The 253237-nt window shown below is 52.2% G+C and overlaps 21 protein-coding genes and 3 long non-coding RNA genes across 57 annotated transcripts; 13 read left to right on the forward strand and 11 right to left on the reverse strand.

Moving 5' to 3' along the window:
• Positions 1–895: 895 nt before the first annotated feature.
• mrps5 (mitochondrial ribosomal protein S5) lies at positions 896–9213 on the forward strand. The gene is made up of 12 exons (XM_053875441.1): positions 896–959; positions 1746–1898; positions 2092–2217; positions 2320–2433; positions 3075–3194; positions 3858–3892; positions 7073–7163; positions 7353–7399; positions 7702–7759; positions 8096–8158; positions 8681–8817; positions 8879–9213. Exons 1-12 carry the CDS (start codon positions 911–913, stop codon positions 9101–9103), a joined length of 1218 nt encoding a protein of 405 aa, XP_053731416.1. The 5' UTR covers positions 896–910; the 3' UTR covers positions 9104–9213.
• LOC128765057 (myelin and lymphocyte protein-like) lies at positions 9187–13323 on the reverse strand. Its single transcript, XM_053875443.1, has 4 exons — positions 13198–13323; positions 10683–10850; positions 10471–10596; positions 9187–10142 (listed from the first exon to the last, which is right to left on the reverse strand). Exons 1-4 carry the CDS (start codon positions 13288–13290, stop codon positions 10068–10070), a joined length of 462 nt encoding a protein of 153 aa, XP_053731418.1. The 5' UTR covers positions 13291–13323; the 3' UTR covers positions 9187–10067.
• Positions 13324–14591: 1268 nt separating this feature from the next.
• LOC128765056 (myelin and lymphocyte protein-like) lies at positions 14592–19591 on the reverse strand. Its single transcript, XM_053875442.1, has 4 exons — positions 19383–19591; positions 16947–17111; positions 16504–16656; positions 14592–15300 (listed from the first exon to the last, which is right to left on the reverse strand). The coding sequence occupies exons 1-4, from the start codon at positions 19584–19586 to the stop codon at positions 15226–15228; spliced, it is 597 nt and encodes a 198-aa protein (XP_053731417.1). The 5' UTR covers positions 19587–19591; the 3' UTR covers positions 14592–15225.
• Positions 19592–25103: 5512 nt separating this feature from the next.
• nphp1 (nephronophthisis 1) lies at positions 25104–31040 on the reverse strand. 4 transcript variants are annotated; one of them, XM_053875750.1, is made up of 20 exons: positions 30569–31040; positions 30250–30305; positions 30118–30178; positions 29874–30007; positions 29396–29564; positions 29125–29226; positions 28936–29060; positions 28820–28868; positions 28669–28756; positions 28487–28581; positions 28290–28418; positions 28157–28231; positions 27936–28046; positions 27712–27794; positions 27428–27504; positions 27257–27356; positions 27076–27188; positions 26938–27011; positions 26826–26870; positions 25104–26752 (listed from the first exon to the last, which is right to left on the reverse strand). In XM_053875750.1, exons 1-20 carry the CDS (start codon positions 30632–30634, stop codon positions 26474–26476), a joined length of 2031 nt encoding a protein of 676 aa, XP_053731725.1. In that variant the 5' UTR covers positions 30635–31040; the 3' UTR covers positions 25104–26473. The 4 variants fall into 4 exon arrangements, with proteins under 4 accessions (XP_053731725.1, XP_053731723.1, XP_053731722.1 ...); XM_053875748.1 differs by having other exon boundaries at positions 30461–31040; XM_053875747.1 differs by having other exon boundaries at positions 27712–28046.
• Positions 31041–31318: 278 nt separating this feature from the next.
• On the forward strand, positions 31319–35160 carry zgc:65997 (uncharacterized protein LOC794398 homolog). The gene is made up of 4 exons (XM_053875751.1): positions 31319–31659; positions 31850–32027; positions 32156–32250; positions 33342–35160. The coding sequence occupies exons 1-4, from the start codon at positions 31336–31338 to the stop codon at positions 33531–33533; spliced, it is 789 nt and encodes a 262-aa protein (XP_053731726.1). The 5' UTR covers positions 31319–31335; the 3' UTR covers positions 33534–35160.
• A 144-nt stretch (positions 35161–35304) lies between these two features.
• pank1a (pantothenate kinase 1a) lies at positions 35305–53083 on the forward strand. Of its 2 annotated transcripts, none has more exons than XM_053874610.1 (8): positions 35305–36012; positions 44818–44964; positions 45283–45488; positions 45561–45814; positions 47479–47655; positions 48648–48771; positions 49998–50123; positions 51020–53083. In XM_053874610.1, exons 1-8 carry the CDS (start codon positions 35658–35660, stop codon positions 51077–51079), a joined length of 1449 nt encoding a protein of 482 aa, XP_053730585.1. In that variant the 5' UTR covers positions 35305–35657; the 3' UTR covers positions 51080–53083. The 2 variants fall into 2 exon arrangements, with proteins under 2 accessions (XP_053730585.1, XP_053730586.1); XM_053874611.1 differs by lacking the exon at positions 35305–36012 and adding an exon at positions 36059–36561.
• A 1765-nt stretch (positions 53084–54848) lies between these two features.
• Positions 54849–64332, forward strand: LOC128764658 (monocarboxylate transporter 12-B-like). 4 transcript variants are annotated; one of them, XM_053874609.1, is made up of 9 exons: positions 54849–54936; positions 57725–57960; positions 58716–58819; positions 58884–59027; positions 59272–59367; positions 59461–59617; positions 60857–61471; positions 61543–61802; positions 62935–64332. In XM_053874609.1, the coding sequence occupies exons 2-9, from the start codon at positions 57824–57826 to the stop codon at positions 63093–63095; spliced, it is 1674 nt and encodes a 557-aa protein (XP_053730584.1). In that variant the 5' UTR covers positions 54849–54936; positions 57725–57823; the 3' UTR covers positions 63096–64332. The 4 variants fall into 4 exon arrangements, with proteins under 4 accessions (XP_053730584.1, XP_053730581.1, XP_053730582.1 ...); XM_053874606.1 differs by lacking the exon at positions 54849–54936 and adding an exon at positions 56901–57662; XM_053874607.1 differs by lacking the exon at positions 54849–54936 and adding an exon at positions 56901–57217.
• Positions 64333–65397: 1065 nt separating this feature from the next.
• Positions 65398–75038, forward strand: LOC128764551 (uncharacterized). The gene is made up of 4 exons (XR_008415777.1): positions 65398–65849; positions 67805–67913; positions 70919–71015; positions 73586–75038. It is a non-coding gene; the product is annotated as an uncharacterized LOC128764551 (long non-coding RNA).
• On the reverse strand, positions 67559–124929 carry anapc1 (anaphase promoting complex subunit 1). Of its 3 annotated transcripts, none has more exons than XM_053874354.1 (56): positions 124785–124929; positions 124228–124467; positions 123057–123221; positions 122574–122616; positions 122403–122500; positions 122158–122240; positions 121949–122022; positions 121315–121460; positions 121087–121235; positions 120859–120972; positions 119953–120171; positions 119768–119863; positions 119295–119385; positions 118747–118812; positions 118535–118663; positions 118303–118443; positions 117079–117139; positions 116202–116257; positions 115659–115790; positions 115509–115583; positions 114648–114770; positions 113714–113883; positions 112714–112805; positions 112049–112197; positions 111846–111924; positions 111195–111231; positions 110990–111063; positions 110576–110754; positions 109637–109723; positions 109394–109533; positions 109161–109279; positions 108851–108981; positions 108464–108604; positions 107111–107263; positions 106955–107036; positions 106761–106852; positions 105830–105964; positions 105648–105730; positions 105335–105413; positions 105164–105238; positions 104664–104716; positions 104430–104574; positions 103760–103956; positions 101207–101293; positions 100392–100509; positions 99059–99136; positions 98803–98870; positions 98541–98679; positions 97327–97413; positions 94371–94466; positions 94073–94262; positions 93540–93671; positions 91763–93348; positions 89654–89731; positions 88762–88797; positions 67559–70764 (listed from the first exon to the last, which is right to left on the reverse strand). In XM_053874354.1, exons 2-53 carry the CDS (start codon positions 124441–124443, stop codon positions 93224–93226), a joined length of 5889 nt encoding a protein of 1962 aa, XP_053730329.1. In that variant the 5' UTR covers positions 124444–124467; positions 124785–124929; the 3' UTR covers positions 67559–70764; positions 88762–88797; positions 89654–89731; positions 91763–93223. The 3 variants fall into 3 exon arrangements, with proteins under 3 accessions (XP_053730329.1, XP_053730328.1, XP_053730330.1); XM_053874353.1 differs by having other exon boundaries at positions 88762–88830; XM_053874355.1 differs by lacking the exons at positions 67559–70764; positions 88762–88797; positions 89654–89731; positions 91763–93348; positions 93540–93671 and having other exon boundaries at positions 94119–94262; positions 97327–97361.
• Positions 124930–131289: 6360 nt separating this feature from the next.
• Positions 131290–135341, forward strand: vip (vasoactive intestinal peptide). The gene is made up of 6 exons (XM_053875489.1): positions 131290–131414; positions 132852–132944; positions 133275–133379; positions 133670–133795; positions 134798–134909; positions 134973–135341. Coding segments are annotated over exons 1-6 (447 nt in total). The 5' UTR covers positions 131290–131412; the 3' UTR covers positions 134982–135341.
• A 3340-nt stretch (positions 135342–138681) lies between these two features.
• On the reverse strand, positions 138682–141687 carry fbxo5 (F-box protein 5). The gene is made up of 6 exons (XM_053875615.1): positions 141553–141687; positions 139916–140414; positions 139652–139822; positions 139484–139574; positions 139231–139404; positions 138682–139143 (listed from the first exon to the last, which is right to left on the reverse strand). The coding sequence occupies exons 2-6, from the start codon at positions 140365–140367 to the stop codon at positions 138883–138885; spliced, it is 1149 nt and encodes a 382-aa protein (XP_053731590.1). The 5' UTR covers positions 140368–140414; positions 141553–141687; the 3' UTR covers positions 138682–138882.
• A 173-nt stretch (positions 141688–141860) lies between these two features.
• Positions 141861–146862, forward strand: mtrf1l (mitochondrial translational release factor 1-like). 2 transcript variants are annotated; one of them, XM_053875169.1, is made up of 8 exons: positions 141861–143245; positions 143320–143399; positions 143987–144091; positions 144402–144471; positions 145016–145179; positions 145600–145717; positions 145783–145919; positions 146569–146862. In XM_053875169.1, exons 1-8 carry the CDS (start codon positions 142882–142884, stop codon positions 146788–146790), a joined length of 1260 nt encoding a protein of 419 aa, XP_053731144.1. In that variant the 5' UTR covers positions 141861–142881; the 3' UTR covers positions 146791–146862. The 2 variants fall into 2 exon arrangements, with proteins under 2 accessions (XP_053731144.1, XP_053731143.1); XM_053875168.1 differs by having other exon boundaries at positions 141863–143245; positions 144402–144480.
• Positions 146863–147674: 812 nt separating this feature from the next.
• On the forward strand, positions 147675–160204 carry LOC128764747 (deubiquitinase DESI2). Of its 2 annotated transcripts, XM_053874829.1 has the most exons (6): positions 147675–147941; positions 148022–148335; positions 151544–151616; positions 151683–151776; positions 152842–152983; positions 153921–160204. In XM_053874829.1, the coding sequence occupies exons 2-6, from the start codon at positions 148297–148299 to the stop codon at positions 154182–154184; spliced, it is 612 nt and encodes a 203-aa protein (XP_053730804.1). In that variant the 5' UTR covers positions 147675–147941; positions 148022–148296; the 3' UTR covers positions 154185–160204. The 2 variants fall into 2 exon arrangements, with proteins under 2 accessions (XP_053730804.1, XP_053730803.1); XM_053874828.1 differs by having other exon boundaries at positions 147675–148335.
• LOC128764746 (cytochrome P450 3A40-like) lies at positions 155570–160609 on the reverse strand. Its single transcript, XM_053874827.1, has 13 exons — positions 160397–160609; positions 160046–160139; positions 159163–159215; positions 157803–157902; positions 157604–157717; positions 157432–157514; positions 157186–157328; positions 156997–157121; positions 156854–156938; positions 156548–156708; positions 156262–156488; positions 155943–156105; positions 155570–155877 (listed from the first exon to the last, which is right to left on the reverse strand). The coding sequence occupies exons 1-13, from the start codon at positions 160603–160605 to the stop codon at positions 155803–155805; spliced, it is 1632 nt and encodes a 543-aa protein (XP_053730802.1). The 5' UTR covers positions 160606–160609; the 3' UTR covers positions 155570–155802.
• mrpl57 (mitochondrial ribosomal protein L57) lies at positions 160405–163060 on the forward strand. Of its 5 annotated transcripts, none has more exons than XM_053874834.1 (2): positions 160405–160726; positions 162610–162941. In XM_053874834.1, the coding sequence occupies exon 2, from the start codon at positions 162627–162629 to the stop codon at positions 162936–162938; it is 312 nt and encodes a 103-aa protein (XP_053730809.1). In that variant the 5' UTR covers positions 160405–160726; positions 162610–162626; the 3' UTR covers positions 162939–162941. The 5 variants fall into 5 exon arrangements, with proteins under 5 accessions (XP_053730809.1, XP_053730810.1, XP_053730807.1 ...); XM_053874835.1 differs by lacking the exon at positions 160405–160726 and adding an exon at positions 161625–161919 and having other exon boundaries at positions 162615–162941; XM_053874832.1 differs by lacking the exon at positions 160405–160726 and adding an exon at positions 161627–162001 and having other exon boundaries at positions 162615–162941.
• On the reverse strand, positions 160966–162046 carry LOC128764749 (uncharacterized). Its single transcript, XR_008415795.1, has 3 exons — positions 161620–162046; positions 161132–161276; positions 160966–161042 (listed from the first exon to the last, which is right to left on the reverse strand). It is a non-coding gene; the product is annotated as an uncharacterized LOC128764749 (long non-coding RNA).
• A 974-nt stretch (positions 163061–164034) lies between the features above and the next one.
• On the forward strand, positions 164035–213782 carry LOC128764743 (potassium voltage-gated channel subfamily H member 1-like). 7 transcript variants are annotated; one of them, XM_053874811.1, is made up of 14 exons: positions 165730–165939; positions 169825–169851; positions 174090–174213; positions 181448–181554; positions 182499–182627; positions 187505–187623; positions 187973–188365; positions 191908–191934; positions 195367–195524; positions 197086–197357; positions 199807–200006; positions 200436–200688; positions 203485–203681; positions 210299–213782. In XM_053874811.1, exons 1-14 carry the CDS (start codon positions 165867–165869, stop codon positions 211157–211159), a joined length of 2940 nt encoding a protein of 979 aa, XP_053730786.1. In that variant the 5' UTR covers positions 165730–165866; the 3' UTR covers positions 211160–213782. The 7 variants fall into 7 exon arrangements, with proteins under 7 accessions (XP_053730789.1, XP_053730786.1, XP_053730788.1 ...); XM_053874814.1 differs by lacking the exons at positions 165730–165939; positions 169825–169851 and adding an exon at positions 164035–164178; XM_053874813.1 differs by lacking the exon at positions 169825–169851 and having other exon boundaries at positions 210299–213781.
• LOC128764750 (uncharacterized) lies at positions 187654–196164 on the reverse strand. Its single transcript, XR_008415796.1, has 3 exons — positions 195157–196164; positions 193427–193558; positions 187654–191328 (listed from the first exon to the last, which is right to left on the reverse strand). It is a non-coding gene; the product is annotated as an uncharacterized LOC128764750 (long non-coding RNA).
• hhat (hedgehog acyltransferase) lies at positions 207205–231518 on the reverse strand. Of its 8 annotated transcripts, none has more exons than XM_053874824.1 (14): positions 231395–231518; positions 231109–231288; positions 230980–231044; positions 230693–230806; positions 230415–230612; positions 229062–229274; positions 228205–228373; positions 226790–226940; positions 224542–224577; positions 219414–219615; positions 217893–218037; positions 215456–215668; positions 210282–215338; positions 207205–208177 (listed from the first exon to the last, which is right to left on the reverse strand). In XM_053874824.1, exons 1-12 carry the CDS (start codon positions 231414–231416, stop codon positions 215583–215585), a joined length of 1581 nt encoding a protein of 526 aa, XP_053730799.1. In that variant the 5' UTR covers positions 231417–231518; the 3' UTR covers positions 207205–208177; positions 210282–215338; positions 215456–215582. The 8 variants fall into 8 exon arrangements, with proteins under 8 accessions (XP_053730799.1, XP_053730800.1, XP_053730798.1 ...); XM_053874825.1 differs by having other exon boundaries at positions 215435–215668; XM_053874823.1 differs by having other exon boundaries at positions 210282–215668.
• A 297-nt stretch (positions 231519–231815) lies between these two features.
• napba (N-ethylmaleimide-sensitive factor attachment protein, beta a) lies at positions 231816–236682 on the forward strand. Of its 2 annotated transcripts, XM_053874857.1 has the most exons (10): positions 231816–232056; positions 233343–233422; positions 234409–234525; positions 234874–234920; positions 235001–235078; positions 235148–235203; positions 235315–235399; positions 235632–235736; positions 235838–235906; positions 235965–236682. In XM_053874857.1, exons 1-10 carry the CDS (start codon positions 231959–231961, stop codon positions 236115–236117), a joined length of 888 nt encoding a protein of 295 aa, XP_053730832.1. In that variant the 5' UTR covers positions 231816–231958; the 3' UTR covers positions 236118–236682. The 2 variants fall into 2 exon arrangements, with proteins under 2 accessions (XP_053730832.1, XP_053730833.1); XM_053874858.1 differs by lacking the exons at positions 231816–232056; positions 233343–233422; positions 234874–234920 and having other exon boundaries at positions 234418–234525.
• A 675-nt stretch (positions 236683–237357) lies between these two features.
• Positions 237358–242351, forward strand: cdc5l (CDC5 cell division cycle 5-like (S. pombe)). The gene is made up of 18 exons (XM_053874739.1): positions 237358–237539; positions 237855–237958; positions 238804–238965; positions 239047–239174; positions 239254–239353; positions 239469–239595; positions 239666–239757; positions 239833–239977; positions 240051–240242; positions 240323–240471; positions 240545–240716; positions 240828–240992; positions 241072–241152; positions 241218–241469; positions 241550–241747; positions 241811–241942; positions 242008–242088; positions 242155–242351. Exons 1-18 carry the CDS (start codon positions 237495–237497, stop codon positions 242272–242274), a joined length of 2445 nt encoding a protein of 814 aa, XP_053730714.1. The 5' UTR covers positions 237358–237494; the 3' UTR covers positions 242275–242351.
• supt3h (SPT3 homolog, SAGA and STAGA complex component) lies at positions 242308–246160 on the reverse strand. 2 transcript variants are annotated; one of them, XM_053874741.1, is made up of 12 exons: positions 246076–246160; positions 245672–245760; positions 244137–244221; positions 243971–244057; positions 243815–243908; positions 243456–243583; positions 243319–243394; positions 243132–243244; positions 242965–243069; positions 242783–242911; positions 242615–242708; positions 242308–242522 (listed from the first exon to the last, which is right to left on the reverse strand). In XM_053874741.1, exons 2-12 carry the CDS (start codon positions 245728–245730, stop codon positions 242452–242454), a joined length of 1041 nt encoding a protein of 346 aa, XP_053730716.1. In that variant the 5' UTR covers positions 245731–245760; positions 246076–246160; the 3' UTR covers positions 242308–242451. The 2 variants fall into 2 exon arrangements, with proteins under 2 accessions (XP_053730716.1, XP_053730717.1); XM_053874742.1 differs by having other exon boundaries at positions 242384–242522; positions 242619–242708.
• On the forward strand, positions 246062–248072 carry LOC128764634 (runt-related transcription factor 1-like). Its single transcript, XM_053874540.1, has 6 exons — positions 246062–246107; positions 246511–246662; positions 246723–246882; positions 247215–247319; positions 247385–247452; positions 247520–248072. Exons 1-6 carry the CDS (start codon positions 246062–246064, stop codon positions 247793–247795), a joined length of 807 nt encoding a protein of 268 aa, XP_053730515.1. The 3' UTR covers positions 247796–248072.
• Positions 248073–248702: 630 nt separating this feature from the next.
• LOC128764713 (follistatin-related protein 1-like) lies at positions 248703–253008 on the reverse strand. 4 transcript variants are annotated; one of them, XM_053874744.1, is made up of 11 exons: positions 252973–253008; positions 252795–252911; positions 251267–251356; positions 250420–250549; positions 250321–250350; positions 250135–250256; positions 249954–250072; positions 249783–249895; positions 249591–249701; positions 249420–249520; positions 248703–249078 (listed from the first exon to the last, which is right to left on the reverse strand). In XM_053874744.1, the coding sequence occupies exons 2-11, from the start codon at positions 252909–252911 to the stop codon at positions 249055–249057; spliced, it is 957 nt and encodes a 318-aa protein (XP_053730719.1). In that variant the 5' UTR covers positions 252973–253008; the 3' UTR covers positions 248703–249054. The 4 variants fall into 4 exon arrangements, 3 of the variants coding, with proteins under 3 accessions (XP_053730719.1, XP_053730720.1, XP_053730718.1); XM_053874745.1 differs by lacking the exons at positions 252795–252911; positions 252973–253008 and adding an exon at positions 251504–252618; XM_053874743.1 differs by lacking the exons at positions 252795–252911; positions 252973–253008 and having other exon boundaries at positions 251267–252618.
• Between the last annotated feature and the right edge of the window lie 229 nt (positions 253009–253237).

Genomic DNA, 253237 nt, shown 5'->3' on the forward strand with positions numbered 1-253237 from the left:
ATCTACTCTCCTGAGGTCTACTCTACTGAGATCTACTCTTCTGAGGTCTACTCTACTGAGGTCTACTCTACTGAGATCTACTCTTCTGAGGTCTACTCTTCTGAGGTCTACTCTACTGAGGTCTACTCTCCTGAGGTCTACTCTACTGAGGTCTACTCTACTGAGATCTACTCTTCTGAGGTCTACTCTACTGAGGTCTACTCTTCTGAGGTCTACTCTTCTGAGGTCTACTCTCCTGAGGTCTACTCTACTGAGGTCTACTCTACTGAGATCTACTCTTCTGAGGTCTACTCTACTGAGGTCTACTCTACTGAGATCTACTCTTCTGAGGTCTACTCTACTGAGGTCTACTCTTCTGAGGTCTACTCTTCTGAGGTCTACTCTACTGAGGTCTACTCTACTGAGGTCTACACTTCTGAGGTCTACTTGGTCTAGTTGTTATTTACACCTTAAGGATTTGAACATGGTAATCCAGATCAAGAAAAGTACCTTTTTTCAACAGAAGGAAGACAGATGAGGGACACCTGTCACTCCTTGGGAATGTTGACAGTATTTAGCTGTTGATCTAATGGGAGGACCGTCACGACATGCCTTATTTAGCCGCATGGAGGATGACAATAAGAAATATTCAAGATTAGTTAGTGGCAAATCATACTTACACGTATATCTATTTTAATTCTCCCTTGTAAAGATAATTTATATATAATATGTGGGGCTTCAATGCCTCGCCTTCCAAAACTATTTAATAAAGAAAAAAATTGAGTCAGAAGTGCGGTTATACAATTTAAAATTCTGCAGCTTTGCAAATCAATATTTAAAGGGAAAAACCGTGAGTACCGCGAAAGTATTTTTGAGCAGGCACATTGGGGTCATCTTCCGGCACGTTGAAGGACCCACTCATAAGTTCAACATGGCGGCGGCCATCCGAGTGTGTTGTGCCCTCCGCGTCACTTTCGGAGGTATTTAAGATCCGTTTTGAAGTCCATTTGTAATTTTGAAGTCGTGAAAATGTTGCTGTTGGAATGTTCGTCGATATTTGCGGTGCACACTGTGTCTGCGGCTCTCGGATATGGCTTGTTCATGGTTGAAATCGTGTTATCAACGCAAAAAAATTATGGTGCTTATTCGATTCTGGGCGTAGATATTACAGTATTCCTGATATGTGCATGTCATTCACTGTGGACGTGGGCCTTGTTTTCTTTCTGTCTTCTTGTTTTTTAGGCTGAATCTCGTGTATTTGTAAGTGTCTGTGCTCAGGGATCGAACACCACCAAATGGTGACAACAATACTCAGTACTTCGTGCCAAGTACTCTTGTTTATTAATAGTAATAATAGATGTTGTATATATTGAGATAATCACTTGAATAAAACTGGACGATATTGGTTTTTGGTGTAACAGTGCTTCTGATCTTTCCAGATATTATGGGTTCTAAGCTTTCCATGTTCATATTATTACATGCATTTGAATTCCAAAAGAGGTTTTGTTAAACGTTTAATGGAAGGTCATTTGCGGGAATGTATGTATGTAGTGCCTGTGGTTGTTCTGTTGGTCTTATGACAAAACTGAAAAATGTATTAAATTAATTCTTGATTATCTGTCAGTCCATTCCATGATCCAAAGAGAAGGGCAAATTCGTATCAGGTAGTTTCTTCAGTGTTCTGTGTTTGTACTGAAGACTGTTGGATGATGGTCAGTGAAACACACTTGGAGGTCTTTAGTTCATATTTGTGTTTGGTCCTTCAGGTACAGCATCACTCAGAACAACAGGGGCCGCTGCTCACATCTCTCAGCTGGCCAGTCGCACTTCAGTTGCATCTCTTCACAGAAACTCTGCAATTCCCACGACTCCTGTTACGTCATGGCAGCAAACGCGTCATGGAAGCTTCTTCAACAAGTGTGAGTAGTTTCTTTCAACTGAGCTCGGGCATCACCAAGAACCCGCTTGGATCTAGACACCATCATCTGAGGTGTCTGCTCTGACAAATGACAATTCAATTCACCCAGCAGTCATATTATGTAGCCTGCGTGTGCCTGCCTGCATCTAAAACCCTGAACGTATGTCGGTGGGAACTGGTGTGTCTGTGTCCAGTGACAGCAGAGCAGTTGTGGAAAGGTGTTCTGGCAGAGACGGGGGCCGGAGCCAGGAAGGGCCGAGGCAAGAGGACCAAACGTAAAATGAAGAAAGATTTGAACCGCGGGCAGAACATTGGAGAAGGTGGGGCATTGTCATTGCAAGTGTCAGTGGTGCCTGAATTCAACTGTCAGTGAGAGAGCTTCGATTTTCTTTCTTGTTTCTCTTTCCTCCTCATCTCTCAAGGCCACGGAGGATTTCTTTGGCCCGGTCTGAACGCCCCACTGGTGAAGGACGGAAACGTTCAGAACATGAGCCGCAGAGGTGAAGCGGAGCAGCAGGAGGTGCGGGAGGAACTGGGTATGACAATGTTTGCACTGGATTGAGCGGTTTAGAAGATTGGTTCTGTCGGTGCCGTGCTTCTCTATTATTTTCTGTCCCGCCAAGGAAGGAGTAAACATTTTGTGCCCCCAACTCTCTGACACCTCTGTAAATAGTATCATTTGGCTAAAAAATTAGTATAAGTTCACCTCTGCATAACATTTGTATCCCAGTCAACATTAAAGAAAAGAAAGTAATATCAAACAATGTACAATAAAGACTTTAACTTTAAACTTTATTGACATTGTTTTTGTCTGTAACAGAAAAGACTTAAAGTGCACCAGTTTGGCTGAAATGAAAAAAATAAAATCATGAGTGGATGTGCAATTACACTTTACTCCAGTGCAGCAAAAAAGTATCTTCCCTGAGGTCCCCCTGGTGTTGCTCCACGCCCCGCCCCACTATTTGAGAAGGACTCTGTTTGTGTTCCCATGTGCCTTGATCAGACGTCTTGCTGACTCACCTGTTGTTGAGCATGTTGAGTGGAGGTCTTCCTCTAAGACGGTGTCTTCGGCTTATCACTCCACTGTAATTGCACCGTGAATTCTGCAGTGTGACGGACAAGGTGTCAGATATGAGTCTGAGCTTTGTGCGTCTTGACGCCGGTGTGTCTCCTGCAGAGCGTCAGAGGGAGGAGTGGGACCGCAGGAAGAGAATGAAGATCAAGCGTGAGCGAGGCTGGTCGGGCAACTGCTGGGGGGGCATCAGCCTGGGAGCCCCTGATCCTGGACCTAACGGAGGTAGTGACACTAACACAGATGTGTGATCCTGCTGCTGATGAGGACAAATCCAGGTAGAATTATCTGTTGTGTCGGCAATAATCACATCCTGCCTCCGAAGACACTTGACCTCTCAGTGACCTCGCAAGATCAATTGTAGCCGCCCGTATCGCTTTACACGACGCCAATTAAACCTTTGGCTGCGTGGTGAGCCACCGCATTGTGACAATTGATCGCCTGCTTTCCCAGCACTGGTCACTTGGTGGGCTCTCGCTCATCTCCAGATATTGGAGGCAATGATACGATTATGAGCATGAGCAGCTGCAACCTGCCTCTGCCTGCTGGCACCATGGGAGTCTCAATTGGGCTCATGTGCAGTAGTACACGCTCAGAAAGGCGAGTGCCCATGCTGGAGAGGACTTGCACTGACCAAGTACTCACAGTGGTACACACGGAGGCCGTGACATGGTCCTTCTCTGAAGAGTGATTGGACTTTCAATGATTCCCGCTCACCACCACTCTCACTTGTAATGGTTCTGAACAAGCTGCTGGTCACAAGTCAGCGTCTTCAGCGGTCATCCGCAGTGAGGCGGCTCTGCTGCAAGGGCAGCTGGCTCATTTTTTGTTGTGTCGCAGTGATTTCTTTGTTTTGTCTCACCCTGGAATCGTTTTGTGTCTCCACAGAAACATATGAAGACTTTGATTCCCGTGTCATTGAGGTGAGTGTTTTCCCACTTGGCAGCATGGCAGCGTTGGCCAGTCTGGTCAGAGATTTTTGCCTCAGGCCAAGGGGCTGATGTGGCCATCAGCGTCTGTCTCTTTGTCCGTTAACCTCACAACCCAAAATAGATTTTAAAATTTCAGGAAATGTTGTTAATGGAACAAAGAATGGGTGAGGAGCCGCCGGGCCCCTCATGCTGCTTAGGTCACTTGCTGACTGCTGTGTGTTGTGCGGTGAGGCTCCTTGCTATGACCAATAGTCCAATGCTCAAAAAGAGTTCTGTTTGTGTAATTAAAACTTGTCTGGTGAAAAGACAATGACAGTTGACGTGTGAGTGAGCGGCTTGGTGCAGATCTGCGCTCTCTTGGGGGCCATTGTGGTGAATATGTGGCTGTTTCCCACGAGAGGTCTCTGTGGCGCTTTGGTCTTGATTGATGCAGTTGTTTCCTAGTTTCTGCCTTGTTTCTCTTTTTCGTGTTAATGACCTTGTCCTTGTAATCGGTTGGCTGTCTGCTTGTGGCCCGCGCTCCCTGTGTTCCTCAGAGGCGCAGTGTTGGGGTCTCCCAGGGATGTTCGGTCTGACTGACTTGAGTTGGTAAACTTGCCCGTCTGGTGCCCTTATTGGTGAAGTGTAGGGTGAAAGGTGTTGCGAGTTAGGTGTGTGTTTGTTAACACCGTAATTCTGTCCCTGAATGAGTCGCTCTGACGGGTCCATGGTGAAAGTTCAGTGAAGCGCACTGGAAGGAAGCCAGCAGGGATGAGGTGGGAGGATGGCTGCTGAAGGTGTTGTTGATGGTCTTGACCGACCTGGGCAGTCGTGCTGGGCCGCGTGGTCCGATCTCATCATGCCGTGTTTTCTTTTCTGATCCGTCCTCGCTGGGCCAGTGCTCAGGCTCAGTCTGCTCCCACCGTCTGGGGTGGGAAAAGCCCTCGAATCCTCAGTAAGTGCACTATTTATTATCCTCCTCCAGACACAAGTGCAGCATAAGTGAATGTAATGTCCTCTGAAGAGACGGGGAAGTGAGTGTGTGCGTGTGTTTGCCTCAATAAATTCAGGCCTAATGAAATGAAAAAGGCTGACTGGAATAAAAGGCCGGTCTTTCAAGGACGATGACACCAGCATGCCATTAGTGAGCGCATCCAACCGCAGGAGGAGAGCGAGAGAATGAGTGGGGGGTGTGGAGCCCAGCGCGGAGCACAGCCTGGAGCTGGTGGAAGGAGAGCGCTGTGTCACGTTGGACACGACGCCTGTGAGTGGATGTGACCTGGCACAGTCCTGGCTGCACTTCTACAACAAGAGTTCAGTGTCCTAGTGACCCGTCCTCTTTTGTCAGCTGTTCCAAACACCGTGCTCACAATGGTCACGAGGGGTTGGATTTCTGTGGCCAACTGAGGAGGCCATGCGAGGTCTGCTGGGAGGTCCACACAGGATCAGCATCACCGCAGCCTCGTACGAGGAGTCTATTTCTCCTGACTTGAGCCAGTCTGAGGTGCCCCCAAGTATTCACACACCTGCCACATCAACCTCCACATTCCTGGCTCAGATAGCTCCGGTGAAGTCCCCGACTCTTGGGTCCACTCATGCCCGCTCAATAGACCTGGAGCCCAGAGGACGTTCATGGTGTCCCCCGGTCATCTGAAACATCTCTCTGGATAATTCCTCACCACAGGAGTGTGGCTCTTTTTATATCCTGGTTAACTAGTTCAGCACCACCGTCTGTGAGACACGCTTGGGTCCACAGCCAGGCTGCAGTGAGACAAATCTTCAGTCGCTCCTTTAGTGTCGGCTGGAGGCTCAGTTTCAGAGCAGTCTCTCACTCTCATCGCTGTGGTCTCCACATGGGCCAATGTGGATCTGGCTGTGTTGTGACGCCCGTGCAGGTGTCCGCCGCTCATCCTCCCGTCAGTGTCTTGTTGACTCCACATCGCTGCGGCAGCTTTGACTGAACTGAAGGCAGCGCTGTCTCCAGATGACTGAGACTTGTTTGACCTCTGAGAGAGAGACGACACGCGGGCGGCTCGGCGCGACACAGAAAAGTGCTGTTCATGGCCACTTTCCAGACACGGCGGGCTCTTGGACGGGACTCAGCCATTTCATTAACAGAGATGGAACATTGTCGGAGTGAGACGCTGTTTTTTCCTCTCTCAGTTGCACCAAACAACCTTGAAACTCTGACGGTCCGATAACTCTGGAACAGAAAAGGACCTATCAGTGGGTCCTTTTTTTTCTGCATGATTCATCAACATTTGATGGGAAGGGACCTCGTAAGATGTCTCTCTGCCTTGACTCAACGAGAGTCCTGACGACAGCTGGTCAGTGACTGTGCAGGGAGTAAATCAGGAAGAACCTGAGGTCGGCTGCAGCTGTGAAGCGTGAGTGCAGCCACCCATCTGGTTGACTGGGTCCCTCCTCACCGGGAGCTCGGTGAACTGGTGACGGTGCAGACACTGTTGTGGCTGATGCCAGCCGTGGGAATGGATGAAAGAGACATCCTCTGAGCTGACGCTGCTGCAGCTCGCAGGTCTGGCGTCTCGTGCACCCCACGCTGTCGTCCCTCTGGGAAGTGAAAAGCTGCTTTTTGTTTTGGCTTGAACAGTGGCTTGATTCTCATTCCTTTTGTGTGCAAGTGTGTTTCCCCCAGAGCTGTGTTTGGGTTCTTTCCTCCCCTGTCCTCAATCCTCCTGCTCCTCTGCAGTCCAAATATAAGCCCTTTCCTTTCACTGCGTGCGTGCGTGCGTGCGTGCTGCATTTCCATAGATGCTTGAGGAGCATCTCGACTTTGAAGCGCTGCTCCTTTGATTTCTGTCGCAGCTGACGTGTTGACAGGCCTCAGCCTCCGAGTGACAATGCAGTGAAATTGCTGTTGTTCTCCTCTGTTTTCCTGGGTGGATCCTTCGATCTGTGCCTTCTCATCACACGTTGGGTCACATTAATAAAAACACTGACGACGTGACTGAAGCCATCATTACTCTTGAATCATATAATAATATCCAAACTATTCCGCTCGCTGCTCGCCATCGTCTTCATCACCTCTCATCATCATCCTCTCATTTCTGTCTTCTTCCCGTTTCCCTCCTGAGCTGTTCAGCCTCCTCACACATCCAGAGGCGTCTGTTTTCTCTCAATAGAAGCGCCCCACAGTCCATCCCCTGAAACGACACAACTGTTTCTTTGCAGGTGAAGAGTGTGTTCAACATGACAGCCAAAGAAGGCCGGAAGAGATCCATTAGCTGTTTGGTTGCCGTGGGCAACGGCAAAGGAGCTGCAGGTAACCAGTTTAGAAATGTGACCATTTATTTCCACCAGTTTGGTCCTGCTGCATGTGTTTGTGGCTGTCTTGTGAACCAGTCTGTCAGTAGCTCTCTGGATGTTCAGTGGATCTGGGCTGGGCCCGGCTCGGCTGCTCCTGCTCTCCTGTTACTTTGGCAACGGCAGTAACTTCCTGTTTCTCCTCCAGGTTTCGCGCTGGGCAAAGCTGCGGACAGAACCACAGCTCTGAGGAAGGTATGGACTTCTTTCACCTCACTCTGAAGTTACTGACATGGGAGTCATGTCGGCTGTGGCCCGCGAGTCACAGGGTCACAGGTCAAACCTGGTCAAACCTCCTCAGATGAAGACCGTGTTCACTGGAGAGAAGTGAGAACACCGTGGAGCCTCTGTGGATCTGGAGGTTGGGGTTCATCCCATTATGACCATGAGATCCGGGGGCGACAGGAAGACACTGTTGCACTTTCTTCTCTGACGTTGAAACTGGTGCAGAGAAACAAACGAAGCCCTCAACACAGCTGGGTGTTCTGTGTCTGCAGGCGAAGAACCGAGCCCTCCACTACCTGTACTACATCGAGCGCTTCGACGACCACACCAGTGAGTGACTCGCTCGCTTGCTCAGTCACTCTCTCCTCACGCTCACTCACTCACTCCTCTCATTCACTCACTCATCACACTCAATCACTTCTCACCCACTCCTTGCTTGCCGCTCGCTCACTCACTCACTCCTCACACTCAATCAATCTCTTCTCACTCCTCACTCACTTCTTGCTCACTCCTCACTCACTCACTCACTCACTTCTCATTACTCACTATGTCTCTTCTCACTCCTCGCTCACTCTTCACACTCACTCACACAGTCACTCACTCACTCACTCCTCGCTCGCTCACTCGCTCACCCGCCTGTGTGACCTGCTGCTTTCTCTCCGACAGTTTATCACGACATGGAGTCCAAGTTCAAGCGGACGACGCTCCGCATGAAGAAGCAGAACAAAGGTGATGGTTGCTTTAGAACTTGAAGGTCCCTGTGGTCAGAGGTCAGAGCAGAACTACATTCATTATTGCTTGAATCCTAAATATTGCTCATGAGTCGTCAAAATGCTCAGCCTCTTCCTCCCACACAGCTATGAATCATTAGCATGTTAGCGCTATTGACATTTAAAGTTACAGTTACACTGTTGTTATTATTAATAATAAATCCACTCTTTAGGATTTATCAGAATCAGATTTATTGCCAAGGTCAGTGAGGATCTGAGCAACGTGTGCCACATGAACAAGAAGAAGAAGAAATGAAGGCGAGTCTTGACATGAAACTGCCGTTAAGTCCAATAACACAGTTGAATCATGTTGCGACATCATGGCACTTCCTCCTCGTCTGTCGCTCCTACAGTGAGTCTGTCGATGGCTCCACAGCTGTTCCTCGCAGCCGCAGCCTGCCATGCAGAGTCGGTCTGAATATGATGCGACTCCAGGCTTTCCAGAGTGTTTTAGACCTGCTGCGTGCTGGTGTGTCTGCAGGCTACGGGCTGCACTGCCACCGCGCCGTCATCACCATCTGCAAACTCATCGGCATCCAGGACCTGTACTGCAAGGTGGAAGGCTCCGTCAACCTGCTCAACATCACCCGCGCGCTCTTCTGTGGGCTGGCCCGCCAGGTGAGGCTCCCCGCCGCCCCCTGCTGCCCCGCCTGCACCTCACCCACGCTCTCCTCCGCAGGAGACGCACCAGACCCTGGCCGACAGGAAGCAGCTGCATGTGGTGGAGTTCCAGCCTCAGCGCGGCCCGCTGCCCCTGCTGGTGGCCACTCCCACCGCCGGCGCCCGGGAGCGGCCAGAGCCGGAGGACGACGTGCCTGACACCCGCCTGCACTGGGACGACGTGCGGGCCGCGCAGGGAGGCAAGCGCTCGCCCTGGGCCGGAGTCAAGAGGACCATCTGGTAGGCTGGCTGCGTCTGAGCGCTACCCGGCCGCCCACTCGGGGGGGGGCGGCGGCGTTCATCCTTTCATGGTGCAGGTGCTGGACCACAGACTCATGTAATAAAAGTCTCTCTCTCTGATCTGACACAAGAAGACTGGCCTGTGGTGTTTGAGGGTTTTTACAAAGCCCAGTTTCTTATAATCCAGATGATGAACACATGAAGACTGAGTCAGTCAAATGTTGCAACCATTCACTGAAGAACAGAGGAGCCTGGCTTCTGATTTCACACGAATCACAGTGGAGGAACTCTCCATCAGCGGTGCAGAGGGAGGAGCTTCCTCGCTGCTGGCCCAGGCAGGTCAGGTGTGTCTGGTGTCGCCGAAGCATGTGACCTCTGGCTGGAGGCTCCTCGCATGCAGCTGAGCTGAGACACAGCGCGTGTTCCGTGGTGATGGTGATGAAGGTGACCCACACACACACACACATACATGAGACATACATGTTGGTCTGGCTACAGCTGAGGACGTCACATGACGTGTCCACAGGTCTGTTTCTGCCTCTAATGGCGTCTGACTTGGGCTGTTGCTGAGCCTCTTCAGAGCCTTTGAGGTTCTTCTGAGCAATGTTCTGGCCAGTGTCTGTTTCGATGGCTTGTTGGAGTCGACACGTTTAGTAACAGCCTGAACTCTGACCTCTGCTGCCCTCTGCTGGGCAACAAGGTGCAGCTGATCTGATCAACATCTAAGAGAAGTTCCCACCTCCATCACACGTGATTTTCTGTTCCTCAAATTTGAACGATACAAAAACAATCTCGTGAAAAGCATCAGCAGTGATCTGGACACAGGTGTTTCTGTGTCATTTGGAAAGAAATGATTGAAAAACATTTGATCATTTTTTAACGTGGATCCAGAGACTCTCCCTCGTGACCTCCTGCACGGTCCTGCCATTATCCACCGCACGCACGCTCAAGCCGAAGTCTCCTGGTCTTCAGAAGTGCTTCCACCGCAGCGAGGACAGGACGGCATGGAGGAAGTACATGAGGACGGCCAGGTAGGAAAACACCTGCGACACAAGCACAGTGATGCGTGAGGAGCAGCCGCTTCTCCTCAAGGAGCTCCAGGTGTTGTAGACCTCCCGAGAGCAAGTCTAGAAGTCTTGCTGTCTGGACCCGCTCTGCAGTGGTCAGTACCCGTCGGCTCATGAAGCCTGCTCACTAGTGGGCGCTCTCTGCTCTGCTCTGTTCCGTTTGACCCTTGAGAGCGCCACCGGCTGAGCAGGACCTGAAGCCTCACAAGTTACTGCCGTTGACCCTCCTCAGGACCTTTAGGCGGCTACTGTCCACTGCAGGAGCAAGAGCTGGTGAAGTCATGCTGAGTGGGAGGAGCCTCACCACAGCGGCGATGTCGATCTGGTAGATCCTGAAGGGCTTGGTGGTTTTATGGAGGATGGTGATGTAGGACAGCGGCACGGCGGCACTCAGGTAGAAGAGCACGGCCACGGCGTGGTAGACAAAGTCCTGCAGAGGCGGGAGTCAGGTCAGGGTGGATCTTCTGTGAGGACCAAGGTGTGTGTGTGTGTGTGTGCGACTCTGACCACTCGTACCGCAGCAGCCCATCTGGACTTGTTGTTGTGGCAGCCGGCCATGAACATGATCATCCAGAGAGACGTCATGCAGAAGCAGAAGACGGAGACGAACATCACCCAGCCCAGAGGGTTGGCCGAGTCCACCCGAGTGGAGGCCACCAGGATCCACACCAGACCGCCAAACACCTGCGGGACAGAGGAGAGGAGGTGAGCTGGAGCCTCTTCTGCATGGAGTTCACCTACAGGTGAAGCTCCAGAGGAGATCAGGTTCACGTGTGCGTGTGTCTTCCACGTGGCGTCTCCAGGAAAGGTCAGGAGCCGAGCCCATCAGCCTCTTGGTGAACTTCCATCTCACTCCACCATGGATAAATAAAAGTGTCGACATCAAACAGGGCCAGCTGTTATCAGATGGAGGCGTGTCACGCTGCGCTGGCGCAGAGCGCCACAGCTCCTTCTGTCACGGCTCAGCGGCCGGTCGCCCCGGGCCGACCTAGGAGGTGGTGTGGCGCTGGAATGTTTCCGATCAAATCTCACGCAGGATTGTGTGGAGGTCAAAGGTCCAGTTTGAACACTGAGGCACCAGCTTCCCACTGGACCATTGAGCTCCTCACCACCTGTGTCCAGAGCAGGGACCACATCAGGGCAGGAGACTGCTGCTGCTGCTGCTGCGATCCTGATCTCCACACGAATCCCTCTGTCAGCAGCGAGGGCTCGGGAGCAGGGAAGACACCACCTGATACAGAAGCTCCGCTTCACAGTAGTCAATTTGTTTTGAAGGACGAGAGAGATGTTTCCAGCGGGAAAACCCATTTGAATTCTACATTTTGTTTGTCTACATTTGGTTCAACAATTACTGGCTACAGAGGGAGGAAAATGGAGAGATGAAATGGGAAACTGGAGAAAAGAAGAAGCAACTTCTGTCCAAGGGCCACATAACTGCAGGGTAGGGGCGGGCACCCAACTGGCCGGTGCGCTCCGGCGCTGGGCTCTGGAGCATCACGCCGTCTGCTCCCTCCCCCTCCACACTCCCTCCCCGCGGGCTGGAGTTGTATTTCGGCAGAGTCCTCGGACCTCCTTCCCTCGCAGTGCTTTTCAACACCTGAGCCCACCACAACACCACCCAGGTCTGACCTGGACCTGAAACCCGAGTTGCTCAGATCCAGTCGAGCAGGAGCTCGGAGATCTTCACCCGGGGAAACAACCGCGTCTGGCGCCAGAGCCTTTGTTCGGCCCGTGGAACAAACGACACCAGCAGAGAAGCAAAACAGCTTCAGTGGCAGGAAGTGGAGGAAGCATCTCTCTGGCTTGATCCAACTGTTGAAGTTACTTCAGAGGAACTGGACGTGCAGTTCGGCCCATGTTCCAGACAGAAGAGCTCATCTGAAGCCTGACGACCTTCACTGTTCCTCAGTGTTCCTCAGCTCAGCCTGAGGTGAGAAACTTCTCTGCTGACCCTGCCCTCCACGGCTGGACCAACCTCCCTGCAGCAGAGCCTGGTGGCCTCATGAAGATCACCCGAGCAGTGCTGCTGCCTGGCTGGAGTCTGGCCCTCAGCAGATGCCGGTGAGTCACGGCCAGTGGCTCCCAGCTGAGGATGGACCTGGATCTGTAGAACGCCTCATCAAACTCCACCTCTCCATAAAGTCATGTGCACCTTTGTTGAATCTGCCGCTCCCGTCTCGTCCTGAATAAAAACCATTGTTTTGCCTCCGCCCCCCTCCCCGCTCGCTTTCTTGGCACCATGATAACTGTCCCATAAACGGTTGGGATGGTTCAGTCTGATGGTTTTACTCCCCACGACTCGTCTCCAGCGAGTCATTTACACAGGGGAGGAATCTGCCAACTCCACTAGACCCATGCTGAGTCAGACAGAGGGTCCAACCTCAGCGGGTTTCTCTCAGCGCCTGCCGTCATGGAGTCAGCATCGCAGGAACTGAAGTGCTAACAATGTTCAGCTGTGCAAAGGTTGAGGGAAGGTGATCCACATCCAGAAAACAAGTGAGCTGCAGTGAAGTCGGTCCTGAGAGAGACGAGCTGCCGCTCCTGCATCATAACAAAGATGGCGTCTGTGCATCTGCTGCCGCGGCAGCTTCCAGCCTCGCTCCCCTCTCCTGTTGTGAGGAGCGCTTCCCAGCGAGACTGAACCAAACCCGCCCTGACCCGTGACCCGGTCGAGCATTCTCACCGCGCAGCTCCCTGTCTATCGTGGCGCCACTTCTGTTCAGCTTCAAGCACCAAAGACATGAGAAGCTGAAAACTGTTTCTGATGCTCCCAGTCCCTCAAGCAAACATGATCAATATACAGTTAAAACGCTGACATCCGTCTCCAGATCACGTATTGAGGCCAGCCTTTTTTTTAAAGCTCCTTCACCTGACTCGTGTTGAAAGTGCAAACAGACGTGACTCCAGCCTCAGAAACCCATCAGGTGTCAGACTCGCCAGAGTGATGAAGGACAGAACCTGAGGGTCAAAGCTTCTCCTTCTCTGCGAGTGTGACCTTCAAACTGGCCAACCCCTGGCTGCGCCCACTCACCAGCTCAGGCAGGAAGAAGGCCTCGGGCACGGTGGAGCAGATCCCCAGGCCGGTGGGAAGGCCCTCCATGGGCTGCGCTGTGGTGGCTGCCATCCTCGGACCCGCTTCCCGTCCCGCTGGCTCTGAACTAACGGAGCGGCGGCAGGTGCATCTGACCCTTATGGGGCGGATCAGTTTGCAGTCAAACCCGTTCTGCTGTTGTGGGTGTGCGAGGGCAGACACGCCTCCTCCTCAGCCCCGAGCCTCGGCCAGATTGAGTCTCTGAGAGCAGAGGAATTCCATGCCTCCAGGGGGCGGCGCACATCTGCAGCGCACGTCTGCAGCGAGCGGGACGGCGGTGTGGAGCTGAAGGTCTCTTCTCATTCCTTCAGTCATCTGAGTCATCTCACAGAGCAGCTTCACTTCGTGGCGCTTGTGTCGTGGAAGAGCAACAGGGACTACAAAAATGGCTGACACCAACACACCCGCGCATCAACAGCAAACAGGAGGAGCTGTGTTTGGCTTTAAGCTTGAACCTGAGGACCTTTAAGAAGCAGAGCAAACGTTCCTCTCTCTGCTCCCCAACTGCTGCTGACCTTCAAACTTTGCTGCTGCCCTCCTCTCAGCGCCCCCTGCTGACGTCTCGTCGCTCATCAGTCTGTGGCCCCTGACCTTTGACCCGTCAAGCTTCAGCTGGGTTTCACTGACCGTCAAACACCTCCAGCAGTTCCTCAGCCACAGGTGTGTACTGCTGGCTCTGACCCGCACGTGTGGACCCGGGACTGCGGTCGACAGAAGGACAGCCAGAGGAGCAGAGCTGAGACCAGCCGCTCACTGGGGAGGCGCTTGTGTTCTGTACCCAGGCTGTTCCTTGGTTTCAACTAAATACCTCCGAAACACAACCTTCAGTCAAACCTTCAGGGCTCCTTGTGAACCTTTTTTTGGTGCCGTTCTGTGGCATCATTTGGATTTGTAAAGATTCCTCCAGTGAGTTTCAGTAGGTCATGTGACCAGCTCTGGTTACAACAGGCAGGAACCGGATATTTGATCTCATGAAGCTTTGTGGGAGCAGACGGAGACAGACTGAGGATTGACCAGGTACCTTTATGTCTCCTAAAGAGACTACTGCCGCCTGCTGTCCGGTCAAAGTCATTACACCGAGTCCAATATATCTGCCAACAAACCCAACCAGACCCTCCCAGTGTGCGGTCCGAGACCAAGCTGCCTTGAGTCTCCTGGTCCTCCTCAAGCACCACACCAGGACCAGGCCACCTTTCCAGGGTGTTCTCAGCCTCCTGACTGTAGCTGCGTCACCCGAGTGGACGTGACCCCGGCCGCTCCACCTGACCTCTGACAGCTGACCTCTGAGACGCGTGCCTAAACTCGACACGAGCAACAGGTGGCGCTGTTGATCACAATACGCAGCTGATTCATTCGCTCACTCCCCAACAGTTCAAAAGTCAATTTATTCCGCTGAAAATGCAAAACAGCACAAAACAGTTTGTAAGAATCTATTTACATTTTCTTTGAACAGTGACATGGTGAATCATCGATTCATTTCCTGAAGATTTATCAGCAAAATGAGGCCTCACTGACAGTCCAGCAAATCAAACCAAACAAAGGGAAAGTTCAGGTTTATTCACCAAACGTGCTTGTTTCTTGGAGTTCCCGTGACATTTGTCTTCACTTACATGGTTTCCACTGAAATATTTATGACAGTGACACCAACAGCTTGTGACTGAATGTGTCAAGTACCTGAAAGATGAATGTCTTTCTTAGGAATGCAGTTCAGCTTAAAACAAATACAAGGATAAGATTAAAAAATACACTTCAACCACACATTTCCCTCGATTGTCAATGAATTTAGAGTTGCACAAAAGTTTCTGTGGTGGCATATTCTAGATGAGATCTGGGGAGACTAGGCTAGAGAGTGGAAACTACGATGTCGAGATTAGAAGGGAACCACTTCAAAACGTGTCAAAAGAAAGCTATTCAGTGTGTGGGAGTAAAAAAAAACCGTGTCTGGTCTCGTGGGCTCCTGTGGAGACTTCAGGCTCGTTTCCATCTCATCGCCGAGAAGATGGTGTGGAGGAAGTAGAGGAGCGTGGCCACGTGCGACATCACCTGTGGAGTCACATGAGCCTCGGTGAGCCTCAGTCTGTCAAGGGGTTTGACTTGACTTTTATGTGTCACTCTTTTTCACTGCAGTAAATATGCATCCTTCCTCCTGAGTCCCGCTTCACTGAGGCCTTTTGTCCACTTCAGGCCACCGTAGATCAAGCACCTAGTGTGACCGGTTTGAGCTGAAGCGAACAAGGGACGCGTTGTGTGCCGGAGTGCACAGGTCACAGCAGGTCGCTTTGCTTTCCCGCTGCTCTTCTTCATTTCTGTCTATCACAGTGGAAGCTGGGATGCACGGATCTCGGCTGTGTTCTGGGCATGTCCCGTTCCGTGTGTGTGTGTGTGTGTGCGCTTGACCCACTGCCGCCCCTGTGTCCTCATGGCATCATACAGAATATGAATTTGGTGATGTGATGGTTTGTTTTGCAACAGTCTCAATGTTTCATCGCCGTTGTTTGGGATTTTTCATGAACGTCCGTCTGTTCATTTGAAAGGGCTCCCTTCTGCTCGAGGTACCAAATGTGTCCCACCTGCCGCGGAGTGATGCCGTCACATCTGGCATATATCTTTTTTGGATGTTTTAATGAGCCAGAATTGAAACTAAGGATTCCAAGGCCATTTCTACCACATGCGTGGCATTTATTTCCACAAAACGCCATGTTTGTCAGCGAATTGTTTGCCAAGTTTATGTCTGTTCGGAGCTTTGTTTTCCTTTATATCGCACCTCCACAGTGGGCACTTGTACACCTCCAGATACATTTGGTCAGCTGCAAGACGCGTGGTGATTGGCCGACACGTTTGGTACCTCGACATAGAAGGTTAGTTTGTCCTGCCAACTATGGCAACTCCTGCAGGACAATATGAACTTCTCCATAGATGAGTGAAGTGACACCTGCGTGCAGCTCTTGCAGGGCTCCACCTGCTCTGCAGCGACAATGACCGTGTGGAGGAACGGTGAGACAGGCGGCTCATTTCCTCGCTCAGCGACGACGCGCAGTGTAACAGTCGTTGTTGTTTTACTTAATGATGTTGGAATGTCCTATTGTCACACTGGACACTGAAGGTGTCATCGCCTGTTGGTGCTGCTAGTTTCCCTGGTAAACAGTAAACTGTGTCTGTCTGATGCAGCCGCGCTGAAAAAGGGCTTTTCACTTGAGAAGGTGTGGAATTTGAAGTGTGCCTTTCCCAGCACTGCAGGTCACTCACCACCGCGGAGATGAACAGCCGGTAGTTCTTCAGCAGCTCGGCGGGAACAACAACAAGAGCCTTGACGGTTGTCCCTACTTGAACAGTGATGTAGGCCAGGACCACCGACGCACTCAAGTAGAAGACTGTCGCCAGGAAGTGGTAGCCCGCGTCCTGCACACGCACACACACACACACGCACGCGCACATATCAGACTCAACTAGCTCCAATTCCCCACTGATATGACCTCATAAATGGAGGTAAACATTTGACACATTTGCCTTCATTGTTTCTTATGTTTTGAAATGCAAATAATACATATTTTAATCATGAACACTGTATTTATTTTATATTTTTTAAGTGGCATTGCATTGTTTTTTGCTAAAGCCAAGATTCACCAGAGGAAACGTAGATGGTAACTACTGTGAAGATAAAGCCTCGGCCTCCAGGGGGCGCGTCTCACCAGGGAGGGCCAGAGGCTGCTCTTGTTGGCTCCACACAGGAAGAAGAAGAACCAGAGGGTGGTGACCACGAAGCAGAAGACGGAGACGAACATGACCCAGCCCATGGGGTTGACAAACAGCACTCGAGTGGACGCCACCAGGATCCAGACCAGACCCCCCACCACCTGCCGGGACACACACCAGTCCACAAGTCAGAGCCCTGTCCTCAGACGTGTCCCGCCATCTAGCAGCAACTCATTTAAAAAGTGTCCCTGAGTCAGAGAAAAGTGAAAAAAACTGCTGGAAAAAGCTCGCGACCCATCGATCATGGAGAGACTCGGCTGCAGGTGAGGTGGACTCGCCAACGGCAGGAAGCCACGTCTCTTCCAGAACAACCAACGGACGGGGTCTGAGGTCAGGTGTCAGAGCAGGTGCCAGGTTTAGTGGCTCCTGCGTCTCTGCTGAGGCCAACAGACGGAGGAGGGAAGAGCAGGAGAGCGGAGGAGCCAGTCGACTGAATCCAGTGAAGAAAGCGTCGAGACCAATCCGGAGCTGGCCGTGTCCCCGGCTCACCGAGCAGCATGGCCAGTGACGTCAGGTTTCCACCAGCTGAGCAAACATTTGCTGCGGCTGCTGCTGAGAGGGAAGCGGGGCACGCCTCAGTCTCAACAATGAGACTGGCCATGACGTCACCAACAGGACTCATTCATCCTTGCGCTGCGCAGGGAGGGGGCGCTGCTGAGGGGGCGCCCAGCAGGAAGAACGAGTCAGGCCTCACTGTTGCAGTGCTTTATGGGACGAGCGGACCATGTTCGCCAACTCCAGCCTAAGAGCATAGAACCCCACGTGGTGAAGGCAAGTGAGGACCGTCTGAGGCCTCAGGTCACTGAGGGCCACGTCTGCTGCAGAAGGTAGAACCTTACATCACAGTTGGGACGCAGCCTCACAGTTCTGGGTGTTATTCAATAGACATAAATCACCACTCTCAGGATAATCTGGGATTAGGTTAGCCACAACACACGGGCCGGCGAGAACCAGAGCGACAGGTTGGACTTTGATGGTTTCGTTTTACACTTGGCCGTCCTTTGTTTTTCCAGCCGAGTCAGACGGATTTAATCTCCTGAACTTTCTGCTGCTCAAGGAGCCAGCGCTCGGCACCCAGCCGTGGGTCACGCCGCCGCCGCCACCGCCCGGCAGTGTCGGGCACGACACGCCCGCCTGACTCAGCTTGACATGGCTGTTTCCACTAGACTCAGAAGCAAAGCGACGTGTTTCCCAGTCTCACACAGCGATGCAGCCGGGACCGTTGGCCCACTGACCACAGTGAAGAAGCGCTCCATGAACACAAGGTCTCCCCTGCCAGTGGCGCTGGCACCATGTGACCAGGAGCTTTCAAATGTTGCGCACAGTTGAAGAGAGAGTTTGCTCTTCCAGAGCATTAAGTGATTCCTCTTGTTTGCTTCGCTGCAACAACGTCGAGTCTGCTGCGTGTGTCTACTTTTACAACTGTTTGTCGACAAATGTTTGTGTGCTGAGAGCCATTGTGTAGAACACACACACACGATGTTCAGAAGTGGATGAATTAATCAGATTCAGATTCGGAGCAGCCGAGGAAGCACCGTGACCCCGGAGCAAAGAGGTCCGAGGAGAGCAGCTCAGAAGTTCCTCCGAGCCCAGAAGGCTGGACTTTCCACAGGTTCTGAGGTGCTGGACAGAAACTGGACCAAACCCTGAGGCTCCTCCATGAAGGGGAACGTTGCTCTGAAGCGTCAGAAACACTTTCCTCATTCATTTCTGTTACTGGCGGTCATGTGACCTGAGCTGCTCCAGCCAGACCATGTGACTTGATGAGACAGCTCGGTCACCGTGGCTTCACCCTCTTCTTCGCCTCTCCCGAGCAACACAACGCCCCAGACGTGGGGTGACTGGCATCTCAGGGTGAGAGCTCTGGCTGCTTCCTGCTGAGCTGGTTCAGTCCGTCCGTCGCAGCCAAAGATGACTTCACTGCCTTGGTTTGACTAAACACAGGCCTGTGCTGCCATGGCGACGCATTTCAGCGCGGCCACGCAACGGTCGCTCCCTGGTCTTTTTCTGGCTCACATATTTCATCTTCTCATTCGCCCACGAGGAGTCCTCGGGTTTGGAGGCGGGACTAAAGAGGACAATCATTTTCAAAACATTTGTGCTGTGCAAACACTTTCACTCCCTTCATTCAAACAATGGTGTTGTTACACAAACATTCATCCGAGAAGATCAACATTACACAAGCCAGGCTCGCTGTTGCCATGGAGACGCGCCTATTGATCCGCCTCCGGGGCATGATTGACAGTCCAAACTCACAAAGCAGCAGGACTTGTTATTCGAGTGCAGTCGGCCGCGTCACTGAGGGTCGGACCTCAGAAGGAAGGGGTTTACGGGCGACCCGTGGGCAACAGAGGAGCAAGAGAGGGACTCACAAACTCCGGGATGAAGAGCAGGTCAGGGATGGAGGTGAAGATGGAGCCGCCGCTGGGCAGCGCGTCTGTGGAGGCCATGGTCCCGAGTGAGGCGGCGTCTGCGTGCGTCTGCCGGAGTGCTGCGGCCCAGAGTGAGATCCTGCGCCCGGCTCCATCTGCTTTTAAACTCCCCACCTCTCCCAAGCCTCCTCCTCCTCCTCCCATCTCCTGCTCACTTCCTCAACGACCTGCCCGACAAGTGAGCGAGTGCGTGAGCGCGCCCTCCTGCCGCCTCCTGACTCGCCCCTTCTCACACAGGTGCGTGCACGGATGGAGTCCGGCCTGAACAGGCGCTGACTTCAGGAGCTCCACCTGACTCCGATCAGCCTGGATCCATGTCGATTCCCTTCAGTGTTGGGGGTCTCTTCCCCGCGCTGTGTTCCTGCGCCTCTGGTCCAGATACATGTCACATGTCTCGTCTGCCTGCAACAGTTGACACTAGAACAGGTTCCTCCTGGCACCAGAAGTAGCTGCCCGCAGCGAAAGCTGAGCCCTGCTCGCCGGGTTTTCTCCTCAGCCATTGTCACTGTTGTCAGCAGGGTTTTGTTTGTGTTTTTTTTTTTCCTTAATGTTTTGAATCATGAGGGTCTTGTTTTCTCTCAACACTCTGTTCACGTCTCAATGTATTTATTTACCTTTGACTGTGATGGTGTTTCCAAAACCTTGTGAAGGTGCTGGGAGGTCTGCGGCTCACCGTCACCTGCAGCAGCGAGCAGTCGGACTGGAGACCCTGCTGCGTGCAAACAGCTCGTCCAAGTCCACGGTTCTCATGACAACGGAACGAGTCGGTCAACATTGAGTCGCGCTTCTGACTCGCTGCCACATGTCTTACTGTAGCAAGTTTATTTATAGAGCAAAGCCAGTTATGGCTCGTCCTGCTCGTCTTTTCTACATGGAGTTCTGTCAAGTCTCCACTCTGTTCAGCAAATGTCTGGTCCAATCCCGTCTCCTCTTGTCTCAGTCAGGCCAAGTCTCCATGTCGAGTCATGATCCTGTGGTCCTCAGAAAGGCTTGTGTCTGCGCTGCCTCTGGCTCCGACACCTCCACTGACCTCATGACACGCTTCGTCCCAAGATCTGAGCAGAGGTGAGGAGCAAGGCACCACGCTAAAGCAGCAGCAGCAGACCCATTTACAGGAGAACGTGGGAAGACCTCCCAGCAGCACAACATTCAGCTGCGTTTTCAGTTACGTCTTCATGTTGCATCTTCTTCCCACTGAACTGTGGCTTCATCGTGAAGCGCATCCTTCTCAGGGGACCTTTCTGAGCCCTGCTTCCTCTGGTGGACCGCTCCAGGACGTGAGGGCAACAGGGTTCGGATCTTCAGGTCGAGAGCGCCGGGTGATTCTGGCGAGTCCGGGGAGTCGGAGGGTGTGGCGCGGCGCCTCGCCTTCAGCGGCTCTGAACCCGGCTGAATCAGCCGCTCGTCCGTCTGGACACACCTGGTGTCCTGCCTCTGAATGGGAGCTTGACTCAACCATCTGTCATTGGACGGGGAAGCTTTAGTGTTCAACACAGCCTGTGTGTGACAGGCAGCAGCCTCTGATCTGAGCCTCCTCATCTCTGGCCCGGACAGTCCTGAAGGAAACTGGAGACAACCACGTGTTGGCCCGTGGCTTTTCTCATGACTTTGCCTTCAGACTCTCCAAATATGGAACTTGATTTCCGCGACTCTCTGCCACATGTTACCACCCATTCTTCTTCACACCCCAGCCGTCAGTCAGGTGAGCGGGGTCAGAGGTCCGGGCCAGGCAGCTGATCCATCCCTCTTCTTCTGTCACTGGCGTCAGGGCGGGCGCCTGCATGTGGGTCAGAGTGACGCTGCCTCAGTCAGCTCCCCTGAAAGGAAGCTCCGGCTCCATCACAGCGGCGTGGTGCCCTCGGATCCTGCCGCTGCTTTGAGTCCTGGCCAGGCAGGTCCTTACAGGAACAATAGTGCCTTCTGAATCCATGACTTTGTCATAGCAGTCAGTAATGACTAGTGCGGGCCACTTCCTCCCGTCACACTCGACACGCAGCGCAGCGCCACTGAAGCTCCTGCCTGCACCGCAGAGGGGAGCAGGAGGCTCATGTTTCTGAGAAGACTGAGAGGATTTCAACTTCTTCTGGCGTCTCCTGTCACACCAGCTCCTCCTCCATCAACCTCATGGTTGGTCCCCTCCATCTCCAACATGCTAGGTCCAACACTGTCCCTGCTGTGAATCTAGAGCTTCGGCTCCACGCAGGTCTGAACCACACACACACACGCACACACACAAGACACATCAAAATGAAACGTCGAGAGATGATAAATGACGGGGCCCCGCCCTTGGACAACAGTGACGACATCATGACTGCAGCACAACAAGGGAACAACAGGCTCAGAAGCCTGCGGTGGACGGAAGGGCCCCGCACTCACATGAAGCACCCGCCACCCCACAGCACTGTCGCGCCTGGCGACTGTGACTCGAGAGCTTCAGCATCAGTCCAGGTCACAGATGCTGAGGGAGGGGCTTGGTGAAAGAATACAACAGGACAGTGAAGCAGATGGAGAGGAGCTCCTGTCAGACACCGCTCTGCAGCAGCACGGCTTGGACTGAAGCCCCTTCCACCTGATCCTGAACCTTCAGAGGTCGGCCCAAGCTCTGCCTCCGGCGTGACTGACGCTCAGGGCTGACCGTTCACCAGCCTGCGGGAACCAACACACACGCCCTGCCCGTCCACAAGCTCGCCGTCTGTTGTGTTCTGGTCGAGGACCAGGTCTCTTCCATGGACACCACACAAGGCCGCGCTCAGGTTGGCATCAGACCTTGGCCGGGTGACGTCATCGGCTCTGACAGAGACCTGACCGGGGTCCGAGTTTTCACCCGGGTCAGGTGACACATTCACCCTGCAGGAATGTGGTCGGACAGGAATCACTGTTGGAAACTTACCAGAGACAAACTCTGTGTGTGTGTGTGTGTGTGTTGGGGGGGGGGTTGCTCCTCACTTATGGGGACCAATCCTTGACAAACACTGTCCTTGTGAGGACCTGATGCCAATGTGGGGACTTTGGAGGTTCAGCCTGAGTTTGAGGGTGAAGACTTTGAACTAACTGGGTCTCAGTTTGGAGTCCTGCTTCAGGCCACGTGTTGGTGGTTGGTTAGGTTTTCGGGAGGTCCTCACAAAGGCGGTGTGACAAACCTGTGAGTGTGAGCGAGCGTTCACATCTGAAGCACCAGGCACGGAGCAGAGGCTGTTTGTGTGCAGACCCTCCGGGTGGGTCCCAAGCCCCTGGAGGGTCACCAAACTGATCTAGAAGCTCGGCACCCAGGTGATTTGAGGAAGTGTGGACCGAGCAGCGTGGGACGGTTGGCCTTCCTCACCAAAGTCTTGTGCGACATGTGCGCCCCATGATGCGGACGCTTGTTAAGCCCTTAACACTTTTCCGTAAATGGCCCTGCCGGTCCAATAAAAGGTGGAGAACTCGGAGGAATGAGGGCGTGCTGGTCGCCCTCCCTCTGCATTTATAGGCGCTATAAAAAGCCAGCTAAAGATTAAGCGTGGCCCCGCCCACACACACACACACACACAGAGTTGTGAGTGGTGTTGAACTAAGGGGTGGAGGCCCTGACTCGCTTCAGCGAGCGCAGAAATGAGAGGACAGAAAACACTTGAGCAGCATGTAAACAAAGCTTAAGTGATACTTGGCCCGGGGCCAGAATACATTCAGAGATACGCGGCGGATGTTTGTTCAGTCTTGAGCCGCCAGTCGCTCAACAATGGCGGCGTACTCCAGCGTGAAGGCCAGGATTGGCCTGGGTTCCTGCTGAGGCTCCTGACTCTGATCTCATGTCTCAGGTTCACTTGGATTCACGGACTCCACTGTGCTGCTCCAGAGGTGAAGACCACGACTGGCCCGCGGGCCAGACTCTGGGCACCCTGGTCTGCCTCCGCGCTCACATTGGTTTGACTGGTTCCAATGAGTCCAGTCCACATGTTGTTCATGAGTGGCCATTTGGAACGCGCCCTGATGTGAGTCACGTCCGGGCGTGACTCCTTTATGGCACTTCAAATTCCCTCCAAAGTCCTTTACCTGAAAACCCTGCTGCCCCCCCCCCGCCCCCTGGAGTCCTGGAGACCATGTCCCCGCTCACTGGGTCCAGCGCAGGGATGCCCAGACTCCTCCAGCTCATCTGGGGGACACCAAGGCTTTCCCAGGCCACCCGGTCCCTCCAACAAGAGAGACTTCTTACTGCGGTCCTGAGACCTACAGTGTGCTGTCTGGGGCCTGGTCTCCCGTGACAAACAGGTCAGGACCGTGACGTGGCCCCACCCTGGAGCCGGGCCTGGGGTTGGGGCGCGCTCCCGTGGCTTCACCACCCGCAGAGGGAGCGGCAGGGGTCGGGTGGGTCCGCTTCTGCTGCGGGGACATGGAAGGACAGCTGCCAATGAGTCCTGCATCTGGACAAAGGACAGATCCCTGCTCTCTGCTCACAGGAGCGGCACATCAAGATGCCGATCTGACAGCATGACGGAGGTTTATTAAATATTAGCTGGCTCTGATAAGGGGGGCAGCGTCACAGTGCAGAGGTCTGTAACCGGTCAGACCACAGCGCCAAGAGCATCAGTCTGGAACGATCTCAGCAGGTCCAGGTCTCGGTCATGGACTCTGAGGAGTGGGGAGATGGGCCTCCAGCGCCACCAGGACCCATGAAGCGAGGACCTCTGAGACCAGGACCAGACTCCGTGGAGGACGTGACGTCTTCTGCTGCAGGGTTTTGGGTCTAGACTCTTATCTTCTCCCTGGGTTCAAAGGTCAACACCTTGTGTGTGGAAAACTTTAAACCTACAACGAACCAACCGCCAAAAACAACTGAAACTATTTTATGAGAAAAAGAAACGATAACTGAAGCACCAGCATCAGAAAGAGGTCAACTGTGTGGATTCTGGGAGCAGTGCGTGACTTTGTTTTTGAATTCCCTGCTTCACATTTATTGAACAAAAGCACGGCATTGATAGGATCAGCCACCAGGAACGTGGCCACTGAAGATCCGCGGAGATGAAGTCATGGCGGGCAGGTGGGTGCTTAAACACGTGTTGTGCAGCTCAAACAGACAAATCAATGTCAAGAAAATCAGGAAGAGTGGTTTTCCCTCATCCAAGGTGCTTTAACGCCTTGGTGCGGCTCATGTCTGGTGTTGGTGAGCCGCCTCAGCCTCATGTTTCCAGAGCGCCCCCCCTTGGTTGGTGCGGAGAATGTGTTTGGGATTTTTTTATTTCATGATCAGGTGAGCGCATGCGCAGCACAATGACGTCCTAAACGAAGCCGGGAGTTCAAGCAACACTTGATCAGCCTCGACCGATGAATGTTGTGATATTGAGCAATGCTCACGTGGGCTCCTGTGGAGACTTCAGGCTGGTCTCCATCTCTTGGCGGAGAACATGGCGTGGAGAAGGTAGAGGAGCGTGGCCACGTGTGACAGCACCTGTGGAGTCACATGAGCCAACTGAGGTGCGTAATAGATGAATGTCCCTAGTTGAACAGTGATGTCGGCCAGGACCACTGACGCACTCAAGTAGAAGACTGTCGCCAGGAAGTGGTAGCCCGCCTCCTGCACACACACACACACACACACACGCACGCGCACAGTGCATTACCTCCCGACGTTCAAACTACAATATCAATGATGGCAAGTTCTGTGTTTTCTGTCAGGTGTGTTTAGTCTTTATTTTTGGCTTAATAGTATCTTACATCACATGCATTTTTTAGCTAAAGCAATGTCAATAATTTACATTTGGATACATGTTTTTCATTGATTCATTTATTTTTAATGCAGTGTAGTGGTGTCTTCTGAAATCCATCAAGTCAGATCTGATCCTCTTCAGTCTGAAGGGAGCAGGTTCTTTTGCAGCCAGTTCCAGTTTCCTGCTGCCATGAAGATGGGGTTTGATGGGATGATGATTTGACTGTCTGGAACTGGGCCCGGGACAGTGAAGGGCCTGAGCTGACCTGAGGATGTTTGTGACACGAGGCCAGCGCCATTCCCCAGGAGAAGCTCAGCAGGATCTCCAGGAAGGCGGCCTTCACCTGACCTGCCTCCGGGACATGAGCGTCCTCTGACTGATCCCATCAGGGCGGAGATGAGCAGCCATTTATGCTCCGTGCACAGGAAGCAGCACAATCAGGACAGAAACAACTGGATTATGGTCACCGTCATGTGAGGCGAACATGACCCAGGCCATGGGGTTGGCAGACACCGGTGCAGAGGATCCAGACCAGACCCCCCACCACCCCTCACAAGCCCATCACCTCAGGCCGCACAGCCTGAGAGGCAGAGCCGAGCACCTGTCTTCTGGCCCTTGAATCAAAACATTCAGGCTGTCAGTCTGTCCGACGCATTTTTCCTGTTTGCATGGTCATCTGTGGATCTAAAGAAGGCCTTGTTAAGAGCTGCTTTCCTTCCGTCCATCTGTTTATGTGTTGGAGAGATGTCAAATTCTTCTGATCTTCAGATGCTGCCAAGAAGACACTGTGTGCGTGGAGCACCGTCACGGTCTGGAACCCTCTGCCCAGGAACCCAGTGAAGCTGCCCAGCACTGTGGAGGCCTCACACCTGGACCAGGACCAGGACCTGGGGAGGACGTTTCCACGCTCCAGGAAGCCAGTGGTGCTGCTGGGTCAAAAAAGTCCCATCGAGAAACCAGTGTTTGTAAATGATCGCAACACAAATCCACGTCACATGACAAATTTGAAGAAGGGAACATTGGCTCTGGATTATGACCAAGGACCACCCATCTGCACGGCCTCACAGTGGAGAACGCAGCAGCAGAGGGCGGACGCTCCCGACGCTCATCTTCTGTCCTGAGATCCCAGTTTTCCCATTTAGAACCAAGTGACTCTCGTCTTCTCACTGGGTTGGAAGGTCAACAGTTTGACTCTTATATTCGAGTGGGAAACTTGAGCCTGATGAGTTTATTAATGAATCACAAAGAGACTTATAAACTTCGGCAGGAGATAAAAAAAAAAAGTCACATCTGTTGGCATTCCTTCATTCTCCTGGTGAAAGATGGCGGGGTGGAAAGGGGGCGGAGCTACCGGGCCACTCGCAGCAGGTCGAAGCTCAACTCGCTGATGTCAAAAGCCACATGCTGATGCGTGAGGTCAGCGAAGATCTCTGGGCCTCCCGACTGGCTGGTGGCCTCCTGCCAGTGCTTGAGGGCGTCCAGGGCGGCGAAGATGACCCGGGCCCGCTGCTCCTCGCTGGGCGGGTCGGCCCAGCGGTACGGCACCAGCGAGGACGAGCGGAGGAGGAAGTAGCCGGACGACATGTAGACTTTGGTGAACTCCTGCTTCAGGTAGGACGGGTCTCGCTGGACGTGACAGGAATGAGCAGCATGTTAGCAGTGCCCTCTACAGGCGACAGGAAGGACCCACGACACACACCTTCTGTGCTCTGCTCATGTGCGTCTCAGCCTCCAGCCAGGCGCTCTGCAGACAGGTGGCGCCAGAGTGAACAATGCAGCACAGAAACCAAGGGTTTCAAAGAGACACCCACCCTGACCGCGTCCAGCAGGTCGGACTGCTCCAGCAGCAGCGGGAAGGTGGACAGCACGGGACTGGAGATCAGATCTGAGACACGGGCCGCAGGCTGAGTGACCGTGTCAGCGTGTGAGGGCAGTGTCGGCGGTGTTACCAGCGTTCTGCATGGTGGGGCGGTCCATGAGCAGCGCGTCGGCCAGGAGTTGCCGGTGCAGCGCCAGCAGCGGGACGCAGCTCAGGCAGTGCAGCAGGGTGTCCGGCAGCAGGCTGGGAGACAGCAGCAGCGGGTCAGTCGAGCCTTGAGCCACCCACATCTGAGTGCGTGTGGCCGGCACCTGAGCTGCGCTCGGGTCTGGCTCTTCACCGATCTCAGCTTCAGGATCAGCTTGGGCTGCCGGCGGCTCTGAAGCATCTGATGGAAGACGGAGGCTGGAGCTGCCGACACACGGCCACGGTCAGACACCGCACGCCTTCACAACCATCTCCTCAGGTGAGGCCGGCCTTACAGTCTCGGGCGTGAGCCGTGTCCACGCCCACGTCCTTCTCGTACGGAGTTCCTCCATTCACCTGCAGCTCGTACGTCCTGCAAGCACCAACGTTACAATCGGGCCAGACAAGCGTGCCTTAGCTCATGAAGCCAGTCGCATGTAATGCCTGAGCGGCGCCGCTGTTATCACATCTAGGAGGCAGGAGTCTAGTACTGATGAGCGCCACGAAGAAAAGCTCCCATTAAGTGCACTCTGATGCAGCCACCAAAGCACTGAGGCTTTCAACGCTTTCCCGACTGCACCTGTTTGGAAGTGGATTCCCAGCATCATCGGTCAGTTTGAGGAAGGTCCATCCACAGCTCAGGTCTCCTCGCTCACCTGTCGACTGACACACACGGCAGGAACTTGGAACGTGCTGAGAAACCACGCTTCTGCACCCCACACTGACGTCATCCCAGCATGTCCCCTCATTCTTACTCTTAGATGCTTCGGGTGCGTGGAAACAGAGACGTGTGGGTGTCCTTACATTTCGGATGAACGAGACCCCCAGCTCAAACAGGAGGCCCAGATCCGGAGACGAGGAGCTGCAGCGCAGGAAGCAGTCGCCATCCAGGAGGGTGGGGAGGATTCCAGCCACCTGCAGAAGTAAGAGAGGGATGAAGAGAAGAGTGCAGGCAGGGGGGAAGGAGAACCAAAACAAGAAGAAAGTGTCCTACAGCACAGGGACAGGCCGTCCACAGTCTTTACCCGAGGAGAGAAGGTCCACGTCTTCGGACTCTTGGGGCTGTAGGTGGCTCTGACGGTGTGGATGTTGCTCAGCACCTGGGCCACAGCTCGGCGTCAGTGACCAGCAGACGGTGCTGGGCTTCACTGTTCTCACCTGAGTTCCATCGAAAGCACAGAAACGGATGTGTCTGCTCAGGACCTGCACCCCGACTCCTGGAGTGGGGATCATCCTGCAGCCCCACAGCGTGAAGCAGACGCAGGTCCGGACCTGGCGCGGACGGACCTGGGCCGGAGCAGAGTCAGCACCCGCCGACACACTGTCTGTCTGACTGACTGACTGAGGGCACTCACCCGGCCGGAGTCCGGCTCCAGGAAGAGGTCGCTGAAGGAGAGCTGTGACTGGCTGAGCTGCGGCTGGATGTAATGACTCGCTCTGTATCTGAGGCCTGAGAAAGCGTTCACAGCAACACGTGCCACTCTGGCCCAGGAGGCGGCAGGCCCTCTCTACAGTCGACAACAGAGGAGCCACTCACCTTCCTCCTGCAGCAGTTTGTTCAGAGTTGACGGTCTGAATCCCGACGGAATGGCACCCATGGCAGAGAGGACATCGGTGGCATCGATCTGTCAGACAGACATGTAAAGGCTCCAGCAGAACCACCTGTGAGAAGGCAAGAGTGGCTTCACCTCCGTCAGCGCTTTCCTGACCGTCGACCAGTTGGACGACGCAGCTTCACTGTGGACCATCCACATGTTAATGGCTGAAGTCAGACAGTTCAAGCAGAGCAGTCACACAGACGGACCTCTTCCTGTCCTCAGCCTCTTCTTCGTCCTCTTCCTCCTCAGACGCCTCCTCCTCTACATCATCCTCGTCATCATCATCCTCCTCCTCCTCCTCCTCATCATCCTCACTGGCACCAGAACACGTCTGAAACACAGGTCTTGGACTGACGTGCTCTCAAGCCTGAGTCCTATCACAGCACGGTCTTTACCTTTAAATAGGTTCTGGGCACAACTCCCTTGTCTCCGCTGGGGTTCTGAGCCAGCCACCAGCCGTCGCCCGTTTTCCTGATTATCCTCAACACCTCCCCCTTCTGAAGCAGCACAACAGAATGACTGTCAGTGTGGCTGACTGTCGCAGTCTGGCTTCCCGTTTTCCCTGACGTCTTTCAGCAAGGCATCAATTACATTTTGGAGTGAATGAAAGTCAAACATTATTTCCATCATGGCGTCGAAAAAGCAAAGTGAGTGAAGCTGTGTCACCTGAACCGACAGATCTCCGTCCTGCTCTCCCTTGAACTCACTCAGGACTGTGTAGACAGGAAGCTGGGAGACCAGTGACACGACAGAACTCTCCTCTTCCTCCTCCTCCTCCTCCTCCTCCTCCTCTTCATCACCACCAGCATCTTCACTGGAGTCCTTTGAGGAATCTCTAAATGAAAACAGAAAAGCTAGAACACAGATCCTTTGCATGGACAGCTGAGTAAATGTATGGGTTTTAAAGTTACGGATCAATGGAGTTACACAAGCAGGTGACAGGTGAAGAGCAGGGATACAGAACACCCAACTAAATGATAAACTTTTATTACAATTGTTTAGAGGAAACGGGAAGAAATGATGCAGGTGCCGAAATGGAGGGAAATAAAATGGAGATAAAATAATGCCAACCTCAATGATTATCTACCCATCGTTACTTCATGTACAAGTACTAGTACATGGCGTGGAGTATTAAAGTACTGACCCGGTTGCTTTGCTTGGTCCAGGCGGCGACAGTTCCAGAGACAGGTGGTTTAGTATCTCACAAATGTGCCGCAGTCGCTTCTCCTGCTCTTGTTTCCTCTGATCATAACTGCCCACTGGTGCAGACTCATCTGCCTGATGAGGAACAAACTCAGTTGAACCACGTGTTGGGAATATTGCAGTCACATCAGACAGGGATTCCTTAGGTAAAAGTACTCAAGCTTCTACAAGTGGAGAGCGCAAACCTTCGTCAGTGTGTTCAGCGTCTTCAGCGCTTTCTCTGCTGACATTATAAGTTCTTGACATCTGTTGAGACAAAATCATATAAGTCACTCAAACAGTGAGATGAGCCGTGCAAAACAGACACAGTTTCATACCTCTGAAGTGTCTCCTCCGTGGTTTTAACTCGAACTTCTTTCAACAGATTGTCAACCTGAGTATCAGAAAAGAGCAGATCAGGATCGTTTCAACGTAGTTTCACAGGAACTGAATCACGGTCAATTCTCATTGATACACTCGGTCATTCGTTTGTCAACACAGGCTACAGCTACCGCCCGTTTTCCGGCTCAAATGACAAAACCACCGGACCTCGCTCCAAAACAGCCGACGTCCGCACTTGACGTGAGATGTTGTGAGACGTAAACACAGTCGTTTTCCCAGGAAGTAGACTTTATTGGACAGTAGTCGTTGGCAAACCTGTCGTTTGATGGCGTCCACGTCCCTCTGTAACGACTGCAGCGGCCCCCTCCTTTTGAAAGGCATGTTCTCCTCGGCCGTGTCTCGCTGCTCCTCCAGCTAGCCGCTAGCTTCGCCGAGTGACAGACGCTGCCGTCGCTTGTTGCCAGGCAACCGCGAGCTTCTTTGTCGCTTCGAGAACAACTCGTCACTCCCTAGTCGACAGAGTGAGTTGCATTTCTTAACCGCAAAAAAAAAACAAACATTTGCTTCATTTGTGAAAAGCAAGCAAACTATCTACACTTCTCAACACCAACGAGCCTGGCGTCTTACAAACAGACCACTTTGACAATAGCGCCATCTCGTGTGCCGGAGGTCCCGCAGTTTAACATGAGCATTGTGTTGCAGCTAACTAATGCACTTCAGAGCGAGAAGTGTGTGCTATGAATGACTTGTGAAGTGTCCCGAGTCAGACAGGAATTCACACTTCGTCTCGCTGACCTACAGAGGGCGCTCGGTGTGTTGTGAAACGTGCCGCCTTCGCTGCTTCCTCGTTGAAAACACATGTCATTGTACATTTTAAATACATGAGGTAGTTTGAAAAGGTATTCACGTGCAGTGCATTGGCTGGGTGCCAGAAATTATGCATTTCCAGTTTTGTCTGCATTAGATGAGGCGTTCCAGGAATCTTCTTCCCTGACGTCACAGTCACTCCTACGTTATCCAGGAGCCTGAACGCACCATACTCCTCATTCACCTCCGGCAGGGAGGCGTGTGACAGAAGTGTCATGGCCGCCCCCGTCGCGCTCATCCAGGGCGCCAGCAGAGGGCTGGGGCTCGAATTCTGCAGACATATTTTGAGGTGTAAACCGGCCAATGTCATCGCGACGTGTCGAAACCCCGACGGGGCGTCGGAGCTGCGGGGTTTGGCCGGGCAGCACGCTGGAAGAGTGACCGTTCTCGGGCTCGACGTGACTCGGGAGGAGGACATCCGCCAGGCGGCGCAGCGGGTGAAGGAGAGCTTCGGGCGGTTGGATCTGATGGTCAACTCCTCGGCGATGCTTCATCCCTCAGGGAGAGGAGAAACAAGTCTCCGGGACGTGTCAGCTCAGGTGCATGTCACGACCGGGCGTCATTACACTTTGTCTTTTTCACGGTCAAATAAAGACATTGTACTACAACTGGAATCGGTCCACCTTCGGCTGAAGTTGAACACGAAACGCTCCGGTCTTTCTACTTGATAGACTGAATAAACACAGTGTTTCAAGTCGAGCCGACCTGATGTCTGTGTGTTTTCTGCAGGGAATCCTCTCCACACTGACGACCAACACGGTGGGTCCCCTTGTCATGGCCAAGTACTTCGCTCCACTGCTGCTGAAGGGCAGCGGAGGCTTTGGTCAGCAGCCGCAAGACAAGGCCAAGCAACACAGTGGCGTCATCGTGAACATCACTGCCAAAGTGGGATCCATCGGAGACAACGGTAGGTCAGAGAGGTGAAGCTGGAGCGTGAACTCCTACTACGTTGCTCTGGTGCTGAATCTCATTTCACATGTTTGTGTATGGAAGTTTGCTAATACAGAGCCATGTCTTTGGGTCTGGTGCCGTCAGGTCTGGGCGGGTGGTACAGCTACAGAATGTCTAAAGCGGCTCTCAACATGGCCACAAGGAATCTGTCAATAGAACTGAGTCGCAGTCGCCCCAAGGTACGTGCCAGCGGCATAATGTTGTTTTTAGATGTGGCAACGGGAAGCCGTGTGTTCTTTTTCTAAACATGAGTAGTTTTACACCAGAGTTTCTTGTTTATGTTTTTACGATGTTGTTATATTTCCACACATTTTCATTGTTTGCCTGTTAAAACCACATGCAATAATTGGACCTTACATTCACTATCTTTTCACTATCTTCATCATTACGAATCATGCAGTTGTGCCATAAAACATCTGCTAGTGTGAACGTTTTTCCCCTCATCCTGGTGCTGTGTCCGAGTCTAGAAGCAGCGTCTTGACTTGTCAGTGGGCGCTAGTGCTTCAACTGGCATCACTTTGGAACACCGCACAATGGCAGCAAAAAGCGTCAACGTTTAGCGTTGAATTGAAATGTTGTCGCCCTGCTGTCCTATCCCGCGAGCTACCTTCAAAGCGACCCTACTGCCATGATGACCATCATTATCATCTCGCTTGAAAAGTTGGAAGGTGAAGAAGGGAGGTAGATCAAACTTTTTCCAACTATACTGTAATGGTTTAGTTGTAAAAGTTTCATCTCTATAGCACTTTATAGAACACTGTTGACAAAGTGTTAGACAGGCAGAGCAGCGAAGAATGTTTGGACAAAGGTGGCCAAACGGCCAAACTCTCAGTGAAGCTGAGACGGTGTGACACAAATGCAGGCCCGTAAAAAAAGGTTTTAAAGGTGGAGGTACACGTTGCATTCTGGCAGAGGGTCCCAGAGACGAGGAGCCCTGACAGGCTCTGTCAGCCCCAGATTTAAATCGAGACTGAGGGACGACTCGCAGGGAGGCGCCTGAAGACAAGCTCTGAGGGGAGGATGAGGAAGATAGGTGTGGGGTGAGCACAGGCTCCCTCGGTATGGTGAGCACAACAGGAAACGACAAAAGCAGAAGATGGATGTCCTGATCCCCACTGCAGTAACGCATCAGGTAAACTTGAGGATGAGAGGGATTGTTGTGTGTGTCCAATGTCACACATGAAAATGTGTTTCTTTTTAATATTCCCCGTTGCATTCTTTCTCTTGCTTCTCTCGCTGGATCAGCCCGTCTGAAGTGTCTGCTCCCCAGGTGGTGTGTGTCTCGCTGCACCCAGGAACCGTCGACACGGATCTCTCTCGGCCTTATCACAGGAACGTCCCCAAGGACAAGCTCTTCAGCGCCCAACACTCGGTGGACTGTCTGATGAGGATCATTGAGGGCCTGAACCTGGACAGGAGCGGAAAGGCTTTCAGCTGGGACGGGGCGGAGCTCCCCTGGTAGGCCGTGCCCGGACCCTGTACGAACGACACGGCAATAAAGTGTTCTGACGAGTCTTGCTCCCGAGTCACATGTGCGAGACAGTGTGGTCATGACGGATAGATGTCCGTCTCCACAGCGGGAGGTGAAGCTCTGCTCTGGCTCTGCTCTGTGTGACGCTGCTTGAGTTGCATTGATGCCGAGGCTGAAGATGTTTCACAGCTTTCCTCTGCTCTGTGTCGGCTCCGCTTGGTGTTGCACCTCCACCTCGCTGGCTCTCCCTCAGATCTGTGGGCCTCCATGATGCTGAGGGATCACTGCATGACATGAGTGGAGGGTGACACAAGCTCAGACCCCCACAGCCATCTCCAGCCCAGCGGCCTCACCTGACCCCCTGCAGGCCACGAGCCGGCAGCTGATCCACACGGTGTCACTCCGATTGTTTGTTTACTACTGGACCTGAGTGGATGGGACTAATTGGCTTGAGCTCAATCCAGTTAAGGGCTTGTGATTAGCATCAGTCGACACGCTGGAGGTGAAATGATGAGACTGACTCACTTCAAGTCCTGAAGCCCGGAACCTCTAAGGTCACAGATCATTGAGAACCCTGACTACATTTCCTTTGCCTTTGATACTACGTGTTCCGGTTGATCTTTGTTCCAAGTTTTTTCAATTTCTGAGCAGAACATCAAACAAAATCAAATGTGAAATGATCAGTGGAATCGCTGTCATTAACCAGTGGAGGTCTGCGTCCAGAATCGTAGCCAAAACTAGAAAGGCACTGGGACAGCGCATACATGTCGGCCCTACTCCTCATCTTCATCCGCACTGCCATTTGGTTTGGTTGTTCAACTAATATTACTACTCTTTATGGATGTGGTCTTATTCAATACAGCAGAGGGCGCTAGCCTCACACAGCTGCCATGACACAGCGCGTAGTGAGACAGATGAAGAGACTGCAGAAAATGAACGACAAATGTTGTTAAAGCCTCATCTTTTTTCACTATTTGATTCCTCCCGAGGGATCTTCTCCAGGACTTGGATCGGGGCTTCTGTGTATGGAGCTTTCTGACTGAAGTGCTGCGGCCGCTCCTCAGACCATGCTCCGGCTGAAACTGTTTAACAATGGGTATTGCTTGATCTGTAACCACACAGGTCTCTGAAATCTCACACAGTTCCCCCATTTAGTTCAAGGTTTTTCATGTTGTTTTCATCATCTGGCTCTTCTGGTGCTGCTTGACCTTTGGATCTGATCCCAACTGTTCAATGCCGCAAACGTCTAGAGATATTTTCAATATGTGATGAATCGGTCGCTAGTTTTAAACTGGTTTCTGACTGAAATATTCTGTACTCCTGCCCTCATATTTAGGAAGTAGAATGATGACGTTGTGTGAGGCACTGTTTTCTACCTTCAAAAATATTGTTAGAAAATACACTTCAGTCTGTTGAGACAGTCATGATTAACAACGCTGTTATTACTAGCAATGATGCCATAACTGTAATATGTCCGGTTCCCATTTATTCTTATTCATTAGACAGAGATTGAAAGGGAGCAGCGTGAAGAATTTCCTTCCCACTTTTCCCCTAGTCTTCCAAGAAATGTCTGTTAAGTAATCAATGTGAATAAATATACATAGTAGATTTTAGGTAGTACCACAATATAAACAGATGAAAGTAAAGCTGTATATATTGCGCATGTTTATGAGACTGAACCTTCATTCGAGTGGTGGAATGTGTCTTGCACTGAGACACGTGCGCGCAGCAGCGAGGTTATTAAAGTTCATTCCACTGCGGTGCGACGTCAGGTCGCGGACAACAAAAAGCAAAGCGCGAGGAATGACGTGACGCCCTGGAGTAGCGTGATCCGGGCGTGAGCGCCTCGGTGACAGATGGAATGATGTGCGTCCGCACCAGTGCCAATTAAACACACGTCGATAGGCTCGGCATTCTTGGCAGGAGGCTGGCGGTGGAGCAATGAGAACCGGTCGGGAAAGGTGCGCGGGCTCGGGCCTCGGTTGGTGGAGAGCAGTGACGTAGCAGCCCACGGACGCCACACACCGGCTGCCTGGCTCTGGAGCAGGGGAATGACCGCCAGTGACCTCGAATGAATCGCGCGTTTATCCAGCCGCGCACGCGCTCAGCACGTCCATGAAATGCGTCGCCTTTCGGAAAGAGTCGATTAGTGGAACCGAGCGGCAAGAAAGGCAGCGGAGCGGCCCGTTTGCGGCGGCTGTCAGGCGGACTAGCCGTGCTAAGCTAACGCTAGCGTCGGCTGCCCATGCTAACATGGAGAAAGCCAAGTCAACGGTGGAGAAGAAAGCGGCGGCCGGGCCGCTTCACGTCGCCGGCGGGCAGAGGGCAGCGCTGAACGGCCACGTCTCCGCGCTCGCCAACGGCCCGGGCAGCGGCGGCTGCGGGGGGGAGGATACGGAGAGCCACGGCTCCCCCGCCAAGAGGAGCCGGCTGCGGAGGAGGAGCGAGTCGGCGCGGCGGAGCAGACCGCGTGAGTGCCCCCGCTTCTTTCATTGTCTGTCTCGCGGTTTCAGGAGCTACTGCAGATGTGTGCAACACTGTCATGTCCGCCACCGTGACGTGCTTTTGCTGCGGTCGTGGGGCAGCCCGTCTTCCGGGGCTTCACCCTCCGCCGTAACGCGGCTCGACGTGACACCGCGCTCGGACCTCGGCTCTTCCGTCGCCAGGGAAACGTCATTTGGCATTGACGAACCCTCGCTCGTGTGTGCTGCGCTCCCATTGGTCGAGGGCCGCGGGTGAAGAAGCTCCTGATAAGTGGGCGTGGCCTCACCTGGCCAATCCGCGCGCGGCTCCGGTGTGCGTGTGCGGTGTGAATGGAGGAATCGCCCCGCCCCATTATTTACCCACCGCTGCCTGGTGGGATGCGAGCGGAGCTCCTCCTGAAAACCTCCCGAGTGCAGGGACGCCGGCGCCTCCGACTCCGAGACAAGACCCCGTGTCACACTCCCGATCCTTTGCATGCTGCTGGAAACCGAACCTTGGCGTCCTAGTATGAAGCTTATTAGTGAGAAGAAGCCTGGTGAGTACTGGACCGGTCACGTATTCTGTCTGTCACTACATCGTCCAGTGGGAACGGTTTGTCCACACAGGGTGCGTTTGAACACACCTGCCGCACGCGTCGACTACAATCCAATCCAGTCCATTCACCCAGCGCATTGTACAGAACAGAGCAGACAGGTAGCAGTCAGAGGCGCGAGTGCTTCTCCCTCTCTAAAAGCAAGATGAGCTTTTGAAAGTGACGACGAAGAAGTGATGATGGATAGCAGCAGGAAAAGCCAAGTCAGATGAAGGCGTAATTCTGCTCCACACTCATAACTAGTATTGATATTTTACTTCCCTGGGAGTCCCGTCCCAGACGGTTGAGCGTCAGATTTGTTACAGCACCTGCTGTACTCTTTGGAACACACTAGTTGTGTAATTAATCTGGCACCTATATTGTGTTTGAAACACATGTAATCCTGTTTGACTTCGAGTGGCTTTACTGTCAGCGCTTTACCTGGGTAGAGGTAAACATCCTGCACTCACACACAGTGCCTGGTCACACAGGAGTCACCTGCTGGAACTGTGCGCCGGCGCTCTCGCATGATGTGTCTGACATTACAAGAGAGCGACCGGCAGTCGGGCAACAAGAAAAACGAGGTGCATATTTTAGAACCACTTATTAACAGTGGAAACTCTTGGCGAACGCTTGCCTTCAGCCACAACAGTGTGCATGAGGCGGATCCGGTCGTCAGCTCAGGTGTGAGATTTTCTGATCATTGATCTTTGGCCGTTGTGTTTGACCGACACACGGGACTAGTTGAACATTGTTTCTGGCTCCAAGCTGGCGACAAGGAACTGCACTGCTACCGACCACTGCGGTGGAAAACAAAGGAGTGCCCTTATGAAAATGTTCTGTCGAAGGCATGTGAGGTTTTAAAGGCAGTGATATCGCACACTCTTACGGGGCAGGTTTCCTCAGTTATGGCCACTGATAAGACTGAAGCCGGTGAAAGTATTAGCAACCACAGGTCTGCAGGTACTGACAGTTCTTGTTGTTTTGCCACAGAAATTCAGCCTCCTCCACCTCAAATGTATTAATTTTTGTGCTTTTACCGATGCATATTCCACATTAGCTTTGTATTCTTTTAACCTCACAGTTTACGCTCAAATACACAACACTAAAACATCTATCTGAATGAACACTGTTCTTGACAAATTCTGTGGTAGAAAACGTATAATTCGCTGCTGCTGCTGCCAAAGAACTGTTGACATGCCTCATGAAGGAAAAGAAAACATTTGTTTTTGCTTTGCTTGGAATCTAAATATGACCCAGAATCCCAGGTGAAATGCGTGAGGAAGCAGAGGCTCAGACAGATGAGGTGAAATGAACCCTCAGGGAGGAAGCATCACCTGAAACATGAAGTTTTGAGTCTTGGTCTGTGTGTGGACTCTCACACAGATACCTGCTTCAAAATGACACTTGAACTGGTGAACCCCCTGGAAGAGAGGGGCGGCCCTCTCACCTTGCCAGTTTCAGTGTTGGGCAGATGCAGCTTTACAGGTGGAACCAATCTTCTTTTTGTCCATAACGGCTTGTTGATGGCTGGAGACCGGGCGTGTTGAGTTTCACCCAGTAGAAGGAGGGGCTTCAGCAGCCCAGCGCGGCAAGTGAGGCCTGTGTCCTTGTCTCACCGTATTGTTTGATTCGAACAAAAGCACCAAACGTCTTTTCACCTGGACTCTGCAACAGGACATGAGCGATGAGATCTTCGTGAGAAAGTCAATCTCGATTTGATCCTATAGTGAAACAGTACCTGGCAGATGGGTGTCATCTGGATGAAACAGTTAAGCTGCGTAACTCTCACCAACAAATACACTTCTCCGTGTTGTGACTGACAGCTGGGATTCACAGTCTCAGGATGAGGTGTGTGATCCATGGGTGGTGGTTGCTCATTGGCGACTGAGGAAATTAAGGTTGTACATTTCACACACGCATCTGTGACAGCAGCTCTCAAAAGGGAGTACTTGAAGTTGTTTTTGTTTGTTTTGTCCTTTCATAACCCCCAGAGTGCCTTCCAGTACTGGTACAGGAACTTGGGAAAAATAAAGAAATAGATGTTTGTGAGAGTGCTCCGGGTCATCACGCAGCAAAGGTCTGAATCAGCTCAACTGGACTCGTAATGGTCAAAGAAAAGGTTTGGCCTCCTACCCAGGAGGCTTCGTCAGTTCTAATGAGCTGGGTTGGAGTTCAGGATGATGTCAGGCCAGTTGAATGGGCAAAAGATAAACATTAAAAAACAATTTATCCATTTTTTTATTTAGTCCTTGAAAATCCCCTCGTAACCAGCGGATGTATGTCAATATCAGCTTATCTTGAGAGAATAGCAGGATGGCTTGCTCTAACTGTTAACAACCTGTTTGTTACGTAGTTCAAGTAGAGCAATGTTTTACTGTTACCAAGCTCAGTCTACATCTATAGCATATCTTCTTTTCTGTCCCACCAAAAGCTTTGGCTTTTTGGTGGGACAGAGAGACGAGCAGAGAGGGACGGCGGTGCAGATGTGTGTTTGGAAACACACCTTTCACCTAGCTGACTCTAACCTGACCACCCGAGGCTTCCTGCTCCCTGTCACGGTGACCTTTGCTTTAGTGGACGTGTGGAGGGTTTGTCTCTGTTTGAAATGTAAAAGCCTGACTGGGGTCAGGTGAGCGTGAACTGAGCAGCGGAAACATCTTAAGAGAATGTATTTTGCTCTCCCTGCATCCCAATAATGAAGATGCATCTCTAGGAATTCACTTTTTCCTCAGACTCTCTACATGAAGTGAGTGCTCGCCCCAGATTTCCCCCTGAGAGCAGCTACTGTTAAGAGTGTAATTACTTGTCCCTGTTCAAGCAGGCCTAAAGGTTCCATAAGCCACCATGGAGTTGTGTGTCCACGCTACATATTTATGAAACCAGAGTTAATATCTTTGGCTAATATTGACTGGAGTGTTGTGGTTTTTCCAGTTTGTGTTCACCACAAGATTGTGTGACATTAGCACTAAAACATGTTCTGTTATTTATGATTTTAAAACTGCATGTATAGTCAATTCAGTTCCTATTATGTGAATTATATTGTGTTTAGAATTTTTAAAAAATGTTCCTGAATAATGGTGTAAGTAGATTTGGCCACTCTCACGCTGCAAGTGTCAGCTTCATGGTAGCTCAGCGCTGTTCATGACCTGTTGGTCCTTCAGTTCCTATTTAAGAAGCTAAACTGCTCCCTGGCTGCAGGTGACTGTGTATGGCTCTGGGTGTGGATTCTCAAACTCGTGTTTCTTCCAGTAATCGTGTGGCTCCTTGTGGCTGTTTGTTTAATTCAATTCTGATTCGATGTCTGCAGTCCTGGAGCGTTGCCGGTGATAGGAAGACCCCCCTGTAGATGTTTGGCTTGAGAGAGTCATGGCCTGTTTTAGCTGTTGGTTTTTGTTTGGTTCATGGAGTGGAGCTTTGAGTTGGTTCCATCTGGGTGGTGTGTTTGTGGAGGTGAATGTAGACCACCCCAGACTCGCCTCAGGTTTGGCCCGTCATGCGACCTGGAAGCTTTCTCTGTTGTTGAATTACAGTAGTGTCCGCTGCCATAAAAAAGATTATCCAATATAATATCATGCAATAACCCGATGGTGTTTGTGACTTCTTATCTCACCGTGGACTTTGTTAGGCTCTTATGAAAGCTCCTGCTTGTCATGCCAAGCCACCGGGGAAAGTGGGAAAAGTGCTTGCTGACCAGTGTCCGAATGTCCCCTGTCTGCGCCTGTGTGTGTGTGTGTGTGTGTGTGTGTGTGTGTGTGTCTGTGTTTAACCGTATCTATTCTAGTGAGGTCCAGTTTTGGGGAAGACACCCTTTTGCAGGTTCAAGCCTCAATTTGAGGATGAAACTTCAAACTAACTGGGTCCCAGTTTGGTTCTGAGTCCTGGTTCAGGTGAGCCATGTGTTTTGGAGGGTTGGGTTTAAGGGGCGTGGCTGGGGAAAGGGTGATGGCCGTGAGAGGTCCCTGCAAAGACAGCAAAACATGGGCGTGTGTGTGCATGTGGATGGCTGACATTCCTCCTTCCTCAATGAAAACACATTAATAGGCGGTCATGTGTGGCTACTTGCTGCACGAGGTTCCGATTGTTTGCTTGCAGACTGCTGACGGCGACGAAATAGTGGCTGGTTGGAAGAAGCGGTGACAGACTGGCTGATGACACGCCTCACCTCACGTCGTGGTTTCAGTGAATGGCATCAGCTCAGGCCGGCTCTTTCAGTTCAGTGATCGTCTGCCGCGTTCTTCCGTCAGGGCTGGCGAAATCTTTCCCTCAGCACCGTGCGTGAGGCTCCGGATCTAACGCCACGTTATCGATCGATAAGGTACTGTCGTCTTGTGGAGGTCCACCGGTGCAAGTGGCCCTCAACAGACAACCCAGATGTCTCGGTCACATGGCTGTTGCCGTGCTGATGATACCGCAGGAGACCTGTGTTCATGTGTGACCTCATCCGCTTATCTCTCCAGTCAGTGCCTCTGATGCACGAGAGAGTGCAGGTGCAAACTCATGATGGTCACGGTCCTGAGTCCAGCCTGCTAAGCTGCATGACTCCTGTGTCTCCATGTCTGTGTGTTCATGCTGGAGCAGAATGGAGCAGGCTGGGAGTATGAAAAGGGAATGATCTGCACATGATCAAACTTGAAATGATAAACGCTGATACAATGGCTTGATTTGACCGCGTGACATCAGTATGTTCTGCATCTCTGGAGCATCTCAGTCCGGACAGACTGGTTCTCTGTATGTATACATGAACAGATGTAGAGCAGGGCTCCATGAGGTGGTCAGAGGTCACGGCCGTGCCACATATTCAGTAGATCAGTGAAAGCACATGGTCACATGGCTTACAGCGGACTCCGAAGACACCAGTAGTTCACTGCTCATCCTCAAACCCCACAGCTGAGCTACTGTTTGAGAGCCAGTCACATCGTGTGTGATGTGGTTTCAGGCAGGAGTGAACCCGAGGCCCTGCAGGGATTGATCACAAATCGAACACACTTGATACACTTATTCTGCTCACCGCGACGGGATGCGCGCTGTTTGCTATCTTCAGCTGGTATCTGTCAGGTTGGTGTCAGTGTTGCGGTCACAAGCGTCTCACTGGTGCGGGAGCGTTGAGGGAACTGAGCTGTGAAGCACATGACCTCATGTATCGCGATGAAAAAAAACCAGCCGTGTTGGTCAACAATGGGCTCCATGTGTTCAGCCACTGAGCCTGGAAGAGGCAGCGCACGCACGGCGTGTGTGTGTGTGTGTGTTGCTGTTTGAATGCTTGTGGCAGAGGGTGTGCAGAGTTGTTTTAATGCCTGAACAATCTCCTGAAATCCTTTAGCCAATGTGACAGTATGGCCGCAGCATCCTGGGAGGGAAAACCAATGGTATCCAAACAGCGCCACCTACGAACCACTTGCCTCTTCATCTTCTGACGTCAGCTCTGGCGCTGAACAGCTGGTTGCTTTCTGGACCCTGTGGTGAAGTGAGCGCTTTGTAATGAGTGAACAGGTTTAACAAGTTGTTCCTCCTTCTTCTCTAATATGAGTCAATAAATGTTCAAGCTATTAAATAAACGCCTGCTATGACAACATATTGCCTCCTTTTATGGACTTGATGAGGAATCTCGTGTTCCATCTCAGTCCCTGCTGGTGAGTTTTGCCTAATTCTTTAACTAACTGAGTGGCTCTGTGCTTAGCCTGAAGACTCGGAGAATCTTTCCTAACTTCTTGGTGACTCTCGGCACCGTCCAGAGTTCATGGTGCTGTTACTGTAGAAGTGGTTTGGATCTTCCTCCGGGACCAGAGGACGACCTCTGACTCTCCTTTAGACCAGTGGTTCTGAACCACAGGGCGAGGCCCATGGTTGGGCCTCTTAGTGCCTCCTAGAGGTTTTTTGTTTTACACCTCTGAGTCGTGAGGGCTGCGACACGCTTTAATACATTTGCCACATATGGTGGCAGTAGTGTGACGTATTTACTTGACAGCAGCTAATTTGTGATAGTTACCAAGTATGGAGAAGTTTTGAAAAGAAAAAAATGACGAAGAAAGTGACGCCACCTCCACAAGAGTAAACACCACTCATGAAAGCAACTGTTGAAGCAGTTTTGAAAATGAATTAGATGATATACATGTTACTTATACCTTCTTTAGAGTTTATTTTGAAAAAAATATATACTATTTTGTGATATTTTGACATTGTTTGATTATATCAATTTTACTATTTGATTCATGACGTACAAAAACGGTTTGCATCAGGTGCATTACCTTCTTTTTTTTCTTTAGTAAATTTGATCAACATGACTTGCACCTGCTTCTGCTGCTTTGCGATGACCACATGGTTTCATGTCATTTCACAAGCTTTTAGACCAGAGGGTCAGACTCAGGGCCTGCAGGTCCTTTGGTGTGGCCCTGTTTGGATGGACCTGACCACATTAGTGCATCCGCACCAAACCCTTGTCCAACAACACAGAGGAGGTTAACTGATCATCAAGGAGTGTGGTTGTCGCTAAGCTCTGCCCAATGTACGGCACTATACAGCAGGGGTCCTCACTGGGCTGCAGTGGGCGCAGGGTTTTGTTCCAACCCAACACGATGACCTGAGATGGTCATAATGACTTGGCTTGGCGGGTCTGTCCTGCGTCTGAATGATCCAGTGAGAAACTAGACTGGTGGAAACAAGTCATAATCTGTGATTTCTTCTTTGGATTTTCTAAAAGGTTGATGAGGTTTTCTGGTTTATTTTTAACTCCCTGAAGCAGTTGAGAGCCTTCATCCGTACCGATGGTGATGGATGACAAATAAATCATCTCCAGTTTGGTGACCAGTCCGTGCCTGTGTTTGAACTTGGACTCTCCAGGGGGATGGTGTGGAGCAACCATCCGGCACTAAGCGGATGCCAGGCCCATGAGTTTTGCCTGTGACTCCACCACTTAACTGAGCCAGGAACTGTGGCTTCACTGGCCTTTCAGATCAAAACAACAGAAGCGAGGCCAGTGATGGAAGTTGGTGCAGTAGAGACACTCGGGTGGAGTTTTTCTCTTGATCTTAGAAGGCGCACTGGCATCGAAGGCACAAGGGGGTCAAACTGCAGAATGAAGAGCAAAGACACGGTGGATGATCTGTGTTTCTGTGGTAACCTTTGTTTCCAGCCTTGACTTTTGTCTGCTGGATGGACTCGGTGTTCCAACCAGTCGACGTTCCCGAATAACCAGTTCCCTCTTGTCGCTCAGGTGTTGCTCACAGGTGACCTCTCTGGCTAGGACACCTTCATCCTGATGTCATTGATCTGAGTCTTGAGCGGCTTCTCTTCTCACCTGCAGCGTTTAGCGTTTCCATGTCACCGTATCAAGAGGAATCAGGGCTGAGCTTGTTCCCTCCACGAATGAATGAATGCTGATCTGAGCTTTCATCGTGCCTGTTTACATGACCTGAAAAGATAGGACTCGACACACACGCTCATGCAGCACTTGCCGCGGAGTATTGGCTGGTATCTGGTGATGCCATGCATCACTATACAGGATCCTGTATTGCAATACTAAAGCCATTGTTTCAAGGAGAAAACAAAATCACTTCATACTGAACTGACCTGCGATAATATGTGCGTAACAGCCTGCGAACTCAGTCCACCCTCCCATCACAAGTGCTGCTCTGTGACGGAGCCCGATCACCGATGCCTTCATGCGCGCCATAAGCTTCCATACATGTATTTGCTCAATATGGTTTTAGTGGACTTGGAATACTGATACAGTGTTGCACCCTCCAGTGTCGGGGTATTTGAGTGGAGCGAGGATTTCTACATCTTTGTAAACGAACCTCCACCCCTGACCCAGAGCACCTCCCGTCAAAGGCAATAGAACATTCCAGTTATTTGCATCTGTTTACTCTCTCATATGTTTGTATCATTTTCATATTGACGTTGGCCGGTGAGCTCTGCAGTGTGTCCTTTCGTTTGCCGCTCAGGTCACGTGGGCTTGACTTGCACACAGAGGCGCAGAACCGATCGGATCGGCTGTGTTCATGGACGCAACCCGATCCAAGATCGACGTGATCCGCTCCTTTGGAATTTCATGTTTCCATTTGGAAAGTCATGTCTGCGACGTTTCATTCCGATCAGAGCTTCTTTCTGAGAAATAGGAGCGGACCGGAAGAAACTCATATCACCTCACTCTGGACTGAGATGTCATTGTCTGAGATGTGTGGATCAGTTGTGTGACTCCAGCCCGCTGCTCCTCCACAGCCTTCCCCTGGTTTGGCATGGACATTGGGGGCACTCTGGTCAAGCTGGTTTATTTTGAGCCTGTGGACATCACAGCAGAGGAAGAGCAGGAAGAAGTGGAGAACCTCAAGTCCATCCGTCGCTACCTCACCTCGAATGTGGCTTATGGTATGTATGTGTCGCACTAAAGCTCCACCCTGCCTGCACCCTCTTCATCTCCTCACTCTCTGTCTTCAGCCTTGCTGAATGACCCCAGTTCCTGGCATTCACTGGCATGTTCTGCTGCGCTTCTGCTGACCTTCATGTCTGCTCTCTCCACCCCTTCCTACTCTCACTGCAAGTCACTGTGTCATCAGCAGCCATCATGCAGACCCGAGTCATTTTAGATGAAAGATGAAAATACAGCAAATGACCTTGACCTGAAGCTCCTCACACAGGAACCTTCAGAGAGTCAGAGACACTGGACTGTGGTGCGTCTTGTTGCAGGTAAAACAGGCGTTCGGGACGTCCACCTGGAGCTGAGGAACCTGACCATGTGCGGCCGAACAGGAAACCTGCACTTCATCCGCTTCCCGACCCAGGCCATGCCTCGCTTCATCCAAATGGGCCGAGACAAGAACTTCTCCAGCCTGCACACCACACTGTGCGCCACGGGGGGAGGGGCTTACAAGTTTGAAAATGACTTCCGCACCGTGAGTGTCGCGTCCACCGTCCAGAGGGCGGCGCTGTTCTGTGAGTGACGCGCTCATCTCTGTTTGCTTCAGATGGCTGACCTGGAGCTGCTCAAGCTGGACGAGCTGGACTGTCTGATCCACGGCTTGCTGTTCGTGGACCGGGTCAGCTTCAACGGACACCCGGAGTGCTACTACTTCCAGAACCCTTCGGACACCGAGAGCTGCGTGAAGAAGCCGTGCACCCTGGAGAACCCCTTCCCCATGCTGCTGGTCAACATCGGCTCCGGAGTCTCCATCCTGGCTGTGCACTCGGAGAACAACTATAAACGAGTCACTGGTACCAGGCAAGGACGCGCACGCACACACACACACCTGAGGTTTTCAACAACACATTTCAGTTCTGCGCCTGTTGGTTTCGTGTTACGCGGTAAGCAAATCCTTGATAGTGACCCAGTTCTTCTGTTCTGCGTCTCCTGTTTTGCTCGCCGTGTTGCGTGAGAGAATGTTCTTAGGAATCAGGTTGCGGCGCTGCCAGACCACAGAAGAGCATGTGAAGAGCTTCATGCGTGGCTTGTTAACAGCAGAGGTTCACGTCAGGCCCTGCAACTCTTCCATTCCAATCTGGTTTCAGGCATCTAGAATACCTGTGCATCGATAGATTCCTCTGACAGAAGGGCGCTGTGTTTTCCACAGTCCTGTGAGTTGTGAGGGTTACGCTTGATTCTTCTGATTTCTTTTGTTAGCATGATTGAATTTGAATTTGATGGCTTTATTTTCGGGGCTCAGGTGCTGCCTGAACGGGGAGACATTTCTACAGCTCAGTGCCATTTTTTAATCAACTTGTGGATTGATTTGATCGACTGAGATCAGCGAGTGATGGAACTGGATCGGATGCTTGACTGTGCTGGATGTAAATGCCAAGCGACTGTAAGCAGGCTGAAACCCTCATGACCCGGTAGAAACTCACCGCTAATTCCTGGCATGAGTCCTTGCTGCTTCCAAAGTGGAGGCTCAGTCCCGGCGCGCCTCAGCTCTGGACCCGGCTGCAGCGAGAGATTGCACCTGGTAACTGTGCTCACATTCAGGAGTCCTGCTTTCCTGGCTTCCAAATGAGCTCTGAAACCAAGGCGGAGTGCAGCCTGGACCCGGTGATGTGGGTCTTTTCCCAAGTCACGGCGGAGCCTTCAGGGTCGGGGCGCTTTTGCTGTGGAGTAGCATCCGAAACACAACATGGCCCGACACCTACAAAGCACCTTAAAAAGAGTTTTACAGACATGTGTTCATGTGATGTCGTCCACGACGATCAGGTGTCAGTGCAGGTTTCCACATGTTCTTGTATAAATAAGCTCGGATCTGTCAGAACTGCATTCCTGACGACGCTACATTAATGGCGCTTTCTAGCCACGCAACAGACTTTACTGTGTCAAACACCAGTTTGTCTGTCCTGTGTTTGATTACATCCCTTTGCAGTTGAAACCCAGCAGCTTTGGTGAGTCAGGCTCCTTGAGTCGCTCGATCCGAGCCCAATGTTTTAGTTCTATTGTTGAGAGCTGAGTAACCTGCTCTCTGGTGCCCCCTGTTGGCTGTAGAACTGTCTGCAGCGTTAAGTGACGGGGAATAAGACGGTCGATCTGTGCCTCAAGTCTCCCATTCATTGCATGTTAGGAAGTGAGACTGAAGTTGCAGTGCTAGGTCATGCGCAGGTGTGTCGCAGTGTCATGCAGCAACTCCTTGTTGGTTCTAGAAGGAAATCTAGCGCCTTGAAAAGACGCCTTTATTCCTGTCTGATTTGATGGTGCTTTTGCCAGAACAGTGCAAGTGTGTTTGAGTGTTTGATTCCTTGTTCACATGAGACAGGTGCGTGGGGACATCGGTCGCCCCGCTTCTAGTGATAAAAGAAAGTTATTGCACGTGACAAATAACACTGCTCTGCTGAACAAGGATGGTGTCGTAGTGACAGCGCTGCGCACCGGCTTTTGTTTCATTCTCCCGATGTCTGCCCCTACAGTCTGGGAGGTGGAACATTCCTGGGCCTTTGCTGCCTGCTCACGGGCTGCGAGACCTTCGAGGAGGCTCTGGAAATGGCCAGTAAGGGAGACTCGACCAACGTTGACAAGCTGGTGAAGGACATCTACGGCGGAGACTACGAGCGCTTCGGTCTGCAGGGCTCAGCGGTGGCATCCAGGTGAGTGGCCCTCACTTCCCGCTCAGCTCGGGCGCACAGCAAGTGGTTTGGCAGAAGACAGACTACACATTTGACCGATTCAAACTCTCATGCATTTTTATTTCACCGATTCACTGAGATGGAAGGTGAGTGTTTGGGAAGGCTCGCGCGAGACACCTACTGGCGGAGTCCTAGCATTACACCCACTCCTTTACTACTAGTCGTGATGGCGTTGACATCATCAGGATCAGACCTTTTGGCATCTTCATCAACTTGATTCCAGATGTTTACTCACCTGTCTGAGTCGACCGTCTCCTCGGCAAAGACGGCTGAGATGTGAAACCTTCATGCTGAACGGTCTTGACCTCTGACCTGCACCGCTGGACTTTGGTGGCTGTGAAGTGGTCTGCAGATTAGATGAGATGAGATAAGCCCTTATCTTGAACACATGATGACAATACTGTGGAGAACTGTTGAAAGCACAAGTGGCAAGCTTGTGTATCAAGAGTCCAAGTTCAAAGCACTTTGTGTTTTGTTTGGCAAAAACACTCATTCTTGCCGACAGTTGAATTGAAAAAACCCAAACTTGTTTTACTCCGGCGCCACATGATGTACTGGACCTGTTGTCAGGGCCTGGCAAACGTCGAATGGCAAGGAAGTAAAAGAAAAGTGGGAAAACTGATATTAGCCGTAAAAAAACAACAACAAAAAACAGATATCTGAGGTGTGATCAGGCATTCTAAAATAGATTGAGATCCTCACTATAAGTCATTAATGTGCCAAGATCATTTATTTCAATTGTGGATGCCGGTGTCAAAACGCAGAATTACTTTTTACAAAATCATTTCATTTTCATTGTCTGTATTTCATTTGAAGGTCAGTTCTTTTTCAGTTGTACAGCTACAATGTGATGTGATTTGCACATGACACCACTGAACAAGCCCTGCGTGAGCCCAGCTCTCAGCAGCGGCCCCGTCATCCGTGTGAGTGAACGTCTTCCCTCTCTGCTCCAGCTTCGGTCACATGATGGGCAAGGAGAAGCGCGACAGCATCAGCAAGGAGGACTTGGCCCGAGCCACGCTGGTCACCATCACCAACAACATCGGCTCCATCGCTCGCATGTGTGCCCTCAACGAGGTGAGCGCCCGCACTCGCCACGCCCGCCCCAGCGCAGCACTCTTTCTGTGTGCTGTGAGCTTCTTTACAGTGTTGCCTTGTGTGGTGGCCATCAAGCAGCATTGTACAGGGCTTTCACGGCACTCAGAGCGGCGGCGACACCACCTGGCCTCAGAGGGAGGAGGTTCGCAGCCAAGTCTCCTTCCTGTCACGCCGACAATGTGGAACACAGAGGGGATGCTTCTCAAGAACACCCTGTCCCCAGATGGAAATACTTGTTTTAAAAGGGCCACAAAATAGAATGTGAAAGTTCAATCATGGTCAGATAGAAATAAATATTGTCGAAATATTAGTACGAGTGAAGTGCGTCAGAGCGATCCAGGGTGATGGCCTCACCGTCACTGAAAGGAAGTAAAAAGGAAGGGAAGAAGTAGAGAGGAAGTATAGGAGTCATTTCCATCACCAGCCTGAGCTCAGTGGAGGAGAGGACACACAAAGAATCCCCCCTCCCTCCCTCCCTCCCTCCCTCCGCCTGAGCCCGCCCAGCCAGGTCCAGTCAGGTGTCCGTTCAAAACCAGACACAACAGTCCACAAATTCATATATGATCATCGCGCAAGAGAGAACATAACTGTGTGCAATGACAAACTGGCCCAGGTGCAGTTCATCATGTTTACATCCAGACGAGTGCCACTCTCTGCTACATCTACTTGTCTACATGTTACCTGTTAGTACTACTTGTTGATTTTTGCTTATGCTTGATTGTTTTTGATATATTCTCCTTTACATTCTTGCACCAGGGGAGTAGCGCTCAAATCTCGTTGAACACTGTACAAGGACAATCAAGGCTATTCTAGTCTATTCAGTTCTGCGAGACTTCCACTAGAGGGCGTCTGCTTGGCCGCCTCGCTCACTTCACACAGTCAAGTTGCACAACACCGACGCCAGTGAAGATAAACCCGGGTCTGGCTGGCCCAGTCATTGTTTCACCTTCACATGTAAACATTAATTGTTGTTCACCACGCTTCAGTGTCCGAGCCGAAGCATTACGACCGCCGGGGTCTCCAACTCTGCCCCACGTCCAGCACTCGTGTCACGTGTGCCGCCGTGACCCCAAGTCATGAAGGCAACCAACCTTTGTTGGTTTTCCCCAGTAAATGTGTGCTTTCGTGTCGCAGCTAGGGTCCAGTGTTGCTCGTAGCAAGCGGCTGTGGTGTGGTTGGTAAACGTGTGTGTGTGTCCCTCACAGAAAATCGAGCGAGTGGTGTTTGTTGGGAACTTCCTGCGCATCAACACCGTCTCCACCAAGCTGCTGGCCTACGCCATGGACTTCTGGTCCCAGGGACAACTGCGGGCGCTGTTCCTGGAGCACGAGGTACGAGGGCAACATTGAGTGTGGGCTTGACTCTTGTAGCTCCACCTTCTGCAGGGTCTTTCCGTGGCTCTCCTCAGCCCTGGGTTCCTCCTTAGCTACGAAACAACAGCCAGGCTAAATTCCAATTCCTTCCTTAATCCTCAACCTCAGCCCTCAAAACCGAGGAAGATTTTATCCCTTAGAAGTGGGACAGCCCTGAATGCAGGTACGTCCTAACCCTGTTGGGGGGAGCATTACGCCATCGTGGCGTTCCAGATGATGGTGATGAAGAAGAAGACGGGGGAGGAGCAAGAAGCTGCCGTCGGCGGCCGTGTTCATGTCTTGTCTTTTATCTCCATAAACAAAGAACTTTACTTTGTTTTCGACGCCATACTTGATACTACGCAAGTATTCCTCATTACCGAGGGAGGTGGCAGGTTCCTCAAGCGAGCTTCCTAAGAATTGGCACAGTCCTTGCTCCTGGCGAGGAGGTTGAGGTTGATGGAGGGAGGCGGGTGCTGCGGCCTCAGTAGAAACCTCACGTTCTGTCAGGTGTTTCCTGGAGTTCCCGTTGCAATGCATTGGTTTTCAGCGAGACTCAGCTCAGACAGCCCCTGCAGCAGGTCCGCTGAGGTGGAGGAGAAGCTCCTGCAGCTCCTTCACAACGCCTCGCTCTGCAGCCTGCTGGCAGCGGGGTTCACCTCCAGAGGAGGAGCAGGAAGAAAGGAGGGATATGTTTAGAAACACAGACAGGCAGCTTGAGGAGTGACTGCTGCGCAGCGGAGCGAGGAAACCTGCCACGTAACCACGGCGTGTTGTGGTGGTGGCTCGCGGGAATCATTGACACGAGACGGATGAACTGGACCAACCCAAGCGTTGACCCGCCGTGACTCAGCCGCTCTGCTTCTCGCCCCCAGGGTTACTTCGGGGCGGTGGGCGCACTGATGGAGCTGCTGAAGACGTCCGAGGAGCCGTGAGGCGCCCGACGTCCCGGACCCCCATCCATGTCATCACCCCGAAGCGCTGTGACCTTTTCAACTCTCTTTGCCGCGACCTCTGCCATGAAGGTCGCGGCGGCTGCTACAAAGGAGAACACTGGAGTGGGGCAGAGACTGAGAAGCCATTTTTAACTTGTACATAACTTCCTCCCTTGTCATCAAGGTTTTAATCTCCTCATGAACGTTTGCTTCCCTGGAGTCGCCCAAGGTCATTCCCCTGAGATTATCCTCAAACTGTGATATTTATTAGCAACCAAGTAGATCACTGTTGTCCCCCCCCCTCGCACCGCTGCTCATGGCCTTGACTCTTCTGTAGAAGCTTCCCTTCTGCTGCCAACGTTACTTTTCACGTCGACCTCTCGCCGTGTCTCTCACCGCTAGGACGGCGGCGCCTGGGTTTTGATGATGCTCTGCCTTTACAGCCCATTATTCCGCGCCGCAAAGTGACTCTGAACCATGGGGACGTCTGACGGACAGTCTGATAGCATAGGTGAGAGGGGGCATGGTGAAACGGCGCCTGTCAAGATGAAGCTTAAACTGCTTTACAGCTGACGTCAGCCTAACGTGCGTCAGGGTTTCAGTCAGGTCACTAGGCCCAGATCCAGCGGGGAGCGGTGGCGCGGGTCCAGCTGGCTGTGTTCAGGGTGAACCCGGCGCAGCTGCAGCGGCGGCGTGTTACATAAGTGGCGGCAGCAGGGCCGCTTCTCAGCGGGTGGTTCCCCTGGTGAGCCGCGGCCCGTCCTCCACGCCACCAGCTCTCTGACGCTGCGGCGCCTGTGAACCCGGTGGCACTCGTGAACCTTTGAACTCGAGGCAAGGAACGCACGTGTCGTCACTAGCGTTGGACCCGCCACCACAACAAGCGTGCGGCGGATTCCAGGAAGAGTTTGCACAGCTGAACCTTCCCAGAGGCTGCTGAGTCGTCACAACTCACTGGCTCTGGGTGAGCTGGACGACACGGCAGGCTTCTTGTGACTCAGCAGCCGAGTGGCTCTGCTCGCGACGCTAGAGGGCGCTAATTAGCCTCCGAGGTCTGAATGACGTCCTACATTCGTCAGGTGGGAGTCACTCCGGCGCTGTCCATCATTCCGCCAACACCTGGACCCTCAAAAACATGTGGCGAGCACCGGGTCAATGCATCCTCTCCTGCGGCCTTTGCCCCCGCACGCGTCAATGCCGTCCGCGCGCTCGTCCTAGCTGTGATGATGACACGGCAGATTTGCCTTCAGCAGAGGAATTCGACCCAACAACTCTTTCAGTTGCCTTGGTTCACCTGCCTGACCCCTGCCTGACCTCTGCTTGACCCCCGCCTGACCCCCGTGTGTCCTGTCTGTCGCGACCTTCTCTTGCCATGAATGCAGTGCAGTGACGACTGGAGCCTTTTCCGCGTCTCCTCCTACTGATGCAGTTCAAGTCGGGCGCCGTCTTTGGTCCGACATCACTGGGGTTGTTTTTATTTGGGCTTTTACATGTGTCTTTGTGTTTTGCTGACTGGCCAGTCTTGACTAACGTGACTTTACTGGGTCTGTTCTGCTCGGTGCCCGGCCCAACAGAACCGCAGCGATTGTGGAGGAGAACCTGGTCCCCAGATGCGAATGTGACCAACATTCCCTCCTCAACCTGCCCCAGTGGTGGCTCTTCCCGGGCCACGTGAGTGGGCTCCTGGGAGCCACACTTCTCTGGTTGCGTTTGCCAAGGAATCATCACAAATACTGAAGCGGGAACCGTGATTCGGAGCCCAGTGGAATGAGCTGGAATCACACGCGTGTAACAATGACTAATGTTGTGGTTTGCTGCTAAGAAAAGTGCAAAATGTCTTTTTTTTTTTTTTATTTCAACAAGTGAAAACTGTTTTAATTGAGCTGCAGCGGGGTTTTAAACATGTCTCTCTCTAACAACGAATGCTCAGAGTTGTAATATATTTCTGTGTTTCTGACGATGAATTGTACATTTGTGGAGATAATATATTCTGAAATCCTGCGACTCGGAGGGAAGGTCCCCGTTTCCTTGGGCTGATGTGGTGTTTCCTGAGTGTGTGAGGACCGTGTGGGAGGCCCGGCCTTCAGCAGGAGACGTGTTGAAGGCTCACACTGGCTTCTGCAGCTGAGCGCTGGTCAGGTCTGTGTGGGTCAGCCGGATGACGTCCAGGTTGAGTGCGCGCGGTTGTCACGGTGATCAGCGGCGCCCTCCCAATGGCTCAACTTTTGCATTCACCCAGACATTTCACATCAAAAATGAGGATTTTGATGAGACCCTGACAAAGCCGAGTCCTTCACGTGAAGGGATTGTTGAGTCAGTCCTGCCGCGTCCTGCTAGCATGACTTGCTACCTGAGCGCCATGTTAGCCGGAGAAACGTGTCTCAGGAGTGCCGAGGAGTTCGGCCGTGTCTGGGTCTCACCGAGGCGGAGACGAGTCTGAGAGTGGAGGAGGAAGCGGAACACAGACGGAGGGTGGCGGGTTTGAACTCGCCAGGAATCCAGCCAGACTCGTCTTCAGGCAGATTTGGAACCTGTTGCGCCTCATGTTTTGCTGGCCGTGGCCCACTTCCACAGCAGGAGGTGCTGCTGTAGCCCAGTGAAGCACGTCGCGCAGCGGGTGACACCGGCGCTGCAGACCTCCACCACTTGGTCCTGACCTGACCGAGTGCCTCGAGTGCCTCCGGTTTGTGGCTTCAGTCCTGGAGCTTCTCCACAGGCTTCCACGGTGGAGCAGCATGGAGAAGCTGGCCGCGTCCAGGTTTGTGGGTCCCAGCCTCGGCCTCTGCCTTTCACATGAAATAACTGAAACGTCCTCCATTGCTGGGAAGTGTGGGGGCGGGGCCGGCAGCAGGGACGACTTGATCCTCAGCAGACTCCATCTTTCTTCTTCCCATCCGTCCTTGCTTCCTTTCAGCGGCTCTTCTTCCTTCCACACAGTTCCTCTCTGCCTTCTTCCTTCTCTCTCTCTCTGTTCTCTCCCTCCAATACGCTGGATCTTCTTTCCTGCGTCCTTCTTGTCTTTCTTCCTCCCTTTCTGTCTTCATATGTCTCTCCTCCACCTTCCCTTCTTCCTTCCTTCTTTCAGTCCATGCTGGTTAGGAAGGCAACACCGCTCCTTCTGATGAGCCTGATGTGCAGGAGCTGACTCAGCAGCGCTGGAGGTCAGAGGCTGCTCCCCAGGTGTCAGGCTGTCAGACAGGTTGCACCGCGCCCTGCAGCTGAGGCGGCTCGCGTTTCAAGCCAGCGGCTGACCCACTTCCCTCGTTTGCCCTCTCCTTCGCCCCGGGGCAGGGAAACGCCCTGTGGAGGAAAGCGGAGTTGCACACACCAGTGGTGGGTCGAGGCTTGGACTCTGTGACGTCACCAGGTGAGTGGCAGGGAGCCCGTCTCTCAACTCAAGTGCTGGTTTACCGCTGACTCGGCAGCCCGCGCTCGGACGTCTCCCCTGGATCAGTGTGCGTGTGTGTGTGTCCTCCCTCCACCTGCCGCCCCTCTTCCTCCCCACCTACTCTCCCTCCCGTCTCTCTCTCCTTCGCTCCTCTCCTGCTTTCTTCCCTCAGACTCTCCATGTCTCTCCTTCCTCCCGGCTGAGGGACCGGAGGAGGGTCGGGGGGCCACAAGCCTGCAGCCACTGAGCAGCAGCAGGGGCCACCCCCCTCCACCAGGGTGTGTAGCAACAGGTTGGAGTCTCTCCTCCCCCTGGGCTCCCTCCTCCCCCTCCCCCTCCCCTCCCTCACTAGCTCACTGCCTCTTGTTTATGTGTCACAGACTCTTCAGGATGCTTCCTGGAGAAGCCGTCGTCTTCCTCTCTGAGCTGCTGCCGGCGGAGCGCGGCGAGGCTGCGCCTGCGAGCTGACGTGAGTCTTCCCTCCCTCCTGGGCGCCCAACTTGTCTTCTTCTCTGCTACACTCCTTGCAAAAGTTCACTTCCAAGAGCTGAAACTGCTGTACTTCTCTTCACACAGAGATGGGGGGGGGGTTGTTGTGTTTTCACTGCTTTAGTTTGGGAGAGCGTCAGGAGACCTGCAGGGTCTGCAACACCGAGCTGTTTGTTCTGACACGTGTGTCATGGCTGGGGAGCATGAGTCAAAGGAGCCCATCAACCGAGCAAATGCTGACAGTCAGAGACAAAGCTTGGGACTCCTGGGAGCACCGCAGCTCGCCTGGACAGAGCAGTTTGGAGATGTTCCACAGAGCTGCTCCCTCACTGAGGCAGCTCCAGCCACATGATCTCGCCTGACGGTCTCATGACAACGCTCTGACTCCAGCGAGTCCGAGAGCAGCGCTGACCTCCAGGCAGCCGGCCCGACCCTGGACACTTCTGATCCCAGGTCCCAAACCACCAGGGATGAGTCCGGCGCCCATCCTGGCCGTCACGTGACCACCGTCCCCTCAGGCGTCCGCCCGTCTCGGGGGTCAGCGCTCTCTGAGTGTGGCGCTTCCACACAGGCGGTTACACAACTCCGGCGACCCCGGTGTGGGCCAGATAAGCTCCTGAGCCGCTTCAAAACAAGTCAATAAAGGAAAGGACGCAGCGGCTCCACTTCAGGTGGGAAACATGCGCGTCTCTGTGTGATGCGTGTGTGTGTGTGTGTCTGTGACGCCACACCCTGCTGGAGATCGCCGTCCAGGCAGACGCTCTTCAGCTCGCGCCTCGCAGCCCAACAGCTGACTTCTCCAGTTCGCCAGTGACCTTTGACCCCCGGCGCTGTTAGCCAACTCATGAACTGCTGACCCCTTCAACACAGCAGATAAGCTTTTTGGGCAGCCGTTTCAGTTTCCCTCCGATTTCAGGCGTCAATAAAGGAATAAAAGATTGCGCCGTTAGCGCCGCGGGCTCCTTCACGTTGCTCAACTCTCAGACCTTGGGTTTGAGGCAGATAAACTCAGCTGATGTGGCAGAGAGCGGCAGGAACCTTTGTCCAGCCGCTGAGGCGCTTCGCTCACTTTTGGCTGCGAGCGCTGACTCAGCCTTTATTGAGTGAAGCGGCGCGCGAGGGTCCGCCGCTGCACATGGTCAGCAGGAATCATTAACCCGCTGCGTCCCCACAAGACAGCGGCACCTGCTGAGCGAGGACCGGCCCAGGCCCAGATCACTGGAGCTCCAGTTTGGACCCGTCATGAGGCTCACGTGCAGCCAGGAGGCCGCAGGACCCTTCACGCCGTGTGTGCGTGTGTGTGTCTGTCCTAGTGAGGAGCAAGTTTGACGGTCCCCACAAGGTCAAGCCCCAGTTTGAGGGTGAAAACTTCCAAATAACTGGGTCCTGGTTCAGGTGAGCCATGTGTTCAGGGGGGGAGGCTGGGGAAAGGGTGACGGCCAGGAGAGCTCCCCACAAGGAGACAGCGACAGAGGCGTGTGTTTGTGCGTCAGGTTTGTGTTGTGCTTGACATTTGAACTGATGACCAAAGCAGTCAGAGTTCGGGCGGCGCTCTCAGGAGCCAGAACCGACACCTGAATGGTTCTGATCCAATGGAACGCGCAGTGTCACACCGGCTCGTCTTCTGTTGTCTCGGCCTCGCTGCGTCCGTGACCTCCACCTCACGAAGGTCGACTCCCCCCCTTCACCTGGTCCTGGAACCAGTTGGACCGTCAACTGTTCTGAACGCAGCACAGCGCCGACCCGTCCTGTGAGTCGGGCTGCGTGTCTGGATGACGCGGAGCAGCACCGCCACATGCTGCTGCCGAGACCCAGCCTGGCCTGGAGCTGTGGAGGCGGAGCCGTGCTGCTGCGATCGTCCGCTGTGATTGGTTGAGCCACCTTTCGCCAGGGTGTCCTCTTTAGCCCCGCCCCACTTTAGCTCCACTTAAGACAGTCTGGACGAAGTTCTGAACGCAAGCGTGTCGGGGTGAAAGGGCTCCGCTGCGCTGCGCATTTGCGCGGCTGCCGTGGCAACTCACATGACTCTAGTTTGCAGCGTGAGGCTGCCTTGTGAGTCGTGGCCTGGGTTTGCCTTTGATGCTGCGTCACCATGACACGGCAAATGTCCTCACGGTGCAAGAATAAAGGCCCAGTGTGGAGTCCTGGCTGGAGGAACCTCGCTGAGCCTGAAGCTCGGAGTCTGTGAGGAGCGAAGGAGGAAGCTTCCGACGGCAGGTTGTGCCCCGCCCTGGTCCTGGTCCTGGTCCTGGTCCTGGTGGGTGAGTGTGAGCGGCTGCGGCGGCTCTGGTCACGATGCCAGACTCTCTCGCCTCCTGCTCTGGCCTTGGTTGTGGCGCCGCAACAGTTTGGTGCGACTGTTTTGTTCCGGTCCGGTTGACCTGGTTGCGACTCCTGTCCTGGAGTCTGCAGCAGCGACTCTGACCGGGCCTCATGGCTCCACCTGGGGCCAGAACTGAGGTGCCCACCTGCGTTCTGGGGTCACGCTTCAGGAACCATGAGCGCGACAGAGCCACTGAATCTTTACTGACTTTCATGGGTGTCATGATGTTGGCGTCCACAAGACGGCTCCACAGTGCAGCCAGTGTTTATCCTCCCAGTGAGTTGACAGCAGTCGGGACTTGACCCGACTGGATCTGGCCCCGCCGCAGCGCTGCTAGCCGTTAGCATTATAAACCAGAGCAGAAGCAAAACAAAGACGGAGAGGTCTGTTGACTGTGTGGTGGCGGGTGAGTCGGGTGCAGATGCTGATCTGGTTCTGTCTCCAGTGACCCAGTGACCCAAGGAGGAGGAGTTCTGAATGCCACCGTCCAGCACCACCAGAACCGCGTTCACCCCGAGAGCCAGAGTCTGTCTCCAGCACTGCCATGAGATTCGCCAAGCAGGAGGCGCCAAAGCAGCGCCGGCCCCCGCCGCCGCCGCCGCCGCCACCGGAGGGAGGCTGGGGATGGATGGTTGTCATCGGCTGCTTCCTCGCCACCATCTGCATCCGGGCCGTCACCAGGTACGAGGCCTTCACGGAGAGAACTGCGGCCGGTGTGCCGTGGTCATGTGACCTCAGCGCGGTTACTGAGTATCCCCAGAGGACGTTAATGTTGGAGCCGCTCGGCCCTGAGGTGGTTGAGTGGTGACCCCTCAGGGAGGACCACCATCTTGGTCTCCTCTGCCGGAGCCACATGAGGAGGCTTGGGTGATTCTTCCGCTTAACTCCATCAGTCTCCTGAAGTTGATGGACGCCTCGGGGCCTCGCTGGGGCCCCACCTCTGTCACCGTCTCTTCTCTGCATTGGGCTCAGGGCCTCACTCTCGCCGGCGCCGGCAGGTGTGTGCAGGTGTGAGGCTGTAAAAGACGGGTCATTGAGTGGAGTCATTCCAGATAAGCCTCTCTTATCTCAAGTCATTACATTGGAATTACATAAGTGTTGCATAAGTGTGGCCCCGCGCGACCCCGGAGGGGCCACATCCAGGAGTCACATGTCGCCCCTCCAGGCTCCGCTTCACCCTGAGCAGAGGGAACCAGGGGCCACACTCCAGCGCCTGCTGGAGTTGAGTGTTGGAATTGCACTCGCTGCAGCTGGGCGGCCATCTTGATCCCTGATCAGTCTGTGAGACACGGCGGCGCCACCTGGTGACGCGAGTGACTCGGCACACGTCAGCCATGACTGACCTGACTGACGTTGAGCCTGGTCCCCGGGGTGGGGTGGGGGGTCGCGGTCAGGGCCCCTCCTCACTTCCCTCTGGGCTTCTCCTTCCTCCTCAGGTGTGTCTCCATGTTCTTCGTGGAGTTCCAGCTGCACTTTGAGAAGGACTACTCCACCACCGCCTGGATCCACAGCCTCATCGACTGCACCACCATGCTCTGTGGTAGGATCCCAGCAGCAGAGCCTCCTGTCAGACCAGAGCTCACCTCAGGAACACTTGTCTGCAGCTCCTCTGGGCGGCTTCCTGGGGAACCGGATCTCCTGCCGAGCCACCGTGATCCTGGGAGGCCTGCTGTCGTCCAGCGGCCTGGTCCTCAGCTCCTTCGCCTCCAGCCTGGAGCACCTCTACGTCTTCCTGGGCATCCTGACAGGTAGCGGCGCCACCTGCAGGCAGGACACGGCCGCAGCTGGAAACGACGTGTGAAACATGTCCCGTTGATTTAGACCAAAACCAAATGGTTTTCTTTGAGGAAACTTCCTTTACTGCTGAGAGAAAACCTTCTGATGTTCTTTAAGGTGTCAAACTGGTGCGTGTGTTTGACACAGACATTCTCCGTTTGTGGTTGGAAGACGTGCGAAGCGTTGAGCGTCTGACAGCCTCCTGCTTCCTCACAGGTCTGGGCTTCGCTCTGAGCTACACCACCTCCATCGCCATGGTGGGGAAGTACTTCAGCGAGAGGAAGGCTCTGGCCTATGGCATCGCCATGTCAGGTGCTCGCCGCCGTCCGCGCCTCCTGCGTGGAGCCGGAATCTGAAAGGGCCGCACGCCGAGCGATCTCACACAGCAGCTGCTGTCCTCCTCAGGAAGCGGCATCGGAACCTTCGTGCTGGCGCCGGCGGTGCAGATGCTGATCGAGCTCTACTCCTGGAGGGGAGCGCTGCTGGTGCTGGGCGGCTTCGTGGCCAACCTGTGCGTGTGCGGGGCCCTCATGAGGCCCCTGGACGCTGACGCCACAGACGGGTGAGTTACGTAAATCCTGAAGGTCTGCTGGTGCAAGTGTGTCACGCTGATAACGCCGGAGTCCCACGGCGATAAGAAGTGCAGCGACAGCAGGAGTCAGCAGGTGGCACTGTGAGCAGCCGTCATGGCTTCAGGAGGAAGCGCAGCCGCAGACGGTGCTGCTGCTGCAGGGGACCGAGCTCAGAGCTGAGTCGCTGCTTCCTCTGGACTCATGAACGTGGGAAAATAGCTCTGATGTTCCGGCGCTGCCCAGCTCTCTAACGCCACCTGCTGTTCAAATGAGCTGGATACCAGTGATGGTGAGATGAAGCTTCCTGAAGCACTGAGGCATTTAGAAGCATCGCCTGGACTCATGAGGCGACTCTTGAAGCAGGCTCACGTGCGCTCTGGCACCACCAAGTGCACACTAAATGTAAGCTTGTGTTGCCCGAAGCTTCCAGTAGGATTGTCTTGAACAATATCAGACGTAGATGAGGGTCAATGCTGTGATGGTGTTTTAACATTTCATTTCAATTATTTTTATCCAAAAATGTTTTTTTTTTTTCCAACTGTTTTTGGACCGAGCCTGTTTCTTTTCTCGACACAATTTTCCCCGCGACATCTGCGATCCGTCCTACTCACCTGTTTGGCTGAGATAAGATCCCAGCGCAGGGAACACGTTCTCTTTCTCCATGGTTCCATGACGACACCGATCATCGATACACAGCTGCTCACAGGACGTGACTGAACGGGGAACCTCCATTGTGTTTGGTGCCGCTGAAGTCTGAACTTGACCTGCTCGATCCACTTCCTGGAGCGGTCACGTGGTACGGCTTCAGCGCCGTCTTTATTTCTCGGCGCGCTGTTCACATACTTGCTGCCGGACGACTGGGTGCACGCTCCGAGCACACCACTGCTGGATACCAATGGTAGATAGTGCAGAGATCCTGGGAGAAAAGTGAGGCGCGGCTGGGGCACCCGCAGAGCTGCTCCTCTGAGCCGCCGTAGCTACCAAACCTGCCGCGGAGTCATGACGTCACATCCGCCCCTGCCAGCTCTTTTTGTTTCGTTCTGACTCATTGAAACATCAAAACAAAGAGAGCTGGCATGTGCCGGATGTGACGTCATGACTCCGCGGCAGGTAGGACACATTTGGTACCTTCTCCGGCTCACTCCCCCTGCCCCCGACCCCCTGGCGGTCCTCAGTGGAGCGTGTGACCACGTGCTGGCGAGAGGTCTGACGCGTGTTTGTGTCGACAGGATGAGTCAGAGTTCCGTGGAGACCTGCCCCTCATCCGACCTGGACTCTGACTCCACGGGCTCCAGCGACGGCGGCCAGCTGCAGCAGAAGGAGCTGGAGCTCCACCGTCTCCACCACACCCAAGCGCTTCTCGTCGCAACCGGAGCCTTGAAAAACTGTGAACTGGAGCAGGAGCGGGCGCTGGTGCCAGGGATCCCGGAGCTCAGGATCTCCGAGTGCATCCTCTTCAGCAACAAGCTGACGGACACGGCGCTGGACGGCCTGACGCTCAGCTCCACCGAGGCCCTGGTGGAAGCCAACAACCTGAGCAATAAACTGCGGCTGGAGGACCCCAGAGCGGCCCAAGAGAAGCCCGAGGCGCTTTCCAGCGGCTACGTCCTCCGCGGCTGCGGCGGCTCCACGGAGGAGTACGGCTTCCTCCTCATCCCTGACTTCCTGTTCCTCTGCGTGTCCTTCCTGTTCCTGGCCATGGGCTGCAGCCCCCCAGTGGTCTACCTGGTGCCCTACGCCCTCAGCCTGGGGATGCAGAGCCAGCAGGCCGCCCTGCTCATGTCCATCTTCGGCATCAGCGGCATCATCGGCAACATCACCTTCGGATGGATCACGGACAGGAAGTAGGTTCCACGGCCGCTCCCCCCGAGGGCTGGTGTCACTCTGATCTCTGCTGCCCTCTGCTGGCCCGCAGGTGTCTGAAGAGGTTCCGGCTGCTCTGCTACGTGGCGGCGGTGGGTCTGGAGGGCCTGTGCTGCATGTTGATCCCCCTGCTTCAGTCCTTCTCCCTCCTGGCCTTGTTCTCCGTCCTCTACGGCTACTTCGATGGGGCCTACGTGGCCCTCATCCCCGTGGTCACCTCAGACGCAGTGGGCCCTTCCTACCTGACCTCAGCCCTTGGCATCGTCTACTTCCTGCACGCCATTCCTTACCTCCTCAGTCCCCCCATCGGAGGTAAGGAGCTGGAGGGAGGGAGAGAGGAGGGGAGGGGAGGGAAGGGAGGGAGGGAAGGACACAAGGTGAGCAAGGAAGGATGCACCTGCTGGAGAGGAACTCAGGGATCTTGTGGATCCAGGAAGAGAGTGAAACCAACGTATGGAGATGAACCTGACAGTCCTTCATTCCGCTGCCATGTCTCCTCCTCCTACCTTCTTCTCGTCCCTCCTCCTTCTCCACTTCCTACTCATTCTCCTCTTCCACTCCCTCCTCCTCTTCCTCCTCCTCCTCTTCCTCCATCTCCTCTCTTCCTCCTCTCCCTCCTCCTCTTCCTCCATCTCCTCTCTTCCTCCTCCTCTTCCTCCTCTTCCTCATCTCCTCTCTTCCTCCTCCTCTTCCTCCTCTTCCTCATCTCCTCTCTTCCTCCTCCTCTTCCTCATCTCCTCTCTTCCTCCTCCTCTTCCTCCTCTTCCTCATCTCCTCTCTTCCTCCTCCTCTTCCTCATCTCCTCTCTTCCTCCTCCTCTTCCTCCTCTTCCTCATCTCCTCTCTTCCTCCTCCTCTTCCTCCATCTCCTCTCTTCCTCCTCCTCTTCCTCCTCTTCCTCATCTCCTCTCTTCCTCCTCTTCCTCTTCCTCATCTCCTCTCTTCCTCTCCCTCCTCCTCTTCCTCCATCTCCTCTCTTCCTCCTCCTCTTCCTCCTCTCCCTCCTCCTCTTCCTCCATCTCCTCTCTTCCTCCTCTTCCTCATCTCCTCTCTTCCTCCTCTTCCTCTCCCTCCTCCTCTTCCTCCATCTCCTCTCTTCCTCCTCTTCCTCATCTCCTCTCTTCCTCCTCTTCCTCTCCCTCCTCCTCCTCTTCCTCCATCTCCTCTCTTCCTCCTCTTCCTCATCTCCTCTCTTCCTCCTCTTCCTCTCCCTCCTCCTCCTCTTCCTCCATCTCCTCTCTTCCTCCTCTTTCTCTCCCTTCTCCTCTTCCTCCATCTCCTCTCTTCCTCCTCTTCCTCCTCCTCTTCCTCTCCCTCCTCCTCTTCCTCCATCTCCTCTGCTCCCCCCATCCACGACTGTTCTCAGCCCAAGAGCGTGGCCTCCTCGTCCAGGTGGGTCAGGAGGTCGGCCTGTGGGTCCCTCACCATCCGCCTCTTGTCTGCAGGTTTGTTGGTGGACCAGACAGGGAACTACAGCGCCACCTTCTTCCTCTGCGGCGTGTTCTTCGTGCTGAGCTCGGCGGTTCTGGTCACAGCCGTGTTAGCCCGGCGCTGCAGGAGGTCTGAGCCGCCTCCCTCTGCTGCGCCTGGATGTGACGTCATCTGACCGCTCCTCGCCACCGCCGCTGACACTCGGGAACACGCGGCGCAGGCGCCTCTCACCAGGACTCCACAGGTGGCGCTGACTTCCGTAGTGTCACCAGCTCCTCTCTTCTGTTTTCCTCTGAAATGAAGTGGGGTGTGAGCAGTTGGACTTCGGTGCGATGACTGTGAGCACGACACGACTGACTCCGCCTCCTGCACCAACTCTGTGGAAGCCTCGCCCCTTCGTGCCGGCTCCACCGCGCACTCACCTCTTCAGAACGGCTTTGGAAAACTGACTGTAAACTGTGAGGCGTCTTGCAGTGCGGAGAACAGGCGACACCAAGCCCATGTATCGTTGTGATTAAAGTGAACTATTCCTCAGGTGGTGTTGTCCGTGTGTCACATGAGTGACAGATGTGGAGACTCCGCTAGCTTAGCAACCATGCTAACGTGGCGCTAATGTCGCCTCCGTGAATTCCGTCTGCTAATCTTGTGTGAAGGAACATGACAAATCTGCACATGTGCGCATCGCAGCATCGTCTTGTTCCCCGCTACATGCTACATGCTAGATGCTAGCTCAGCGGAGTCAGCTGTTTATTTGCATTTTTAAAGTCTGAACTTAGTCAAACAGAGTGCAGTCATTTGCTTCCTTGGCCAGTCATGTGACCGCACTGGCAGCTAGCTGCCGCGAGCGCCCCCTAGAGGGCCACGGAGAGTTGTCTGTCTCACACCACCGAGGCACAAGACCCTCAGGTGTAACACACGTGCCCCACACGGTGGCAGTAGAGAGTCAAGTGACTTGGCAGCTGCGGATCTGTGATAGTTACCAACGATGGAGAAGCTCTTGGAAAGAAACAATGATGAAGAAAGTGGTGGCGCCCCCTACAGTACACACTGGTCATGAAAGCAGCTGTTGGATCAGGTTTTAAAATCAGAAACTCTAATGGTGACACTTTCATTTACACTTTACTTATATCTTCTTTATTTTGAAAATAAATTCTTTTTATTTTTGTGATATTTAAACATTGGTTTATTATTATAAATGTATTCAGAATTTAATTCACATATTGGTGTACAATTTGTCCAATTTTCTCAACAGTTTGCATCAAGTCTATTTTCTCCTTTTTTCTTTGGTACATTTCATCACTATGACTTCTATGACTTCATCTGTCTGTCTGCCTGTCTGTTTGTCTGTCAGCTCATCTATCTGTCTGTCTGTCTGTCTGTCTGTCTGCTCATCTGTCTGTCTGTCTGTCAGCTCGTCTGTCTGTCTGTCTGTCTGTCTGTCAGCTCATCTGTCTGTCAGCTCATCTGTCTGTCTGTCTGTCTGTCTGTCTGTCTGTCTGTCTGTCTGTCAGCTCATCTGTCTGTCTGTCTGCCTGTCTGTTTGTCTGTCAGCTCATCTGTCTGTCTGTCTGTCAGCTCATCTGTCTGTCTGTCTGTCAGCTCAGCTGTCTGTCTGTCTGTCTGTCAGCTCAGCTGTCTGTCTGTCTGTCTGTCTGTCTGTCTGTCTGTCAGCTCGTCTGTCTGTCTGTCTGTCTGTCTGTCTGTCTGTCTGTCTGTCTGTCTGTCTGTCAGCTCAGCTGTCTGTCTGTCTGTCTGTCTGTCTGTCTGTCTGTCAGCTCGTCTGTCTGTCTGTCTGTCAGCTCAGCTGTCTGTCTGTCTGTCTGTCTGTCTGTCTGTCTGTCAGCTCGTCTGTCTGTCTGTCTGCTCATCTATCTGTCTGTCAGCTCATCTGTCTGTCTGTCTGTCTGTCAGCTCATCTGTCTGTCTGTCTGTCTGTCAGCTCATCTGTCTGTCTGTCTGCTCATCTGTCTGTCTGTCTGTCTGTCAGCTCATCTGTCTGTCTGTCAGCTCATCTGTCTGTCTGTCAGCTCATCTGTCTGTCTGTCAGCTCATCTGTCTGTCTGTCAGCTCATCTGTCTGTCTGTCTGCTCATCTGTCTGTCTGTCTGTCTGTCAGCTCATCTGTCTGTCTGTCAGCTCATCTGTCTGTCTGTCTGTCTGTCTGTCTGTCAGCTCATCTGTCTGTCTGTCTGCTCATCTGTCTGTCTGTCTGTCTGTCAGCTCATCTGTCTGTCTGTCTGTCTGTCTGTCAGCTCATCTGTCTGTCTGTCTGTCTGTCTGTCAGCTCATCTGTCTGTCTGTCAGCTCATCTGTCTGTCTGTCAGCTCATCTGTCTGTCTGTCTGTCTGTCTGTCTGTCAGCTCATCTGTCTGTCTGTCAGCTCATCTGTCTGTCTGTCTGTCTGTCTGTCTGTCAGCTCATCTGTCTGTCTGTCAGCTCATCTGTCAGCTCGTCTGTCTGTCTGTCTGTCAGCTCATCTGTCTGTCTGTCTGTCTGTCTGTCTGTCTGTCTGTCTGTCTGTCAGGAGGTGTGTGGATCCAGCTGAACCCAGTGAACGGGACCCGGATCTCTTCGATGTTTGCCGGTTCAGTGTCAGCGGTGAAGGTTTGATTGGAACACACTTTCCATTCATCTCACTGCTGCGCTTCATTGTGGTTGACAATGGAGATATTAGACCTATTTGAGCAACATGTGGGGTCACTGTACCGCGCGTATCAACCTCTAGATGGCAGCAGAGACCAGGCCTCTCCCTCCGTATCTCTCCCTCCGTCTCTCTCTCTCCGTGAGTGTGTGTGTGTCTGCAGGAGTGAGAGGACCGCGCAGGTCCAGCCTCTCCTCCCCAGATGCTCGCGCTGCACTCGGGCTCCTCACCTCGCTGCTGCACGGACCTCTGCCTTCTCCTCCTCGTCCGACTCCCGCGGGACCAGCTGGTGAGCCCTCGCTCCGCGCGTGCTCCGGCGCCAGTCGGCTCCGCGCCACTCGGCGCTTTGGAACAAAGTTTTGCCTTCGCGTTGCGGAGTCACGATGCTTCGCCGGTGACTTCCTGCCTCACTAGCGGCACCCGCGGCGGCGCGAGCCCCCTCGTGCGCGGGCGCTCTCTCTGTGATCCGCCGCCTCTCCGCGGTCACGCAGCGAGCCTCCCGCACGTGGCGGCGCGCGGCACACACTCAGAGCGGAAGGGACACTTGTTGACAGAGACGCCCGCGGAGGGAACTCGGTGCTAGAACCGGCCCCAGCAGCAGCTCGTGTTGCTCCGCCGGCCTTCAAGGTTCGGAGGAGGGAAGTTGGACAGAGCGCACATCCGCCTGACAGAGACGCCAGAGAGGGGGGGCGGAGGGTGGGGAGGGAGGGGAACCGTGTCCTGCTGACACAGTGGCCGGCCGCAGCTCCGGGGGAGACCAGACCCGGTCTGGATCTTGTGGATCCAGGAAGAAAGTGAAACCAACGTATGGAGATGAACCTGACAGTCCTTCATTCCGCTGCCATGTCTCCTCCTCCTACCTTCTTCTCGTCCCTCCTCCTTCTCCACTTCCTACTCATTCTCCTCTTCCACTCCCTCCTCCTCTTCCTCCTCCTCCTCTTCCTCCATCTCCTCTCTTCCTCCTCCTCTTCCTCCATCTCCTCTCCTCCTCCTCCTCTTCCTCATCTCCTCTCTTCTTCTTCCTCCTCCTCCTCCTCCTCCTCCTCCTCTCCCTCCTCCTCTTCCTCCATCTCCTCTCTTCCTCCTCTTCCTCCTCCTCTCCTCCTCCTCTCCTCCTCCTCTTCCTCCTCTCCTCTCCTCCTCTCCTCTTCCTCCTCCTCCCCCTCTCCTCTCCTCCTCCTCTTCCTCCTCCTTTTCCTCTTCCTCCTCCTTTTCCTCTTCTCCTCTCTTCCTCCTCTCCCTCCTCCTCTTTTTCCTCTCCTCTCCTGCTCCTCTTCCTCCTCCCCCTCCCCTCCTCCTCCTCCTCCTATTCCTCCACCTCCTCCCCTCCTCCTCCTCCTATTCCTCCACCTCCTCCTCCCCTCCTCCTCCTCCTCCTCTTCCTCCTCCTCCATTTCCTCTCTTCCTCCTCTCCTCTCCTCTCCTCCTATTCCTCCACCTCCTCTCCTCTCCTCCTCCTCCTCCTCCCCTCTCCCTCCTCCTCTCCTCTCCTCTCCTCTCCTCTCCTCTCCTTCCTCCTCCTCCCCTCCTCTTCCTCCTCCTCCTCCTCCTCCCCTCTCCCTCCTCCTCTCCTCTCCTCTCCTCTCCTTCCTCCTCCTCCCCTCCTCTTCCTCCCCTCCTCCTCCTCTTCCTCCTCCTCTTCCCCCTCCTCCTCCTCTCCTCCTCCCCTCTTCCTCCTCCTCCTCCTCTCCTCCTCCCCTCTTCCTCCTCCCCTCCTCCTCCTCCTCCTCCTCTTCCTCCTCCTCCTCCTCCTCCCCTCTCCCTCCTCCTCTCCTCTCCTCTCCTCTCCTCTCCTTCCTCCTCCTCCCCTCCTCTTCCTCCTCCTCCCCTCCTCTTCCTCCCCTCCTCCTCCTCTTCCTCCTCCTCTTCCCCCTCCTCCTCCTCTCCTCCTCCCCTCTTCCTCCTCCTCCTCCTCTCCTCCTCCCCTCTTCCTCCTCCCCTCCTCCTCCTCCTCCTCCTCCTCCTCCTCCTCCTCAGCGGCCCAGAGGGCATTCCAGGTGAGCAGCTCGGATCCCAAGCCTCGGGTGCTTTGGAGTCCGCGGCTTCTCAATGATTATGACTCTTCCGTGACTCCTGAGTGTCAATCCTCCACTCAGCGTTGAGATACTGGTTATGACTCAGCTCGAGTCGTTATCTGGAGCTGCTGGTGTGTTGCTGAAGAGCGACTCACTTGAAGTTGAGATCCCTGATTCCCTGCCTGGTGACGTCACATGTTCTCCGCTGAAGCCGGCTGTGTTTCCGCAGGACTGTTCTCCTCCTCTGCTCCTCAAAGCGCACAGCCGCGCGTTAGAGTGCACGGGCCGGGGCCGCGCGCCGCCTCTCTCTGCCGGAACACGCCTGGAGCCTCCTGACGGTACGTTCTCTCCCCTGACTCCTCTCAGGACCCCGCGAGGGTCTGGGCCACTGCACCCAGCAAGCCGCTCAGGAAGCATCACTGCACTAGATGTGGCAGTGGACCACTCAAAATGCCGCCGGCGGCAGCAGCAGCAGCAGCATTCTTCTCGGGTCTTGGTCAGATCAGACTCCGTGTTGACTCCAGCTGGCGGTCGCACGGTGTCGGGTGGGACACGCTGGCTTCCGGGGAGCACGCACACACTCAAGGCTGTTCCCAACCTCACGCCAGGGGTCTCCACCTTTAGACCTGCGGAGAGCTGCTCATGCACCGCGATGTTTACCGATGCACTCAATTGTACAAGACGTTTTTTATCGCTTTGCAAGAAACAAACAAACAAAAAACTAAAAAACGATGACAATAAAATGTAAAGCTAGATTTGGACTTGGAATACAAACATAGCGCGCCATGACCTGATCCTCAACTCTGTAGAAGTAAGAGCGAGAAACAGGTCAGTGTGCAAGTGGGGCGGGTCATTTCGTCTGTGGGACAGACCACATTCACACCATGAGTCTCGTGCCTGGCGCAGCGTGGATGAGACACATCGGTAAAGAAGAAGCGCGTTCCCCATTCTTGGTGAAACCTTTGCTGCGCGCGCCTCCGGTGCAAAGCCGTTGGCCGCACTTGCGCGAGTCGCCCACGACGCCGTTTGATCGACGGCTGAAGTTTTGTAGGTAAAGGGGCGGGATCTGAGTCTCAGGACGTTGCTCTTTTTTATTGGGCAGATTTATATATTTCGAAGTGTAGTCAAACTTTGCTGCAAAACCTAGTTAAGATTCAGAAGTCCTTCCGCGAGCTGGCGGCTGGAGAGCCACGCGTGAAGGTGCCTCAGCAAGTTTCACCTGACCATCAAAGGAGCGAGTGTCCTCTGAGGGTCTGAACCACTGACAAGGCCTGGGAGGCGAGGTCCCACCTGTCTCTGTCGGAGCCCGTCAGTCAGGCGAGCCGCGCCGCTGGAAGGGAGAGAAGCTCACGGGGATTTGGTAGTTAGCCCACAAAAAGAGCGCAGAAAAAAGAAAGACAAACAAGGGGCGTGTTTTTCTTTGTTCATGAGCGAATACTCACAATATCTCCGTGAAAAAGATAAAGCAATCAGAAAAACAACATCACATTTTCTAATTGGATCGGAGGTTCCGTTTTGGAACGTACCGATGTCAAACGGAAGGTTCTCCGTTCAGGAAAGCATTCCCACGGGAGACGCGTGTGTGCGCGCGCGCGCGCGGCCACATCATGGGGAGCTCCTGGACAAGTGTCCGTCAGCCCGGCCATGACCAAATGTGCATTTTTTATATATTGAAATGAGCAAGTTATTAACAATGCGTAACCGGATACTACAGAAATACTTTAGAAAAATGTTTTTAAAAAGCAAAATTTGAGAAACAATTTGGTGCAGCAACACAATGAGGGTTAAAAGGAGGGGTTGATTCTAGCTGGGTTCCACTTCGGTCCAGGTTCAGGTGAGTCACGTGTTTAAGGTGAGAGGGCTGGGGAAAGGGGAGTGGCCATCAGAGGTCCTGACCAGGTGCGTGTGGGACGGAGGGGAGGACGACGGCGGGTTCCTACCCTCGGGTCACGGGCCCAGAGAAACAGTGTTGGCCCTCTGCCCGCGGGACGGTGAGGCTCTAAACACCAGCCGCTCACTTGGGGTCATTCCTGGATCTCTCGCCGGGACAGCAATGTCTCGGATTGAAGACATCCGAGACATCGTTTCTCTTCACAAACGAATGCAGCAGAAACACTCTCAGTGTGGCGCGCAGGTTTCTCGTGAGAGAGTGTTGTCATGCTTATCTGCGTCAGGCTCATGTGCGTCACCGCACTCCCATCCAGGTCTCTGCTGATAGCGATGTTCCTCAGCCTCAGCTACCTGCATGAGCAGGTCAGCACTATAGTGTACTGCAGTCCTGTGCAGTGGGTTGACTTGTATTTCTCCTCATGGCCTTTTGCCGGTCCGCACTCAGTGACTTGGCAAAGCACTGTGGACCACAGATGCTTGAAACAGTCGGTCATCTCCAGTAGTGAGTGGAGAGGTGATGCCGTTTCCTTCAAACGTGTCCTGAACTGGAGATGTCAAGAAGCGCTCAAGAAAGTTCCAGTGAATCTCTGCTGTGAGCTGAGCATCACTTCGTGCTCCTGGTGACGCAGCCACACTCAGTTCCATCCAAACCTCCCAGCGCGAGTGTGTGGCGCGACGGCGAGGGGCGTGCTGCTGGGTGTGGGCTGCATGGTGGTTCCTTCCCAGACCCGGGGTCCACTTTGGAGCGATCGGGAACCAATGTTTTTCCGAGGCGACAGTTAATATCGCGATGACAGTTTAACAAACAGTCGGCCACGGGGCCGTAAACCAAGTGCAGTTACACTGTGGCCTCACCCTTTACGGCCCGACGTGATTTGATGTCGCCTCGTTCTGACGGACGCTTCCGATGACACCTTCCGGAAGCCGAGGCCATGAATGTCCATGCCTTCTTCTGTTTTCTGTTCATGGCTACCTTGGGCTGAACGTGAAGGAAGGAAGGCATGACTTCTTCAGAAACAATGGATCACTTTCAGGGCGGGGCTTGGACCATCAGCCAAAGTCCTCCAGAGCTGTCAGGGCCTGCAGCACTGCTGAGTCGTGGCTCACACCAGCCATCGCTCCACTCTGACCGGGGGTGAAACATAGAGCACTTGAGTTGGGCACCACTGAGTCCCAGCACAGTCTCTCTGGAGGGAAGCTTCAGTCTGCATGAGACAAGAAAACCCAGGGTGGTTTAACTGGTCCCAGGTGAGTCAGAGTCACGGTGAGGTCCGGTGATCCAGCCGGGCGCCGCGGCCTCTGCAGACACAAGAGCACAAGTTTTTGCTTGTTTCACCTGAATGCACCTCATGAACTTGAAATGACCTTCAGCTCTAAGGTCAAGGTGAGTGAGGGAAGTAAAGTCCATGTGTGTGAGTTTGTGAGATGTGACGATCTGGCCGTGTGTTCCCAGGATCAACTGTCTGCCAGCGATGGACCGTGCCGCTGCCATCATGGTGGGCAGCAGGATCCGGGTCATCGGGGATGAGCTGAACACTGCCATTCAGAGGGTGAGTGAAGTGCGTGTTGAACTGCGGAAGGAAGCTGAGGGTGGAGCTCCTGGAGGGAGCCCCAAGTCCATTAGCGTTAGCTCCCATGAGACATGAGAGTCTCACTGTCTGCAAGCCACAGCTTAACAACTCTCTGAGGTGGCTGAGGGGCGAGCGGCCGGGTCGTGTGGGCAGCGCCATGATTCATCAGGCATCAGCGCGACCCACCAGCAGGACCTGACATTGCCATGTCTGTGTGTTGAAGAGTTCAGCTGGGGTCAGTTTTCAGGATGGCTTTCCTTTCATAACAAGCTGTGACTCGTGTGTGTGTGTGTGTGTGTGTGTGTGTGTGTGTGTGTGTGTGTGTGTGTGTGTGTGTGTGTGTGTGTGTGTGTGTGTGTGTGTGTGTGTGTGTGTGTGTGTGTGTGTGTGTGTGTGTGTGTGTGTGTGTGTGTGTGTGTGTGTGTGTGTGTGTGTGTGTGTGTGTGTGTGTGTGTGTGTGTGTGTGTGTGTGTGTGTGTGTGTGTGTGCCAGATGTAGCTTTACTTGAGGGGCCCTTTTGCCGGACCCCACGAGCCTCAGTTGAGGATGAAGACTACAAACCAACTGGGTCAGTTATTTGGTTCAGAGTCCAGGTTCAGGTGAGCCATGTGTTTTGGTTGGTTAGGTTTATAGGGGGACAGGCTGGGGAAAGGGTGATGAGAAAAGATAAATAGAGACATGTGTGCCGGAGTGAGGCTGTGTGTGTGGGTGTGTTAATCCTTGGGACTTAAACCCCCCCCCCACACACACACACACACACACACACACACACACACACACACACACACACACACACACACACACACACACACACACACACACACACACACACACACACACACACACACACACACACACACACACACACACACACACACACACACACACACACACACACTTTCGTTGTGTATTTAGGTGATGAAGGAGCGGAACATTTGCGTCCGCCTTGTTAGAGAGCGAGTCTCCGATGGCCATATTTCGTTCCTAATACATTCCTGAATTATTATTATTTCACGAAAGTAGACGTTTGACCTGTGACTGGCCGGATTTCGTTCGAGGAAGGGCGCCGCGTCTGTTCGCGGCCTCGTGATGGTGCGCGCCTGGCTCCGGCCTGCGCGCTCCTCGGGACCGTCCGCGCACCACAACACCACTTCGGTTCAGCGCCAATAACCCAGCGACTTCACCGCACACACTTCCAACACCTGCCCGAGTCCAGAGCGATCGAGGAGCAGCTCCCGTTGGGTTCGGTGACGGACACCGATGACCGGCCTTTCAAATGTTTCCGTCACGTTCGACGGAGGAACGCGAGTCCGTGCTGCGCCCTCGGTGCCGAAGAACGTCTCCTCAGCCGCGCTGGATACAGCTGAGAGGCTCAGTCGCAAATGTATTGGAACCACTGTGAAGTCAGTGAAGATGAAGTGAGAGCCCTTCAGTTATGGTAGAATTATCAGCGATGGCAGCACTGGGAATAATCGTGGTCCACAAACAGGTCAGTCTTCCCAGCACAAACAACTTTTCTTTCGACGAGACAAAGGTCAGTGATCAGACCTTGCACTTTATTGCACAGATCTCAAATTGCCAACAGCCGAACTCCAGAGACGCTCGGGTCAACTGTTCCTCAGCTGCGTCACAGCGGGCTCACCGTGGCCACTGAAACAGCGGTCCGACAAATGCGCCAGAACTTCCACCAACCCGGCCGAGTTCCGACCCACCTGCACGCGCAGGGGTGGAGACCGGTGCTGTGGATCCACTGTTGGCCACCAGTGGGCTCTCGAGCGTCGCTCAGCGCGAACACTGCCTGCAGAAGTGACGTCAGTGGCGTCACGCACACCGCCTCGGACCGAGTCAGAGTCGAGCCGGAGTCCCCGCAGTGACGGCACGGCTCTGGAAGCCGAGGAATGCTGCGCTTCGATCCAGTAATCGGGTTGTAATGTGCTCCGTGGCTTGAAAAACAAAGCCCTGAATGATGACAACGACAGTTTAATTTGAGATACACGACACATTAACACCAAAAGAACTAAATGTGAACATGTGCGCGGTGAAGCAAGTTGAACACAACTTTGGTTTGACTCCATGCTGCTGACACACGGATCTGTGATCTTTAGATCGTTGAAACCCCGGTCCTCAAAGACACAGCCCTTTTATCCAGAGAGGAGTGAGAAGTCCAGCAGGAACACAGGCAGACAGCGCGCGTGTGTGGCGGTGGTTTCAGTCGCAAGGATTCAAGGGACGCGCGCGCGCGCACACACTCACGCTCACGCGAACGCTCACGCGCACGCTCACACTCTCTGAATGCCAGGTCCCACCGGCCTCTCCAACTGAGCCACCTCATGGTTTCCACTGGTTGTAATGGTCCGCGTCTGAATATAAAGACACACTGTTGCCACTCTTGCTGAAGGCTACACTGCAGAAGCTGCCCTGAAGACCAGCTCAGAGCAGGAGCCGAGACTCCCCTCCCCGTCTCCTGCCAGAGGCCCAGTGTCAGTGTGCAGTGGCTGCACACATGAGCAGAAAAACAACCACTGATCTCCTCCTGTCTTGTGTTCCAGAGAGCCCTGGGTCCAGCTGCTGTCACCATCCTGGAGCTGCTGCAGGATGTTCCCCCCCTGGTGGCCGTAGGATGCCTGTCCTTCGTGATGGGATGGTGCTTGTGTCGAGTGGTGAACGGCCGCTCCTAAGTCAAAGGGCTGAAGAACCCAGCAGTGGAGAGGAAAGTGTAGCTCATGAAAAGTGAAATGTAGCGCTCCACCCCCATCCTGGTGGCTCCACTACACCAGATCAAGCACTCTACACATCCTTCTCACTCACCAACCACACCTTCTGCTTGCTCTACTTTCAGTGATGTCACAACGTCACGTGCTTCACCGTGCTGCCAAGTGGTCACGTAGCTGTGACGTGTTCTCTCAGGTCTGACCTGCCCGTGTTGCTCCTCACTCCCATGGCCTCATGTATAAAGTGGACTTCTGCATCCCACACTGACGCGGAGGGCAGCCATCAGCGTGTCATGCGGACATGTTCCGAGGCCAGGGTTGGCGTGAGACGTCAGATGGGGTGGCGCTGCTTCCATTCCATTGCTATTGAAAGCCCCCGCCTGTTTCGCAGTCACTGAGATCCTCTGCAAATAACCCTAGCCACGGGCAGGAGACGGTCCTGTACTCCACTGACACGCTGGAGCCGCCCTCGCCGTCAGTACAGGACGCAACAATGTATCGCGCCATGGGAGTGAGGACGGGTCGAATCCGGTGCTGGGAAAATCACATGGCTGGATCCATCAAGGTCCCGTGATCGCGGTGGTTCTCACCTCACCCGTTTGTTTCTGTGCAGCGGTGCAGACTCTCGCCTCTCGTTTGATCTGATTTTGGATTGGTCACCTCACCCGTTAAAGAAGAGTCAGAGTCAGCTGCTCGATGGATGACTGATATGTCTGATACAGCCAGTCAGCCATGTTTGTAGTCCTCGTCACTCTTTGTAAAACAGTGTTTTTCAAATGATCCATTTTGTAAGTATTAGCCAAGTATCACTGGGCGAAACAGAGACATTATATTTGTATCCTATAGCTGCAGGTCCATGAATGTTGAGAACAAAAGGTCCGTTAGGGACCGTAGAAAGTCATCCCCACACAACAGTAGTGTTGATCAAGCTGCCTGGAGGCGTGTTACTCTGCCAAGCTCAGTTAACGCGGGACCCTCCTCCCTCCATTGTTTTTAAGCTCTGACGTGTGCGGTGTCATTTCCTTCCAAGCTGTAATGAGACCGTTTTTTTCCCTCATGTTTGTCGCCTTATTGTTGCCTCTTTGACTACACTGTATGATGACATGTATCGGCCTGTGAGCCGTTCCAGTAAAGCTGTGTCTGCGCCACTTCTGATGAGTGCTTCAATCATTTTAAAACACGAGGAGAAGTTGAGTTGAGTTTTCTGGGTCTCTTCCTGTGCTCCCCCTCAGAGGAGCATTGACCCGCGGGTCTGTCTGGCCTTGTGTCATGTTGTTTAATAAACAGCTAACTTGTGTCCCCGTGGTTTTCAAGTCAGCCGCCACACGCACCTGACAGAGGCGTAAAACACACATCAGGTTACATGTTCAAAGACTAATTCAAAGTCCAATCCAAGTCACCACCAGAGAAGAAGCAGCTCTTACAGAGTACAGAAACTATTCGGCTTCCTAGATGCAGATGGGCCTCGGCCCAGAACCCAGCGATACCAGCAGTACCACGGCATAGCTGGACCATAGCTGGTGGTGAGCAGTGATACTGGGTCTGAACTTCCGCGAGAGTTGGAGACGTCTGAGAAGGGGTCACTGTCCCAGCTCTGTGTTGGAAGTGAAGGGCAGTGGAATGAATGCGAGCTCATCCAAAAAGGTCTGTGAGGGCCAACAGTGGAAGAGTTGGGACAGGATGGGTGGACTGCAGCAAGCACATGTTCCCCTGGAGATGGGTGAAGAACACATGTTGACCATGTAAGGAGCGATGACACAAGCATAAAGACGCCGCCCTCAGCCGCCGAGCGGGTCCCTGGGAACACGTCCAACAGCCTGTGGGCTCACATGCTGTGGATAGGGTCTCCATGGCAACGGCTGACTGGCGAGAGAAGTGTGTGTGTGTCAACAAGCTGGCGTTGCCATGACGGCCAGTCAGGGACCATGCTCCTGCATGGAGGTCAACTCACTCGCCCTCCTCACCTCCACTGACTGACACGGTTAGTTAGACACAGCTATGCAATTTAGTGTGCATACTATTATTGTCAGGACAGTCAAGCTGCAGTCGACTCTTGCTGGCGGATCAACTCCTGACTGTGTGTGTGGAGCGACAGACATGAGCGTGAGAGAGCTACGCTGTTTTCTCCCAGCCCCTGACCTTCACTGAGGCGAGTGAGAAATGCTCTGCGTGCGGCTGTTCCCTGCCCTGCCTCCTCCCTCCCTCCCTCCCCCAGACTGCTTCGGTGAAGGAAGTGATCATCCACCAGGTGCAAATGCTCCTCAGTCACGTGAATGAGAGCGCAGCTCCCTCCTGCACCATGACTGACTCGTATCATGTGACAGAGAGCCACAGCGTGTGTCACCCGACAGCCAGTGACCTGATGCGGAGGAGCTAAAGCTACAGTAGTTTCCAGTACTGCAGGTCAGTGAAAGCAGACGTGGGCCCCTTCCTCCATCACAAATGTGTCGCCCTGAAATCCTGGAACGCCGGGGAAGCTTCCGACCAAACCCACTCACAAGACAGGTCGTCAAGACGACAGCACCAGGAAGGGCAGGCCTCACGCCGCCGTGTCGCTCTTGACCACCCGCAAGACTTTTGGACTACGAGACAAGCTTCAGAGGACCAGTGTCCTGTCCTGGGCGCCTGTCTGGAGAAGACCCTGGACGCTGCATAGGCCAGCGCTCCTCTTCATGATTAACACAGAAATACAATCAAAATAAAACGGTTACTACGGCAGATACAAGTCAAAAACATGGTTCATGAACAATAAATACACATAAAATGGCAAATAATGAGGTGGGAAACAACGTCCCCAGAAGCAGACTACAACAGAAATGAAAATGGCCTGATCATTCAGATTCACCTTGAAGTTTTCTCTCTTTTGCCTGTGCAGTGTCTGACTGCATAACAAGGTGCAGTTCCACTCCACTGTAAGGGAAGCACATGAATCCTGAAGCAGCTTTATCAGGCTGAAGCCAAAACTGTAGGGGTTGTGGTCTCCTGAATGAACGTTGATTTCAATCTCGGTTGATGCGTCATGTGACATGGCAAGTGGTGCCGTCTCGTATTTTCGTGAGATGGGAGGGAGCAGAGTGAGGAGCCGTTTCTCTCAGAGAAGGAACGGAGCTAGTACGAGGGAGAAAAAGAGCCAGAGGGAATTTTCCAAAGTGCGGGGGGAGTCTTCCCTCCACTGCAGACCCACAGCTCAATGAAACAATGTGCCCTGTTACAGTGAGTCACAGCGCTCATTGGAGGCCCACTGAGACCGGGGTGGAAGGAGGCAGGTTTGCAACCCTGTGCGTTGTGGGGATTTGGCATGAGAAAAGGGAAACAACTGACTGAATGGTGTGGGGGAAAAAAAGATCAAGGATTTATGATATTGATTTAGGACGATCAGCAGTTTCACTCCAGCGGCTCCGGCTTCACAGTCAGACGAGGCGGACTGCCAGGCTTGCAGTCAAGAATGAGACTAAAGGAGAAAGTGAAAGAGAAGGCGTGCGGACGTGCGCCTCCTCACACGCCCAGCTTGGAACAGGCCAATGCCTCCTGTCTCCAATGCTTTTTTCCCACGATGCCACTCAAACAACTGTAGACTCCAGGAAACAAACAGCCAGATGCTCGAGTGAGGACGTGTCGTCACACGCTAACTGGAGAACACTCCTGGGCCCCCGAGCTTCTGGCGCGGCTCACAGCAGATAAAAGGTGACCACGTCACATGACGCCACTGTGTGTGGCCTGCAGGGCTGCTGCGTGGCTGGTGGACATCAGGGCTGAGCAGCTTCTGGACGATCGCTGGGCTCCACACCTCTGTGAGGCCTGGGCTGGACCATGCCCTAAGCACAACCTGCTGTGGTGTGACCACCTGCTCTCTCCCCCGGAACCTCACCTGGGACCCTGGAGAGCAGGTCTGATCAGATCTAAGGTGAAGGTCATCGAGGAAGAGCAACATGATGAGAGCTTGCAGGGAAGACTGCTGCGCTTCTCGCTGGAAATTCAAGGATAAGACTGTGGGACTGTGGGTTGAAAGCAAAGGAGCCACCTGACTGGACTGTTAGCATGTGGCTAATCACTTTGGGTCTGTCTCACACACATAAAACAGAAATGACATCATTTCAATGAGACCAACAACCTCACACTCAACAAGTCTCACGCAGCCAAAGATCACTGCAGGAAACACATGCCTCAGGGCTCCAGTGGAACAGGCTCAAGTCACACGTGATCCTGCTGGCAGCGCTGTGGCATCACCACGACAACACAGGAAAGAAGTGCCGGCCTCGTCTGAATATTGACTCATGGTTACTCTCATGCAGAAGCCAGTTGAACCAGCCCTCCATTCAGACGGGCGGCAGATCCACGGCTTTCATCTTTTCCTCAAAACATGTCTTGTGGCATGCAGCTTATAAACATGTTCTCACATTCACAAATGCTTCAAAACATGTATTTCCTCCAGTCATTAAAGCACCGGTGCTGGATAATACACTGGTGAGTCGGGCAGTTTCACACTGCAGGTCAGTCCGATTCGCCCCCTGCCGTGCAGCCTCGCACCTCAAGCCATGTCGCTTGTTTCTCCTCAGCTGGTGGCGCTCAGCGCACAACAGCTGGTTTGTGACCCACGACGAAGCACGACTCAAGTCCTATTTACCAGTGTCACGGCCTGATCTGGTCCGCCGGTGCTGGAAACGCATGCGCACATGGTTAGATCAGGTAAGGATGAAAGGTTTTTTTACTTATTAAAATATATATATTTTTTTTTACTTTAAATATTTATTTAATTTAGAAATTGTATGTTTTTAGTTTGAAGTTTGTTTTTTAATCCCGCATTATTGAATCAATAAACATCCTCCAATACATTTGACCTGCGCAATGTATTGCTTCCAATACATGATCTTCATTGTATAGGAACCATTTCTCCTCACATTTGTTTCACATAGCTTGAAAAGGAGCAGGAGTGAGCACTTCTGCCCCTGAACAAGGTTTATGTCTACCGTGGTGTAAAGCTTGAGTCCGTTCATGTTGTTGATTTAAAAAAAAAAAAAAAAAAAGAACTAGAATATCAGATTAAAAACATACCATTTCTAAATCTGGACTATTTTAAGTAAAAAAAAACTATTTTACAACAGTACAAAATTGTCATGAACTTTGCTCAATATAACCATGAACGCATGCGCTTCCCAGTAAAGGTCAGTTGGTAAAACGTTCAGTTTCCGGTTCCAGCAACAGAATTTCCGGCGGACCACATCAGGCACTGATAACCACCATGGGCTTGACCTCCTTATTTCTCTGTCACTTCTCAACACTACCAGTCGTCGGACCTCCGGCACGGCTGGAACACAATGTGGTGTGTCACAGCCAAAACTAAACATGAAAGAGTCTTGTCATGTTTGTCTCACAAGGAAAACTAGCGCTGAAAACTAACCCTGACCTGGAGCTCTCAAATGTCACGTACGATGAGACGTCGTCAGTTAAGCTGCTCGATAAAAACACTCACAATAATGAGCCTTTCGGGTGTGTGTTGTCTGAAACAATAAATCACACAACAGTTTTCAAAAGTAAATACCACCTTCGAGATGCAAAACTCAGACTAGTCTGCAGCAAATAAATACCTTACCGTAAATATCGTTCATTTCTAAATACTCACCTTAAAGATCATTGCATATTCCAATTGAAATGAGTTTTCCAACATGAGAATGCTGATGAGGCTTACTTTTAACCGTGTGTCCAGTATGAGCACATGAATTTCAACTAACTGTGATAAAAGTCCAGTGTCTGAGAGCGATAACAAGCGCTAAAATCACTTCAATGGAGGCTGCAGCGCGGCAACACTGAAGAAGCAGAGCTGCAGCCAATCCAGGCTCCAGTCAGTCATTTACAGTGCACCACAGCGCCACCCTGAAGCTCTTGTATGTGTTCACCTCCAGTGGAAAAACAACAATATTTGCAGCAGCAAATACATCTTCAGGTCAAAGGAGGTCATGCGTGTTTGAGATTCCTGATATGACTCGACTGAAGTGGAAAACAGGAGCCGAACAGCAGTCAAACTGCGAGTGTGACTCATCTCGTGTAAGTGAAATATCAATATCTGCGTCTCCAGCCTGCCGTCATCACAAGTCAGCCTGTCTTCGGCTCGTGCATGAGGACACAGAAAGCCCTGATCAATGGAACAAAGACGACCCCAGAGACCAGAGAGAGGTGGCGATGGAAACCTAAGTGAACACGTTAGAGAGAAATGCAGGCTCAGAGACTCTTCAAGAGACTCGTCAAGGCTTGGAACGATTCGTTCTTTTTCCATTCATTGTAATGGGAAAAATCCATTCAGATTTCAAACAAATCGGTTCTGGAGCGGCCGTCTGGAACAGTGGAGCAGTGAAGGTAGAGGCGTGAAAGTCTCCCAGTGAAGGAGGACCACACTTGACACACACCTGACACAGCTGTGTGCCCTGCTCGCTGCTCCAGCAGCCAGAGAGCGGCACCCGGCAGCAGAGGAACAAACGGATGGTTAGTGGGAGGCCAGTCAGTCTCAGAAGACGAGGACTTCTGTTTAGTTGCCACCAGTTTGATGACAGCCACTGTCGGACGTCAAGGCTGACTTGTACAGTGCAGCAGGGTGCTGGCCCATCTGCTTCACTTAACATTGACACTGAAACCAACCGGAAGACGAAAATGGGACCGAAACACAGACTGATAAAGCCAGTCACACAGAAAGAAACAATACAGTAGGTGCTCGGGCTGTGTCACACACTGGTGCAAAAGGAGATGAAAAAGAATTCAGAGGCTGAAGAGCGAGGGAGAGACCCGGCCCAGTCAGCGTCCTGATTCTGATTCTGATTCGGGGAAGGAGCCTTTCTGGCCCAGAGTGTCTTGGGAACGCCACACGGAGGGTTTCTGTTGATGCTCCGGCTGCTGGGGGAAAACATTCTGCCAGACAAACTAGAGTTCAGCAACTCCAGGAATCCAAACTTTGTTAAATGAAATGAAATTCAAATTCTTTCTGGATTTGAACCGAGCCACCACTAGCAATAAGCAGAAGGAGAAATCAAAACTGCAGCAGTCATAATGTGCACTCTTGACTCAGAATATCAGTTGGCTTTTTAACACCTCCAAACTCGCAGAGGCAGATGTTTCTCTGTGGGCTACTGTGTGTCACACTGTGGCTGGGCTGAACGTCACATCAGATCATATCTCCAGCGCGTATGTCCAAGCACGAGAGCAAAATCAATCTGTAGTTCTCTCACTTTAGGAAACAAAGTGGCTGAACAGAGCCGCTTGAGAGGGGGGACCCTAAAAACCAGGGAAACACCAGCAAAAAGATATCAGCCACTTCAGCTGACAAACCTGCGACAGCAACAACAGAGAAGCCGTCGAGCCGGCAGACAAAGGAATATCTGAGGATGGGACGGACCAGTGACGTGCACTCAACGGAATGAAGAGGACCCACAAACAGGAAGTGGGTGCAGCACAAGTGTTGTGTGGAGGTGAGATGGACAAGAGGATGTTAAGAAGTGTAAATATGAAACCTATAGAAAATTCACTTTGGACTTCCATGGACCAAACATCATAAGAGAGATAAAAACATTTTGTCCATCTTCTATCAATGTCTTTTGAAGTACAGAAAATATAACAGGGACGAAACAAACAAAACAAAGACCATGTTACATTTACGGTTGAAAATGTAATGGCTGAAAAAGAAACGGCACAAAAACATCAGTAGTTTTTGTCTGATCTCAACAAACAACAATAAAGGCTGAATTTGGGATCCGCCTTTGTTGTTTGTGGGTTATTTGTTTTACCTTATTTTTTTAAATTTTGTTGACAGCGCTTTATTCTGAAGCCCTTTCCTGGTTGGTGGGCTCCCCACCGACCATGACAAGAGAGCTGATTCTGATTAGGGGAGGGGCGGCCCGTTCTGGCCCCCAGTGTCTTGGGAACACCACACAGTTAATGTGTGTAAACACGCTGCCAGACAAACTGGAGTTCAGCAACTCCAGGAATCCAAACTTTGTTACATCACATACCCCCAAATCCTGTGGTCCCCGTTAGAGAGTTTTGTTGGGTTTTTTTTGAGATCCAGTTCTTTGTGATCGAGAGCATTTTCACCATCTGTGTGTGAGGATGAGATCTACAGTCTAGCTGCTGTGTGATGGGAATTTCCAGCCCCCTTTATTTTCCTGTCCAACTGCATTTAACCTTCTGTGTTGATGTGCAGCACTTTGTCTGTCCAAAGGTGCTGAGAGATCATTCTGAAAAGGCCTTTCTCCAGCTGACTTTCAGAGCCTCATCTTGTCATGGTGCTTTGTGACCCCTGCAGGACGCCAGTGAGACCACATCAAGCCCTCCAGACAGACCCTCTCAGCAAGATGACTCAGCATTCACTCTACAGCAAGGCCTTGTCCTGGATAAACCAACACGCACCAGCCAGCATTTTTCTGTTTCTGAGGGAGAATATGGAGGCTTCCAGTCGCATGGATCCCAAACAAACCTCAGCTGTTCATTCACATGGAGCAATGTGAGTGTGGTGTTACATCAGCCACTGCTCACGAGCTCACAAGCTCACGAGCGCCAGGCGCAGGTGAAACAACAGGAAGTGAGAAGCAGACAATCATTTCTTCATCTGGAGATGGAAATAAGAGACCCTGATCAGTGCAGAAGAACACCAAAGCAAAAGCTGAGAACATGATCCAGAGAAAACTGCCACAGCTGCACTGTCCAGGTTCAGCAAGAACAAACATGAGGCCAACAAAAGGACAAAACATTGCATGAGTTCTGACCGTGTCCGCATCATCTAAAGTGTCTTATGCCGTCATTCATCACTGTAAACATTCATGCATTCACTCGCAAGCAAAATGATTTCATCGCGTGCGTGTTGATGAAGTGATGAGTCAAGAGCGTCCTCGCTGCAGGGTCAGTCCTGACACCAAGCAGCATTCAGCGATGAGTAAGCAATGTCGCAAGAACAGGACCATCAACACCCTCGAAAAAAATCATCACCCAAAAAGTCAATAGGATCAATAAGATGAAGCTGAAACATGAAGCCGAAACAAGGAATTCAAGCCAGTAGACTTGGGATGAAATGACTGACGTGTCAGCAACAGCAAGTGGTTATTTACTCGACTTCACCCGGCGACCTACGCGGTCCCTCACAGAAGGTTTATCCTGTGCAAACAGTGACTGTACCTACTGCGGTTAGAGTCACAGCACGAGGGGCCTCGGCTGCTCTGTGTGAAGACCTGACGCCACCTACTGGTGGACAATGGGATATGGACAATGACGTAGGGATTCTTGACTCGGACCGCTCGTCGTGTGAACCGGCTCATTCCTGGCCGTTTCCTGAGGATGGTCAGGACGGATCTGCAAGAAACTATTGGGTTCTTATGACACGTAACTAGGCCACAGCTTTCTGTTCAGTCGGAGGGAGGATCGGAAGCTCATTCATCCAACATCACATGGCTAAAAACATGGATTGTGCAACTTCATTTCACACGGTATTTTCAAACTCAATGGCGGCTGAGACTTTTTGTCCCTCCTCCAAACGACCCACAAAAAGATCTCATAAACTCACCAACAAGCCTTAACATCTGAACAAATGTGCTACGATCATAACGCCTCCCCGCACAAATAATTCATACGGAAATATCACGCTCAAATTAAATTAAAATGTAATTAAAACTAATAAGGAAATGTTCAAATTAAATCACCGAGCTAATTAAGAAATTATTGAAGACCCTTTTAAAGACTGGAAATATTGAAAGTACAAAACGCTAAAATACGAACATAAGACATTGACATCATCGAATCACAAATAAACATTTCTCCCTGCGGAGACACTTTTGAAATTCTAGATAAAATAAAATAAAGTGGTCGATTTCGTGCAGCCGTCAATTATGCATATGATCACAGAGTTATTCGCATCAAAATATGACACGCATTGTATTACTTTCTATTGTTCCTCAAATTGAATTGCTGCTTCGGTCCAAACACTGCTGCAAGCATATGACATTTGTTTGCAATTGGTTCGTTATCCGATGAATTCTGGAAGCATTTTGGAACCTTTATTAAAAATAATCGAGTCGCTCCGCATCCACAACATCAGAAACCAGGCCATTAACATTGTCTCCAAGAGTCAGCTGAACGAATATTACCGGTGTATAATCGCCCGTCTCCGATGAATAGCTTTCTGAAAATGATCACTGTCTATGAGCAGTTGACGTATTCAAATTAAAATTGCATCCGTTTATTCCTCATCATTACTTCCGTATAATCTAATAAACTAAACTAAAACAAAATGAAAAACATGCTAGTGTGCGTCGCTCACGTGTGAACAGGTCCAGACACACCTGCGCCGGCCTGACCCCGGACCGGAGGCCCGGACCGGAGCCCGGACCGGAGCCCGGACCGGAGCCGAGCGTGTGAGGTGCGCAGAAAGACGAGGATGCGAAATTGAGCCACCTATGACTGTGAAGAAATTGGAAAATGTTCAGAGGACCTGCTTCAATTCACCATGTGGAGACCATGCGTTTTAGAAGTGTGAAAACGAAATATGAACAGAACGTCACAAATCAAGGATGTCATATCAAGGGAAAACAAACCGCAAAAGGTGAGATTCAAAGACACCTTTCAACGGCAGAAAACAATTTCATTTGCAGGAAATGAGATGACAATTCACTCGTCAAAACATGACTCATCTGGTGAAGCTGCGGCGGCTGTTAATTGTGATATTTAACTCAGTGGCCGCGGAGTCACGCCATTATTACTCAGCAGCCGAATATTCGGAGTGAACAAACGGCCCACAAATACGAGACTTTAAATTGGAGGCCAACAGACGGACGTGGTTCTGACTCGCCTCAACAGAGACCGAGTCAAGCAAACGAAGGCGTCCCGCCGCCTGAGATCCTCACATGCACGAAAGAAACCGTTCAAAAGCTTAAACAAAAAAAAAAAATCATTTATATTCCAGACCCTATTTTCACGTCGGGTGACGTGGTCCTTCAGGGGGGCCTCCACAGAAAACAGCAATATTCTCTTGTGCCTAACTCCCCAACAAATGGCTGATTCTTTGTGGCAAAACCCAGTTTAGCAACGATAAAATTGTAGCGTCAAATGGTGGGGAAAAAAATGGAGTGAAATATTAGAAATAGACATCTAAACGTTGTGCAATGTCAATACGAGCGGGCGCTCGCAAAAGACGTAAAACAACAGACGCGCGAGCAAATACGAGCCTCAAACTATCTCGAATGAGGGGTCAGTGATTGGGTCAAAGGATTAAATGTTGCGGGGACTTGGGGTCCGATCTGAGGCGCGCGAGGCCCGGACGCAGAGCCACGCGTTCCGGTAGCGGGTGCACAACATCTCACTTCCAGCGGTGACCGTTCATCTCACAAGAGTCATGTCTGCAGAAGAGAGCCATGGCTCTGCCTCCCAGCTCTGGTCCACCTGCGCGTGTCGGCCTCGGGAGAAACACGCCCGATCATCTCAAGCTTTTTCGTGCCACTTGAAACTCATGTCACGTCCAGCTGCAGACACTTTCACGCCCACGCTCCAGAAGAATTCGACGATGCCAAGTTTGAATGTTTGAAAAGCCAAATTGAACTGTCCGACAAGACGGTTCGCAGTCTCGTGTATGGCCTTTAAACGCAACACGAAGTGCTTCCCAAAACACGAAGGGACTCGTGTACGGCCTTTCACGGGCATATCAAACACAGGCCTTTTATAGACATTAAATCGATGTTTTCGCCGGTGCGACAGAAGCCCTGCGTCGTTGTGTTTTTGTTTTGTTTTATTTTATTTTATTTTTACCTCAAATTGAGTGGATTCATCTTATATTCCAGAGTACTTAGTCCGGACAGTTACGGTCGTGCCTGCCCCAGCCACTTCTGCAGAAACATGCTTTTTTTTTTTTTTTTTTTTTTGACCACAGCGCACATTCACTCATTCACACGCACACTTGCATCTCTACGCTTATGAGGACCTCTGGTCCACATAACCCTTTCCGCAGCCTCTCGTTCTGAACCAAACCGTCCCAAACACACCCGAACCAGCACTCTGAACCCAGTTATAGTGAGCCAGTTATTTTGACGTTTTCATCCTCAAAACTCCGTGTGGACCTGACAAAATGTCTGCACAAAACAAAATGTCCGACAGTCTCCATTGTTCTACACTTCCCACCAAAATGTGCAAAACAAAAATTTGGTTCCATTCGGATCACATCGCCTCCAACACCTCTGAACATCAAGGCTCATGCTTCTCTGCGCCATTTCAGGGCTGGATTTGCGGAAACTCTTCTCACTAGCTGGAACCGCATCAACCCTGAGATGACTGACATGTCAGGCACCTCCGGTTATTCGACTTCTCCCTGTGACCTTGTCGGAGAAATCAAATCCCTCACTAAAAGCCCGGCTCGTTTCTTCACCCTGTGCATCGACAGTGGCTGCGGCCTAGTCGAGCAGAGGCTTGGAAAACACCCTGAACTGCTCCTCCCGCGGGCAGAGCCGAGGCCTCGGCTGCTTTCTGTGGAGACCTGACGCCACCTGGCGGCGAAACATGGCAGTACACATGCGTGACTCCCATTTGTCAGCAACCAAATCACTTCAATAACGTGTCATCGGAACCGACTCTTTTGTGGCGACGTCTTGACACTTGAGCGGGAAGCCAGCCCTGCTCTCCTCTGAGATTGGGAGCAGACCTGAGCGGTGCTGACTGTGTGGACCGGATCAGAGGCAGTCTCACACAGAGGAAGTGGTCAACACCCTGCAGACGGCTCTGGAGTCTGGACCCCAGCATGCAGATGCTCCCTCTGGACTGGACCATCCGAGGCTGACTATGGACTCCACTAACTAGACCAGTGACTCGGTCTGAACGGAGATGACTCGGCCTTTTGGATGAAAAGGCTTGTTTACTGAGGTAAAACTGAACTCGGTCCAAAATCAAGATGAGCAGCACATGGCTGAGCCTTCCAGATAAGGCAGCTCCACCTCTTCACCCAATCACCCACTTTCATTCATCAGCAGCTACAAATCCCTCTCATTCCTGATGGTCACATGACCGCAGCAGCACACCACAAGAGATTCAGTGGCAGCATGTTTCTGTCGGCGTCAGGGGCATGAGCAGCAGGAAAACATTTCACCAGCTGCACTACGTGTCTCATGAAAACTTGAGATTACTTGAACTATTAAGAACTATAACGCAGAAGTTCATCATTGCTGCCATACTGTACATGTCCGGTAGGTGGCAGCATATGACAGACAGTGAACACAGGGTCATGTTTCTCGTCTGATCGTCACATCAGTGAAGCTCAGTGGAAGTGGCTCTTCAAAAGTCCAGCCGATGAGAGGAAACTTTTTTTTTTTTTTTTTTTTTTTTTCAGAAAACACAGAGACCTTTCTGCCCTGTGGCTGGGCAAAGTTTTGTAGTTTTGGGAGACAACACCAGCTCAAACCATGTCCCATAGTTTGGGGTTGGTTAGTAATGTTGCAGGAGCTGATGCAGCAAAGGAATCTCCGCCAAAGTGCACTCGTCCTGTAGAAACTCCCTATTCACTGGTGAAACACTGCAGCTACTGACACTGGCTTGTTCTGTTGCCAGGCTGTTTGCACAAACACATCCAATGTGTCCAGAAAGAGGCAGCGATATGGCAAACTATATCATGGTTCATTGATGTGTTGACTGACTTTAAATCACTGTTTGGATGGGATCACTTCTCTTTTGCATGATGTGACTGTAGTTTCCAGACAAATCCTTGGCTTCTCTGCCTGAACTTGCTTCATAACAACAGTGATTCTTTCTCTCTTCACATGTCTTTTGTTGACAGTCCATGAGCATCAATACAGCTTGGAAGTCAGACGGGTCAGGTTAGCTCTGTTAGCTCTGTGAGCTAAAAACAGCTGGAAGTTGTTGAAGCATGTGAGCGGCTTCTTGGCTGTGAGTGTGTGGGCAGAGGAGCGCGGCGCACCACAGCAGCGCTGCTTTGACTGAGGGAGGGATCAGCATCAGCATCAACACACTCTACAGTAGAGTGGAGAGAAAGAATGGCAGCCAGTCCATGGGATCATCTCCTCACCTTGGTTGCTCCTCCACACCTTCTCACTGTCATGACTTCATGGCATCATATGGCCTGCCTCTGTCTCCGGACACATGAGGTGACTCTGGGTCATTTTCCCAGGGTCCACCTGACAGCTACACACTGGTTGAAAAACGCAGTGTTATAGGAGCCCCAGGAGCACGGCTGCCCCTGCTGTCTGCTGGGGATCATTACAGGCAGGATACTGCCTATATGAAATAATAATATGAAACATTGGGTCAGAAAACTGCGCGGAGACAGAAGCAGGAGGCTTGGCTGCACCGTCCCAGTAGCTGATACCAATGGTAAACCAGAAAACTGACTTGAATTCTGGAACAATTTCCTTCCAAAACGTGTCATGCCTTTGCTCAGACATGCAAGTGACTCATCTCCTGAGTCATCTCTGTCAGCGTTGTCCCCGTCCACCCACGCCTCACCTCCATCTGCTGCTGCTGCTGCAGAAGACACTGTGGTGAGGCTGCTTTCAGAACCCCACGCTGACTCATGACATGCACCATGGAGCCGCAGCGCAGGACCACACGAAGCTACTGTGAGAAGCGACGCAGCCACGAAATGCCCGTCCCCGAGTTGAGCTCAAAGCTCTCAAAGTGTCACAGACCTGGAGATTGGAGGTTGGCAGCAGTTGAAAAGCACAGAAACCCTGACGACTCGACAGACCCTCCATCTCAGAAACCCTTCAGTGACACCAGTGAGCAGGCTGATGCTCCTCCACGGTAACAGCCGCACAGCTCGCAACACGACAAGCCTCCAGCAAGCGTCCGACCACACCGGTCACAGAGACGTCCACCAGACCTCGCTCAAGCTGTGACATCACCACACGCTTCCCTGATTCCCCATGACGAGGTCTCCTCCAGCAGAGGAAACTTCTGTCTGTCTACAATGACTTGAAAATATCAGAATCTAAGAGTCTTCAGCAGCACTCACCAACACAGAAACAGCTTTTAAAGACACTGGGTCCTACCTGATCTTCGTCCTCCTCTTCATCTGCCGCTCGACTCTGAAACAGACACCCATGATGCTCCAGTCATTCCTGAGGAAACATCGCATCATCAAACTCCCACAGGTCTAAAGGTCACACACTTCACACACACACACACACACATAGAGGGAGAGAGAGAGACAGAGAGAGAGAGAGAGAGAGAGAGAGAGAGAGAGAGAGAGAGGGAGAGAGAGAGAGAGCAAGAAATCGAGTGAGAGCAAGACAGACAGACACAGAGAGAGAGAGAGAGAGAGAGGGAGGGAGGGAGGGAGAGAGAGAGACAGAGCAAGAAATCGAATGAGAGCGAGACAGACAGACACACAGAGAGAGAGAGAGAGAGAGGGAGAGATGGAAACACATGATCTTTTAAGGTCAGTTCTATCAAGAGTCATGGGAAATAGAAGTGACACCACGCCTTCCTGAGACAGGGACCACGTGACCAGGACTCTGAACCAAACTGGAACCCGGTTATAATGACCTAGTTGTCTTTGATGGAAGCCATTTGTTTGAGTTCCATCATATGAATTGTTTATTTCTCGGAATGCTAACCACAAACTAATGTAAGAATGAGAACGAGCATGGAAAAGTTGAACAGATGACGTTTCCATATTTTGAATTTATTTGAAATAGTTGCCTCAGTTATCAGTGATGAGTAAAAGTGTTGCAAACCATGAGCAATTGCTGAAGGACTGAATCTAAACTTTGAAACGCTGAGCAATGACCAAAGACCTGCGTGGGAATCTGGAGGAGCAGCGTCTCTCCTCAGTGGCTGGTGACTCAAAATAACAAGGTTTCTGTTTCGGCCCTGCACCCATGAACAGGACTGTGATGAAGAACAATGAGCGATGACTCACGCCCCGCCTGTAACACTCACCTGTTTTGCACAGTCCTGTCCAGACTCAGGCACAGTCAACACCCAGGCTTGTTAGTCCCTCACTAGCATCAGTCCCAGCTGGAAGACAACACAGGTATCGTCGGGCACATTGGTTTGCTCTGAGAGGCGTCGCATCAAGAATCAGAATCAGAATCAGAACTTCTTGCCATGGTCAGTGGGGAGCCCACCAACTAGGAAAGTGTTTTGGAATAAAGTGCTGACAAAAAATTAAAATAAAATAACAACAAGGCCGTTCGCCAACTCAACAGTATATGAATAAAGTATGATCAAACATGGCTGGTCATAATTAGACAACTAGGCCGTCAGATAATACCCTGGAATAAAATAGTCTGCAGTAATCAGATTGGGACAGCGGGGGGCAGCAAAGTCAATCACAGCGCGAGAAACCGGATCCAAGCGCGCGTAACTGCGATGACGAGAGCGACTTCAGTGAAAAAGGCAGTCGAGAAGAAGAGAGCGGCCTCGTCCAATCATCAGGCACCTGATGGAGCCACTAGGTGGCAGTATAGAGCCGTGAGAGTAGCACTTGCTCTCGGCAGGTGCCACTACTTCAATGCTCAGGCTCGGCACATTTCAACCACTTGCAGTGGTCAGTGGACACATCTGCCGAGTGTGTGGAGCGACCTAGTTCTGAGCATTACTTGTTCAAGAAGAAGTGCCAGATAAGAAACTTCCTGACAGGAAGTCCTCTTCAGGCCAGCGGCTGTCACAAGGCGCCGCGTCTCTGCAAGTCTGATGCGCTTGGTCAACCTCCGGCGAGCGGGCAGGCTGGAGGCAGCCTCCACCGCCCTCGGGACCCCACGAAACAAGGCTCAAGTTTGCCTGCTCCACTCATTTTGCTGACTCAGCACGAGGGTCAGAGCCGATTTGGGGAACAACACTGTTTGTTCCTGAAAAGAAACACGTTACGCAACTCATAAAAAGCGAAGCGGAAATGAATGGTTTCTGTGATGGACGAAACCAGCCTCCAGATGTTCGGCATGGAGCGTTGGTTGTCGTTTTTTCTTGGCCACAAGCCCTCCGTCCCATCACCATTCATGAGGAGACCACCCACGCCGCCAAGCACCATACGGTCGCCGTCTTGATTACAGCAAAGGGAGGGCTGTTTTCATTTTCACAGCGGATTCCAGTGAGTCGTTATATGGAAAGACCTTCCGCCTAACATTCTGGGAGAAGCGCTTAACGAGCGACGCCATGAAAAATGGCCGACTGTTAACGCTATGGCGCCAGTGTCTAAAGACTGCACAATGGACAGGAATAGAGGCTCTGCATCCTGCCCTCTCGTTTCTACAGTGACTGGAACCGCTCACCCTCAATGGCCCACAGCTTCGGTTGTTACGCTAACGAGTCAGAGTGACGTTTGGCTTCGCGCGCGCGTGTCCTCGATCGTTGCCCGGATCTCACTGCGCCACCCTCAGGCCTGGAGTGTCACTACATCGATCTCGCTGGATTTCTGGAGACGCCTGAGCACGCCCTCCTTTCTCACAAACACATTATTGAGCTCTGAAAAGAAGGTGGTGTTTGGAAGAGAAGGTCAGATCAGCCTGCAGCAGGGTCTCAGCCTGATGGGCCACTGTGGGAGCAGGGTTTTGGTCCAACCAATCAGATGCCTGAAGACTGATCAGCAGACAGTCAGCTGGTTTGTCCGGTTGGATGAAACACCTGCAGCCACAGGAGCTTCTTGAAGGCCAGTCTGAGACCCCAGCCTGAGACTGAACTCCACAGCGAGAAGTGGACTCCAGCTCTGACGCTGCGTGAGTGTGGCTCAGACAAACGTTGGTTGGAAAGAGAAAGGTTTCTCATGACACACTTCTGGAGCTGGAAGTAGGATCTTTAGAAGAAAAATAAAAATAAAGAGCGAGTGTCCAGTTAGAGGCAAGGACTCCCACCACCCAGCACAGCACTCACTCCTCAGGACAAGACAGAAACACTCCAGTGGAATATTGGGGGTCATTGAGAGAGAGAGAAAGAAAAAAACAGCTTATTTTCTACTTTGACCCTTGAACGTCACATCTGCTGGTGTTCATCAGACTCACGCTGAAACAGGTTAAAAGGCATGAAATAAAAGCAAGAAATGCAGTGACTTACCTCACATGTTGTGCGCTTGTCCTCCGCATTTTTCACAGTTCAGTAGAGCGCCTCAGCTAATGTGACCACAGCCACAATCTTCAGAGTCGCTGTCAGTTATCTACAAACACACCATTGAAGTTTGTAAACGGCACACCCACTTCTGCTTCCCCAGCTGGGTTTGAATGAGCGCGCATTCTTGAAAGACGAATACACACATCACAGCGACTGGAAAAGCTTTCACCAAAAAAGATCGCAACACATTTTAACACAGTAGAAGTGAAAGGTATAACCTTCCAGTAATTGTTTTGATCAGAATGAGAGAGAAGTGAATGATAAGGAAACTAAAACAGAACATACAGATAAAAAGCATACTTCCACTGAAACAAGATCAAGATCGGTGGCCTGTGACACGCTCACCTGGACTACTGAGCTGGTCATGTGACCAGCGGCGCGCACACACATCACTGTGAGCCTTTCGTTCCCATGAGAAAGTTGAAATGCTTCGAGCAGCGTCAGCAGAATTTGATCAGCTTTCAGAGCGCCACTGCAGCTTCCTTTGAAATGAGTGATAGATGCAGGCCAGGACGATTCTCAGGCAAGATTATTCACTGGGTTTTTCACAACTGGAGGTCCAACAAACTTCAAACAGACGGAGCACAGCCACCTGCGACGACGGCATCAAGGTTCCAGACTCAGTTAGGTCCCCGCAACTGTTGGGGTCATCTCAGACGTCTGAGAGGGGGGGTGTTTGACGGCGCAAAATACTGGACCATTTCACCGTGTGTCTTCTGCTTATACATGCAGCTCAGATGATGAGACACAAAGATCGTTTCGTTTGAGCGTGTGAAGGAATGTTTTCCATGTCAGACATGAGGGGACACTCCACCTCCTCAACTCCATCACAGGACGAACAAGGAGCGGCAGCAGTGACAGACCAGCTCCCAGCCCTCCTGGTGATCGTGTGTGGGAGCATCCACACCTCCAGGTGGTGTCCTTCATCACCAGCTTTGGACCCTTGATCGTCAAGGGTTTGAAGCAGATTCCAGCTCAAAGTCTGGTTTTAACTTAATGTCTTTTTCTCACTTCTTTTGTGGTTGAAAAAAAAAAGATTGGATTGCAATGAACGCTGGCCAAACAATTCTTATCAAAACAACCTTGCAGCATTTTATTTTCCCCTCAGTTCACACTGAATACACAGGGACTAGTGTCAAGTCCAACTATGTGTTGTTTTACCAGTCCACAGTTCACACTGGGCCTCCGACACTGCTCTAACACCACCTTGAGATGTAAAAAAAATAAAATAAATTCTACAGTCGCAGAAAACAGTCTGTCAGGATGAGCACTGGGAGAGAGAGAGAGGGAGGCAGGGAGAGAGAGAGAGAGGGGGGGGGGAGAGAGGGAGAGAGAGAGAGAGAGAGGGAAAGAGAGAGAGGGAGAGACAGAGAGAGAGAGACACCAGACTGATGCAGGGTAGCAGGCTTAGGCCACTGAACACTGAAGTCCAGTTGAGTTGCCGAGTAAGAAAGGCACCAGTCTCAGCAGGTCTCTCACTGGGATTCCCAACCGTCTGCTGCGTGACAACAAGTCTCCCACCGATGTGAACCCTGAAGGAAGGCACAGAAGTCCACATGAGCCAGCAGAAACCAGTTAAGCCAAAATAACTGGGCTCCAGTCTGGTCCAGAGTCCTGGTTTAGGTGAGCCATGGGTCTCCTCAAGGATGGAGAGACAAACTCCAAACGGAGCTGATGGTGCTTAGCCTCACCAAGAGTCAGTCAGCAACAGAACTTGTCTCACCTTCCAGCAGTGTCAGTGCGCTCCTCAGGCAGGGGATGGATCGGTACACCAGGAAGCAAGCCAACATGCTGCACTGTCTGTCGTGAGTGAGGCTCTGTCCCCTGATGTAGGAGGTCAACGCTGAGCTGTTCTCTGGAGGCCAAACATGTCCACCGTCTCAGTGATACTCTCACAGTTCACACATATGACCAAACATGAAAAACTAACCACTCAAGAGCTGAGCATGTGAATTAATAAAAGCACATTCAGGTCTGATTTATGAAGGTCAAAGGTCACCTCGCATCATGATCAAACACATTAACCACAAACATGACGATTTAATCATCTAATTTCACATAACAGCACAGTAGTACTGCATTATCTATTATTCCTCAAAGTTATTTTGCAGACAAGTCTAATTGAAACAATTTCATAAAAAGAGAGCAATATCTGCAGTTATGACCAGGGAATGGTCAGTTGGAAGATTAAAGAGAAGAGTTCTTTCCTACTCAACTGGTCTGGATGCACGGTCTTAAGCCGTAGGTGCCAAGTACCTTTGAGCCAGACGTCCAGAGTGACGTCCACCTTGCTCTTCATGACTGGTAAAAACTCGGAGGTCAGCAGGGCGACGGTGCAGTTGGTGGGACCTCGATGGACGCGGCTCTCCCAGTAGTCCACCACCAGGCGCAGCTGCCACGATGGGAAGGTCTGAGGAAGGTGGCATTGACAGAGAGCGCCGACGGCCTGCAGTGACCACATCAGCTCAGCAGGCTCATCACACACTGCAGCGCTCCAGAGGACGCTGTACTTCTGTATGAGACGTGTGCGCCAGGCTTGGACAGTGCATGTTACCTGCTCAATGGCAATGTAGGTGGGCAACATCTCCGGACACTCCTGCGTCACACACTCGCACAGCATGGTGGGAAACAAGGAGGGCGAGTCCGCCCTCTGAAAGACAGCCAGAAGAATGTGACTGAGGCAGCTGGACACAAGCATCTTTCTGTCCTCATGGGTTTTGGACCCTGAACTGAGTATTTATGTCGGAAGTTTTAAAATTATGAACAAATTTCCCGAATCGTCTCTGAGATACATTTGAAAACAGTGCGTGTTCAGAGGCAGCTACATGAGTTACTGTGTCCACGAGACAGAATGTACACATGGGCCCAGTGAACAAACAAAGCTCAGCATGTTTAACATCATGATTTACTTTTAAACACAAACAGTGTGTGACATCAAAATGTTTCTGCACAGAAACAGTAAACACACGACTTGTTTATTCTTCGATGGTTGACATTCTCTCTCCTGTGCTAACTGCCCCTTGGCTCACAAAAACGACTGCGGTGAAGGGAGTCACAGGTTTGAATCAAGCGAGACGTGTGGGCCCTTAGGAAAGGTCCTCAGCATCACATGGAGATGTGTTCTCGTGGCTTTGGACAGCGGCACCAGCTAAATGACCTCCCGCAACAGTCGACGCCGTATTGATTGAAAAATGGCTTCAGAATCTGTGAGGACCTGACTTCATTAACCCCCATTTTGAAGGTTCAAACTTCAAAAACAACTGGGTGATTCTAACTGGGTTTGGTCCAGAGTCCCGTGTCAGGTGAGCCATGTGTTTAAAGGGGAGAGGCTGGGGAAAGGCTGACGGCCATGAGAGGTCCTCACAAGGAGACGGAGACAAACCATTTTTGTAGTGTTCTCCAAGTTACACCAGATTGAAAACCAGACTGTAATTTTCCGCTCTGACAAACGGCAACACACCTGAACACACCTTCACACCGGCAACACCGCTGAAACAGCAGGGATGAAAAATGGATGCCTTCTTCAAATTGAATTACAGAATGCCACGCTACAAAATGACACATTTTCCTGAGGTTGTCTCCAAGAGCTGAAATCAGTGACCTCTGAGCAATCTGACAAATGAGCCTGGAGATGTGCTGAAGCAGCCTCTTCACTTCAAAATAGGAGTCAAGTGATTAACAAGGTTCAGAGCGGGATGGGAGACCCGGCTCTAGTGGGCGAGGTTCTGTGGTCACATGGGGGAGGGTCAGGTCAAGCATGCAGCTGACTGGTCGGACTGTGTGACTATAAGTTTCAACCAGTCGCCACCAAAAAAACAAGGGGGAAGCAGAGCCACTTCTCTTCCAAGTCACAGCCACAGACCAGAGTTTAAAAATGAATGTCTGGGTTCCTCTTGAACCAAGCCTGACTTCCTCTTCGCTTCATGGGAAGCTGTCCATGTGAGAGGAAGTCAGGTTTGCTGTAGATAACCCAAGTGCACACAGCTGTCTCATGTTGTGACTCCCTTTGAATTGGTGAATCAGGTGGACGGCACACTGCATCGCCAGTGGCCTCTATCCAGAGCAGCGTCCAGTGGATCCCCTCACCAAATCCTAACCACTGAAATGCCACTGCTTCCACCCAGTGACGCAGCAGGCCAGGAGCAGCTGTCGCTCCAGAGCTAGAATGCATCTGATGTCTCTTTCAGTCCATGAGTTGCGAGCAGAGAAATAAACTTCACGAGGGTTACGTTGCTGTTTGACTCCTTCACTGTGGGGTCAAAGGAGTGCAGGCACCACAAGCTTCTGTCACTAACGTCTGCATGCTGGTGTAATTTAGCTGTGCAGCGCTGATGGCAAACCACACACACTGTGGGATGTCTCAACATGTCAGCGAGCTGCTGATTAAAACAGTGTGAAGAAACAATATTTCCTTCCTGCTGCAGTAACAGCCAGTCACGTGCCAACACATGAACCCACGCCTTACATGGCCAGTTTTCACTTCGACCTTACTGGAGGTTCAAAAACATCCAGGTAGCTTCTTCAGGGACATTTACAGTTTAGCTTCAGGGTATTCACAAGCCTAACTCCGGCATGTTTGCCTCTCCAGTGGTGCAGTTACGGTGGCACTAACCCTCTCATCTATAATGCATATATCATGCATTCATAAGACACCGTACATCTACATACACGGTTACTATGACCATAAATAATCTCCTTGGTGCATTACGATTCCACAGGGTCACACAGTTCACCTCAACACCACTGAACCCATTCATGAACTGCAACCAAAGCTCTGTATGAATGCCTTTTCTAGGGTCAGTGTGACTGAACGATTGTTAACGACAGGACAACTTTACAACAGAGGGTCATCATCCGCTTTACAGGGGCCTTCAACAATTACACTAACATTATCTGGAATGTGAACATGGAGCTGTGTATTAAACACAAAAACCCAATCACATTGACAAAAGGCCCAGAAACAAAACAAAAGTAGAAATATCAAGTTCACTTTAAGCACATTTGTCTGAGCTGACGTAAAACGGAAGCTAAGCTATGCAAACAGGAAAGCAGTCATCAGGATCACAAGAGATTCTGTTGGCTACTGCAGATGGTGCAGACAGCATCTTTCTTGGACCAAAGCCTGGTCACAGCAGGAGCTCGCACCTGGTCCGTCGCGTGTTCATGCAGCCACGGTCTGGTTTGTGTAATTGTGAACCTGCTCTTCACAATGACTGTATTTCCTGTTGCACAGTGTGGAGGCTCCGGTCAGAGAGGTCATGGAAGCGTCCGTAATGGACTGCAACAGATGAGCTGAAAGTGAACTTGATTTGATGATGAATCAGTTGCCAGCTGTTTTGATGACTGTGTTTTTACTTTGATTGTCATTTGACCGTCAGCATGACTGCACTGGAAAGTAGCAAGGGCCTTCCAGTCCGATCAGACCAAGAATCAGAATCACGCAGCAGTTTCAGAGGGCAGCTAGTGCAGGGTTCTCCAACATCCAGAGGTTATCATGACGTTAAACTCACGTGGTTTGCCCCATCCTTGGTCTTGCAGAAGAACTCTGCAAATAACAACAGTGCGGGATCAGAAGTGAAGGTGGAGATGGACTCAGGCTGCGGAAACAAACAAGGAAATAGATGATCTCACAATCACCACAAAGGACATGGATCACACAGAAGAGAATGGAGCTTCAGCAGGCAGCATGAAGAGAAGCGGTCATGCGTGGAACATTACTGCTTGTGTACAGCTGTGTATTGACACAGCAGCCACGAGAGAGCAACTAATAGCCTGTCAAAGTCTCCACTGGACCTGCAGTGACAAGTGACAGAATGTAGAGCAGAAACCAGGGAGCAGGTCGATCCAATCACCTCTGCAGGAGGCAAATGCAAGAGCAGACTCCTGCTCACAAATGTGAGATCATGTCACTCACAGCCATGAAGCAGCAAACACAGACCTGTTACTTGTCACGGTCGCTACCAAGGCTATTTGAATGTTTGACTGAAACCTTTTTATCAAGACAGATTCAGGAACTGTGAAAGGGTTTTTCCCTCAGGAAGATATTCTTAAACCCTCAGGTGTCCTGTGCGTGCGTGCGTGCGTGCGTGCGTGCGTGCGTGCGTGCGTGCGTGCGTGCGTGCGTGCGTCGGGGAAGGGGAACAATCCTACTTTGTGGGGACCAATTCTTGACAAATCACTATCCTTGTGACGACCGCATGACTTTGGTTGGTCCCCACAAAGTTAAGCCTCAATTTGAGGATAAAGACTAACTGGCTGATTCTAACTGGCTTTCAGTTTGATTCAGAGGCTATGGTGTTTTTAGTGGTTAGGTTTAGCGGGAGAAGCTGGGGAAAGGGTGGGCAATCACAGGTCCCCACAACGTCCTAACGAGGATAGAAATGCAGACCTGTGTGTGTGTGTGTGTATACATCGGCCAAATTATTAAGGGTGATTTTGCAGTTCCTGAAACACGAATGATGTTCACAGAAAGTAAAAATGACCGACTCAGTTTACTTTCAACCTCACAACTACCGGAGAGTCTTGCTCTAATAGCAATGTCTCAGTGCTGCTCTGCTTTGGGACCTGGAGAAAACATCCTCAGAGCAGGTTCTCTTAACCTCCAATGTATTTTTTCCAGAGTTTATATTGATATTTCGCCAGTAAACCAGACCAGACGGTTCACGTCATGAGTCGCACAGCAGACGTCAGGTGAGTGCATTGAAGCGGCATGTATTGAGTTCACCTTGAAAGCCTGTACTCCAGAGTGGCGCTGGGTAACAGAAGAAGACAACAGACTCTTCCACCCATGGGGGTCGTCTTTGTATGGCAGCTGCCCCGCCCTCAGTTTGACATACAAAACCCCGTCCCTGGAGAGGATGGACCTGCAGCAGAGAAGATCCTTTAGAAGCAGTCAATTTAATCAATGCATGACATGTGAAGATCCACGCTGGAGGTGACAAGCAAAAGATACTGCTGATTACAGAGAGACAGTTGTTTCTCCTTACTTCAGATGCTGCGTTTCCTTGCTCAGATCAATAGAAAGCTCCCAATAACGCGGCCCCTTCACCTTCACCTGCAGCAAAGTATAAACCACAGTGCTGAGGCAAAACGCAGCCTCTGCTTGACCAGTTTCATATGACTCATTCAGAGAGCAACATCCAGCAGTATAAAACAATTCAGCATGCATATCTTTTTATGATTGTTTTTCAGTCGATGTGAGCCCAACAAGTCAATTGTAGTCCCCACAGTACTTTGAGTTACCTCTTTGAGGAGGTGGAGCTCGGGCAGCATTGTGGGAGCCATCAGCTCTACGGCGGTGTCCTTGTACCACTTGGTCTCCTGCGTCAAACATGGACAAAAGTCACAACCCATTACGGCCGACAGAGAAAATAATGAGGTCGGCTCACAGTTTAATGAAGTTTTTGCGTTGTGAAATGTAAACAAAAGCTCGTCGTAACTGAAGAAGCAGCTCAAAACACTTGAATGGTCTTCTGGTCAGTGTAATTTTTTAGCTCAGGCCTAGAGAAGGTTAATCAGCAAGCTGCTAAAAATCAAAATAGAAAACAAGACACAGGGACACACAACAACAGCAACAGTATGAAATAGAGAGCTGAAGCACAGCACAGGAGCAAAACACCATCATGATCTGCCTCCACTTCATGGTCGTGCACAGGTCTAATTAGCTGCCATCCGCTCCACACCCATTCATCCAACCCATCATCCAAACTCAGATAACAAAAACACCCGTCTTGGTCAGAATGTTCTGCAACATGTGCACCAACATCATTAAACCCAGCTGAGCACTCAGCAGCTGCTATTCAAATGACTGCAAACAGACTTAAAAAAAAAGTCCTTCGTTTGTTTTTTCAAAACATTTCTGAGTGCTGTCAATACATTGAAATGCTTAATCTTAATTACTCGCACTGAAGCTGAGTTAACTCACGATTAATGGCAAATGATCACACATGTCTGTTCTACATGTAGCTCAAATCAAGCTGTTCTCAACAGCAGAGTGGCCAATGATGTTTCCAATGTTTTGCTGACAGCATGTTGCAGAGCCTCTTCAGAGGTTTTCTGCAGAATGTTCCTGACAGTATCCGTTCTGTTGGCCTGTTGGAGTGAAGAAATGTTTACCTGAGGAAACATTATTGGCCACTCCATTAAGTTGCACTCATAACAAAAACAACATCGGGGATTCAATTGCAATTACTGACAACAAACAATCCTGTGAAGGAAACAAAACAAGTGATCATAAACAACTTCTTTCATTTACTGTCTATTCAGGAGAGTGCACTTCTGAGCTGGTGCAGGCAACCACAGCTGAGCAGCTCAGATCAATGATCTCGTACTATAGAGGAGGATGTGTGAAAGGAAATGACAAGAAACCAATACATGAGGTTTAGGTGTGATGAGGACACTTGCAGTGAGATTTTTTTTTTTTTTGCAAAGCTGAAAGCAGCATGAAAACAAGTTCCTTGCAAACAGCACAAGAACCCAGACAAACATTCGTGATTGCAAGGCAAAGACAGCAGCAGACGGTCGATCACACAGGTATAGGGTGTACAGGACAGTATTCTTAGAAGCAGGAACAAACCTTGTATGAGACCTCCAGGAGAGCATAGCAAGGTTTCTGGGTGTCCACGTCCACCGGGACCAGCAGACGGGGCTCTGCAGCCAGCACAGCTAGGTGGCGCAGAGCCTGCAAGTGATAACTGCAATAACAAGAGTTTGAAATGAAAAACACTGGCATGAAATGAAGTCAAACATGGGAGGTGGGACAACTTCAGTAAAACCTTCCTCCAATACATCTGGCCTTTGAATTACTTCAGTCACTTTCCCCAAATTGATGCAGTAGAAAACAGCCTGACCAATGAGGCATTTGTCATCTGAAGGGGATCCCTGGCAACATCTGGGGTATCAGAAAAGGGAGAAGAGCACTCCACTCTGTCAGAGGTGGGTGGATTATTAAGCACCAGTGTGAGTGGAATGCAGTGAGCTGGTTACCGGGTACGCAGTGTAGAACCCTAACCCAAACAGAGGTACAGGAGATTCCGTGTGACACAGAGCGCCAGTAGATCAAGAGTGAACAAGTCAGCTTCATTCCATGCCACACCTCCTACACATCTCACAGTAGCACAATCATTTTTAAACAAATACAAAGAAGGGATTCTTGGCATCAGATTTCAACAACAGGGAACACAGCCAGAGTGGATTGTACATCCTTCTGGCTCTGACAAAGCCAAAAACTCTGGACTGAAAAAAATAAAAGCTGAAACATTCTCCCAATGCCTGAGTAGTGGGGCAATATGCAGCTAAAGCAGTAGGGAGATCCCTGCAGAGGTTTTGGTCTAATCGATCACATGGTTTTGTCACCTTCAATGGTGGCACACGACATCAGAAGCAGCTTACCGGTTGTCAGTACTGTGGGCAGGGAAATGCGGGTACAGGGCACAGAGAAGAGCAGCGATGGCTGAGTTGGAGGTGCTCAACGTGTACCTGAAGAAAAAAGTAGTGCTTTTCATCACATTTACACTGAACATAAAACATTCAACAACAGAGGGCGTTCACGAAGGAGAGGAATTGAGACATAATCAATCACCATCATTAAAAACAACCTCTCCATCAAGTTCACTCATCCAGATGACATGAGTTAGTCATGTTTGTGGTCGCAAGACTCACTAAAACCACGGCAACCCCCAGCATCACCTCACTAGTGAGTATCTTTGGAGCCACTTTCTTGTAAAAGCAACGGTCACGATGCAAACTACTGCATTTATTTCTGCTTGTGGTGTGATGTCGCTAGGCAGTAATTGAGTAAATGAAGAAAGAAATGACTCAACTTCCTAGAAACTGGCTTCTGCGGGTGGGGAGGGGGCGGTTGATGGGATGGGTGGAACACGTAAATGGGTGATACCAATCATATTCAGATAATTGTTTAACACGGCAAGTATCCCTCACCACAATAGAAAAATAGATATAGAACTTGGAAAGGAGAGGGGGGGGAGTGAGAGAGAGGAGAGAGAGGAGAGAGGGAGGGAGAGAGAGAGAGGGAGAGAGAGAGAGGGTGGGGGAGAGAGAGAGAGGAGAGAGGGAGGGAGAGGGGGAGAGAGAGGGAGGGAGGGGGAGAAAGAGAGGGAGAGGAGAGAGAGAGAGGGTGGGGGAGAGAGAGAGAGGGAGAGGGAGAGGGAGAGGGAGAGAGAGGGAGGGGGAGAGAGAGAGGGAGAGAGAGGGTGGGGGAGAGAGAGGGAGGGAGAGAGAGAGGGCAGGGGGAGAGAGGGAGAGAGAGAGGGAGAGGAGAGAGAGAGGGAGAGAGAGGGTGGGGGAGAGAGAGGGAGGGAGAGAGAGAGGGCGGGGGAGAGAGAGAGGGAGAGGGAGGGAGAGACAGAGGGAGGGGGGAGAGGGAGAGGAGAGAGAGAGAGAGGGAGGGGGAGAGAGAGAGAGACAGAGAGCGAGAGAGACAGAGAGCAGGTTTGTGCGATGGAGTCATGATGTCATCATTTGCCTCGTTGATCCTCTTCAGTGTAATAGTTGGCAGGTAAGTGTGCCCCGTCACTGAGGGGCCATTATGACAACTGTTTGATCCAGCAGCAAATTGAGGTCATAAACTTCAGAGTAATATTCAACGGTCATTCAACTGTGTTAACATGGAAAACTTACTTGTTTATATGGATAAATGACATTAAAAGGGAATAAAGGAAAGAAATACCAACGCAGAGAGTCAATTTAAGGTCGGATGGCGACAATGAATCAACTATTGTGAAGCCGTGGACTCGGGGGGTACACAAGTTTGACTCTTGCTCTGAAACCCTTCACAGCAACAACTATCTGGGTGCTGACATTTCGGTGGAAGCTCTGGTATTAGAAGTACAGCATGAGCACGGTACAACCCGAAAGGTTGATCTGATTACAGATGCATGATGGGAGCCACGGGGAGGGAGGAATGTAGAGAAGGTCAGTGGCCTGATAAAACCATTGTGGGCATGAGTTAATGGTGTGCTTGATTTAAAAGAATCCAAAACAGTTATTCATGCAGCATGTGGACGGTGATCTAATTCTGACATGACAGTGCAATCAACTACATGATCATATATATATAAACTTAACCAAATAAGAACACAAGCAGGTAAAACAACAAATGTGGATTAAAGGTCATCGTGTAAGGAAAACATATGGAGAGAGGTAATGGAGGAGCTTATAGGTGAATTGAATCAAACAGGCTCTGACTGAGCTCTGATATCACAATTTTAGCAGAAGTATTTCCTATCAGCATCAAGAATCTGCACACACATGAAATTTGTACCTCAAAAGGAACTCGAGTTCAACACAAATTTTTAAAGATCTTCAGTAATTTTCTAATTCCTTATTATTTGGATTCTTCATCCACTGCCAGGAGCCAATGATTCCAATTACTTGTGACATACTTTGATGATGTTTGTGTTTATTTCACGAACAGCATATTGGGGGATTGGACCAAGCATCTCACGTCATTGATGCTTGTGCTGGTTACAGTTAGTGATTGGTTTAGTGATGCAGGTCATGGTTATAAATGTTATGATGGGAGGGGATACGTGGAGACCGATGTGGGGACTGACGTGGACACCATACCCGAGTACAGACTGCGGAGCTGCGATGGATTTTGCCCTTCTGTCACTTCAACATTCATTTCTGTTGTCTCATTTGAATACATTTTTGTTTGTGAATTAGCAATCCTGTTTATTGCCTTCCGTCTTTTTGTATTGCTGGAACTCTGCCCCATGACGGAGAAGGTGGACTGCTACACACACATCATTTTGATCAGCGTCTGAGGCCACAAATGAAAATTCTGTGTCGACATGAATGCAATGAAGCTAATGTAGTCAAGCGCACCTCAATCTAAACATGAAGTAGAGGTGTTGTTGCTCTGGTAACCACCACCCACAACACAATTGAAAACACAGAATAAAAATCACACAAGAGACTCACCTCCCACCACCAAGGAACAGCAGGCCGAGTGCCATGTGATGGGCCATGTGAAAGCCGTAGTTCATCTCTCCCCCGGTTCGCTTGTGGAAAAAGCGGCACAACTGCAGAACCTCGAGGTTGCCAGTGCCAGACATCACCATGGACATGGCCAGCAGAATCATGGACAAGCTGGTCTGAAGATTGTAATATCCTGTTTGCTAAATTAGCCATCACACGATGAACATGGAGAGGAGATGGAAAACAAATTAGCACCAAGAGGAATTATTATTTACACAAGAGCACACCTGAGGTGGGTGTTAACGCATCAAGTTCTGTAGAACTGTGGAACTTGATCTGGTCACAACTGACTGATGTATGACTGTTGGCATGACCCTGACTCCATATCAAACTAGATAATCACTCAAAGAGCAAGCCTCAGCCAGGCCGCTTCAGTAAACCAACACAGTCACAAGGTATCCTTCAAAACAAAACCCCTGGACCTAAATGCAAATCTGGCATAGAAGTTGAAAGTGCTCCAAGTATTAAAGAATATTGAAAAAAAAAAAACATTCCTTGTTCCAGATGGTGTCGGGATCACTCGCGGAACTGAATCTTTTGTTTCATGTCCCGAATATTTTCATCCAAATTGCTGCAACCAGTAATTCTGGACACAGACAGACACACAACTCACCACAGCTGCTGTTCCTGAGAAGGTCATGATTTTCAGGGTTTTGGCAAACTCATACAGGCAGTTGAAGGCCTCTGAATTTGCTGATCCAGCAAAGCGTAAACCCAAAGCCAAACAGGCCCCAGCGGTGATGTAGTCTTGCGCTTGTCTAGATGGAAGGAGAGAGTGAACATTTGCACTCTTGCAGAGTCAATATCTCCATGGCTCATCTTGAACAGAATAAATGTAAATACTCACGCCATAGTCTCCACGTTTATGTCTTCTGAAGAGTCAAAGGTCGCTCTCATGATCTGCGAAATGATCGGGAAAAAATCCGTCAAGTGAAATGAAAAAAGAAATGATTGGTTCAAAGTTTTATTTTACACTTGGTATTCGGAAGTGTGATGACAGTCAACTATCCACTGATCAGCATGCCAACACAGTCTGCGTTTGCTTGTCTGAACTGAAGTTCAGAACTGACATTAACACGATCCCATAGTAGCAGGTAGTTTGGTACCTTTTCTCTGTCCCCAACTTTTGCTGAGCCACACTGTTACACAGCCATGGCAACACATGAGAGAAACACTTGAGGAGAAAGTATGGGATCCAAAATGCATTGTTAAATATGACTTTAAAACCAAAGCTCATACAACACGGATCAATTAACCATAAAACAGAACAACCACGGACCAAAATATTTCACTCTCTAGTTCAGTTTCAAAATGTCGGCATCATTACCGACGAGTGCCTTTTCTCACCTTAGGAATATTACTTTTAACCCACTCTGTGCTTGGGAGGATGTCATCCCACATGATGATGCACCTCGCAAGGGTCTGACGGTGTGAGGGTGTAAGAACAAGAAGGAAAGGCATCAGTTAGAGATGGGCAGGATCTGCTAATGTGGGGAAAATGATGAGTGTGAAACCAACCCTGAGGAGAAGAAACTCTGGCTTGATGAAATCTAGCAAGAACCAAGTGTCGGGAGGCTTCAGCCAATCAGCAATGGACCTGGTGTGCAAAAACCAAAGGACATGAGGGGGTGTTAATGCTCTCCTTCAGCACCACAGGTGTCTGCAATATGTCTGCTGGATGAACAAAGGAACCTCTTGACCAATAGAAAAGAGCTAGGAGAAGATGTTGGTCATCTGAGTCAATTGGGACTCATTAAACCGACTTCAGATGATTTATCAGACGTCCGTATTTAGCAAATATTACAAGGTCTGGAATGAGAAACTGTCTCACTTGTTGTTGGTCTTGAGGTAGATCATGGCGAGAGCTAGAGTTGCTCCGGGACATGTAACATCGACATTTATGGTGTCACCCTCCTGCATATGAAAAAGATAGAGAGCACTCTTGTAGCAGTAGTAATGTACAGACATCAACCTTCACTTGACAAAATAAAAGCACTGGCTTTTATAAGCTACCTTAATTTGGTAACTCGGGGACTTGTGTCTCTCCCTGTTGGCTCCAGCCTGCGCCCGACGGTGACCTCCGACCATGTACTGGTACAGCTGCTCAGGAACGTTCAGGTCTGTCATTCCAATCAGGTTGCTGCCATGCTGGAAAACAAGAGATGTGATGAGAAAAAAAGATGAAATGGGAACCTGAGGCAGGTGAAAATGGAGAATATAACGAGACAATATTTCAGGGGGTGCAAAGAGACAGCAAGAGAACAGTGGAGGAAAGATTATAATGGAGCTTGGAGACAGAAGGGAGAGAAAGAGCTCAGAATCATCAGCAAGGGAGAAGAAAATCTAGTGCTCTTGAAATATCATGGTATTTTGGATGAATAGCGCCAGTTATTTTTTGTTTTGTTGATTTAAAGACAGTGTTTTCCGTCAGAAACAGTCCAATGCGTCCTGCTCATTTCATGACGGATCCCAGCGGAGCACTACAGAAGAGTTTCTGGCAATAAAATACTTGCTGGTATTGTCAGTGCCAGCTGAAAGCCTCTCCCTTCACAGAATAATAAAGAGATTTGCTTGTGTGCTGGCCACTCTGAGAGGGGGGTGGAGACACCGGGGAATGATGAGGTTTGGAAAAAGAGTGTTGGGAATGAATCACACACGAAAGTAAAACATACTGCACATACGTTAGATGTTGATAAGAAATTATTTTAACCAAAATGATAAACCTAGCGGGAAACACAGGTCACATAAGGCACAATCTAATCAAGTTAAAAAACAAGTCAGGGAAGAGTTAAGACATGGGGTGGAGCTCCTGGTTAGGGTGGGCTTGCTCACATTTCTTCCATTGTTGTTTTGCGTTACATTAGTTGTTTATAGATTGACTTTTGATCTGCTGACTACTCCCAAGTCTGTCTCCATCATGATGAATTCAGAGGATGGTACTTACTCCCAGACAGACCATGCCCAAAGCTAGTCCAGCAGCGAGGGAGTAAGATTCTCTGTCAGTGCAGCATTCCATCTCAGGACCTGGAGGCCGACCTGAAACACCAAATACTTAGTCAGTTCCTGACCGGAGACTTCCTGTATGGTCTTTAGAGAGTTGCCATCTTTGTCCAAATCAACATTTATGTAAACACACACCAATTTCAGAGAGCAAAACCTCCGCATTGTGCCGATGTCCAGTCCCCTGGTAGACCAGACCAATGCCCATGACAGCAGCGATCTGCACCAGAGAATTGACCGTCAGCTTCACAGAAACACAGACCTTCACACGCCGAGAGTCCAAATTCATTACACCTGAACATTGTGAGGGACATCCAGCTCAGTGGACGTCGGAGGCAGAAGAGCAGGGATGTGAATGCTCAGCAGGCGGGTGATTGACATATCCATGGTGCCCAATCTGGCAGCAGACACACCCAGCAGCAGACCGATGCTGGTCATCTCATGATTCTGTCAGACGACAGTTAAAACAAAATGTAAAGCACAGGGTGACTTACAGCAGACTCCTCATCATTTCAATTTCTAACACAGACCATGAAGAGCTCGGACTCTAACGTGACTGACAGTTTCCATTAGACCCCTAGTGAGACTCTGAGCATCATTCATAAACGACTGACACAATTTGAAGGAGTGGGTTTCATTATTTTTCAATGTGCAAATGTCTTTTGTTTTTCTTCCCCAAAGATCCTTCACCTAAATTCCCTCTATACGTGGCATTAGCTGACGATCAACTTGGCGAGGGTAAGAACTCCTTCAGGATTGCTCTGGGTAATTTTAATTCTCAATTATTAATTGGCACTAAATGGGCATTATTATTTATATTTAGGAAGATTGGTAAACAAGCTCTGACATTATTTACAGTGAAGAAATTTAATTATGCCAGCAGAATTTTTTAATTTAAAATGAACTTGAAGTCATGAAGTCGCCATTGACTCCAGCAAGCAGAAAATGTGGTGCTGCAACTTTGTTGCCTCCGGAAACTCTCGAGGTTTCACTATGACAAGTTCCCTGAAGAATGTGTGACCAAAGTCACAGCGACAGTCATTTGAAGAGTTGCTTGCATGTAGGTGTGTGCACATTGGTGAGAAGAAAAGGTAATGGTTTTGGGGGCGGAACCATTCTGGAAAGTTTTTTAAAGCTCATTTTGTTGCTTTACTCCCACACCAATTCTGGGTGGGTTGATTCCGGCAGTTAATGCGTCCGAGCTATTGCAAGACTTCACTGGAAGTCTTTTGTTCCTTTGTAATTCATTCAGATATTACATTAGTCATTTCAGGAGAAACTCAAATAATGCATAATCAGTATACAAAGATGAGTGTGTGGGCATGGCCAGATTTGGTTGATTTTGTGTTAAATGTCCAGCAGAGATGGAAAAATGGGATCAGATCACACATATAGCTGAAGCAAAAAAGATTCATGTTGGAGACAACCACAGGCACCAGACCGCAGCTGATGCCCCGATACAACATATGAACAAAACCACTTTGCTCGCTTCGCCATAATGGAAAAAAAATCTTTATGATTGTGCCATAAACTTCATGATTGCAAAAATGTCAGAAATAAATGGGTCACCAGAAACAGTGAGGACTGAATAACAACTTTACAGCATAAACATGATAATGGAACAAAATGAAGAATTTGCTTAAAAACCTTGTTGAGGTAGTCGTGTATGTTGAGCGTCGCCAGTTTAGTGAGGTGCCCGTTCAAACCCAGGGCCATCAGGAAGCCAGCATACTCATTTGCAAGCTCCAGACTTTTCGGTTTATTGTAAGCAATCCATGCTGAATCCACCTATAAGTAGATGACAGACATGACAGACCTATTGAAGGGGACCCATCTGCTCCTCCAGCTTGTCGAGTTATCAACAGCAAGAGCAAGAGGAAGCGTCACCGTAACTTGCTGAAGTGTGAAAGAACCATGTCCATCCATTTCAGAGCATTTTTTTTTTTATAAGCCTGCATGACTCCTGCTTGGGTCAAGACTTTCTTTGCATTTCTGGACTGGAACTATACAACACCAGCCTGATCTCGCTCTGACCTGTGAAGCTGGGGCAATCTTCAGTCCAGCAGCCACACCATTATGAAAACTGGGCCAGCTGGTCATGTTTGGTGGAACATCAATGTTCCCACTGTTCAGGTCCACCATCGTGTTCCTGGGAGGCGCTCGCCCTGTAGACAAAATCAATAGCGCAGATAAACAGTACTGTGGTCTTTCCCAGGTTGTGAGGTCTCCATGGATCTCACAACCTATTTAGTATATCTAACACATAGTTGAAACGCAGGAGAAATCACTCACACTAGGACACATTGTGGCAGGTATACTTCACATCATGCACCAAGATCCTCACCTGTCAGGTTGAGTTTAGGCACAGGCAGTGGTTCAGTTGGTACTGGATGATAGGAAAAAAGCGTGAAAAGACCTCTGCCCACAGGAAGTGCCATTGTCCTCTGACACAGTTGAAGAAGTCTGCAGTGGGTCACAAAAACAACAGAGAATTTGTGAGGGGACAAATCAACCGGCGTGATCTGGGTCATTGGCTAGCATACATACTTACACCAGCCAAACATACACAACACTCACTTGTTCTCTTTCTCTTCAATGTACTCGTGGTCTGAGACTTCTGGGAGTTGGATGACACTGACTCGAACGGGTCTTGAGCTCTGCAGGAGCCTCCGCACTTCCTGGACCCTCAGATCTTGACTCCAGATCAATCCTGTGACCTAACAAGGAAGCTAAACATCAGCAGAGGATAGATGACAGACACTACGTTGATGTGACACATTCAGATGCACAAATGTCTCAGAATAAATTCCGTCTTGACACCTCTTGGATAATGTCAGACATCCCATCCTCCTCATCATCTGCTTCTGAGCTTGCTGAGGGCTCCAGCGACAATCCCGATCCAACAGACTGGAGAGACAAAAGTAAAAGTGACTCCTCCTTTCTTCAGACGTCATTCCAATTATTCCAACTATTCGATGCACCAATGAATTAGCATTTTAAATACATAAAACGTTAAAAAAAACAATCCCAGACCATTCAAAATTCTATGGCTACAGGTCTTTCATGAGTGCATGAATGTTACATGTTGCATTAGTCTTTTTATTTTGAGACAAAAACTGAGGGCACTCAAATGCACATCACCTGTTGAAGTGCAGCTCACTTTTTAACAGAACAATATATAAGCAACTGAAAAGGTGGAAAAGACAAAAATATGGGGGCATGCCTGAACATATGAATTATTGAGCTGAACATGTGAAGGTGTCATATAGGAAAGGAAAACTGTATTAAGGATGTCATTCTTTGTTTGATCCTCTCTTGTTTAAGTAACTGCACATGGGTGTGGGCCATAAAGGTCAGGAAGGCGTATTGGCGTGTGGCCTCTGAGGATGGGACAACCCCAAAAGGTAACGTCTGCTTTGGGGGTGGTGGCTTTTGTTGAGAATAGGGGTCCGACAGGTATAAATGGAATGGAAAACTTGTGTCTTCCATGGTAGCGCATGTGCTGCGACTGCCGGTATGTGAATGCCCAGTTCTGCTTTGAATAAAGCAGAACGTTCGTTCATCGAGCCATATTCAACATTCTTCATTGATACTGAATACTGATGAAACCTGATTTTGTTTCCTTTCATTTCGTACTTATAGAAGTGTCAAAGCTGGGTGAGACGAACAAACAAAAACCAGCTTGTTAATCTCTGACTTCTGTTTACTTGACAGAAACATTTAATGAACACCGTAAGAGTAAAGTTAATTGATACTCACAGCTCTGCTCCGAGCCAAAGTCATTTTGTTCGCTTGTTTTGTCAGATCCTGCCGTCCAATCAGCAAGCAGACCTCCTCTGACCAGTGGGAACAAGGTTGCTCCCGACAGCGGTAAATGGCTTCTCTGATGGGCAGAGCAACACCGAATGGAACCGACTCAATGTCCTTCAGAGTGAAACCTGCCACAGTGAAATCAGTGACAGTGACACCAGGAATTCAAAGACACACACATTAACACAAGAACAATGAGGGATTATTTTCAAATTGACCATTCACAATACAAGTTTGTGAGATCATACAAGAATTTAAAGTCGCATTTGAAGTCATGCGTGGTTGTAAATTTATTAAATAAACTTTGGCAAAAGCATGAGCACCACGTACGCAAACAAAAAACTGGTTATGATTTTATCTTACCTTCAGAGGTGAGCCAGACAACAAGTTGCTCTGCCAAAGTCCTACTAGTGAATTTGTCATTCCAGTGGTTTTCCCTGGAGTTGAAATATAGGTAAAATATGTTTAGAGTTAAAAACCAGACAGAAAAAAACAACAAAAATATCCACTTTAAAGCAAATAAATCTGTTTGAATTCCTGTAATTATTCATGTCGAGAGTTGAATTACCTTCTATAGGGCTGTTCACTGCAACACGACCTTTGACCTAGAAGCATGGATGGTGGAAAAAAAAGATGAAGTTGAGAGCCAGGGGCTCAACTGGGTCAACAGGCTCGTTAATTTGCAAGGTTTGTGTATCCTCTTCTCCTGCTTTATTGGATTCAGACAGCACTCGGAGACAAGTGGGTCTCTGGAGAGTAGCAGGTTTAATGCGACACAGAATTGGCAGTGAAATGAGAGCGACGTTTCATCTATGGTGAGTGGAAGACTGCGGTAATGTGGCAAGACAGCCGTTGTTTGATTTTGGTTTGCAGAAGAAAAATGCAGACATTTGGATTGAACGAATGGGGGTTGGTCTAAACACTCACACAGTGAGCCATTGATCAGCCCTGTGACCAGGGACTGTTTAAGCACCTGCAGCAACTTCACTGACGCCTGTTGTTCGGACATGGTGTCAAAGCAAAGATGAATGGCACCGAGTGATGCTTGAATCTACGTCACTTGCCTTTCTTTTCTGTTTCTAAGCCCTGAAGCCAGAGCTCTGGGACTCGCGTTTAACAAAGACTGGAAGTCAATAAATGCTCACCAAGACAAACACAACACTGCAGCAAACAAGTGCGATAAGAAAATAAACAGGCGAGAGGATCCAGAGAGACAAACCTGCAGAGAGTCTGATCAGGTACTTGGACACGTTTGACTGTGTTGCATTCTCGTCACCGTTGATGTACAGAGCGTAACTCTGAAGAACAAAAAGTTACATATATGAATTACTCAACAGTTCACAGAGCTGATTGACCAATGAGAATCCTCAGGTATGCTCAACTCAACAGAAATGGAATGGTAGGCAGCAGAGCCGTACATACCAGGATGAGAAGTCTGGTTCGCTGACAGATGCCAGGCAGATGTGGAAAAGGTGTGTTCTCTTCACCTCTCAGGCATCGACTGAGCCAGCGGAACACGCATGGAGGCTCGGCTCGCAGAAAGGATGGGTGCTGCATTTGAACAATCAGAGCTGAGGACGTGAAAAAGCAGAATCATGGCAAAATGAAAACAGTGTTTGGGCATTTTCAAACAAATAGTCTAAAATAAATCCTGCCGGTGTCAGAGGAAACTTTGTTGGCCATATAAAGTAGACTCAGGATCAGGAGTTCTAGGTGGACTGCCATCTGACACCAAAATTGGGAGTCATGTGCCAGGCTGGATGAGCGGCACTACCCGTGGTGGGTGAGTGCAGCAGATTTCCGTCACAAATCCAGCCAAAGTCCCTTTTATTGTATATGCCTGCTAAAAGCCCCTAAAACAGTAACAACGCTGGAGCCCATACAGACAGTTGGGATAAATAAGACCTGAAAACATATAGATATTTTTGCAACATTATCAACCTGTGCTCATCGTTATAAAAGAACACAGGGAACCATTTATCTGATTCCTAAACAACAGAGGCCTATTTGACCCCATTTATTCAACGACAACATGTCTGGTCCATTTCCTGGGTTGATAGCCGTGTTCGAACATTTAATGGTCTTACCTGGGTCTATGCTGCAGCTCTCAGTCAAGCCAGTGATTAATAACGGATAATCTCTCCAGTACATGTCCACATACTCTTCCAACTGCAGATCTCTGCAAACACAACAAGACATAAAGCCAGGTGTGGAACTGGTCGTCGTCAGCTGGGCTACATAACATTGATGTGAATGTGTGACAAAGACCCATGGTTCTTAAAAAGACAAGGTTGGTTGAAGGTGAGCCGACTTTTTTAAATCCTATGATAGGTTTTGGTTTAAACAACGGCTTCCTCCCTCCACACGTGGCTTTTCCACGCAGGAATTACATCCCATCAGCATCTACTTAATTGACGGCCTGCTTAACATCTGACTATCAATAGTGTTTGATTCTCTAACAGAGCCATGACTCCCACGCCGTTCTCACTCTGTTACTCAGCGATAATGACTGACGCATTGATCATTGCTGCACACTCATGTGTCCCTCTCTCTGGGTGCTTGCTTGTGAATGTTTCCTCAAATATGGAGCTTGTGTATTTCGGTTTGTTCACAGAGCAACAGCTTCAAAATGTGAGGAGACTTTATTTGAGCAAGGAGTTTATTTGGAGCCCGATTAGGCAATACTTGCGTGCACGTGTGTAACGGTACCGAGCAGAGCAGAATGAATCCAAAAACAGCTGCGTGGATGGTGAGTGCTCTTGTTCAAAATAATACTTGATACACAATAATGAATTGGTTCACACTAATCTCTACTGAAAAAGATTTCTCATGACCAGTATTATGTGTGTAGGATTCTTCCCAGGATTATTTCTCAGCTAAGGGTGTATCTGTGATTGGAGCCTGGGGGGAGTGCCGTCTTGGATTCTGACAACGCAGAAGGCAAAAGCCGAGCGCATTATATACCCTTCATGGCCCTTCTTAAGGTCCTACCTAAGCGGTCATCCAGCCTGGGGGTCATATCTCACTACACATTTACATATAAACTCTGGATGGTCTGAATGATACAGGACAGTTATTCCAGTTTACCTGGCGAGCTGGTGTAGCAGGCAGACAAGTGATGAAGCTCTTCCTCGCAGCAGCTCGTTCAGCTGCAGCTCTTGATAGAGCAGATGAAGAACGTAGAAAAGAGCAGGGATGTGGGCGAAGAGAGGGGCTGATGTGTCCAGCTTGAGAGACGAATTAGGGGGTGGAGACGCCTATAAACCAGAATAGAAACATAATGTCCTCAGAGACAGAGGTTGAATTGAGGTTGTTTAATTGCAACATCAAAACAATGATGTCTTTATTGTCTTCACTCAAAACTGAAAGATCTTCAGATCTACATACATGATGCACTGAACATTTGTCACGCTAAAATTTGTGTCGCGTCACCATTTAGCTTCTTTTAGAATTGATTCTGCCTGTCAGACTACACAGGTACACAGGTAAGTTAACCAACTATGAGCTAGCTCGCTGCCTAAGATCCTCAGGCAGATCCCTCTTCATAGTTCTGAAGCCCAAGCTGAAGTCAAACAGGGTCAGATCCTTTTCCGTCAGAGCGCCTCAACTTTGGAACAGCCTCTCTGTTTAACACATTTTACTTCTTTAGGTACATATAACAACAGTTCCCTGTTGTTATATGTGTCGTCTACAGTTCTGTACTGCATGTACTGCATTGACTTTAATTTTGTTTTTTGAAAGACACATGGTGACCCTGCCATATCTGAAGGGTGCTGTATTATTATTTATTTTTATAAGAAATTGCTGTCTCTTGCTCAAAATTAAGGTCCCATATAGGGCTTTCTGGAGCCCAGCAGACAGGAAGTCTCTTTCATGAAAATAGTCCATAAAAATAATGTGCAGCAGAAATTACCACAGCTCTATTGACATCAGTAGTGATAGTCTCTGCGAGTCATCGCAGTAGTTTAAGGACCAGCTAATCTAGTCAGGGATGTTTGGGAAAAATGTTTGAAATACATACAGTGGACATCATTTCAGGATCTGGAGTGTCCACCATGTTGGTGAAACTTGTGTCAAGAGGTTCACAGAGAGACCAGGAGTCCATCTGGTGGTGGAACTGAGATCCCAGCAAGTATTCCCAGTCCTGAAACAACATGACAGATTCAAGTAGCCCAATAGGCAGTTTGTCTGGACAGAGTGTTCTGTAAATAGAGAAATGTACACATTTTTGCTGGCTGAACTGCCCAAACAGTCAGCTCATATTTGCCACCGGAAGAAAACGTTATATCTGACTCACTCAATTACGCACATCTAATGAGCCTTGAGCTGATTGACATTTGACAATTTCCCTCTGATGATTCCCTCTAACTTAAAAACCAAAGGACAATGATGACATCACTTTCTTGTGTCGACACAAAGTAGGGCAATTCCTGTCATCTTCTACTTCAGGCACTGTTTGTTTGTTTTTTTTGTCTAATCTTATGTTTCACAGACAGAGGCAGGAAAAGACAGGTCTCTGGCTTTGCTGTCACACTTGGTGAGACAGCTTTCTGGTCTGATGTGAACACACAACCAGCCTTCACTCACTAGCAGTCGGCAGGGTATGAACACCAACATTGACGGCCTGTCTGGAACCAACTTCACCAGCGTTTCCTTGCCACATATTCTGTCAATGATGGAAGTGCTTATTGTACATTTTCTGTTAATAATAATAATACATAATATACATACAAGTACCTTTTCACCATTTTCTGCATAGAAATAGGAGAGCTATTGAAACAGTGAATAATAAAAGAAGGCCACTGTGAAATAAATCAAACCTGAAGCTACCATGGGCAAGCATTAAGCAGAGACCAAACTTGAGACGTTCACAGTCACAAACCTCATCAGAGCCGCCGTCAGATGGACGAGCCTTCTTGGCTGCAATCACGGGAGATCGAGGAACTTCGAAGTGCAGCTGAGAACGATGAGTGAATAAGTTCAGGGCATGTAAATAACGTAACAAACTCAATAAAGAAAACGTCACATTCACATTTCGTGTCCAAGACAGCCGTTCAGTGCTGTAGCCCATGAGTGACATGAAGCAGGTGACGAACAGATTCCACTCGGCGTGAGCGCTGGTTCCTCCCAGAGCGTGGTAGACGTTGTACCACTTTACTAGCACCTGCATGGTTATAATGTTAGTGATGTAGAGTCAGTACACACTGTTACAGCGCATATGCAGCCAGTGATTTCAAGACAAACTCACTCACGCATTCCTTTTTTATTATTATAGAGAGATTTCAGGGATTTCATTAACAAAAAATGTTTTATTCATAGGTCAATCAATGCTGGATAAAATATGAACACATGTGTATGAGATATACCTAACCAATATACCTAAGACCATGGCATCTGAACCAATGACGACCTCTAACCAGGACCAGAACGTGGCTTCATTTCAACAGGGTAGCTTGAAATTGAGGGCTACAATACAATACAAATCTATTATGAAGTCCAAATCATCAACTGGGTCTCTTCCACAAAGATCTTTCACGGAGAACTGGAAAATGTGCTTGTAAAACAGCCTACATACCTTCATTGCTGACTCTTTGGGCAGAATGAAACGAATGGTTTGAAGGCACTTATTAACTGTGTGGAAGAAAGAAGGACTGTCAACAGGAGCATTTCCTTTCACACGCTTCACATTTTGGCCTGAACATGTAAACCGGTAAACATTAATCATTCACCTTTTTTCTCATTTCTCTCTCGTTGTTTTCAAAGCAGAGGAGCAGGAAACTCCAGGAAATTAGAAAACCGCACGTCTTCTAGAGTAATTAATACCACTGTGTCTCCCAACACCTCCGACCAATCGGATCCAAGCAGGCTACACCTTGCTAATTGGACATCCAGATTGGGAAAGGTCAGAGAAGAGATAGATGAATGCCATTTAATTACGAGGATCGCTTTGTCTGCCGGACTAATTACCCACAACATAGGTTAATGACCCGAAAGAAAAGCGTAAAAAGCAGAGGAGATTGTCAATAAATGCATGTACAATTCAATGCATGTTAATCTACACTCAAGCTGGTGAGAGACTTCACCAATTAAAGGTTTCCCAGATTAGTCATGTACACTACTCGCTATGTATCTGACATCCATCTCCCACTTTCTTCATAGTCAATATGTTTGACCTAAATAATCAGCGATTCCAGCGAGTTACAAGGACTTGCATTTACAGCTGCTCCTCACAATGATGCTGATTGCCAAGTGAAGCGGGTGGAGGTGGGGGGAGCAGAATGAATACGGTGTGTAATTTATGAATATCAGTTGGAGTCCTTGGTTGTTCACATAATTCTTGGAAATGCATTATCCAGTCTAGAATACACAGAGACGTTCGGAAAGAACATCAGAGAAAATCGGAGATAAACATGAGCACGAATGATGAAGTCGAGTGTGTGTCGGCCTCTTACCCAACTCTGAGGTAGCAATCTGTGGAATGGTCATCCTCAGCATTGTGCCGCTACTTAGTTCCTTCGAAAGATAAATATGAATAAGTGCATAGTGTCACTGTCTGTCGGTAAAACGATTCAACGCAGGTATAGCATGCATCATTACAACAATGAGATGACCCTTAGTCGACCTTTGATTTAAGCACTCAATCAAGATCCAAGTCATTCCTCATGTCCATGTGCTACAGAACACAAGTGTGTAGTGCCAGCACCGTTTGATAGTAATGATCACCGTTATTACAATAAGGCTTACTGTTCCTTTTAAATGTGCTTCATCTACTTGCTCTAACATCTTGCTATATTAGTCGAACTCATACCTCTTTAACTTAACATTGAGATATGTTTGTGAACAAGCAAAGTAATCACAGTACGGACGCGATGTCTCCTGAACTGCCAACTATATATTAAATCAGGCCTATGACATCATTTCCAAATCTCTATTATTAATGGCCAGCTGTTATACGCACTCACCGCTGATGCAACAATTTCAATGCCGCACAAAACAATGAAGCCCTAACAACAATCATGTCATTGTTGACATCTAAAACTGTGTCTGGCAAGTCAGTTCACAAACAAAAATGATGTTCTTACCACAATGCTATTGATGGCAGTCTGCAACTGTCTGACAGTCAAACATGAGGCTTCATACAAGCCATGTGTCAACCAACTCAGTCAGGTGGTGTTTTAATGGCAATAATAGAGCAATGCCAAGAATCCAAGTGTTAAAATAATCAAACAGTCGACAAAAACAAAGCGCACAATCTCAATGTCATTTTGGTTTTACGCTTTGTTTAGTTTAGTAAGGGTTGTAAGGGGGGATTCTACAGCTGTAGCAGGCTGATTCAGGCCAAGAGGACTGTTAAAGCAAGCACTTTACAGATCACAAGCATCCTTTCAAAAAGGTTGTCATTAAGTGTCACAGGCAGACGACAATCAGGTTATGTAATGTCAACAATTTCAAAGTGACAAAGCAACAAAATTGAGCTCATCTGGATTAGTCATGAATGAGTTGAGTGTCTTGCATCAAAGACAACTTCAACGTGTGATGCAGATGGACATGAGCCACAAGGAAGCTACTCCATAATTATCCAACCACACAAACACAACAGGAGCCAGAGCCCTTCTTTTAGGAAATAGAAAATGTCATGGAGACTGAAATCAATGAGAAGCCAAGAGGGAACATACCAGAGTGACCCTGTTGCACACAGGGTCTCTTAAAGCGGAAATGTAGTTTGTCGGCTGCTGGAATGTGTAATCGTCCAAAAACGACGTTTCGTGTTTCAAGCTTGAACGTCTTTGCTCCAGCACAGGGGAAGGCATTGCAGCCTACAGGGAGCATGAATCAAGAAACAAGGAATAACAAACAGCAGGCAGACAAGTGAGGGTCCTCTGTTGTAATGCCACTAAAACACATTACCTCATCCAACCTATGGAGATGCCTCCTGCCAGCGTTAGCCGGGGTGCTAAAGTTCTCTACTGGGGTGCTGTGCTGACTCGGAGGGTTGGTCAGGCTGAGGGTGAGGCCAGGCACGAACACTTTACTGACCTACAGCAAAAGAAAAAGTTATTTAGAGTTATTTAGTCACTGAAAAGAACATTATACAAAAACGTGTCCTTGAGTGCACTCACTCTGGTGACGCCTGTGTAGAGGACCAGACTTCCACATGCCTCAAGAACCAACATGGCACCAATACTCTGTGAATTAAAGCAATGGCCATCAACGTTTAATAATTTTTTTTTGAACAGACGAACGTTGTTTGGTAAAAGTCAAAAGTTTAAATTGACAAATGGAACTGAAAACAATCATATCAGTTGTGCATAAAAAACATATAATAATGAGTCGTTCAGTTTTCTCTGTGCATGCCTTGACATCTGTGTTTTGTGTGCGTGTGTAAGAGCTGCTGCCGTTTATTAGTCTGGTTACACAGTTTCACTGGTCTCCACAGGCCTTGGCAAAAAGCACCTCTACCGGATTTCAGGCTTTCCCACTTTGTGGCACTTCTGGATGAGTTCATGTGACGTGTACATGACTTCTTTCTTACGAAACCATTATTCCAGAGACAAAGAAACAGAATCAATATCGACCTCATGCATTTTGAATGAATGAATGAAGTCAACACTTATTTTCCACCTATTGAAAGTGGACAAAAATTTAAAAAGGTAGTCAAGACACTCGCCTGCAGCGGCTCTGCATCTTTGGCAGGAATGGTGGTCACGGAGGCGAAGATGAGCTGAGAAGCATCATTGCTCTCCATAAATTTCACACATCTGTGAAAACAATCATTTCATCAACATGCGTAAAAATGCATACATTTTAACTGCAGCGGCAAAACTCAGAAATATACTGAGAACTATAAAACAATATAGAAATGTGATAGCCAGTCATCATTTCATTGACCTCCAGTTTTTCAGCTCCACATGATGCAACAGTCGCCATACATTTCATCACAACTTTCATTCATTTCTGTTGATTTGAGAAAACGACAACAGACCTGCAGCTGGTCCATGCCAGTGACATCAGAAAACATTCAAAAAACACTGAATATGAATTTATTGGTGTTATAATCATTAAAAGAATAATAAAAAGACAAAACCCTGCGGGTACCTACTTGTTCTTGTGACTGATTTGATCTGATATCAGGTGCCATACCTGAGCTGCTGGTGAGATTCCACGAGGAAACAGAGGAATCGGCTCTCACAGAGGTCGGACGTCAGGAACACTTTAGACGCTTGGCTGCTCATTTCTCTGACAAGGCAGACCAAAGTTCAACATGATTGAAAAACCTGAAATATAAACACGATTCTGTAATGAAATCTAAAAAAAATCATTTTCACCTCTGACCCCCGGTAGACACTGTCTCGCTCCATAGCTGGTCCATACAGAGGTCTGGTACAATCGGCTCCATTTCGGGCTGCAGCAGAGTCTCGTTGACGGTGCTGTTTGGAGAGGGTTGAAAGCCGTGCGGTCCCCTACAGGACTGGCTGTTGAAGGACGTATTAAAGCGAGCCACGCCAGACAAGGACGGCGCTGCCATGCCTGGAGAGTGAGCACGGCTGGCAGGGGAAAAGAAAAATAAATAATTTAATAAATAAATACATACATAATATATAAATAAATAGATAACAAAAATAAACACATTTTTTTCTTTTAAAATCATCTAATGTCATTCAACCAATGAGGTTTAAGTGGCACGGAAAAAAGAAATACACAGTACAATATAAGGATTTCATAAATGTTGAACAGAGTAAAAATTTATATTTTGGAGGACAGAAACCCTTTCAGCATGCACTTTTTACTTGGTTTCAGTAAACATAATCAGAAACACAAAACGTAAAGGTCTGCAACTCTCAGAGATGAAATCAAAATGTAATTTTAAAAGGCAACAACATACAAGGAAGGAACAGATGTCAAAGATTGAGAATAGAATCAAACAATTACTGAGGTTGCCATAACAACGTCAAACCGTAGTTATTTTGCTCACAATAGAGTGCTTGTGTGCGTGGCCGAACAGTCATGACTCATGCACATGTAGGTGCTCTGAACGCAATGCAGCTTCACAAAAGTCCTGCTACTGCAGGTTCAAAGCTGCTTGATAAGAGACGTATATAACAATTCTAGTGTTTATCGAGAGCAACCCACTGTGGAATAAATATAGCAAGACAATGGCCTTTTGACTGAAATCCCATCCACATAAAAGGAGACCACGACTACCATCACTAAAAGTCTGATACCAAACTCACCTGAGGGCGGCCATATTAGATATACTTGGAGAGTGAACGCGGGAGTGTATCCCCGGTGATGAAGTGATGTTTCTGGCTGGGTGGTTGTGGAGGGAGCTGAAGGGTAGAGGAGAGCTGGGACATATCGAGGCAGGCTCAGTAATCAGACAAAAAGAAAATTCAGACAAACTATCAACATCATCAGCTACAGCTGTGAGTTGACCACACTTTACATATATGGACACTCACCTTGTTGCAGTGAGTCCTGATGCCCGACCGCCGTCAGGGGTGTCCAGGCGCAGAACGTTACGCAGATGTGCCGTCAAAACTCCTGTCGCCATGAGACTCAATGTGAAAGCAGCTGGTTCTGTTGGACAGCGCAGCACGGTGGAACGCTCCTGGCATGAAAGGACATTGGTAAAATAAAAAGGCAGTCATGTGACATTGGCAGATGAGTTTGTCTTTTCAGTCACACACTTCATGGGTGACCTTGCGCAGTGTCCAGACCGAGTGTGTTCCCTGTACAGTATCATAGGAGATCACTATAGATGGTTCTGAGCAGCTGAACACAATTCTCATTGAGGAGTCAGCCACATAGTCCACACGGGATCCATCAATCTGTCCTGAAACACAACACAAACAGCCTTTACTAGTTGAGTATTATAAAAAGTGCGTTTTAGACCAAGACCAAGATTTTAAAACACATCATTATGTCAGTAATTTCAGTGAACAGGAATTAATTTCAGCGCTTGATTTGCATGTGCCCAAAAGGATTAGACAGGGCAGAGTAAGAAGCTGCAAAACTGAATTCAAAATTTAAACTTTTTGTTTGGCAGATGTTTTTCCACACTAGCTGCTCTCTAGTTTCTTTACATTTAGTGCAGTGGATCGTTGGTCTCACACTGTGTTTATACAGGTGCAGCATCATTCGCTGGTTTGGAGCATAAACCAAAAAGATCCTTTCAGACTTGATAAAAGGAGTCTATTAAGAATTTATTTTTGACTGAAGAGCAGTACGTGCTGAAAGCATTGATCCATCACTACCATGTTTGTCCATATGATATCTAATCCGTCATGTGAACAGAAAGAGGGGTGAAGAAAACGTTGGTACCTGTGGCTTTGTACACCACTGGTGCGATCTCGTCTATCGGATGCAGCATGCTGAACACCGTGGGCAGAGATTCGCTGGGGGTGGGAGAGATTTGACCATGAATTCAGTTGAAAGGAAGACTCATTTGGGGCTCGGCCCGAGTGTGCATGCAATGATGATGTGCGTGGCGCTCCTTTTTTTCTAGAGTGGGCTACTATTTTCCTGCCTACCCTGGAGGGCAGTGCTGAGAATCAGCTGCTGTGGTTTTTCGCTCCAACAAAAGTCCAAACTTGGTGGGCCAGACCTTTAAGACCTGAAAGAAAAAATGGACCACACAATCTTTCAATAGGCAACAGTTCAAACCAATGTCCATTGGCCAGGCCATAAAGTGCAACGGCAATGTTCAATTATTATAGTACGAGTATGTTTAAAGTCACAGACTACATTGTAAAATCACACTTGGACTTGTACTCACTTGGAAAGGCAGTGGTGAAAGAAAATCCTTCCCAGCAACTGTGTGAACATTGATGCAGCAGGACTGAACAATGCAAACTGTGTGTTCCACTTTTTCCTCTGTAAAATATCAGATTATCAGGTTAGATGAGCAGAGAGTAGGCGTGTGATCACTACATCTTTATCAGCATACCGTCTTTCTTACTGTCCGAAACAGCAAAGTCACACCATAAAGCCTGTAGGAACAAAACATACAGAATAAATCACAAACATAAAAGATGCCACACAAACAGACACGTAGATAGCAGTGCAATTATGGCTATCTAAAATGAAAGATAAGACCAAAACCAGTGATGTCAAGTTCCAGGATTTTGTTTTGAGCAGAAGATGGACAGTCATGCTCAAACGAGAGGTCCAATGTCCATTTTCGCACTTGTTGTTAGATATAATTAAGGATTCATTGTGGACTAGACCAGAAGCAAACAAAAACAGTACAACATAACTGACATTTGACTTCCAATTTCATTGACTTCTAAAAGAGAAGCTATACGTGAGGTTTGAGCATATTATTAAACGAGTGCATTTTCCTTGTACAAAATGCGTTGGATCACGCTACTCCATCAAAAGAGCAGATTTCTGTATTCAAAGCTCTTGCGGGTATTCATCAGTGGCGGACCTGCTGCACGGGACTGTCGACTGTAAAGGCCTTGTAGACGTTGGAGGCCTCCGTTCGACTGCCATGACTCCAGACGACCACGTTTCCAGCTGTGTAGAGCTCCTCTTCAAACTCCACATCCTCCTCCCCTACACTGACATGACCCTTCCTCAGCTGCCAGGACTCCTGTCAATGAGAACCAGGACAAAAGTGGCTTCATGAAAAGCACAAATCAAAAGTGGGTATTCTTTTAAACCACATAAATATGATGGGAATTCATGATTTGATGACATATGAATTATCAATCAAGGTACAACACATGAACAGGAAAGAATACTGAGCGTTATCTTAAGTTCGAAAGTGCATTTACAAAAAACTGGCTTAACATCAGAAAACTGCAAACTCTTAAGATTGTCAAGAACCAGACGCGACCTCTTTTCAGTCAGTGTTGGGGTATTTTATTTGGTCTTATTGACAGTTTTAATTAGAGAATACAAATAATACCTCTTCATGAGTGAGTGTGCTGGTTGCATGAAATTTGATCGGTGGTCGGGATTGGCCCCTATTCCTGATATTAATTGCCAAAATAAATATCAAGCTCAAAGGTTCGATCATTGAGATCAAATCAATTGTATCTCACAGAAACAAACAAACTAAGAGGCATATCTAATCTTGTGACTGCTTCTTGTTGAGTTTCAATCTAGTACCACCGCCAGGAAGGTTATGTTGGCTTGTCTGTCCGTCTCCATTCCATTAACTTGAATAGCTAGAGGGATTGGGATGAAATATTCAGGAAATGTGAGAACTGGAACAATGAAAAGATGATTCTGTTTGGAAAGTGAGCCGTATCCTTTTTTTTAAAGAGGATTCTCAAATATTGGGAGATTGTGTTGGGATGGACTGAAGTTGCTTGGTGGAGGTTTGCAGTCTCCAAGTACTTTTCTAGTTTATTGTACACTTTAGTATGAACACTGGCATTTCAAAGTAAGCAAAGCAGCATTGCTTCAGCATAATATTGGCATAGAAAACTGGAAAAGACAGGTCTCAACATGCAGGCATTATTTCCCAACAAAATGCTAATTTGGAGTAAAATCATCTGGAAAAAAGGAGATTTTCTGCCATACACAATGATTCTTTTAATGGAATAGATGCCAATGATTCGTCGTTAATCCTCCCAGCCATCTGTACTCACTCTGTCTCTCTCCTGCAGACTGACTTCTTGCAAGGACCCCACCAGGCCAGCAGCACCGTCTGACGACCAGAGCTCAGAGGCTGGTTGAAGCTCTCTGAGCTGCAGGTTGAAGGCGTTGGGATGGTTTTTGCAGTGCTCACGGCCAAATGGGACAAACGACTGCAATTCCCCTGCGGCAATCATCGTGGCTCTTTCTTCATACACGACGTCCGACATGAGTCCCAGTTATCAGCATTATTTCTAGATGGAATGACGACAATATTTATTTCAACACATAACCAAGTGGTGACACATCAGTGCCGACAAAGGCACCTGCAGCCTTCCTGCAGCAGGAGAAGGACACAAGGCAGAAGCCTGTCACTACACTATCATTTCTCATCTCAATTAATCGCGAGTTAACTCGAGATTGATGGCACATGTTGTATCAGTCCATACTGCATCTTACGGGAAGGTGTTGTCGACAGCAGAGGGGCCAGTAATGTTTCCAAAGTTAGCAGCGCCGGCTAGCGTGCTAGCTAGTGTTAGCTCAAACTGAAAAGGTCTGCAGTGACACAAACCTGGTAATAAGCAATGGTCTGGCGCTTGTCGCGGAGTCCCAGTCTGTTATTAGGTCCAGTCTGATAGTCCTTGAGGCTCTGGCTTTTTGATGACAACGACAGTTTATGGAAATTTGCCGTCAACGTGATTTCAAACCACCGCGGACATAACGTCAAGAGCCACATCCGGTTCCGGCGTAAGTCAGCCAATCAACACGTAGACACGTGACGAGTTCTTGCTCGCTGCTGCAGCGTTTGCGCACAGTGATGGAAACGCCGCTGAGACAGTGTCGAGGGGGATGAGTGGCGTTAGAGGACCGCGTTCGTCACAACCTTACCGTTGTACCATTGAGCACGTCGCTCGCCTGTGTAGCTTTTCGCTCTTTTCAAACGTGTCACTCTGACAGCGCTGTCATGCTCACCGGCAATGACAATGTACTGTTGAGAGTCGAACCCGCTTGCTTGGATGTTTGGATTCATCGTGTTGAGAAACACTTTTGCTGCTTTGCAAATACCGAGGAGGATCGGAGAAATGCGTTGAAGTATATATTCTGAATCAGTGGGGCAGAATTCAGTAGGTATTTGTTTGGGGACATGGACCTCATTCTCTGGACCCCTTGAAGGTCACCAGTAGGCCAGGGTTCAAGGGGCTATTGGTGAAGATAAATAGTGATGATGTTAGGTTTGTTTCATCCCAGGCTAGATGGATGGATGGACGGGCGGACGGATAGACAGACAGATAGATAGATAGATAGATAGATAGATAGATAGATAGATAGGAGAGAGAGACCGATTGGAAATGTGTGCTTGGCAGGCATTAGCGCCAGGAGATGACAGTGCAGTGCGTAATGTCTGCCTTGGGGCTGAAGAAAGACCAAATGTATTTATGTGTTTAGTCAATTTAGGATGCAATGAATAGCTCTAGTGGTCTAATTGGTCCATGCAGGAGGCTGCTCACCTAAACAAGGTCCCCATTAAACAAATCTCCAGGGACTCTGATGAGTGTGTGATGAGAGCAACAAGAACTACGTGGTAAAATGTGTGTGTGTGTGTGTGTGCAGTCATATATGAATGTATCATGACTTGATGCAAGGATTTCAGTTTGATGGAAATCTCTGGATCCATGGTCGGCCTCCAGCTGGGATGTCAAGATCCCATTTTTAAAATCTCCACTCCAAGTCTCTGATAACTGCACCCTGGGAAGACAAGACCCTATTTTTATTCTTTCAGCCTTGATGACACAAAGCTTGTCATACCAGACAGTTGAGAGCGATTGATAAGAAGGGGAAAGCTCAGCATGCTTCAGCATTTTAGGGATTGTGGCGAGAAGAGGAGGACTTCACTGAAGCCACAGAGAGAACCTCAAGCTGACAGGCTCAAAGGTGGTCCCTATTGAGTCAAGCCATTTGGACACTGCAGCGTCTGATCCGGCCCGGCTCAGCTGCCTGTAGGACATCAAGCCAAGACCCATCATGTCAAGAGGCATCAGGGGCCATAAACTGACAACTTCCAGAATCCACGGCTTCCTCTGATCCAGGTGGACATGAAGTCACTCAGCCTTCCGGTATTTTTGGGGAGAACCAACTCTCCCCTGACAGTCAGCACCCAGAGACGACGCCATCCTTGACTGTACAAGAGAACTCAACCCCTCTGGTGTTTGTCTGGAGTGGTGAACTGACCGAGTCAGCAGCCTGGAGGGTGAAGAAGGGACCCCCGAGGTCCATGTGTGAATCCCCTTGTTGCCGTTGCATCCATCCAGAAACGATGCTGTGGGTTTCTTGATACTTAATGGAAGGAAATCTGAGCATCCATGAGTGCAATATTGTAGACCACCATAAGTGCAGTCATGATTCCTTTGATGGCTTCATCACAATCATCTGCTTAATTGCGGAGATACTCGGCACAGCTGCAGTGTCATTTGCATCGCTGTGTTTCCCGGACTTCATCTGGCAGGCTGACCTGTTGTCTCCATCCTCGGCTTCTGCTGCCGTTAACCAGGTTTAGCCATCAGGGGGTTGCGCGGTAAATCATCCATCTCATTTCTCTGGGCCAGGCGATCTTTCACAGGACCACAGGAGGCTGAAGGAGGAGGAGAGTGATGAAGAACAAGATGCTTCCCACGTGGCTGATGGCAGGCTGCTTGTGTGCTGTGACCAGGTCGACGGCTTCGGCCGTCACGCTTATGTCTCCGTCCTCAGTTCTGTCCTGAACTTAGTTCCTGATGGACCTGGTGGACATCAAGAGACATTTTGATTTACAAAGACTGGATCCTGCTGGATCTGCTGCTGTGAGGACAGCCAATTCTGCAGTTTTGTTTCAACAAGTTTCAGATCAGTTGTCCTCAACTGTGGTCTTCTGTTTAGAGTTGTAGATACCAAATTCAGCCTTGTCTCCGCACCAATGAGTTTTTTGAAACAGGAGGGACCTCTGGCTTAAACTGGAATTCAGATGTTGTAATTCAGCAGTGTGATCCATGGAATATGCCATGATGAGGAAATCAACATGGACATAAGTGAGGTGAAATAAAGGGGGTGGGAAAATAATCAAACTGGTTTTATAATGAATTCATCATCATGAATCGCATTTCACTATTTAAGTAAAAATGTGTCCACATAGGCTTCCACATCAGGCAGTGCTGCTGGGATCAGCAACTCTCAGCTCCATCAAGGGTACAGAACAGTAACGTTGCTTGTGTTTCCCTCCTTTTTTAAACTTCAAGTTTACTCCCCTTCAACATGGTGGTGACAAAACTCCCAGAGCAAGAGGGTTTATTTGTGATGAATTTCCATGCTGAAATGACTCTGGTGAGAAGACACAGTCTCGTATTAAAGCCAGTAGACTATCTGATGGTTTCTATTGCTCTAACTGTTTTATCAAAAGATCACGCTCCTCTGGCGGCACAGAGCTGAGATAGCCGCAGCAGAGTCACAGAGTCGGACCTGTCACTGTGCCAGGAGTCATGCACCAGCGCACTCCTCACTCTGTCATCTTCTAACCAGATCAGCTGGGTCGGCGGGGGGATTCCCCTCCTCCCCTCATGGAGGGCGAGTCGTGATCCAGCACAGGTGAGTGCAGAGTCTGGGCCCAAACTATTGATGTTGCTGCTGCATATGACACACATCGTCCCTTCTCGAACTGCGTCGTCTTGCCTGAACATGCAAGGCGGTTCTGCTGAATTACAGCGCGATATAAGTGTCAATCTAGCGCCAACGCCACAAGGGGTGGAGCCTGTCAGCGGAGGTCCAAAAGCTCTTGAGCTTCAGGATCAGAGGAGAAAGATGACAAGCACCAGTGAGCATGGAAAACTGTTCTTCTCACCAAAACATGGAGAGCGTCATAAGAAATAGGTGAGGCCAGTTGAAAGAATGAGGGACGCGTTTGGTTGCTTGGCAGGATGATGTCGCACCCTGAAAGTTTTGAAACCAACTTATTTCTTCTAGTATTCCTTCTCTCTGATAATGGATTGGTGGATGCTGTGTCGGTGGCCAAAGTCGAGGTCAAAGAAACACTGGCGTTGCTTTGAATGAAAATGCTTGTCTCAGACAGCTGCTGTGATGCAGTGCGTGCTCCAGCCCCCAGCTCTCACCACAGTTGGGTCCAAGCTCAAGTGGATGGCAGCTTGAAGTCAAACAAAGTATTTCTTATGATTCTAATATCATGATCATAAATAGGAGGGCATTCACTGAAAAGGTCAAACCCCTGTGCGGCGCCACCGCCACGACATCCTGCAAGTCCGACTTGTCAGTCATCTGAAGGAACGTTTTCTTCCTCACATTCCATCAACATCAAAATACTAACGATGATATTTCCTCCATCAGCTTCCCCTTCCTGCCAGGATCTGTGTCCAGTCACCGCTGTCAATTAAATACGCTCCTGTCCAGCGTAATCCACTTCTTTCTGGCCTGATCGCATTAGCTCTCAGATGGTGCCATCATGGTTGAGAGGAGGAGCAGCAGGTCATCTGCTGACGGTGAGGAGACACCAGAGGGACTCGCAGCAGACGCCATGCTGGTCATGTTGTGCTTGCAAGTTCCTCATCAACTCAGTCCAACTCACATGGTGTCACGTCTTTTTTGTTTACTGAAAATAGGTGTCTCTCCTTCATGTGTGATGGATCGGCAGCTCTGTGTGAGACTCTCGCGAGGACCTTACATCTGTAACACTGCGGGTCGACCGGACACCTGACCCTCTTTCGGGAGGGTAGCTGCTTTATGGGCTGTGATCAAATGACAGCCATTTGATCACACACATCTACAGCTGTGACTGCTCAACGAAACCTTTGGCTAAAAATGGAATTGTCGCTATAGAACTGTTCTTTACAAGCATTCTGCTACATCTCGTCCGCCGTATGTCTCCATTTGACCCTGATCCTCCTGGAAATATCAAGTGGCGTAGATAGAAATGTGGGCGCCACTGACTTGACTCCTCTATGTTTGGACGTGGCTCCCGCCACCAATAACGTGGCCCCGCTCTGTGTGTGTGTGAGCCACGCTGCAGACTGGATAAATAAATAAATGATGATTCTGCATTGTTTGCAATAATCCAACAGGCGTTTGTATGTTTGCTAGTATAAGCTTCATTTTGTTGTTTAGTTTTTTTATTTGAATAAAGTTTTAGCGTACAAAATTAATGGCGGAGTGAGTTCGGAGCAGAAGAAAGAGGGAGGCAAAGTAGCGTTGAGAAAAGATGAGTCACGACACCGACTTCAGCACCTTGGACAGCGACACCAGCGACGGCGCGGTCCCTGTGCTCCGACCTCCGACCTCTCCTCTGCGGCAGGGAATATTAGTTGGAAAATTGAGAACTTGTGAAGCTGTTCTCTCAAGTGTCCACCCCCAGTCTCCTCTTCTCTCCTGCAGCTACAAACAAGGTGAAAATCTGACACACTAAAATCACTCTGGGAACCTTTCACGACAGCGTGAACATTTCACTTGATCAAACTGGAGCCGGGACATTCCATGTCAGTCGCTAATGCGGGTTTTCCTTGTTTCTCAGAAACAAAGTCACTGCGCGAGCCCCTGTTTTTCAGCGCGTATTTCCTCTCATTTCTACTGGGCTCTTTTCTCCCCCTCGACAGGGATGTTGTCTAAACGATGCTCACTTATATAGATGGATGGTGAGATGGACGAGGCTCAGGCCGACGTCACAGCTAATTCACTGAACCATTCCAGCAGAGCAAATCGACCTCATCAGGGACTCTGTGGGTGGATTCAGCAGCACTTCAGTGCACTGTGGATTTCTTTTGTCTAAACACTCGTAAACAGAGGACTGCAACTGCCGGAGACACCCGAGCTAGACCTGTTGGAGTGCTTCTCTGTGGCACCCTACATTTCATGCTGGAATATTCCATCACTTTTAGTAATATTCTGGAGATTTCTGGAGCCAAAGTCCGCCAGCTTTTCTTGTAAATGAGTTCCCAGGTTTGGACTCATCCCTGTAACTGCACTGTCTTCACTCACACAAGCAAATGCGATCGTCTGAGCATTTGGTTCCCTCTCAAAGATGAAACTAAGGTTCAGTTGAGAGAAACCCCTCTGCCAACCACTCCATCTCTCGTGAGGCACTGGGACTTTGGATGGTTCATTTTAGTCTCATCATAGGCATCTAATCTTCAGAGTTTCCCCGTGTTGGATTCTCCGGAGCAAAGTCCACACGAGAGGATGGTGTCAGGAGCAACTGGTGGTCCCCCTCGGGTGTCTCCTTGGACGGTCCGGTGATGCTCCAGTTCAAACCCCTTTGCCCTCAGGTGGTCATTACAAGAGAACAAATTTCAGAGCAGATTTTGAGCTTTGCGTCTCCATGCGTAGCAGCCAATATACTTGTTGGCAGTGAAAAAAACACTGAAACTGGCATGACATCTTCAGTGAAACAGTGAGGTTTGACTGCTGGGATTGACAGGAGTGACAGGACAAGCAGAGTCCAGGAGGCTCACAAACGAAGGAGCGACTTGGAAGCTCTCTGGAGCCGCTGATGAGCTTGTCCATTGTTGTGCTTGAAAGTGGTCGTGTTTCTGCCCTCTGGCTCAGCTCTGTCCACCACTAACTTCCCCATGGATCAGGGAGGGGCATGTTGGAGCTCATGCCCAGCACCATGATCGTCCCTGCATCACCATGCAAAGTGTTGCACAGCGACTCCCTCCAGAGCCTGCGCCTTCATTTGCTTTATAAACTGCTTTTAAAATCTTGTCATTTCATGCTTCCAAACCCAACAAATCATCGAAATTGGAAATTTATTCAGTTAGTGACAATGAATATTGAGATGTCTCCATGGTCCTAATGTCGCCGGCAGGTGACGCAGTCCTCGCCACGAACGCAGGGTAAATTCGGCGGTGGCTCAAGGTCACATCCTCTATCACGTTTAACTTCGATTAATTAGAAGAATCTGAAGAAAAGTGGCCACTAATTTGGCCGTTGGTCCATTTAGTCCCGACTGCGCGCAAGAGCAGTGACGTAATCAGTGACCTACTGACGTCCCAGGACCCTGATTGAATCTCAAGTCCCCTGATGCGCGCGATGAGAAAGATCCAGGTGTATAAAACACCAGCGGATCCGCCGAGGAGTCAGTGAAGCGCGGAGAGAAGCGTGGAGATACACCAGCGAGTCAACAGCCGCCCACCGAGGAGCCTCGTCCGGACAACTGCACTGACTTCATGTAAGGTTTTACACACTTTCAGCCAGCTGCATGCGCGTGCACGCTCCTTTTATTCATGTTTATTCATGGTTGGCGGATGGAGGTACGAGGTCGCTAACTGTTCAGCGAGTCTTTACAACAAAAGCAATTCATCTCTGTGGAAGGAATGTTGGGACTTTTGAACGCGTCCTGCGTAATTACGCATCGGTTTCTGCGCACCGCTGACCGAGTTTTATTGGCAGTAAAATACTGAAAGCGAATATAATTTGGACAAGTAGGTGTCACCTTGGCTCTCCTCCCTTATTCAGCGGAGTGACGACAGTCATTACAAACGCCTATTTTACTCGTCGCTTGGCCATGCTCATGACGTTTAGGTCCGAGATAAATATTTTCTGAAGCCACTCTTTAGCTTTGTTTTCTAACAGCGGCGCGCTGTCTAACTATGCAGACGATGCCGATTACGAGTCCAGCGAAGTTTGGCGCTGTTGAAATGTCTCATTTCACACACCATGTCGCGTGCTTGAGGTGGAAAGTGTGAGTAAACAAGGCGAACCTCTTCGAAACGCCATTGTGTCTACGGTAAAACATTCATTGTGAACAGCTTATAAACTCTGATGTTCTCGTTTTAAACAGTCATTTGCGGGAAGTAACATTGGTTTGCCTTTTTTTTTTTAACAGCCCAAGAAATGATTGAAGTTTGCGCTTCACATGAATAAATCCCAGAATTATGATCAGCTTTTGTGTATTAAACGTGACGAACTTGATAGAGTCATGTATCGCATTTTTCTTTTCGGATTTTAAATTGTGAGCTCATCGTCCAAATATATGCTTATTACGGAGAGCAGTTACATTTTGTTCGATTATTATTGTCTCTGTTAGATCCAAGGATGGAAAATATATAGAAATATGGAGAGTGGAATGGCAACAGTCGCTCAATTTGTATCTATTATGCATGATATATGTATATATTTTTTGTTTATTTATATTTATATTACAAAATAAATATATTTTTTAATTTAAAAAATATACGGGTCGGTTGTAATTATTTTGCCCACCAGCCATCGATCCTCATATTTCTCAACATAAGATGGGCTTTTCAGTAGCTAAAAACCTATATAGCTTATAATAATAATTTATTTAATTATTATTAAAATTTAATTAATTTATTTATGTATCACATTGACGTTTGATTTAATTTTATTTCTCACATTCTCACATTAGATTTTTACTGGTGATATTGACTCAGATTTATTTTTCTAGTTTGTATGTTGTCTGTGATGATGAAGATGATGATTTTCAATTCATCTCCCAGTTTTCATCTCCCTGTGTGAAGTGATTTCAACTCCACTTTCAGACTGCTATTGTTTCAGACTGAGTGTTCAGGTGTATAATCCCCGCTCCTCCCGTCCGATCCTCATCTCCTGACAGGTGAAACTGACTGGCTCGTTTCTCTCCCAGGTGTACAGCAATGGTACAGCGCTGCGGCCCGCAGCTCCTTCTTCTGTTAGCCCTGTGCAGCGTGACTCTGAGTCTGCCCTACACGTCCATGAGGTGAGGCGGGGGTCTGCAGGAGCTTCTCCCAACTCAGAATGACATGCCGTGATCTGTTCTCCGCCGCTGTCATGATGAATGTCAGTGGAGCGCTGTGAGCTGGAGACATGCAGCTCCTGTTCTGATGGCAAATGTCATATTGTGCACATAGAGAGCCTCCGGCGAGGAACATACAGATACTTTATCTAAAGAACCCACCTAAGATGAGTCCAGGTGTGACGGTGTGAGGACATTTTTATCCAGCTGGGAGCTCCGTTTGGGGTTGAATGGCTGATGTTCATTCCATCCACGCTCAGCATGAGTGTGTGTGTGCGTGTGTGTGTGTTGCAGACCCACCAGACACGCAGACGGACTCTTCACCAGCGGGTACAGCAAGCTCCTGGGGCAGCTGTCAGCACGGAGATACTTGGAGTCACTGATTGGGAAGCGAGTCAGGTGGGTGAGGATTCACCATGAACGTGGCAGGGACACTGGTCATGAACATCTGGTTACTCACCAATGACCACGTTCCACTCTAGAGAGCCTGGCATTGTCCAGGTCCTGGCATCAGTAGGACGCAGCCCAAAACACACATGGGGCTCCTGACATGAGGAAAATGTTCCAGAGTTTCTACATCTGAATGGAAACAATGGAGCATAGTCTGAGGAAGTGGTGGAACCTGTTTCAGACAGAAAAGAGAGCGCCCGTGTGACCCGACCTCATCACGCCTTCCTGTCTCCCTGCAGTGACGAGCTGATGGAGGAGCCGGTGAAGCGACACTCAGACGCCATTTTCACAGACAACTACAGCCGCTTCCGCAAACAGATGGCCGTCAAGAAATACCTGAACTCAGTGCTAACAGGGAAGAGAAGGTAACGCTGGTGTCACCAGAGAGAAACCACCTGAAGTGGACGCTCATTATTTAAAGCCCGCCCCTTGTGGCCCACGCCTTCAGTTGTCCAACCGACCAATCGTATTCTAGCAGTCAGCCGACTCCTGAGATTTTCATTTCTATTCAGCCGCTCCAGGATTTTGTGACAACATGAGAGGAAATAAGAACCTTTGGAAATGAGCTCATAAAAAACTAGAGTCCGTTTTTAGCTGAAAAACATTCATTTGACATGCGAAGAACACGCAGAGCTAATAAAGAAATGAATAAAAGCAGAAGCTAAACAAAAGCTGATGATCAAATAGGTCCATCTTGTTATATATTTTTTATTTTCGATAAAAAAATGTATCTAGTTGATGAGAGATGAATTCATCTCAATGAATCGCAGTTTAATGGTAGAAGAATATTTGCTATATGACTGAACCAAATGATGGAGCCACACATCCATGTAAACAACAACATATTGTTGATTCTGCATCAGTCTGACAACAGCACAATAAACCACCATGGTGTCTATAGTCAAGTTTTTATATCACCTGATTTCAACTCAAGCTCTTGCCATGTCTTGAGAATATTTGTATAAGAACTTCAATTTTAGCAGAATTCCATGTCCATTCAGGTTCCGTGTTGTCTGGAGAGCAAACTGTTCAATGAAATGGAATTATTGTCATCATAATTATTTGGGGTTTTTTGTAATTCCCACCAAGACGTCCTACAGATGGCGCTCCTGAGAGTTGAACTGAAGCTGCGCACAGAGCAGTTAGAAGCATGCAGATGAAGTCGCTCTTTAGTTAGCACGCTAGGTCGCATTAGCGCACAGGCCACGTCTCCCCGCTGGGCCAGAGGAGACCGTCAGAAAACCTCGGCTCCCACCATGAGAAACAACACTTGGATGAATGGAGCCATGTTCTTCCTGAAGCTTGACTCCAGAAGCTTCATCAGATGGGATGGGTTTCAGTCAGGTGTCCCCCTCCTCCCCCCACAGCCTAGAAGATCCTGGTGCCAGTGAGGCAGAGGAGTCGAGAGACGAGCCCAACGCCTTTCAGGAGAGCTACGATGACATCACCGTGGACCATCTCCTGAACAACTTTCAGCTGGTAGGAACACAGCGCGCGCCGTCACGTGGAACTGGCCTGACTCCAACTGCCTGTCTGTTGCAGCCACTTTGAGGCGCCAGAAGAAAGAAGCCTCCACTCATCTCCACTGAACCATCCATCCCTGAACATCCCAAACAAAATCAGTGTATGATTCCATTTCTCCTGCCGCCGATGACGCCAGCAGCGCCACGGAGCGCTCCGCCTGAGTCCGGCTCTGATCATCGGCTTCATGGACGCTTGTGCCCAGTGCGCTTCACATTAGGTGACCCAGATGTTTGGCTGCTCAGAGCTGAAGGTCGCCCTGCGCCCGCTCTGGAACCTTCTCAAGTGACTCTACACTCCACGTAATGCATGCAGCCTCTGCTCTCCTGCCAGCCGGGGGAGAGCCAGTCTGAGTGAGGAGAGAGGGTTCCATTCCACTCCTCCACCTGTGTTGACCACAACTGCTTTGATCAATAAAGTACATCGATCTACCCGTGTGGTGACCGTAGACGCCCACAATGTCGAGTCCATTTGCCGGCTGCTGCTCTGTGGCTGGATGTGTTGACCTGAGAGGTCGAGACGACCCTGGGAGAGTCACAGTGCTGCGCAAAGAGTCACGGGAGCGCTGCGTTTGTCAGCTGTGTGTGTGTGTGTGAGTGGACTTGCACAGCTGCATTTGTGGGGACCAATTCTTGCTGGTCAAAATAACCGAGTGGGTCTCAGTCTGGTTCAGGTGAGCCATGTGTTTAGGGGGAGAGGCTGGGGAAAGGGTGATGGCCAGGGGAGGAGGTGCCCACAGGGATGGGAGACAAAGGTGCGTGTGTGTGTGTGTGTCTGAGAGGCATTAGTGATTGGAGTGGAGAGGCTTCTCTCATTAACTCTCATCATGGCGGATCTTAATGGAGCAAACAGAGTAAAAATAGACACAGAGACCTGGACGCTGCCTTTTAACAGGGATTGCTTGTGAGTGGCTCTGAACCAGGTCTGCTTCACCGTGACGTGGTTACTTGTCTCTGAAGACATTCAAGTTGAAATGTCCTCCACAAATACGGATGACAGTGGCTGCCAGCGAGTTCCACTTCCTGTTTGTGCGCCGCCTCAGGAGCCCCCCTGCCGGAGCTGGAGAGACGTGCGCGTGTGTGTGAGAGAGAGAGACGATGGTTGTTTTCCCCTCCAACACTTCACTCGGCGACTCAGACTTCCCATCTCCCACACAGTAACAAGCATGGGATGGTGGGAGCAGGAGCGGCGCGCGGGTGAAGCCGACCCTGGCTGGCATGCGTCATCTGCGGCGGCCTGTAAATGTCAGAGGTAAAGCCGGAGCGTCAGAGGCCTCGCACCCGCCTGCTGCCTCCTCACTCTCTGACGAAGTCTGGTTCCAGCAGAGGTTTGACTGAAGGCTGTTCTCTCTCATAAGTCGCCTCCCAAGCTCCTGGCCCCGCTGTGAAGGCTTCACGCCTGGAGACTGGTGACTTCATTCAGGACACAGTCATCACTGGCCGAGTCTTAGAAGGAATCCGAATCTACTGGGACTGGGACACCCTCCTCAAAGAAACTCCTCAACACGGAAAAACCCTCAGTGTTTGCTCTCAGATTCACACTGTGTCATGGACAATAGAGGAGGAGAAGAGGCTCCGCTCGGACGCCGTGTCTCCAACCTCCCGCAGGCTCTGGGAGAGGCGCTGCTGGAGGCCTCGCTGATAGGGGGCTCCGCCAGGCGGCGGTAGGCAGACAGCTCAGCCCGTCTCTTCACCCGAGGGTCAGATGACAGCACAGCTAAGTGGATGGTTGACCTCCGTCCTCGGGTGTCCCGGGCCTATGAACAGCCTGATGCTGGAAAGTGGTGTTCGTGATGGACAAACCGTGACTCCAAGTCCAACAACCGAGCACCGCGGATTCAGAGCACCTCCCTCCAGGTCTCACTGTCGCCCCGCAGTGGAACCAGAGGAGCCATGATGAAGAGGGGCGAAGGAGGTGGAGTGGGCCGACTAAAGAATCAACACAGCGCCATCTTGTGGCCCAGGCGCTTCCGCTTCTGTCGAGTGAGTGGAAAGGCTTTCAGGATTTGGAAAGTGGGAATTCACTCAGAATTCAAGTGCTATCAAGTTTTGAATATATCAGAATCCATTTAGTATAACCATTATAGAGTTTGAAATAAGACCATTGATGAAAACGATGCCAATAAGGAAGATCAAAGTGGCTTGATTCAAGGAAGACAGACCCAAGATCATATTAGACCCACTCTCCATATTGCACATCATATCAATAAAAAACATTCAAATGCATCACTTGTTAGCTTAGACGCTGAAAAGGCATTTGAGTCAGTCGAGTCAGATGGAGAGATTTGGTTTTAACAAGCAATTTATGAACGGTCTTAAATCATTACACAGTCATCCTACAGCAAGACTAAGAATAAAGGGACACATGCCTGAGAGGTTGGTGCTGTCCAGGGTTGCTGCCTCAGTCCCTCTCTCTCTCTGCACTTCTCATAGAAGCATTGGCACAAACAATTAGGGAAGCTAAAGCGGAGCTAGAAGGTGTTGAGTTTGGCACAGAAAAACACATCATCGCCTTGTTTGCCGATGATATTATGGTATATCTCCTAAACCCTCGTTCAACCTTCGCTAAACTCATGGATATTCTACAACGATTTGGCGTCTCATCTGGATTCAAACTCAATACTCCCAAAACACCAATCCTCTCATTCAACCATGCGCCAAGTGAAACACTAGAACAGTGCTATAAAGTAAAGTGGGACTCAAAGATGATCAAATACCTCGGCATATTTTTGACACATAATTGGAATCAGCTATTCAAAGCAAATTATAATGATATGAAGCAAAAAAAAATCAACTTTTTTAGATTGGTCTACACTGGTGATGGACTTTAGTACAAGAATTGAAGTCATTCAAAGGAATCTTTTACCAAGACTATTGTTCCTCTTTTTATCACTTATCAGTTCAGATCATTTCACTTCTCCTCATGGAACAAGATGATATCCAGATTTATATGGTCGGGAACTAAGCCAAGGATCAAATTAAGAACAAGACAACTTGAAAAAGACAAGGGTGGATTGGCAGTAGCAAATCTTAAAGAATACTTCTGTGCTGCTCAACTAAGATGCACTGTACAGTGGTGCTCCCCGATTATGATGCAAAATGGAAAAGACAGAGTCAAACTTGTGCACTTGGAAACTATGTTGGTGGAAAGAAGGCTGACGGAAGAAACACGAGAGAGCAACATATTAAAAGAAACATTTAAAATATGGCGACATGTGACTAGAAAGTATCATTTGGATGATGACTGCAAACTTTTCATCTGGCCATCCTCAAATTCAAAATCGATTCCAGCAAAACTAGACAGCACATTTGATAACTGGAGACATAAAGGGGTTACGGCAATTTGTCAATTAGTCGAGGGTAACAACTTTACAACTGTACTTAAATTAAAATCGGAAAAATAAACAGTAAAAAAAAACCTATGCCAATAAAGCCATTCATTCGATATGAATCATTTTCAAGGCCATTTTAGGCTTCAAATCAAAATATTCTAAAATATTCTTTGCCTGTGACCGTGATCATTTGGAAGCCAAACAACTGCCCTGGTCCTGGAGGAGCTGTGACCGGGACCCGGGGCTGTTTGTTGGTGGACCTGGGCTCATCAGCAAAAGACTTATTCTGCCTCTTTGTCACAATCGAAGCGGTCATGTGACCCCACAGTGGTCCGCACGCGCACCAGGCAGTGACGACACTGGAATGTAAAACTTTACGTTTATTCAGGGGAACACCGTGTGCATGAAACAGAGCTCTATAAAACATATGTACAATCCATTTAAAAGCGACATGCAGCATATTTACACGTTCATAAAAACAAAACTTCACATTGTGTTTTTTGGCATCATGATCGCGGGACACCGACGGCGCGCTCGGTCCCGGGAAGATTGTCCGGGTGCTAAAGTGCTCACCAGTTTGTGCGACCCAACATTTTTTTGCTACAACCGTCTGAGGTTTCTTTTGCTGCGGGCACTGCCGGGCAGGATGGGGGTGCTGCCGGAGCTCAAGGCGCAGGTCCGAGGCTGGACCACTCGGCAGGCAGTGGAGCCGTGGTAGGAGCCCAGGCAGCGGGTGCAGAAGTCGAAGAGGCAGCTCTGGCGTGTGCATGTGGCCCGCTGGACCTCAGGGTAGTGAGTGGCTGGAGACCGGCAGTGTTTGCATGAGCGCAGGGACTCGTGGGTCTTCAGGCCGCTGCTGGCCTGGGAACACACAACACAGGGCTCGTGAGCGTCATGAGCAGGTGCTACAGTGCCACCGCAGAGGTCACATGGCGCAGCAGCACTCACCTTCAGGAAGTCTTTGAAATGCGAGGCCTGCGAGGCTCTGTGGACGCTGTTGATGGGGGTGGATGAAGAAGGTGGTTTTGGGGTGCTGGCCAGACGCTGCATGCAGGACAGCACCACCCGGGTCTCGGCCACGTCCCGCGTCAGCTCGCTCCTCCTCAGGGAGTTGGTGGACTCCTGACAAAGACACGGCCACAGGTCAGTGCTGCACTGGAGTCAGCGCAGGTGAGGAGACTCCTGGGTCGATCCTCCTCACCTGAAGCTCCCGTTCCGCCTTCTTGCATCTTCTGAGTGCTGCAGCGTCTTCACAGATGATCTGCCTCCAGGTCCGGCTCACCTTCTTACAGCTGTGAGCAGACAGCAGGTGCATAAGTAGGAGTCTTCCTTCCTGCCGTATCAGGCATTCGTCCTCAAATGAACTCACCTGATGAGATCCATCTCCCCCAGCAGGGCCAGGATCTTGGTCAGGATGACCCTCATGTTCCTGTACAGCAGTGACTGAAATACGTCGACAAACTCCTGGCCCATGTGACCACCGATGACCCGATCCAAGAGGTGACGTTCGGCCTCTTCTGAGACGACGCTCCAGTCATACCTGAGAAGATTGGTCTTCGTGAGGCATATATTTAAAAGCATGCTTCTTCTCTACAAACAGCAGAATCAACCTGGCAGGCACCGAATCCAATACCTTTTGGTCCTGGCGTAGCTCGTGGCCAGCCGCTCGCAGACAGCTTGCTGAAAGTCCTGTATGGGCAATTTGGGCCGGTGCTCCAAACAACGGGTGTCTATAGGGGATGCCTTCTCTGTATGAGAAACGTGACCCAAAATGAAAGTTTTGGATCTTCTCCGCTCTCCGTCCTCCTCCCTTGTCAAGTCCTCCAACTGGCTGTTGTGCAAGCTAAAGATCCCACTGTCCTCAAAGGAGTCCTCCCATGTCAGCTCATGCTCCTTGTTTGTGCTGTTCTCCTTCCCTGGCACCGTCTTGGTGTTTGGGAACAGCGACCTGACCGCTTGGCGGGGTGGACAACTTGGTTTGGGGGCCAGGGGTCCCTGTACGGGAGAAGGTTTGATCTGAACCTCCTTGGCCTCTGCACTGGAGTGTTTCCTGAGTCTGGCAGCATCACAGCAGGGGGACTTCATGGCGGCGTCACTACAGTCCTGCAAGCACCTGCGGTCGTGGCAGTTTTCTGCAGAAGAGAAAAGAGCCCAGCGTTAATATGACACCAGCTTTGAAATGTGCATGGATGGCCATTGTGAAAACACATCCAAGAAACTCTGACAAAGAGTTTGGTTCCCATACAGTCGAATGACAAGGAACCACGGGGGAACTGGAACAAAGTTGGACCTTTGTGTTCCAGCAGCGTCACACACAAATGTGTGATGAAGGTTGTTTGGCGTCACTTTTGACGTTCTGTTCCATGAAGTGCAGTTGGATGAAAAACTCCAGAAGTCACCCGGTTGGTGAGATCCTCCGAGCAACCTGCGCCTCCAAACTCCTCTTCCTTCACCAGCTGCATTCAGTCTATCCAAACACACACCGGTGAGGCAAATGTGGTGCTGACAGATATTGGGATTATTCCTAAATCATTTCCCAGACGTGCCAGAGTCTGCTACAAGCGACTGCCACTGCTTTACACTCCGACTCCATGTCAAACTAACCGAGGTAACATTAGTCCTGTCGTTGTTGGAGATGAAAAGGGCTGAGGTCATATTCTGGGGTTTTTTTTTGTAAGAAAGAAGCATGTCCCGCGCTGCTAACAGCTCATGGTACTCGCAGCAAAGTCTGCGAAAAACACCACTAAAGCAAGCATCCGAAAACATGGTCACAAACTCCCTCTAACAACGAAGTGGTTGCGCTCACTACATCACGATTGAACGTTTCAACTTTACATCGAGGGGATCCGCCATTTTCCTGTCCATGGAAATCGCTTTTGGCGCGATGGCGAGTTGGCGGAAAACCCGTCCGATAATGAAAACAGCAGCAGACACAGAGCCGACATTAGACGACAAGACTGACGAACTATTTATTTGTTGTTTAGAATCACGATGCACAAGATGGTGCTTTCATCATTTTGAAGAACTTCACCGCCAAACACCCCCCTCACACACACTTCCCGGGTCTTTTCGGCGACACCATGAACACAAACAAAACCACGTATTATTACCACTAACCGCAGTATTTCATGACTGGACCACAGGTTAGTGCTATTAGACACGCTGTGCCAGAGGGCAGCGCCACTGAAAACAACATGAATGCTGCAAAGCACAGTAGCGAGTCTGGGTGCAAAAACAACCGCACGGCTGCTGAATGGACGCGCATATTACCTGACGTTTCCCGACCCTCGCAGAAGAGAAGAAGACCCACGGGCTTTCCACTTTAGCCGCTGAAAGACTGCAGCGGGTCAGACCGTCTTTAAATGATCCGCGGACGAAACTGCACTCGATTTGGGCTCCAGTTTGAAATCGGTGGGCAAATGGCGGAAACCAATCAGAACACAGCGACGATGTGCCCCTTTAAAACGTCAACCAATGGGCGCAGAGGAAATATGTCGACGTCATCACGGGCGTGCTGTGTCCGGTTGGTTTTTGTCTTCCGATGGGAAACACGAACGTTCATAAACGCGCCACTTTAGTTCTATGTGATTGTCATAAAAGACAGAATATTGAGTGATTGCTGATGGACCAGGCAGGCAGGCGCTTCACGGCATATGTCATAGCTTGAGTGTGGCTTCAACGGGGACACACTTGAGGTAAATCATGTGTTGACATTTTCAGTGCAACGGGCCCAGAAACCACATTAGCACAAGCTATGATGCTAAGATGAGAGGCCATTCGTGGCATTCACTAGAAGACGGGATTCATATGTCTGAGTGGAGCGACGTGTAAACACCGACACGACAGTGACTTGTTTACAAAGGGCCCACACCCTCGTGTAGAATGTGTGTGTGTGTGGGGGGGATTTTCCCACTGAAACTGGAATGGGGGGCGTCGCGCGCACTGGTATTGGTCTCAACATTTATCTGTTTCGACCGCCGTGCACTGCAGATATACGCTGTGTAATGTAATAGGGTTTTGAACCTTTCAGGTACCGGTAGTGAATGACGTCACATACAGGTCTGTTGTTGTACTGACTGTTGTTGGAATACCTGACTGAGTAAAGACGTATTCAAAACGGAGCCTGGTGTTCAAGACTCATCAATGTTACAGGCTGGGTGCACATCTGCACATATGCACACTGCAAATAATCGTCATACCTCTTTTGTACTTTTTTTTTTTTTTACTTTTGTTGAATAGATGCCGCAGGTATTGTCAAAAAACAGATCAATCGAATCCGAAAGGTTAAATTCAAATTATTTCCAAAGCGTTTTGTGGCAATAGCCAAACAAAAAGAAACGTCGAATGTTTCTTGAGGCGGAATTAAATAACCAAAAGTGTTCCCCTGCTACACTTCCGGAAAGAACTGCACATGCGCGTTATGTCAACATGTCGGCGTCCTTCAGGACGGTGGTGCTTCTGTCAAGTTCGTTGTTGTTGTTGTTGTTCATCGCAAACATTAATATTGATGAGGAACGTGAGGGTTAAAAGGCGCATATTGTTCCGAGGTTTGGCGCAGCAGTGCTGCAGAATGTGTCTTTAGTTGCTTCCGTGTTCTGGATGGCTCGCAGCAGCGTGGTGCGGTTCCTGGTGTCGGCCGCTCGGACCACGGCAGCAGCTGGAGGCGCCGCGTGCCTCGGCACTGGCCTCGGATACAGGCGAACTCTTCGAACTGCTGCGCGGCTGATGGTCGCCAAGCTGCTATCAGCCGAGGAGCTGTTTGCCAAGAAGTCATTCCAGGACTTCCTGTCGAACACAGAGAAGCAATACAGGCACGCGCTGGACGCTATTAACAGCGATGATCACGAGCGCGATCTGAGGGACCAGAGGGCCCTGGTGTCCCGCCTGGCTCCGCTAATGCAGGTGATCCACGAGCTGCACATCAAACACCAGGAGGTGACAGAGACAGAGGCGCTCCTGAAAGGTGAGGATCTGGTGGGGCTTGATCTAGAGATAGCGAGTGTGAGATATGCATGGTAATGGCCCTGCCAATCCCAGAGGAAGACCCTGCTCTGAGGGAACTGGCTGAGCTGGAAAAACAAAGCTGCTTACAAGACATCAAGGCTCTGAGACAAACGGTATGCATTCACTGCTCTATTCGTTCATTCTCACACACACACACACACACACACACACACTCACACACACAGGCACCTTTGTATCTCTGTCCTTGTGGGGACCGCCCCTGGCCATCAACCTTTCCTCAGCCTCTCCCCCTGAACACATGGCTCACCTGAACCAGGACTCGGAACCAAACTGGAACCCAGTTAGAATCACCCCGTTGTTTTGAAGTCTTCACCCTCACATTGAGGCCTGGACCTGTATGAGGGCGTAAGGGCTCCACAAGGACAGTGCTCTGTCATGAATTGGCCCCAACAAAGTAGGATAAACAAGCAAGAAAGTACTTTCACTGACATCACCCTTTCCGCAGCCTCTGACCCTAAACCCAACCATCCAAAACACACGGCTCACCTGAACCAAACGAAATCTCAATCATAATGACCAAGCTATTCTGTAGTTTTAACCCTCCAACTGAGACTTGATAAAGTGAGGCCCTGCCAAAATGTCCTCACTCAAAACTCATACAGGTTCTCACAAAGAAGCTCAAGAACACTCACACACACACAGTGCTGTCAAAAGAACAAATGAAGTGCTTCTCCTCCAGGTGTTGACTCTGCTGGTCCCAGAGGACGAAGCGGACCAGAGCGACCTGGTGCTGGAAGTCACAGCAGGAGTTGGTGGCCAGGAAGCCATGTTGTTCACGGCCGAGGTCAGCGAGTCTCAAGCTTAAGTGCTGTTGTCACAAGCGTCTAGTAGCCACCAGCACTTTTTTTTTACATGCATTTGATGGTGTTTCTCAGAAGTAATGGCTGCAGCGTTGTGAAGTAGAGGTCAGTGCTGCAGCCTCAGAGCAGCACTGACCCAACACCGGTTGGGTCTGAGGACACAGACCCAACCGGTGCATCGGTCCTCAGACCCAACACAAGTGCTGCTTGTTGGTGCTTGTCTCAATGCTCTCGATGTTGTCCGGGGACACGGACGTGCAGATCACTAACTTGCTGACTCATCTCTCCCACCAGCTGTTCGACATGTATGAGAACTTCGCCCAACACAACGGCTGGTCCTTCGATGTCTTGGAGCACATGACAAGTGAGCTGGGTCAGTACACATCCACATGTTCACCAGATGGCGCTGTTCCCGCGCTAAATATGAACAACGTGCATGACAGTTGAAGATTCGACATAAAGTACTAATACTGAAAATACTTCCTTGTTCTCACCAGCATATTTAGAATAATATTCCCCGAGATGTTGATAGAATCTTTAGCCCTAAATGATCTTTTCAAAAGGTTGTTGTTTGTGAGCATCATAACTCATAATGAGGAGGCTGTTCCCAGTCACCGTCTGGATCCAGTGGCACAATGCACAGTGACATCGTGGCAGATCAAATAGTTTTCATCCAGATCGTGGTGATGTTCTGGACCCAGAGGGTTTTGTGTATCAGGTTGCATAGGGAATCGGATGCGCCTGTTGGGGCCGTAGGTTCATTCAAGTTTGGCCTTTTTCCTCCGTTGAGTGACATCCTCCTCTGATGCTTTCTAGGATGGTTTGGTTAGTTGACGTTCTGCTTCCTATGAAGTGAAAGGGTGAAATGACCTGAGCTCACAGGGGTGTGAACACGGCCTGTCGTGCAGGAGGAGTTCGACATGCCTCGGCCAGCATCAGCGGCCCTGCCAGCTACAAGAGGATGAAGTTCGAGGGAGGAGTCCATCGGGTCCAGCGGATTCCTAAGACGGAGAAGCAGGGGCGGATCCACACCAGCACCATGACGGTGGCTGTGCTGCCGCAGCCCACAGAGGTGCGACTGGACACTCACAGTGGAACCATTTGACCTGAAATTCCTGATAGAATTTCAAACAGAGAGCCACACACCTACCTCTCCATCAACAGACTGCTTCTACATTTGCTCCTCTTCTGACGTGGTGTTTGCACCTGCAGGGTGATACACATGTACCCGGACAACCGTTACCCAGCACATTAATGCACTGCACTCATGAGTCAGCACGTGTTTCGAGTAACCATGAACCCCCGCGGCTGGGGGCGGAGCTTGACTGGCTGAGCACTGTCATTCCCTCGCGCCTCCAAAATCGATGTATGTTTCTTCATATTCATGTTCCTTAGGAACATGAAGACGGTGCCATCAGTCAGTTTTTGCTTTCACCACCAGTAAATGACAAAACAATTGTTTTTGGACTGATGGCGCTGGTGTTCCTGTCAGATCTCCCTCACAATCAACCCGAAGGACCTGAAGATTGAGACGAAGCGGGCGAGCGGTGCCGGCGGGCAGCATGTCAACACCACTGACAGTGCGGTCAGAGTGGTGCACCTGCCCACAGGTAGATGCCGCTGGGCCTCTGCTGGTTCTGGCTCTCCTCTCTCATGCACCTCCCTGCCTCTCCAGGTGTGGCAGCAGAGTGCCAGCAGGAACGCTCGCAGCTGAAGAACAAGGAGAAGGCCATGCAGTCGCTGAGAGCCAAACTCTACAGCATGAAGCTGGAGGAAGAAACCAGCAAGCGCTACCACCAGAGGAAGGTTCAGGTAGGGACATGAAGCTTGGTTTAAACAAAGCCGTGAAGCATGTTTGGACCTGACCTTGAAGTTTGGAAGATGGAAAGGGCAGAGTTCTGCAGGTGGAGGTACACACTGTGTTGGGGGTCTCCCCTGGCAGGTGAAGTCTGGACTAGCGGAGACCCTCCTGAGGATGTGAGGGTCCAGGCTGGTGTGCGTGCGTGCGAGCGAGTGAGTGAGTGAAAAAGATAAAAACTGGACCGTTTATTAATGTGAGGAGTTTGGTGAGGGTGACACTTATATTTCAGCGGAAGGACGGCCGCGTGGTGACATCATGGAGACATGCTCGGACGGCAGCCGCACCTTGAGAATGCTTCATCTGCGTGTTATATGGATCTGTTGTTGCATGAAGCAACAACGATGGCGAGCTTATTTAACAAACCACAGGAGCGTTCCTCCAGGAGCAGCTGATGTGGCCGTCGTCTGATGGAGCCAGGCCTTCAGCTGAGGGTCACCCACACATTTACTGACACAAGGGTGGTTTTCTGCTCGCGTGTGTCATCTCTTATTCACCACCTTCTGAATGGTTCTTGACTCAAAGACAAATCATGGGCTTTATCGTGATGTTTTCCCTCCTGCTGAGGTGTGTGTTTGAAGCACGCCGTCTCTCGCCCGACAGATCGGCACCAGAGGCAGGTCAGAGAAGATCCGCACCTACAACTTCCCTCAGGATCGGATCACTGACCACCGCATCAGCTTGACGGTACATGACGTCAGAAGGTTCCTGCTGGGGGAGGACCTGCTGGGCCACATGAACTCAGCGCTGCAGGACTTCTCTGACCAGGAGGCTCTGATGGAGCTATTTGAGGGAGCCAGACAAGCTGACCCATCGGGCGTTTAGAGATCACTTTTAGGATTGTAAGATTGTTTTTTTGTGTACGCATGAATGACAAGGCCAATAAAAACAAAATACAGCGGTACCTCGGTTCTCCACCACATTCCATTCCAGACGGCCGTTCGAGAAGCGATTTGTTCAAAATCTGCATTGATTCTCCCCATTACAATGAATGGAAAAAGAACTAATGCGTTCCGAGCCTTAAAACAGGCTTTTGTCGGAGTGAATGCAGAGTGTCTGCTGCAGGTGGCTGTTCCTCTATGTGTGTGGCCGCTGCATGTGGGAGGGGTTGCCGAGTGAGTGGCGTCTCTCCAGAAGGGAAGAGGTGCCCGGTGCGTGTCCAGCTCTGAATGTGCGCTGCTGTGCAGTTTGGCTGTGACAAAGTCATAAACCAAGTCAGGCTCTGTCCCGGACTGGCCTCATCCCTGTCCCAGCTCCAGCCCACAACAGGACATCAGACCCTGGAGTGGGACCTCCCCTGTGACACTCGACCACGGTCCAGTGTGGAGACAGGAAAGGTTTGACACCTCAATATGAAGAGAAAACAGTCAGTCAATGGAGCTAACGGGACACGTCTGCGTACAGAGGCTGCGTTAGACACAATAACAGAGCGCCTCGTGGCTCAGCTGGTCGACCCGTGTACCTTATGTTTTCTGGCTTTTTTCAGGGGCGTTCCAGTTCTGGATTTTCGTTCGAAATTCGAGCTTCCACTGTATTAAGCTTCGAAATGTTTTTAATGACACTCGATATTTACCATTAATATCCATAACATATTACCAAGCAGACGCGAAGGAGAAAGCACCGACTCGAAGCTTTATGACGTCACCGGAGGGTGACTCGGGCCATGTGACATAAGTGAAGGGAATCCATATAAAAAGGCTCGTCTGCGCGCGAATGGTTGAGTTTGGGTCGTTGGAAGTTGACATCGACATGAGGCTAATGCTAGTGTGAATGTTTGTGGCGGCGTTTTCTCAGACTCCGAAGCACTTGGATGGACTGCATTTCCCGGCATCCCCCGGGTCGCCAGGCTGACTAATCGAGCCGCATCCGTCGACTCGCCCACTCTCGCTGACCAGGCTCCCCGCGACGCTCGCGTCCCGTCCGTCCGCGTCCTGCTCTCTGCTAGCTGAAATGCTCCGGTCCGCGCGGCTTCAAAGGTGAAGCCTGTTTTTTCGTCTCCGAGTTGTGTGCAGGAACATTTTCACCGCTTGAGAGAATGACTCCGGTGTTCTTTAAGCGCCATCTCACCGTGTGGAAGACCAAACCTCCTTTGTAGAGAGTCGAGTCGTGTGAGCCCGACCTCGGCTCCCCCCCACCTCCCCTCCCCAGAGCGGCTCTTTTGCTGGCGGCGCAGCGCTTTACATCTGGCCGTGCAGGTGCCCTGTCAAGCTGCCTGTCGACCCTGAAGCTACCGAGGCGACGACGAGGAGTAGCGGTTCTGTTTGGGGCGAGTTTGGACCGAGCCCCGGGGGGGGAGCAGGAGGCAGACCCGCAGAGACCAAGGCTCTCGGGATGGCCAACGAGCCCATCATCCTCAACGTCTACGATATGGTGAGTAGACGCGTCTCCAACAGGCTGTTCAACTCCAGCTGTCGGTCAAGTTCCCTCCGTGTTTTTGTCACTGTCAGACCAGAACCAACCCCCTGTGTGACGCGCTTTAAAAATGATGCCCGACAAATCGAGCTCGCTGCTCGTCTCTTGACTATTTCTCTCCCTGATCCATGGCGAGTCTGTGTCGAGCTTCGGAGGTCAGAGGTCCACGAAGGTCAGAGGTGAGGTCCCGGAAGACGCGCCGAGGTGAAGCGCCGCTGACACCTGAGGCAGGCGTCTCTGACGGGAACGTCTTTCTGTGACTGACCGAGTCAGGGTGATGTCACTGAGAGAGTCGGGGGGAGGGGAGTCAATTGATCTGTTCATGATTTATTGATCGATGTGGATTCCTGCTGGGCTGGTGTTGCGCCACGTGCTGTGGCTGCTGTGAGCTCATTCCTGCGGTCCATCCAGCACCTTTGCTCCAGCGCATCCTCCCGTCCTTCTTCCAACAGTCGACACATGATCAGAATCAGAACGCAGCTACATGTCTGACTGTGGAACCGGAGACAATTGTTTCACAGAAGGGAAACCGATTCTAATGGGCAGTCAACGGTGCACGGGAAACCTGACATGTGGCGTGGACGGTGTGGCTCCTTGGATGTGGCCTGTGTGGCTGGAGATGATCCTGTGGAGCCAAATTATTTGGTGATGGTTCCGTCCCTGGTGTCGCTTGACTTGTCTTCCTGTCCAGTGATTCCTTCTTGATGTTGTGACAAAGGGCTCTCACCATCGACTTCATTCCTTGTGACTGGCCGCAGGTCTCCACACTCACAAGCTGCTCTCTGGTGTCCCACAAACTCTGCTGCGCTCCCAGCCTTTCTGCTTCTGGAAAAGATGCTGAAACACTTGGAACTTTCTTACACCACTCTGATCTTCTTTATTTCCATTTGATGAAATGTCAGTGTTAAACCCTGAAGTCAAGGCAGTGATCATCAGGAGTGGTCAGATCTGCACGGGGCTCTGTGTTTGTGTGGCTTCCTGCCACAGTCCAAGACCCCACAGAGGTGGATGGATTCATCTTTCCAAACTTGATGCTTTATTTTTTTTATTACTGGCTTGTTTTTGTGACTTATCTTGTTCCAGTATCCCATATTGGAGGGGAAAAAAACAAAACAAATTACAAAACAAAATAAAAACTAAACTTGAACTAAGCATTTTTCAAAATCTGAAACTCATTAGAACTAGCCAACCCACTCTAGAATTCAAACTAACTGAATTTGAAAGACACAAATTCCAGAGTAAATACTAATGAAAAATCCCAAACTATAACCACCTTGGTGCCGAGTGGACGGTGCCCGCGGAACAGATCTGCAGATCATTCCACAGGAGTGGACAGCATGATGGCGAGCCAATGGCCCGCCGCGGCTCGGGGCTTCTTGGATCTCTGTGTGGATGTAGACAGAGGAACCCCCTGACTCATCTTTTCCTGACACACACACACACAGCCTGTGGAGGAACCTGAGGAAACAGTTGCTGTTTGAAGTTTCACATCAGTGTGTTCAAGCTGTTTACCTTGTGCAAACAGAGAGTGAACGTTTGGAGAGCTTTCTCATGGAAGGCTCTTCCTCAAGTGCGTGAGTTGGCTGCAGATGATTGGTCAGCTCAGTGCTCTTTATCATGTGTCATATCTATCACAGAGAATTTGATTTGAACTACTATTAGTACTAGTATTGACCAATGAAAACCTCTCTTGTTGCTGTGTTGTCTCTCAGAAATCTAGTGTTTGCCTGTCCACCGTGAGCCCATCTGTGGCAGCGCAGGGTTTGTTTGCGGATTATTTTGCTCGTGATTTCAATGTCATTATTCCCAGACTCGGGTTGTGGCTGTGGGAGCCTGTCCCAGCTACAGTCCATCACAACATTCACTTCTAGTCCCCAAAGTTTTTGGTTCCCATCTTCCAAAGCGTCCTCTCTCTGGGGTCCAGCTGTGTGTCCTCTGAAGCCAGGCGCTGCCCGACTCCGCTGTTGAGGATCAATAGTCACATGACTGTCGGGAAGACACCCCCCCCCCCCCCCCCCCCCCCCCTCCCTCCCTCGCCTGGACTAAGTGGATTTCCTGTGCAGCTCTGAGGGTTTTAGTCTGCTGCTCTGATGAGATGACATGATCTGCGCGACGGGGTCATGTGACCTGGCCTTCGCACCACCTCTGGTTGCACCTCGTGGCATCCCAGTTGACACCAACGCTGCTGTGTACTGTTCTTCCTCTGCTGCTCCACCTGGTCCCACTGCTTCTGGGTCCTATTGTCTGGTCTCTGCTGAACCACTGCTCTGCAGCTGGCTTCACTGACTCCAGGACTGTAGTCACTGCTGCTCCCAGTGTTGCAGTACACTAGTTAATAACAGCTGGTGCTGCTACTGCACTTAGTCCTATGAGGAAAAACACACTTGCTTATTCATCTCAGAGGAGCGGGATGGGTCAGCACGTTACACTGCTGACTGGACCTGCACAACTCAGGGGGAAATATGGATCACCGTTTTTCAGCTAAGACTTGATGTCACGATTCTTTCCCTCATGAAATATGAAGTTTATTGCACACACAAACCATGACAAAACAAAGATGCAGCACCAAACATGTTTGAGGTGCTGATGAAGACCTGTTGTTACCTTGCGGTGCTGTGACCAGTAAAAAACGAATGGATCCAAAATACAGGCACACAACCGAATACGAGCCTTCTTTAAGAGCACGTTTGTTTTGAGACTGATGGGTGCGCTGATTCTGGTCACCAGTTCCCATCCATGTTCCTTCAGTTTCCACCCTGTCGCCCAGCTATCCAATCACTACCGCATCCAGTGAACCACGTGACCACAAGGCACGTTGTCATTGGCTGAAGGTGAAGCCATGGGCATCGGAGGAACTCAGCAAGTAGTAGCTTGCAGCGCCGCTTGGGAGCGTAAAACTCACACAGGAAAGTAGCATTTGTGATGCAAATCCAGTCGGTTTGTAAATGACACGTGACTCTAAATTAATTGGAAATTAAATCGGACGCAAGGGTGAATCAAAATCGTGGGTTATCTGGCAGGCCTACTACTGACCCTGCAGGTATGAACACAGTGCGGTCAGCGACGGCCTCATCAGCTCACCTGCTTCAGAGGGAGGCTTCTGTTCACCCGCTGTCTCCGGTGTGTGTTCTAACCCTGCTGTGTCTCTGCTTCTTCCTGTCCTTAGTACTGGATCAATGAGTTCACCAGCTCCCTGGGGATCGGCGTCTTCCACACGGGACTGGAGATCTACGGCCGAGGTGAGGCTCCTGGCCGGGGCTGGGGAGCGGGCTCCGTGTCTCACATGTCTTCTCCCTGGCCTGCAGAGTTTGCCTACGGCGGACACCCGTACCCCTTCTCAGGAATCTTTGAGATCTCGCCGGGCGACGCCTCTGAGCTGGGAGAGACCTTCAAGTTCAAGTAAGCTCTCTCCACTGTGCTCTCGCCTGTGCTCCTATTCACCTGGCATGTCGCATGACTCCGCCACCGGATTGTGGGCAACTGCCACTCATTTCTGTTTTGCCAGTGACTGAAAAAAACCACTCAGATCAGTGTGTGTTTTGGTGGAGGATGAGCGCAGGGCGTGAAAACACTCCTCTGCTCTTGAAACCAGCCTGTTGCCGGAGGCAGCAGAGGCCACATGCGCAGGAGCCGCAGTTGAAGCAACAGTTTGACTCCAGCGATTCGATGATCTGGACCTGAGGAATGTTGTGTTTGTAAACGGTGCTGATGGAGCGTAGCAAGAGAGGGTCAGCTGGTGAAGAGCTCCAGTCAGCTGAGCCAAGGAGAGAGGAATGTGGAACCAAAGATGAGTTGACACTCGGTTCCTCGTGGCTCTTGGTGGAACCGGGAACAGAACAGCTGGGCCACACCAGGGTTCAGGCCAGTTCAGGGTCAGAGGCCACAACCTGTCCGCAGCTCTCCTGATGTGGGACGTGGGGTCTGCATGCACGCGCGCACACACGCAGATCTCTCAGCCAGGCGCACACACTCAGACATGCACACGGACAAACACAGTTCCAGTTTCCTGCCTGGTTTGTCTGCTCCTGCTGTGATTGGCTGCTGGAGCCTCCGCTCAGTGTCCCTGCTGCCACACGGGTTTGCTGCTCCTCTGCTCTCTGTTTGTGGTCACGTCACTGCTGAGCTGCTGCTGCTGACTTGCTTCTGCTCCAGTTGATCTGCCCTGAGGCCCAAAACTGAGACAGCGTCCTGATCCAGACTGAACCGGATCAGGTTCCAGCAGGCTGTAACGCCGCCCTCTCTCAACACACACTCCAGCAGCTGTGAACGGAAGTGGACCGGCAGGCCTCATGAGCTCGTGTTGGTCCAGGAGGTGCCTGGTGGTCTCCAAGCCTTTGACGCACCACTTAGATTGGATCTGTCATTTTCCCACCAATGTGCTTTGTTTTGCATGAACGCTCCTCTGTGGACCTTCTTTCATGGGATGGAAGAGTTTGACTTGAGAGGTGTGTGTCGTCCCTGCAGGGAAGCCATTGTCCTGGGCAGCACGGACTTCACCGAGGAAGATGTGGAGCGGATCGTGGAGGAGATGGGGAAGGAGTACAAGGGCAACGCCTACCACCTCATGCACAAGAACTGCAACCACTTCTCCTCAGCCCTGTCCGAGGTTGGTAGCTGGCCACGCCCACACACACGCTCTCCTTGTGGGGACCTCTCCTGGCCATCACCCTTTCCCCAGCCTCCCCCCCTAAACCAGCCATGTAAAAGAAAGCTTCACCTTTACTCTGAACCAAACTGAAACACAGTTATCATGACTGAGCTATTTTAACCTTCTAAATGAGGCAAGAACAAAGTGTCTGTTGTAGGTTCTCACAAAGACAGAAGTACAAGAACACACACACACAGACTGGGGGGGCGTTTTCACATGTGTTTCTTGACATCAGAATCAGACAATGATGTATAGTGCAGAAGAGTTTGAAACTATTACAGAGGATGTTGATCGAGTTTTCTCTGAGCTGAGTGGAGGCTGTTAGAAAGATGTGTGTTTGTGTGTGTGTGTGTGTTTGTCTGTGTGCGTCTCTGTGCGCATATGTGTGTGTGTGTGTTCGTCTGTGTGTTTGTGTGTTTGTCTGTGTGTTTGTGTGTTTGTCTGTGTGTCTCTGTGTGCGTGAGTGTGTGTTCCTTCGTGTGTGTGTGTGTGTGTGTCTGAGTGTGTGTGTGTGCGCACAAATCAGCTTATGGTGCTGCGAGTAACCAGCAGGTTCTTGCTGTAACACCGACAGAGGATTAGAAGACAGTGATACTGACTGGCCGGGACACGCCAAGCTCGCTGCCTCACACAGGCCCTTGTTAGCGGCGGTGAACTACCAGTCCAAACATGACGTATTGGAGCAATGTGCCGACATCGGTGCTCAGGCTGGTGTTTAGGTGTGTTTGGTCGGCTGTAATGTGCCGCACGCTCAGCCGGTGCCTGCCGTCCCACACCTGCGTCGGTGAGGCTGTGCTCCTGTTGCTGCCTCGCTGTGTTGTCGTGTGCTGCGGCTGCTGTGTGTGACGGCGCTCACCGTGGTCACCCTCCATGTGGTCTGGCCTTGCTCCTGCAGGTCCTGTGTGGCAGAGAAATCCCTCGCTGGGTCAACCGCCTGGCCTACTTCAGCTCCTGCGTGCCCTTCCTCCAGAGCTGCCTGCCCAAGGAGTGGCTGACGCCGGCGGCGCTGCAGTCCAGCGTCAGCCAGGAGCTGCACGGCGCCGGCGACCTGGAGGAGGCCGAGGACGCCGCCGCCTCCGCCTCCCTGGCCTCCATGTCGCCCTCGTCCTCCAGCCCCGCCCCCCTGCCTCGCCAGCCTCGCCACCAGCCGCGGCGGTAGGAGGCCGGAGCGCCGCTGTAACCCAGGGACCTTTCATGACGGCGGTCCCAGAGCCCGGCTCATGGCGGGTCTGGACTCGCAGCACTCAGGTGGTGGACCTCAGAGGCCAACAGTCACCCCTCACCTTCCCGTGCCGGGAAACTCCCGTGAAGCGGGTTCATCTTCGGGACCTCCACAATTTTGCTCCTTTAGTTTCAGTGGACATTCTGTGAGGGTGAAACACACACACACACACACACACACACACATACTTGCACTGTCAGCAGACCTGCAGCTGTTGCCATGGAGACCCCCTGTGATCCTGGTCTCCTGCTGTGGCTGCAGGTTCACATGTGATGTCTGAACACCAACACCAGACATTGGCTCGTAGCAGCTCTCCAACCTTGACCCCCGCTGACCTCGGCGTCCACCTGCCACGAGACGCCACGGTGAGGCGAGCAGAGGGTGAGCGAGCGCCAGACACGGCCACAAGTTTGAAACACATTATAGACCAGGCACGTTCTGCTGGGCCTCTTCTGGGATGACAGGGATCAGGCGGGGAACCGGTTTTGGCTGCGGCGAGTTCCTGGTGGAACAGCTGATACTGAGTCAGGAAGCGCTCATCTCTGACTCCAGAGGCGTGTTACACCCTCACGACTCGGTTCTGTGGAGTCAGCGATAATGAGTCACATGGGAGCGTAGTGTGAGGCAGGCAGGCCACCCCCGGACGATCAGCACGACGTTCACACCGGTCATCACCTCAGCCCTCACGTGACCTCCGTAGCACACCACAGCGTTGGCTTTTTAGCCAGACCTTCCTGCCATGACGTCTCGGCAGCCTTGTCAGTAGCAGCTACCTTTTGTGCCTTCACGCAAGGCACCAGACCAAGAGTCCCCCGGCTGGTTCTCACGGGGCCCCTGAGCAGGCGTCCGGTGGAGTCTGGTGTCTCCGTTGTTCAGACTTGGCCACCCTGCTCCTCAGACGCGCGCCGGTCTCTGCTGGAGGTCACGGACACGCCAGGCAGGAGACTGGCGCGTGGCCACCTTCCTCAACCTCTCTCTCAGGACTCAGAACAACCTTTCTTAAAGCAAGGCATTTTTACCCCACTCGTTCTCTCCTGGTTTTTCTACCGCAGTCTTGGGCGGCAGGGTTTTCTACGCCTCTTTGATAGGACTAGGTTTTGTTTACCACGTGGCGCGCTCGAGTGCATGAACGTTTGGGAGCGTCCAGAACCTCGTCTCTCATGGAGCATTTAAGGCTTGAACCGAACCAGCATTTTGACCTCGGAACGTTGCTACGTTTCTGCTGTAGCCGGCTTCATGAACGAGCTGGCGCCCTCTGCCGGCGGCTGTTTGTGTTGGATTAAATCTTGTATCACCACTCAAGTGTCGCGTCATACATGACGTCACGTCAGAAGGCGAGATGACCGGAGGTTCCTCCCTCCACAGGGCGGTCTCAGTGAGGAGTCCAACATGGAAGTGCTTTATTTCAATGAAACCTTTTGGTAGTGCAGGAAGAGAAAACAGCTCACTAGCAACGCAAGCGTGTCATTGACCCGTGTTCGTCTCCTCTGGAGCTTCGACTGCAGGTGAGCTCCACTGACAGCGACCAGGACGGAAGGAAGCAGGATCCGCAGATCTACTGTTGTCTGGGAACAAACTTGAGTTTGATGGGCTTCACTGGTCTGGCCGCCCAGTCGAACGTCAGCGGAATCTGGGGGAGAGGGGCGTGTGCGTGAGCGACCCGCCTGTGTGAGAGAGGGAGAGAGCGTGCAGTACCATGGTGTCCCTGCAGGTCTCCACTTCGTAGCTCCGCAGCAGCTGCACCAGCACCGTCTTCACCACCAGCAGGGCGTAGCGCATCCCCACACAGTTGCGAGGGCCGAGGCCGAACGGCATGTAGGCGTACGGGTTCACCTCCTCGCCGCTGTCTTTGCTGAACCTGCAGGTGAGGTCACATGTCAGCTCAGCACCACGGAACGGTGGGAGGGGACACTCCCGGGTTCCAGCGCCGATGTGGAGAGGCCCCTGTTGGAGACTCGGACTGCTGCGGCGCTCAGGTTGGGAGTGGAATCCGTTTTCCATCACAGTCACTCACCTCTCAGGCCTGAAAAGGTCCGGGTCGGTCCAGTATTTGGGGCTCCTGTGCAGCAGCGTCACCGGGATCCCGACCAGGGTTCCTTTGGGAATGGTGATCCCGTTCATGTGGATGGTTTTCTTGCAGCTCCTCTCCAGTCGCGGCGCCGTGGGAGTCAAACGCATGGCCTCCAGGATCACCTGCTCCAGGTACTCCAGGCCGAGCAGCTGCTCGTAGGTCATCGGGCTCTGGACACAGAGCCGGAGGGTCAGCCACCAGCGCACCGGGGCTCTCGGGACACACCTACGTCTTTAGGGAAGGCGGAGTCGATCTCCTTCTGCAGGATCTGCATCTTGTCCGGGTTGGTGGCCAGGTTGTGCAGGATGAAGCTGAGGGTGGTGCTGGTGGTCTCGTACCCGCCGAAGATGAAGATGAAGGCCTGAGACAGGATCTCGTGCTCGGTCAGACCTGGAAGGGAGTCCGTTCACGTTCACGCCTCGTCTCAGCAGCTGGCTCTGTTGGTTCTGGAGTTCGGTGCTAACCAACGAGCCGCCCGGACCGGGCAGTCTGAGCTCCACACTGTGGTGTGTTCAGGTTCCAGCAGGACCCTCACCTTTGCTAGGCTGTTCCTGCTGGCCCTTGACGCTGGACTCAGGAATCTCACTCTCCATCATGACCTGAAGGAAGTCGGCGCGTCTCTGAGGGACACACGCGCGTGAGAAGCGCTGCACTGGTCACATGGTGAAGGTCACTCACAGAGTCGCCGGCGTGGTGCTCCTGCTTGAACTTCTTGATGATGTCATAGAAAAAGTTCATACTTTCCATGTTCATGAAGTCCAGGTGGAGGAACCTCAGCAGACGTTCAGCAAGAGGGAAGGCGACTGGCGGAACACAGACACGGAGTCACCTGCGTGCATGAGTGCGTGCGTCTCTCTGAGGACCTACAGAGGATGAATAAAGGCCACGCCTTGAAGTTGAGCATCTTCTTGAGGTGCACCACGAGTGGAGAGTCTGGGTTGTTGATGGCGTCGGACTCCACGCCGAAGGACGCACTGGTCACGACGTCCAGACTGTACGGGGCCATCAGCCTGGACGGGGAGACACGAGCTTCTCAGCCTTGGTTCTTCCCTCCCTGAGCATCGGTCCGACCTGGGCTCTCCAGCGCCACCGACTTCCACCTCAGGTACTCACTGTTTGACATCCACGGAGTCCAGGTCCTTCTTGTCCAGACTCTGGACGAGTCGGTCGGAATAGCGAGTGATGAGCGGGAACATCTGGAGCCAGAGAAGAAGAGGATGATGAGCCTCTCGAGCTCCGGGAGGTGACAGCATCAAGCTTGAGTCAGGAGGTCGGGTCAGGTCACCTGCTTGAGCTTCCCGCTGGTGAAACATGGAGACAACGTGCTGCGGATCCTTTTCCAGTGGTCGTCTTTGACGTTGGTGATGGCGTCGTCCATCGGCCCCGAGATGAACGTCTCCTGAGGAAGCAGCAGAGGAGACGCGTTGGACTCTTCCCCCACTCCTCATCCTCTCAACCTTCAGCCCCCCCCCCCAGCTCATTACCCGGCGGTTGGTGAAGACGCTGTAACACTCCTTCAGCAACACTGTTTTGATCATCTCCGGGTCGGCAACGATCAGAGTGGGGCTCCTGCCGTCGTACAGCCTGCAGACAAACACAAGAGTCAGCCGGCACCAGACGGTGGCGCTGTGGCACCAACTCTTTTCTCCACACCGTGAAACCACGTAGACAGACCCGTGTGTTTCAGTTCACTTCCTGTTTGGTCAGGCCACGTCTGTGAACATCACACCCAGATCCATGTGTGGAACCTTTCTAGTCACCTGCGAGGGCTAGAGTCCTCTAGACCCATGGTGGGGCCGTGAGGCCCCCAAGAGGGCCGCTAGAACTTTTCTTGTTTCCCACCTCTGGACCGCGAGACGCTGAATTGAGTTGGCAGCTGCACATCTGTGATAATGACCAACTATGGAGAAGTTCAATATGAAGAAACAATGATGAAGGAAGTGACGGCGCCCCCTACAGTACACACTGCTCATGAAAGCAGCTGCTGGAGCAGTTTTGAAAATTAATGACAACATTTTATGGCAATACTTTTATTTACACTTGACTTATATCATCTTTGGAGTTTAAATAAAATATATAATTTAAGATATTTAGACATGGTTTTGTTATATTTGTTTTGTTCAGATTTTTTTTTTCAGTTTTTCCAATTTTCTCAACGTTTTTTGTCTTCAGTAAATGTGATGAACATGACTTGCAGCTGCTTCTGCTGCTGGTTGAACTTTGCACCGACCACATGGTTTCATGTCGTTTCACAAGGTTTTAGTTTGTTTACGTGTGAGTCGATTCAATACGGTTATTGATCACAAATGATCCATGAATCTGTGCGATGACTGGAACGGCCCCGGGGCCGTTTGTTCTGGGAACGTTGGGCCCCCAGATCAGAAAGGTGAAGAACCCCTGCCCTATGAGCGTCATGTTCCACGGGTCCTTATTGGCTCCGGACTCACACTCATGGTTTGTTTATCTCTGCTGTAATAATGACGCATGATTTAACAGCCCCATCTAATCTTGTCAGGACCAATAAACATGGAGCGGCCTGAACTCTGTTCCATGTTTGCTGTGTTTTAATTGTTGTTAAGGCTCAACACTGGAGTGACATCATGTTGGTCCAGCACCTTCTGTGGGGGCGTGGACGTCACCTGTCGTGACAGAGCGTGAGCTCACCCGCTCAGGATGTGGGCCACAGGCCACGTGAAGATAAGGCCGGTGGTAAAGGCTTGTTGACATGTAGTGTGGGCTTTTATGACTTGACATGTAATGTGGTCATAAAAGCCCACAGTATGTGTCAAGACCACCTCTGAGCTGCTGGCAATTCAGGTGACATAAGAGGCGGAGCCCACTCACCCCCAGTAGTCGCCATACTTGTCGTAGCATTCCTTGTCAAGGGCGGGAATCCCCTGCAAGAAATGTGCATCACGTCAGAGCAGCTGAAACCTGCGTCTCCTCAGACACTGACCATGGAGCTGAGGGCTCCTCTGCTGCTGCTCCCTTCACTGCGCGCGTGCGTGCGTGTGTGCATGTCGCTCCTCACAGGGTCATTACAGTTCACAAAAACGAGAAATAAAAATAAACACCAAATTACAGCCACAACGTAAACTGATGCAAAGCAAGTGAAGCTGTGGGAGAGTTGTCCTCTGCTTGGGTGTGTACTCCTGTCATCAAGAGGCATCTGGATCTGGGCTGCTGTCACCACAGCTGTCCAGTCGGCCGTGTCGCCGGCCAACAGCCTCCTCTTCCCACCCGCAGGCTTTTTGACACGCACGTCTGTTGTTGGCTTTTCATTGCTGACTATGATTGTGATCTTCAGTCGTTATTACCCATTACCCCGTGTTGAAGGAAAAATAAACTAACAATGAAAACTAAACTAACTGTCAAAGCATTTTTTAAAAACCGGAACTCGTTGAAACAAAGTGAATTTGAAAGACAAAAATTCAAAACTGAATAAAAAGGAAAACTACTGAAGGACCCAACACACAGCAGCGATGTCAGATGAGTGCAGGCAGAGGGCCAGAACACCAGAGCAACAGGGCCAAGTGCCTCGCTGGTGCTGGACCAGGAGGCGCCTCCTACAGGCCCCCCATCCGGACCCCGACTCCGCTGGCTGTGACGCCACACACCTGAGGGCCCGGGGTTCAGAGGGTGACTTTCTCCTTCACTCCTCTGGTTGACAGGTCTGACACCCTCTCTGGCCCGACGTGGGGTGGAACATCTCAACAGCGGGTCTCACCTTTCGCAAGGCCATCATGGTGCCGATGAAAGGCAGCGGCCTGGGCCCCGGGATTCCCAGCTTCTTGAAAAAACGATAGGGCCAAACTCCGTACCTGTGACAGAGCAGAGACATTTCACATCTCTGCCTGCACCAAACTCGTCACAGGGCCTTGTTGCGCCTGCGTAGCGACAGAACCAGTCAGACCAGGGCGAGCAGGGAGACGCAGAACGGGTTCAAGCGGGGTCACAGTCACAGGCCCGTGGCCTGGGAAACTGCGCTCTGAGGAAGCGGAGTTGCGCAACAGCCAGCAGCGACTGCGCCGAGAGCGGCAGCGCGACTCCGAGAAGATGAGCCACGAGCTGGACTTACACGAGCAGCAGAGTGAGGAGAAGCGCCAGCAAGGTCCAGGTGGAGGCTGAGAAGCAGCTCAGGAGGAACATGACGGCGGCAGTGCGGTCCGAACTGTCGCTCCAGGAAGTGGACCCAGGTAGTCTGGCTGCAGCCTGGAGGGCGGGGCGGAGCCCGACCCACAGGGGAACACCAGGAGGGGGGAGAGGACGAAACACACAAACAAGCATTCATCCTCACTGATTACTCTATACTCCAGGAGGAGGCCATTTTCATCTGTCAAATGATCATTAAAAATGAAGCCACGAACTCGGAAGGTAACGTGGGCGGACTGCATGGCGCCATCCTGTGGTGGGTCTTTACAACTGCACGTCATTTGATCAGCCTCGTGACCATTCACACGAACACGACAGGTGGAGGCCGCACGCACGCGCGCGCTTCAGCCTGACGCTGAGATGAGACCGTGGTGTCACTCAGATGACAGAGGGCGTGGTTTCAGCGTGCATAACACACACATTTCCATCGTGTACTCCGCTCGCACAAAAAACACTCGGAGCAAAGTTTCAACACAGTAATAATCAAGACAACGCTCAAATGCCGTTTGTTTTTATTGTGAGCCTCTCATCCATTCATTTCAAATGACGCAAAGACTCCAAGATTGTGAACTCTGAAAGAGAGAACAGTAAAGTGAGCAAGTGAGACTTCAATTCCAATGTGCAAAAATGGGCAAATCCGCAAATACTGTATGTACAGTACCTGTGTAGTTCACGGTAGACAGGCCCTTAATGTGGCTGTCATGATGAGCCTCTTTCTAGGTGCAGGATGGACAAAGGAAAAGTCCCAGGCTGCTTGTTTCATGTTTCTTTGGGATCAAACCCCATCTCCAGATGGTTGTGTGTCTCTGTATAGACAACAGAATAAGCAGACACAATCATCACATTGAAAACATTATCATTTTTGTTACAATGTGCAATACACATCAGACTTTTAAAAAGGCTTTTATTCATGAAAACGTCATTTATTCTGACAAATATACAGATCTTGTTTCTACATCATCATGACGTATTTCATCCCAATGTGATGACACTAGACATCTAACATGACGAGACCATATGCGATATAACATGTAACGGATGAACATGTTTGCCAGGCCAACTCATTAATGTTATGCTCGGTTAACATGACGCTGGAAAATATTGATCAAGACACGAATGAAATGACAGATTCAACGTAGGGTCACGAACCTGTTGCGTCACAACGATGTCATAGCATCATATTGGAGCGTGTGCTGGGGGTCACAAAAAACAGCCGTTCCGTACGTCGACGCCAGAAGGAGGTCAATCGACCCATCTGCGGAGAGCTGAGGCAAAACCAACATCACAACCACGCCAGGCTGCTTGTACTAGCGCGTTGGATTAGCGCGTACTAATCTGTCTGAAGAACGTGTTTTGTAAATTCTAAAAATCGATTCGTCATGTCGCTTCCCGGCCACCGTCGATCAACCCGGAAGTACATCCAGTGACCCTCCGTGTACGGTTTGTGACGTGAGTCGTTCTTGCCACTCATGTGTTGTTATTAACGGGACAACCCGACGCATCGTGTGGGTCACATCAGGAGAGTGGGTCGGTGAGTGACGCGTGTCTCACATTGGCCACCGTGTTCGGCCGGACAGTCAGCTCGCACGCGCATGCTAAGCCCTGTCAGCGCCGGTGCTGCGACCTCTGTTTTGCGCCTTCTCTGTCGCTGAAAGTGGAGCACGCGACGAAGCAGCACATGAAGTTGTTATTGCGCTGCGGCGGCGACGGCACCGCCTGTTGTGAATGTTCCGTCTGCATGGTGTGTTGATCACGACACTGACCCCGACGTCCCCCCGGTCACGTGACCGTTCCGACAGCTAGCTTTCAGCGAACGTCACTGATCGCTGTGATGCTGCAGCAGTAGCAACAGAAAGGACAGCGATGGCTGTGACGTCAGGCCTCTGCGGTTCGACCCCTGCTCTCCGCTCAGCGTGTCCGTGTGTTGTGTCCCACCTTAAGCATGTGGCTTACCTCTTTTGACGCTTGTATCGCCCCCTTTTCTGCTTCCCGGATGCGACATTTGTGTGTTTGAAATAGCCTCACCTCACCTCACCTGCCGCCTAAAGTTATACTCCGTCGTGCGTCAGGGCTCCACGGCTTGCTTTGTCTTGTCCTAATCCTGATGGTCTCACTTGATCCCATTCTGTTTTCGGACAGCACAGTGAAGAGCCGCCATGTTCCTCACTCTGACCCTCCTGCGGAAGGGAGTTCCTGGAAAGCAGTGGATCGGAAAGTACCGGCGGCCGCGGCCGGTCACGTGGCAGATGAAACGGAACACGCTGAAGCACCTGGAGCGCGAGGCGGAGAACGAGTACTGGATCAGCCGGCCATACATGACGGCGGAGCAGGAGCTGGGCCACGCTGCCGAGCGCCGAGCCCAGAGCTGGCAGAAGATCAAGGAGAGCAAGTTCTGCAACTTTCCTGCACACAAGAGCGTCACGGATCACCTGGCTCACCTCAACATCAGCAAGAACTGGTCCAGCTGATTCTGAGACGTTGCGTTTCTTTCAGGAGAGCAGGACCGTCTCCAGCTTCAGAGACTGGACCGCGCCGCGTTCATTATCAAAGCCACTGAATAAATCTGCTTGAGAAGGCGACTTTGTGTGGCTGGTATCATGATCGTATCGCATGAGAAGTGGAGAACCTTCACCCACAAACGGCCAACAGATGCTTTTTGTTTATTCAATTCTGAACGTGTTTTTTCTCATCTTTGAATCCAAAACCATTGTCTGTCTGGATCCCTTCCACAGCACGCCTGTCTTTGTCTGGCAGCTGGGACGACAACAACTTCAGACCGCAGGACCTGTGTGACAGTTGAGGACTTCAGCAGCTGCTGTTGATCCTCACCTGGCTGCTCGGTCCTGAGCTCTCCACCATATGAAGCCAGGCCTAGTTAGCACGCGGGCTAGCAAGCGCAGGACAAATCCACAGTACCAACTCACAGACGTGTGAGTCTGTTGGAAGAGTTTGTTTTGCACTTCACAACCACCGTGTTGCAGCTGACATGTCGGTCATGATTTCCCTGTCAAACTATAAGTTGGGTTCCTTGGTTCCATCACGTGCTGTCACGTCACGTCACGTGGGCCGAGCCGATGTTGTGGGGGTGGAAATGTACCTGACCTGGTGCGGCACAGCTCAGCGACGGCGGCCAGGAAGGCCTCTGCCAACCACCTGTCTGCAGCGAGGACCGGCCTGAGCCGACCACCTCCGCCAGCTGCCACACAGCGTGACACAGGTGTTGACTCTGACAGCTGGCTTTCATCATCATCTGCCGCACGGTGTCACAGGCGCCTGAGCCTGTCCAGCAGATCACCACTGCCAAGTCTCGGCTGGCTCCATGATCCTCCCGAGATGACGATGAAGCCAACTGATGCTTCTGCTGGCCTCGCGGGTTTCACACCAGGTTTGAGAGCATCGGTCAGTCCAGCAGGCTGAGAGTCGGAGGAAGCGACGCATCACAGAGATGAGGTGCTGTTCGTGGGAGCGATGCGTCGCCTGAGCCGTTTTCAAACCCTCCATTTTCTCTTCTCTCTAAACCCAGGAGGCGGGTGTGTTCATCGCTGCCGCGGCTCCTCTCCCGTCTGCTAAGTTGAGTCTGAGCGGAGCTGCTTCATGCAGTGGGACAAGCTCTGCTGCGGAGCAGCCAGGGGAAGGATCTCACCCTGGCACGCATGCCTCGCGCTGGCGTCAGAGTCTGTCGCACTCCTCGCACCGCTGCAAGGTCAGGTGAGTCAGGTGTGTTGAGCGAGCGGTGGAGACTAACGCGCCGCAGGTCTCCTGTCAAGGGTCGCGTCTGGGACCCGCTCTGAGCCGCACCCACCTAAGCAAGTGTCCCTCAGCAAAAAGTACTGCACTTGTAGTTCTTTCTATCAAGTATATTTGAGTACAAGTACAACAAGTGCACTTGTAGTTTACTAAAAGTATACTCATTTAATACTTCTTCGTACTAAATTGGAGCCTTTTTAAGTTTACCAAAGTACACCCTCAAGTATACTCCAAACCATATACCAGCACAGGGTACACTCATTTTATACTAAACTGGATCCTCATCCTGTCCCGCCGGGTTTTGGTCCTGACCAAGTGAACCAGACTCGATCCTCAAAACTGCCTCCCAACTACACCTACGTCAGGATTCATCGTGTTTTTTCTTTTCCATCTCCTAATGTACATTTGTAATCCACCGGAGTGGTGACTGGAGTGAGTCCCAGCTGCCCGGGGTGAGAGGCAGGGGTCATCCCTCACAGGTGTGCGGAGACTGTCCTATGTGGACTTGGTATGTTTAGTGAGAGGTGTTGAGGCCCCTGAAACAGCTACAGTTGTGTCCATGAGGTGACCTGTGACCTGTGGAGGGAGCTCACGTGCATCAGTCAGAGCGGGAGACGACCAGGACTGTACCAATGCCTGTGTGAGTCCTGGTCCATATAAACCCATCTCCTGCCTCTCATCCGAGGCTGCGACATTTTAATCTCTCGCTTTCAATTTTGACGTCAAAGACTGGACTGGACCCCACATTGACCCCAGGATGTCACTTGGTCTGAGATGTCTGTGTCCATTCCTCCAAACCTGATAGGACTCCCCAACACCCGCCCACCCTCAGCGTTGCTCTCTAGATCCATACTTTCATATTATTTTGTGTCCTGGTTTGTGCGCACACACACACACACATATGTCGGTATTCCTGTATTGTGAGGACCTCTCCAGGCCACCTCCCTTTCCCCAGCCTCTCCCCCCCAAACACACAGCTCACCTGAACCAGGACTCTGGAGCAGACTGGACCCCAGTGATGAGTGTTGTAGAACTTGAGATTGGTCTCAAGACCACTTCTTCAGGGTCATTTTTACCCGGTCCGGTCTGGGCGGACTCGGGATTTCTATTGGACACCGGTCAGGACCGACCCAGAAAACCGCCGTCATTTGTAAGAGAAGGAGTCTGGCTTTGTGTTCGTATTTGCGGTGCATTTTCTTGGATATTGACCAGTGAGGGCCACAGTGGGGCCAGGCTTTGGCTCCTGACGAAACACCAGTCGGTGCCCTTCCTGCTGACACCTGAGTGGGTCAGTTATTTTGACGGTCCAACCCTCCAACCTTGGCGAGGACCAGCAGACGCGTCATCACTAAGTTCGTGTTTGACAGGCCGAGGTTCCCAGATGTTCCAGCAGGTGTCGCTCCCGCTCCGCCCTGCGCCTCCTCCCTCCCGCCCCCCCTCCCCCCCCCTCTCCCTCGCGCCCTCCCTCTCTCCCGCTCCGCGCACTCTCCGTTGTTTTCCACTGGTGGCGGAGCGAGCGCACGCGGATCCGCCGCCCCCAGCCGCTGCGGAGCTCAGCCCGTCCTCGGAGCCCTCGCCGCCCCTCTGGCGCCGACAGCATGCTGACCCCGGGAAGAGCCAAGGTTCCGAGCTCCGAGTGAAGCGGCAGCATGGCGGGGGGTCGCAGGGGACTTGTGGCCCCTCAGAACACTTTCCTGGAGAACATCGTCCGGAGGTCGAACGGTAAGATCTGCGCTCGCTCCTCACCTCCTCCTCCTCACCCGCCGCGAACGACCCGCGGAGGCGCGTCCTCGCGGCTCATGAGTCCCGGTGCTCCGGCTCCAGAAAGTGTCTCCAGAAAATCTGCGTTCCGTGGTGCGTTCAGGGGATGGGTGTCAAGCCCAAGTATGACAGCGCAGGAATGATCCGGCCAGCTCAAGTTCTCCTGAAGCGCCCGCTGCTGGGGGACGATCGACGCTCCCAACGGAGCCTGGACCGGACTGAAATGACGGCGAGCGCGAGCCTCTGATCTTGACAGGGTTCGTCTTGAATTTGATCCAGATGATATTGACACACGGACCAGTCACGGTGTTGCACTGAAGCCGCCACTGAAGCGGCGTCCTTGTCTCGCCTGCTGTGTGTGGAGGTGGCCTGGCCTCCTGTCCAGGGTGTCCCGCCCTGTGTAGCTGGGACTCTTGAGGCAGCAGTGGAACCCGCTTTCCGTACCTGGTTATGTCACGGTGATACAGAGAGGCTCCTCGGAGTGAAGCAAATGTTCTGCGAGGGAGGTGACTGTTGTGTAGAGCAAGACGCTGGGATCCTGGAGGACAGCAGCTTGGTTTCACTTAGTGAAGTTGATATGACGGTGGACCCATGGATCCTGGTCCAGAGAAGCTCTGCCTCCCTGCCTGCGCCACCTACTGGTTGGAGCTCATCACAAGGCGTGATGTCTAAGACCTAATGGGACAAGTTCACCGAGGTAGCTGTTGGGTGAAAGATAACGCAGCAGATGGACTCGCTGAGCGCCGACTCAAAGATTCCAGGGAAAGCTGGCCTTTCAGGAGCCACTGTTTAACTCCATTCATCATTTCAAACCATGTTTCCTGTCACTGATCTCATGCTTCCTTACGTTGCTGTTCACCAACATATCCACCAGGGGGAGCAGCCCAGAGTCCAAAGTTTATGAGGACAACAACAAACATGGCGACTGTGGAAAAAGTATTGCTGGCTAACTAGCTCACCGACTAGCTGGCTAACTAGCATAGGTGTGGAGGATGCGCAGGCTTCACTTCTCTCGGAGCTGGAAACCAACCTGAGGTGATCAGTTCTGCTCCTCAGATAAACGTTCTCTGTTGGTGAGGCAGACACACAGGTTACTGATGTGCTGTCATCTACCACTGCGTCTCACCTGCTCTCTACCGCCACCTAGGGCTCATCTCCATGAAGTGTGTCGCTGGTCGTTGTGGGCATCAGCTGCTCTGGTGACTGTAATCTGGTCGTTGTTTGTTGCTTCTGCAGTCAGATCAGTATCAGAGAGATGGAAACTGAACCTGCTCCAATACACACAGTGCAGTCGCCACTACTGCTGCTCTGGTGCTGCTTTGTTTGGGTTGTTGGGCCGGTGGAGGCTAGTGCTCTATAAACAGTCCTGTGCCAGGAAGCATGTGTCAGAATGGTGGTGTCCTGACATCATCCATCCATCCATCCATTCATCCTTCCATCCATCCTTCCATCCATCCATCCATCCATCCATCCATCCATCCATCCAGCCATCCATCCATCCATCCATCCATCCATCCATCCATGCATCCTCCATCCACCCATTCATTCTCGTCCCCCACATACCCTTGTCCTCCCGCTCCTCTAACCACAGACCCATCACTTCCTTGCCCCTCCCTCCAGTGGAACCTAACGTAGTGAGGCCTCCTGCAGCAGGTGAGGTGACGCCCTCAAACTGCCTTGTTTGGTGTCTCTACTGTAGGGTGAGGGTGGGACCTGCAAGCTCTCACCTCAGGGCTCGAACAGGCTCCTCGGCACCGCGTCATGAGACCAGATCAGCTCATGCCTTGCTCATGTGCACCTATGTTCCCATCATCATCATGTTCCCCTCCAACCTGTCGTCGTTTCTCCTGCAAGTCAGGACTCGTGCCCCGGCTGAGACCGGGCCGCCCGACGGGGGCTCCACCGAAGACGCGCTCTGGACGTCTTCATGTGGCAAGAGCTCAGAGAAATTCCTCCAAACTGAGAGAGGAAAGTTCCTCCAGTGACCTTGGGTGGTGCGTGGATTAGCGCTAAACCTCTGAGCTCCGAACAACGCGACCATAATCTGTCTGTGTGTGACAGTGCAAACACTTGGGTGGTGTTTAACTAGCAAACAGTCAGGCTGCGCTTTCATGAGCCTTTCATCCCTTCACTCACTGGGTGGAGATGGAGAGCGCCCCCAGTGGTCTGCGGGTCAAACTGCTCCATGATGTTTTTCAGAGTCAGAGAACCGAGTTCACCTGTCGAGCAGTCCCTTAGTTGAATGTCCCTGAGAGAGGTGAGAGAGGAGAGGGGTGTCCGCTGCTTTGGTCTCCTGAAGACCTCACGAAGGCTCGGGGTGAAGGTTGTTCTCGCTGCTGTGGCAGGTTCCACAGAAGCTCCTCACATCACGTCACGTTTGCGGCTCTCCTGGTGACGTGAAGCCTCACACGTCTCACCGAGTCAGATGTCAGTGGCAGGTGTGTGACCGGTCAAATAGATAGATGAACCCGCAAGTGAACTTCCACCTGGGACCCATGAGTTCTCCACGGAAGGATCAGAGGGTTTTGGCGGTGGAACGTCTCTTGGCTGCCACCATCGGGGCCAGCGTTTTCAGCGGCTTGTCCATGACTCAAGCTCATTTCTCCAGAGTCTCGTATCCGATTGGCCGAGCAAAGGCCGCGTGCCTGTTGCGATGTGTGTCGTCGTGGTCTCATGGAGCAGTACAGCATGAATCTGGGACCCTGGGTCCCGAGTCAGACTGGTGCCCACCAGCAGTGAGGAGTCAGCGGGGGAGTCGATGGTCCAGAGAGACTCCAGTCAGAAGCTGCTGCCTCAAGCTGTTTTCACTCCGGCTTTAGATAAATATGGATGAAAAACTCTCAAACAATCTGGCTATTTTTAGCCCCCTGTTGTTGTGGCTCGACACCACCAGTCGTATTGATGAGAATCCGAAGCAGAATGACTTAGCAACGCGCCTCTGTTCCTGGTGGAACGCGGCACCATGCGTGAAGCTTCTTGGTCCAGCTAGTGGCGAGGCAGTAGCGGCTCAGTGGCGGCTGTGGGCGGGGTCTGAGGGTGGAGCCAGCACTGCTCCACATCAGTACTGCTGTGTGCTAATGGCGCACCAGCTCCTCCGTATTGTTGCCTCCATTTGATCCAAATGACAAATACGACACCTGGTTCAGTGTTGGGATCAACTCGGGAACCACCTTCCCAGCATGCACAGCCGCCTTTGACGTGGTTGTGTGAGGCTTCTGTGGTGGTGCTTCACCAGAGCCTGACCTGCCGGCTGAGGCCGCCACTCTCAGGTCACCACACCACCAAACGTTTGCTCCGCCTCCTGATGTCAGGGGGAGGAGCCTAGTCTGGCCAGGTCACACCTGTGTCGGCTCCAGAGTCTGACACGTGCCACAGTGGAGCTTCACAGCAGATGGACCACGGTGCACGGAGGTGACGGTAGGCTCGTAGTGCTGGATGCTCCTGCGGTGGGAGGCAGAGCAGCAGTAGGTGGTTCTACGTGTGCACCCCGAGACTGGCTCCAGACTTTCTTCTGCCTCCAGCGAGACTTGTTGGCTGCACTCTCCTCCCGCCGCGCTTCACTCCAACCTCTCCGGCGTTTTGAGCTCCACCAGCTGCGGATGCAGGGCTTGGGTCAGTCCAGAGAGGTGCTCTGCGAGTGTGGGGTTCAAGGACGCCAGGATGAGACCAAGAGGTGGAGGAGAAACCTTACAGCAGTGTGTGACCCTGGTGCCAGCCCTCACAGCATCATGTCGTCGGCCAACTGTGAAACTCTGTTGCTGCTGTTGTCTCTGCGGCACGTGGCTCATCGTGACTTCTGTCTGACTCTCTGTTGTTAACGCTTGTTTTTCTTTTCACACATTTCAGTTTGGACACTGTCACATAGGCAGACAGGTACTCTCACCTTTCAGTTTGCTGTGGATCCTAACCCCGTGTGTGTGTCTCAGTGTGTGTGTGTCAGTGTGTGTCCGCGCTCTGCCCCAGTGACTGTTCTTTTACGACGCTCGTCTAAATATGACGCAGATACAGGCTGAACTCCAGGAAGGCTGCGGATATTCAGCTGACAGCGCAGCGTGAAACCTCAACCTCAGATAAAAGCCGTGTGACCATCCCTCCTTCAGTTTGGCTTCACCCACTGAGCATGTGAGGGAGGGGCTTCCAGACGGGCCGCGAGGCTCATGGAGGACAGAACCACCGGCTCGCTCCGGTACTGCCTGTTTGAAGCTCCATTGTTGAGTCCTCGAGTGGTCTGGACCAGTTGAGTGCCTCAGGACCAAGGACAGCGCTGGAGCTCTGAAGACGCTGGGGAAATGGAACACCAAAACAGCAAAGCTGTGAGCTGCTGTTGGATGGTGGTTCGGTGTTAGACTCCGCACACACACGCACACACACACAGAGCAGCGGCTCGCTCCAACTGCTACTCTGTGGCGCGCAGAACGTGCTCAACACAGACGCGGCTGAGCTCTGCTGAGTCACGGAGCAGAAGGTGCAGACCCTGGGCTCCCAGGCGTCGACTGAGCATCCACTGCAGCGGAGGGGGACGCAGTCCTGACTGGCCAACGCCTGCGGACTTCATGACTCGAGGGAATCTCAATCCCACGTGTCATGTTTTCTTGACGTAAACAAAACGGCGTGCTCCTCGCTGCTGCATGGCTCCCAAATGATTCCAGAGGGAGGAATAATTCTGGCTCAGGAACCCCCTTCGGAGCCTGCAGTCAGTGGCAGTTGCTGAAGTTAGAACTGATCTGACTTGAATACACTGCACATCTTACCCAGTTTCTCAAGCCTTGTTTTCATCCCACTTGATCGAAGACACAACATTAGATGGAGATGGAGGGACGTCACGACAGTTCACTGTTGACTATGGGGTCTTTTCACCTATTTCAAGGTCAAAGTACCGTGAAATAAGCAGAAAATCCGCTGACAGAACATGTGAAAAAGCAACAGATGTAAGACTGTATTGTCTTTAAAGCCCCTCCATCTTGCTGAATAATGTGGTTTATAAAGTGACTGCATCTTAGATCACGTGGGATGAAATATTTTGACTAAAAACAAGGCCAACAAGTGTGTAGTTTCTCATCCCAAATGGTCCTGTGTGATCAAATCAAAACGAGAGTCCTCTGAGTTCACTGGTTCATCCCGCCTCAGTAAAGCAACAGTTGGGCAGAGAGCGGCCGCACGTCTGCGCTGTGTTTCCCTGTCGTCTCCGTGCTGCTGATCAAAGCTGCGAGCGTGTGTGTGTCGCTGGTGTCGTCGTCTCACTGTTGTCTTTGTGCATAAAGAGCCTGCTGCTTGTTCACTTCTGGCCGGAAACAGTTACTTTGGAGGAGCGAGGCTCCTTCGATGATGTTCTGAGGGGTGAGGACTTCTCTGGTCCGGTCATCAGAGCCAGACTCAGAGCCTCAGCCTTGCTCCACTCTCCCAGACTCTCTGGCTCTGCTGCTGCGAGCTGCTCCACCGGCTGCACCGCCAGCCGCGTCCTCTCCCTACTACACTACTGTGTCACCAGGCTCTGATTCTGGTGCTGGACCAGCAGCTTTTGAGGTTCAAATCTCACTGCAGCAGCAACCACACGGCAACATCCCGGTCTGGTCCTGAGGAGCGGGAACTGTGAGCGTGTCTCTCTGTCCTTGTGGGGTGCACTGCTGGCCATCACCCTTTCCCCAGCCTCTCCCACTGAACACATGGCTCACCTGAACCAGGACTCTTATTTTGAAGTTTCAGCCTCTCAACCAGCGATTTCCAAGCGGCGTGCCGTGGCACACTGGTCTGCCGTGAGAGAGTGTCAGATGAGCCGTGGGAAATGATCCAGCTCCACCTCATTTGTCTGGAGATGGAGCCGGGCGATACGATGTCATTAGAGCAGGAGCAACCAGAACCTATTACATGGGCTCGGTCACATTCCGGCTGTACACTGCAGAACTGTGCTGATCCTGGTGCTCCTCCTTCAACTCCCACTCACAGAGAGAAGCCGGTCAGGTGTGCAACTAGGAGTGGTTTTGACGGCTGATGCACCTCTAACTTGACCATGACAGAACGGAGGGTCCTGCTAGCAGAGCTAACGGCTAACATGACGGCCCACTTCATTGGCACGCGCAAACGGTCAAAGTTTGCTGAACGCACAACCAAATAAATTCACTCCAAAATGTGAGGAGAGAAAGGGTAATGGCAGTTATGAAGCAAGCTGAGGCAAAGAATGTTTAAGATTTGTCTGGAAACTGGATGTTCGTGTCAGAAACTTGCTAGTTAGTAGCGATTGGAAAACAAGGAAGAAACCTTGGCACATATTGGCCGCCCCTTGCTGCACACGCTTGAAACATGTTCTGCTCTTTGTTTCTGCAAATATCACAAACAGCTGAGTGTCACTTGCTAAAGATTTTCACAAATGGAATTTCTACAGAACATTCAACTCAGCACTCTGAGTTTTCTATACACAGCTGAAAAAAGGTTGAAAAACACAGCTCTAAACCTTGTGAGGACCGGCCAAAATGTTGGTCCCCACTAGTGTGGCTATACGAGGTGCACACACACACACACACACACACACACACACCTCCAGTGGAGGCGTGCAGCTCGCTGCCACGCTAACAGAACATGTATAATCAGCCAATTAAATCCGCCGCTCCCGTCCTAAGTGCGCGTCTGTTCACAGCACCAGGCGGCCATTATCTGTGTTTGTGCCACTGAATGGGCCTCGACACAACAAACACTGAGACGCATGCGGCGCCGGCGGCTGACAGAGCCTGAGGATCTCGGGGTGTTCCAGAGTTAATAAGCAGCTTTTCAGCCTCCCAACTCACACAGCACAACGGCGGCCATCTTGACGTCAGCCGATGGGCTCTGTGGCGCCATCTTGAAGGAAACCAGAGGGGCCTCCTGCGAAGTGGACCCACCAGTACTGAGCCGGAGCCAGTGTCTGCTGGACCTCACACACACGGACAGAGACACTTGCACTGGGAAATGGCAGGTTTCTTAAGGAAGACGGTTAAAACTGGAGATGACGTTTGGACGTTTGACTGGGAGCAGCTGAGAACTAGTAGGAAGATTTTGGCTCTAACGATAACAGGCAGGAGACCCACGAGTTCAACCTCGAGTTAAGAAACAATGCAGATAGCGGAGTGTGTGGAACCATCGACAGGAAGTGAAGATCAGAAGCACAGGTGAATCAAAACTCAAGCCTGACTAAGGGGGAGAACAAAACCACACTCGGAAATGAAGTCACTAGGCCCAAATAACAAAAAGTGCTCGGTGGTGGAATTAAACGCACCCACACACACACACACACACACACACACACACACAAGGAATAAATCGAGAGAAAACAAAAGGTGAGTTACACAAACACTCACACACGATAATATCAAGTGAAGCGAGAATCAGAAAACAGAGCGAGGAGAACCACTTAGGAGGCGGCAGAAAGAAAGTCAAGCACGCCCAGAATTTGGAAGGATCACAGGAGTAAGAGAGAGCGGAGTCACGAGAGAGAGTTTACCGCAGGAAGCAACCATCTGGCAACAGGAACTGGCACTGGGGAGATGATATCCAAGAAGGTTGCTTTGCTGATCGAGGCCAGCTGTGTTGCCTGGAAGCTGGAAAAAAAGAGAGGAAACCGAAAAACAGAGAAACCGGAAATAACAAAATAAAAGCACGAGGAAACCGAAAGTCTGAACCAGACGTTTGAGGAAGGCATGACTCAGCAGTAGGAGCAGTTGACTGAATGGCGGTAGACTCAGTCCACGTGCTGCACTCCAGTCACCAGACTCTTTTGTTTCAGTCCTGACGCTTCTCATGTAGCCTCCATGGTCCGGAAGGTTCGGTCGATCACGTGGTGCAGCTGGAACTGGTGACGGGTGCAAAGGTGACGCAGTGTAACTCAGGTGTTTGGGTCCCAGCCCTGGTGGAGAGTCTCACCTGGGCAGCTTGACTCTGATGTCTTCGGTGTGTGTGTGGCAGTTCAGGGGTCATGTCTTCCTGAGGCCTTCAGGAGTGGGGCGGAGTGGATCTGCCAGTACTGTTCTGTGGTGTGACTCTGTCTCTGGCTCCTGGTGTCTGTTGCTTCACACTGGCTCTCTGTGAAACCTGGGTTTTGGGGCATCTCTTCTTGGCAGCTCACCTTCTCTCTCCTCTTCCAGACACCAACTTCGTCCTGGGGAACGCTCAGATCGTGGACTGGCCCATCGTCTACAGCAACGATGGTTTCTGCAAGCTGTCGGGGTACCACCGGGCCGAGGTGATGCAGAAGAGCAGCACCTGCAGGTAGGAGGCCGACAAGCCGCGCGCTGGCGCCCCTCACGCTCGACTGCTGCTGCAGGGTTAGCACTTAGCTGGAGCTGACACCAACATGTCTGCTCAGTCGAAGCCTCTCACCGTTTCAAGGCTGCGGTGGAGTCTAGTTTCAAGCTGTCAGGGTCACATGACCCCACCTGATGCGGGGGCCAAGAGCTGCTGCCTGCAAAACTGCTTGGTCTGTTCATGCTCCCGAGGTCAGCAGAGGGGCGAGGAGCTTGGAAGCGGGTCTTCACCTCGGGCCTCACAGGACTCAGCCTAGCGATGGCAGTAGCATCCTGGGCCTAAATGAATCATCAGACCTGCTCTGGTTATTGGTCACAACAAGGGGTTAATTACGGCTTGGCTGGGAAACATTTGCTGCCTCATTAAATCAATGTTGGCAAGAAAGTGCTTGGCTGTGAGGAAGCATCGACGTATGGATCTGCTCGGGTCACCTGGGAGGCCGAGCCAGATGGAGCCGACCGATGGCTGCGTCATGTTTCCCGCCGGACGCTGCTGATCTCAGGGCTGTTTTGTGGCTCTCATTTCTTCCAGTCTTCACGTCTCAGATCATTTCTCCTGTGGAGATTCCCATGTTTCCCTCTAACACCAGCACTTGGTTGTGAGCGCCCTCCACTCTGAAGCTGCCTCCACCGTGAATCTCCCTCCACTATGAAGCTCCACCGTGAAGCTCCCTCCACTATGAAGCTCCCTCCACTGTGAAGCTCCCTCCACCGTGAAGCTCCCTCCACTATGAAGCTCCCTCCACTGTGAAGCTCCCTCCACTATGAAGCTCCCTCCACTATGAAGCTCCCTCCACTGTGAAGCTCCCTCCACCGTGTAGCTCCCTCCACTATGAAGCTCCCTCCACTATGAAGCTCCCTCCACTGTGAAGCTCCCTCCACTGTGAAGCTCCCTCCACTATGAAGCTCCACTGTGAAGCTCCCTCCACTATGAAGCTCCACTATGAAGCTCCCTCCACTATGAAGCTCCACTGTCCACTGTGAAGCTCCCTCCACTGTGAAGCTCCCTCCACTATGAAGCTCCACTGTGAAGCTCCCTCCACTGTGAAGCTCCCTCCACTATGAAGCTCCCTCCACCGTGTAGCTCCCTCCAGTATGAAGCTCCACTGTCCACTATGAAGCTCCCTCCACTATGAAGCTCCACTGTGAAGCTCCCTCCACTATGAAGCTCCACTATGAAGCTCCACTATGAACCTCCCTCCACTATGAAGCTCCCTCCACTGTGAAGCTCCCTCCACTATGAAGCTCCCTCCACTGTGAAGCTCCCTCCACTATGAAGCTCCCTCCACTGTGAAGCTCCACTATGAAGCTCACTGTGAAGCTCCCTCCACTATGAAGCTCCACTATGAAGCTCCCTCCACTGTGAAGCTCCCTCCACTGTGAAGCTCCCTCCACTATGAAGCTCCCTCCACTGTGAAGCTCCCTCCTCTGTGAAGCTCCCTCCACTGTGAAGCTCCCTCCACTGTGAAGCTCCCTCCACTATGAAGCTCCACTATGAAGCTCCCTCCACTGTGAAGCTCCCTCCACTATGATGCAACCTCTTGTATCGGCGCTGATCATCTCACTTGGTTTGGTGAACCAACAGAGAAGAAATGGGCGGAGCCTATGTTGCGGTGACAGACGTGTCAGAGGTGTGAGGATGCTAACGTTAGCCTGGATGCTAGCCCACTGTTGTTTGTTCAGAAGAACTCCAAACTTACTGTTGAACATCCATGTTGTATTGTTCATGTTGTGGGACACGGTAGAGCATTTGGCTGGCTGACGTGTGACACCAGAGGAAGTCAACACAGGGAAGAGTGGTCCTGGCTACTGACATGTCCCTGTTGTCCTGTCCAACACTGTTGTGAAATCAAGTCCTTTGGTCTCCTGGACATCTCTCCACACTTCATCTTCCCACTTGGTTTCAAGTCAGCTGCGGAGCTCCTGGGTTTGAAGGGATCATCTCAAGTGGTGAACGGCCAGTGAGGAGCAGTGGGACACGCCACACTGACACGTGACACGTAGAGCCCAGTGTTGGGGGGAGAAAGTTTCACAGTCAGATGTGAGGGTGAGTCACAGCTGGAGAAGAGGCTGCACTTGAAGCCTGTGGTTGTCGTGGAAGCTTATTTTCTATATTGAATTCATGTGAAGTGATAGTGGCCTGTCATGGCGTCCAAGTCAAGAATCCTAATCCTGGACGGCCACTTCAGCTGGAGGCGTTTCCTCCGTGCTTTTTGGGGCGATTTCAGCCTCCCTCTTGTAGTAGGGGAAACTAGCTTCACGCTGGATCAACGCTGCTCCCGAGCAGCCGCTACAATAGTGAGATTACATCAAACACGTTGTTGCTGCCAGATTGTGGAATCTGTGGGAGATTTTGGTCCGGCGTCAAAGACGTTTGTTGTCAGTGCCAGCGCGGCGGCTCTGTCGGACTCAGACCCTGGAGTCCTCCGGCTGAGCTTCACAGCGCCTGCCAATACCAATATTGACCCGAGTAAGTGATGATTGCTTCTGTGTGTATATTTAGTCTGCGGGGAGCAGCGCAGACACGGCTCCGTGGAGCTGGACCCCGAACCGCTGCGTCCTCCGAGTCCTGTTTGGAAGTCAATATTCTCTCTCTCACATGACTGGCTTGAGTCTTCCTCCCGTGCTTTCATGGTAAATCGCTCCTGTCCCCTTCTCATGGTCTGCCGTGCGTGGTTCATGTCAGGTGTGTACACCGTGTTCGGCGACAGACCCGGCTTGTGTTCGGCGACAGACCCGGCTTGTGTTCGGCGACAGACCCCGCCTGTGTTCGGTGACAGACCCGGCTTGTGTTCGGCGACAGACCCCGCCTGTGTTCGGTGACAGACCCGGCTTGTGTTCGGCGACAGACCCCGCCTGTGTTCGGTGACAGACCCGGCTTGTGTTCGGCGACAGACCCGGCTTGTGTTCGGCGACAGACCCGGCCCGTGTTCGGCGACAGACCCGGCCCGTGTTCGGCGACAGACCCAGCTTGTGTTCGGCGACAGACCCGGCTTGTGTTCGGCGACAGACCCGGCCCGTGTTCGGTGACAGACCCGGCTTGTGTTCGGCGACAGACCCCGCCTGTGTTCGGTGACAGACCCGGCTTGTGTTCGGCGACAGACCCCGCCTGTGTTCGGTGACAGACCCGGCTTGTGTTCGGCGACAGACCCGGCTTGTGTTCGGCGACAGACCCGGCCCGTGTTCGGCGACAGACCCGGCCCGTGTTCGGCGACAGACCCAGCTTGTGTTCGGCGACAGACCCCGCCTGTGTTTGACGACAGACCCGGCTTGTGTTCGGCGACAGACCCGGCCCGTGTTCGGCGACAGACCCGGCCCGTGTTCGGCGACAGACCCAGCTTGTGTTCGGCGACAGACCCCGCCTGTGTTTGACGACAGACCCGGCTTGTGTTCGGCGACAGACCCGGCCCGTGTTCGGCGACAGACCCGGCCCGTGTTCGGCGACAGACCCAGCTTGTGTTCGGCGACAGACCCGGCTTGTGTTTGGCGACAGACCCCGCCCGTGTTCGACGACAGACCCGGCCCGTGTTCGACGACAGACCTGGCTTGTGTTCGGCGACAGACCCGGCCCGTGTTCGGCGACTGACCCGGCCCGTGTTCGGCGACTGACCCGGCCCGTGTTCGGCGACAGACCCGGCCCGTGTTCGGCGACAGACCCGGCCCGTGTTCGGCGACTGACCCGGCTTGTGTTCGGCGACAGACCCGGCTTGTGTTCGGCGACAGACCCGGCTTGTGTTCGGCGACAGCCCTGTCGCAGCACCCGGTGGTGAACAAAGAAGCTGCTCTGTGAGCGTGAGAAAAAACACACTCGGGCCCCTTCAAATGCTGCTGAAGTGGCGATGGTCACATGTGTCATGAACGGTACGGAGACCTGCGGGAATGAAAGCGAATGTGTGTTGTCTCCCTCTGCGTGGAGCCATGACAGGACGTGTGTCATGGCTAATTGTCGGTGGGTGATAACGAGGACACTTGGTGTGTGTGACTCACTTCCCGACTCTCAGAGCGTGGAGCGAGCTGGCGGCTCCGCCCCCTTAACCTTGGGTGACGTCTGGTTACTGTGGTGAACACTTGAACGTCTCTCCGTCCTCCATTTTGGTTTCTGCTGTTTTCACGGTGGATGGTCTGAGGGGGGCGGGGCCTCAGCTCAGGACCCAGTTTCATGGGTGGTCGGGTCCATCTGAAGCACAAGCCGCTCCTTGAAGAGCCAAACCTTCCCGGAGTTCCTGCATTCAGATGCAGAGTGAACTTACCTGCTGCCTGTGGTGGGTCTGGGCTCTGAGTCAGCAGGGAGAGCAGAGGCCGCTCCTCTTGTTGCAGAAGCTCCGCCGCGGCGCCTTGTGGTGTGGAGCTAGCTGCTCTCGCCTTCTGTTTCTGGCTCCACAGGAGACCCTGGCTCACTTGCTGGCATCAGGCGGAGCGACACCTCCAGCCCCTGTTTGCTTCTTCTCACACTCATTGTTCATATAAGTGACGCCTTATTTTGGAGTCCTGCCGCCAGAGATGCAGAGCCTGCTTGAACGGTCCGGCGTGGCCCCGGTGGCAGGGGCTTCTTGTCTCTACTATGTCGCGATCAGCAGAAAACAATCTGGCGCAGGAGCCTGAGTGCATCCCTCCCCGGGGAAATCGCCTGCACCACTAACCTTTCTGATTCAATCATGGCCGTCGCTGACGGAGCCGGGCCCCCGACTTCTCCGCGCATGGCACCGGCGAGGTACGAGGTCAAGTCCCGGATCAAGCTCAGCAAAGTTTCTTGCCCAGAGGCATGATGGAGCGAAGGCGGCGGCGGCGGCGGCGGCGGGAGCAGAAGGCTCCGTGATGCTGTGGTGTCAGGCGCGTCTCAGTTCCCGGGCACTCGGCCTCTCCAGGGGAGTATTAGGTTCTGATCACCTGCCCGATCGTCTCTTCCTGCGCTGGAGGTCGACCGCGGTCGTGCTCACACGGGACGCTCGTGCAGTGTCTCGCTTACACTGCGGTGGCCCTCACACCACCAGGCGCGGCTCCTCCTGAGAACGGAAAGGTTCCTCTCCTGCTCCGGCGCCGCTGCAGCAGTGATGCACACTTGTGTGGAGCTGGACTGCTGAGGAGGCTGGAGCCACTTGATCCTCAGCCATGTCTGATTCAGCCGCTGCTTTAGTACCAGGCGAGTTGTGGCAGCTAGTTTTAGTCTTAGTTCTCGGGTTCTTTTGGGTGAAAATAGTTATTAGTTGTAGTCAACGTTCCCTCTAAGCTTGGCGCGTGTGCACAGCTGATACAGCACAGGAACATCTACGCGGCGCAACAAAAACCCATCCTGACCTGACTATAAACTACTGCACTTTCCCAGACTCTGGAGCTTCTGGCCTTCCAGACATGAAGCCTGGTGACATCAGAGCAGTCAGATGAAGCGCTGACTGTGCTGTTGCACCGCGTGTTTCCTTCCTGTCCTCCGGTTCAGACCAGTGACAGCGCTACATCCACCCCGTGGAAGGAAGAGCAACTAGAAGAGCTGCCATCTGAAGGGAACTACTGGAGCTGGCTGATGTTGAGGAGCTGCTTTCTCTTCAAGTGGCTGGTGCTGGCTCCAAATGTTGGAGTCACGCAGAGGAGAGAGGATGGTTGGGTTTCAGACCCCAGAGAGGAGACGCTAGTCAGCTGAGGAGATGGAGTGTGGAGTCAGTGGAGAAGAAACCTGTTCCTTCTTCACTGGAGCTCACTGTTCCATGAGGAGCGCTCACTCTCCTGAGAAATAAAAGAGGGGATATGAAGGCTGTATTTGCCGGAGATGAGTGTGTGAGCTGCTCCCAGGTGCCATCACAAACGTCTGGGTGCAGATGTGTCTTTTCCAACGATGAGAAACGGAGCCTTTTTCTTCTCCACATTTGAGACTGACGCCTGGTGGAAAAGTGTTTCATTGGTGAAGTTGCATCTGCAGTCTGGAGCAGCGTGGACCATGTCTCCTGCAGGGCAGGCGTCCTCCCCGCAGCCTGGTCTGGACCATAACCCGGAGCTGGTCCAGGAGTCTCTGAGACACGAGAGGGAGGCGTTTGATCCAGCTGACCGGCTGTGATGGCTTGTTTCATCAAAGGTCCCGTCCATGATGAGTGGCTTGTTCTTAGCGCCGGCCGACCCTCGGCAGTGTGGGAGTCAGCGCTGCGGCCAGACGCAGGACGTTTGTCAGTGATATTACGCCGCAGCACCACAATCCCATCTCATTACATGGAGCTGTTCTTCTGTATTTCATAACCCAGGCAGTTATATTTAGCCGGAGCAGGCTGCTGCTGCTGCTGCTGCTGCCGAGGGTGGCACCAATGAGAAAAGTGAGATGGATGTCTCCGCCGCGGCGGCGGCTAAATGTTAGCTGAGCGGCTCGGCCCGACTCTGGATTTAATTTGTTTTTGAGAGCGTCATTGAGTCAGGATGCATTTGCAGGACTTCTCATCGACTTCCACTGCATTTTTAATAACCTGGCCTCTGCCCAGGAAGCCTCCGGGGGGCTCCTCATGGCGCTGTCTCGGGGACACGCAGGCTTCTGCTGAGGGCGGGGGGCGGTGACCAGAGGCCTGCTGCTCTTCCTCTTTACTCTGCCCAGGACGGTTCAGCTGCTGGTGACACAGATGTTGAGACTCTTGGAGTCATCTGGGACGGTGGAGGGTCTGTGTTGAGTCGGGGCCCCTGTGGTCAGTCCTGGTGAAGCTTATCTCGACAGTCCCTGTGAAAACATTCATGGAGAAGGTCAGTGGTTTGAAACCAGGAGGAAAAAAGACCTGGCAACACGACCGGTGACGCCTCAGTCCAGCTCAGGCTTGGACGGGTCTGGGCCGCCGGAGCCTCCTGGTTATGTCAGTCCACAGTGGTGATGAATGAACTGGCTGTATCAGACGTCTGAAGCGGGACTGGAGACTCCAGAGGTCTGTGCTCACGTCTCACGGCCTCCGACTGTTGGGGCCAGAGAAAGGCCCAATCTCTCTGTGTTTTCTTTTTATGATCCATGTCTTTTGACAGTAATTCCTTTCCTTCATTATCAGGTCCATCTTCTCACCATCTAACCCACGCGGCTGAGGTGGCTCCTCAGCCTGAGTGCGTGGTCATTTGAGCGTCATTTGAAGCCAAGCTCTGTGTCCCTCTGAAGAGGCTCCACACTGGAGCAGAGCTCCTCCATCCGCAGTGTGAGCTGCGCTGCTGGATGAAATATTCAGGACCTGTCCTCTTCTGATTGGCAGCTTCATGTACGGCGAGCTGACGGACAAGGAGACCACGGAGAAGGTCCGGCTCACCTTCGAGAACTACGAGATGAACTCCTTCGAAATACTCATGTACAAGAAGAACAGTAAGTGAAGCAAGTGTCCGTTCTGTGTGCGTGTGTTGCTTCCTCTTGTCATGCAAATGTATTCAGCTTCTGGAACGCAGCGTGAGGTTCAAAGGAAAGCAGGGTGTTGCTACCTCCGTGGAAGTCGGCTAATTGGCTGAGTCGCAGCAGAAATGAGCGCGTGCAGGTGGAGATGTGGAGGTTCATCTCCAGAGAGATCCAGATCAGCAGTGTTCACTCCGGTTCAGGGGACACGCTGACCTCAAATACATGATGGTCTTCAGCCTGGTTTTCTCTGACACAGATCTTCACATTCCTGCTTTTGTTCTGGATTTTTCCTTTGTTTTATTTCTCTTTTGCGAGCGGTCATGAGTCGGCCCACGCCACCCCCTCCAGTGCCACACCAGGCCTGAAGACCTCCACTGGCTTCTCTTCGTCCGGTTCCATTCGAGTCCCTCAGAAGGTGGAGCTTGTCATGAGACACATGGGTCAGAACTGAAGGTCTCGCTCTGAAGGTCCACATCATCTGCATGGAGCAGTGAGGAGACCTTCTCCGTCCTGACACACATCTCTCAGGTGGTGAACAGAACCGGGCCGTCCTGGTGGCTGAGACGCTGCTGCTACTGGCATCAGCTGAGCACCTTCCTCAACATATCTTGAGGAGCCCAGTCAAGTGCCCTCTTCAGGTGAAGCTTTGAGAGCGGCTCCACTCTCCCAGAGTGCCATGGACGAGTTACCTAACCCTGGTTTGAGCTGCCCATGCTGCCCTCGCCCAGAAGCTGAGGTGACAGGAAACTGTCCTGCTTCTTCTTCCTGCTGCGGCTGTGACGCCGACGAGTGTTGAGGTGTCGACCCTCCTGCTCCCCGATAGTGAAGGTTCCCATGTGGAGCGCGTGTGTACTGTCTTCAGTGTGTGGCCCTCACATCTTCGCTCCCCTGACCCTCTGCTCTTCTGGCTCTTCCAGGAACGCCGGTCTGGTTTTTCGTGAAAATCGCTCCCATCCGAAACGAGCAGGAGAAGGTGGTCCTGTTCCTCTGCACGTTCAGCGACATCACGGCCTTCAAGCAGCCCATCGAAGACGACTCGTCCAAAGGTGGGTGCCCTCGGGCTCACGGCGAGCTGGCTCATGTGTTTGATCCTGAACTTCCTCGGCCGAAGATGAACGGCTTTGCTTCCGCTCCGACGATCGCTCACTCGGTGGGACGGCCCGTGGGTTTGGGCCAACAGTTAAAATGACTAATTGGAGGGATAATGGCGGGAGACGGCGCCGAGCGCTGATGAGACGTGGAGCTGGAGAGTGTTCCGCAGCAGAAGGAGAGGAGTAACACCGCGTGGGAAACAGGTGAAAGGCTGCAGGCGCCTGTGGGCGGCTGCTACTTCAGGAACAGGAGAATCACAAAAGCCCAGCAAATATAAACAAAAACAGTCAATGTGTGACTCAACCTCCCAGCAGGCGCGAGGGAACATCTGACTCCTTGGTCTGGTGCTGGTGACGCAGGAGGGAGAGCGAGTCGTCCTCGCTCGTCACGCAACCTGCCTGGTGCTTCTCCGTCCACCATGTCCCTCCTCCACAGCTGGGTCTGGCCTCTGAGACACTGGTTCCTGGTCTGACCCCGGTGAGAGGCTGAGCATCTCCAGCTCTGACTCTACTCCCTCTGCTTCCTGGCTGTGGAGCAAACGTCATGGCGGCGCTCCTCCTTCACTCCCTGACTGACGCCCTGCCTGCACTCTCCTCCTCTCCTCCACATCTCTCTCTTCCTTCTCCTCCCTCATCTTCACCGACCCTCCTGCCTCTCTCACACTCATGGATTGCTCATGGAAGCTTGGATCCAACCGGAGCAAATAAAGCAAAGTGCGTGGGAAGTTGCTCCAGCAGGGGTGTGACATCTGTGATGTCAGTGAGGGACTTCTCCCTGCCACGAGGAACCTCATCAGACTTGGATTCTCGGATGAGAGTCTCTTATACACACATATGTGAGGAAGGTTTGGCATCAAGGGCACAACTTTCATCGAGAAAATATTGAGCTTCAGTTTAAAACTTGGAACAAAATCAAACTACTCTAATACGTTTGGACACAGACCTGATTCTCCAGCAGCTCAGGGACTCGCACCTGTGGGGGGTGCTTCATTTGACGTGTGACTCCGGCCCCCTGTGAGGCGTGATCCTGACGCCACTGTGGACCCAGATCTGTCAGCCTGTCTGACCTTTGAGGCTCCTGTTTGCTCCTGTCCGGGCTGTGGGTCACATGCACAGCACGACAGGTGATGAGACCAACGGTCAACAAACCATGGACTCCTCAAATCTGGACTTTCACTTCCTTGGTGGCCCTCCTCTTCTTCATCTCCAACACTTTGTCTCCTTTCTCTCCATGTGTCCAAACCATGGCCACCACTTCATCTCTGGACCCTTGCTGGTCCCTCCTGGTCAGTTGAGGAGGAGGTGATCAGGTTTCATGGCTCAAACAGTGGCGGGCGAAGCTCACGCTGTCACTCCAACGATGGAGGTGATGACCTCATCACGCTTTCCCCCTCTCACTGCGCTGCTGCCCCTGCTGGGCACTTCATGCTAACGTCCTGGCTTGACCAAACTTTGACTCTGTCTGTGCCTCATCTTGCAGTCATGCTGGCGATGAGATTGTGGGCGCGTCGACGCCTCTGCAACACGAGAAGCGCAGGGAGCGCCTCAGCTTTAATTCCATCAGCTGGCTGAGCCAGGTCCCGCTGCACCGGTGCAGGTGAAATCAGAGATGCAAATCGGATTTAACTTTCATTTAAGTGAGACTAAGATTGATGACACACGTTGATACATTTGTCTTGCGCCGCCACTGGAGGAAGAATATTAATGTTTGTACAAAGAGGCTGAGATGAGAATGTACCAGGTGATGCTGCTCACCTTCTGTTCTTCAGTGTTCTGCAGTTTTCAGGTCACTTGTCACTCGCCCGTGGTCTGAACATCAGTGTGAGCTAACAAACCCAGCGTCTTCAGAAATAGCAGCAAAGGTTCTGCCATTTTAAGTGAACGTTCCAGCTGCGTTGTGATTCAGGAGTGACGGCTCATCTCTGGTCTAGGTCAGCGTTTTTCACCGCGACACACTAGTGAGCCCTGAGAGAGAGTCAGGTGTGGCGTGGGAAAATGATCCAGAGTCACCTCATGTGTCCGGAGACAGAGGCGGGCCATATGATGCCATGAAGTCATGACAGTGAGAAGGTGTTGAGGAGCAACCAAGGTGAGGAGATGATCCCATGGACTGGCTGCCATTCTTTCTCTCCACTCTACTGTAGAGTGTGTTGATGCTGATGCTGATCCCTCCCTCAGTCAAAGCAGCGCTGCTGTGGTGCGCCGCGCTCCTCTTCACACACACTCACAGCCAAGAAGCCGCTCACGTGCTTCAACAACTTCCAGCTGTTTTTAGCTCACAGAGCTAACGGAGCTAACCTGACCCGTCTGACTTCCAAGCTGTATTGATGCTCATGGACTGTCAACAAAAGACATGTGAAGAGAGAAAGAATCATCGTTGTTATGAAGCAAGTTCAGGCAGAGAAGCCAAGGATTTGTCTGGAAGCTACAGTCACATCATGCAAAAGAGAAGTGATCCCATCCAAACAGTGATTTCAAGTCAGTCAACACATCAATGAACCATGATATAGTTTGCCATATCGCTGCCTCTTTCTGGACACATTGGATGTGTTTGTGCAAACAGCCTGGCAACAGAACAAGCCAGTGTCAGTAGCTGCAGTGTTTCACCAGTGAACAGGGAGTTTCTACAGGACTTGAAGCACAAGTGTGCTTCGGCCCAGGTTCCTGTGGTGGCGTGAACCACGGCTGCTGTGGCTAGAAAGGTCTGGGTGATGTAACAGTGGCATTACAGCAGGTTGATGCTGAACCAGCGCAGTGTTTGGTGCCAACATGATTTCAGGTCTTGCAATATGGTCCTTGTTTTTTTCAGTGAAAGAATGTGTGTGTTTAAAAACAACCCCTAAAAGCTTTAAAAGAGGGGAACAGGCACGCGTGTCAGCACTTAGCACCAATGTTAGCATCTGTTTTGGGAGCGTGATTAAGGCTCAAATTGGGTTTGGCGCGATGGAGAAAGAGTGCTGACTCCTCTCCAGCGCTCGGCCCAGACTCTGGGTCTGTTTACTGACGGGCAGCTGGAGGGTTGAGCAGAGGCATGATGGGCGGCCTGTGTATGAGCGGATACAGCTGCGACCAAGCTAACAGTCGAGTGGAGTCCAGAGTGGACGGTGTGGGTCTTCAGTCGCATGAGAACCGTCTCTCCTGGACCTCACTGCAAGTCACCCTCAGAACCCGACCTGGACGCCGCCGCGGACGTCTGCTTCTGCGTCTGGAGAAGCTCCATCTCCTCTGCCTGTGTTGTAGATCCCTGCTTACATGTGGGCTGGCTTGAATCCTTCCCTCTCCCCAGCCTCCAGCAGCTGTCCTCCCAGAAGGTTGTTGATGCTACCCAGTTAGCCTCCCCTCGCCGTGGTCGTAATGTTGCGGCCAGTCTGTGTCTGCTACCTTGCTGATCAGCCTTGACTGTAATTTTCCCGGCTGTTGCTGCAGATGACTCACAGTTGTGTGTGTGTGATGGTTAGGTGGGCAGGGGCCCCCTGGTGAGAAGGTTTATTGAAAAGTGGGAGGCGTAATGAGCGTGGGACGTGTTTATTTAATCTTTGACTTCAGACTGTCACAATCTGTTAACCACAAACACTGTTCACGCTCAGCACCGCAGTGCTCAGACAGGGAGGTGGCGCTGGAGTTCGTCCCAGATGACGTGCTGTTTATCCTTTTACTCTCTTGTGCTGCCACTGAAGGAGACGCATCTGTTTATACAGCAGGAGACTGGAGAGGCGACGTTAGCATGTTAGCATCTCTGTCATGTTCATGTCCGTAATTCATTCTTGCTTCAACTTTGACGTCCAACAGACATAACGATAATTCTCTGATTGATAAACAAAAAAACACCCTGCTCCTCCTGTCCATCTGAGGGGACACCATCTTCCTGGACTCTCCAGGACCTGACATGTCACCGGGTGAAGACAGGAAATAAAAGATGTGGTGGTTAGTTTGGAGCCAGGTTACAGGGTCTTAATCTTGAGCTTGAAGTACAAGTTATCAGCATGGTCAGTGGGAGGATCTCTCTGGAGAGTCATTGGTGGAGCTCAGCGACTCACTTGGTGAGGACCTTTCCCACCACGCTGGTGAGGAACATCTTCGTCTCAGCATGTGTTTGGCTTTCTTTCATTCTTCTGTGTTTCCTCCATGGCCTTCACCTGTCTCCTCCATCCTCCTGCTCACTCCTTCACCTTCACCTGTCTCCACCATCCTCCTGTTCACTCCTTCACCTTCACCTGTCTCCTCCATCCTCCTGCTCACTCCTTCACCTTCACCTGTCTCCACCATCCTCCTGTTCACTCCTTCACCTTCACCTGTCTCCTCCATCCTCCTGCTCACTCCTTCACCTTCACCTGTCTCCACCATCCTCCTGCTCACTCCTTCACCTTCACCTGTCTCCACCATCCTCCTGCTCACTCCTTCACCTTCACCTGTCTCCACCATCCTCCTGCTCACTCCTTCACCTTCACCTGTCTCCACCATCCTCCTGCTCACTCCATGGCCTTCACCTGTCTCCTCCATCCTCCTGCTCACTCCTGAACTTGAGTCCAGTGTAACACTGATGTGTGTGGAGTGGCTCCTGCGGTTCCTCACGTGTTGTTCGCTCAGAGCAGCAGAAGGCAGCTCCAGAGAATCCTCTGCTTCCGTCTCTCGCGTCAGTGTGTGTGGAGGAGTCCAGTGAAGACTCCAGATGGCTGCATCAGACCAGTTTAGCTCAGAGGAACCAAAGTAACAGACATTAGAGCTGAGCGCTGCTGCGGACGCCTGTGGACCTGGTGATGTCTCAGCCTCTACTGCAGCACCGCTCCTCACCCTGGGCTTCTGTGATGTGTGTGTGTGTGTGTGTTCCTCAGGCTGGGGGAAGTTCGCCCGTCTGACCAGAGCACTGACCAGCAGCAGAGGAGTTCTACAGCAGCTGCAGCCGACCGTTCACAAAGGAGAGAACGTCCACAAGCACTCGCGCCTAGCTGAGGTGAGAACCTGCGCTCCAGGGCTACGTAGGGATGGATGGGGAGCTCGGAGGACCCATGTGTCGAGCGCTCTGCGAAGACACGAGAGAACCTCCTCCTCACTCTGTCCAGCCTGCAGAGCGACCTGGACCCTGACACCAAGAAGGAGGGCAGAGCCTCCTCTTGAGGTCTCCACTGCCTGCTGGGGACTGGTTAGAACGGGGGTCCTGGACAAAGCTGATCTGATACAGTGTTTTGAGGAAGTTCTCAGTCATCACTAACATTACGACAGAGGTTCCGGTTCTCTCTCCCTGTCACGCGGTCCGGCCGGGGCCATGGTGTCGAGTCCACTGAGCCACTGTCTCCCGGCAGGTCCTGCAGCTGGGCTCAGACATCCTACCTCAGTACAAGCAGGAGACCCCAAAGACCCCACCCCACATCATCCTGCACTACTGCCTCTTCAAGACCACGTGGGACTGGGTCATCCTCATCCTCACCTTCTACACGGCCATCATGGTCCCCTACAACGTCTCCTTCAAGACCAAGCAGAACAACGTGACGTGGCTGGTGGTGGACAGCATCGTGGACGTCATCTTCCTGGTGGACATCGTTCTCAACTTCCACACCACCTTCGTGGGCCCGGCGGGCGAGGTCATCTCCGACCCCAAGCTGATCCGGATGAACTACCTGAAGACCTGGTTTGTCATCGACCTGCTGTCCTGCCTGCCCTATGATGTCATCAACGCCTTCGAAAACGTGGACGAGGTGAGTGGCTCCAGCTGAGGTCCACCCAGCTGCTTGCTCTCCTGGACGATGGTCGCATCTGAGCTGGTGTGTGTGTGGGATTGGAGGCGGAGGAGGGGAACTTCTCCGCCTTGGCTGGTGAAACAGGTGCTTCAGAGTCGACCAAGGAGAGACAGCCAGCGGTACAGTGGCCAGCCCGCTGACCCGGCTCATTTGTCCGCCAGTATATCATCGATTTGTGAGTGTGAGCCGGAGCAGCGGCGAAATGAAGCACGTGTGGTTCTGAAGCTCGGTACCAGCTCTGTGGTCCTGCTCAGGAAAGATTGGACTCGTCTTCTGCTGCCTGCTGCTCCTCCATGATCAGGAATTCAGTGGAAGCGAGTCAGACTACTCGAGCAGGGGGGAGGGGTGGGACACCCTGGACAGCCAGCCAACACACACACACACACAGCTGACGCAGGGGGAGCAGAGAAAGCTCCACCCACTTGTTCTCCCTGCACGTCGGGATTGATGTGTGACCCAGGAGGGGTCCCTGTGCAGAGAGCGGGTGGAGTGGGTCCGAACCAGGATTGTTTTCAGATCTGCAGCCGCTTCAGGTGTCGGCATCTTTGGGCTGGGATGATGTTGAGCAGGAGCCGTCACCATGGCAACACCAGAGCTAAAGCAGTGGTTGTTCTAAGTTTGTGGCGCGGATCAGCTGCTGGCGCTGTTTGGTCTGGAGTTGTTTTGCATCAGCAGATTGTGCTCGTTTGAAACGGCGCTATAATTAGCCATCACAGGACCGCCACGTCGTTGCAACACTTTCAAGGCACTGAACCAACACAGGGCTGATGCCCCCAAACCACCAGCGGCTGGCGGCAGGGCGGACACCTGACTCAGGTGTGCACCGTCTGGAGAACACGCTCAGTCGCTAACCATAGCCGTGGCTAATGCACCCGTGACTGTGACGGTCCTGTTCCTGCTGCATGTGCTCGGATAGTCCCAACATTCTCGTGGATTTGCCAACAGGGCTGCGATCAGACCAAGCGTTGAGCTCCTCCTCCACAGACCAGTCACTTTTCAATAGAAAACAGCTGCGGACGAATCTGGCCAAAGTGTTTACTGTTTCTCTTTCTACGCATTCTTTGTTTAAGCTGAACTCGTGAAGAAATTGGGGCCGATCAGGCTGAAAAATGACATTTTTAAACGCTCATTTCTGTCACGGCGAGCAGGTAAACCAAACAAACACAAACAATAGTTTGGATTTAGAGAGGAGTTTCTGTAGTTTGGAGTGCTGTCTCGTGCTGCTTCCCTGACTTTGTGCTCAGATTCGTCTGAAAACATCCGCAGGTGAATTGATGCGTGTCCCCGCCTCTCCACACTTGTGGCTCCGCCCCCACACTGCCGTCAGACTCACTTCACCTTGAGGAAAGTCAGGAACAAACTGCTGCTGGCGTCACGTCTTGGTAAACAAACAACAAACTCTAAATCGGTGGACAGAAGGTCTCCATGCTAATTTCCTGAGCAGGACGCAGGTATCGATAAGTGGGGAGCGGAAACACGGCGCTCGACGGCGCAGCATGTTGTTGGACGTGATCCATGTTCCTGCCTGCAAACACAACCTCACACACTCACACACACAATCACACACACACACACTTGGCACATTGATTAAATGGAGCCTCTGGCTCCTGCACTTTCATTACATTGATGCATCGCACACGCGCGTGTGTGAGCCTCACCGTGCCACGTCTCCCCCCGGAGTGTGTGCACGGCTCTGACTGTAAAAATGCTGTGTTGGCGTTAAGCAGTGCAGCTATCACACCGAAGCCTGGGTGTGTGTGTGTCAGCGTGTGTGTGTGTGCGTGTCTGTGTGTGTGTCAGCATGTGTGTGTGTGTTAGTGTGTGTGCGTGTCAGTGTGTGTGCGTGTGTGTGTCAGTGTGTGTGTGTGTCAGCGTGTGTGTGTGTGTCTGTGTGTTAGCGTGTGTGTGTCTGTGTGTGTGTGTGTCTGTGTGTGTGTGCGTGTCAGTGTGTGTGTGTGTCAGCGTGTGTGTGTTAGTGTCTGTGTGTGTGTGTCTGTGTGTGTGTCAGCGTGTGTGTGTCAGCGTGTGTGTGTGTTAGTGTGTGTGCATGTCAGTGTGTGTGCATGTGTGTGTGTTAGTGTGTGTGTGCATGTGTGTGTGTGTTAGTGTGTGTGTGTGTCTGTGTGTGTGTGTGTGTGTGTGTGTGTCAGCGTGTGTGTGTCTGTGTGTGTGTGTCAGCGTGTGTGTGTGTTAGTGTGTGTGTGTGTCAGCGCGTGTGTGTGTGTTAGCGTGTGCGCGGAGGCAGCGCCATTCAAAGGTGTGACGGACCTGTTCAGGAAAAGTAGCGCTGGTTGGTCAGCAGGTCCAAACGCTGCTCCTGCAGTTCTGACTGGGTCTAGTCTTTCACCGCTTCAGCAGCTGCTGTCATGTGACACCTGCTGCTGCTGCTGGGCTGGAGACACTCGGGCAGTGAGTCCCACCCAGCCGAGTGCTCTCATCTGGAGTGCCTCCATGACACGTCATGATGCGCTGGCGAGGCCTCGCAGAAGAAGAAGCTTCTGACTTCATCTGGTTATAGAGACGGGGGATTTTAAAGTGAGCGCAGGTGGGATCATTCCTTCCAACTTATGACCTACACCTACACCTTATGACGTGTAATAAACCTTGTTATGACCCAGCAACAGATCAGCAGAGGCCGGGTGGATAATGAACATCCTCAACCTCCTCTTCTGTGAAGCCTTCTCTCCACTGGAGTCGTGCCCCCCCGAGCTCACAGCTTGGAGGAGCAGTGGGTAGCGCTGCAGCCTCGCAGCATGAAGGTCCTGGGTTTGAATCCCGGCGGAAGCCCATCCAACCAGGCTTCGCTGGAGCCTGCAGGTGTGGGAGTCCTGGTCTGAAGCTGAAGCTCCAGGGTGTCCCAGACTCTCGCTCCAAGCACAGGCTTGAACCTGTGACCCCGTGTCATGGCAGGACCAGGAGACCTGGGCGATGATATGGGAGCTCATCAGATCAGAACCACCAACCACTGAGCTCCACATGTGTGGTGCGACACACCAACTGGGTTTTGAGGTCAAAAGAGTCATAGAATGGGAGGCAGTGAAGGAATGAAGACATGTGCTTGTGACCTCCAACCCGGTCCATCAGCCCGGTCCTCCCACCCGGTCCATCAGCCCGGTCCATCAGCCCGGTCCATCAGCCCGGTCCATCAGCCCGGTCCATCAGCCCGGTCCTCCCACCCGGTCCAACCCCCCCAGGCCACCCACCCGGTCCATCAGCCCGGTCCATCAGCCCGGTCCTCCCACCCGGTCCTCCCACCCGGTCCATCAGCCCAGTCCTCCCACCCGGTCCAACCCCCCCAGGCCACCCACCCGGTCCATGAGCCCGGTCCCTGACACCCAGGCTTCACTAGCTCTCCTCACTTCAGTGTGTTCTGTTTGTTGCTGTATTGATGTTGTGTCTGATTTTGGTTTCTTTTCTCCATCCCTCCTTTCTGTTTGCATGTTCCCCGCCTGCGCCCACCACCACCCCCCACCTCCACTCACGCACGCCACCGGATGAAGAACTGGAACCACCGAGCTGTAACTCAAGTAGGGTTCACTGTGATGAGATACAGCCGTTCCACACACTCCTGTTTGCATTGCTCTCCTTGTGGGGACGTCTCTGCTTTACCCTGCCTCTCCACTCACACACACACGCACACACACATTTCTATCCTTGTGGGGACCTCTCCTGGCCGTCACCCTATCCTCAGCCTCTCCCCCTGAACACATGGCTCACCTGGACCAGGACTCTGGACCAGACTGGGGCCTAGTTAGTTTGAAGGTTTAATCCTCAAATTGAGGCCTAACCTTGTGGGCTCCTGCCAAATGAATCCATAAGGTCCCCCAAAGTTGGTGTGTCTCCAAGGATGGGTCCCCACAAGTGTCACTAAACAAGCACTGCACACACACGCAGGGCCATTCCTTTCGCACTCTGACGTTTCAGCCACAATGAAAGTGCAGCAGCAGAAGCATCAGTACACAAAGCAAACGTCTCTGCGAGTAATTTCAAAACTTGTTTTTGTTGTTTGGGTGCCACGTGCGCATAAACGAGCGGCAGCTTCATTAAAACTTCACGAGCTGTGATTCATTTCTGATGCAACAGACGCCGGCGACAAGCCCAGGCTCAAACAAAAGTTCAGCCCGAAACACGCCAGTCATTGGCGTTGTCTGGGTGGTGACTCTCATGCGCCGCCTCACCGGAGGAGACCCGGGTCATGTGACCGTGGTCCTGCTCAGCCATCACCAACATCCTGCACAAGCTGGAAGATGGTTCTGTTCGACACCAGAGGGAGGGAGCAGTGGCCAGTGTCTCCCATGAGAGAGCTCCAAGCATTTCATGGAAACCGCCTGCAGAACTCAGATTTGGTCCCTGAAACATGGGTGTCTTAAAAAGCCCATAAATCCGAGGTCTTTAGGGGAGCCGAGCGGGTCATCGTTCAGGTCTGATCTGACGGTTCCTTGGATTTAAAGGACTTCCTCATTCATTTCTAGTACTTCTGGTCATGTGACCACTCCAGCCCAGGTCGAACCTGACCCAACCGGACCACTGAAATAAGCACGGTCAGGTGTCTATGGGCACAAATTTTGGCCACTGCCACCTGCTGCCCGATTAATGGCATGGCATGCTAAAACCTGACAGGAAGGATGAGAAAGTGGCTGGGCAATAAATCGGATCACAGCTTCAGATGACAGTTTGGGTGGAAGCGAGGCTCTGGGTGGCTGGAAGTATTGCAGTGTTGTCAACAGCAAGACACAGCAGAGACGAGGAGGGTACGAGGACCCCAGTGACTGGGTGATGAGTGAGCTGAAGAGTCAGACTAGAGAGAAAGCAGAGCCCGCCCCACGGACCATGGTCTTGTTTATGTCAGGTGACGGCGGCTGAATCCCATCCCTCAGCTCCTCACTGACGTTCGCATCGATCCTCCCTGTCTGGACCGACAACATCCATCACTGTGATGGAACGTCAGCCTCAGACCCTGCGCTGTATTTGGATCCGATGATATCAGACTGTGGATGAGACTTTCCGACGGTAATTCACCTCTGATGTTGGGCCTCTGAAGACCGGCCCGTCTCAGGCTTCCCTCCGAGGCGGCCCCACACAGTTCCCTCTCAGCGTCTTTGGCTCTGGATCAGGGAGCACCAGTGCATTTCCTGTCACCAACGTTAGGAGCTGTGAAGCCAAAAGACAGAAGCAGTGAAGAAGGAGGAGTGTTCACAGGACACATGACTTTAGATGCCTCAAATATCTTTATTGTATTGAAGGATTCTCAGTGTAAATACTGGAAGAATAAAGGAAGGATTTGAAAAGGCCCTTTATTTCATCTTTTATTTATTCATGTATTTTATTGGGGTCGAAATGAATGAGTGAATTGAGCATCTTGAAAGCAACCAAATCCAGAAGATAAAGAAAAGGAAGGAAGGAAGGAAAAAGGGAATGAAGGAAGGAGTGCAGTACTAGACTCTTTTCAGAAGCAAGGTTGGTTTTCCCACGGCTGCTAGTGTCTTGTGAGGACATTTTGGTCGGGGGTTAAAACCTCTAAAGCTTGTGATTCTAACTGGGTCCAATCTGGTTCAGAGTCCAGGTTCAGGTGAGCCATGTGTTTTGGAGGGTTGGGTTTAGGGGGACAGGCTGGGGAAAGGGTGATGGCCAGGAGAGGTCGCCACAATGGTGTGTGAGAGGGAGAGTGAGTGGAGCTCCTGTGCTGCAGGGAGCAGCCTGAGGAGCACGGCACCTCTGACACCTGATCTGGTTGAGGCCCGACAGACACCGGAGCCTTCTTCACAGTGGAGCTATCGACCTGCTCTCACTGCTGCGGCTGAGACCTGAAGTTTTCCACTGAGCGATGATCTCCATCTGACCACCGAGTCATTACTCTGTCCCGTGTCCATCAGGGAGCTGCAGCAATGATTGTTGTGATGCTCACTGCCACCCGTCGCCCTCAGCTCCTCACCCACATCATGCTAGGTGCTAGGCATCACTGCTGCTGTGGAGGAGGGGGGAGGAGGAGGGGGAGGAAGAGGACAGAGGAGGAGGAATAGGAGAAGGAGAGGGGAGTAGGAGGAGGAGGAGGAGGAGGAGGAGGAGGAGGAGGAGGAGGAAGTAGAGGAGGAGGAGAGGAGAGCGAGAGAGGGGGGATAGGGGGAGAGAGAGAGAGGAGGGGAGGAGGAGGAAGAGGAGGAGGAGGAAGAGGATGAGGAGAAGATGAGGAGAAGGGGAGGAGAGGGGGAGGACGACGAGGGGGGAGGAGGAGGAGAGAGGGGGGAGAGGAGGTGGAGAGGAGAGAAGAGGAGGGGAGGAGGAGAGGAGGTGGAGAGGAGAGAAGAGAAGAGGAGGGGAGGAGGAGAGGAGAGAGAGAGAGAGAGGAGGGGAGGAGGAGAGGAGAGAGAGAGGGGAGAGAGAGAGAGGAGGGGAGGAGGAGAGGAGAGAGAGAGAGAGAGGAGGGGAGGAGGAGAGGAGGGAGAGAGGGGAGAGAGAGAGAGGAGGGGAGGAGGAGAGAGAGAGAGGAGGAGAGGAGGAGGAGGAAGAGGATGAGGAGAAGATGAGGAGAAGGGGAGGAGGAGGGGGAGGACGACGAAGGGGGAGGAGGAGGAGGAGAGTTTGTTTTGCTCAAAGGATCAGGCAGGCAGGGTGGAGGGGGGAAGGAAGTCAGGAGACTGAAAAGGTCCCATTCCTCTCTTTATGACACCGATTTGACTTGGACCTTTTGACACTCAAACATCCAGGAGGATTTGAGAAGATCAAGAGTTGGGTGTGTGAAGAGATGTGACCTGAGCGAGAGCTGAGCTGGTCCTCAGCTCCTGGACTGGATGTAGACAGAAGAGGGTCTGGTTTGTGACGTGGACCTTCCTCTGCTCTCTGCCATAACAGCAGAGGCGATGGCGGGTTTGTGACCTGGGAAGAGACAGACCTCCACACGAACGTGTGAGGGCTGATGGATCTGATGGTCGTGTGACTGCTCTCTCTCTCTCTCTCCTCAGGGCATCAGCAGCCTCTTCAGCTCCCTGAAGGTGGTCCGACTCCTGCGTCTGGGCCGGGTGGCTCGGAAACTGGATCACTACATTGAGTACGGAGCGGCGGTGCTGGTGCTGCTGGTCTGTGTGTTCGGCCTGGCCGCCCACTGGCTGGCCTGCATCTGGTAAGCCCCGCCCATCGCTGTCCCTCGCAAGAAACCAAAGGGGATTCAAACAGATGAATCAGAATGATGGTGAGCCGTGAGTCATTTCAGTGAATCAAAGCTTTTCCTGGACAACAAGCTCCACACGCTTCCTCTGCTGAAAACTCCCTTTCAAGATAAAAGCATGAGAGAGTTTGAGCAAGAGACGCGTCGTCTTGACTGTGAGCAAAGTGAGGCTAACCTGATGTGGATCCGTGTGACGAGTCTCACCATGGGGATGATGATGTTACGTCTAATGAGCATCACGCGTACGTGGTGGAGCAGTTAGCCGAGCGTCTGGCACCCAAACCTCAGACGTGCTCCAAGCTCTTACTGGCTCCAGACTGAGGGGAAGGCAATGCTGCCACGCAGCAATAAAAATAGCTGCTGTCATTTCCCTCCGTGTGGGTTCAGTGCTGCCATGGCAACGGTGGAGCGCGGAGTTTGGGGGGAAAGTTGAGTCAACTCTGATGACAGCAGACGCTGGACAGACGTGCAGCCGTGAGACAAGCCACCGTTGGTGTGTTGGGAGGAAGATGGAGCAGGAGCTAGTGGGGAGAAGGGTTTGGTAAGACAGCAGCGTCTGAATCTAACCATTGCCTCTGAGAGCCGGGAGGGAAGGAGGGAGGGAAGGATGGAAGGAAGGAAGGAGGGAGGGAGGGAAGGACGGAAGGAGGGAAGAAGGAAGGAAGGAAGGAGGGAAGGAAGGGAGGGAAGGAAGGAAGGAGGGAGGGAAGGAAGGACGGAGGGAAGGAAGGAAGGAGGGAAGAAGGAAGGAGGGAAGGAAGGGAGGGAAGGAAGGAGGGATGGAAGGAGGGGAGGGAAGAAGGAAGGAGGGAAGGAAGGGAGGGAAGGAAGGAGGGATGGAAGGAGGGGAGGGAAGGAAGGAGGGAGGGAAGGAAGGAAGGGAGGGAAGGAAGGATGGAATGAAGGATGGAAGGAAGGAAGGGAGGGAGGGAAGGAAAGAAGGAAGAAGGGACAGAAGAATGAACAGAAGGAGGGAAAGAGGTAGGGAAGAAGGAAGGGAAGGAAGAAGTGAGGGAGGGAAGGAAGGAGGGAGGGATGGAAGGAAGGAAGGAAGGAGGGAAGAAGGAAGGAAGGAAGGAGGGAAGGAAGGGAGGGAAGGAAGGAGGGAGGGAAGGAAGGAAGGGAGGGAAGGAAGGATGGAATGAAGGATGGAAGGAAGGGAGGGAGGGAAGGAAAGAAGGAAGAAGGGACAGAAGAATGAACAGAAGGAGGGAAAGAGGTAGGGAAGAAGGAAGGGAAGGAAGAAGTGAGGGAGGGATGGAAGGAAGGAAGCAAGGAGGTAGGAAAGGAGATAAGGAAGGAAGGATGGATGAGGGAATGGAAGGAAGCAAGAAGGGAGAGAGGGAAGAAAGGATGTGTGAAGGATGGAGGGAGGCAGGAAGAGAGGGAGGGGAGGAAGGCAAGAATTTGGGAAGGAGGTGTGTGGGCCATGGTATGTTGGGTACGTGTCTCATCGTGGTGACCGGCCCTGGTCCTCCTCTCCATGGTGTTTGCTGAGTCCTGTCCGTCCCCGCAGGTACAGCATCGGCGACTACGAGGTCATCGACGAAGAGACCAACATTGTGCGGCGGGACAGCTGGCTGTACCAGCTGGCTGTGACGGTGGGGACGCCGTACCGCTTCAACGCCAGCGGCTCAGGGAAGTGGGAGGGCGGCCCCAACAAGGACTCGGTCTACATCACCTCGCTGTACTTCACCATGACCAGTCTGACCAGCATCGGCTTCGGCAACATCGCTCCCACCACCGACGGCGAGAAGATCTTCGCTGTGGCCATGATGATGATCGGATGTGAGTGGCGCCTTCTTGCTCGCCGTTCTGCTCCGGTGGCTGATGATTCACGTGAGGTGATCCGGCGAGTCTGACGTCCCGGAACACGGCAGCTCTCACGGCGACGCCTCTGTTAATGACGCTGCGGCGTGTTCCAAGGCACCGAGCCTCCGGTGGATCCTGTCACTTCCACCTGCAGCTCCGGCCCGGTGACGTGTCGTGGCTCTCATTACTGCGGCCTGCTGGCAGAGCCGCTGCTGAATTATTGAGACGGAGCCGAGCATGACGCCTCACTTGTTCTCGCTCAAACGCTGGGAAGAGGAAATAATGAAGCGGCTCCTCGGAGAGTCGGCGCCCGCGCTGGATCCTCCCGCCCTTCCTCTCGGAGCCTGATGAAATATTTACACGTAGAAGTGGTGTTTAACAAAAGCAAATTCATATCAACGTCTCTAAATGTTCCGGCTGCGTGAGCTCAGGCTGGCGGAGGGGAGCCCAAATCAGAGCTCCCGGACGAGTTGGAGTGAGTTTTCTCGGTGTCTAAGGAGGAAACAGAGTCGGCGTGGTGTTGAGGCCTGGGTGGGAGCTGATCTGGGGGTCGGGGGCGGGTTGAGGGTCGCAGCGGTCCGTCCTGTGGCCCAGCCACGATTCGCAGCTGCATGTCCCAGACCTTCAGGTCGGATTCACCGGCCAGAGTTGGCGAGGCGAGGTGACCGCTGGACGGTCTCCACGTGTGAACCAGAGAGGCTGATCCGCTGGTCCAGGCTTCTGTTCCAACCCATCAAGCTCACACACTTGAACCAATCGGGAGGCAGCTGAGACCAGCGGCGGCAGACTGACGCTGCGGTCCAGGCTGTTCGCTTGCAGGCTGGAAGACACCACAGTTCCAGGGTCACGGTCGGGAAGGAAGACTACGAGGTCCTGGGAAGCTGTTCTCAAGCGGGCCACCTCTTCAACCTGCAGGAGGAAGAGCAACTTCAAACCTGCCTTTGTTTCCTGTGGTGGATTTCCTCTATTCTAAACTTCCACTTCCTGTTTACGTTCAGGGACGCCCTCTTGGATTGCGAGCTCGGGCTGGGACAAGTGTAAGGTAGCGTGACCATCACCTTCTGCCTTCAGATGCTGGTGAAGCTGTGGGTGCTGGTGGGTTGGTGCAGAAACGGGACCCCCACTGTGGCCCCTGAGGATCAGTGCGGGCCCCGCAGCCCCTCAGCTTCCAGTTCTGAGGTGGAAGGAAAGAGCAGGAAGACTGAAGTTTTTGTGACTCCCATGGCTGAGGAGGAGGAGGACGAGACTGAAGATGCCTGGACCCCAGCGCCTCTCAAGGTCTCCTTTCTAATTCTGGAGTCTTCACTAATGGCGGATAAAAGCGTGTAAACTGCTGGGGAGGAAGCAGCGTGTCCCACATTGCCACATCAAACATTTAGGAGGCGTCCTCCGCTCGCGTGGCTCGTCTTCCCGCGTCACGCCATCACGTGGAGCTGCCGGCCCAGCCGCTCCGGTCCGCTCTCCCCGGTCCCACCCGGCCTCCTGGGCCTCGCCGTCGACCCGCGGAGCAGACAGCGGTGCTCAGTGTACAGTATATGACGTCTGACGCTCTACTGTAGCCGCCATGAAATATAGATGACAGTGTTCTATTTTTAGCCGCCGCTCTGGGTCGGTGCTGGCAGCCTGGAGGGGGGCACTGTACATACGTCTTGTTGCTATAGCAACCCAGCAAGTTTCCCTCGCGTAACTGCCTCCTGAGCAGCTGTCGCGAGCGGCGCCTCAAACTTGGGTTTCAGCAGGCAGCGAGACGAAACAAAGCTGCGCTGCACAGGGACCCGTGTCTCTGCGGCGTGAGCTTGTCATGATGAGGCCAGACCCATCAGTCACTGCCCCCCACCCCCCATGCTGTAGTACTACTGCACTTCTGTCGTCCTCTCCCTGCTGTCGCTGCCTCCTCACTCACTCCTCTGACGCCTCCTGGCTCTCACCACTGCTGCGCTACTCTGTCGGGCCACTGCTGGACCCGGGGCCCTCCATCAGGAGGCCAGGGGCCCAGGCCGGGGTCGTATTGCAGAAGCAACTTTGGCCGCTGCACCTATCAACGTGAGCTCCTCATCTTCCCTCTGCGGTTTGAATTGGATCTTCGTGGAGAGATCAAACTTCAATGAGACTCTGGCATTGGATTATTGACCTCAGTCACACACTGGCTCTGCCGCGGGGCTTTTTCTGATGTCACTCCATCAGTCATGTCAGCGTGGCTTCAGATCAGAGCTGTCAGCGTGGCACAGTATCTGTAGCGCCCCCTTCCTCGGCGCGACGCCTTCCCTCAGCGTCTCTGCTGTGTGCAGGCGCGACGCCTGAGTCCGCCTCTTGGTGCCACCACTAGGTGTCGCTGCGTTTGAGAGGAAGCTCACATGTGGTGCAGATCAGGACTGTCGCTCTGTTTCCCGCCGCTCCTCACTGCGCCTTCTGTGTCTCCCGCCAGCGCTGCTGTACGCCACCATCTTCGGTAACGTCACCACCATCTTCCAGCAGATGTACGCCAACACCAACCGCTACCACGAGATGCTCAACAGCGTCCGCGACTTCCTCAAGCTCTACCAGGTGCCCAAAGGCCTGAGCGAGCGGGTCATGGACTACATCGCCTCCACTTGGTCCATGTCACGAGGGATCGACACCGAGAAGGTGAGGAGCCGCGGCCGTGGTCAGCCATGTTTCCCTCCCGCCTGTGGTGACGTTGGAAACCTGCTGAGTCATGAGTTGTCTGGAGGTGCCTCTGACCTGGGACACCTCGCTGTGGGAGGGAGGTCCAGCGGAGGACGCTGACTCGGCGCTGCGGCTCTCACAGAAAAGCTCTCAGCTTTGTGTTTAATCCCGACTTAACAAGAGTCGCTGAGAAGAAAAGCAGCTGGGAATCCTCTCAGTGGAGGCCAGGAGCACCATGAGTCTGCTGAGCTCCAGCTCAGGATGGAGGTCAGGCCCGGTCAGATTCTCCCTGAGTGGGAGAAGAACCCTGTGAACACACCGGGGAGACCAGGAGAACAGCTTCTCCTCTGGTTCGGTTTGGGAAACGACCTCTGCGCTGTTCATGACCTCTGACCTCTGTTTGTCCAGGTTCTGCAGATTTGCCCAAAAGACATGAGGGCGGACATCTGCGTCCATCTGAACCGGAAGGTCTTCAAGGAGCACCCGGCGTTCCGCCTGGCCAGCGACGGATGCCTGCGGGCGCTGGCCATGGAGTTCCAGACCATCCACTGTGCTCCCGGAGACCTGATCTACCACGCCGGCGAGAGCGTGGACAGCCTCTGCTTCGTGGTGTCGGGGTCACTGGAGGTCATCCAGGACGACGAGGTGGTGGCCATTCTAGGTGGGTGGAGGAGTCCTGACCTTCTGAAGGCAGGTGTCTGGCTCCAGTGTGTGCCTGCAGGCTGCGAGGACCTGGCTCCGAACACGTGTTTTCAGAGGCCAACATCTGATCTGCTGCTTGTTCAACTGCAGTCGTGCCTAGCCAGACAGGAATGCTGAGCGCACGTGACTCGCGCCGCTTCCACTGCTCCTCTGAAGAGAGACTGCGCTCGTAAAATGCTTGTTTCACTCAGAATCCATTTGGTGTGAGAGAGTGTCCTCATCCGAGGCTGCAGGATCTGGACGTCTTCTTCGGCTGTGACCCCGCAGTGTCGCGGGGGCAGCGACTGGTGTGATGGCGCCTCTTCTTCACCGAGGGCCTCGCGGTGAGGCTCAGTGGTCACCAGCACCGGTCAGTCCAGGCAGATGTTTCCTCTGAAGGTCCAGGTGTGTCCACGACCGAAACATTGCAACCGCCCATCATGCAGCTGCCCTCATGCTGCTGCTGCAGTCGCCTCGGCGGAGGCTGAGCACAAGTGGGGAGCCACCAAAACAGCATCAAGTGTCGGGTCAAACCTCTCTGCCGTCTCCTGTGGAAGCTCCAGGCAAAGTACACGGTTCCTCAGACTGACAAGTGAGAAGGCGCTTCAGCCCGCCTGTCGTTGGACTGATAAGACGGTCTTTGTGCGACGGCTTCGCTGGTCCTCCCAGTGTGTGCGCCTGCAGGGGGAGCCTGGCTGAGTCATGAAGCTCCAGCTCCTCTCCGGTGCTTGAGCTCCCCGGTTTCAACTTGATTTGACTTTAAAATCTGATTCAAAGAAACGCAAATCTTCTTGGTGATGACTCAGACCTTTTCATTTACTGTCCCCGTCTGGAACAATCCTGGCCCCTGGAGCATCAGGACTGGGAGACAAGTCTCTGTCCTCGCAGCGTGGGCGGAGCTTCAGCTGCTGCACGCTCAGGTCCTCCTGCTGTGTGAAGGAGCCACGCTTGCTTGAAAGTTTGATGAGTCACTGGAAGAGCGCAGTGGTCAGGAGCTGTCGGTCCACCACAGGTGTGGGTCTGGACCTGAAGCAGCAGCAGCCGTGACTCTCGGGCCTCCAGATCTGTCTGGCTGGATCTCGGGGCGAGCACCTGCTCCGTCTCCGCTCCACACAGCAGCATTAGGCTAATGAGGTTTGGATCCATAGTCCTAACTTGTTTATCACTGCAGGCTCCCGCTGGTTTAATACCATCAGGCTGACACTCCATCGACTGCTGCAGAGACCTTCCAGCGGGTTATTGACCCAAACCCGGGCCGAGATGTTTCCATGGCCTCTCAAGAGCAGGTCATCAATTACTCTGCAGCCGATCGTTCAGCAGATGAATTGATGAAGTTTGAAAGGCAAAGACTCTGCAGGGACTCGACCTTCTCCGAAGAAAGTGGAGCGTAAATACTGGCTCTCACTTGGGTTGGAGGATGGAAACCTTCTGACCTGGGCAGGAACCGCCTCAGTCATGGGGCTCTGCGCGGATCATGTGGCTGCCGTCAGTCATGTTGCTGATGTTCCAACCTCCTTCTCCTCTCACCTTACAGTCCTTCCTCCTAAACTACTGCCTCCTTTGATAACAGCGAAGAAAGGCAGTGAGGTAGAGCAGCGTGTTTCACGCGGGGTGAGAGAGAGTCAGGTGTGGCGTGGGAAAATGACCCAGAGTCACCTCATGTGTCCGGAGACAGAGGCGGGCCATATGATGCCATGAAGTCATGACAGTGAGAAGGTGTTGAGGAGCAACCAAGGTGAGGAGATGATCCCATGGACTGGCTGCCATTCTTTCTCTCCACTCTACTGTAGAGTGTGTTGATGCTGATGCTGATCCCTCCCTCAGTCAAAGCAGCGCTGCTGTGGTGCGCCGCGCTCCTCTTCACACACGCTCACAGCCAAGAAGCCGCTCACATGCTTCAACAACTTCCAGCTGTTTCTAAAGCTGATGCGCCTCTAACTGGAGCACACACCTTCACCACAGAACCATGGAGGGAGGGATCCTTGTGGGAGCCGCCACCAGGCCAAAGACTGTCTGCAGTGCAGAGCTAACAGAGCTAACCTGACCTGTCTCACTTCCAAACTGTATTGATGCTCATGGACTGTCAACAAAAGACATGTGAAGAGAGAAAGAATCATTGTTGTTATGAAGCAAGTTCAGGCAGAGAAGCCAAGGATTTGTCTGGAAACTACAGTCACATCATGCAAAAGAGAAGTGATCCCATCCAAACAGTGATTTCAAGTCAGTCAACACATCAATGAACCATGATCTATTGAGCCATATTGCCGCCTCTTTCTGGACACATGGGAAACAAAGACATCTTCTGCCATGTGTTTGTGCAAACAGCCTGGCAACAGAACAAGCCAGTGTCAGTAGCTGCAGTGTTTCACCAGTGAACAGGGAGTTTCTACCGGACTTGAAGCACAAGTGTGCTTCGGCCCAGGTTCCTGTGGTGGCGTGAACCACGGCTGCTGTGGCTAGAAAAAGGTGGAAAACCACTGACATAGAGTGACATGCACTGACCTCACTGCCTCACTGTCAGTGGAGGAGGACGCCGCTCTGCTGACCCCGAGAGTGATGTCATCAGCAAGCGACGTGTTTCACTCATTCACTCACCAGGTTCATATTTCAGTGGATAGAAAGGTTCTACAACCTTCATGTGGAGAGTCATGGACTGGTGAAAACCTCCCTGTGAGGAACAGCTTTGTGATGTCATCAGAAGGCGACAGAAACTGTGTTGTTGCACGCGTGCAGCTCTGTTTGTAACAACCTGACTCTGCTCTGCTGTGTCCCTCAGGAAAGGGCGACGTGTTCGGGGACGTCTTCTGGAAGGAGGTGACGCTGGCTCAGGCCTGCGCCAACGTGCGCGCGCTCACCTACTGCGACCTGCACGTCATCAAGCGCGACGCTCTGCAGAAGGTGCTGGAGTTCTACACGGCCTTCTCCAACCACTTCTCCAGGAACCTGCTGCTCACGTACAACCTGCGCAAGAGGGTAAGCAACACCGCCGTCGTGACTCCGCTGACACAGGGAATTGGGCTCTCATCAGCCCCCGGGTTCCGCTGGGCCGGCGCCGCAGCGGCTCTGCAGCTCCTCACCTCACCTCGGCGCTTCATTAGAGGCGCGGCGTGTTCTGCCGCCGGTGACGGTGTCAAGTCTTAGCTCCACATTCACGTCACACGCTTGATGGGAGCAGCGCTGAGGGCCGGGGGGGGGGCTGCTAACCTGCTTCTGTCTGGAGATAACACACTCCTGACACCCGACTTCTGAATGATTTAATGAGCCTGCTGAAGATCCCTGCTGCTGCTGAGTTGAACCAGACAAGAGAATCTCACAGCAGAGTTGAGCATCTCCCAGGATGCCTCCTCATCACAGCTGTGTCAGGTGCACTGCTTTACCTGGTCAGTCCTTCTGATGGACATCGCTCCCTGAAGCTGAGGTGGTCATGATGCCTCGAGGGTCTGAAGCTGAGGTGGTCATGATGCCTCGAGGGACTGAAGCTGAGGTGGTCATGATGCCTCGAGGGTCTGAAGCTGAGGTGGTCATGATGCCTCGAGGGTCTGGAGCTGAGGTGGTCATGATGCCTCGAGGGACTGAAGCTGAGGTGGTCATGATGCCTCGAGGGTCTGAAGCTGAGGTGGTCATGATGCCTCGAGGGTCTGGAGCTGAGGTGGTCATGATGCCTCGAGGGTCTGGAGCTGAGGTGGTCATGATGCCTCGAGGGACTGAAGCTGAGGTGGTCATGATGCCTCGAGGGTCTGAAGCTGAGGTGGTCATGATGCCTCGAGGGTCTGAAGCTGAGGTGGTCATGATGCCTCGAGGGTCTGGAGCTGAGGTGGTCATGATGCCTCGAGGGTCTGGAGCTGAGGTGGTCATGATGCCTCGAGGGTCTGGAGCTGAGGTGGTCATGATGCCTCGAGGGACTGGAGCTAAGGTGGTCATGATGCCTCGAGGGTCTGGAGCTGAGGTGGTCATGATGCCTCGAGGGTCTGGAGCTGAGGTGGTCATGATGCCTCGAGGGTCTGGAGCTGAGGTGGTCATGATGCCTCGAGGGTCTGGAGCTGAGGTGGTCATGATGCCTCGAGGGTCTGAAGCTGAGGTGGTCATGATGCCTCGAGGGACTGGAGCTGAGGTGGTCATGATGCCTCGAGGGTCTGGAGCTGAGGTGGTCATGATGCCTCGAGGGTCTGGAGCTGAGGTGGTCATGATGCCTCGAGGGTCTGGAGCTGAGGTGGTCATGATGCCTCGAGGGACTGGAGCTGAGGTGGTCATGATGCCTCGAGGGACTGGAGCTGAGGTGGTCATGATGCCTCGAGGGTCTGGAGCTGAGGTGGTCATGATGCCTCGAGGGTCTGGAGCTGAGGTGGTCATGATGCCTCGAGGGTCTGGAGCTGAGGTGGTCATGATGCCTCGAGGGACTGAAGCTGAGGTGGTCATGATGCCTCGAGGGTCTGGAGCTGAGGTGGTCATGATGCCTCGAGGGTCTGGAGCTGAGGTGGTCATGATGCCTCGAGGGTCTGAAGCTGAGGTGGTCATGATGCCTCGAGGGTCTGGAGCTGAGGTGGTCATGATGCCTCGAGGGACTGGAGCTGAGGTGGTCATGATGCCTCGAGGGTCTGGAGCTGAGGTGGTCATGATGCCTCGAGGGTCTGGAGCTGAGGTGGTCATGATGCCTCGAGGGTCTGGAGCTGAGGTGGTCATGATGCCTCGAGGGTCTGGAGCTGAGGTGGTCATGATGCCTCGAGGGTCTGAAGCTGAGGTGGTCATGATGCCTCGAGGGACTGGAGCTGAGGTGGTCATGATGCCTCGAGGGTCTGGAGCTGAGGTGGTCATGATGCCTCGAGGGTCTGGAGCTGAGGTGGTCATGATGCCTCGAGGGTCTGAAGCTGAGGTGGTCATGATGCCTCGAGGGACTGGAGCTGAGGTGGTCATGATGCCTCGAGGGTCTGGAGCTGAGGTGGTCATGATGCCTCGAGGGTCTGGAGCTGAGGTGGTCATGATGCCTCGAGGGTCTGAAGCTGAGGTGGTCATGATGCCTCGAGGGTCTGGAGCTGAGGTGGTCATGATGCCTCGAGGGACTGGAGCTGAGGTGGTCATGATGCCTCGAGGGTCTGAAGCTGAGGTGGTCATGATGCCTCGAGGGTCTGGAGCTGAGGTGGTCATGATGCCTCGAGGGTCTGGAGCTGAGGTGGTCATGATGCCTCGAGGGACTGAAGCTGAGGTGGTCATGATGCCTCGAGGGTCTGAAGCTGAGGTGGTCATGATGCCTCGAGGGTCTGAAGCTGAGGTGGTCATGATGCCTCGAGGGTCTGGAGCTGAGGTGGTCATGATGCCTCGAGGGTCTGGAGCTGAGGTGGTCATGATGCCTCGAGGGTCTGGAGCTGAGGTGGTCATGATGCCTCGAGGGACTGGAGCTAAGGTGGTCATGATGCCTCGAGGGTCTGGAGCTGAGGTGGTCATGATGCCTCGAGGGTCTGGAGCTGAGGTGGTCATGATGCCTCGAGGGTCTGGAGCTGAGGTGGTCATGATGCCTCGAGGGTCTGGAGCTGAGGTGGTCATGATGCCTCGAGGGTCTGAAGCTGAGGTGGTCATGATGCCTCGAGGGACTGGAGCTGAGGTGGTCATGATGCCTCGAGGGTCTGGAGCTGAGGTGGTCATGATGCCTCGAGGGTCTGGAGCTGAGGTGGTCATGATGCCTCGAGGGTCTGGAGCTGAGGTGGTCATGATGCCTCGAGGGACTGGAGCTGAGGTGGTCATGATGCCTCGAGGGACTGGAGCTGAGGTGGTCATGATGCCTCGAGGGTCTGGAGCTGAGGTGGTCATGATGCCTCGAGGGTCTGGAGCTGAGGTGGTCATGATGCCTCGAGGGTCTGGAGCTGAGGTGGTCATGATGCCTCGAGGGACTGAAGCTGAGGTGGTCATGATGCCTCGAGGGTCTGGAGCTGAGGTGGTCATGATGCCTCGAGGGTCTGGAGCTGAGGTGGTCATGATGCCTCGAGGGTCTGAAGCTGAGGTGGTCATGATGCCTCGAGGGTCTGGAGCTGAGGTGGTCATGATGCCTCGAGGGACTGGAGCTGAGGTGGTCATGATGCCTCGAGGGTCTGGAGCTGAGGTGGTCATGATGCCTCGAGGGTCTGGAGCTGAGGTGGTCATGATGCCTCGAGGGTCTGGAGCTGAGGTGGTCATGATGCCTCGAGGGTCTGGAGCTGAGGTGGTCATGATGCCTCGAGGGTCTGAAGCTGAGGTGGTCATGATGCCTCGAGGGACTGGAGCTGAGGTGGTCATGATGCCTCGAGGGTCTGGAGCTGAGGTGGTCATGATGCCTCGAGGGTCTGGAGCTGAGGTGGTCATGATGCCTCGAGGGTCTGAAGCTGAGGTGGTCATGATGCCTCGAGGGACTGGAGCTGAGGTGGTCATGATGCCTCGAGGGTCTGGAGCTGAGGTGGTCATGATGCCTCGAGGGTCTGGAGCTGAGGTGGTCATGATGCCTCGAGGGTCTGAAGCTGAGGTGGTCATGATGCCTCGAGGGTCTGGAGCTGAGGTGGTCATGATGCCTCGAGGGACTGGAGCTGAGGTGGTCATGATGCCTCGAGGGTCTGAAGCTGAGGTGGTCATGATGCCTCAAGGGTCTGGAGCTGAGGTGGATCTGAAGCTTGGGGTGGCCCCTGGTGATTCCTCCTCATGAGCGCGGCCCAGGTTCTGGACGGTCTTGATGGGAGACCTCCTTCTCTATCGTGATGTGTTCCTATGTCTTTTCTTGGCACCTGTTGCCCAGCCACTCGGTTCTGTGGCGGGGTCACCGCCCCCTGGGACCCCTCCACAGGTCGCACGTGCCCCACACTCAGATGACTTGACAGTTCGGCGGTGAAAGTGAAGCTTGAGGAAGTGCGTGAAGACGTGGAGTTTGTGGGGCTCTGCAAATGTCACTCTGAGCACAGCGTTGCAGTGAAAGTTCAGCCGGAGCCTGCGGCCCGTCACGCAGCAGGCGGAGCACTTCACGCGTGCCCTGCAGTCCTCAGCAGTTCGTCGTCCGCTTCAGCCACACACAGCAGCTCCAGCAAGTGTCCGGAGATGAAACTATATTTGGCTCTTCCTGGTGACTCCAGCTGTTAAAGGAGCCTGTGAGTGGTTATTCCCCTCAGTTGTCTCAGATCCAGCAGCTTCGCATCAAAATCCAACTGCATCTACCCATCAAGTCATACACAGTTTCCAAAATGGCTGCCTCCGCCAAGGCCAGGATCTGAATCCAGTGCAGGTTTTTGTTCCAGCCAGCCACCTCTCCCCAGTCGGTCCGTCTGACCCCTGACTGGTCAAAGTGTGCGAGTGCCTCACCTGCAGACTCCTCTCAGCGGCAGGTGGTGGCGCTGGTGTGGCCAGTGTGGCACGGCTGAGTGGAGGTCCTGCTGCCCCCCTGCCCTCCACACAGGCGCCATGATGGACCTGTCAGCCAGCAGGCTCCGCCTCCTCTCCTGGCTCCCCAGTGAGTCCTCCTGGAACGCAGCAGAGGAGATTGCTTCTTCATATGCAGCTCTTCAATCTCAGCTGCTCCCCGGTCGACCGACCTCATTATGAAGGAGGTAATGATCGGGAGGAAACCTCCTGATCCCAGCTGCTCCATTCTGAGTGAAGGATGCCTCTGAGCTTCAGCACGTGTGTGTGTGTGTGTGTGTGTGTGTGTGTGTGTGTGTGTGTGCGATCGGAGGCAGCATCCACTCTGGAGGCGTCTCCAGCGGAGGCTGGAAGCACCAAGACCACCTCAGCTCCAGACCCCACCTCAGCTCCAGACCCCACCACAGCTCCACCTCAGCTCCAGACCCCACCTCAGCTCCACCTCAGCTCCAGACCCCACCTCAGCTCCAGACCCCACCACAGCTCCACCTCAGCTCCAGACCCCACCTCAGCTCCACCACAGCTCCAGACCCCACCTCAGCTCCACCTCAGCTCCAGACCCCACCTCAGCTCCACCTCAGCTCCAGACCCCACCACAGCTCCAGACCCCACCTCAGCTCCACCTCAGCTCCAGACCCCACCACAGCTCCAGACCCCACCTCAGCTCCACCTCAGCTCCAGACCCCACCTCAGCTCCACCTCAGCTCCAGACCCCACCACAGCTCCAGACCCCACCTCAGCTCCACCTCAGCTCCAGACCCCACCACAGCTCCAGACCCCACCTCAGCTCCACCTCAGCTCCAGACCCCACCTCAGCTCCACCACAGCTCCAGACCCCACCTCAACTCCACCTCAGCTCCAGACCCCACCTCAGCTCCACCTCAGCTCCAGACCCCACCTCAGCTCCAGACCCCACCACAGCTCCACCTCAGCTCCAGACCCCACCTCAGCTCCACCACAGCTCCAGACCCCACCTCAGCTCCACCTCAGCTCCAGACCCCACCTCAGCTCCACCTCAGCTCCAGACCCCACCACAGCTCCAGACCCCACCTCAGCTCCACCTCAGCTCCAGACCCCACCACAGCTCCAGACCCCACCTCAGCTCCACCTCAGCTCCAGACCCCACCTCAGCTCCACCTCAGCTCCAGACCCCACCACAGCTCCAGACCCCACCTCAGCTCCACCTCAGCTCCAGTCCCCACCTCTGCTCCACCTCAGCTCCAGACCCCACCTCAGCTCCACCTCAGCTCCAGACCCCACCTCAGCTCCACCTCAGCTCCAGACCCCACCTCAGCTCCACCTCAGCTCCAGACCCCACCTCAGCTCCACCTCAGCTCCAGTCCCCACCTCTGCTCCACCTCAGCTCCAGACCCCACCTCAGCTCCACCTCAGCTCCAGACCCCACCTCAGCTCCACCTCAGCTCCAGACCCCACCTCAGCTCCACCTCAGCTCCAGACCCCACCTCAGCTCCACCTCAGCTCCAGTCCCCACCTCTGCTCCACCTCAGCTCCAGACCCCACCTCAGCTCCACCTCAGCTCCAGACCCCACCTCAGCTCCACCTCAGCTCCAGACCCCACCTCAGCTCCACCTCAGCTCTAGACCCCACCACAGCTCCAGACCCCACCACAGCTCCAGACCCCACCTCAGCTCCACCTCAGCTCCAGACCCCACCACAGCTCCAGACCCCACCTCAGCTCCACCTCAGCTCCAGACCCCACCTCAGCTCCACCTCAGCTCCAGACCCCACCACAGCTCCAGACCCCACCTCAGCTCCACCTCAGCTCCAGTCCCCACCTCAGCTCCACCTCAGCTCCAGACCCCACCACAGCTCCAGACCCCACCTCAACTCCACCTCACCCCCAGACCCCACCTCAGCTCCACCTCAGCTCCAGACCCCACCTCAGCTCCAGACCCCACCTCAGCTCCACCTCAGCTCCAGACCCCACCTCAGCTCCACCTCAGCTCCAGACCCCACCTCAGCTCCAGACCCCACCTCAGCTCCACCTCAGCTCCAGTCCCCACCTCAGCTCCACCTCAGCTCCAGACCCCACCACAGCTCCAGACCCCACCTCAACTCCACCTCACCCCCAGACCCCACCTCAGCTCCACCTCAGCTCCAGACCCCACCTCAGCTCCAGACCCCACCTCAGCTCCACCTCAGCTCCAGACCCCACCTCAGCGTCGCTGGGAACAGCATTTCAACCTTGTCTTCTCTTGCAGATGGTCTTCAGGAAGATCAGCGACGTGAAGCGAGAGGAAGAGGAGCGACAGAGGCGCAAGAACGAGGCCCCTCTCAACCTGCCCCCGGACCACCCGGTGCGTAAGCTCTTCCAGCGCTTCCGGCAGCAGAGGGAGGCCCGCACAGCCACCGACAAGCCGGAGGTGGTGGAGCACGACGTGGAGAAGGGTCCGGTCTACGTGGAGATCCCCAAAACGGCCATCACCACCACCAGTATCGTCACGGTCACCGAGAGCCCGGCGACGCCGTCGTCCTCCACGCCGTCGTCGGCCACCACGCCCACCCACGGCCCCGCCGACATGGCCAAGCTGCAGGTGCCGTCTCCCGTCACCCTCAACGTGGGTCGGCCCGCGGAGCCCGTCAAGGTCAAAGGCTGGGGTCGCTTCAAAGAGTCCATGGCCAAGGCAGACAACTGGAACAAGGTGTCCAAGGCCGAGTCCATGGAGACACTGCCCGAACGAACCAAAACGCACGAGTCCCAGATGTCCTTGAAGAAGACAGACTCGTGCGACAGCGGCATCACCAAGAGTGACCTGCGGCTGGACAAGGTCAGCGACTTCCGCCTGACCCCTCAGGACCGCAGTCCCGTCCAGCCCCCCGAGAGCCGCCACCCGTTCTACCCCATCCCCGAGCAAACCCTCCAGGCCTCGCTGCAGGAGCTGAAGCACGAGCTGAAGGACGACCTCAGGAACCTCAACCTGCGCATGTCGGGGCTGGAGGCGCAGCTGAGCGAGGCGCTGCAGCTCCTCAAGGCCAAGTCTGCGGCGGCTTCTCCGCAGCACATCTTTGACATCTCCCAGCCGGCCTCTCCAGAACTGGACAAGGAAGACATCTTCTCTTGAGCCGGGCGCCGCGCTGGAGCATCTGTTTACCCAGCTGGGATCCGGCACCGCTGGTTTACGAGGACAGCTGAAGGTCTTCCAGGCGTTTGGATGAGGCCACAGCGGCGTCACTGAGACCCAGCAGCCTTCGTCCACCCGGGCGATCCTGTTGGAGGCACCGCCACGCAGCGAGGCAAAGGTTGTAGCTCAGATTCTGGCGCTTCCGTCCGCAGCAGTCTCGGCTGTCGGCTTGTACATACGTCTCCGGTGCACGACGGCGGAGAACGGCCGGCCTGGTTCCGGGGAGTTGTTCTTCTGTCCGAGGGTTGTAATAGAAGCCGCATGGTTTGTTCCTGAATCACCGTATACGATTCTTTGCATGTCACGTTCAATAGTCAGCGACTTGCAGTCGGAGCTTCTTTGATTCGTCGAGGTGACTTTCTGTGTGATTAGCGTCTCCCCCTGGTGGTGGCGGCGGTGCACGACTTGTCTAAATGGTTGAAGTAGTTCTCACTCAAGAGTCTCTCGGGTCCGCTTTGTTCGATCCGCCACGTCACCCAGGACTTCATCAGAATCTGGTTCCATAAATTCAGGCACACCTTTGTGGTCTTCACAACAGAGAGACCACCGCTGACTCCCACCACGGAGTCCTGTGGGCATCCAGCTCAGACTCACCAGCACCAGTTGATGCTCTAATACTGCATGAAGCACTTCTCTGAGACCAGGAGCAGGAGCACTGAGCCGTGTCAGCTGCCACACATTCAAACACTTGCTTCAATAGTTCAGGAAACTCTAGTCCAGGTTGGAGGAATGAAGACGTTAGCATCGACGTTTCACCCACAGTTTAATGGAGTTGATCCCAGACGTCGGCAAACAGTCGGTCTCTTCCCAAAAGCTCATTTTGTAGCAGCTCGAGTTAGTAGCTGCTCCTCTCCACAGAGAGGACGAGTGTGTCTGGCGGCCTGGACAAGGTCTGTCACAGCGCGTGAAGAGACACCAAAGTTGGACTGGTCTTCTGGCTCCTCCCACTCTCAGGGGACGAATCACGGCCGGGCCACTTGTTTGAGGCTGATGTGACGCAGAACAGTGTGGACACTGACAGAGGTTTGACACCTGCTTCACAGAGGAGCAGTGCAGCTGTGTGGGAAGCTTTGAGTGGAGTCTCTACCTGAAAATATGGAGGAGCCGCAGGCCGTCGAGATCGTGATCTGATTCTCCTCCCATTCATTTTCAGTGGGAAACATTTGGGACACGAGTCATGGGTCACAGGTCAGAGGAGAGTGGAAGCCGTTCCCGACCCGGCCGCACCTTTTGGCAGGACTTAAACAAAATGGCGGCGCAGGAGAACAATCGTTGTGACTGAATCGTCTGTGGAACCAGATTCTTCGGTAAATCTCCCTGAATGTGGCGTGAGGCACGCAGGGCCTTGGCGCCGGTCTGCTTCCTGGTTTCCTGTTGTTGGAGCGCAGCACTGAGCGTCGTATTTTTATCCAGATTTATTTTTGTGAAGGCACCAGCGCCCCCGTCTCCCGTCGCCTCCTCTCGCATGCCTCCCTGGACCGTGTCCACAGCAAAATCCAAATATTGTTCCAGCCCTCTTCTCTGGCACCTTGGTGACGCACACAATCACTTTGAGCTGGAGCCGTTCTTCCAGCAGACGAGGGTTCCCCGAAGAGGCGCCGCGGTGGAAAGGAGCTCCTCGCTGAATGTGACATCGCAGCCTCTCACTCCCATCAACACCTTCTCTCCTCATGAGCCCTGCGCCTCTGCAGCGGCTGCTGAAGTGAAGCCCAGCGTCCAACATCCAGGAGGCTCATCAGAAATATGCAAGGAAGACAAGAGATATTGTATTTTAATAAGGAGTTTTACTACAGCAGAATGTTAATAACTGACCTTTCCATCCACCAAATTGATAAATAAAAGTTGTATGTCAACAGCACGTGTGGTGGACGTTTGATCGATGGAACACTATACGGGACGGACGTAAACAAACATGGCCGACCTCCAGATCCATCTCTGAGCCTCAACATCTCGACCCTGTGGAACAGATCAGCAGCTACGGTTTGAATGAGCCGCTCTCAGACTCCGCCCCCGTGAGGCGCTCCAGAACAAAACAACACTGGAAACTACTCACCAAACATCATCATTATTTCATCATCAGCTTTTATGACGCATGAACATTTATTTATTTATAATTTCCTGAAATCATTGCAGCCCGGAGCTTTTTTTAGGCTAAAATTAAAAATGTATTATTATTTTTAAAAGCTCATTTGCAAAGATCCTTATTTCCTGTCATAAATGATTGTGACTGTCCCGCAGTTTCTTTAAAAGTCTGCAGCAAAATCAGTGCGGGATTGTTTCCATGTAGTGTACATTTTCCTGTTTTTCACGTTGTAAAAAAAATAAAAAAATAGCATGGGTGAGCATTAGCAGCTTAGCGGGACCTAAAAAAGACCCGTCTTCAGATTCCTCGTCATATACAGCAAATCGTATCCATAAACCTGGTGTGTGCTAAGGCAAGACTCCAGCGAGCAGCTAGCTCTGCGCGTGAACATTAGCCAGCGTGCGTTACGACGTTCCACTTCTCAACAGACTCATTCACAGTCAACGTGAAAGACAAAACGTCCAACTGAATCTCATCCTGTCATCGATCCATCAGGTCTCCAGGAGGTCCGTTTGCCGAGGATCGGCTGGTCTTGCCTGGACCGACATGTGTCCGTCCTGTGATGAGCGTGTTTGAGCTTCTTTCAGAATTCATGTTCTTTTTCAGGTCAGAGGTAATCGTTCTATATTATTGAATATTCTTCTGAATAAATCATGGTGGCGGGCAGGACGGCGGCGCAGCCTCTCCTCGCGCACACACACACACACACACACACACACACACACACACACACACACACACACACACACACACACACACACACACTCACCCCAGAGCCGCATGAAAAATGCAGCTGTTGGGAAGTGAAGCCGGTCCAGTTAGCAGACACCATCTTCAGCTCCCTGCTGGCTTCCAGACAGAAGCCACTCCAAAGACGCTCTCCATTATTCAGCACCCTGCAGTTCCCCCTCTCTCACACACACCTGTCCAAGTTCAACAAGCTCAGCAGAGTTGTTGTTGTTGTTGTTATGCTGCCTTCCACTTCCCTCGGAGGAAAGGAAGATGGCGACGACCAGGAAGCTCTTCCCGTTTGTCCAGACATGAACATCTTCGTGATACGTATGGAAGAGGAAGAGAAAGCACAACATCACGGAATGTTTTTTTGTCCTTAACTTCTACGCCGGAGCTTCTTCTTCTACGTTCTCTCCACCAGGAGAGCTAGCTATGTATCATAAACACGAGGGAAGAAACAACTCTAAACACAATAAAAGAATGGGAAAGAAATGAAAACTTTACAGTGGAAAACTAACGAGTCACGTTGTAGAATCACAGCCTCAATAAAGAGTCCTGCCCTCGTTTCTGCCGAGTCACCCTTTGGCTTCTGAGTGGCCCCGCCCCGCCGCGGGGTTCGAGTCCCGACGTGTGACTGGTGTGACTCCGCGCTCCCCACTCTGCCGCTGCAGCGGAGCAGCTGGTCTTCACACCTGATCCGATGAGCGCAGACCTAAGAGGCTCCGGGGCCTGGAGCCGCTCAGTGTCGGCGAGGTGATAATCCGCTCTGAGCTCCAGGTGTGGGCTTCATCAGGCTGATGGAGGCTCTGAGCTCAGGCGCCACCCTGCAGCTGGTGTCAGAGCGGAGCTTCTCTGGTGGACTGAGAAGAGAGGAGGCGGAGTCTCCTTCCTCAACAGGTGGGCGTCTGCCTTACAGAGGTGCTTCACCGTGACCTGGGTCCAGGAGGCTCTCGCTGTCTGTCCAACTCCGGTCCTGGTTTCATCTTGGTCCGTTCACATCTGAGCCACCCAGCAGGTGGCAGAGTGAGCTCCACCCTCGGTGTCAGACCTTACGAAGTGACAGTCAAGAGCGATCGGGTTCTGAAGAGCGTCTTCAGATGAAGCAACAGGACGGGCTGAGTGGAACATGGAGGAGATCATCATTTCTATCAGGTCAGAAATGAGCTCGGACGACGTGAAGAGGCTCTTCCTGGTGAAGGTCATGGAGGTCAGGCTTGGCTCCCACAGGTGCTCCAACCTGCCCGTCCTTCATCTCCATCAGGAACTTTCACACTGTCACATTGTCTCCTCACACTGCGGAACAGCTGGAGACGGTGACGATCAACATCTCAGTTTATTCAAACTAAACACTTTATGAAATAGTTGTATCACATAAAACACATGAGTGAATAAAACTTCACTTGACACGCTGGGCCGGTCACCTTCCTCTGATGTTCCTCTCAGAAGCCCCGGAGACCTGACCCCTGCTCAGCTGCGCTCCAGCCTGGTTCGGACCGGTTCGGAGGTGCAGCAGAGCCGCGGAGGCTGGGGCCTTGCTGTGCGGCGGGCTCACGGCGGCTGAGACGTCCAGTCCAGCCCCACCTGAGCAAAGCAGTAGAGGCAGAGCAGCATGGGCGGAGCCAGGCTGGACCAACCTGCCAGGAGAGCACAGCGGGTCAGAAGATCACACAGGCCCTCCTGAGTCAGAGGAGGGTGGAGTGTGGCCCCTGACTCCAGAATCCTCACAGCTTTGTGATGTGTCTCTCTCTCCACTGCAGTCATCAGTGAACCTCAGGAACTTTCATCAGCCTGAAGAAACCACTGATTCGTGGCTTTATTCGCAGCATATTAGCCAGTCAGTGATCACTGTACCGTCCTGCGGTGACATCACAGCCGTCCCAGCCACTTCAGACGCATTTCACTTCAATATCAATCATAAAACTACGGACCAAACGTCTTTCAATGAATTTGGCAGAGCAAGAAATGTCAAATGAAAGGAAGGAAAAAGAGCAGCTGCGGCTGAAGACCAAACCACGCGGAGAAAACTGAGGGGCCGCACCAGGGGCCACGCCTCTCACCAGGGCTCACGAGTGTTGGAGCGGCTCCTCCGCCATGAAAACGCTCACGTGATGCTGGCGCCATTACGCCACCGTTTCATTGAGCAGCGGCGCCCGGGGAGACGAGCGAGCAGCTGCTGGGCGGACTGAGGAACCATGAGCTCCTCAGGCCACACAACCCACGGACCCCGGATGAGTGAAGGTGTGGGCAGCAGGTTGCCCACCTGCGAGAGCCAGAGGCGGAGGAGCCCCTCACACACACCTGCAGCATGAAGGTCCACTGTCATCAGTGGGCCGATGTTGGACCGATGGCCTTCATCACCACCAACACCAAGGTTTACATCAGTCCCGAACAAAAGACTCTGCGAATGGAAGACACCCCCAACTTTCACTGGAGGTGAACGGAAGCAGGAATCTCATGACACAGGGCACTGGTTACCTTGGTAACAGTGAGATCATCATAAACACACCAGTGCACCTTGTTGTTGTTGTCGTGAATGTTTCTGTAAAAGTAGTAAACAATAAAATTCTTAATAAAAGAAACACGCCGACCTGCTGCCTGGACACATGCAGTCACATCACAGCGCCTGTCCTCAGTTCTGACCTGAGAAGCAGCTGAACGGTGGAGCTGTGGAAGCGGACTCTCTGCAGGAGCCTTCACCGGGCCGCAGAGCGGCTCGGCTCAGGAAGGCTGCACTGGCTGCCCGGGGTCAGAGGTCAAGGAGGCCTCTGATTTAAGATGAGGGGGTGAATGAGGTGGGAGACCGAGCTGCTCTGGAGTCAGCCACGCTTCAGTGCCTCGCTCCGTCTCTGAATTATTCACCGCAGAAAAGAGGGCATTTTTAAAGGCAGCCTCCGGAGTCTGCAGACAGGTGGCGCTCTCAGCAGCTCATCAGCACACGGCTGCATCACTTCAGTGCTGACTTGAGAGGGTTGGAGCTCAGCTGAGGGATGAAGCTGATCATCAGAGTCAGGAGCCCACACCGTCCCACACCCTCACCTCAGACAGGCAGGGGCCGCACCTCACTGCTCCCACAAGAGACTGGAGATGGTGAGCGAAGGGCCAGGCTCCACTAGCAAACGAGAATCTTTACACATCTTCATGACAAGACCCTCAACCTTTTCCTCAGCCTCTGGACCGAAGCATCCACAACACGTGACCTGAACCAGGATTCTGGGCCAAAGTGGAGGCCAGTTATTTTGATGGTTTCAGCCTGAAAACGACGGCGGCCCTCACTTCCCAGAAGTGTGGGCAGCGTTGGTTAAAAAGCTGTGCTGGATCTCACAAAGATGGAAGTACAAGAACACAGCAGGAAACAGCAGCAGAAGTTTGAGGAGTCCGGTGAGAGCCAGGCGAGCCAGAAACATCTGCTTGTCTCCACGATTTAGCCACGCGGATCTGGGACGCTGCACAGCAGCGCCACGTCCTGCTGCTCCTGACTCTGCTGCTGTCAGGACCAACACATAACCCTGGGTGAGGTGGACCTCGGTAGCTGGGTCACCATCCTGAGCTGAGCCGAGGCTGATGGTGAAGAGGCCGCTGACACGCTCTCAGAGGGACGCGTCAGGCGATCGATATGGACCGACTCCTTCGACAAACAAATGATACCAGGCTCCATCTGTGCTGCTGAGTCAGCACGCCGCCGGCTGAGGGGGCAGCCAGCTTATCATGTGCCGACAGACTCCAGCATCGGCTGCCATCTTGCTGCGGGTAACAAACTGAGGCGGCCATCCATCTGCCTGGGAGGCTCACAGCGAGTCGACCACGCAGCAGCGCGGGCGCTCGGCCACTGGCTAAAGGTGAGGAGCACAGCAGAAGTACCTCGCAGGAAGACTCTCCTCCAGAAGACCGTGCCGACATGAATCCCACCCAGAAAGACCAGATTAGAGAGGATGAGCAGAGCGGTGGAGAAGGAGGAGAGGAAGGCCAGGCCGCGCCTTCTCATCATCACCGGCACGCGCCGTTCCTGCGGGGAGCCAAGGAAGAGCAGAGTCACAAGTCATGCTGGACCAGTCACGTGGAGGAGAAGCAGCGGGAGAAACAAGTCTGATCAACGACCCGGACCATGGGCGAGAGAGAGACAGAGAGGGAGAGAGAGAGAGAGAGAGAGGGAGAGAGAGAGAGACAGATAGAGAGAGAGAGGGGTGAACACCAGGTGAGACACCAGGTACACACATATACAGTGGTACCTCAGTTTTCTAACGTCTCGGAATTCGAACAAAAATTTTGTGATTTTTTTTGCTTCTGATTTCGAACGAAAATCCAGAACTGGAACGCCCCTGAAAAAAGCCAGACAAACATAAGGTACACGGGTCGACCAGCTGACCCACGAGGCGCTCTGTTATTGTGTCTAACGCAGCCTCTGTACGCAGACGTGTCCCGTTAGCTCCATTGACTGACTGTTTCTTCTTCATATTGAGGTGTCAAACCTTTCCTGTCTCCACACCGGACCATGGTAGAGTGTCACAGGGGAGGTGCTGGAGCAGCACTCCAGGGTCTGATGTCCTGTTGTGGGCTGGAGCTGGGACAGGGATGAGGCCAGTCTGGGACAGAGCGTGACTTGGTTTATGACTTTGTCACAGCCAAACTGCACAGAAGCGCACATTCAGAGCTGGACACGCACCGGGCACCTCTTCCCTTCTGGAGAGACGCCACTCACTCGGCAACCCCTCCCACATGCAGCGGCCACACACACAGAGGAACAGCCACCTGCAGCAGACGCTCTGCATTCACTCCGACAAAAGCCTGTTTTAAGGCTCGGAACGCATTAGTTCTTTTTCCATTCATTGTAATGGGAAAAATCCATTCAGATTTCGAACAAATTGGTTCTCGAACGGCCGTCTGGAATGGAATGTGGTGGAGAACCGAGGCGCCACTGTATATATATATATATATATATATATATATATATATATATATATATACATATACATATATAAAATATGTGGGTTTTCCAGGTCTCTCAGCCAGACAACCCACATATTTGCCCGGAAATAAAGAAAAAAATTCAAAACACAGAGGTTTCAGCAGCAGGACCATTAAAGCGTGTTAAGTTTTTGAGATTTTGAGGCTGAAAACCTTTCCACCTCAGACGAGAGTCATGTTCTGAGCGGGAGTCTGGTCTCAGCAGCACCTCACTGAACACTCTCCCGCACACTGATGGGATGTGGCAGCAGGAGCGGTGGGTGGTCCACTGTCCCTACTGTAGCCCTCCAGCGTGACTCGGGCTAAATCGGAGCGGACCGCTCTCTCTTCAGCTCCGACGGCTTTTAATGAAATCACGTCAACACGTTGAGCGGCGAGAGGAGAGCAGCAGTGGGAGGAGCAGCCCGCCTGACTCACCAGGGGGCCTTGCACCCAGGGAAGACTGAAGAAGGACTTGAAGCCGGTCTCCAGCAGAAGCCCGGCCCAGTTCATCAGGGCCCAGTACTGCAGGTAGTCGTGTCCTCCGTGCCAGAAGCAGACGAATCCAAAGGTGAGGCCGCTGGAGAGGAGCTTGTGCAACAGCCCGTGTCGGGATCCGCCCAGAGGCAGGTAGATGTACCTGTGGAGTCAGAAGAGGTCCACAGTCAGACTCCACCATGGTCACGGGCAAGTGGGAAGGTGAGGTGAGGTGAGCTGGGTGGACGTGAGGGCAGCTCTGAAGCGCAGGGAGGCAGCAAGACTTGAGAGCAGTCTGCCGTTCTGGAGCCTCGGAAACCAGGTTGGTGTGAAGATGTAGGGGGGAGCTGTTGAGGCTCAGCCTCGGGGGCAGGATTCATCTTGAGACCAGCAGCACAGGGCTGATGTTGGCCTCCAGAATCCTGATGGAGAAGGTACCTGGGCAACCGGGTGAGAAACGGGCAGTCCTTCTCAAATAGGAACATTTCAGCCATACTAGAATAAGTAAGTCTTTTCTGGGATACAATGTTATGCTGAGAAGTACGTTTATAGACAAATGATACTATTAACAGAGGCAGCGAAGGGTTGGGGGGGCGCGAAACAGAAACGAACTGAGAAGCAGTGGGCCACTGCAACAAGACACAGGTGGACAGACGGCACTATAGAAGCAAGCCCAGAGAGAGGAGGCAGGTGGGAGCGATGGATCGATCACGGTCACACCACACCAGACATGTAGTGGTGGTGGACAAGGAGCAGAAGAGTTGGTGGTGATAGACCTGGCCAGAGCAGCCACACCAGTCCCGAACCTGGAGTAGTGGCTCCATCAGATCCCAGGAAGGACATCTGAAGCCTCAGTCCAGAGGAGCTCAGATACTGCGCAGAACCCTCAAGCTCCCAGGCCTCGGGCAGAGGAGCCCAGCTCCAGCTCCAGAGAGAGAGACACAGTTACCAGCCCAAGAGGGTTTTTCATTTTGTTCATTCATTTCCTTGTAGCAGAAAAGCTGGTCTGACTGGGGATTTGTTCTGAGGCTCCAAGACACGTGGGGTGATTCCTCAGCATGCGGTTCTTGGGTGGTTGACCCCTGGCCTGGGCGCTCGTGCACGTGTATGAAACAAAGCAGCCCGGCCTGCCCCCACCACTGTTTAAACTGTTTCAATGCGGAGCAGTGTTCTGTAATAATTCCACCCTAGAAAGACGGTGGCGGCAGCAGCAGCAACCTCTGTATCCAAGCCGAACAAAGAGGGCGAGGAGCAGATGACGCCTGACTGAAGCAGCCGCCAGCAGAGAGCAACATCCCGCCCTCCGGTGATCAACGTGCAGCGCGGCATGAAGAGAAACGCTCCCCGAGATCGCGGCGTCTCTGCGCCCTCCATCACACTTAGAGAGCAAGATCCAGCGCCGGCCGCTAATTAGCCCGGCCTCCCTCTGGCTCATCAATGGCCCTGGAAGACGAGCCGGAATATTTGGGGCTTTAAATAGAGCGGCCGGGATGAAAGCGGCAGCGGAGCAGATGGAGAGGCAGAGCAACACGGACGTGCACCTGACCCATCAATTCACTGCAATATCAAGCAGCAGTGATGAATATTCACACGGGCAGGTGGCTCCGAGAAGCACGCGCAAGACGAGAACATTATGACCAGCTGGGCCAACTGACACACACGCAGCGTCTGCACCGCCGGACACAAAGACCAAGAGCTTCTCCACAAGTTTGCAGCCCCAGCAAATTGGTCCCAACAAGAAAAGAACACTGCCATATGCAGAGACAGAAACACACACACACACACACACACACACTCTCTTAAGTGATGACAGATGAATCAAAGTAACTGAGTAGCTCCCCTTGGCGTGCCTTTCTTTTGTCGCCCCCTTCAGTTTCCCTCCCTTCTCTTCGTCTGCCTGAGCCTACTCAGTCTGGAGCGGCAGGCTGTCCGTGCTCCACACCTGGCGACTTGTGTTCCTGGTAAACAGACCTTCTGAGCGCTGGAACGCTGCGTGTGTTATGGTCCGTAGCTTCACTGCTCTGACCTCCGTGTTTCCAGGCCCCCAGCTGTTGAACTCTATGTTGAACTCCCTGGTCAGTTGGTTCTCACTTGAACGCAGCCGTGAAATGAACATGGTCTGTAGTTGGGAATTTGTGGAGGCAGCTGAGAGGAAAAGGTTTCAAATATAGCCGAGTGTGCAAATAAACAGGAGGGATCAGATGGTTCTCTGATGTAGACTGGAGCTACAGTACCTCAGTCCGACCAGACTTGAGGGCTCTCGGCGTGTGGACGACCAGCCCTGGTTGCGGGGGACTGCTGGTGGAAGAGTGAAGCAGCAGCCACTTGGCCGCCCTGGGAGACGAGGTGTCAGTGAGTCATGCAGATCACATCAGTGAACACCTCCGCACCGCTCCAGCACTCTTCACACACGGTCAGCAGGATTTCAGCACTGCATTAAAACCTCCTTAAGAGCACTTTGCGCAGGAGGAAGAGGGTTTGGTGTCAGGGGCATCGCTCTGCGTTTGCTGCCGCATAATTGCCAGCGATGCCATTAAGCATCCAAGAACAGTTTCCAGGGGACACAGACTCTAATAGAAACTTTCATTTGCAATTGAAATAGGAGCATCTCAGGGGAGCGTGCGCCGTGTCGGGGACTGGAAGGTGCAGTGGCGGCAGCCTGGGGGCGCCAGGCCACCATCCTCGCTGGATCCACTCACTCAGGCTTCTGGCGCCCTGAACTGTAAAACACGGGCCGCCCTCCTGTACTCACAGCAGGACGCAGCGGTCAGTGGTGCCTGTATCACACGCCACTCCTGAGTCATCACGCTGGCTTCCATGAAAAGGCTGTTTCTGCACAGTTATTTCTCCAAATAAGATTTGCAGATTCTCGACCCATTTACAGCTGTAGCTTGGCCGCCATATTTGTTAACTGGCATCATCTGGCGGCTTTCCATATTTCACAAACTGGTTGCAGTTCACCACACGCACACGTACACACACACACATAAAATGAATATATGAAAGACAATGGACAAAACTGTAGATAAAAATGTTAAATTGTACTTTTCTCAAGGATCAGGGTCAGCTGAGTGAAGCAGCTGCTCAGGAGACTCCCGCATCTGAAAGTGTTACCGTGGCAACTGCTACTGAGTTCAGCTCTGTTAACCATTATTCGACTCAGATGTTTCTGCTTATCAAGTTCTTTCTGTACAAACAGCTTGTTTAATCAAAGCAGGTTGTAAAGTCAGTGGTTGACATGGTGTGTTGGGAGGTCAGGGGGCGGGGCAGGGGGCGGGGCCTGTTTCAAGATCCAAAGCAAGAGCCTGGACTGACTTTGCCCTGTTCCCATATTTCGGCCTGGGAAGTTGGAGAGCTCTTTCGACAGCAGCCAAGCGTTGAGCAACATTATTACACCGGAGGAGACAAATGTGCCATTATTCAGCTGTCATAAGGACTCGCATGGTAAAACACCAGGCAGAAACACTGCAATTATCACGACAGCAGCAGACGAGCAAACAAGAGCCGGCGTCTTAAAAGCCTGTTTTCCGCGGCGCCTGGGTGAAGCAGCCCTGTGGAGCAGGAGGATCACAAGCCCCAGGAGGCTGCGCCAGTGAGCATCATTAGGAGCAGGCGGAGGGAGTGTACGTGCACCCGCCCCGGCACAACACATGCTCAGGATAAACAGGAGCCCGTCGGGCCCTCAGGGTTCAGCAACCTGCTCATCATCATGAGGAAGCCCACATGCAAATGCTGCATCCTTCTCTATGGTGATGACACGCAGCGGCTGGAGCCTTCTGAGGCGCCAAGACTGGCGAGACGCTGGTGGTCTCATGCTCTGGTTCAGTGAGAGGAGCAAGTTTGTGAGAAGAAGAAAAACAAAGGCACAAACTAACCAGGGTCGGCAGCTGAAGCATGAAGCCTCTCCAAAACAGCAGGGTCAAGGAAGCGCACCGTGCTGATGGGAAACGAGTCGGTGCTCGGATGTTAAACTACTAGAAATGCTGCTGAACAAAGGGAACGAAGGCAGCACACGGCTGCCTGCAGGGGCCGATTACAACTGGTCCGGTTCGCGTGGTTGACAGTTGCACGTCATGTTGGAAGAAGAGCGCCCCAGGAATCAGAGGCAGACAACAGTGAGGCGGAGCTCAGGTCGATCAGCAGGAGACGACTGACAGCCTTCACGAGGGCGCAACACTGGCCAGCAGCTTCACTGAGACGGGTCTCATCTGTACGAGTCTCCTCTTCACTTGTCACGGTTTCCTTTAGCTGCCAAAAGTCTGGTTCTTAAGTAAAGCAGACATAACGCTTGGTAAAAAACGAGTCAGCTGAAGTCACAAAGCTAGAGTGAGTGAGTGAGTGAGTGAGTGAGTGAGTGAGAGAGTGAGCAATGGAATGAATGAATGAATGAGTGAGTGAGTGAGTGAGTGAGCGATGGAATGAATGAGTGAGTGAGTGAGCGATGGAATGAATGAGCAAGTGAGTGAGTGAGCGAGCGAGCGAGTGATGGAATGAATGAGTGAGTGAGTGAGTGAGTGAGTCATGGAATGAGTGAGTGAGCGAGTGAGTGAGTCATGGAATGAGTGAGTGAGCGAGCGAGCGAGCGAGTGAGCGAGCGAGTGAGCGAGCGATGGAATGAGTGAGTGAGTGAGTGAGTGATGCAACCCAAAGGGGCAAGGTCATATATCTGTCGTATGACTATAAAGATGGATGAACTCTAATAATTCTGTTTGACATGAAACGTTTGTGTTTTGTGCGCAAGGTACTGGTGTGTTAGATTCCTCTGGGCCGTCTACAGTGTGTTCTGCTGAACAACATAAACCCAGCCACCTCGAGTTTCTGTTCAGGGGAAACTTGCAGCATAATGAAGACAGTCTGGAGCGTGTTCCTCTCAGCTCTGGCTCACTGTTGGTCACAGCACTGCTGCCAGAAACAGATGAGCTGCTGAACATACACTGTCGAGGTCTTCACTCTAATGAGGAAATGGCAATTGATATCTGTGAGGATGAAAGTTTCGGACTTTCACTTGAATGAGATGGACCTTTGCTGACCATCTGAGGTGAGCGTAGCATGTGGAGGTGAGTTCTCCATCTGTAGAAGAGCCTCTTACCTGATGAGCCACCGGTACAGACCCTTGTCAAAGTGCCTGCCGGGAGGAAGAGAAGAAAACACATCAGACATTCACATTTACATCACAATGCAACACCTGAGCACAGAGGCTGCGTGTGTACGGCGGCGTGTGTGCGTGCGTCGGCCCTTTGTCATTAAGAAGATTAGAAAGGTGCATTTTGTTTGGAGCCGTCAGCCTCCACAGAGCCGCCTATAAACTGGGCTTGTTTCCTCTGACGTCCGGCGACAGCTTTATGCATTCCATCAGTGCTGCTGACCAGCTCAGCACACGCTCCCCAGGACGCAGAGGAAAGTGGTGGTCAGCAGCAGCCAGTGCCAAGAGCAGTGACCTCGCGTCTTCACCGGGAAACCTCCGCTTCATTCACAGCCTTCATCAGCCACTGCAGCCGGTTTGATCGGCCCAATTTCAAGCTCATTCCCAAACCTTGCCCGGAGTCTGATGTTAATCACAAACGGTGAATGTTTAATGGTGAAATGAAGATGAAACTTGACTGCAATATTCAGGAGCAGACGTTGGATTTATCCCCAGCAGCTGACCGGGGTTTTATCTTCTCATAAACCTGCCAGAGAGACTCTATTATCTGAAGCAATCGTGACCCCTTCAGTTTGCACCCAGAACCTTCACAACCGCCCTGACGACGCTTTCTTGGGCATTCATCCACTGGAAACCCAAACCCAGAGAAGCACTGCTCAGATCTTCAAACAGATCTGTCGTAGTGAACCAAAGACCACTGGTAATGACAGCAGTGATCGTGAGGGACTGGATGGACGGACAACAGTTGCTGACACATTGGAAAATCCCTGTGACTTCACAGTTGTTGCTGGATTAAAGGATTGGCTGCTTGTATCCACTTGGTTTAAGAGAAGCTTTAACTAACCCCTGAAACTTAAAAACCAAACCAGGCTGAGGCCTCCGGACCACACCCACTGTTGAGAGACGGAGTGCAGTCTGGCCACAGGTGTCTCTCAGCACCTGTGCGGGATGCTGGGGCCCAGCACCAGGGGGCGACACCACCGGGAGCCTCATACCTCATCTCTCCCCCTGAGACCTGCTGCAGGGTTCTTCATTACAGCTCAAACCAGGGCTACACTTCACTGACAGGTCTCATCTGTCATGCATTCATACCACTTCGTACAAGACGTTACTGACATTCAGGATCACTTCGATCAAGCACTTCAAGCTGCAGAAATCAAATGGCTCTGTCCTGTTCCTGCTTTGTGGTTGGGTTAAGGGTCACGGTCAGGTTTTAGAAACCGTGTCAGAAGTGACCAGGCGTGACGCTGAACATTCATGACATCTTCTATAAAGCCCTATAAAACACTGTGATGCCTTTAGAATGCAGTAAGATCAGGTCACCAATGAGAGCTTTCAGTCACGTGTCACCAAACGTCTGAAGTGGCAACTGCTCTGATTGCTGCTGATGACTGGACATGAGACCACTGATTGACCTGCAGTAAACACTTGACACTATGTTCTTGGTGTCAAGGACAGAGAGGTTCTGGTCAACACAGGCATGTCATGAGGACTGGCTCCATACCGTGATGATGCTTGACACGGCTGATCTACAGCCAGGGGCTGAACCCTCAACATCACCACAGAAAACTGTGGAATAAGAAACACATTTCAGTTGAATTGAACGGCGATGGGCACGATGCAGCGCTGAGACACCTTCTCAGAGCACATTTCCCATCTGAACTCTGTATGTTCTCGCTCAGACGCAGGTTCCCTCTGTTGCCCACACAGCGAGAGCCATGGCACTGACGTAACACATCCCTAGCCAGAGCAGCAAGCAGAACACAGGAGGTGTATTCCTGTACAGGTTGCTGGCTCCGTCACATCGCTGGGCACCAGCGCCGTCGTCTTTGATGTCTGGATTTCTCTTATCATCCAGCTCACCTGGCAGTGGCTCACCAGACCCGGCCGCTTGCACCTTAAATCTCAGCTCTCACAGAGAGAACTTCAGAGTCACCAGCAGACGTGTAGCTGGCAGCATGTGAAGTCCGCATCACTTCAACCTGCTTCATCCTGGCCCCTGAGCTGATACCGGTTCAGCAGCCCCTGACTCACAGCCTCTCACTCAGGAACTCCCCAAAATAGAGGGCGAGGGACAGGAGAGATGGGCAACAAGCAGCTCAAGCAAGACGGAGTCCGACAGAACATGATCATGTGCTGACACTTGACGGCCAGGCAACGCAGCCTGTCACCTCCGTTGCACCCCACAACTCACCTCCACATCCCAGTGAAGCTGTACATGATGCTGACACAGCGGGGCAGCTCGGGGGGCACCACCCCATCCAGAGTGGCCAACATGGACGGCAAGCCAAACAAGACCAGGTACTTGACATAGAAGAACTGGACCAGCGCCAGAGCCAGGCCGCCTGGAAGGTAGCAGCAGCAGCAACGATTAGAGCGGCATCAAGTCACTGAGTGAGAGACGTGTGTGGGAGCCTTAGAGCAAAGGCCACTAAAACGCCATCAGTTGATGTGAATAATAAAAACTAGGAGCGGGATTCGATTGAAAAAATGAATCTAGTTAATTAGAGGATTTGTCATTAATTCATCTCAATGAATCGCAGTTTACTGGTATCAGAATATTTGCCACAAGAAGCTGCATTTTTCAATGTGAATGAATTTAGTATATGATTGAATCCAATGATGGAGCCATACATTACATGTGAACACCAGAATATTGTTGATTCTGCATCAGTCTGACAACAGCACAATAAATCACCAGGTCAAGTTTTTATATCACCTGAGTTCAACTCAAGCTCTTTGAAAATATTTCTGTAAGAATTCCAAGTCCATCCAGAGTGGTGGAAACCCTGGCCATTGTGTAGAGAAAAACCTCCCTGAACCAAAGCAAACAGATGCTTTTGTTTGCTTTGGTTCAGGGAGGTTTCCTCCGTGTTTGTTGTTGTTGTTGTTGTTGTTGTTGTTCTCATCCTCGCTGCCACGTGTCTGCTGCATCAGTGGGAGCACTGGAGCAGGAACTCCCTGTTGTCTGGAGAGCAGACTGTTAAGTTAAATTAAATTAAATTTGAAAAAAAAAATAACCCAAAAAACAATACATTAAAATTTAAATAATTTTTTGTAGTAAAGAATGAATCGTAATAATGTTGTAATTAATTAATTGTAATTAACCTGTAAAAGTCCCACCACTAATAAAAACAGTGGCTCCAGTGTTGTTTAATATCTGCTGTCTAATTCACAATGGTGGTCTGGGCATAATCTGGCAGGTTGGCCCTAATCTTCACATCTAGCCTCAGGACTCACAAAGAACAATGGCCATCCACCTGAGTGTAGATGGTCCAGTGACCAGCCACAGAGGAGAGTCCCAGAACACGGATAAGGACCTGAATTCTTAATGGCAAAGAGACAGGACTGTAAGTGACACATGTGAGCCAGAACAGCCAAACTGGCGTCAGCAAAGTGGCACGATAACACAAGCACCACATCAAGGTTTGTCATCAAACAGTGGGGTGATAAGGAGCCCATCAGGAAGCCAGAGAGCAGGACACTCATCAGGACTTTCCAAAAGCCAGCAGGGAAGTGGGTTTGCTAAAGTCTGCTTCTCCCAAACTTGTGAGAGTGTGTGATGTGGTAAAGAGAAGATGAAAGCAGAGGGAGGAAATAAGTCCTCACCCAGGGCCCAGGGAGGGAGCATCTCTAAGTAGGTCTGGCTGGACTGGATGGCGTGCATGTACATCACATGGATCATGCACTCGGCAATGCACCACCACAGCAAGAGGCGAGCGGCGCGGAGGAGGAGGAAGGTCACACCAGACTTGGTCTCAGCGGCGGGTCGCTGCATCTGTGGACGCACATCAGTGTTGGTGAAAAACAAATAAGGAAGACGGAGTCACGACAGATCAAAGTGGTTCAGGGCTCTGGAGGAACGAGTGCTTCTCTGTGAGATGAAGCTGGAAACGATTGCGAGGAGACAAACCAATATCCTTGAATGAGTAAAGTGAGAGGCCGAACGTTAGCCCCTGAAGGTGGTCCTCAGATCCCTGGAGGTCCAGGTGGATCTCTGCTCTCCCAACACTGATGAGGCTTACTCTTCATCACTTCCTTATTGTTGTCAAAAACCAAAATCAAGTTGATGCTGTTGAGTTGATCCAAACCAGCTGATTCAAGTGATGAAAACACAGGTATCTCCATTTGTATTGTGATAACATAATAATTACATAACATAAAGCATTTACCTTTATTTAACATAAAGTTAAATGTTTTATGTTAAATGTGAATAGACTCTCATGGATCCACCGGCGGGAACAACCTCAAATATACTCCATACCAAATATGTGATTAAGGTCATGACAGTAAGATGGATTTCCAAACAAAATTGGAAACAATGTTGCCGTTTCATATCTGAGCTGACCTTCTCAGAGTCCCAGGGCCCACCAGGGCCCACCAGGGCCCGGGTGGAAGAAATGGCTGACCTTTGCTCTGCACCATCATCAGCAGGGTTCCAGTGTGGCAGTGCTTCAGGCTCTCACCTGATGCACATAGTCGCTGTAGGTGATGATGGGTCCATTGTAGAAGAGCGGGTGGTAGAAGGTGTATGAAAGCAGCCAGCCCAGCTGGAGCAGCGCGCCGCCGTCTCGCGGGCTCCAGCAGTGGTCCAGGCTGAAGCTGATGAAGCGAAGACCGCACACGGCCACACTGAAGAGCAGCAGGTAAAACTCCTCCTCGGTCTGGTACCAGCCTCTCTGTCCATAAACCAGCCACAGGTTTCAAATGAGTCCAGATGGGATTTAGAAGCACCAGACATTTGGCTCACAGCATGGAGGAAGGCCTGGCTTCACACAGACGACAGCAGCACAAGAGTTAAACAATAAAGGGCAGCAGCGTTTACATGCGCTCTCAAACGTTATTAAAAGGCCAATCTACAAATGAGTGAAGTTTCAGTAAGAGCCGATGTTGCTCGTTGCTTTGGTGTATTCTGCCCTCTAGCGTTAGACAGCAGTTACTGCAACTGACATGAATTCTCCTGATCTATACAGTAGGTGCTATGTTTATATCAGGGATCTGTTGTTGGGATCAGACCAGAGAGCGCTAAATATATAAGAACGGGGTTTAGAGGAACATTAGGGAGCACTGATGACCGCTCACATGATGCTGAGCTCTCCTGCAGCTTCAAATCCAGTTGATGCTGCCTACAGCAGCACCACTGGCATCGAGTGGCCTTGAGGTAGGACTCTGACTCCAACCGTGTACCCTGGTGTGACAGTGTGGCAACAACAGTGTGGCAACATGTGCAGCAGTTTGACTGTTCCTGCAAGAGCTACAGCCCAATCCATACACACACAAGCTGTGTTTACACAGACGAAGAGTGCAGCCAGCTGCTTGCTGCAGGGGTTTTGTCCGACTTGTTTGAAACTGCCTGTAGTTGTTAATGAATCCAAGAGCAAATAAATAACATTCAGTTTTGTATGATGAACATACTTTTAATATTTGCCCCCTCACGCCTCAGTGTGAATCCCAAAGATCATTATGTATCATTGCGTAGGAAAGTACTGATTGAAATATATTTTATTTTAAAGTGCTCTGTATGTTTAAGAATATACTGAACTTCCTTTCGTACCTTTGTGCCATTTTTTTTATCTTTTCCAATTACTTTTTAGTTCGAGTTGTCTTATTTATTTTGATACATCCTTGCTCTACAATAGATGATTTGACTCCCCTGACTGTGGGAGGAAACCTGAGTGAAGAACATAAAAGTCCTCCATTGGAAGCTGAGTTGAACATACGACCATCATGTTGCGAGACTTCAGCACTAACACTTCATTTCCCAGGCCTTCCACTGGGGGGCGACACTTTGAGGATGCCCAGCTGACCAGTGTCCACACCTGTAATTCCTGCAGCTCATGCAGGTGGAGGGTGGAGAGCAGCAGCAGCAGGTTACAGGACCAGCACAGGGCTGGCGTCTTGAGCTGAGCGACACAGAAGGACAGGCTGAGATGCAGCAGCAGCACCAGCACTCCTCTGCTGCCCAACACCCCAGCAGCTGCCACCACACCATACACTGTCAGGGCTGCCATCCTGAGCTGGGGGAGGACAGTCAGGCGCAGATTTAGGGACCTCACCTCATCGTCACTATCTAGAAAGCGCTGGTTGCTCATGGCACCTTGGGGACAGCGATGCTGGTGAGTCTGGAGACCACGGCATGTCCAGTCAGGCTCCACAGAAGAGACTTCTTTGCCCACTCGGTCCAGAATGTCCACTCAAAATCAGAGGCGTCCTGCCAATGGAAGAGTGACATACGACCACAGATAAATCACCATTCTTTCACACGCATCAAGAGCCATCTGGCTGAAGGAAACAGTCTACGCAAGGCTCTGGCATCTGGGTGCCGACGCACCTGGAGCGGGGAACCATCGCCTGTGTGTCCATGCTCTCACATCAATCACTTACCCTCCTGAATCCTTTGACGAGCCCCGGCTCCAGCTGGAAGGCTCTTTCCAGAGCCCTCTCATGCACTGACGGTGAGAGGAGGAAACCACACTTCAGCTATGTTCACATACTTTTGAAAACGCGTCTCACCTTTGGAGAACTTGTGCAGGTGATAAAAGGAGTAGAGATGCGCGCCCAGTGACAGCAGCCAGTAAAGAGCAACCTCGGTCCGTGGGAGCAGCGGGTGCGGGGGCTTGGACGTCATCGGTGCTGGGAGCCGGACCTCAGGAGGGACCGTCCCAGCGAGATCAGCACGAGCCACTCGCTCTGCTAAACCAACCGGAGAGTTTCCCCGGTCGCGCACACAGCTAGCATTAGCTTTAGCAACAGCGCCCTGACAAAGTTCTCGCAACTGTCAACACTGACGTCCACTTACAGCGGCCGCTTTCAAAACCCATATGACGCGCTCACTTCCGCATCACTCAAGCCCAATGTCCTCTCCAGCCAGGCCAGGAGGCCGGGGCTCCGAACATAAACAGTGTACAGCGAGTCACGCCGCGTGAGTCACGCCGCGACATCTGAGGAGACCGGTGCACTGACTGTGAGACTGGGGCGCATGCGCCGGGCTCCGTCGACTCGTTAGGGGCGTGTCCTTTTTGTAAAACCTTTATTTAACGAACAATCTGAGGAAACGTCAATGAAATCCAGTTCGCGGCTTTGACTTTGAGGCGATGCGTTTGCTATACCTTTGTCGATTTAGTGCTAGTAACGGAAATTTGATCAAGCCATTTAAAGCGTTTCTATTTTCTATTTAGTTTTCTCAAGCTCATCCAGGAGGGGGCGCCACAGTAGCAGCCGCCATCCGACGCCACCGTCGTAGAAGAAGAGGCTCCCAGCATCAGCACCGTCTCCTCCTCCTCCTCATCCTCCTCCGCCTCCTCCTCCTCCTCCTCACTGCGGAACAACGGCCTGTCGCCCCCTCGTCCTTCGATAGCACGCCATGGATAACTCCGGCAAAGAGAAGGAGGCCATGCAGCTGATGGCAGAGGCGGACAAGAAGGTCAAGGCGTCCGGCTCCTTCCTCGGCGGGATGTTCGGGTGAGCTGCGTCTGCGGCTGCGGGCTGTTTACCTCTGCGTGGCTGGGGTGGGGGAGGGACGGGGGAGGCACGCAGGCCCATTTGTGCCTGGGATTTCGACGAACCGTGACGTTCTCTCGACACACGCGGGCTCTCTGGCATTTTAACCTCCGCGGTTCCTTCCACTCTTCAGCACTCCTCCTGTCCTCGCTCGCTAGTGCGCCGTGTCTGGGCCCGTGCGTGCGCCGGAGGAAAACCATTCCAAGACGACCCCCAGCCAGGGCATGGGAAGATGCTCACACTGGCGACTCGATGGATGGAAACACGCGTTCTTCCTTTAGGAGCCAGACATCATGTTGATGCTGAATTGCCTTCTGTACGATCTAAATATGATGGCTCCAGCTATTCTTCAAAGACATGCCCCGTCTGTATATGCTGAATGTGAATCTTGAAATGGTTTCAGATTATTGCACTGGTCACCTGATTTCCTTCATCAGCCATGCCAGTCAGGGAGGAGAGCAGGTCCAGCCTCGCTGTAGTGCGGGCCTCCAGGGCGCTCTGCTTCATCTGCTGTCATGTCATGTTTCATATGAAGAAGAGAGCGTGTTGGCTTTCAGGATAACAAGTCAACGATGAATTCAGTTTGAGTCGGGATTGATGTGAAGGAAAAGCAAGTGGCAATACGCACTCCCCCCAAATATGTTTGAGGTGTCACTGAAAATCCTGGTCTTGTTTGACCCTAACCCTGAATGGGAATTTCACAATAGATCTGCCCAAAATATAGCTTCAGCAAAAGTCAAAGAATCTTCCGTTGCTTTGATTGTAACGTGCAACATCGACCCTGATGGATGAACCTGTATTTCCTCTCAGTCGAATCCCTGCCCTGATTTATCAGCGCGGTGCGATATTATCTGCGCTCATGGACAAATTTAGACTAAATGTCCTGGAAGTGCAGACAGATTTGGGTCATAGCTTTTCCCCTCACATTAATATTTCTCTATCATTGACATGTTTATTTTTTGCATCGTGTGATCTGAGTGGGTGGAATGTTCCGTTGATCTTCCTGACACCAAATAACAGCTGAGGCAGCGCTGCCTTGGTGAGCCTGGTTAAAAGAGCGACATTTATGACCCCAGCGCCGGGAGGCCTCAGCCTTCACTTTCACCTGCAGCTATTGTGCTAACATTTGTGGTGACATTGATCCATTCATGCTGTTCATTATGAAATCCTGACTCATTTCTTCAGCCTCACACTGAAAGAGGATGAAGGACAGTTTAATGATGAGATTCAAATGTGTGTGTTTGCAGAGGAAATCACAAAGTGGAGGACGCCTGTGAAATGTATGCCAGGGCCGCCAACATGTTTAAGATGGCAAAGAACTGGAGTGGTAGGTCTCGCACTCACCAGCAAAGCAGGCTCTGCCTCTGCTGCTGTCCATCAGAGGTTGTCACAGCAGCTCACTCTCCTCCACCTCAGCCTCACTGGCCTCTCCTCTCCTCCTCAGTGCTTGTCTTCCTCTCCTTCAGTTGCCTGGTACCACCATGTCCCCCGTCTCTGCTCTCCACTGTCCAAACCATCTGAGTCTGTCCTCCCTAACTTTGTCTCCACATGTCCCTCTGTTACACTGCTTTCTAAGCTTGTCCTTTCAAGTCATCTTCAGCACCGACCCTTCTGACTGAACTCTGCTTCCTGCCTCTGTGTCGGACCAGAAGCAGAGTGAGAAGAGTCTGCCCGCTCTTCGAGCTCTTCTAGCAAGCAAGACAGCGACTCTGCTGCACACTGGAGCGTGTGGAGACAAAGCAGCATCTGCCATTGTTTTGGGAAGGGATGACCTTGAACGTTCTAAAAATAGCGCTGCATTTTCACAACTCAGATCCTGAACCACTAACTGTGCTACGTCAGGAATGGTGGATCATGCTGCACATGCTGTGTGTCATGCTGTGAGATGGCGACACGTGGTGCTCACACCTGACGCACACCCACGTCAAACATGACCATCTCCAGCTGAGTGTGGAGGGAATCATGACCTGGAGGGCTTCGGTTTAGATCCGGTCTGGAAGACAAGAGACAGGGAGTGAACTTCAGCCTGTGTTGAAGGTCAGCACTGCATGCCCAAAGGTCGTGGGCCCAAAACTCGACGACTTGTACCAAAGGGATCTACCAACAGTCATTTTCACTATCTTTAGTGCCTGTTATTTGGAGTGTAGGTGATGATGTCTGTACCTGTGTACAGTGTGCAACGGGTCACTCGTACCTCACTCTGTCCACTCACTGTGGAGAGCCGTCTTGCTGGCTCATCGAGTATCACCCCATAGAGTCGTGAGGCTGGTTGCCAAGACAACCGCGTGATGAACTGCATCCGTGTGTTTCCAGCTGCAGGCAATGCTTTCTGTCAGGCCGCTCGGCTCCACATGCAGCTGCAGAACAAACTGGACTCGGCCACCAGCTTCGTGGACGCCGGCAACGCCTACAAAAAGGCCGACCCTCAGGGTGAGTGGTCTTGTTTATGTCAGTCCCTCATCAACATTCCGTATAAATACCCATGTCCATATCACACACATTAGTACACGCTTATGTTTCTGTGAATATGTTGCCATTATTTCACAGGACATGACAGATAGAAAGGCAACAGGTTCACATGCTCCCTCTAACTGAGCGAACCGAGACCAGACGGCTTTCAAGAGACTGTGTTTGGAAATTGATTTACCTGTTTGTCTGAGGACACTGACCCCAGTTCTCTGTTCTAGAGTTCCGAATATGGAGGTGTTATTGAGACTGGTGTGTTAGCTTTTCTGCTTCAGTGGCTCAAAGGACTTGCGTGTGCTTGTCTCCCTCTAGAGGCCATCAACTGTCTAAATCAGGCCATCGACATCTACACTGACATGGTGAGGCTCCTGAACCTTCTCCACTGATGCATGGATTGTTGTGGTTGGTTGTTGTTAAGGACGCCATGTTCTGATCGCAGGGTCGCTTCACCATTGCAGCCAAACATCACATCACGATCGCAGAAATCTACGAGTCTGAGCTGGTGGACATCGAGAAGGTGCGGTACAGACTTCTCTCAAATGTCATGTTGGCATTTCATGTTGACCGGTATTTGGTTCCACTTCAGGCCATCGCACACTATGAACAAGCAGCAGATTATTACAAAGGCGAAGAGTCCAACAGGTCAGTTGACACACGCTGCAGTGACCTTGATCATGAAGTGCTGCATGAAATGTCTGGGATGGAGTGGACTGGGCGAAGCAATAATCCTCTGTGAACTGTGTCCAACTGCAGCTCGGCCAACAAGTGTCTGCTGAAGGTTGGACACTACAGCGCTCAGCTGGAGCAGTACCAGAAGGCCATCGAGATCTACGAGCAGGTACCAGAGTCGTGTTTCTCTTCATGCAGAATCTGGAGGGGCTGAACTTCTCTGGGTTGTTTTGGAGCCTGCTCCACCTCTCAAGCTCCACTGGTGTTGAGTAGAGGCTCGAAAGACTTCGAGAGAGAGTCAAGTTCTTTTGTCTCGCTGTGACTCCTCACATCTTTGGTGCCAGTTCTGCTTGTGTTTCCCATGAAGTGACTCACCGTGAGTGGCTGTGCGTGTGTTCCAGGTTGCCATGAGCACTATGGACAACCCTCTGCTGAAGTACAACGCTAAAGAGTATTTCTTCAAAGCATCACTCTGTCACTTCATAGTGGACGAGCTGAACGCAAAGGTACCAGACACACACCTGATTCCAGTGGGACGCCTGGCTGAGCTCCTGACTCTGGAGTGATTCAGCTCGTGTGTGTGTGTGTGTGTGTGTGTGTGTGGCAGTTGGCCATTGAGAAGTACGAGGAGATGTTCCCAGCATTCTCGGACTCCAGAGAGCTCAAACTGTTGAAGGTAAGTCTGGGCGGAGGTTTGCCAGGCGGACTGCTGCTCACCTCTCCTCCTGATGCAGAAACTCCTGGAGGCTCACGAGGAGCAGAACAGCGAGGCCTTCACAGAGGCCGTCAAGGAGTTCGACTCGGTGTCGCGCCTGGACCAGTGGCTCACCACCATGTTGCTGCGCATCAAGAAGACCATTCAAGGCGACGCTGGAGACCTCAAATAGAAGACTGTTCCTGTGTTGTACATATCAGTCTGCATGACATCATCACTGTACTATGGCCCCCAACCTGCTCTGTTCCTGCAGTATTGTACGACTGGACCGAAAGGAAACGCCTGAGTGTGTGTGTGTGTGTGTGTGTGTGTGTGTGTGTGTGTGTGTGTGAGAGAGAGAGAGCACGTGTGACGTCACTAAATGGGAAATGTGCAACCGATATCAGAGTTACTTATATATGACAAAGGGAAGATGTTATTTACTATATTTACCGTCAAGATATTTATTGTTTATCCTGGTGCACAGTGTTACGATTCGTCTGGATATTTTAGGTATTAGCCCCCAACTCTCACTCTTTTACTCCTCACTACGTCAGTTGAGCCGGTGGCATGGTCATGTGATCAGGTGGTCTTCCTCATCTGTGTTCCTGACTTGTTTGTGCATGTCTCTCGTCACCTTGGTGTTTGTGTTCTGTGTTGTGGGATCTTGTAAGGAACATTACGGTAGTCGTTTACCATTTGTGTGGATTCAATCCAAATGTACCTCTGAAAATTACGAATAAAAAATTGCCACCGCACCCGCTTCTGCTCGATTTTAGTGAGATCCCGCATCAAACAAACCACCACTCCACTCGACTTGGTCTGAGGGATCAGGAGCAGAGAGAAGAACAGATCTTATCATTTCTGCACCTTCTTTTGTAGCTTCTTCTCACCAGACAGAGTGTCGTCTATTGCATGATGTTGTTTACAAAGACTGCGCAGATGTTGGGAGCCGTGTGGTCAAACTCAAGTGTCGATAGTTAGTTACAGTAAGAGCACAGTGGCTGATCTCTGTAGGCGTGTCAGACAATCGTTCATCTTTTCACCATGGTATTACACTTGTTTATCCGCGACCTGTCGCCTCCAGGAGCGTCATGACCTTGACCTTCGGTCAGTTACTGCTCCTGCCTCCGTTGGGAGTGCGAGCTGGTGAATTTCATCTTGCCATCTTTGATACGTATGAAGCCTTCAACACGGGCGACAACTGTTAGGATTTCAAAACCGCTTGCCTTGAAAACATTTTAAATATTCATATTTAAAATATATTATATTCATATTTAAAATATTGTATTTAGGAAAAAAAGAAGAAATGATTACAAGTTAAAAAAAAATAGCGAATGAATACACTAATTTGTTTTGTACTCCTATAAAAGCGCGATCAGCTATATAAAACTTCATTACCCACAATGCCTCTGGCAGTACCATCATAAACTTCCGTTTCCGGTGTACATGCTTTCATTGCGCTGCAGCGTTAGTTCGTGCGCAGTGTAAACTGCGACTTCGGTTTTGTTGTTTTTATATTCCGTTATCTATTTTCTTCCGAGGCACAGTTTGAAAACAAGCAGCAAAAATGCCGCGAATAATGATAAAAGGTGGCGTTTGGCGCAACACCGAGGTAGGTGGCGACAGGCTAACGGAGTTAGCATCATGCTAACCACTCAGTTGCAGACATGACGTGACGAGAAAGCTACTCGCTGTTGTGACTCGTTGTATCCCACTGCAGGGGCTCTAGTTCCATTAGCTGCTGTATTAGGCAGCTTTCCGAGTGAGCTGTGCTGCTTCTGTCGTCTGTATAGAAACACGCATCGATAGCTGTAAACAAACTTCACGCACTCGGCTTTTGTCCAGAAACAATGTTACCTGTGCAGTTGTCTGATTGTCAATGTTTTTCCACTCACGACACATTGTTCACTTGTGTCCTGTCTACCAGGATGAGATTCTTAAGGCGGCGGTGATGAAGTATGGCAAAAACCAGTGGTCAAGAATAGCTTCGCTACTTCATCGTAAATCTGCGAAGCAGTGCAAAGCGAGATGGTAAGTGTTTGTGGCATAAGTGAGGTGAAAGAAGTCAGTGGAGAGGTGGTTATTTCTGATGCTTGCTTTAATTTGTCAGAGTACATCTGTAAACCGTGTACGTCAGAGTCGGACAAAGTACATGATGAGCAGTCCCCAGCACTGAAGAGTGCAAAAAAGTATTCGCAAAGCCGAGTAGTGGCGTGTGACGCTATCAAAACCGTGCAGAGCTACCGGAACAACGCTTTTCACTTCAAACACCATGCAATAGAAGGTGTGTTTCGAACACAAAAATGTGTGGCGGCACCATTCTCTGAGGTGCCGTTGTGGATAGCTGGCAACATAATCCTCCACCGTAAGTGGCGACCGCACCGACTCAGTGGCTGGTGACCGAACAGGAGTGTTCAACACGAGTCAGTGATTTGGCCTTTCCGACCCACATGTATCACTCGTCTCCCCTTTATCATATTTCTTTTTTGTCCATGTATCAAGCACTACCGACCGTCGTCATGGCAACGCTTCAGCGCAAATTGTGATACGAAGTCTGCATTTAGTGTTTTTGGTCAGAGCCTTTGGTTCACAGTATCAGCCTGCTCACTGTAGCTTTGCTAACTCGGATAATTCATCTGTTGTGGGTTATCTACCTGATTGTGTTGTTGGAATGCATGTTTTCTAATATAAATGAAAAACTTTAATGTCAAAAATATCCAGTCATCTGTTGTCGACTGTTTATGGAACATTTAAAAAAATGATATTTATATTCATCATTGTTCTGTATTCAGCCAAGTTTTTTCCATTTTATTTGAGTAGGGGCTACAGATGTTCATTTCGGTGCATCACGTCTGATAATGTGTCTCTGTGTCCAGGTACGAGTGGTTGGATCCAAGCATCAAGAAAACGGAATGGTCGCGGGAGGAAGAGGAGAAGCTTCTGCACCTGGCCAAGTTGATGCCGACCCAGTGGAGGACCATCGCACCCATCATAGGGCGCACTGCAGCTCAGTGTCTGGAGCACTATGAATACCTGCTGTACGCCTTTGTCTCTGCCCTTCCTTTTTAATCACCAAACCTATCAATGTTCCATGAAAGAAACAAGTCTTTTCCCCCCAGAGACAAAGCAGCCCAGAGAGACAATGAGGAGGAAGTGGGGGAAGATCCCCGCAAGTTAAAGCCAGGCGAGATCGACCCAAACCCCGAAACTAAACCTGCCAGACCGGACCCTGTTGACATGGATGAAGGTACCACTCCGCACTTGTATAGAAAAAAAAATCAGTCACACATTCATTCATGACCCACATTTTCCCTGGTGGTGCGTAGACGAGCTGGAGATGCTGTCTGAAGCTCGAGCTCGACTTGCTAACACTCAAGGAAAGAAGGCAAAGAGGAAGGCCAGAGAGAAGCAGCTGGAGGAAGCCAGGTCAGACGCGCTCGTCTTCAGTCATCCGCCGAGGCCTGGACCTGCCTCAGTGACCGGCAGCACCAGCACCACTACCACTGGACTGATCCGTGATGGTGACTGTTGACTGTTGCAGGCGACTGGCAGCTCTGCAGAAGCGCAGAGAGCTGCGCGCAGCAGGGATCGGCGTTTCCAAGAAGAGGAAGAAGAAAAGAGGCGTAGACTACAATGCTGAGATCCCCTTCGAAAAGAAGCCGGCCCCCGTGTGTATCGCCCCGTGCACCTGTCTGTTCCCGGGAGACAAACCAGGCTGAGGGCTTTTCTCCTCTGCAGGGTTTCTACGACACCAGCATGGAGCAGTACGACCCGCTGGAGCCCAACTTCAAGCGACTCAGGCAGCAGCACTTGGATGGAGAACTGCGCAAGTCCGTAGCTGCACAGGCCGCACTGCTGCGCTGGAGTCTGGGGATCTTCACGTATGTGTCTGTGTGTGTGTCCAGTGAGCAAGAGGACCGCGACCGCAAGAAAGACAGGCACAAGATCAAGTCCAAGAAAGAGAGCGACCTGCCGTCCGCCATCCTGCAGACCAGTGGAGTGGCAGAGTTCACCAAGAAGCGCTCCAAGCTGGTTCTGCCCGCTCCACAGGTGAGAGCCTCAGCCTGAGAGCCTCAGCCTGAGGTGAGGCCCTGAAGCTGCAGCGTGACCCTCTTCTCTGCAGATCAGCGACGCTGAGCTGGAGGAGGTGGTGAAGCTGGGAGTGGCCAGTGAAGTGGCTCGCCAGGCTGCGGAGGAGAGCGAGAGCGGGAACTCTGCGTCCTCCACCCTCCTCTCCGAGTACAGCGTCACCAACGCCATGAGCACAGGCCTGCGCACGCCCCGCACCCCTGCTGGCCAGGACAGGATACTGCAGGTAACGTTCCGCTCCCCCTGGACCTGGACCTGGACCTGGACCTGGACCTGGACCCATCCCTGACAAGGTTCTGTCCCCAGGAGGCACAGAACCTGATGGCGCTGACCAACACTGACACGCCGCTGAAGGGCGGCCTCAACACCCCGCTGCACGAGAGCGACTTCAGCGGTGTGACCCCTCAGCGCCAGCAGATCCAGACCCCCAACACCGTCCTCAGCACCCCCTTCAGGTAGCAGATGCTCAGCCGCTCGGTCCCTGGCAGGAGAGCGGCCTCAGACCTTCTCCTTGATTGACTCCTGCAGGACTCCTGGACCAGGTCAGGCTGCTGAGGGCATGACCCCACAAGCTGGCGGGGCAATGACCCCACGAGGGGCCGTGACCCCGGGTTTGACCCCGGGTCGCACGCCTCTGCGGGACAAGCTGAACATTAACAGTGAGGAACAACTGGCCGACCCGGCGTTCGCTAAACACATGGTGAGAAGGCTTGGTCATGTGACCCAGGAGACTTGGTCCACGTGGCTCTTCATCTCACGAACCACGACGGACTTGCTCAGCTGCTCATGGTCCATTATTCTGCACATGCAGCAGAAGGAGAGCCTGCAGCACCTCAGGCATGGTCTGATGTCACTTCCTGTTCCCAAAAACGACTTTGAGATCGTCCTGCCAGAGAACGCCGAGAAGGAGCTGGAGGAGACGGAGACGGAGAGCGGCTTCGTTGAGGACGCGGCCGACGTGGAGGCGGCCAAGCAGGTGAGGTGAAGCAGGTGAGCTGGACAGGGCTTCCAGACGCTCCGTCTTCACCTGGAGCGTCTGCTCCTCTGTGCCTCAGGCCCTAAGGGACGCCGAGCGAGAGAAGGAGCTGAAGCTGCGCCACACGGCCGTGCAGAGGGACCTGCCCCGGCCCACGGAGGTGAGGTGGCGCCCGCTGCTGGTGCCTTCTGAACCCTGATCACGGTGCCACACACGTGTGTCCAGGTGAACGAGTCGGTGCTGCGGCCCGCCTCCATGGAGCAGCTCCCAGACCTGCAGCTGGCCGAGGAGATGATCAAGCAGGAGATGATCACCATGCTGCACTACGACTGCCTGCACCACCCGTGCAGCCAGGCGGCCGCGCAGCTGCAGCGCCTCAAGGGCCGCGGCCCCGCCTCCGCCTCCAGCAGCGCCTCGCATGTGGCCTACCTGGAGAGCCACGCCTACAGGCCGCTCAGCGGCCAGGAGATGGAGCAGGTAAGGCCCCCCGCCGGCCACGCCCCCCCCCCCCCCCCCCCTCCGCCGGCTGACGCTCAGGTGTCCGTCGCCTCCAACAGGCCAAGCTGCTGCTGGCGGCAGAGATGGAGGTGGTGAAGGCTGGAATGGGCCACGGCGAGCTCAGCATGGAGGCCTACACTCAGGTGTGGGAGGAGTGTTACGGGCAGGTGCTGTACCTGCCGGGTCAGAACCGCTACACCAGAGCCAACCTGGTGTCCAAGAAGGACCGGATCGAGAGTCTGGAGAAGAAGCTGGAGGTAAGCCAGACCCAGACCCAGGGCGAGCCTGGTGAGCTCACGCTGCGCCGTCTCCCTTTCCAGGTCAACCGAGGTCACATGACCACGGAGGCCCGCAAGGCGGCCAAGCTGGAGAAGAAGCTGAAGATTCTGCTGGGAGGCTTCCAGTCCCGAGCGCTGGGCCTCCTCAAGCAGCACGGCGAGCTGTGGGAGCAGGTAGCACCCCATAACACTCCAGCAGCAGCCAGTCACCCCTGACCACGCTTCTCTGTGGCCACCAGGTGGAGCAGGCGGCCACCGAGCTGCAGACCTTCAGCCAGCTGAAGAAGCAGGAGGACACAGCCATTCCACGCCGACTGGAGGTGAGTGCAGCAGAGGGAGGCGGCCAGGCCTGAGGTGGCGCTCACCCCGCACACGTTTGTCGCCAGGCGCTGCGCGAGGACGTGGAGCGGCAGATGGAGAGAGAGCGAGAGCTGCAGCACAGATACGGAGAGTTGGTCATGGACAGAGAGGCTCTCCTCAGCAGTGCCCAGAAATACGCCGAGTAACGCGCCTCAGGCCGCACCCCACTGAGCGCGCTCAGTCTTCCTGTATGAGTCACCAATAAAGTTTCTTTCACCTGTGACCGGAGCCTTCAAAACCGATCACGGCAGTTCTTCCAATAACAGACGCAGAACCCATCCACGGTTTTAATGGTCCGTCACGAAGTGACACAGAGAGAAGTATCAAAACGGTAGATCAGAGTGCTGAGTCAGCAGGCCAGGAACATCACGCCGCCGCCGCTGCTGTAGGAACTCTGAGGAGACACAGCAGAACCGTGCGACACTTCAGATTCCCATCTGGGCTGCAGGGGGCCTCTCTGGCGGCTGAGAAGAAGGGAAGGCGGACCTACGTTGTGTCTGTAGCTGTATCTCCTGATGGCCTCTCGGACGTGGCCGGGCTGGATGGCTCCGCTGGGAGGCTCCGGAGCAGCTGGACAGCTCTGCAGCACAGACCGCGGCCAGACGACGTCACACCACGCCGAGCACGTGGTCGTAATGTTTCGGCACCACCCACCTTCTTGCGTTTCCTCGGCCTGGCTCTGCCGTCCAGGCTGCCGTTGCCCTGCAGGAGGAGCCTGGAGTAGTGGGAGGAGCCGGGGGGCGAGGAGGGGGCGGGGTCGGGCGAGTCCGGGTCTTTCTTCACCTGCAGGACGAGAGCGTGAGCGCGGGCGGCGGGGGCCGGCCAGCAGGGGGCACCTCTGTCTGCGAGCTGTACTGGATGGCGTGGGCCGAGATCACGTGGCTGACGGGGTCCGGCTTGGCTGCCGCCTCTTGCTTCACCAGCAGGGACAAGTCCACGATCTGCAGACAGAAAGCAGCTGTGAGCGCCGCCCGCCGGCCGCCCGGCAGCCTCCCGCCGTTACCTGGGCCACCGTCTCGTAGGCCAGGTAGGACAGCACCTCCATGGCCACGCTGTTGGGCTTGACCTCCAGGCTGCTGCAGTCCAGCCAGTCCCGGAACTTGGCGGCTTTCTTGGCTGCACGCCAGAGAAGAGAAGAGACGAGAGGGGGTGACCTCAGGTGAGACCTGCCTCTGTGGGAGCCGCCTCACCGAAGCTGAGCTGCCGGCTCTCGCAGAACTCCAGGTACTGGCTCTGGTCCATGGAGCGGGTCTGGCGCTCCAGTCTCTGCAGCACAGGGCAGAGTGAGGGGGCGCTGTTCTGGTCACCCGCCGCCTCCGTGTCCCACCTCCATGCGCTCCTGTTTGACCGGGTCCACTTCAGGCCTCTGGGCCAGCGACAGCAGCTCCCCGGTCTGATCCATCCACACCAGGAAGTCCTGGGCCAGACGCTGGCGCCGGTTCCCCGCCGTGGCCCCTGCAGACCAGGCGGGTGTCAGAGGCCGCCACGTGTGCCAGGGTTTGTACTACTTTGTGGGGACCGAGTCTTGGCAAAGCACTGTCCTTGTGGGGACCTTTTACCAGTCCAGAGACTTCAAAACAAGCGGGTGAGTCTAGCTGGGTCCAGAGTCCTGCTTCAGGTGAGGACAGAGTGACGTGTGTGTGTGTGTGTGTGTGTGTGTGTGTGTGCGCGCGCGCGCGCACGCACCTGGCTCCAGCGTCTCGTCCTCCTCCATGGTCTTCAGTATCTTGGACTTGTAGTCTCTGAACTGCAGGTACTTGAGCAGCCTGGACAGCTTCCTCTGCAGGAGACCAGAGGCTCGACACTTGCAGCCACACAGGCAGCAGCAGTGGCTCCACTCACCTTGTCCCTCCTCATCAGGAACAGAATGTCTTCAGCTGAGATGAACCTGGAGCCACGGAGGCTGGCGGCCTCGCAGGCCCTGTGCAGCTGACACACACACACACACACACACACACCTCTGCTTCATCACCCAGACCTGCCGCTGACACCTTAGTCTTTCTGCTACCATGGCGATGAGCTGCGTGTGCACCACGTCCTCCACCAGGGCGGCGGTCTCGTACACCGGCCGGCGAGCGTCTCCCAGGGCGAACCTGAGACAGACACCAGCAGGTCAAGCACCACTGCGTCCCGGGTCACCAGAGCCTGACCATGAAGCGCTCCGTCTCTCACTCCTTGTGAGGACCTCCCCTGGCCGTCTCCCCTTCCCCAGCCATGTGAGGACATGGCTCCCCTGAACCAGACCGGAACCAAGACTTTATCCTCAAACTGAGGCTTAAACTCCAGCCAAATGGTCCCCACAAGGAGGGGTTTTCCCCAAAATAGGTCCTCACCAGGAAAGAAAAGCTCAAACACACACACGCTGTTGTGATTCTCAACAGCCACGACACACACATTTGAATGGCCACAAACCACAGCAGAGACAGGGACGCGAGGCTGCGCCGGGGTCGGAGAGACACACACCGAGGTCACACACACACACAGAATGGGGTGAAACCCTGGATTTGCATTGGCCACAGAAACCACTTCCAGACCAGATCCCACTTCCTGGAGGAGCCGCGCTGTGATTGGTCGTCACCCTCCAGGCTTGTGGGCAGAGCGGCCTCTGGTCAGGAGGCTGGCGTCGGGTTTGAAGGTTTTGGGGTTTAGTTTCAGCCGCTCTGACCACCGGCACACAGCAGCAGGTGAGTCCCTCCACACACACACACACACACACACACAAACACACACGTGTGCTTGGGGCTAAACCTGGCGCAGAACAGCACCGGCTGGTCACATGACCCGGGCACCGGCTCGGATCCAGTCCTTCTACTGACGGCGGGAGCGGCGAGCTCTGGATGCATCTGCCGCCTGTCTGTCTGTCTGTCTGTCTGTCTGGGACGGCTGCAGCCCGTGACACTGTGGGGACTGAAGGGTTTCAGAAAAACACGCGACACCCCGGCGTCTGCTGCTAATAACGAGAGAGGGAAGGTCTCCTCTCTGGCGCAGGAACCTCTCAGAGCCAAGCGCAGAAGCTGCTGGGAGTGTTGCCGTGGCAACAGATGACCTTCCACCAACAGGCGCAGGATCCTGAACGGAGCTGACGCTGTTTTGTGTTCTGCACTTCAGAGTCTCAGACGTGAAGTTCTCATGGTTTCTCCATCACAGTTGTGGACCGGAGCAGGAGAAATGGCGTCCAACAGTCTGTTCAGCAGCAGCAGCAGCAGCAGCTCCACGCTCTTCTGGGGTGAGTCGCACTCAACACCACACGCAGCCAAGCGTCCAGCCAAGCTCAGGTCACCGGCCCCGTGTCAGGACACGCGCCTCAAACACGGCGGTCTGAGCCGGTACAACTCGAGTGACGACAGACAGCGGAGGTGTTGGAAGGTGAAGTGATGGAGGAGGAGGAGGAGGAGGAGGAGGAGGGGAGGAGGAGGAGGTGTGAACTGAGAGGTGGAGGAGGAGGAGAAAGAGGAGATAAGGAAGAGGAGGTGGAGATGGAGGAGGAGAGGAGAAGGAGGTGTGAACTGAGAGGTGGAGCTGAAGGCTCGCGCCTGCACTCACATCATGCTCTGCAGCTCCGGGATGAAGTTGCTCCTGCCGGCTGACACGGGGCTGCTCATGGTCGGACGCGGGTCCCGCCGCAGGACGCTCTGAGGAGCACAACACAGCGGTCACGCGCACGCTTTCAATGCTCACCGCGGCTTGATGGAACCGCTCTCACGCTCCAGGTCTGAACAAAGATGCAGAGTCGAGGCTAAAACAACAAGATAGCAGAACCCAGCCGCGTGCCCGCGCGCGTGCGCCGCCAGCGGCAACAGGTGGCGCGACCGCAGCGAGCCCCTCCGGCAGTGAGATCTGCATAACAACACCTCGGTTCCTGCAGCCAAACGCTGCGGTCACTGGACACAAAGCAGCTCGAGGCCGCGCCGAAAGCACGAGGGGGGGGTGGTGATGAAACACCTCACCGTGAGCCAACAAAGGGACGAAGAACAGCAGCGTGCGCTGTCTTGACTGCTGGAGCTGCGCGGCCACAGGTGCCGGCGCACTTTAGTGACGTCACGGGGGCGGACACGGGGGCGGCGGCGGGAGTTGTAGTTTTTAATCGCTTTGTGTCAGTTGGCCGGTTTTTCCTTCGGTATTTCGGTGTCAACCATTTTTAGCGGGAAGCACGCGACACCATCGCTTTCAAAAACACAGTCTGGCTGCGACATGAAACATGAGCGTCCACAAGAGCTCGTGCTCTCGCCTATATACTATATATATACTATATATATATATATAGTCCAGTATATATATAGTAATATACAGTATATCTTTTGGTTGACTGTAGACAAATGATGTCACTGATAAATGAGTGAATGTGAACGTGAACCCGGAGGCGTTTTATCTCTCGCTCCCAGATCCTGCGATCAAGTGTCGCCCTGCAGCGCATCAGCCACCTGAGGAGCCGGCGCCCCCTAGAGGCCTGGTGCGGACGGAGAGTCCCAACTTCCTGTGCACCTCCCTGCCGCCGCACTGGCGCTGCAACAAGACGCTGCCGAGGCCCTTCCTGGTGACTATCCCTGCTGCGCCGTGGCAGCGGCGGTCAGGTGACCGGCTGCTCCTCCTGCAGGTGCTGGCGCGCAGCGGCGACGTGCCCGACGGCGTGGTCGTCATGGTGATGGCTGGAAACGACGACAACAGCAGCGCAGAGCTGCGGAACGCCACCGCGACCATGAAGAACGGAGTGGCGCATTTCAACGACCTCCGTTTCATCGGCCGCAGCGGCAGAGGTGACGCTCCCGCCGAGTTCTCTCAGGATTCATGCTCAGGAATCCCGCGTGTGGCGTGTGTTCCGAAAGGAGCTTCAGGGTCTCAACAGCCCATAATGTCTCCTGTGGTCTTCCACTCTGCTACTCTTAGAACAGAGCCAACAGGTGGCATTGATCGTGAGTTGACGCCACTCTCCTGCCATTGGTCGAGGTGAAACCTTTGTCAGGACTCCCTCACTAGAACCTGGATCCACATGTTATTTCCTGCCACAAACGAAGGAATCAGCAGCAGTAGCTCCACTGACCCACGTGAGCAGTTGGAGAGTTGCAAATGTTCTGGTGCTTCTCCTCAGGGAAGAGCTTCACTCTGTCCATCAACGTGATGACCTCGCCGCCGCAGGTGGCCACGCTCAGGAGAGCCATCAAGGTCACGGTGGACGGGCCGCGGCTGCCCAGACGTCAGTCACTGCAGGATTCAGCCAAATCTCAGGGGCACGTTCACAGTCTGTTTCCCCTCTTTCAGGCCAGCGGCAGAAGGAGACCAAGGCCGGGCTCCTGAGGGCCAGCAGCAGCAGCAGCAGCAGCAGCTCGGCGGCGTCAGGTGTGTGTCACGCTCGTGTCTCCCGGGAACGTTTCAGTGTGTCTGTGTGTCTCAGAGTGCAGGACCTTCTCCTCCTGCCTGTGGGCCAACGAGCCCCCTTTCCTCGGCCAGGTGAGCTTCACTGCCAGCTCCAGAGTGCACCCCCTCCCCGCGCCCTCCTACTTCCCCAGCCCTGCCCCCCCTCTGGGCCCCGGCGGGGGCCTCCAGCATGGAGCCTTCTGCTGTGGCGTGAACCAGAGCATGGAGGACCGCGGCCTGTTGGCGGCACTCAACAGCTACATGGACCAGAACTGCTTCTCAGTCCGGGACGAGCCCGTGTGGAGACCCTACTGATGCAGATCCAGACGAGGAGGCCGACCACAGAGCACAGTCTGACACTGAGTGACAGAATTACTGTTGAGAATTCCTCTGGCTGCAGCGCTGTTTCCGTAGGTTACGTAAGTTCTGTTGAGAATAGCAATACTTTACGCATACTTTTCCGCATGTTCATTTTCCACTCATCGCACGTTCTGGAAGTCACTGACGATGTAAGTTTCAGTTCTCTTATATATTGTAAATAGTCATTGCGAACGGTCATGATAATGAGAGCGGAGCTGGCCAGGTTTACTTTCACTGCAGCGGTTCGGATGGTTAGTTACAGTGACGCAGCAGGGCAGTGTGGCGCTTTGCTGCTCACCTATGTGTCCGGGGAGCCGGGTGAAACAGCTGTGTGTGTTTGGGTTTGTGTCCGTGTCCACTCGCGTGTTTGTTTTGATTTGAATGACGCAGTTAGCGCACTGCACTACCGTTTAATATAGTTCTGATCTCAGTGTGATTATGTGGTTTATAGAAACTCCCTGATGATCGTTCCACCCATCTGGGAAAATGAAAGTTTGGAATCCATCTGAAGACTCCAGTTCTCTGACCGGTCAATATTCCATTCACCAGCAACCACAGGGTTAAAACCCAACAATTCCAAACAAAAGCGGAGTGCAGCTGCAACAGGACCTTCCTCGGACCTCTGCAGGCTCCACTGTCCCGTCGGAGCTGCTCCGTCCTCCTCACGGGTCCCGTCTCATGGCTGGTTTCTTTCTTTGTGTTTGGTGTGTGTGGATTGATGTTGTCACAACACGGGTCCCAGCGGACCCGCTCTCATCCCGTCATCACGCAAGGCTCGGCTCCACCGGTTTACACTCGGTAGCAGATCAGTGAGCCTGCCGAGAGGGTGCGTTCACGGCTCCTCAGCTCTCGCTCCCTCGCCGTGGCTCCACAGCAACGCTTCATCTCTGAGCCCAAATCATGATCATGAACACTAATGACTCTTCATTCATGGCAAATGACGGAGTCAAGTCACACTCGGCGTTTTTCAAATGCAACTTCTGCTTCGTTTTTAAACAATTCGTAAAGGTTTCACGGTTTTAAAAGGGAAAGATTTTGCTTGAAAACCACAAGGGGGCGCTCGCGAGGTTTCCCTCAGGGAGTGTGTGTGTGAGCCTGCCGTCATGGAACTAACGGGGAGCCAGGGAGTAGAAAAAGGAAGACTCTTTACTGGCGACACATGTCACAACAGCAACAGACGCAGGCGCAGCAGCTCTGGGGGCGTTGCTCCGGCCTCAGGTCTCCAGGGTGAAGTTGTGCTGGAAGAGAACAGGAGCAGGATCAGCACCGTCTTCACGTTTCTGCAGCTCCACTGGTCTGCGCGCTCCTCTTCACACACACCTCTCTAGCTCTGTGGGGACCTCCCCCTGAGCACTTGGATCAGCTGAACCAGGACTCGGAACCAAACCGAACCCACTAAGAGTCAGCCCGTTATTTTGGAAGTTTCCACCCTCGAACTGAGGCCGAACCTCGCGGGGTCTGGCAAAAGGTCCCCACATGCATCGCTACGTGACTGGTGGTGACCGTCTCAGCGTGTTTGGGAACATCACGGTGTGTGTGTGTGTGTGTGCGTGAGACTGAGTGGAGGCGCGGCAGAGACCTGTCCAGCCGTGAGCTCCGCCACCCTCCTGCTCCACTCCTCCTCCGTCATCTCTTCAGCCGCTCCTCCGTCTGTCCGCTCGTCCTGCAGCTGCAGCTCCCCTGCACACACACACACACACACCGGCTGCAGCAGTGGCCTCTGTGCTCGCCGCGGCCCCTCCCTTCTCACCGCTGCAGGTGAGCGCCGTGCAGACCCAGTTCCCGCAGGCGCACACGCACTTGTTGCACTCCATCTGAGCCTGGGCTCCGTCCTCGAACACCTCGTCCTCCAGCGCGCACTCTGAACACACAGGCAGCGACAGCATGGAGCTCGGTCCGCAGCAGGGCCGAGACTCCCCCGGCCCAGTCAAGAGGGACCTACTTCTCTCCGGCGGGTGGAAGCTCGGGCTCAGACAGTTGACGAACTCGGGGAGACTCAGGGTCCAGTCGGCGTTCTCGTCGGAGAGCTCGATCAGAGCGTCCACACAGAGAGACCTGCGAGCAGCAGCCCAGCGTGAGTCAGAGCTCGCACGGCTCGGTGCGGACGCCAGACCTGAGCAGCAGGTTGGTCTCCTGGCTGCTGGAGAAGGTCAGGTTCAGGGCCGACTCGTTGTGCTTCAGGAAGCGCAGGAACTCCTTGGAGTCCAGCTGCGAGTCTCCATTGTCGTAGGTCTGCGGCACGAGGAGTCAAAGCATGGCGCCAACAGAAGCGGTCTGTCCGAGCTCGATCTCACCTGGAAGTAGGTGAGCAGGGCGTCCTGGAGGGCCGAGCTGCTGGAGGCCGGCCCGACCTCCTCCCGGAGCCACCGGATCACTCTCTCCCGCAGCCAGTCGCGGTCGGACAGGAAGCAGACGACTGAGCAGGAAACGGGCGTCAGAGCGGGGAAGTGCTGCGCGCCAGGAGCCGACGGGGGACTTACTGGGACTCGCGTCCGTCTGAGGGGCCTCGCCTGAAACACACAACCAGAGGTCACCACAGGGAAGCTAGGCTCCAGAGCGGGCAGAGGGCTGGTTCTGACCCGGGCAGCGTCCCTGGTGCTCCAGGTGGATCCGGACCTGCGCGAGGCAGGCGTCTCGGTGCAGCTCGCAGTGGTTCCTGTAGGAGCGGCTGTTGCTGCCACACACCCAGCTCTCCTTCTCCTCACACTCCTGCCGGGACACAGAGGAGGGTCAAGGACCTGTCCGGCCGCAGCAGCAGGAGGCCTGAGGGGACCCCTGCTCCTCACGTCTGCACAGAACAAACAGGCCTCGTGAAACAGGACGGGTGCAGCAGAGGAAAGCAGGGGGTCCAGTTTACTGTCCTGCTGTAGAGAGCCACGTCAAACAGGCCTGTGAGACTGGTACTGAGTTGAGTCCGGCACATCTCTCTGGTGCTTTCATTTGTTTAAGTAAATGCATTTCAGCGTGATCCTGCTCGACACATCCGGCGGCGCAGACAGAAACGCGTTTTGTGTTGTGTTGGTGGCTCTGGGCGGCAGTGACGGAGACTGGAGCGTCTCAGGTCGAGTCTTCGCTCCACTGAATTAAACGGACTTCAAGGCATCGACCATGAATAATGAGCGAGACGCAGCGTGCGTGTAGTGTCGGTCGGGACGAAGTGAGAGGCGGAGCCAAGTCGCCAGTGGCGGGGCGCATGGTTTATGTGTCAACGTTCATTCAAAGTCTTCAACAGTCAATTGAAATGGATCTCTGCAGCATCTGCACCAAACCGCTGCCAGTTAGGAAGGTCTACTGGACTGGACATGGGACACGAGGTTCACCAGTCCAGCGAGTCGGCACTCGTGACCTAGTGACGGAGACCAGGCTGAGGTGAGGGTGGCGCTCTCTCACCGACCCAGCACATTCAAGCCTGAAGAAGAGGCTCACCTGCAGGCAGCGGCAGACGGGCTCCCCTCTGTCGGTGGACACACACTCCCGACCCGCTCCACAGAAGGTTCTGGAACACACCGACGGCTCCTGACACACACACACACACGAGCACAGAATCCTCTCAGAATGATCTGCATGACAAAGACCCGGCGAGGCAGCTGCCCGGGCCTGGAGCTGCAGGTCAGGAGGGAGGAAGCCACGAGGGCCAGGCCTCTGCACTGGGTTTATACTCACACAGGTCCATCTCACCGTCCGTGTGGGGACCTCTCCTGGCATCACCCTTTCCCCAGCCACTCCCCCTGAGCCTCACCACCCAAAACACAGGACTCTCAACCAAACTGAGACCCAGTCAGAACCATCCATTATTGTGACGTCTTCACCCTCAAATTGAGGCTCAACCTTGTGGGGTCCGATGACATTTCCTCACAAAGACATAAGGGCCACACAAGGAGGTGTTTTCCTCCCAAATTGGACCTCACTAGGATAGCTATGCTGAAACACACGCACACACATTGCACACATTCCTGTCTACTGACAGGTCAGAGCCTACAGGTCCTCATTTGTCACTGACACACACACACACACGCACAGCTTAAAAACAAGGTGGACGGGAAGCAAACTAAAGACCAGCAGAAACTGCTGACTCATTATTTTTTATGAAGCCCGACAGACAGAGGCAGAAGCGCAGACACACACCCAACCTCACCAAAGGCTTTACATCTGCCGCTCTGAGGGACCAGCTGACACACGCACACGCACACGCACACGCACACGCACACACACACACACACACACACACTTCCTTGCTGAACTGCTGCATTCAAGCTCTGTCCAGAACATTTGGACCCAAAGCCAGAGAAACTTTCTCATCTCAGCAAGACGCTCTGACCTCTGACCCCTGTGCTGTCAGGAGGCTGCCCTCCAGAAGTCCATGTCCCCGGGACGTTCCACTGACAAGGAGATGCACAGGAACACACACCTGAGGCTCGAGTGACGAGACAAAGACCCAGACTCACGTCAAGACTCAGGAACAGCCTTCACCATCAATTACACACAACTGCAACAAGTTCACTGCAGCCTGCGGCCACGTCCTCACCCTCAGTCCTGACCCCTCAGTCTTGACCCCTCAGATCAGAACCCTCAGTTAGTTCGGACCCCTCAGATCAGAACCCTCAGTTAGTTCGGACCCCTCAGATCAGGGTCAAATGGCCCCCAACTGGACCAAACCCCGACCTGTTCTCGGAGCTCACTGCGTGGATGAAGGTGAGGTCGGTGCTGGACTGTGGAGCTCCAGCCAATCAGTGAACACACCAAGGTTTGAGCAACACAATAACACACAGCCAACACTGACAGAGACACTGGTGCAGAGAAAACGACCCTAAAGAAGAAACAACAAGAGCTGAGCTAAAACAGGCGCTCAGAGCATCAACAAAACCCTGTGCAACACGCGCAGACACACGCACGCACGCACCTTCACGCAGGCGAGCAACAAAGGGACGAGAGTTTCCCGGCCTCACTGTCGTACCTGCGCGTCCTCCGCCAGTCCCGTCAGTGACCCTGCAGCCGCGCGGGTCACCGGTGAGGGGGACCCCGGACACCAGGAGAGCGGCAGCAGCAGCAGCAGCACACACGCGCGCAACATCTGCAGGAGGAAGCGAGAAGTGACGAGCAGAAGCTCAGTGAAGGCGGTGGTGAGCTCGCACCTCGTTCCTGCGGAGATCGGCACCGAACCCAGCTGCGAGTCCAGGACGGCAGTTCTGAAGCTGCGCCCCGTTCCGAGGGAGGACAGACGCTCCGCCAGCTGTCCCCCTCCTCCTCAGCCTACTCACTGACACGCGACCCGCCGACAAGTCCAGGCAGCGTCACGCGCACGCAACAAGTCACCTCCAGCCCCGCTGAGTGTCCGAGCGCGAGGCGCTCCTGATCAAGGCGGTCGCACGGCCGACCAGGTCTCAACCCAGTTACAGT

Source organism: Synchiropus splendidus, chromosome 9, assembly GCF_027744825.2.
Source record: "Synchiropus splendidus isolate RoL2022-P1 chromosome 9, RoL_Sspl_1.0, whole genome shotgun sequence".
In the NCBI taxonomy this organism is placed as follows: domain Eukaryota; kingdom Metazoa; phylum Chordata; class Actinopteri; order Syngnathiformes; family Callionymidae; genus Synchiropus; species Synchiropus splendidus.

Excerpts from the sequence above, each read along its gene's own strand:
- mrps5 (XM_053875441.1), top strand. The coding sequence starts at position 911 with ATGGCGGCGGCCATCCGAGTGTGTTGTGCCCTCCGCGTCACTTTCGGA. Across the intron at positions 960-1,745 it reads CCTCCGCGTCACTTTCGGAG|GTACAGCATCACTCAGAACA; the intron begins GTATTTAAGATC and ends TTGGTCCTTCAG. Across the intron at positions 2,218-2,319 it reads CGGGCAGAACATTGGAGAAG|GCCACGGAGGATTTCTTTGG; the intron begins GTGGGGCATTGT and ends TCATCTCTCAAG.
- LOC128765057 (XM_053875443.1), bottom strand. The coding sequence starts at position 13,290 with ATGGCAGCCACCACAGCGCAGCCCATGGAGGGCCTTCCCACCGGCCTG. Across the intron at positions 10,851-13,197 it reads CCTTCTTCCTGCCTGAGCTG|GTGTTTGGCGGTCTGGTGTG; the intron begins GTGAGTGGGCGC and ends TCTGTCCCGCAG. Across the intron at positions 10,597-10,682 it reads AGTCCAGATGGGCTGCTGCG|GACTTTGTCTACCACGCCGT; the intron begins GTACGAGTGGTC and ends CCGCCTCTGCAG.
- LOC128765056 (XM_053875442.1), bottom strand. The coding sequence starts at position 19,586 with ATGGGAGGAGGAGGAGGAGGCTTGGGAGAGGTGGGGAGTTTAAAAGCA. Across the intron at positions 17,112-19,382 it reads TGCTCTTCATCCCGGAGTTT|GTGGTGGGGGGTCTGGTCTG; the intron begins GTGAGTCCCTCT and ends GTGTCCCGGCAG. Across the intron at positions 15,301-16,503 it reads GGCTGTTCATCTCCGCGGTG|GTGATGTCGCACGTGGCCAC; the intron begins GTGAGTGACCTG and ends GTGACTCCACAG.
- nphp1 (XM_053875746.1), bottom strand. The coding sequence starts at position 30,634 with ATGCCTTTCAAAAGGAGGGGGCCGCTGCAGTCGTTACAGAGGGACGTG. Across the intron at positions 30,179-30,249 it reads ACGGAGGAGACACTTCAGAG|ATGTCAAGAACTTATAATGT; the intron begins GTATGAAACTGT and ends TTGTCTCAACAG. Across the intron at positions 29,227-29,395 it reads ACGGAGATCTGTCGGTTCAG|AAGGGGGAGGTGTTGAGGAT; the intron begins GTGACACAGCTT and ends GTGCTGCTTCAG.
- zgc:65997 (XM_053875751.1), top strand. The coding sequence starts at position 31,336 with ATGGCCGCCCCCGTCGCGCTCATCCAGGGCGCCAGCAGAGGGCTGGGG. Across the intron at positions 32,028-32,155 it reads GGGATCCATCGGAGACAACG|GTCTGGGCGGGTGGTACAGC; the intron begins GTAGGTCAGAGA and ends TGGTGCCGTCAG. Across the intron at positions 32,251-33,341 it reads TGAGTCGCAGTCGCCCCAAG|GTGGTGTGTGTCTCGCTGCA; the intron begins GTACGTGCCAGC and ends TCTGCTCCCCAG.
- pank1a (XM_053874610.1), top strand. The coding sequence starts at position 35,658 with ATGAAATGCGTCGCCTTTCGGAAAGAGTCGATTAGTGGAACCGAGCGG. Across the intron at positions 36,013-44,817 it reads GGCGCGGCGGAGCAGACCGC|CCTTCCCCTGGTTTGGCATG; the intron begins GTGAGTGCCCCC and ends GCTCCTCCACAG. Across the intron at positions 50,124-51,019 it reads CGCTGTTCCTGGAGCACGAG|GGTTACTTCGGGGCGGTGGG; the intron begins GTACGAGGGCAA and ends TCTCGCCCCCAG.
- LOC128764658 (XM_053874609.1), top strand. The coding sequence starts at position 57,824 with ATGAGATTCGCCAAGCAGGAGGCGCCAAAGCAGCGCCGGCCCCCGCCG. Across the intron at positions 59,368-59,460 it reads CTATGGCATCGCCATGTCAG|GAAGCGGCATCGGAACCTTC; the intron begins GTGCTCGCCGCC and ends TGTCCTCCTCAG. Across the intron at positions 61,803-62,934 it reads CCTCAGTCCCCCCATCGGAG|GTTTGTTGGTGGACCAGACA; the intron begins GTAAGGAGCTGG and ends TCTTGTCTGCAG.
- anapc1 (XM_053874354.1), bottom strand. The coding sequence starts at position 124,443 with ATGTCGGACGTCGTGTATGAAGAAAGAGCCACGATGATTGCCGCAGGG. Across the intron at positions 115,584-115,658 it reads GGCTGTCTTGGACACGAAAT|CTGCACTTCGAAGTTCCTCG; the intron begins GTGAATGTGACG and ends CATCGTTCTCAG. Across the intron at positions 108,605-108,850 it reads AGATTGCCCCAGCTTCACAG|GTGGATTCAGCATGGATTGC; the intron begins GTCAGAGCGAGA and ends ATCTACTTATAG.
- vip (XM_053875489.1), top strand. Across the intron at positions 132,945-133,274 it reads CTGCCCTACACGTCCATGAG|ACCCACCAGACACGCAGACG; the intron begins GTGAGGCGGGGG and ends TGTGTGTTGCAG. Across the intron at positions 133,380-133,669 it reads CTGATTGGGAAGCGAGTCAG|TGACGAGCTGATGGAGGAGC; the intron begins GTGGGTGAGGAT and ends GTCTCCCTGCAG.
- fbxo5 (XM_053875615.1), bottom strand. The coding sequence starts at position 140,367 with ATGAAGTCCCCCTGCTGTGATGCTGCCAGACTCAGGAAACACTCCAGT. Across the intron at positions 139,823-139,915 it reads AGCTACGCCAGGACCAAAAG|GTATGACTGGAGCGTCGTCT; the intron begins GTATTGGATTCG and ends CAATCTTCTCAG. Across the intron at positions 139,144-139,230 it reads ATTTCAAAGACTTCCTGAAG|GCCAGCAGCGGCCTGAAGAC; the intron begins GTGAGTGCTGCT and ends GTGTGTTCCCAG.
- mtrf1l (XM_053875168.1), top strand. The coding sequence starts at position 142,882 with ATGGCTCGCAGCAGCGTGGTGCGGTTCCTGGTGTCGGCCGCTCGGACC. Across the intron at positions 144,481-145,015 it reads GCACATGACAAGTGAGCTGG|GAGGAGTTCGACATGCCTCG; the intron begins GTCAGTACACAT and ends CCTGTCGTGCAG. Across the intron at positions 145,920-146,568 it reads ACCACCAGAGGAAGGTTCAG|ATCGGCACCAGAGGCAGGTC; the intron begins GTAGGGACATGA and ends CTCGCCCGACAG.
- LOC128764747 (XM_053874828.1), top strand. The coding sequence starts at position 148,297 with ATGGCCAACGAGCCCATCATCCTCAACGTCTACGATATG. Across the intron at positions 148,336-151,543 it reads TCCTCAACGTCTACGATATG|TACTGGATCAATGAGTTCAC; the intron begins GTGAGTAGACGC and ends TCCTGTCCTTAG. Across the intron at positions 151,777-152,841 it reads GGAGAGACCTTCAAGTTCAA|GGAAGCCATTGTCCTGGGCA; the intron begins GTAAGCTCTCTC and ends TCGTCCCTGCAG.
- LOC128764746 (XM_053874827.1), bottom strand. The coding sequence starts at position 160,605 with ATGCTTGTTTGTGTGTTTCGTCCTCTCCCCCCTCCTGGTGTTCCCCTG. Across the intron at positions 160,140-160,396 it reads CTCCTCACTCTGCTGCTCGT|GTACGGAGTTTGGCCCTATC; the intron begins GTAAGTCCAGCT and ends GCTCTGTCACAG. Across the intron at positions 159,216-160,045 it reads CCATGATGGCCTTGCGAAAG|GGGATTCCCGCCCTTGACAA; the intron begins GTGAGACCCGCT and ends CATTTCTTGCAG.
- mrpl57 (XM_053874834.1), top strand. The coding sequence starts at position 162,627 with ATGTTCCTCACTCTGACCCTCCTGCGGAAGGGAGTTCCTGGAAAGCAG.
- LOC128764743 (XM_053874811.1), top strand. The coding sequence starts at position 165,867 with ATGGCGGGGGGTCGCAGGGGACTTGTGGCCCCTCAGAACACTTTCCTG. Across the intron at positions 169,852-174,089 it reads ACTGTCACATAGGCAGACAG|ACACCAACTTCGTCCTGGGG; the intron begins GTACTCTCACCT and ends CTCCTCTTCCAG. Across the intron at positions 200,007-200,435 it reads GAGGGATCGACACCGAGAAG|GTTCTGCAGATTTGCCCAAA; the intron begins GTGAGGAGCCGC and ends CTGTTTGTCCAG.
- hhat (XM_053874819.1), bottom strand. The coding sequence starts at position 231,416 with ATGGGTTTTGAAAGCGGCCGCT. Across the intron at positions 226,941-228,204 it reads GCTCCCTCCCTGGGCCCTGG|GCGGCCTGGCTCTGGCGCTG; the intron begins GTGAGGACTTAT and ends GCTACCTTCCAG. Across the intron at positions 224,578-226,789 it reads AGCTTCACTGGGATGTGGAG|GCACTTTGACAAGGGTCTGT; the intron begins GTGAGTTGTGGG and ends TCCTCCCGGCAG.
- napba (XM_053874857.1), top strand. The coding sequence starts at position 231,959 with ATGGATAACTCCGGCAAAGAGAAGGAGGCCATGCAGCTGATGGCAGAG. Across the intron at positions 233,423-234,408 it reads GATGGCAAAGAACTGGAGTG|CTGCAGGCAATGCTTTCTGT; the intron begins GTAGGTCTCGCA and ends GTGTGTTTCCAG. Across the intron at positions 235,079-235,147 it reads AGCTGGTGGACATCGAGAAG|GCCATCGCACACTATGAACA; the intron begins GTGCGGTACAGA and ends GTTCCACTTCAG.
- cdc5l (XM_053874739.1), top strand. The coding sequence starts at position 237,495 with ATGCCGCGAATAATGATAAAAGGTGGCGTTTGGCGCAACACCGAG. Across the intron at positions 239,758-239,832 it reads TTGGATGGAGAACTGCGCAA|TGAGCAAGAGGACCGCGACC; the intron begins GTCCGTAGCTGC and ends GTGTGTGTCCAG. Across the intron at positions 241,943-242,007 it reads ACGGCGAGCTGTGGGAGCAG|GTGGAGCAGGCGGCCACCGA; the intron begins GTAGCACCCCAT and ends TGTGGCCACCAG.
- supt3h (XM_053874741.1), bottom strand. The coding sequence starts at position 245,730 with ATGAGCAGCCCCGTGTCAGCCGGCAGGAGCAACTTCATCCCGGAGCTG. Across the intron at positions 244,222-245,671 it reads CCGGAGCTGCAGAGCATGAT|GTTCGCCCTGGGAGACGCTC; the intron begins GTGAGTGCAGGC and ends TGTCTGTCTCAG. Across the intron at positions 242,523-242,614 it reads CAGCTACAGACACAACGTAG|AGTTCCTACAGCAGCGGCGG; the intron begins GTCCGCCTTCCC and ends GTGTCTCCTCAG.
- LOC128764634 (XM_053874540.1), top strand. The coding sequence starts at position 246,062 with ATGAAACACCTCACCGTGAGCCAACAAAGGGACGAAGAACAGCAGC. Across the intron at positions 246,663-246,722 it reads CGCTGCCGAGGCCCTTCCTG|GTGCTGGCGCGCAGCGGCGA; the intron begins GTGACTATCCCT and ends CTCCTCCTGCAG. Across the intron at positions 247,320-247,384 it reads CGGGCCGCGGCTGCCCAGAC|GCCAGCGGCAGAAGGAGACC; the intron begins GTCAGTCACTGC and ends CCCCTCTTTCAG.
- LOC128764713 (XM_053874743.1), bottom strand. The coding sequence starts at position 251,545 with ATGCCAGGAGAGGTCCCCACACGGACGGTGAGATGGACCTGTGTGAGT. Across the intron at positions 250,073-250,134 it reads CCCTGCTCACCTACTTCCAG|ACCTACGACAATGGAGACTC; the intron begins GTGAGATCGAGC and ends CTCGTGCCGCAG. Across the intron at positions 249,702-249,782 it reads CTTCCACCCGCCGGAGAGAA|AGTGCGCGCTGGAGGACGAG; the intron begins GTAGGTCCCTCT and ends CTGTGTGTTCAG.